General features: G+C 40.3%; 1 protein-coding gene across 2 annotated transcripts; it reads right to left on the bottom strand.

Annotated features, from left to right (window-relative positions):
- Positions 1–67,100: 67,100 nt before the first annotated feature.
- Positions 67,101–257,717, bottom strand: EPHA4 (EPH receptor A4). 2 transcript variants are annotated; one of them, XM_089509243.1, is made up of 18 exons: positions 257,561–257,717; positions 253,838–253,905; positions 246,821–247,484; positions 176,151–176,306; positions 146,067–146,405; positions 114,808–114,932; positions 113,505–113,664; positions 110,166–110,277; positions 103,172–103,230; positions 101,253–101,366; positions 100,193–100,378; positions 92,300–92,361; positions 91,370–91,579; positions 82,831–82,980; positions 79,573–79,766; positions 74,974–75,129; positions 73,659–74,535; positions 67,101–69,037 (listed from the first exon to the last, which is right to left on the bottom strand). In XM_089509243.1, exons 1-17 carry the CDS (start codon positions 257,673–257,675, stop codon positions 74,421–74,423), a joined length of 2,985 nt encoding a protein of 994 aa, XP_089365369.1. In that variant the 5' UTR covers positions 257,676–257,717; the 3' UTR covers positions 67,101–69,037; positions 73,659–74,420. The 2 variants fall into 2 exon arrangements, with proteins under 2 accessions (XP_089365369.1, XP_089365370.1); XM_089509244.1 differs by lacking the exon at positions 67,101–69,037 and having other exon boundaries at positions 74,462–74,535; positions 74,943–75,129.
- Positions 257,718–288,358: the final 30,641 nt, after the last annotated feature.

The raw sequence follows: 288,358 nt of genomic DNA, 5'->3' as shown, positions 1-288,358 counted from the left end.
GAAACTCAAGGTATGGGAAGGAACAATTAATCAATACACTCATGAGGTCTCAAAAAATGCCTGTCACTTTACAGGATGTGTCCTGATCCAGGATCTTGGTCCATGATTGATAATCACATTGTAAGTGTCATCTGTAGATAAGCCCTAAAACTAATATTTGTGAAGCCCTGTTCATTTGTTTTCCTGAATGCATGGAGGGATAAGTGGATGATGGAGGAGTGCACATGTAAGTCCCACTCTGAATATTTCCATGCATCCAGCAGTGTCTCAGGGAACTCTTTTAGGACAAATAAAATAACAGAGTTCTGGTGCCTAGCAGTCCTATTATATCAGCGTTCCTGATAGTGCTCAAAATCTGGTTATAGAGCTCTCTTCAAACCTTTGTACTCAATGCAATAATAATAATAATAATAATAATAATAATAATAATAATAATAATTTCTACCCCACCTGTCCAACAAGATTGAGGTGGCTTACAAACAATTAAATCCATACAATACAATACAGTGGATCCTTGTTATACGCTGGGGTTTGGTTCCAAGATCCCCCGTGTATAACAAAATCCGTGTATGCTCAAGTCCCATTAAGTATAATGACATAGCAAAATGGTGTCCCTAATAAAAAATGGAACATCAAGGTAAATTTATACTTTTTTGGAACATTTTCAAACCCTGTATGCTTAAATCCGTGTATAAAAAATCCGTGTATAAGAAGGGCCGACTGTAGAATAAAACCACAAAATCCCCCTCCCTCCTTAACTCCAAACAACAACAATAAGTACAAACATAACAATAACTATAATAAAATACAATTAAGATAATTAAAATGATTACTAAGACAAAAAATCGGACAGTCAATGGGATAGTCAATAGGATGGTCCATGTCACTGGGGGCAACTGAGTCAATTACAGTCGCCCCTCCTAACTTGTGGATCTGAAATCTGTGACCTCAATTATATGTGCAGAGGGGAAACCTCCATCATTTCTAATGGTGTGCGTGCAGAGGCCGCGCACACAGGGCATGCCCTATTCAAGTCTATGAGGTTTGAATACGCTCGAATCTCTGTTTTCGTGGGGGGGTGTGTCTAGAACGGATCCCCTGCACAAACAGAGGGCCAACTGTATTCTGGGAATGTATAACTGGATGACCACTATACTTCCAACAAATGATTCTATGAAATATAGAAACAGCAACTGAAACTTTACGAAGGAATGAGATTGTAATTTTATATTTGTATTTTATTTTTTAAAAAATACTTGGAGTGCAAACAATTGTGCATTCAACTACTCTTTCTCCTGTCAGTCCAATAATACCACAAGGATCAGATGAGATGAGCAAGAGCATTTTCTATTGGCCATTTATGTCCCTATACAAATATATTTCTTTCACTCTGGTATTATAGTTTGTGTATATGTGTCTAATACAAGCACAGCTGAGATGCAATAGTGCCTTACTATTTGCAATTTGCAAAGCACATAGATCAATACAATGCAATATGCCATCCATCTAAAGACGATTGATAGGATCCTGCACACAAACATGAATGCTGCTTTAACATACATTATCAGTCAAATGCTAACAGTAGTGAAACCATTTGGGCACGTGTGCAACTAAACTGATGAGGCATGTCTAGGTGCATAGAAAAAAAGTTGTGATTTATTTTTTAGAAAAGGCTAAAGGTTGCAATCAGTGGTTTATAGTGTGCAACTGAGCATGTGACCTAGACATTGTGAGATTTATAGTTTCTATAAATGTTAGCTTCTGTATGCAGTTTCTAATTATGAACATCTGTACCTTTTTAATGGAAATAGCAAAGCAGGGGGATAAAGAATATGAAAAAGGCAATTGTGACCATAGGAATCTAAGGCAAAGTGCACATGATGGCTAACAGCTGCTTACCAACCACCATAATTTTTGTTGTGTCTGACATGTTATTATAAGGAAACATATATTGAAATCATTGTAAATTTCAATTGTAAACTCAATCTAGAGAACTTTAGTTTGATTTCTTTCTATTCACAATTAGCTATGTGGCTTCCGATGACATCCTTGTGGTCACTTCCAGTTCTAAGATTCTATAATTTTTGATCCATTGCTGCTGTTAAGACTATACCTGTAGTGTACCCAAAAAAACTGATAGGGAGAATGGTGAAGGGGCATTCATTTTCATCATCTGGATAATTAGAAGTAACAAATGAGGGTGGCAAATAAAGATCCTACATAAATTTTAAAGAATACTTCCTAGACCCTCCCTGCAATGCAACTGACCTGTTATATCCTAGAATGTGCCTGTATGACCAACTTGGGCCAGGGGGAAAGGTCAAGTCACCTTGACAGCATGTGGCTGCAGTTCTGTCATCCAGAAACAGAAAGAAAACATCCTTCTCCCAGATCTCCAGTGAATTCATGTGCTCACTGAAGATCTGGGAGGACAATGTCTTCTTTCTTCTTCTGCACACAGAACCACAAACAGATGCTGCCCAGACATCCTCTCCTCTCCTCTCACTATTAATTGGCTGAAGGAGTGCAATTCAACACAGAAAAATCATTTGGAAGAGAGGATCACTGCTTGAGGCAGTAGTGGATGCCTCTTTGCACAAGGACCCTAGAAGTCCATGCACAGTGTTAAACCAGGAGGATTCTAGACAATTAATTAAGGATGTAGTTCTTCACTAAGGATGCATCTTCATCAGCCAAATAAAACAGTCCCACCTAGTTCTCACAGTGACCTGTCCTAATGATGTACAAGATTATTGGGGCAGTATCCAGTTCTTTTGATTGCCTCAAGGCTTTAATCCAGAGGGAGGAAAGTGGGGATTTATCCCAGTTTTGAGCAGAAAATCCAGATATTCACATGTGTGTTGATCACAGTCCATGGAAATTTGGGGTTTGGGAGAGTAGATCAGAAATACATACATCTGCATGCATGGGGGAGGGGAAAACCAGAGTGGGGACAGCCATGTGGCCATGAATACTGTGATTTATTGTAAAAGGGTGAGTTCAAAAATGACACTATGTAGCCAGCTCTCCTCAGCTCACCTCAGTGTGTATGGTGATTGTGTAGACAAACCTATGGTCACTGCAGATCAGGATAACCCGAAGGTAAGATGGATTTTTCGGTTAGTGTAGATGCACACCAAGTTTCTTCTTGAAGGAAAATGTTTCCCCTTTGATGTGACTGTCAAGTCATGTCTGACTGTAGGGGGTGGTGTTCATCTCCATTACTAAGCCAAGAGAGCCAGCATTGTCAAAGGCAACTCCATGGTCATGTGGCCAGCATGACTGTATGGAATGCTATTACCTTCCCAGTGAAGTGTTACCTATTTATCTACTTGCATGTTTACATACTTTTGAACTGCTAGGTTGGCAGAAGATGAGACTAGTGATGAGAGCTCACTCCATCACACGGTGCTTAGGTCTTGAACTTTCAACCTGGTGACCATGCAGCATCTTGCTAAGCCACCATATCCCTTTGTTCTCGAAGGTAGCAATGATTAATTCCAGCAATTTTCTGTGAGAATGTAATCAAAAAGCACAGTTTTTTCAAGACTATTTGCATTTCAAAACATATTCTACGCAAAATTCACATGTGATTTGCACAGAAAACAGTATTTGGAAAATAATAGTGTAGAAAACAGCATTTTCAACAAAGGATAATAATATTTCAGTGTAGAATTACTGGCCAGAATGCTGTTGGAGTGTTGTGTGTAGACTTATGCCTTCATGAATTAGAATTGCACAGCTGTGTAACACCCATATCCAGTAGAGTGATGTTATGTTATTACATAGTGGAGCCAGCAAAATGCCAAATGTGCATTACTGCATAATGCACAATGGGACTGATGCCCATCATTTATGTCCTGGTGTGTGTATCACATCAATTTTGATGAGCATTGAGCATCAATACACATCAGGCACTCTTGCTAGGGTCCCATTATGCATCTTCACAGTTCAGTAATTGGGTTTCTTGGCACTTCTGCTAAATAGCTAGGCATACACAAAGTTATGTTATATAAAAGGTCATATCAGATTCTGGTAATTAATTCCTGTGCAAAAAATGCTGTTTTCCTTGCAAATCAACCAAATGCAAATTTTATGAAGAATAGAACCCCAATAAATCCTGCACATTTTCTGTGCAGGAATGAATACCTCTGCATTGAAATATTATTTCTAGACAGAAAATGCTGTTCTCTATGCAAAACAACCATGTGTACATTTTGCACAGAATAAATTCTGAACAGCAAAGATTCTGATTAGTCCAGGATTCTTCTCAACAGTTTCTCAGCACTGAAGATTTTCACACTTGCCTGCATCGTTGCTCAATGTGTTCAAAACGGAGCTAAATGGGAAAAGAAGGAAACTTGCTTCCCTTGCAACGATTCAGGAACTCTAGAGGAAGACACGTTTCCATGGCGATTCAGGAAGTGCTCCTGGCGATCAGACACAGGGACTTCTTTTCCCCTTTAGCTCCGTTTGGAGGATGTTTTGGCAGCAATGCAGGCAAGCATGAAAATCTTCGTTAATTGCCTTCCCGTTGATCTCAACCCATAGCGACCCTGCTGATGAGACTTCTCCAAGACCCCCTGTCCTCCACTGTTCTGCCCAACTCCTGTAAATCTATACTCGTGATCTCTTTAATAGAGTCCATCCATCTAGCATGCAGCCTTCCTCTCTTCCTACTTCCCTTCCGCCTTTCCTAGCATTATTGTCTTTTCCAATGATTCATGTCTTCTCGTGATGCGGCCAAAGTACACCAACCTAAATGTTGTCATCTTGGCTTCCAGGCAGATTTGTCACTTGATCTAAGGGCCCATTTGTTTGTCTTTTTGGCTGTCCATCCTCATCACTCTTCTCCAGCACCACATCTCAAATGAATTGATTTTCTCCTATCATCTTTCTTAACAGTCCAGCTCTCACATCCATACATGGTAATAGGAAATGTAATGGCTTGTATGATTCTAGCTTTTGTGCTCGGTTGTATATCTTTGCATTTTAGGATCTTTTCTAGTTCTTTCATAGCTGCCCTCCCCATTCCTAATCTTCTTCTGATTTCCTGGCTGCAGTCTCTGTTTCTATCAATGTGTGATCCCAGGTAGGAGAACTTTTTTACTATTTCTACTTCCTCGTATAGTCTGAATTTATGTAAGTTCTCTGTGATCATTATTTTTGTTTTCTTTATATTCAATAGTAAGCCAGCCTTTGCACTTTCTTCTTTGATATTCCTTAGCAGTTCTTAGAGGTCTGTGAGGCTTCTGCTAGTATTATGGTGTTGTCAGCATTTGATATTCCCTCCTTTTATTTTCACTCCTCCTTCTTCTCTGGAATTCTTTTTCAGCACCACATTTCAAATGAGTTGATATTCTTCCTTTCAGCTTTCTTCACTGTCCAGCTTTCACAACTACATAAAAATCAAGTAAAGTATGGCCTAGCCAAATATGATTCTTAGTATTTTATAATATTTCTTTACATTTGCAGATCCTACCTAGTTTTTTCATGGCTATCTTTCCAAGTCTTACTCTTCTGATTTCTTGACAACAGTCTCAATTTTGGTGAATAACTGAGCCAAGGTATAGGAACTATTTAACTATTTCAATAGCTTTGTTACCCATATCAATACATAAATGATATGTGGTCATTACTTTTTCTCTTCTTAATATTCAAATGTAACCCTTCTTTTGCACTTTTTCCTTAACTTTCTTCAGTAATGATTCCAAGTCTTTGCTATTATCTGCAAGTAATATGGTGTGATCTGAGTATCTTCAATTGTTGTTGTTCAAGCTGATTTCTATGCCTGCTTCCTCTGAATCTAAACCTGTTTTATATATATGTTCTGCATAGAAATTAAGCTTTTCTGCCCCCATAGGAAAACTTTTCTCCCAATGGGAGAACATTCTTTTTCTCATCTCCACATTGTGTCTTGATAGTGTCTCCTATCCAAAGTATAGGTTATGCATCAGGATAATCAGATATGGTCACACTCCCATTTGTTTTCGAGCAAGTCATAATTTCTCATGATCTGATAAAGAGTTTGCTGTCATCTGAAAAGCAAAGGTTGATTTTCTTCTGAAATGATTTGTTGTTTTCTTTTATTCAATGTATATTTGAGATATGATATTTCTTTAAAAGATATCTTCCTTTCCACTCTTACTTCATGTATCTTTGGCGCTTTACAGACTGCCCAAAAAGGGTGGTCTGCCGGCGCTGCTGGTTGCTGCGTTCGGGAACCACAGCGGACAAACCGTGCGATTCCTGGATGGAACAAAAAAGAAGCTGCAAAATGCAGCTTCTTCTTGCGGCACGAAAATGGCACCGCAAGTCACCAAGGGCACACTCGCAGCGTCATTTCCACTGCGTGATGTGCGGACGCTAGGCATCTGCGACGTCAGAATGGCGGTGCCCGTCTAAAACGGGCGCCGTCATTTTGTACGCACCGAGCGCGTACTAGACTTAGGAGCGTCCGGAAAGGACACCCCTTTCTAACCCTAGTACGTGCGCAGCACGTACTTTCTGCCCGTGCAGAATGGGCCTTTGATTCAGATTTGTATACAAGTGGGTAACAGATTCACATCTCCTGTGGAGAAGGAGAAGACTCTACAAAGTCAGAGGTAGAAAAAGGCCAAGGTTAAACTCCTCAGTGATTTCCCAGTAAATCAATGAGGTTTAGGGGTGCCCATTACTAGGTCGTTGCAATGGATAGAATTTGGGAGTCCCCCACTGCTACTCGAGACTACGAAACAGGCAGAAAAATTGTGCACGTCCTAAATAGCATCACTGGGTGTGTGTGTGTGTGAAGAGAGTGCAGGCCACACAAGGTAACACCCCAGAAGAGGGTTGATATGTACCCTGTGACATCCGCGTGTGCCACTCCATCTGTGCATGTGTGCCCCCACCCCCTGTGTGCACTGCTCCAATCTGTGCATGCATGTGCTATTCCACACCCCCACATGCACTACTCTGGTCCACGCACATGGGGAGCTCTGGTCTGTGCATGTGCACCACTCCACCCCCCACATGCTGCTCCATCCTTGCTCTGGCCTCCACATGTGAATGCTGATCCAGCTCCTGTGTGTGTATTGCTTGGGCATGCACATGCTGTCCTGTGCACCTCCATCCCCAGAAACCCCACCGAAAGTTCCGCCCCAGAAGTCCCACCCCCCAGAAGCCCCACTCTCACTCCACACTAGGTAAGCCCAGTGCAGGGAGGGCCAATGAATCAGCTATTGAATGGTTAGTCCACATGTGTGTAAGCTCTACTGATTCAATAGGTCTGTTCTAATTGGGACTGTCATGCCTTGACTATGTGTGTATGCTCCCTCAAGTTGCCTATCAATGTATAGCAGTCCCATGAATTTCATGGGGGTTTCTTAGGTAAGGACTACTCAGAGATCTTTTTGCCAATCCCTTCCTCTGAAATATAGCCTACAGCACCTGATATTCATTGGTGGTCTCCAAGTACTAACCAGGGTTGACCCTGCTTCCAAGATCAGACAGGATATGGTGACTTTTAGGGTATTTAGCCCCTGTATGTAATTTGAGGTTTCATTGGCTGTTTCCATTTTCTTTTGCTTCTTTTCTTTTTCTTCTACACTAGCTTGGACTAAAACTTGGATTTAACTCCAGTCTAATCCCCTACCATACAGGAACACACAATCAAAGCACTCCAATTAGCCTCTGTCTAAAAACCTCCAAAGAAAGATGTTTCACCACACTCTGAGGCAGCATATTCCATTGTCAAACAGCTCTTACCATCAATACATTCTTTCTAATGTTTAGGTGGAATCTCTTTTCCTATAGTTTGCCACCTGACATGATGATTTCTTGTGACATCTGTCAAAGAGGAGCACTGCAATTTAGATGGGTATTCCAAAAGACATTTAAGAGACAACCAAGATAAAACCTTATGCATGTCCAGAGTGATTTGGAAATATCTGTCTGTCTGTCTGTCTGTCTGTCTGTCTGTCTGTCTATCTGGTGGCGCAGTGGTTAAATGCCTTTACTGCAGCCACTCATTCAAAACCACAAGGTTGTGAGTTCAAGACCAGCAAAGGGGCTCAAGCTTGACTCAGGCTTACATCCGTCTGAGGTCACTAAAATGAGTACCCAGATTGGTGGGGGCAAATTAGCTTACAGTTGTAAACTGCTTAGACACTGCTTAGGCGGTATGAAGCAGTATATAAATGAAGCTTGTTTGTTTTTTGTTTATCTATCCATCCATGTAGATTTTCCAAGCACAAAACATGATTTTTCTTCCATCAAATAAACTGAATTTAAAAAAAACAAAACACTTCCTGTCATGAACTTCCATGTGGAATGGATGTGATGACTATTCCAGAAACTAAAAGTGTAAAGCCCATTAGGAATCAGTAACATATTTCATTGAATGCAGTCGGTCCTTGGTATACGCATATACCAAAATCCGCGAGGCCTCCAGCCCACCACCCGGCCCTTGCACAGAGGTGCTGGCGGCAGCGGCGGCGGAGAAGAGGCCGAAGAGGCCTCTGGCGCTGGTCCTCCGCTGCCGCCGCCGCCGCAGAAGGGCCGGGTGGCAAGCTGGAGGCTTCTTTGCCTCCAAAACCCCCACCTGGCCTTCCCCCCGCTACGGCTGAGGTGGCGGCGGCGGCAGCAGCGACACAGCACCGAGGAGGAAAAGGTAAGTAAGGAGGGAGGGAGGGAGGGAGGGAGGGAGGGAGGGAAGGAAAGAGTTGGGGAGAGGAAAGGGGAGGGAGGGAAGTTGTCCCCAATGGCAGCGTGCATACACGTGCGCCCCCATTGGGGACAAAATCCCCAGATTTGCCATGCGCGTATGCTCAAATCCGCGCATGGCTAATCCGCATATAAGGAGGTCCGACTGTACTACATTTATATTGATATTTTTAGTACAGTACTTTGTCACTAATGCCTCATGGGCCTGAAATAGATGGGCTCAGAAAAGCAGTGCACAGCTGATCCAGCACTGATCACATTGGGACAATAGCAACCCATGTCACCTGGCTGGGCTGCCAGAAGAAGTGAATCCACTCCTCTTGGCTTGGTTCTTTCTCAATGGCGTACCATCTGAGCGGTTTCCCACTGCATTTGGGCATGCCTCGTCTGAATGCTGTGGCCCAAACGTGGCCGGAATCTGCATCATTTGGTCCGCATGTTTCGGGCCTTAATGAACCCAGAGAAACAGGTAATTTGTATTTTAAAAGAAATGTTATAGATAGTTACCACATCTTTTTGAACCTCATTGCTGTAAGTGTATAATATTGTCTGTTATTTTATTCAAAATTAAGTCTACAGTTTTCTCAATAAAAGCCAAGAAAACTAACAACAATCAAACCAAAGCAATGATAATATAAGAATAAAACTCCAAAGCTTTCTTTCTGTAGCCAGATATCTGGGTCCAATCCTCACTCAAATCTATCAGGCTTATTCCTAAACAGCTAAGTATAGATTGCATTCTATGAACAGCAGAATCTGTTTTGTAAGGACAGAACAGCATTGCACTGGAAGAACAGAACAAACGTTAAAAAAAATTGGATCAAACAGCCTCCAGCAGTCAACACTTCAGTAGAAGATTAAAAACCACTCATAGTGGTTATATAGCAATATATTACAAATCTTGGCTTTACTGTGCATGCCATTAGCATTTGTTAATTATCATGCAAGTGGCCAGCTGTTTATATCTAATGCTGCTCCTTAGATCAGTTTGTGCATGCTAACCTGGCTCTCTCTCTTACAACACTTTCTCACTTTCCTTTCTCTTCTGTTTCCTTCCAGGTTCATCTACATTATTTTCCATAGCTGGTGCCTGAAACAGAAGCAGTTACCATAGCTGCTAATGTGCTAGAGAGAATCCTTTCACACAGGGAATCACTTTCAAGAATTCCAAGCAGAATGACTTCATTGCACTCTCAAGATTTCACACCAGTGTCTGCTTATATTAAACTAAGTCTGTACAGGTGTAATGGATATTAAACAGAATCCAAAATCCTGCAGCTTCTGTAAATCTACCTAAGCAGCAGTCAGTATAATTCTATGCATGCTTATGCAGAGGTAATGCTTACTTGGCTCTGTGTAGTTAAAAAGTAAAAATGTTTTTCAGCTGATTTGAAAAAAAAATGTTAAGAGAACCAGCATAGCATAGTGGTTTAAGTGTTGGACTATGACTCTGGAGACCAGGGTTTCACTTTCAGATCGGTCATGAAAATCACTGAGTGACCTTGGGCAACTCACATGCTCTCAGCCTCAGGGGAAGGCAATGGCAAACCTTTTCTGACAAATCTTGCCAAGAAAACCCCATGATAGGGTCACTTTAGCATAGTCTTAAGTCAGAAACAACTTGAAGACACACAAAACTGCTTTCAGACCCAGTCTGAGGAAAAGGCAGGATGTCAATAATAGCTTTGAACAAAAACATGCAGGAATTTTTAGATTCTTCCTTCCTTCTAAACCTGCTATTCACCACTTGTTGTTTAACTTCTAGACTGAACTATACCTGACATCCTGTTAGTGGCATAATGTATGCAAAGTTTCATTTATGCATGTGTATATCCTTTCGTGGGAACTGTGAAGGTGTGCATTTCCTTTCTCCTTCCACAGCTGTAGTAAAAGACCCTGGCAATCACAGTGCTGATGTACTCATTCTGTGTTTGCTACAGGGATGTCAACAGAACAAAAAACTGGAAAGCATGTATTCCCAATAAAGAAATGAAAGAAAACTAGGGCCTGAAACAGATGGGTAAAAAGTGTCGCCTTCAGGCTGTGTCAGAGCCATGGCATGCAGACGACAGCCTGAAGCCCAGTGTCAAAAAGCTGCTCCTTGCTGGCAGTCCTATAATTATGGTATTGAGACAATATAGCAGTCAGCCACCTCTAAAAACATAATTTCTTTAAAATCAAATAATATTCATTATACATATAAATGTATACGTACCTGATATTTTCTATTATCAGAAAATTCTGGAGTTGCAGTCAACTCTGTCATTCTAAGGACTTTATCATACCACCTCTGATGCCCGACTTACCTCTTCTGAATTTGAGCCAAATTCAGCAATTACGCTGATTTTGTTGCATAGACTTTGCCCTCAAAAGGGCTTCCCATTACCTCCAGTGTTGAATTCAGGCCCCTGTAAGGCACTTCAGTGGCCATTTTTTCTAAATCTGAAGCTTTGGAATTGGAAAAAATGGCCACCGAAGTGACTTACAGGGCCCAAATTCGACACTGGAGGCAATGGGAAGCTGTTTTGAGGGGAAAGTCCATGCAATAAAATCAGTCTAACTTCTGAATTTGGCTCAAAATTGGGCACTGGAGGCGGTGCAATAAGTCCTAAGTGGACCTTCTGAGTATTAGAAGGAAGGAAATATATCTACCGTTGGGTTTATATTTATGGATTTTTTTTGGGGGGGGGTAATGATTTCATCCAAGAAAACCAATTAGAAGGATTATAATGTAATCTGTCCCCAAGGTTACTCAGTCCTGTTTTACCTAGCTGAGACAACAAGCTATTTTTAAAAAAATCTCTACAACTCTTTATTCTAGAGTTTTTATATTAAACTTTGTTATCTCCAAATCTTCATCAAACCCCCCTGGTGTTATAGTTTTAAATTTCAATATCTATTCTACCTCTTTCTTCTTTAAAGAATTCTCATTTTTATTATTTATCACCTCCAATTGTGATGTTTGTCAATGCTTTCTTTTTAAGTAAAATCGTCAAAATAGCTCACTTGGACAATTAGGGTTACCAAGTGAAACAAGGGGCAGGGCCTCTGTACCTTTAATAGTTGTGTAAAAAGAGGACATTCAGCAGATGCTGCAACAACTATCAAAGATAGAGGAAACCTGCTTCTCAGTTCACCTGGCAACCTTAGGGTCAGTGAATATGTAAGGACTTCAGCAAAGCTTAGTAAAGGTTTTTTTGTTGTTGTTGGTTTTTGAACTACCAAACATTTTTAACTATCTAAAAACATATTGTTTCCGAGCTCCATATGCCTAATTAACTGTGGACTGTACACATGAATTTTGAAAGTTACAAAGAAAAATATGCAAGTGTATCTATGATCATGGTTTTCAAATTCCATCTTCTCTTTCAGTGAAGAAAAGTAGTAATGAAAGCAAAGAAGTAATCTTAATCCTTTAAATTAAAATATTCTTTTTCATCAGTCTGAACCTAACTGAACCAGGAAAGCTTGTTCATTCTGCAGCCACCTAAAATCCACAGGTTTCAATATTTGGAGTAGTATGTATTTAGCAACCAGACATTTTGCTGATCATCTACAGAAAGGGAATGGAGTAAATGGAACTATAAAACAAGCATTGCATTGTGAAGTTTGAGGTAGCCTTTAATTTGAAGGAGGAGGAAAGGGGTCACATACCACATTAGCTGCACCCTGCACAGTGTTGTATATGGTGCTCCTATTACCATTATTTTGTTTTAAAAGGTTACTGGATATGGCTGGAAAACACATCTGTCCATTATAGGCAGTATGTACTGTAACAGAATACTAACAGAGGATAATCTCAGAGGGGATTTAGGATATCATTTTTAATGCAGCTCTTAGATGATCATTGTTAAATGATTTATAGACATATGAGGAGATGTGGGAGGGGGGCAGGAAGAAAAGAGGGGAAATGATTATTGTTTAAAATGGATCCCAATACAATTCTCCAGTGGATTCAAAATCCTAAAGGCTACTTCATTAATTTGAAATATGTCTTCTTCTTCTTCTTCTTCTTCTTCTTCTTCTTCTTCTTCTTCTTCTCTCTCTCTCTCTCTCTCTCTCTCTTTTATGAGCAGTAATAATTTAAAGCTGTCATTTGAATCAAAATTTTGAGTCAGAAACATATTATGAAAAGAACTCTTGCAACAGATTATTGTTTAAAAAACAGAAAATGTTGATTGTATGTGGTATTAATCAGTATTTCATGTAAGCCCTATTTGAAATCCATGGCATTTAATGCTTGCTGCCTTTGCTATGGTGACTGGAGATGATTGAATTTTTTTCTCAGTGGCACTAGGCTGGGAAATAGAATACACAAGGGAAAAATGGGAGACACATTTCCACGTGCTGAATGGATGGTTATTTTTATTTCTGAAAAAAGGAAACATGCTTCAGCCTATATATAGTTCAATGGCCTTCTTTAAGGGTAATATAAAATCTAACTGCAGAGATTTCTGAAGCCAATAATCTTATTTCACAAATGGTTTCTTTTCTGTCCAGCAAACAAATGAGATTCTTGGCTCCAACTGTAAAGGTCCTCAAGATGTTTCTGTCAGTACATCAGAGACCATAGCTAACATAAGCTATGTACTTTCAGAAGATCATTCAGAAGATCCTTCATGTTATAAAAGCAAGAACAATTTTGAAAAATGACATTGGGCTCCAGTACACAATAAAGCACAGTTTTGGACCAGGATAGCATCCATAGAATGAGGTGGAAAGGAATAGTAGAGCTGAGTGTAATCTGCACATTGGTGGCACTGCACCCCAAAATTCCACATGACCTCTGCCAATGGTTTCATGTTTATATTAAATAGCATAGGGGACAACACTGAGCTCCGAGAGACCCTACAGGTCAATGGCCAGGGGACTGGGGAGTCCCCCAGCACCACTTTCTTGGTTCGCTACTCCAAAAATGAACAGAGCCACTATAAAACCATCCTCCAAGTTCCTTCCCAGAGAGGCAGCCAAGAAGGACATCATGGTCAAGAGTATCAAAAGCCACTGAGAGCTCAAGCAGAACTAACAGGGACACACTCCCCCTGTCCAGTTCCCTGCATAGATCATCCACCAAGGCAACTAAGGTTGTGTCTGTTCCATAGACAGGCCTGAAACAGATTGCAATGGATCTAGATAATGTGTTTCATCCAAAAACAAAAAACAAAACCCTGTAGCTGGGAAGCCACCACATGCTCCAATACCTTTGGAGACTGGTCAATAATTATTCAGTATAGTGGGATTCAGGGATGGCATTTTTAACAAAAGTCTCACAACTGCCTCCTTTAGGAAAGTTGGAACACTGCCTTGTTGTAGGGAGGCAATCACTACCCTCTTCACCCACTGCCACAATAGTCTAGAACTATCCTTGTGCTAGCGCTATGCTACTTGCAGCAGCAGAATAACATTGTTGGATATAGGATATTGATTGCTGCAGATTATTAAATATAAGCCATTCAAAGAAACTGGTTTGATAATTCATGAGGCTGTTTATTATGAACATCTCATTTCTGTCATTTGAACATGGACAAACTGTACATTATTTTAATTTTTACTATGGAATGAAACCAAGTTTGCCTATTACAAACACAAAATTCAAGATGCTACATAGCTTAAGCTTCAATATCACTCAAGCATCTGTAATTTGCCTCTGTAATTTGAGAAAGCTAAGGTATCTTTAAAACATTTATTTCTTAGAAGAGAAAAGGTTATATACTATTAAATTTTGAATGATATAATACACTTGGGAACAATTTGACTAGTTCTGCACTTATTATGTAATATTTTTAAGTGTCTTAACACACACCAAAAAAGGTTATTTTCAGCATTAGTTAAAATGACCCACAAAAACTTAATCATATCATTAAATGCATATGCCTAGTGAGGACTATAGAAACATAATTTAGTGCATGCATGAACTGGTTGTCATAAGAATAAATTAACACAGAATAACAGGATATGCAGACCCCTGAAGCAAAACTCAAATTGAGACAACAGTGTACTTAGTTTCATTCTTTGGTCTGCTATAGGTTTTCTGCAAGACCTTGGGCAATTCACAAAATATGCTTCATTTTATACTTTAGGAATAATGTTTTCTGTTACATGATACAAAGATTTTTGGAGACCTGAAGACATTAAGCTAGAATAGAACCAATGTGGTGTAGAGTACTAGACAAGGTCAAAAAAAGATGTTGACAAGCTGGAGTGTGTCCAGAGGAGGGTGATTAAAATGGTGAAATGTCTGGAAACCATGCCCTATGAGGAGAGACTTAGGGAACTGGGTATGTTTAGCCCTGAGAAGAGAAGGTTAAGAGGTAATATGATAGCCCTGTTTAAGTATCTGAAGAGGTGTCATGTTGAGGATGGAGCAAGCTTGTTTTCTGCTTCTCCAGAAAATAGGACCTGGAACAATGGATGCAAAGAGATTCTACCTAAAAATTAAAACCTTGGAAAGATTTATTCAGATGCCTTCCTCTGAGGTTAAATGTGACTTGGCCAGGTCTTCTGGAATAATAGAATCATAGAGTTGAAAGAGACCCCAAGGGCCATCCAGTCCAACCCCCATGCCATGCAGGAACTCACAATCAAAGCACCCTTGACAGGTGGCCATCCAGCCTCTGCTTAAAAACCTCCAAAAAAGGAAACTCCACCACACAGGAAGTGTGTTCAAACAGCTCTTATTGTCAGAAAGTTCATCCTAATGTTTAGGTCAGTAATGTTCAAACTCTGGCCCTCCAGGTGTTTTGGACTTCAGTTCCCAGAATCCCAAACCACTGGCCAAGGTGGCTGAGGCTTCTGGGAGCTGAAGTCCAAAACACCTGGAGGGCCAGAATTGGACACTGCTTGTTTAGGTGGAATCTCTTTTCCTGTAGCTTGCATCCATTGTTCCAGGTTCTATTCTATTCTATGGAGATGCAGAAAACAAGCTTGCTCCACCTAAACATTAGGAGGAACTTCCTAACAATGGCGCTATACAGACCGCCCAAACAGGGTGGTCTGCCGGCGCCTTGTTTTGCTGCATGAGGGAGCCACAGTGGACAAACCACGTGGCTCCCTCGCGCAGCAAAAAGAACCCACAGAAAGCTAATTCTTTCTGTGGCGCCATAAGGACATCGCAGTATGCCAATGGCGCACTCGTGACGTCCTTAGGGGGCATGACGTGCGGACGCTAAGCATTTGTTGCGTCAAAATGGCGGCGCCTGCGTGTATAGGGCACCGCCATTTTGATGCCCCCATCACATGCTGGGGTGAGGCCAATATGGGCAGTGCACCTTCGGCCAACCCCTAGCACGTGACGGGGGCACTGCAAAGGCCCATCTGTATCGGGCCAGTAAGAGCTGTTTGAACACACTCTCTTGGAGTGTGGTGGAGTATGGGTTGCTGCTGCTTCACCTTTTCAATTTCTTGTTAAAATCTGAGTGTGGGGTGTAAAAATATGGTCCTCATAAATAGTGATTCATCTTGCTGCTGCACACTCACAGTTTATTAAAGACATTGTTTTGTTTTGGTTTGACACCTTTAACTTTCAGTATCTTTAAAAAGAAAATTAGATTTTTCTCACTAAAAGAAGCAAAGTGACAAAATCTACTAAATTTCAGACTACATGCTAGGAAAATTCAAAAGTATGTGGAGGCTGCATGAAAAGCCAGTCCATGTAGCAAAGCAGTGCCGTGATAAAAGTGTCATCTGAATTTCTCTATCTTTCCTTCACTATTTAGTAGCCTCTAGCTAGTGATGGAAAGAATATTAATTCCTATGAAGAAAAAAGTTTCTTCCTGCAAAAATTATGTAATTAGAGAGTTACTCTGTGCAAAATTTGTTCATGACTATTTTGCATAGAAAACAACCTTTTCTTCATACAGAATAGAGACAGATTTTTTAAAATATATATTTGAAAAATTGTTAGAAAAATATGTTTGTTTTTAAAGTGTGGAGAAAGCTTGATGAGAAGAATCCTGGACTGATAAGAATGATCACAGTTTGGGACTTATTTTGGTCATTTTATGCAGGAAACATCATTTTTGCATAGGGAGAAGCATCTCGGTGTTTTCAGAGAATACTGGTGGGTTGTGGTTTTGTTTGTTTATTTTGTTTTTTGTTTTTTGCAAAACTACCTTGTAGAAAGTTTACAAGTCCCAAATTGAGAATAACATAAAACTAGACTTTATTTCAGCTGAAAGAAAATTGCTGAAACTGTTAAAATTTCTCACTGCATCCTTCAATAAGAAATTTTAGTGAATTACATCCCTAGTCTCAATAGCTCAACACATCAGGGGTTAATAGGAAGTTTCCTTGCAGAACAAGAGGCCTTTATAGTTGCCTTACACTGAGTCAAATCATTGATCCATCTACTTCACAACTGCCTGCTCTGACTGGTAGCAGCTCTTCAGTGTTTCAGGCAGCAGTTTTTCCCAGGCCCAGATAAACCAGAAGCATATTTCTGGCCTTTGCAAGCCAAGGAGGGACCCTAACACCGAGTTACTGTTTTCATCCTGGGAAATTTCAGTAAACAGACTTGAGATCTATCAGTTTGAATTTTAAAAGGTGGAATCAGTAACTGCACACAATGATACAGGAACAATTAAGATTTCCAGAAATCATACCTACATTCACTTTCCCCACCATCACTACAAAGATAGTGTGTGTGTGATGTCTGTTACTTTAAGACTGGCGGGTAACATTTTGTAAAAAGTTTCAAAGAACAGCAGGTGAGCAGGCAAGCAAAGCTCCACCTGCCAATAAATAAATAAATCTATAATTGGAGTTTGGAAAAAGGGGTTATTATTCTGTGCTAAAGATTTTTCACACTACACCATGTAACTCAGATCCTAGGTACATAGGGGAAAAATGAAACAAAACTAAACATCCCATTAAAGTTTGCAGTGTTGAAGTATTCATCGCTCTGAAGAATGTAGAAGCCTCACACTCACAAATACATACACACTTGCCAAAACCATTTTTAAAGGAGAAGGTATAGGACTCTAGAAAGAAATGTGGTTTAAGTCAACAGTTATGCACCCAGATTCCATGGATTCCAAAGAGTGGGATGAACCCAATATATGTAAATAATAGGAAAAACATGAATAACTTTGTTTCCTGTCCTTCTTTTAATCGAAGAATGACATTGTTTACTTTGCTTTTAATTGGTTCATGTTTGATGATTCTTTAATATCCCAGTTCTGTCAGCCTTTGTCCATTTGCTAGCTTCAACAACTTTTAGCCACAGTAATCATTTCCAACTGTCATTCGTGCTGTTTGTCAGAAACCTCCACTGCTGTTGTCAGCATCCCATTTTCTCCCATGTCAAGGCTCACCGAAGTTGATAAATTAAATTCTGCAGTGTTCTTGGAGGTGTCTATTAAAAGTATCTTCTTTCCACAGTGACACAGATAACCCCTTAACAATAAGTGTGTGTGTGATGGGTGGGTGGATAGTAATCTGAAATACCTTCTTTAAATACTTTCTGAATGATAATGCAATATCAAAGCCACATTTGGGAAGGATTGTTTCTAGGTGTTCGTTCCTAGCCAAATGGAAAACCATATGAATGTTTAAGAAGAAAAATTACTATTCTCCAATATGAAACAGAAACTGTGTGTACTATCCTACAATATTATTATTATTATTATTATTATTATTATTATTATTATTATTAAGCTTTATTTATATAGCGCTGTAAATTTACACAGCACTGTACATACAATCTTTTGATTAGACAGTTCCCTGCCCTCAGGCTTACAATCTAAGAAGACAAAACATAAAAGGAGAAGGGAATGGTTGTGGGGAAGGGGATCGGGTTCTGGAGTTCATCTTTGCCTGCCTGGACCAAGGCAGATGGACTGGAGGGAAGGCTCTATATCTTAAGGATAGGCCTGATGGTGTTGGGCCTGCCATTTCACTCCCTCCAGGAGGGATGGCTTCACCTTCCCCATCTCTGGATGATGGTGGATGGAGGGGTGGGAACCTCTTTCAGGGAAGGCTGATGGAGCTGGCTTCCCCTTCCCTCTCTCTGGATGATGGTGGATGGAGGAGTGGGATCCTCTTTCAGGGAAGGCTGATGGAGCTGGATTCCCCTTCTCCCGCTGGATGATGGTGGATGGAAGGGTGGGATCCTCTTTCAGGGAAGGCTGATGGAGCTGGCTTCTCCTTCCCCCTCTCTGGATGATGGTGGATGGAGGGGTGGGATCCTCTTTCAGGGAAGGCTGATGGAGCTGGATTCCCCTTCTCCCTCTGGATGATGGTGGATGGAGGGGTAGGATCCTCTTTCAGGGAAGGCTGATGGAGCTGGCTTCCCCTTCCCCCTCTCTGGATGATGGTGGATGAAGGGGTGGGATCCTCTTTCAGGGAAGGCCTGATGGAGTTGCCTTACCCTTCTCCCTCTGGATGATGGTGGATGGAGGGGTGGGATCCTCTTTCAGGGAAGGCTGATGGAGCTGGCTTCTCCTTCCCCCTCTCTGGATGATGATGGATGGAGGGGTGGGATGGAGCTGGCTTCTCCTTCCCCCTCTCTGGATGATGGTGGATGGAGGGGTGGGATAAAAACAAAAGATCTCAGCCCACTCCAATGGGGGTAGGGGCAACAGTTTTGTAATGCTCCAATACTTGCAAAATGATTTCTGTTAATAGCAATAATGCTCCAGTTTCTTCTCACATCTTGTTATTTACTGTCATTCAGTATTATCCTCTCATGTTTCTAACCATCAACACCCCACAATTTCGAACAACAATACTATTTCCTTGGGTCCTTCTAATAATTTGATTTTCAAAAATGAACTTTGCTAATTATCACTATTTCTGTGCTTCTCAGAACAATGAGGAATTCCTGAAACAGCTTTTTAACTTCTATTTGGAAGAGAGAACACTGATTATTTAAGTTTATTTAAGTTCTTTCTCATGTTTGCTAACAGCAGGCAGAAGATTATGGCCAGAACTCTGTTGGTCATTTACACAGCACTAATACTTCTTATGCACTGTGTGAAGCAGTATCTAGAACCTTCTTGAAAAACACATTTTATCCAGGATTTCAGGTGAAGATCCCTGGTACATCTTCTGGTCAAGGATTAACAGATGGGATGGATTTGGTTTCCATCCATAACAAGCTGATTTCGCCCTCAGGCCACCAGCATCTCATTTAAATTCTGCCAGTGGGCCTATAGCCTGGTGCCCAAATTTTAAAAAAGAAACCCAGTGCTTCCAGTGTGTCCTCAATTTTCAGACAATTCAGAAATTAGGATCCCTATGCTCAAAGAATACACAGATGAGAAGAGCAGGATTTTATCAGTGAGTCTGGTCCCGGATGTTATCAGACCTAAATCATCACTGATTTAGCCATGATGCCACCACCTGGATTCATTCTGGGTCGAAGCCTTGTTCAGCCTGCACTTTTTCAAAGTCGGGGAACTTCCGACTTCAAAAATTGACCAGCTGAATGAGGCTTCGACCCGGGATACATCCGGAAAACAGCATCATGGTTAAATTGATGACAATTTAGCTCTGATAACATCCGGGGGCTTCCCAGACCCAGAATTGAAGCCAGAAGAGGTAAACAGGCTCATCTGACCATGCAATAAGCTCCTTATTGTCCCCACTTTGAGAACTTCACATGTTTAGCAGCCCGTCTGAAGCAGAAATATACAGTGGGCCCTTGGTGTCTGCTGGGGATTGATTCTAGGACCCCACTGCCCATGCATACGAAAATCCATTGGATATTCAAGTCCCATTAAATACAATGGCATGAAATGGTGTCCCTTATATAAAATAGCAAAATCAAACTTTGCTTTTTGGAATTTATATCTTTTTGAAATATTTTCAAGCTATGGATGGTTGAATCTATGGATAAAGGATTCATGGATATGGAGGGCCAACTTATTGCCCCTCCATATCCATGGATATGGATTAAACTAAACATTCAACTGAACATGTGTAGATTTTGCCATATTATTTGGAACCCTGTACATAAGTTTCAGATATATGGAGGAGACACTGGGTCAAAGCACACGGCCTAGAAGGAGTAGGCTCCAGTTGCAATCAGGCCAGGACTGCTACAACCATACAGCCCGCTCCCAAAGCAAAGGCTGCCGCCCGATTCACCGGGCCGGCAGTGTTGCCGCCAGGGGCCTGATGCCACGGAGGTCTGGCATGCCCCAGCATGTTTTGCTGGGGGGCACTGGCTTCCAATTGGCTGGCCGAGGGGGGAAAGGAGGGACTTCTGCCCCCTGAGCAATGCTCTAGGAGGCGGATAGTCCCTCTCTATAGTCGCCCCGGTCCTCCAGGGCAGCCGATTGGCTGGCTGCTCCTGGGGGTAGGGTGACTCCCCTTTCGGCCCCCACCTTTGGAATAGGTCTATATATAGGCCATGCGATGTCCTGCTCTACGCCATTTCTGCTTGGCTCTGCTGCTTAGCAGAGCCGAGTTTCGGGGAGGTGAGCACAAGGGGCTTGCCTCCTCCCCACTTTGGAATTAGGGTCCCTGCGGCCCTGCACAAGACAAGTTGGGGCTTCCTTCCCCTCCCCCACCCTTACTGCGGTCTTGGGGGATAGAGAGCTGCGGCGGCCGCCATTTTGGGCTGGGCTCCCTGCCATGGGGCCCAGCTAGTGAGTAGTTTCGACTGTTTTCCCTCCCCTCCTGTATTGGGATAGTGCTTTTGGTCTTGGGGGATAGAGAGCTGTGGTGGCCGCCATTTTGGGCTGGGCTCCATGCCATGGGGCCCAGCTAGTGAGTAGTTTCGGCTGTTTTCCCTCCCCTCCTGTATTGGGATAGTGCTTTTGGTTTTGGAGAGTGTGTGGCTTGCCCAAGGACACCCTGTGTTGGGCTTGCTTGCTGGTCTCTGTTCAAAAAATTTTCAGCCTGGTCACACTCTCTCAGCGATCTATTTTGTTATTTGCTCTTTCTAACTGGCAATTGCTGACTGTTTATTCATCATGCCCAACAAAGCGAGGCGCAAAAATACATCCTCGGCAGTAGCTACGCAAATTATGTCTGGTCAATCTGGGGGACTTCAGTGTATGCCGGCCTTGAATTTTAATGCCACTTCCTCCTCTGATACTACGTTGGGCTCAAGTTCCAGAATTGTTTCTACATCAGGATCTTCACGTGTTGGGCCATCGCCAGCTGTTCATTGTTTGTCTCAATCGGCAATGTCAGAGCTGTCACGTTCCATTGCTGAGCTGATTGCAAAAGCCACTTCACCTTGCCAGCTAAGTGATCCAGAATCTCCTTCACTCCCGACAGTTGCCAGATCTCCTGGAGCCTCATCTTCCAGCCAAGTACTTTCGGCAGACTGTGACAAGACCCCTGTGGCAGCGAAGCATTCTGTTGTCTTGTCATCATCCAGCTCCAGTTCGACGTCATCATCATCTTCCAGTTCGGACAGCGAGGCATTCGGCAACGTTGATGGTGACAACAGACGTAGACGGTGCAAGAAAGGTCACAGAGCCAAGAAAAGACACTGACGGGCTCGATCCTTACAAGCTGCTCAAGTTGCCTTCAATGCTGTTAGCTCACCTTTACCTTCTGGCAGAGATCGCTTTTGGGTTGAGCATGCCTTGGCCCCAGGCCTGCCGCGCTGGGCCATCAAGCGTCGTAACTGGTGACCCGGTCTTCAGGGGGTTTGGGTCGACCAGGAAGCACAAGGGTTTCCAGTTTGTGCACCTGGAGAGCGCCCTCCTGGCTCTCATCTACCTCGCAAAACCAGGAAGCTGATTCTCAGAGGCTGTTTCGTTGATGTCTTTGGTTTGGTTCCTCTGACAGGTCAAGCAGCTTTGGCGGTTACCTCATCCAAGGGAAAAAAGAAGGCCCCCTTTACCTCTCCAATTGGCTAGAAGGTTTCACCGTTTTTAGGGCTGTGGTTTCCATGGCCTTTCCTGAACGGGCTTGGCAGCTCGACAGCCATTTGCTGCATGTCCTTAAAGCCAGAGAGTTCGCCGGTGAGGCAGCAACCATCGCTTACAATGCGGCGTTCCGCCAGCATGCTTCCCAGAATTCTAGAGAGCGATGGGATCATCTTCATTCCGAAATTTGGCTATTGGAAGTTGGAACTCAGGCCGTGCCGCCTGCATCTTCCACTTGCTCTGCTCCTTCCGATAGTCCGGGCCTTGTTGGCCGAGATTTCAATGTTGGCAAGTGTTCTTGCATGCAGTGCAGATTTGATCACCTTTGTGCCTCTTGCAGAGGTCCTCATGCTAGGCTGTCCTGCCCTTTTACCCTTCCCAAATCTCTGGCCTCGCAGATTCCTTGCTCTGCCTCTCTGCACAGCGGGGGAGCTGGCCCTGCTCCTAAATAGCCATGCTTGAGCTGTGGTTGGCTCACCTGGTTCATGTGGGTGCTCCTATCCCTTACCTTTCTCATGGCATGTTTGATCACTGGATCTTTGTACTGCTTTGTGTGCTGTTTTGCACATTGTTCAGTTCTTTCACTTTCAGGTTTGGACCGAGCACTATCATTGCGGTTTTAGGCTGAGCCGCTGCCCAGGTGGATGACTGTGATTACTGGTTTCCACTCTGACGGCGTTGAGGTTGAACCTGGCTTTTCTTTGGTTGGCATTATGCATTTCTGCAATGTACATCCACTAGGCTGAACGTGTTGATATGTTTGCAGCTTCAGCCGATTTGGATTTATTATTTATTTATTTTTGCATGGGTCAGGCCGGCTTGACAGCTTCTCTGAACCCAGTTGGTGTTGCTTGCGGGGTAGGGTTGGCAGTGGCGTTCCTTCGGAATGGCCTTTGTGGCGGCAGCAGAGGTTCTGGATCGGGTAAGCATGGTCTAGAAGGTTGCATAGCACTGTATAGGGAGTCCCTATGGGACATGGGAGAGATGAGGGCATACGTTGTGCTCATTGCGGGGGGGCATAACGTGACACCGCTTCCCGGTGACTAGGGGCTTTAGTTAAATGCAATCTGAGGGTTGCATGAATATGAGAGGGCATTAATGTAGCCCCTAGCTCATCCCGATGCCTTGCTTTATGTGACATGCCATTTATCCTACAACGGCGGGTTGTAAGATGATCCAGAACTCATGCTTTTGGCCAACCCTACCTTTTGCTGATGCTTGCGTTAATCAAGTTGTGGCCTTTCCTCCACATGTGGCTTTGTGTTTTATTGTGCTGACGCCCTCACAGGCAAGCCACTGCTACAGTCCCAAGATTATATCTGCATCTTTTAGGGCCAGCTTTTAGACCCCTAACATAGCCTCAGAGTGGCTTCCGGCCAGTTTGGGGGCATGCATCATGTGTGTTATTTGGCCCGTGCATTTTGAGCCATAGAGTATTCTGCTGAACAAGTTGTATTCTCCCTTCACATCTCCTACCAGACAAATGAAGTTGCAGAGGTTGAAAAGGTGAAATAGCAAATGGAACGTGCATGCAGCTCCACTAACGTGTGGAGGTAACATAGAAAGATTCTTCTAAAGCACCTAAATGCTTTTGAAGAAAGCAGTGGATTCTTAGTGTGGAAGTGGGTTTTGCTGAAACCAGTTTTTATTGTGTGCTATGAACAGGATGTCTAACTCCTACCACCTTTTTTTTCAAACCATTAACTCCAGAGCAACATCTCTGATTTCAGTGAGATATCTGCAATAAATGGTTTTGGTTTTTGGTTTTTGGTTTACATTTTTGAGTATTTCCTTTTCCATCTCGGCCCCACAAATTTGGAACACCCTTCCTGATGAGCTCCGCTCCATCACCTCCCTGGATCTCTTTAAAAAGTGACTCAAGACCTTCTTTTTCTGTCAAGTTTTCCCCCATGTGCCTTGATATATGTGGTTTCCCCCCTGATATGTATCTTGTACCATTGATTATCAACTCAACTGGCTTTGATATGGTTTTTATGGTTTTAAATTGCGATTGAATTTTTATTGTCAAGTTTTAATGTTATGTATATATCGTGTTGTTATTTTTGATTATTGTATTTTGTATTCTTTGTTGTGCACCACTTTGATCAGTTTTGGAAAAGCGGTATATAAATAAATTTTATTTTTATTATTTATTATATCACTCTGCTTTCTGAGGCTCATTCAAACACAAATTCCCATCCATCTCCAAACCATTAGATCATACTAACCAACCATGTTAGAGAGCTTACAGCCTGCTTGGCAAAGGTATGGTGGCCTGACACCTTAACAATTTTGTGCTGGTAGTGGCAGTGGTGGGCAATACAGTAGGATGCTCTGTAAACAGCCACTTGGTGTCACTTCAGAGTGCTCTAGTTTTTCTGGGAGGATCTGGAGCAAATAGTGAGTTTTTAAAAATCGCATTAATGCAAGGAGGTCCAGATTCATTGCAGAACTGCCCTTTCAACTTGTAGAGAGTCCACAGTGAAACTGTGAGAAAAAAACTAGTCACACTAAGTGAGAATGGTAATATTGTGATAACAACATTAAAAAAAAAATGAACATTGACCATTCTGGTCCCCACAATATATATATATATATATATATATATATATATATATATATATAAGATATATGCTGTGGCAGAAATTCATTGCATCCCAGTTCTACCGATTCCAGGCCAATAACAATAGTCACTTCAAAAACAGGACTTTTCCATGGAGTATATCACACTGAGCTTTTTGGTGGTGTTGTGGCTCAGTTCCAGCTCACTTCCGAAGTGATTGCACTTCCAATGATGCGGTTTCATGTCATAAAGGGACTGTTTTATCAGATGCCATTGATTTCTATGGGAGCTGCTTGCGAATTGCTTCAGCAGTATTTCTGAAGTCACCCCTCATTTTGGTAAAAACGGGGGGAAAAGTGACTTCAGAGAATTCACTTCCAGTCTGCCTTCGATTGCACTGCGAATTGGTCTGGTGTGGAAAAGCACTCCGATGCCACCCCCCTTGGCCCCTGCGTCCTGCTCCGTCATCCCCCTCCTCCTTCTTCATGCCATCTCCTCCTCTCTGCCAACCAGCCGATCCAATCATCCCCTGCGTCCCCTGCATCCTCCTAGACCCCGATCTGCTCCCCTCCTTCAGCCTCCCACCAATCCCATCACCCCCTGCCTTCTCCTAGACCTTGATCTGCTCCCCTCCTTCAGCCTCCCACCAATCCCATCACCCCCTGCCTTCTCCTAGACCCTGATCTGCTCCCCTCCTTCAGCCTCCCACCAATCCCATCATCCCCTGCCTTCTCCTAGACCCTGATCTGCTCCCCTCCTTCAGCCTCCCACCAATCCCATCATCCCCTACCTTCTCCTAGACCCTGATGTGCTCCCCTCCTTCAGCCTCCCACCAATCCCATCATCCCTTTACCTCTCCTGCATCCCAATCCTGGCCCCAGGGGCCCCCAGAGAGCTATCCCATCATCCCCTGACTGCTCCTGCATCCCGATTCTGGCCCCAGGGACTCCCAGCGACCTTTCCCATCATCCCCTGACTGCTCCTTCATCCTGATCCTGGCCCCAGGGACCCCAGCGACCTATCCCATCATCCCCTGACTGCTCCTAGACCCCGATCTGCTCCTCTCCTTCAACCTACCATGGATCCCATCATCGCCTGCCTCCTCAAAGTATGCTCTGGTGTGGTAATACAATGTGCACTCACTCCCCTTTGCTTGAGTCCGCATCACGTGACTTGCTTGGAATAGAACTGACTTCTCCTCCCCTTCACTTTGGAAGGACAACAGAAAGGCAACCAGGTGTGGAAAAACATGATGTTTTAACCTCAATCCGCATTGCTAGAGAGGAGTGATTCTGGATCTGGTGTGAAAAAACACTTTGCATTGCTAGAACAGAAGTGACTGTGGATCTGAGCTGCAACCCCCCCCCCCCCCAATGTGTGATAAGGTCCCATATTTCTACTGGATGTGACTGCAATCATGACCACAATCAAGATATTTGGGAACCAATAGGAGTTGGGAAGATACACTTTCAAATGAAAAATCTTCTGTAAATTTCTGCTGTACTAGAATATGATATTCAGTTCATTAGAACTAGGGTAACCCTTTTACCTGTCACAAATATATTCTAGAAGTTCAACAGAAAGAAAATGACCAAAATTCTCCATTACTTCTTTTTCCTTTCCTCATTCAGTTGTCTCCAAGAGCCTTTGCATAAGGCCAGTTTGGAACTGAGTCTGTGGCATGTTAAGTACCTAATTACCTTTTGCTCCTATGTGCGTGAGTCCCACTTACAGAAAAAATAAGGATATAATCCTCAACACACAGGGGATACTTACTATAGGTTGTGCTGAAATCATTTTTTGTTGTGTGCTAAGGACAGGATGTCAAACTCCTACCACTTTGCTTTTTCAAACCATTAACTCCAGAGTAGCATCTCTGATTTCAGTGAGATAGCTGCAATAAATGGTCACAGGCATGTAACCTAAATTACAACAGGAAATCCTACTCTGCCTAATTAGGCTCCATGTTATTTAAACCCTATTTTACATCTTACTCAGCCACTTAAACAAGAAGCAAAGATTGCAAAACCTGCACACATATACGCATAGCAGTGGTATCCAAATGTTGTTCTTCTGCAGTGTGGGGCATGAAAGCTCATCAACAAGACCTAATGGACTAAGGAATGTAAACTTTTCAGTGATGGTTTTTGCAGAGTGCTGCTTGTGCATTTCGAACAAGCAGCTAGTTGTGAAATCCTCCAAGACATTAAGAATCCTGAAGGCTGTTTGAAATGCAGCTGAAAAGATAATTAGCTCTAGATCACTAATAAGGGCTCCAATTTAATTTCTTATTACTCATTAATGTTTTGCCCATGTAACTAACATAATGTAATGTAACATAATGCAACAGAGAGAGATAAATGACCTCATTTGTTTGAATAGCAAGGGAAACATCTTGGATTCTCAGCAGAATAGCAAAACTGGCTATTTAGTTAGGAGTAAATACACGTAGCTTGACCCAGCTCTACTTACATATATATACAACACCATCTTATCTATGTTTACTCAGAAATCTTCAACAGAGCTTTTACTGGGATAGATGTACACAGAACTAGAGCTTTAGAATGTAATCCTATATATATCTTCTCAAACATATGTCCATCTCTATTCAGTGGAGCACACTCCTAGCTAAGTGGGAACAGGGATATTCATGATTTGAAATCCTAATATCACAGGATTCTAAATGCACAAAAGGGTCTAGATGATTCATGTGTTTGAAAATACCAGGGAGGGGGGTTATGTGCATGGCTCATGTCCAAGTGGAACTTTTTCCAAGGGTTATAAGACTGAAGGGATGGCTCCTTATGCATATGATTATATTGTTTTGGATGATGTGTAATTTCTGTATTGAGTAGAAAATTATGAAAGTAGAGTTAAGATTATGAAAACATAGTTTTAAGACTAACTGGTATTATGCATGAATGAGGAAGAAAAGGCTAATATATTTATATCTGTATCTTCAGCTTGACAAGTCCTAAGTGTTATATGTTTAGGGTAATGAGAGTTTGGGTGATAGTTTTATAATTTGGCTAATTTATATGAATGTATAATGTGTGTTGCTGTGTATTGGTGTTTTAACGTGTATATTTGATATGCATTAATGTTAAACACAATTAAATTTATTTTTTAAAAAATGAAAGCAGAGTTATGCAAGTGCACATTGTATATATTATGTATTGTGCATTGCACTACATTATGCATTGATTTTATGACAGGACATGGTTGTGCATTACACATCAATGCACAATGCACATTTGGCTGTGCTACAATGCAGTTCTGTATAATAACTGAAATGTAACTGCATGAGTATAAAGTTACACTGAGTTTCTTCAATAAAGGTTTTTGCCAATGTGTGAAAGGAAAATACAGCATGCTCCCTCTAATTTCTCCTTCATAGTCAGTTATTCAGTCATTAAAATAGGTGCACTTTCCTTTACTGGAATACATTATGCTGTGACTATTGCTTTCAAGGAAGGAAGGAAGGAAGGAAGGGAGAGAGAAATCTGAATTGCATTCCACTACACGGGTGTACGTCAATGGTATCAAGTCACAGCGTTGCCCACCTGTACCAGAAAGAAAGAAAAAACAAATTTTGACAACAGGTTCCTCCACCCCCCCCCCCCAAGAACCCATGGAAATGAAGGGGAGGAGGTTGGAGAGGGGGTGGAGAACTAATTAGAATCTGAAGTGTAACCATAGCCTGATTTAAATAGGTAGCAGTTATGGGCTATTGATCGCAGTTCACAGGAAAAGCTTGTCATGTTGTGTCAAGAGGTTAATGTAATTACAAGAGCGGGCAGTAAGATCAGCTGTAGCCTCGAATAGGCGAATAACTAAAAGCTGCTTTGGAGACACATAATGTTGTCAAAGCATAAATAATTCATCCCAGCATTCAAGAAGAAATTACTGCTCCGTTCCAGCGTATTATTCAGCCATTAAAATCCTGCCCTTGTAAAGACTTTTGAAGTAGTCATATTTCCAGTTCTAAGAGAGGTTTCTGGAGTATTCAGCTTTTTATTAAGGCTTTATATTGTGCAGGGTTTTTTATTTTTTTATTTTTTTAAAGAAAAGATAGTATTAAAGGGGATATGAAATAGACTTACAATTTGTTTAATAACTGCATTACAATTCAGATACGAGTGCAGAAAATCACCGGGATTTATGAAGTGTCTCTGTGTGTTGTGCAGAGAAAGACGCAGCGTGAGACGATGGAATTAACTTCCCTAGGCTGGCCAGAATTAAGTTGACTTCAGCTGTTTATTGGCATCGTGAGCTGGAACAATCCCATCAGCATTTGGCGAGCTACTTTTTTCAGAGCCAGGTAAGTGGGAAAGCCGTGAGAAATATCAACATGCCCAGCTGCCCTCTTCACGACAGCCTCTTGACTCTAACTGTTTCATAGTCCATATTAGAGCTGACAATAATTGGGCATTGAAGAGAATCTGCTTGGCACACAAGGATTTGGGCTGCTTAAGCCGCATGTTCCTTCTGTCAATTGCCTTGCTTTGGAATAGCTCTAGATGGTTATGTCTTACAAACCCTGGAAAGGATTTTGTATAAGATCCTATCCTATCAAATAGCAATGGTTCATTCCTCAAACAAGGAGGAAAGGGAGATTTCTGAAATACTTTCCCATTTCAGAAAGGGAAGGGAAAAGCTCCTTCCATTTGAAGGAGCTTGGGAACCATTTGACAAGTGTTTCACAAATAGATAAGCCAGTTGCCTGACCAATTTATCTGTCTTTTCCCAAGCCATTTTAGAAAACTGCTCAGAAACTTTTAAAAAGCCAAAGATAGCTTTTTGTTGTTGTTGTTGTTGAAAACACAGAATCAAGAGAATTGCTTTCTTATTCATTGTATGAAGACATATGTAGATTTGGCTCTGAGGTAGCCTCCATAGGGGGTGATTCCTACTGAACAAAACTATTTTTATAGAAAGGATTTTGTCGACTATATGAATTCAGCCTGCTCTTCACATTTATAAATTAATATGTTTTCACAGCCAAATGCCTTTGGCAATCATCTGACAACAAAGAGAATTTTTTATTATCATGACATAGTAGACTGGAGCATGGACTAAACAGAAATGAACAAATGTTCGGGCTGCTACCGAAAGAATTATAGTTAAGCTTTAGAAAGAAACACATCATAATCCTATACATATTTATTCACAAGAAAGCGTCATTGAGTACAGACATTGAAATCCCATATGCACAGGGTAAGCATCTCATGGCCCTTCAAATATTGTGGTATAGCAATTCCCATCATCCATCACCATTGCCTTTGTTAGCTGGAGCTTTCATCTGAGGAGGAATTACAGTCCAAAAATATCCAGAGGGCCATAAGAGATCAACTTCATCCTATACATATTTATCTGGGAGCAAGCCTCACTGAACCAATGGCGGGATACAAACCGCCATATAGTACGTATTGTATACGTACTAGGGTTAGGAAGGGGCGGTGCTTCCGCACCCCCCTAACCCTAGTACGTATACAATACGTACAAGATGGCGGCGCCCCTTCCACATGGGCGCCGCCATCTTTACGTACTGGACGCATAGCGTCCATACGTGTCGCGGCGCTAATGATGTCACAAATGCACCCTTGGTGCTTCGCGACGTCATCAGTGCGCCACGGAAAGAAGCTCCGAAATGGAGCTTCTTTTTTGCTCTGCGCAGCAGCCGCGCGGTTTGGCTGCTGCAGCTCCCGCGCGGAGCAAATGGCGCCGGCGGGGGAACGCCGCAAAGCGGCGGTTTATATCCCGCCATAGATATCCATGGGGACACACACATATGTACCATGGAACATAATCTTCCCGTTCTCAGATTCTGTCCAAAAAGAAAACTCTATATCCCAGTGATTCTCAAACCTTGGCCCTCCATTTCCAAATTTTACATTTTTAAAACTCCAACCAGCATAGTCAAAATAACTGAAAGACCAAAGATCAAAAATTGTTGCTGTAGCCAGATATGTGCATCCACTAGCCTGCCTGTTTATTTTGTGAGAAACTAGCTTGCTTCCAACCTCAATGGAACTTTTGTTGCTATTGTTCCACCTGCTAGTGGAAGGAATAAATTGGTGTAAATTTACAGCACTATATAAATAAAGCATAATAATAATAATAATAATAATAATAATAATAATAATAGCTGAGAGGGATCTAGCATTTGATGACTACAGCTGTTTCTGCATTGCAGAAATAATACATGCTGTGTAATTCTGGGATTTGAAGTTTTGTGAGATATTTAGCCTTCTCTATCAGAGAGCTCTAGTGCCACATTAAACTACAAATCGTAGGATTCCACAGCATTGAGCCATGGCAGTTAAAGCAGTGTCAAACTGCATTATTTCTACAGTGCAGATTAGACCATAGTAGTGACTGACACTCCCACTGTCTGGCTGAATGGACTTTGTGGTTTCTCTTTAAATGGGAGGAGACATATTCCTCATGGATGTGATAAAATGCATTTTATGTATGGGAAACAACACTACACAGAGATGGCATGAACTAACATTATCTGTCACAATCTAATGGAACAAAACCCAGCTTGTTACCTTTAGAGATCTAAAACATAACTGAAAGAAGACTAATAAGAGATGATAACATTCTCCACCTGCTCCTTGTAGCTTCTATCCGGAACTGAAAATTATTCCCTTTCCTGCACAATGCCTACTAGTACTGAGTTCTCCTAAGCTTACATTTTAAAATAGTATACAATGGCCCTTATCCTAAAATAACCCTAACCCTCACCCTACAAAAATGCATATGGTTATTCTCTTCATTGAATTTTCAGGAAGTTACTTATGAGTAGATATGCAGTGGTTTCAGTGTTGGATTAGAACAGTGGTTCCCAACCTGTGGGTCGGGACTCCTTTGGGGGACATATTTGCATGTAGCAATGAAAATAATTGTATGGTTGGGGGTCGCCACAACATGAGGAACTGTATTAAAGGGTCACGGCATTAGAAAGGTTGGGAACCTCTGGATTAGAACTTTCAGCAGCCAGGGTTTGAATTACCACTGAACCATGCAAATGTACTGGCTGCCCTTGAACAAGTTATACACAATCAGCCTTAGAGGAAAGCAATGGCAAATCTACGAATAAATCATGCGAAGGATATCATGCCATAGGTCAGAGTCAACTTGAATATAAGCAGACTTGCATAGTACTCTATAAGACAGGGGTGGTGGGCATACTTTAGGAGGCTTTTTGTTTTTAACTCTTTCAGTCAGCATACAGGCCCTAGAATCATGGACAGCTGTGTTCAGAAGTGATTTTTTGTGTGCATGGAAGTAATTTCCAGTTGCTGAATGAAGGGGAATTTCCTTCCCTAGTAACTCCAGGAGAAAGTCTTCCTGAAACAGCAGGGTTTTTGTTGTTTCAGAGTAATGCTTCCCCTCTCACGCACACAAAAATAGCATTTTGGTTGTCAAAAGGAGCCTTCTCCAGCCAGTTGGAGTAAATTTCTACCCATTTAAAAAAAATCTTAAAGACTTCCCTTTAAAAAAGTGAGTGGAAGGTTTATGTAAGATCTGGCTCAGTCTAGGAGGACCAAGAGCTGCACAGTCACTCCCCTGCCCCATGATATAACTGGAAGTACCTACTGGTGCTTGGAACACTGTTCTGTTGTTTGGTTTTCCTTGTGTAAAATCAATTTTATTCAATAACCCCTTCATATACTCTTGGCTTACCTTTCCTGGTGTCACAGTGGTGTTTATCACACGGAGGTTTTTGCAGCTCAGATCCGGGGTGACTCCTGGTTCAGCTATGCAAATTCACGTTATAACACACATATTTTATCACACCTGGTTGCCCTTCCGCTGCCCTTCCGAATCGAGGGGGAATCGAATCCAAGGCAAGTGACGTGATGCAGATTCATGTAAAGCAGACTGAGTGCAAATTTTATTACCACACCGCTGCATACCATGCAGATTCAACTATTTGAATTGGGACCCTTGCACATGCTTAGTGGGGGTCTGAATGCATCCTGAACCTTTGCACTTCTGGGGTGAAGAAGGGAGCCTGGTTCCACTTTCACGTGAATGCTAGCCTCACGTGAATGACTGCTTCACGTTTCTTCCTCCCTTCTATTTTCCCATCCCTGGCAGCCAAATTCAAACGGGGTCCTCTGTGTCAGAGCCCCCATTCATTTCAGCCACATCTACATCTATTCTCCTGTCATTCTCCTCATCCATTTCAGCCACATCTACATCTATTCTCCTGTCATTCTCATCTATTTCAGCCACATCTGCATCTATTCTCCTGTCATTCTCATCTATTTCAGCCACATCTACATCTATTCTCCTGTCATTCTCCTCATCCATTTCAGCCACATCTACATCTATTCTCCTGTCATTCTCATCTATTTCAGCCACATCTATATCTATCCTCCGTGTCAGAGCCCCCATCCATTTATTATTATTATTAAGGAATTATTATTATTCACGGCAAAATAATCAGTGTAGAAACTGCAGGTTTATTTGGAACTAAATCCTTTGGATCTGAAGGAGACCCATTTTGGAGGATTGCAGGAATGATCCAGTTTCCCTTATTCTCCATGCTCCCTAAAATACCACCTCCATGAATCCAATCCACTCTCCTTCCCTTTGTAACAGTTGCCTTCTCTTAGGTTGCATCCGCACTTGGGAAATAATCCAGTTTGACTCCACTTTCACTGTCCTGGCTTAGTGCTATGGAATTCTGGGAGTTGGAGTTTGTTGTGGGGTCCTTGGTTTGAGGCTATGGAATTCTGGGAACTAGAGTTTGTTGCTCCCCCAGCCTCTCATGGCCCCCTCCATTATTCCCATCTCTCCCCCTAGCCTCCTGTTTCATTCCCTCCATCCCTGTCATCTACCCTTCCGAGCAATGGAAGCAACTGGGGCAAAACTGCAGCATAGCATCATGGGAAATTTGCCTCTTTGGAGGTTTGGGGGCTGTACCGGGACGGAAGCAAAGTTGCATTCCACACCAGACCAATTCGGAGTGAAAGTGAAGTGATCTTGAATGTGAATTCACTTTTTACCAAATTCACCAAAATGAGGAGTCACTTTGGATTCACTGCGGAAGCGCCACGGAAGGAGCTCCCATAGAAAGGAATCACATGTGATAATACATCACATTATCAAGTGAATTCGCATTGTTGGACCCGCAGTCATGTCAGATCTGAGCTGCAAAAAGCTGCAAAAACCTCAGTGTGATAAACACCAGTGACTGTGCCAAGGTTAAGCTGCAAAGTGTAGAGGGAAAAGTTTGAGATCTCAAAATATCAGTTCCATGTATTGAGGCTGAGATCCTACATCAGTGCATAGCTCTGCACACACAGTTCTACATCTTCCTATCACTTGACAGTTGTCATGTCATGAACGGGACCTTTATTGCTGTCACTCACTAGTGGAGAAGGGAGGGAGGGAGGGAGGGAGGGAGAGGTGATTCAAACCATGGAGAAGGAGCAGGTCTCAGCTGTGGAAGAAATGAGGCTGTACTCTCAAACAGAGTGTATCTGCTTCTTCCTTTCCCAGAAAGTTCAAAGAAGCCACATCTTTGGTATCCTCTCCCACTCGCTCCTTTTTCCACAGGCAAGAAACAGTAGCAGGGAGCTTTTCCAGAGGTTCACAGCCACCCAGCAGTGAGACATTGTGGGATACTTGTCTGTGCATAAGCTGCACTTATTGTTCTTGTTGCTGTAGTTGTTAGGCCTTTTCTGTGGCTGCCCCCAAGCTCTGGAATTCCCTCTCTAGGGAGGCCAGGATGGTTCCATCCTTGCTGTCCTTCCAGCAACAGGTAAAGACATTTTTATGCCACCAGGCTTTTGCATGACATGGATGCTATTTTTTTGTTTGTTTTGAAGAATTTTAAACTTTAAATTTTAATAATGTAATGTTTTTAATTGTTTGAACTATTTAATTGTTTTTAAACTTGTATTTTGCATGTATTATAGTGTTTTAGCTTAGACTGTTTTAGATTTGTAAGCCGTCTTGAGTCCCTGCATTGGGAGGAAGGTGGGATATAAATAAACATAATAATAAACATAAACAACAACAACAATAATAGCTTCCCTTGAGTGGACCTCAACTCAAAGAGACTCTGTTGATGAGACCCTCTGTCCGCCACTGCTCAGCTCAGGTCCTGCAAACCCATGTCTGTGACCTCTGTCTTGAATCTCTCAGACTAGTGTGTGGCCTTCCTCTGTTTTTACTGCCCTCCCCTTTTGCTAGTATTATTGTCTTTTCTAGTAAGTCATGTTTTCTCATGATGTATCCACAGTGTGACAGCCTCTATTTGATCATCATGGCTTCCAGGGAGAGACCAGGTTTGATCTATTCAAGGATCCATTTGTTTGTCTTTTTGGCTGTCTGCTGTATCCTGAGCACTCTTCTCCAGTACCACAGCTGCATTTACATGTGTGCAAGTCACTAAGAGGTTGCCAGCCTATGTTAACATTTTATTTAATTAAATAAAATAATTATTATTGGTTCAGTTTGGTTGAATATTCTGGGGGACTTTTAGTGACAATAGAAAGATCACATTTTCTCCTCCTGTACTAGGAACCCTATAATAGGGTTCATATCCCAGCTTGGTCATGAAAACCCACTTGGTCATGTCAGATTCTCTCATTCTCAGTTGAAGACAAAGACAAAAACTCCTCTGAACAAATCTTGCACACAAAAAACCCCACCCTGCATCATAGATTCACTTTAGGGTCTCCACACATTGGAAAAATTGAAGGTATACAGGAGCAATAACTAGCAGAAAATGTCACTTCTTTCCTCTGCCTCTCTTCTTTTTTTGCTGTGACCAATAAGTTCCATCAAAAAATCTCCAAAACTAATTGAGCAATTTCAGCAAATAAGGCAAAATTTGAAAGCCAACAGAGCAATGACAGACAAGGGTGTATACACCTCAGTTTTTCCTATTTATCCTGAATTTCATTTGTCTGGATGTAAATGTTATGGGTTACCGTCAAATATGCAGAGCATTTAGTGTTGTTGTTTTTTGAAAGTGGACTGTAACAGAAGACTGAGTGGAGGAATGATTGACAACAAGTGATTGTGGTACTGGGTGGTGCACTTGAGGGAGTGAAAGGCAAGGAAAGTCACTCTAGAAAGAAAAGTGGGACAGAAACAACAATGAGAGGAAAGATAGGGAGAAGGGAATTAGGAGAATGAGAATAATAAAACCATGCTGGTTAGGATGGTTGTTAAAGATGGAAATGTAGGACCCTATCGCATGGGGTTAAAACCTCAGTTTACCTTTCCCAAATTCAGTCCTAATTTGGGAGGAAGCCAGGTGTTATCGCACAGAAATTGTTACTGAATCACCACATGAGTCCATCCCAGGTGCAGCCCAGGTCCTGTAAGCCACTTCAGTGGCCATTTTTAGAAGTTGGAAGCTGCACCCGGGATAGACCCAGATAGCAATTTGGCGGCAATTTCTGTACAATAACACCCACCTTCCTCCTTAATTAGGACTGAATTTGGGAAAGATAAGCCAGGGTTTTAACCCCATGTGATATTATTATTATTATTAACCTTTATTTATGAAGCGCTGTAAAATTACACAGCACTGTACATACAATCTTTTTAGTTAGACGGTTCCCTGCCCTCGGGCTTACAGTCTAAAAAGACATGACACAGAAGGAGAAGGGAGTGGTGGAGGGAAAGGGTAAGAGGTCCAGCAGTTCCTCTCTACCTCCAAGGCCTGGACCAAGGCAGATGGTCCCTAGTTAGGTTGGGATATCAGAACTAGGATGTGTCATTCTGTGCCAAATGATTATTTGTTCTAGCTGTTATTTTCTACTAAAACAGGATTTTAATTCATGAAAATCTTCTGGTCTTGGTCAGCAGTGTCTCACACCAGGCTGTCACCCAGTGCGAGGGCAGGGTTTTGTGGTGGAGCCAAAAGGATTAGAGAACTTCACCACACAAGACAGACTTGAGGCACCCCACCAGGTATATAAAAGGGAAATGTATGGGTCCTGCCTGGTGGCAATTTTCTCCTGCTCCCCAGAGGATATTAGGAAAAGTTTGGATTTACTCAGCAAGCAGAATGCTGTATGAAATGGTTTGGGGCAGAGGCCTTGTAGTATTTTCTTGGAAAATCAAAGACAAAAAGATGTGTTTGTATAAGGGAAGACATATGGGCAGAGCCTAGAAAAAGTTGTTGTTATGGTTATTTTACTACAGAGCCAGTGTGGCCATGGTGCCTGGAAATTCAGGGAGCTGTAGTCCCCCAAATAACTTTTCTATGCCTCATTAGTAGTCTGGGAGAATCTTTAGGGGATAGCTCACTATAGTAATTTATAAAAAAAATTTTCCTCCTCAGGTCTGTAGAATTGGCCAGTATTTTATTCACTACCACCCACGGACTCATTCTGATGATCTAAGGGAAAGGTAGACCTAAAGTCCCTTGAGGAACTTGCCTCCTTGGCCACTTTGCTCCCTGCCAGCATCTGATGCAAACCTGATCTGTCATTCTGTTTGGTGCTTTCATGATTGCTGTGTTTGGATCTCAGCTAATCAAAGACCCCCTTCTTGCTGCTTTATTTACAAAAGCAACAAACATCAAACAGTCATTACTTAAATGAAAAACACTTGGAAAATCATGCGTACTCCCCCCCCCCCCCCAAGTCCCTAAGTATGTTTTAATTGAAAGCTGGGAAAAGGTTTTGAGGTCACTGTTGTACTGTTTATGAAAATCTATACTGTCTCCATTACCTCCCTCTTCTCTGAAGGTAATTGCTACAGAGCCAACTGGAACAATTCCTAGTTATTTGCATGAGAGGAAGATGAAACTAATGGAAAACATTTCCTGTTCTCATAAGCACATGCCACCATTCCATGATTCCTGTGTGCTTCCTGAGTGAGATTCACTATTGTGTACAAATAAAATAGTGCCCTGTATATTTATTTGTCTGTTTTAGAGGTTTGAGGGGATGTGGTGGCTTAGTGGTTAAAACACCAGTTTTGACAATTGGAAGGGTAGAGGGCTGGCAGTTTGAGGCCTGAGTGCTACATGATGGAGTGAGCTCTTGTCATTAGTCCCAGCTTCTGCCAAACTAGCAGTTCAAAAGCATGCAAATGCAAGTAGATAAATAGGTACCACTTTGTTGAAAAGGTAAGTGTTCAGTGCAGTCATGCTGGCCACATGACCACCAGAGTAGTCATTGGACAACACTGGCTCTTGGAGATAAGCACCACCCTTTGCACTCGGTTATGACTAGACATTCATGTCAAGGGACTACTTTTACCTTTTAAAGACTTTGATTGGGATGCCAACTGACAACGTAAAATGTATGTAAAGATTTTACTTGAAATTCACAAATTTACTGTGTACAAATGTGTGTGCATAGCTATGCATCCATGTGATTCTCCACATCAGATTACAAAGTTGAAGTGTGTCCATGAGCATTAAGGGAAAGGTCTGTAGCTAAATGAAGGGTGTATTCTTTATTTGCAGCAGACTTCATACCCAGTCTCTGGTAGTTTTAGCTACAACTGGGATAGATTCATGCCTGGAACCTGGTGTATATATGCATTTTACAGCTATAGCAGTGTGGAACTACAGTCATTCCTCTGGATTCACAGCTTTGGAACTCACGGTTTTGATTATTGTGGTCACCGCCATGTGCATTCCCCCCTCCCGTGTACCTCTGTCCATTCCTTCCCTCCTTCTCCTCCCCCCAGCTTAGCTTGGCCTCAGGGCCAGGAGGGGGCCTTGCCTCAGTCTGGAGGGAGTAAAGCAGGGCACGAGGGCCACCAGGGCTTCTAATCCGCACTGGCCACCATTAGGTTTAGCTTCCCTCTGGTGCTCTGGGTGCTCTGGGCCCGGTGTGCACAGGCCACGTCCTCTCCACCACAGCCAATGGGTGCGTTTGCTAAACATCTCCTCCCTGCTGCCCTATGATTGGCTCAGCTGAGTCAGCCACAGGAGGGCAGGGAGGTGATGAAAAGCAAGTGCCTGCCCCATCACTCCCTTGGCTGTCCAGAGAACAATGGGACAGGCAAAGGAAGGATCAAGCCAAGTTCCTTCACCTGTCCCATCATCCCCAGGACAGCCGAGGGAGCATGGGGCTGGAAAAGGGAGGAGGATCCTCCACCCCACCCCCCCATTTTACCCCCATTGCTCTGGAGCCAGCTCAACTGAGCCAATCCCAGGGCCACAGAGGTGAGATGGGAAGCATGGGGGGTACACAGTGGCTGCAGTGGAGGGTGTGTGGTGTGCACACACTGGAACCAGAGTGCTAATCTTGTAGTGTACTTCTAACTGTAATGGCTCTGTCATAAACAATCCTAAAATTACAGGGTTGTGAACAGTTCTCTGATCAGGAGTACTTCTGAGATCCTCTGAACTACAGCATTCAGCTACAGTAGGGAATTCTAAATCCCACACCAAACTATTTAGGTACTCCTGTAGAGCTGCTACCAAAGGGTAGACAATGCTAGGTAGAGAAAACAGTACCATATAGACCAGATTATATGTAAGACAGCTTCTTGAGATACTTCCAGGATGCAAATAGCTCCTGATCAGTATCAGTAGTAATGCTGACTTGAACAATAGCATGCAAAGGTACAGTACAGAACAGAGAAAATTTTCAGTTCATCTCCACTTCCGTACAGGCCTTAAGCAAAGAGTATTCTTTGCAGATAAAAAGCCAAAAATATTTAAAATCTTATCCTGCATATTGTTCTTTCAAGTAGTCTTCTGTATCTCCTTCACACTACACAGTGATAGCACTTTGATGCCATGGCTCCATTGTATAAAATCCTGAGATGTTTAGTATTGTGAGGTATTCAGAATTATCAGCCAAAGTAATTCTCTAGTACCTGGCCAAATTACAAATCCCAGGATTCCACAAGAAACAGCCATAAGAGTTACAGTGTTATCATTATGCTATAGTTGTGCAGTATGAAAGAGACCTTGTCAGTCATGCCCTGTGCAGTGTGAGTGTGCAACAGCCATTGACTGGTACCGTAAAGATGGTAAACCTCTGAAAGTGACATCTTCTGGCTTCCATGTTAGCAAGAGAATGAATCTGCTCTGAGCTTTATTCCAGACTTTAAAGGAATCATCTAAGCCTAAGGCACTGGCTGCTATCCCCTAAACAGCACTTTGAATAGCTCCTGTAAGCTTTTGGGTAAAACTCCAGATCGATTCACATCACTGACATGAGAGGCTATGGAGGTGTAAAGGACCTGCTTGGTGTGTTGGAAGCTGTAAGTCACTGAAACTTTGTCTGCAATTATTACACACTGTTACATGCTAAGGTAACTGGTGCTCCGCAGAAGCCACCCAAAGACTCCTCTCCTTTGGGCACATGTACAAGATCTCCTGCAATTTTGGCAGCTGGTAGATCAGATTTGGTGGCATTGCTGTTGAGCTGCCCTTATTTGAAAGCCATCTCTTATAGGGATGGTAGTTGTCTCTTAATATAAAGGATGTCCTCTATTTGAGGGTTAGAAAACTTTCCCATACAGACTGAACAAGATGACAATAATAATAATAATAATAATAATAATATCCAGTATTTGAGGGTGTGTGCCTCAATATGTATATCATATAATTTTTCAGTGTGAATAATATGTTAATTTTACAGAATATTCATGGCTAGGTTAACTGAAAAAATACTTTCATTTGATATTTAGGCAGGGGAAAAAACTTGCTAAAAGCTGCTTCCTGATTGCCTATGATTTCGTAACTCCCTATAGTATGAATGTTTTCTGACTCTTATTGCGATTTTGAAAATTTGGCAATGCTATACTTCTGGGAAGTGGGAAAACCACACTAGAGTCACAGCCAATACAGTAGTTCAGAGAATTCCCCCTTCTACACACACACACACACACACACTCGTATCCTACCTTTGTTCCAGCTGATGTGATCAAAGCTAGAGTCTCAGATCTCTTTCACACTAGACATTCAATGAGGTTTGATACCATTTTAACTACTATGGAGATTATCAGATGCACTTTATCTCATCTTTTTCTGTGTTGCAGACATGCTGCCCGAGTGGATATGGGCTGCCTACAGCCCATACACGGGTAAATGTGATAACATCTATTTTTGTCTTTTAGATCCCATGTCTCTCCCACCATGATTTCTAAATGCACTAATCTCCTGACTGACTAAGCAACTAACTTCTTTATTTCCTAACCTACTCTTTCCATAGCCCTTGGCCTTAAGGAAACTTTAGGAAAAGTTAAAACAGGTACAGCTCAAAGTATGCATCATAGAAAAGTTAAAATAGTTAATGGAATTAAAATCCATTAAAAACATGTTCATTAAAATAGAGACAAAACAACAAATATAGGCGGAACAGCACATTAATCCTTTCTCTTTGAGCAGTCTTCAAAACTTTGGACATTATCAGACAAGGGAAATTGGAAGTATAATCCAATGGCAATCCGAACACAATCATGGGGTTTCACGTTATTGCGTGATAGACTACCACACTCAATTTTGGGCAATGGGAAGCTATTTTTGGGCAATGGGAATTCAGTTTGAATGCAATTTGAATTCATGTAAATTAGCTGAACTAGCGAATTCACGTGAGTGCATTCTGACCCCACTTTCTTTTCATTAGAAATTAAGAGAAATTCCTCCCGTATGATAAACTCCTCTGTCAAAATAAAAACTCTTTACCTGTCTATGGAAGGATATTAATGATGGCACCAAGGGCGTTCCAGAGTCTTGAAGGGCTTATCTACACTATTTGAAAAAAACCTCATTCACTTCGAATTGGAGATGATCCAGCTACATGATGTTCTGACCAATTTGGGCAGGGCTTTGAAGTGACTTGCAGTCTCTCAGATAGTCAGGACCTAAGCCATATACACATCAGAAGATTCTATAGAATATAGCAACTGAAGCTAAAGTTTCATGAAACAGTACCACAGAGACTGTGACCCCAAACTATGTTTTGACTTTCCACTCAATCTGCAACTGGCAATGGATCTGAAGTACGTAGTAAATACTACCAACTCATGAGAGAGCAGAGTTAGAGAGGTGTACAGTTCCCTTTCCCCCATTCCCCTATTTAACAGCATCACAGTACAAGAAGTGTGTACACAAATATGTATGTCCTTGTGTTGTAATGGGCTCCTTAGCCACTAAGGATCCTGGAGCATTTACCACATTGCACTGTTGATAATCTAGCTCAGGCAAAGCTTTCATTCTTTTTTGTCTTCAAAAAAGGAATAAGTGTCATTTTCCATATGTCATAGCATGTGAAAAAGAAGATGGAACACGTCACACTGTTATTTCTCCCACAATGTCTTAAAATTTTATAACCCTTTGTCTCTCCCCACTTTACTGTAATTTTGCTGTTCATTTACTTGGGGTAATACAGCAGTTAGTCATGTTACAAACTCATTCCTAACATGCCTTCTGAGAAGATCTCTGCTGCAAAATGATGGCAAAAATGCTATCTTGCTGTGAGAAGCAGAGCTGCAAGAATCCAGCTCAAAAGAAATTGGTCGATCTCATTATCCAGCTACACAGAAAATCTGCCCCTGACAGACATTATGGTGAAGTACTTGTATATGAGACAGCTTTTATTTGCAGTCTCCAAAATATAAATGGTCCATGTGAATGATTACAAATGTTCCACAATTTGCCACTGGTTTCTGGACCTGGAGTGAATGAATCAATAATTGAAGATAGTACTTACAAGGAAAGGGTAATGTGACAAATAAGGTCCTTTCTGATTTCACTTGCTTTGCATCATATATTCAACTCCTTTAGAATTATGTTACACAGATGTCTTCTATTCCCCCTTTAAAAAAATAATCAATGAACTGCCACCCAGCTTTTTCTATCTTTACACATCCTGAAGTAACGAACTTATATACTTGCAGCTCCAGTACTGTTTATAGGACTTGATTGATTCATGTTTGCTAAAATGAGAGACACACAAACATAACTATAGCATGCAAAGAAGAGGAAAACATAATAAAAAAAATGAAAAACAGAGTATTGTTTAAAATGTAAGGCAGAATAACAAAGAGAAAACATTATGGCAGGTCATGGAATTTGTCCATAGGCGGTGTTAAAAAGAATGTAGCTGTTGAATCCACATATAACAAAATAGAATGAGGGTGAGGGAGAAAGATTCTTTATCATAGAGATGGCAATGCAGCATGAACTAGAATGTCCCATAAAAATATATGTATTGTGAAATGAATTTAATATTTCATTTTACAATTGAAGATAACTTACGGGCAAAACAGACTGGCTAGAAATGCTGGCATCGAGGTGGAGTGGGGGCATGGTGACTGCATACTGCACACCCCAACTCCGCCCCAATGACAGCATCTGCATGGTACCCGACTGCATGGTGGGGGGGGGGGGGCATCACAGTGCTCCTTTGGCACAATGTTTAGACAAGCTGTGCCAAAGAAGGGCTGAAAAGCTGCTGGCACTAAAAGGAGCGGCATTTTGTCATTCTTTTTAGCGCCAGCAAAGCGCCAGATCAGGACTGCAGCATATAGTTGCCACAACCCCAATCCAGCAAGAAAAGGGGTGGTGGGATGCCACTCCAAAGGGGCAGTCTGTTTTGACCCTTAGTCCTCATGTTTCCTCAGCATAATTTTTGTTAATATAGTGATCTCCCTTCCTTAATGGTTTGTGGGTTTGCTTTTCTAAAATACAAATCAAATGTATGCACATATGGATTGCTTAATTCAGTTTGAGGTAGACATCATTTTGGTATGTACAATAAGATGTGTATCCATGTAAGATCATTATATGTACACAACTAGCATAGTTTTGCTAGAATCTCTTTCCTTGACACCATGTTTTCTACAAGGAGAGAGGATTTCCTATGAGTTTGTATGGAACTGAACTGTATTCATCAACAGAATGCATGCTTTCATCTGTTCAGTCAGATTTACATAGAGGCAAAAGTTTCATAGTGAAAGAGAGCTGAAGAAGAGGTTTGTGCAAGAGATTTCAGCAATAATTCCAAATGACAATTAAACAAAGTCCAATGGGATTGACTGTGATATGTTTATTAGTCCATACTTTCAAAATAAGGATGCAATCCCAGTCTTTTATCCTCTCTGATCAATTAGATGCAAACAACATTTTATCTGTATTGCCTAATTACCCTTTTCAGAAAATCATAAGAATGGAAAAATATGTTTCTTGTTATAGGGCCCACAGTATAAACCATTTCTGTGATGAAGCCTCTAGATATGACCAAAAATGAAGAACGGATGTTTGAACTACACTGCACATTTCCTCCCATGTGTCTATAGGTTTGCGCCAGCAATCTGTAGTGTTGTTTCATTTCATTTGACTGGTGGGGGGGAGGGGGAAAACTGTAATCCTTCTGTATTAAAGATGAGGAGATTAATTTTTAAAAAGAAGGCCTGTAAAAAGCAGGCATTGATAAAACATATGTTCCTTGTGCAACTACAAATATGGGAATTTTTGCTTTATTGTTTTTCAATATGGAACTGTTTAAAGCTTCAGACAGATGTGGATTTTAATGCAAAGGCCATAATCAGCAGGGTTAAAATGAGGAATCAGTAGGGGGCAGAATCACTTGTGAAACGGGCAGAAAACATGGATAACTCATTACTACTGGAGGATAAAGCTAGATCTTATTAGAAGTTCATATAAACAGCTGCACCAAAGTGTCTGAATCAAGTCTGATTTATAGCAGTCACAGTCCTAGCCCATCATTAAGAGGACTCCATAAATCAGCAAACCTTGGGATTAGTCCCAACCTCACTATGATTACCTTTTGAGCGGTCTAGCTTTCAGTTTTCATAGCTAAAATTGTCTGTTGGAAAAACTCAGAGTTGTCTGATTCAGCAAGTCTTGGAATCAAATTATTTACAAAGCAAATTTCATAGAATCATAGAATCACAGAGTTGGAAGAGACCTCAAGTGCCATCAAGTCCAGCTCCCTGCCATGCAGGAAGACAGAAGCAAAGCACCCCATCAGATGATCATCCAGCCTCTGCTTAAAAACCTCCAAAGAAGGAAACTCTGCCACTCTCCGAGGGACTGTGTCCCACTGTCAAAATTTAAATTCCCCCACCTCTGTCCACCATTTCCTGATTCTCACCTGGCATATCCCAAACATTTGGAAGAGATGCCTGCAGGAAATGACAGCAATGGTAGAATGTTGGGATGATCAGTGCAAAAATTAGCAGAGAAAATATGATGAAGAAGAAATTGCATTGACAGACATATATTTATTCATATATGATATGAGAACAATTTTCACTTGCAGGTTATTTTAACTTGAGCATGGTTTGCTCACTACGTATATTGTAACAATATTCTACAGAATATCATACCTATATTTGCCTAACCATGCCTTCCTTGCATGAGCTAGTTCAGGATTGTCTGATAGACCTTGAAATAGTTGGAATAAGTGCTCATAGTGTTCAAACATCTTCAGCCATTTGCCTGAACACAAGAGAGTACAAAGTGGGGAGGGGTTTCTGGGATTGTATATGCTGCCTCTGTACATGCTGTCTTTCAGCCTCCAGCATCTCCATGTTGAACAGGAAAATCTCAAGTGACATTCTGATCTTGTTCATTGAATGTGAATAGAACATTCCATATAATTTGGGCACTTACTTTAAAACCAACAACCAAGAATCCTTGATTGTGTTGAGCATTCTGCTCATATTCAAATGAACATGAGAACACTGTATGTCACTGGAAACTCTTTTTTATCAAGTGAAAGCAAGTTAAAAAAAACCCTCTCTGCTCAATGTAGGAAGCTCAGAGACTTATGGTATGCACATAAAGGGATATACTGTACTAACTCATCCTTCTGTCTACTTCTTATCATCAGTCAGTCAGTCAAATGCCTAAGCAGGATGTATAATGGAGGCTGTTCTAATGCTCATAAATCTCTAAAGGAAATGTGACATTGGAATATGATTTCTTAAGAACTATGATGTTATTGCCAAAAAGTATTTTATTAAGTAAAGAGTTGTTAATAATTAGTATCACCTCTCTTGACATTCTCTGTAGAGCACAATTTCCCCCCCAAATATCTTCAACCAAAATCAGTTGAATAAAATATTTCGATTTCTTCCAACTTTTCATTTGCAGATAGCCAGCTCTCCATACCACTTGTAGAAAGCAAAGACTCAGAGAACCACCATGGATCATGCTTGATGGTTTAGTGCCATACCTCCAATGCATCTGAAGAAAATAACAGGAGTGATGCATTGTATTGCATCCCACACTGTGTTTGAGTAAGAGACCCCTTTGTATTCTGCTTGTACCATTCACTGTGACATCTGATGCATAACCAGACTGTGTGCTGCATGTGTTGATAAAGCTGTGTATACTTGGTCTCTCCATCTAAAATCAATTGCTTCCCATTATACTGCCCACTTTTTGTCTAACTGCTTCTAGTTCTTATAATGGTGACCAAAAGTTGATGAATAGAAATATTGGTTTCCAGTCTCTGCTTGTAACCACAAAATAACACTCTAACAGAAAATGACAAATATGTGTTGTATGTTGAAACTCCAGACCAATTGTCCAAAGGGAATCCATCAACAGTTTTAAAAATAATTTCAAAGCAATTCTGATAAAGACAAAGAAAGACTTCTCTTTTTCGTAACATCTCTCTCTCACTCACTCACTCACTCACTCTCTCTCTCATATTCTTTCTCTCTCTTTATATTCATATAGCCATAAACTCACAATTATATGACATTTGTGTGCCATGTAAAAGCATTTACAAAATGAATAGAACAAGATTTTCTGTATGCTTGTGCTTCTTAAGTAGGGAGGTATTTTGTTTGGAAAAAAACATAAGTGTGTACATAGTAAAAATGACATTTAAAAAATGATATACAGTACAGGAATTCTCTGAAATAATAAATAAAACTGATTTATCTCTCCCCTCTCATCAAAACACATATAGACCAAAATCTTGATGGGTAGTATGAATGGAAAACTTAAAATTACACACTTACAACTGTATTCATGGTATCTTCATAGTCTATGAAAGTCCCTCAATCTCCACTTGCCATAAAGCATCTCTTCTGATAGATGGAGATCAGTTTCCTTTCAATCAGGAAGTGACTGGCTGATGATCCCACCTCCCACTTGTGCAAATGATCTCTGGCATGAGGGGGAATTGAAACAGAGATCCTACTTCTGGCTGTCACACCTGAAATCACTCACAGGAGGAGATGCAAACATCAGTCAGCTGCTCCCCAATCGACTGGGGAACAGATTTCCATTGATCACAGTGCCTCCTTCCTAGTAAAGGGGATGGGGAGAACTGGGATGGGATCACTGTGTAGTACCGTAATTATGTGCATGCAGCATGCATAAATATCCAGCAGGATTCTGATCATAAATGATTTGATATATATGTGTGTATATATGTTTTTGTGTATATAACTTATTATACATTTGACAAAAATAACTTGAGATTACTTTTGTAAAAATCAATGTGAGGGCAAGAAAAATTAGTAGAAAAATGAGCTACATTACAGACACCCTAAATGTCTGGAGGTGACTGTCCTTATTGAATCATCTGACATATTTTCCTCATGCAGAGGCTGGGATTCTATGTACCTTTGCAAAGTTTCTAAGTGAAGGCTGAGCTCCACTGCCATTTGAATTGGCCCTCCATCTACCACAGAGTGATTGCTCACTTCAAACTCTTGAGGACTAGAGGACTAGAAATACTCAAGCCTGCAATCTTATGGTACTTTCAGGCACCTTAAACACCATTGATTTTATCTGAAATTGCACCAGGTTAAGTGAAGTAGGAAACCTTTTTACCAACATCTTCATCTCGCTGATAGACTCCTCACACAGAAAGAAATCTTGGAAATATTTTTTTAAAAAAGCTGAAATGCTGCTGGAGATATTTTATATGATGAGGTATGGGAAACAGACCTAAGCAACAAGAAAATCTTTATAAAAAGCACATCATTTTGGCTATAAACTAATAATCCATAAACTGATTAAGGAGGATAGAATTGTATAATGAATACTGGTGAAATTACATAGCATTAGGGCAATGCATATCACACACACACAGCTATCTTCAAACAAGTCTGTGTGCTTGTTTGTCTGTGTGCAGCCACTTTTTCATCCATACTGTACTAAGGGTGATTAGAGTTGAAATGCTTTACGTTTCAATTTTATTTTTTTTACAGGGAAACATTTACATATTCATAGAAGTCTCTTGGCGGCAGCTGTAAACAGAGAATTATGTTCAGGACTGCAGCCAGAAATAAGATATGTCAGAGGTCTATTACCCATTCAATCACGAATCAGTAAATGGCCCAAGGGCACTTCCTTAAATGGGAAAGGGTAAAATAACTGAGGCTGAGGCCCCAAATATCTGGAACTCAATCACATTGTTGATTTAGAGTATACCAGGCAGGGTTTTTTTTTTTTGTTTTTTTTTTTTTTGTAATTGTCAAAATTCATTTAGCTTCTCTGACATGAACAGAATGGTTCAAGATCTCAAGATAAGGTATGTTCTTTCCCCCATCTTTCACTACATTACACAGACTGCATGTAGCAAGCTGTAGGATTTTTAGTATAATGCATTTGGATTTCTCTTATAATCCTACTACTGTACAGTGTTTATGCTGCTAAAATACATAAATGGAAGTGGCATGTTCTTGGGGGTATAAGGGCAAATCCAGATGTGAAAAGGGGGAGAGATCAATCTTGGATTTCTAGCAAAGCCCAACAAAAGGGTTGGGGTACCCTCCAGATGTTATTGGCCTCCAACTTCCATCAGCCCATCCATGAGAAGTGCCATGTGAGTTGCAGTTTGGCAACACCTGAAGGGCCACATTGTCTCCAACTACGTATGTCCTGCCTCTTGGCCTGTTATGTGATCTCACAAACAAAAATTATAGGCTAGAAGGATGAAGGGCTTTTGGTTCATCAGTGGTTAGACACAATTTGGAATCTAGTTCACACAGGAAAGTTGGCATGGAATCTACCAAAAATTAAAAAAAAGAGGAAGAGGAGGAAATCTGGACATGGACAAGTCTCTACTTGCTTAACTTTTAGAGACAATCAAGATTTTGGCCTCCTAACAGCATGGGAAAAACAACAACACTCTGCAATATTATCTTCAGAATGCTTTATGTCACTATATGCTGAAAATATATCTCTGTTTTTGTGTGATTTTTCTCCTGAATTAACAACAAACTAAATAAAACTTGTTGGGGGAAAATGTTCCTTTATTTCTCCAGATCCAGAGATATAGTAGTGCGAAGCTCCAAAATGAATCCATTGTAACCCTAATAAGAATTTTGCTTCTCAAATGATTTTTTATTCAGTCCCCATATTATTAGCATTGGAGAGTGAGATACTTAATGACATGTAGAACTTTTACATGCGCATTGTTCACAGACCTTTGGTAGCTTTGCCTTTTTTCTTCAGAAAATATTCAACTGAAAATTTCAGTTTTGGAAATGCTCAAAATATCCATCTTTCAGGTCTCACCCTATCATTCCTTGCCTTAGTGAATACCTCTTAAGAATCAGACTTTCAAGATGGGTATTTTTCTTTCACGCCTTTCACATGGAAACTCCAGAAATCCATACCTCTTTCCCCCCTTCATTTTTTTTTTTGGGGGGGGGGTCCAACCCACCTAAGTATCAAAATAAGATGAGAATGAAATGAAAAAGCCCTACTATGGTGGAATGGACTAAAGCACTAGTTCTGAAATGATGAGGCAAGAGTTGCTCAAAGGATGTGCAAAACTTGGAGGCTCTGATTCCTTTTTCTCCTCCTCCCAAACTTTTTTATGTGTAAAATTTAGTCATGTGGAGTTAAATATTGAATTTACTTAAATAAAACTGTTCTAATTTGAATAAGATTTCATTATAAAATGTTAAAATATGAATATTCATGGATGTGTGAATGAAAATGTGCAGACTAAATAAACAAAATATTTTTATTAATATACTATGTCAAGTGTGTTTGTGTGTGTAATGTCCTCATGCAGCTGTATGGAGGGGCCCCAAGGATGAAAAAAACATGAGTACTACTGACTAAACCATTTCACACTGTAAGTAGGGGACTGTACCATTTTAGAAGATGGTGTAAAAGAACCCCTGAAAAAAAGTGAAGATCAGCAAAAGTGGAAATTGAGTGGACTAGAAACTCTCTGATACAGTAGTTTCTACTTACAAGAAGTATTATTTCTACCTAGAAGACATCAAATACTTTGTAAATGGGATTGCTGGATCTTTGATTGCGATTTGAATTTTCACTGTTGTGGAAGCAGTCACTACAGCCAGAATTAAATGTGTAACTTGAAAGCTGTTTTGTATTCATAATCCGTACATATCCCCCCATTCAGGGGATACATAGGGACTCTGAAGGTTTCCTACTCCTCATTTACTACTCAGCAGCAGCTGTGATTGATGGGGATCTGTTCTCCTGTCACTCAGGAAGAAGTTGACTGACATTCTCAACCCCTCCCCATCATGTGAGCCATCTCTTTGAAAAGGAGGGTTTTCACAGGGATCCTGTTCCTGCCTGTTGCAAAGGAGATCATGCACACAAGGAGGTGGGAATGTTAGCTGCTTCCAAAGCAACAGGGGAAGAGGCCCTCATCAATCACAGCAGCTGCTGGCTGGTAAATGAGGATGGGGGATTCACTATATAGTTACAGTGAGGGGAGGGGAGAGTTCCACATGTATCAAGTGTGTGGTAGATAAAACCAATGTGTTGTGAGGCTTAGGAATGGCAGTACCTGATGTAGCTACTAGGCCTATTGTGCTGCTTTTGGAAAAATGCATTGGAGTCTTCCACACCTCCTCCACCCCACATGTGAAAACTATATTATCTGGCAAACTAGATATTACCAAAATTGTACGCTTACTTCTCCAAACTGCCTTTATGCCTATTTCTACCACCAGTAGACCCAGAAGCAGTTCAGCTTGGCATTCATCTCTTGTCTACCCTGCCTCTGTGACATCCAAAGGATTCACCTATATGACATCACAAAAGCTCAGTCAATAACATCACAAGGACCCACACACTGATATCTCAGGTTTTGGCCCTGAATTCTCAGGGAATGCAGTGCTATTGACTCAGCTATTCTGCTTGGAGGATATAGAGGGTACTCTAAGGACTTTATTGCGTGGGAGGGAGGGGGGAAGGAAAGGGCAGATGGGCTTTGGGTATGGGGAGCACTAATAGGAGCCATTAGAAATAAATTGGGATATGTCAAATAAGTTGAAAATTGCAACTTTAAACACCAAAGCTCTTGGTTTGCCAGTCAAACGAAGAAGGACTGAAGCATTATTAAGAAAATCTGCAGCTGATTTGATCTTTTTACAAGAAACGCACCAACATAAGGATGGACAAAATGAATTTAAATTGAATTGGGCAAGAAACTATGAGAAAGCATTTGGAAGTTCTAAATCAAGGGGGGGGGGTAGCAATAATAAATGCAAAAAAATGTAATTTTGTAATAAAAAAGGTATTAAAAGAGGATGATGGAAGATACATAATAATACAAGGGGAATTAGGGGAAGATAAATATGTATTGGCAAATGTATATGCCCCAAATGAAAAACAGGAAGAATTTTCTGAGAAAGTATTTAAAAAAGTGGAAAAGCTACAAGAACAATATGTGGTATTGGCAGGTGATTTTAATATGCAAATGGATAGGATAAAAGATAAATCTAATCCCTCAGTAAAGGATAGATATAAAAATATAACAAATTTAAATAAAATAATGAGCAAAAGGGAATTTAAAGATGTAGGGAGATTAGTAAAAGCAGATGAAGCAAAATATACCTATTATTCTGCTGTACATAAAACATATACATGAATAGACTATACCTTCGTATCAAAAAATTTGATAAATAAAGTATTAAATTCGGAAATATCAAATATAAAAATAATGGACCATGCCTTGGTGAAAGTAGAAATAGTGGTTAAGAAGGACTATGAACAAGTTAAAAGGTGGTTAAACACTAAGATATTGAATTATAAGGAAATTGTAGAAAAAATTGGAAAGGAATGGCAAGAAATATGGGATATAAATGATAAAGATGTGACAAAAGGGTTGTTATGGGACACCATGAAAGCAGTTACAAGAGGAATTTGTATAAAAGAAACATATAATCTTAAGAAAAGACAAGAAGAAAGAAAGAGGAAATTAGAAAAGGATATAGAAGTATTGGAAAATAAATATATAGTTAATAGAGCTAAACAGATATATGTAGAATTAAGGACAAAAAGAAAAGAATTGGATAAGATGGAAATAAATGAAGTACAAGAAAATTTGATCTATTTAAGAAGAGAATTTTTTGAATATAGTAATAGAAATTCAAAAATTTTGGCCAGGTCCACACAGAAGAAGAAAATGGAAAGTATGATAAATATGGTTAGAGATAAATCTGGTAAAATATGTAGACCGATAAAAGAAAAATTTAAAAATTTTGAAGAATTTTATAAGGAAATATATCAGGCAGGAGAAAATCATTTGGATAAAATAGAGAAATATGTGGAAGAAAATTGGGGGGGGGGCAAAAATTAGAGGAAGAAGATAAAGAGTTACTGGAGCAACCCACTGAGAAGGTAGAAATAGTGGAGGTAATAAAGAAATTGAAAAATGGGAAAGCTCCGGGGATGGATGAATTGGGACCAGAATATTATAAAGTGTTTGAAAAGATGTTAATCCCAAAATTGTTAGAATTATATAATGGAATAATGAATGGGGAGGAGATACCAGCATCATGGCACCAATCATTAGCAATCTTAATACCAAAGGCAGATAAAGATTTAACCGACCCAGGGACATATAGACCCATATCATTAATAAATTAAGATGCAAAGATTTTATCAGCAATAATAGCAAATAGATTGAATAAATGTATATATAAATATATAGGAAAGGATCAATGTGGATTTGTGAAAGGAAGACAAATGTCCAATTTAGTAGGTAGAGTGTTGAATAAAATACATTTAATAGGGGAGAAAAAAATAAGGGCAGGGATTTTGGCATTAGACATATTTAAAGCGTTTGATTTTGTGGAGTGGCCAACATTAAAAATAATTATGAAAAGATTTGGAATGGGGGATAGAATAAGAGGATTAATAGACCAATTATATCTTGATAATTCAGTAAAAGTAATGGTAAATTACAGGATAACAAATGAAATAAGAGTGACAAGAGGTACAAGACAAGGGTGTCCACTATCACCAATATTAATTGCAATGGTCATAGAGTTATTAGCGAATGTTATAAGGAATGATAATAGTTTAGAAGGAATAGGACTTTAAAAAAAAGCATAAAATTAGTTTATTTGCCGATGACACACTATTAACTATTAAAAATTTATTGGATAGATTGGGAAAAATAAAAGAACATTTAAAGATATTTGGAGAAATGATAGGGTTACAGATTGGAATAAATCAGAAATGATGATATTTAATTATACAAAACAAGAGGAATCTGAGTTTATAAAACAAAAAAGTTTAGAGATAAGATTAAGAAGCAATATAAAATATTTAGGAATAAATATAATGAAAGATTTAAAGGAAATGGAAGTTAAGAATTTGGTAGTACTAAGGAAAGAAGTGGAGAAAAAATTGGCAGAATATAAAAAAAATCCGTTATCCTGGTTTGGAAGAATTGCATTAATCAGGATGAAAATATTACCAAAATTAATTTTTTTATTCAGAATGATACCATTAAAAGTGTCAGAAACTGAACTGAATAAATGGCAACAGCTAATAAATATATTCTGTAATGGAGGGAAAAGAACAAAGTTAAATAAACAATTTTGGTATAAAAGACAAAGAGAGGGAGGGTTAGGCCTTCCCAATATAAGAGGATATTATGAGGCTAATCAATTGAGATATGTGGTCGAAGGTATGTTGGGTGGGATAGATTTAGAATGGTTAGAAGTAGATATAGAAGAAGTAGATATGATAATATGGAATATCTTTTTAAAGAACTTTATAAGGAAAGAAATAAAATTATTGGAAACCCACTTATGAAAAATATAATAGAAATATGGTATAAACATAAAAAAGAATTAATGAATGAAGATTCAATAATAACACCAATAATAATGGAAAAGAAATTTCCAAAGAATTTGAGAGGATTGCTAGATAAGGAGCTAAAGCAAAGGAAAATAGACAGAATAGAAGATTGGAAAGATGTTAGAATAGAAAAAGGAAATATAAAAGAAAAACTTATGGGAATAAAAATTTCATGGTTTCACTGTATGCAAATAGAACAATGGATTAAAAACTGGAGGAAAAGAAATGTAGAAAAGAAAAAAGTATACGCAATTTGAACAAATAGTTCAGAAAGGAAGAGAAATGGAAGAAAATGGGAACATAAAAGGAATTACTAGTAAAATTTACAAAATGCTAATGGAGAATAAAGGAGGAAAAATAAAAGGAAATACTCTAAAGGGACTATGGGAAGAAGAATTAGGATGTAAAATAAATGATAAGGAATGGACTAGAATTTGGGAACAAAGACATTTGAAAAATTTATTGGTTCGGAAAAAAGAAAATTATTGTAAGTTGATTTGGAAATGGTACCTGACTCCAGTGAGATTACATTATATTAACAAGAATAATTCAAAAAAATTGTTGGAGAGGCTGCCAAGAAGTAGGGTCATATATCCATATGTGGTGGCAATGTAAATATGTACAAAATTTTTGGGAAAAGGTGCTATTAGAAATAGAAGATGTTATGAATATAAAAATAGAAGACTGAGTATAGTTTTGTTATCGTTATATAACTCAGAGAAATGGAAAAAAGAAGAAAAAGATTTGTTAACAAATTTGCTTACAGCAGCGAGATTAATAATAGCAAGGTGTTGGAAAATGAAAATAGATGCAGAAGTGGAGGATTGGTACAAAGAGGTTTGGAAATTAGCTATTAATGATAAGTTGACATGTAAACTAAAAGTAAAAAAAAATACTATGGAAAAGAAATGACTGAGGGTATTTGGAAAGAATTTATTGAGAAAGTACTGAGAAAAGAAGATGGAAAATTACCTCCAGAAGACGAACTGAAATTTTGGATGGAATATAAGGATGGAAACGGCTCCGGGGAAGGGGGGCACTGAGGGGTATATAAAATAATGTGTTAAAATGTAATAGAATGTAATAGAATGTAGGGATGTTTTTGTTTATGGAAATAAAATAATTAAAAATGAAAAAAAAGGACCTTATCGCACCACTTACATAACCTGACTTACCTCTTCCGAATTGAAGTGTAATTTGGATTGCATCTGGGTCCTACCACAATGATTTTGCTGCTGAAGCTGCTGGATGATTCCAGCCCAGCTGCAACCTGGGTCCCAGGTATGCTTCATCCTTATTTTGAAACCGGAGGTTTCTGACTTTAAAAAAATGGCCGCCGAAGTTCTCTGGGGACCCAGGCTGCAGCTGGGCTGGACTTGCCCGGTGGCTTCGGTGGCAAAATCCTCGTGATAGGACCCAGCTGCAGTCCAAATTACACTTCAATTCATAACAGATAAGCAAGGTTACTTAAGCCATGTGATAAGGTTCTTCATGAAGGCCAAGGAGAGATTTCACTGGTTTCTGTTGCTTTTAAATCACCCTGAAAAAGTTTGGCCAGAATGCACCAACTCCCCTCACCCCACCAGAATCATCCTCAAGATAAGCAAATTATACTAGAAGGACTAGGCTATGGTTTTCTAGATCTCAAAAAGACATTATTAAAAGTGGTGCAGTTTTTATATTGTAGATGTTCTAAGTGAATGCACTTTAGCCAAACAGTGTGGATCTCTTTGCTTGGAAGATTCTTTTGTGTGATTTGCTCTTTCAATTTTGGGTCAACTGTTTTCTATGAACACCTAAATGATTTGTGACTTTCGTACCTCTTGTTTATCTGGAATACAAATTAATTTACTGCTGGGCTGCTGATTCACTGAGCTTTGAAACATTCCCTTCTTGGATTAAGTTAGGAAAATAATTTGTCATGCTGATGGGGGGATTTGGGGGAGTTTGGGTCCAAAAAGTAACCTTTTCAAGCCCCACAGTTGTCTCCCATGTTGTTCAATATCTATATGAGACTGCTGGGTGAGGTCATGAGGTATTTTGGATTTGGGCACCATCAGTATACTGATGACACCCAGCTCTACTACTACTTGCTGTTGGAGCCAGCCAGGACTATACAGGTGTCTGGATACTAAATGGGCAGGATGAGGGCAAATAAATTGAAACTGAATGTCAATAAGATGGAAGAGAAAGTTAAGAGGTAATATGGTAGCCCTGTTTAAATATTTGAATAGGTGTCATATTCAGGATGGAGCAAGCTTGTTTTCTGCTGATCCAAAGAACAGGACCTGGAGCAATGGATTCAACTTATAGCAAAAGAGATTCCACCTCAACATTAAGAAGAACATCTTGACACTTGGAGTGTGGTGGAATCGCCTTTAGAGGTAGTTAAACAGAGGCTGGATAGCCTTCTATTGGGAATACTCTGATTGTGTATTCCTGCATGGCAGGGGGGTTGGACTGATAGAATCATAGAGTTGGAAGAGACCACAAGGGCCATCCAGTCCAACCCCCTGTCATGCAGGAAATCTTAATCAAAGCATACCCGACAGATGGCCATCCAGCCTTTGTTTAAAAACCTCCAAGGAGGGAGATTCCACCACACTCCAAGGAAGTGTGTTCCACTGTTGAACAGCCTTCGTTGTAAGGAAGTACCTCCTAATGTTGAGGTGGCATCTCTTTTCCTGTAGCTTGCATCCATTGTTCCAGTTCCTAGTCTCCATGAGGCTTTGTGGATTGGTGGTTGTTTGGTCTGGGGATTCGGTAACCCCTTCTATGGATGGGGTTGCTTTCCACCTGAAAATGCAAATTCATAGTTTGGGAGCACTCTTAGATCTACCTTTGTTACTGGAGGCTCAAGTGGCCTCCACTGATTGGAGCACTTTATGTCAGCTTTGACTGCTGCACCTTTCCTGGACCTGGATAACTTAGCCACAGTACTGTTAAGGAAAATGCAACATGGGACATACAGTGAAAGAAATAAAACATGTATGTGAAAGTCACAGTGACTAAGCAAAAGCAATTAAGAAGCCACACAGGTGAAAAAGCTAATGTAATTTAGAAGACTTGAATGTCAAGGACAGAATTATAGAATGTACAATTGAAAACACCTGAGATTCATTAAGTGTACAAGGTGAAATGATGAAATTCTTAAGTATGGGTGGAACTATGTGAACCAATCAAAATGAGTGTACACGCCCACTGGGTGGAAACTGACTAGTGGGTGGTGATTAACAATGGCTATAATAATTGCTATGTTTGCCAACGTATTTCGTGGGTAGTTTGGGTAGTTGTTGGGTAGTTGAATAGTTTGGAGATATTGGAGATTGTGATAGCATTTGTATATAGTAGAATAAAGTAGATCTTTTATATAAGACTACTGAGTTGCCTGGTGTCTTGGGTGAAGAGACAAGTGTCAGCAGAATCCTGGAGAAGTTTGGAGACATCTGAGGAAGAAGAGTGAGAAGGCTTGGAGAGTTTGTCAGGGTCTTCAGCCTATTCTCTGAAACTCTGCTGCTTGGAGAAAAGCATTAACTACTGACCAAAGCTGGTCAGCTCTGCTGCATAACAAGGTGGTGAGTTAGAGCCAGAGGTGAAGAGCTACAACTCCCATCATCCCTGACCCCCACACTGGCAACTTCCCAGTAAGGCTGTTGTAATACCCTCTATGTATGGCTGTCCCTGGTTTGATAGCTGTGGCTGGTGCAAATTGTAGCAACAAGATTGCTGATGTGCCTACTGTAAAGACAACACATAACACTGTCTACCACTTCACTTCTGCTCTAAATGGAGGTGATAGTGATGGTGATGTTATTTAAAGCTCTCAAATGGTTAAGGCTCTTTATACTTGAAGGCGCAGCTCTCCTTACACATACCTGCCTCCTTTGTCTCCATCCAGGGGGTAATATGGTTTGAGTGTGTGTGGGAAAGATTCTTCTCAGTTGTTGCACTCCAAATGTGCCATTCTCTCCCCTTGGAGGTCCAATGTGTGCCAAAGTAATTTCTTTCCAGTACCAAGTCAGGACATGGCTTTTTTGTTAAAGTGTTTGGGGCTCAGTTAACTTCCATTGTATATGTACATGGTTTTCAGTTGTTTTAGCTTTCTTAGCTATTTCAACTTGTTGTCATATTCAATAATAATAATAATAATAATAATAATAATAATAATAATAATAATAATAATAATATTTTTACCCCACCTTTCCCATTCAGACTGAGGCGGGTTCCAAAAAATAACAAAATTACAATTACATAATACAGAAATGGCATCCTATTCTGTACTTACAGTGACATAAACTGGATTTACAATAGAATTCACATTTAGAGTTCTAAATCAGTACAATGACTGAAAACAACTTACCTTTCATGCTAGGCAGAGGAATTATGAGGTACTGTGGCTGTGTGTTGCAAAGCACCTCTTTTGGAAGAGGGCTGGACACTACTTCACTGATAGCCTCAGTCACCAGTAACTTGGTAATCCTTCTGTTGATGGGACTGCCTGATATCAAAGGAAGACATAGCTATGACAACGGAGTGCTGTCAACATAGCTTCATGTCCCGATGCAGGATCTTAGCCTATGTTTTTATCCAGTATAAGCTATTTTATTGTTTTCACCTGTTAGCTGACCTGAAATGCCATACTAAAGGATGTGACTTTTTTTAAAACAAACAAACAAACATGAGAAACCAGAATTTAAGACCTTTGTCTCTCTCTAAACATCTCAAAGGGTGTAATGAGAGTTGGACTCATTACAGTCACAAGCACTTGCTACGGTAACCAGCAAATCACTGGCTCCATCCTCCCTTCCTCTTTATAATTCAGCGTACAGGGCAACATGTTCCCCCTCTGGTCACGATCACTTCAAAGCTTTCATTGATCGACAGAGTATGTAGAAGGAGAAGCAATTCCCAACCTTTTGGTAAAACTTTTGATCTTGCTCGAATCACTACTCATGACATTAAATCAAGAACACAAGGAGACCCTTTTCCACTGATGTGTCTGCAATGGTGTTGGGGGCAAGAATACATACTATGCCAGTACTACCTGGTTTTTAACCTTAGCCACACTAACAAAAGAACAGCTTATTTGATTTACGATTTACCTTTTTTTTTTTACTGTGGGACATACTGAAAGCTTCTTTTTAAAAACAAAAACAAAATCTGATATGTTCGTTCATATGGCTTAATCCTCAGAGACATAATTAAAACCCAAATGGCCTAAGTATAGTACCATGAATTTTACTAACTTTTCCATGCAGCTTATGTGAAAGCAGATGACATTCTACTCTCTACTGGTGCTCCTGAGAAGTAGGGTTTGGTTGCTGAGTAGTTGTCTTGTGTAGGTCCTGGAAATGTTTCTAGGAACTTCTACAATCCATTAGACAAGGTGACTTTGCAGAGGCCTTCCAGACAGCTCAGAGGTATTATTTCATTTACTATGCATTTCACAAACATAAATTCAGATTTACATTGGTGATTTATTAAAGTAACAACTCCCCCCCCCCCCACACACACACACACATTCACATTGCACAGCTCAAGCCAAAAGGTGTGCAGAATCTAGTCATGGGGCCATATGAGGCCCCTCAAAATATATTTATGGCCTTTAACCCTTCCTGTTTCCCTGGAGTAACATTTCCCATGCCAAAAAAATTGGTAGATTGGAGCATCAGTTGAGCTTCTAAATAATTTACAGGAGCCACTGCACTGTTTATTAATTAGATAACAGATGATAGACAGACAGACAGACAGACAGACATTTCAGAAGTAAGCTTCTCTCCACATTCCCCTCACTTTTGGCAAGCTATGTCACTCCTATACAGTCCCTGAGGGAGAATATTGGCCCTAGACCTTCTGCAGTTGTCCATGCCTATAAAAGCTGAACATGAGTGCTCCACTTTGTAGGCCACATATTCTGGCTCTGCCAAGTTTGTGGATGTCTGTCTGTCCCTGTCACTTAGTCCCTGACCATGTGTCAAATAACATGGATTGAAGGAGCATTTTAGTGCTTGCTTGAACCTCAGTAGCACATTCTGCAAGATTTGGGGGGAAGAAAAAGTATACTTTGAATCCTCATATTGTGCATTCATGTGACGGTTACTAGATTGGATATAGGGCAAATACACTGGAATTTTAATCTTAAACAGATTGTGGAGTAGGATGAGAGACTGTACAGACTAGCATCAAAGGCTGGCATGGGGGCGAAGTGGGGTAATGGCATCCGCATGACGCACGCCCCAACTCCACCCCCCTGTTGGTGTGACATTGTGCACCCCACCACATGGTGGGCAGCATCATGGCGCTCCTTTGGCACTGCTTCCAGATGATGAAGAGCACCAAAGGAGGATTGAAAAGCTGCGGCACCGGTGGCTAAAGGCCAGATCGGGGCTGTGTCATGTAGTTGCTACAGCCCCGATCAAACAAAGAAAGGTGGCTACAGACCACCTCTGAGGGGCAGTCTGTTCAGCTCCTGAGATATAAAGCTCTGTTAAGTTACCTGTCTTTTCTTACCCCAGTTTTCAGCCTTGACTTTCACTGGAGAGCAGATGGAGGAACTGTGGTGGTGCCAGTGATCAGAACAGATTTGTGTGCTCCTCCATGATCTCGCTTCTCCTGCTTTCCGCTAAGAAAGCAATAACTGTATTGGAAGGAGATCACTGTGGCTGAATGTTATGGTTTTGAAAGTGAGAGAGGAGAGGTATCATCATCCTGCTGGATGAAGCTTTAGGATGCCTCATTATGGCGCAGGACAGACCATCCAAAAAGGATGGTCTCCTGGTACCTAGTTTTGGTCCGCGGGGAAGCCGCAGCCTCCAGACCACAGGACTTCCCTGTGGACCAAAAAGAATCCGAGAAAAGTGGGTTCTTCTCACGACGCCATCATGATGTCGCAGTGCGCCAATGGAGAACTCCCAAGGTCATATTGGCACCGTGATGTGCGGACGCTATGCGTCCGGCATGTAACAATGACAGTGCCCATCTGTACAGGATGCCACCATCTTGATGCCCTCGTCACATGTGAGGGGTGACTAGAAGCGTTGCCCCTCGCACGTGACGAGGGCGTCCTATCCCATCCGTGTGGACCGGGCCCATGTTTCATGGTCTTGTTCAAATTTAAAGTTACAAAGGCCCCATTCTGTATCCAACATGGCAATCATCAATCAGGTAGACAGCTTATCCAGGTTTCTAGCACATCTTAAATTAGATCAGTACTGGGAGCTTATCTGCTTTTGAGCTCAAAATGCTGGCGATAAAACCTCTAACCGTTTTGGAACCAAGCCAGTTGAAGAAAGTGTGCCACTTGGATTGGCATCACCTGATGTGGTCACTCATGATGTAATTTCCCCATTGACCTCCTCCCATACCACACCATAACATAATTAATTAAACTATATTTTGATGTTAATTGTATTTTGATTAATTTAACTGTATTTGGTTAAGATAAGGGGATGGCTTTTTAGTTTCGTATGTGTTATGTAATTGTTTATGCATTTTTGTAAACCACCTTGAAAGGCAGTATTACTTTCCCACTGAGAAATGGTACCTATTTATCTACTTGCATTTGCATGTTTTCTAACTGCTAGGTTGGCGGAAACTGGGACTAGTGACAGGAGCTCACCCCATTATGCAGCACTTGGGCCTCAAACTGCGAACCTTCCAGTCTTCCGATCATCAGAACTGGCATCTTAAACACTAAGCTACTGCATTCCAGTACCATAAACTAGTCTTACCATATAGTCTTACCATAATCTTACTATATACAGAATGGTTATAGATCTATAATTCTAGGTTACTAAACCATAACAGAGAATAAGTATGGCATAGTGATGGACTATGACTCTGGAGATCAGAGTTCAGTTCCCAGCTTGGCCATAGTAACCCAATGAGTGACCTTGGGCAAATCACACTTTGCCTTCCCATGAGGCTGAGAAAGTGTGATTTGCCCAAGGTAACTCATTGGGTTACTATCTTTCTGGGATTTGTTTCACCTTAGCATTGGAAACAACTTGAAGGTACACAAGAAAAACAAAGCAAGCCATAAACTCCAATACTGAATGACAGCAATAGAAAGCAAACAAAAATTGACCTTTTTTCCATTGTTCACAGGGAAATAGAAATGTGACTAATGAAAGAAATTTCATATTGTTTTCCCCCTGAATGTGGGATTTCCATTCATCATAGGATAACACTACATGTTATGTTTCTTTCATAAATGCTGTTTGATACGTTATCTGGCGAGAAATCCTAGATCATAAGATATGTTGCAACGTTCTGTACAGATGCACAACTACAATTAATCTCCCTCTTACCCAACCCATCTTTTAAGTTTTTGCAGCCCCCCCTCCCCCAAAAAATCACACAGTGTTGAGCAAGTTCCATGACTTTCTGATGGTCCTCTGGAGGTCTTGTAGGATTATGTTACAGTATTACTTAAATAGGAACATAGCTGGTTGCTTTTCTGTTGACCTCTCACCCTCTGCTCTCTACCAGCCAAGAAACAGCCATATTCAAGGATTTGCAGAAACTACAGGTTTTGGGGTGATGGGGAGTTCTGCTGTATAGTTGGTAGAGAAGTCCAACCTTTGCAACAACCAAAAAGCAAATTATGCAGGCATAGGTAGAATTCCAACCACAGTTTTACATAGCTTCTCTGAAAGCTCCAAAAAAGGTGCAAGGACTGTGGCCTTGTGTAGAGGTATAACTTCTCTGCTGTGCAATGCCCCTCTTTTGTGAGGATTCACTTTGGAACCAGGTTATAACATAGTTCACCAAAGTTTTTTGGACTAGGTATCATACATAACCTAACCAATTGTTGAGTTCAGAGGCTCTTTCATACTACATCATTATAATGCTTAGGCTCACCTGACTGAAAGCTAGAGAGGACTCTTGTACCTTTAATGCCAGCAGAAGATAGAGAATTTCAGGAAGTGTTGCTTATTACACAATCAAGTAACATGAAATACCAGCTGAAATTTCCTCTTCTGTACAACCATTAAGGCTACATGAGTTCTCTCCAGCTTTCACCATAGCAACCTTAATAGTGCTACATTCTACTTTAATTGCCATAGATCCATCCTATGGAACCCTTTGATTTGCAATTGATGGAAGTTTAGAATTTAAAATTTTGAGCTACTAGTTCCTCCTCACATCACAAACCCCAGGATTCTATAGGATATAGCCATTATTAGGGTTGCCATATCCCGCTGGTGGGCGGGATTTTCCCGGTTGTGGGCGGGGCCGCACAGTCCCGCCCCGGTTTGGCCCGATTTTGCCCGCCCCCGGACTGAGGGGATTATTCCCTCCCCACCTTAGCCCCGCCCCCGTCGCCATAGCAGCGAGGGCGGGGCCCAGGCCGGGAGGGCAAGCCTCCCTGGGAGGAGTATTCCCTCCCCGCCTTAGCCCAGTCCCCATTGCCACAGCAGCGAGGGCAGGGCGAAGGCCGGGAGGGCAAGCCTCCCTGGGAGGAGTATTCCCTCCCCGCCTTAGCCCCGTCCCCATTGCCACAGCAGCGAGGGCAGGGCGAAGGCCGGGAGGGCAAGCCTCCCTGGGAGGAGTATTCCCTCCCCGCCTTAGCCCCGTCCCCATTGCCACAGCAGCGAGGGCAGGGCGAAGGCCGGGAGGGCAAGCCTCCCTGGGAGGAGTATTCCCTCCCCGCCTTAGCCCCGCCCCCGTCGCCACAGCAGCGAGGGCGGGGCCCAGGTCCGGGACTCCTATTCAAATGCAGGGCACAAAAAAATTGTGTCCTACATTTGAAAATTTTGTCCTACATTTGTCCCGTTTTGGAGGTCCGGACCTATGGCAACCCTAGCCATTATTGAAATCATAATGCTAGAACTGAATAGTGTGCAGGGGACTGTGATATAGTGCATGCTACCTGGATAAAATCACATGTGTCTATACCCTACCCTGAGCTCTTTTGAACTGGGGCAGGTTATATTTTAATGAACAAGCAAATATTCCTCCTGCACACTACAGTTCTAGTGAAAATTACTTTCCTAAGCTATTAGCACCTGAAAGCAAGCATGAATGAAACCACTGGCATCAATGGAAGCATCCCTGTCATATCAAAAGCTTGGAAAACTTAATTATTTGGATTACAACTGCCAACTCCACAGCCATGTAGTCCAGGGGTAGGCAACCTACGGGCCGCGGGCCGGATCCGGCCCGGCGAGACCTTGGGACCAGCCCCAGCCCGGTCCTGCCGCCGATTGCCACCGGGGCCTTTGGCCTCTCGTGCCGGGGGGGGGGGGGGGGCAATTGTCTATAGAAGCCTCAGAAACATGCATTTATATTAACATTTTTTAAAAAAACCAGCCAATTTTTTCGCGTGTCCTCCATTTTTTTAAAAAAGTGTCCTCCATTTGAAAATTTTTTTTATTTATTTATTTATTTATATTTATTAATTTATTTATAAATTATTTATTTATTTATTTATTTATTTAAAAAATATTTAATTATTTATTTTTTGGGTTCGGCCCCCCAGTTGTCTGAGGAACAGCAACCCGGACCCCGACTCAAAAAGGTTGCCTACCCCTGATGTAGTCCAATGAGTTACTTATCAAAACTCTATCTTAGGCCAACCATATAGGGGAGGAAATGTTTATCTGAGTTGAATTGTTGGAGGTAACTTGAACATCATGCTCTGCATCTTGCTTGCTTCTCTACATGGAGAGATACATCAACTTTTATTTTTTAAAAGAACATTGATCACTTTCAAGCATTTAAAAGAACAGTATATGGCTTGGGCCTCACAATTATTCACAATACCTGTCTGTCTGTCTGGAGATAAATCATTATCAGTACTAGAAGTACTAATTTTATTTCTCATGTTTTTGTCAGGGATCTTTCTAGATTTCTTCCTTTCTTCTGAGTTTCAGGTTATCACCTCTTCAGTTTTCTTAATATCCTATCTACCAGATTAATTTTATTATTTAAAAATTCCACCTCCATATTTTGTACCGTCACTAACTACAGGAAAAGATATTCCACCTCAACATTAGGAAGAAGTTCCTGACAGTAAGAGCTGTTCATCAGCAGAACACGCTCCCTCAGTGTGGTGGAGTTTCCTTCTTTGGAGGTTTTTAAGCAGAAGCTGGATGTCCATCTGTTGGGGGTGCTTTGATTGTGTATTCCTCCATGGCAGGGGGTTGGACATGATGCCCCTTGAGGTTTCTTCCAGTTTTATGATTCTACGTTACATGCTCCACATACTGCTTTCAGTTATACTGATGTAGCATAGGGCCTGCTTCAGTGAGTCAGCTGAGAAACCAAGAACTTCATCGCATGGACCACTTCCAGAATGGAACAGAAGGGACCAAGAATGAGTGAGGGACTAGTGGGGGACACATTTTATCGTGCACACAAGTCCCTCACTCATTCTGTTCCATTCCCTATCCGTTCCCCATCTGTTCCAGAGGAGGAGATTTTTGAGAACTGTTTTGGAATGGACTGGGGATGGAAGAGCAGGGAACGGAATGAGTGAGGGACTTATGTACAGTAAAATGAGTCCCTGACTTGTTCCGTTCCCTTCCTGGCTCCTTTGGGACCATCCTTGTCACATCCCAGGAGACCTGTGTGATAAAGTTCCAACTGTCACCTTGTGATTGACATTCTGTTTGAATGTAGGAGAGAGGGGGAAAAACAAACAAACAAACAAACAAAAAACAAGAGAGTAAATTGTGATGTCACTTACTTTGCTTTCATATGAAACAGATAGGATGATCAGCCTGCTGGTTGTTTTGCAACTTGAAGAACAGAACAGTCGAATGCATGGGTGGTTCTGAATACTTGTCGCATGCAGCCTTCTTATCATCTTTGTGACATCCCCCAATTCCTTCCAAGCCTTTTTTAAAATTTAGTTTCCTGCTTGGTTCAATGAATTTCTTAGCTTGCTGCCAAAATTTGGTGGTTGCTTTACTGCTGAAATTCATCAGATTGCCATTGATGTGGAGTACTTGTAGCCTACAACCATGTCCCACAAGGGATAGGAAGGAATAGGCCTTTGGTCCTGCTTAAAGGTGCCTATCACAGTTGTTCAACAACAACAAAATACAGTGAAGTTGAGAAAGAACATTCAAACCTGGCTTCATTTATTATGTGCAAATTAGTTCTTTCACATGGAAGAATTCAGCTTTGCTATCTTCCACTTGCAATCTAAAGTGGTATGGTCCGTTAACAGGTTTATTATTTCACCTGCTGTTTTGTTTGTTTGTTTGTTGTTTTAATTTTCCAGTCATCCAAATATATTCTAGAAGAAAAAAAGGGTGATTTTGAACTGAGAGTAATGAAATGCAAACTAACTACAGGTAATATCATAAATCATATTTGAGATTTGTACAGCAACTACTTTATTATTTTCAAATGCAAACTTCTGCATTTAGTTTGCTATTTTACAATTTTACAAACTAGGTATAAAAGACCATAAATAAATGACATAAGTTACGTGTACCTACGATTGATGGAGAGGGGAAAATTACAAATTAAAACAAAATAGAAAATCTATTATTTCTAATCGAGAGATCATTCAGTTCTGCAAACCAAGCAATGCGCTGTTAAGATTCCCCCCCCCCCCCCCAGTATGGACTAAATTACCATATGCCTCATACATTCTAACTTCAACCATAGTCCTTGCATATTCCAACATACTTGTAGTGATACACAAAAATAAATGCACTCTTCTTCTTCTTTTTTTAAATCTGTCTAATTATTAGTCAGGATGCTTTCTTTCTGGTTATGAAAATGTCATGTAAAAGAAAAATACTGCTTTGAAGACCTGTTTACTGGCAAGAGCCAGCTATTTTCATTTTATACATATACATATATATATATATATTTATTTAATACATAGATCCATCACAAAGTTAATACAGCAAGAAACCTGGACAAACATCAACCAGTGAGGTTGTGAGTAGAACAATTTCCTAATGTACAGAGGTTTGCTGTGTTAAAAATGTTCTGCTGATGTCTCTTCTGTGACCGGGGGGGGGGGGGGCAGTTCTCAAATAGTCTCTGGGTGTTTTTCGGCAGGGGGAGGGGGTAGTATATGTTCATGTTTTTTTTCTTTTGCCTAAGTCATGTTTAGTACATTGGCTGCAACTGGAATAAGCCTCGTTTGCAGTACATAGTATACACCCTCTGGCTCCTTGACAGCAATGCCATCACAACCACTTGAGCCAAGTAATATTGAACTTGAATTTTGTGTTCAGCAGACCAACAAAAATAATCTAAAAACAGAAAAAGAAAAGGATGGGGGGAAGAAGAAGCAAGAATGGAAACTAACTCCTGAGCAATTTTAGATTTATAGTCAAAGCCAAACATTTTTAATGCAATATTTACACATTCCTTGAGGTTTTTGCCCCCAAGGCATGTTGGTTTGACTGTCCTGTTTGAGCTTGCTGTGCTGCATTGTATCTCAGTAGGGAAGAGTCTTCTGCAACCAGAAAGCAGGTCGAGTACATCAACCGCTAACCTCAAAATAAAGAATGGCATCTCCATTCCCTAGACTCCCGCATTCAGCTTGGTTCTACGCAGAGTACACAGAAAATTAACGGTGAACTCTCCAGACTCAGCAAACTCTGCTACATAGCACAAGTTAAGTCATTACTTTAACAAATCTTATTGTAGCCTTGGATAGTAATTTATCCATGCTAAGAACACCAGGTGTTTTTACAAACTTCTTGCTAATCTTCATCTATTTATTAACTTCAATGAAGAAGTAAAGCATTTGCTCACCAGTCAATTTATGGGCCCAAAGTCCTTGCAGATAGGCCACTGAATAATTTACTTCTGGGAATGTATAAGGATTGTATATTTCTGTTTGTGTTCAACAAATCTTTCAAAACTTTCTTTTCAAGAGGGAGGGGGGAAAGGCTGTTTATATCAGTTCAGTCCAAAACAACCTGATGATGCATAAGACTTCATCTCACCTACTTTCCCTTAATGTACCACTGCTTCAATAATGAACAGGCTGTGGCAAGACTAATGGTTATCTATGTTGTTCTTTATCACCATTATGGAACTCACTATGGATCACTCCACTATGGATCACTCCAACTAAAGTGAAAGTGTCCCCACTCTAGGCTGGAGAACTATTTATTAAGGTTAGTGTGGCAGCTGTGTAATACAAGAATAGATACAGAACCATAACATTCAGGAGTGTGTGTGCGTGTGTGTTTTCTTGCTACTGTTGCATAGCTCACCCACTGGCCTAGTAACTCAACAGCTCAGTGAGAAACTGTCAAGTTATCTTGAAATGCAAACTGCATGTTTACAGGTGGCTCTGCACAACAGGCAACATAAAAACACACACACATACATGCATGCACACATACATACACCCCCTCCCCCAGGCAATACACATACTCACACATTCCTGGAAGAGATAATAAGTTATTTTCCATTCTATTAAAAATATTGACATTATCATAATGGCACATTTCACTGTCAAATGTAGTCTTAGCTTCTGTGAACTGGGTTCTGTGCTATGGCACCTAACCCTGTCATTCTTCTGAATTGTAGGGTTCTGCTACTTAACTCTCATACAGATGCATCAGTGACATGCAAAAGCAAAACAAACATCCCCCCAAAATATTTTTTTAATAAATGGAGTGAGAAAAAAGAAGGCTGTAGGGCTTTCATACAGTACATTCCTTAGGTGGCAATGAAAGAACCATATCTGAGCCTTAGTGTCTTTTGTTTTTGTTACCAACAACAATAAAAAAAACTTTCCAATAGAAGAAGAAAGCAATAGAGACACTCTTCAAGTTATGCTGTTTATAAACAGTCCATCTTCTCTACAGTCAGTGCTCAACAGAACTGGGAGACGAGACAGTTTTTGCCACTGGTCTGTTATCCTCCAAGATCACAGTGGGCACCAGGAAGGGCTGAGTCTAAGAGAGCAGGATCCATTTTTCCCTATCAAAAACAAAGAAACAGTACATCAGACCAACAGGAATACCTTTGACTTTAATCACCAAAAAAGTCTAGTCTTTCTGATGTAGGTATCAAGATGTATATACTTGCTTGAAACTCAATCCAGATTCGAATATATCCACAAGTGTAAGCATGTGAATGTTGGAACACTTGGAACTTTAGATAACATTTTCATTATTTAACTGAAGGAAAACGTATAGCATAATGGCTCAATGTTGCTTTTGGAGCATGATACTTTAGGAGAGATTCTGTGTTAATTTCCAAGACAGTCACTGAAGGCTTATCCATGCAGGAAAAATGTCCCTGGAAATACTGAGACGTTCTAGTTCTTTTTGTTTTGCTTTTACCTGCATACTGATGGCTTTGCATCTAAACTCTTTCTTGAAATATCCCGCACTCCTCCTCCTTGTGGTTTTTCTCCTTCTTCTCCTACTGATCTAGTTTCAGAAATTGCCTTTCACCAGTTTCCACTAAGACTCTTTTAATTATTATTCAGAAGTTATAGTCAAAGTGTTAAAGTGCTTTAGCAATATCACACTAGTAAAGCATTAGGATAATTTATTATTATTATTATTATTATTATTGCTATCATTCCTCTTTCCCTCAGTTGAGCTATGTTGACTCTATTGTCCTGGGAACAGTTGCTATGTTTCTTGGTGGTGGCCATTTTAGCTAGCTTTGGGATAACAGAAACACAGTGCCATGGAGAGGTAGATTTCATTTCAGGAATACTGGTTTAATTTAAACTGACTTGGAGATTGGAAATCAAAAATAAGTTCTTGTAAGTGCCGGGAATTCCCTGGGAATACTTTAGAATGGGGAAAATGTCATGTAGATCTCCAAAATAATAATATTAAAATATTTGGAAAGGACAGGATCAAAACCATGGACCTTCTGTTTTTTTCCCAGTCCATCCGGAAGGACTTTGAGATAATTTCTTTCATTGGTACTTCCGATATTTTAGACTTCTGCTCCTCAAATCTCTGACATTGACCATGCTAGTTGGCGTTTCTGGGAAATTTAGTTCTTATTAGCACTAAAGATCACAAGAATCTTTCCTGACATACTTGGATGCTACTAGCAGTCAAAGTGGACAATATCAGGACAGACTGACAAATGGTCTATTTAACTCCATTTAAGGCACTTTCCTATGGATACGAAGTTCTATTCAGGAGACCTTTGCTAAATAGATGCAATCTGCAGATGGCAGGGTGATGTACTTTCGCAACTGAGTAATTTTATTTACAACTCAGCTGCCCTGACGAATTATACATCAAAAGAAATGTCTATCCATATGAATGGAGGCTAATGGTCTCTGTGTGGTGTGGAATTCAATAGGCAAGGTAGTATGCATAACACTGGCCTGGTCCAGAGATCTGGGAACTCAGAAATGTGAACCTGTTGCTGTGTTTCAGAGTTCACAAATTCTTCTGCATTAAGATGGCTGGTAGGATAGCATACTGGTGTCCTCCATTTTGACAATCTGTTTTGTAGAACAAAAAGCAAGTATGGACATCTACAAGTACTACTACACCTCTGGTCAGAAATAGGCACATCTGATTAATGACAGCAGCAGACTGGTACACTGGAAAACACTGGGGGAAATTTTGATAACTTCAGCACACATGGCAAGCATTCTCTAATTATTTATGGATTCAGCTAACACAATCATGATTCAAAATAGAGATGTGCATATTTTGCATATACTGTAAATGAAGCAGATGAAAATTAAATTCTAAAATTCTCTGCATTTGTTGGCCCAACTGGGATAAAAAAGGAGGAATACCCAAGGGTCAGATCTTCAGTCCCTACATTAAAATCAGCCTGAAAGTGAGCATCCACTTTCAATTAGACCATATAAGGAACAGATAAAGTTCCTTAACCTTTACCTTCCATGCTGTTTTCCTGGGTGAACATTTCTTCTTAACTCCTCATTGTAACCTTCTTTTTCAAAGGGCAAATAGCTGTTTAGGGGACTAATGTTCATCAGGCAAATAGCAGGAAGGACATAAAGGGTTAAACCTCTACCTCTCCCAGTCTAGTCCTATTCGGAATTTGCATGTGAAAGTTGCTTTGTAAAAAAAGTTTTGAATCTGATTATGGATCATCTTGTTTGTCATTCAGAAACTAATGGGATTTCAGTCATAAATAAGCATCTTAATTTTGTTAAAGTGAATTTAGAACACTAATGTCTTCAGCAAAGTGGCATTAAAATATGATCGTTAAGGCACCTTTAAAAAGGCACCCACCAACCAAACAGAAAAGCTTTTATGTGTAATTCTGCAAAAAGGTTTTGCTAAGCTGTCAGAATCTGACAGGATCCAAAGTTAGCATCTCCTGTTCCCAGCAGCTTGCTTTCAGAATCAAGTTCACAGGGGAAGCTTGTGGTTAAAATCAGTAAGTTGTTGTTACAAGTGACAAAAAATGATGAGAGTGACATTGGGAATATGGCAGGTTTGACTTGCTCAGTTCACTCAGTGTTCCTGGCTTCCAAATAAATGCGGTGATTTCTAACAAATCAGACTCAAGTGTCATTTTCTTTTTGTGCTGAAGCTGCTGTCACAAACAGAACTAGAGAAACTTGGGTCAGAGGGTGGTGGTGGGGGAATCAAAGCTGAAGACCTAATAGATGATGTTGCTGTCCTCCAAATAATAAGCACAGTTGAAATGGTTCTAACAGGTGGCATCACCTCATGACAGTTCTATTCTTTGCACAGCTTTTCTGGCATGCTGCTCTGGTTACAAAAGTAGCTCAGATTTTGGATCTAAGGATGAAAGTTTTATGGCCATTTACTTGGGAGTAAGCCCCAATTAATTCAGTGGAACCTTTAGGTAAACATGGGTAGAATTGTGTAGCCTACAATTTTTAATTGGCAGAACAGAACAAAAAAGGGGTTATAATAGCACCTGAAACATTTCTCTGTTTATCAGCATTCTTCATTTTATTTGTTCAACATAGATGAGGAACATACGGTCCAAAGTAGTAGGTGATTAAAAAACAAAAGGAGAAGAAAAAAAGCATCCAATCAATATAAACAGCTGGATGTAGAAAATCTTGGCAACTGAGACTGGAACATGCAGCACTTCTCCAACTCTGAGTGGTATTTAGAAGAGAAATCATAATAAAGGGATCACATTCATTTACCAGAGCCATATGTATATAAAAATGGGTGGTTCATGTCTCGCATTAGATTATTGGTTGTCTCAGTATTGAGAATCCTAGGACAGATAACATATCACACTGGTCCTGTAACTATGTAGCAAGAGGATTCAAGCAGAGGATTGTTTGAAACTGATCTACCAAACAATCCTCATCTTGCCAAGGATATTTTGTGGTACTCATGAGTTAAGAGCAGTTTGCGGGCACAGGGTTGGAAGTACATATAGCTGATGTTAAATGTGAGAAAGTCCCCAAATCATAGGAGAGTACAGGTACTGACAGTATAGGCATGACACAGCTGAGCATTAGACTATGATTCTGGAGACAAGGGTTTGAATCTCTGCTCGGACATAGAAACCCACTGGGTGATTTTAAGCAAGTCACATATTCTCAGCCTCAGAAAACTCTGTGATAGGTTCACCTCAGAGTCACCATAAATCAGAAAAAAACTTGAAGGCACCACTACCACCACCACAAGAACAGGTACTGACAAGTTTTTAGTTTAGGAAACTAGTACAGTGGGCCCCTTGGTATCCGTTGGGGTTTGGTTCCAGGACATCCCATGGATGCCAAAATCTGTGGATGTTCAAGTCCCATTAAATACAGTGGGAGAGTAAAATTGTATTCTTTATATACAATGGCAAAATCAATGTTTACTTTTTGAAAGGTATATATTTTAAAAAATACTATCATACCATGAATGCTTGAATCAGTAGATAAAAAAATCTGTGGATATGGAGGGCTGACTGTACAGATTTTTTCCACAGAATATTGGTAATCATCTGTCTATGTCAACACCTGACATCCCTGTTGCTAGCTGCTGTCTGTACACAGTTCAAGGCATGTAAGTCTGAACAATGCACTGTGCATATCACAAAAGGGAACCTAAATTTCATGAGCTCATACCACTACAAAGTGGGTTTATTAGGAATCCTCGCACCAGAGATTGGGCGAACCAGTGCAAACTGAGGCCAACTGGTGGAGTGTAAATCTCTAGCAGTGAACCTATACCAATGTTCAAGGGGAAACAGCTCCCTCTTCTTTCCTAGTTATACAAGGGCAGCCTGCTTGTATTTAGGTGCACCCTCATAGCCAATGCTATGTATTTAGGCGCATCTTTATAGCCAATAAAGGGCTAAGCTGCATGCCTGGAAGCCTTTAGGGGCCCCTTGAGCATCCAGGACAGAGATGTTGCACAAGGAGGTACTGGATACCTCCATGCACAGCATCATTAGAAGTGGCTACACAATTATAAGCCAAGAAGAGGATTCTGGCTTTGATCTCACATCATGCATTAAAGAAAATATTTAGGATAATTGTCTCATAATAAAATGAAAACAAAACTGTACTTTCCTAGCTATACTCCATACATGCATTCTGTTTTACTACCAATATGGAAACAAAACCTGAAGAACACAATGAAGAAGCCATACTTCCACTGACCTTTTCAGTGTTGAACCATCTGTTGTCTATTGGAAGGGCAAAAGGATGGACATCTGGAAGATCCTTAGTCAATAATAGCTGACTAGTTGTTTTCAAAAAGGGTGGCATTGTGAGTCAGGATTCCACAAAAGCAACCACAATTCCCTCTTTCAAAAAAACAATAATCCTGTAATCCACAAAGGCTGCAATCTGCCTCCATTTGCAAATAAACAGATCTTCGATTCAGTGACACTGATCAGCCAAAGGAAACACTCCCTCAAGTTTTCAGCAAGGTACCATTGATCCTTAGAGTATGCCAATATTTCCTGGTACAGAAGATTCTTCATTCCAATACAAAATGCACAACTGTGGTTTATTCCACAGATCAAACACAATGACTGTAATCCCAATGGCTGCTGGCAGAACAACAGTGCTCTCCTTCCTTTAAGCACAGTATGTGGCAGCAAACACAGCATAAGAACTTGTATGTGATGTTATATAGATACAGGTATATTACATAATGTTGATCCAGACAGAAGTATATTCCAAGAAACAATTTGTTCCAGGCCTGTTCTCAAATGACGGGTTGTCATTTCTGTAGGTCATCTCCACGCAACACTCTCAGCAATCTTTATATATCAATTAATGCTGCAAATCACTTTTTATTATTAATATTATTATTTCAAACGGCGAGGAGAAGAAGTAAAAAAGTGCAGTTCTTCAATTAAAGTGCATGGATGAGGTAAACTAATTTCAAGAGTTCAGAGTTTATTGAGTACTGGCTCAAACCGGAACCATTCTGCCATGCATTTGCTGCATTTGGGTCCTCATTGCCTGGACGCTGCTCAGAATCTTATTCTGGTGTGCAATGGCAGTAATTCCAATTCTCAACAGGTCACTGGATTAAACAGAAAGGAGGAAGCTGAATAGTGAGAACTTTATGCCAGAGGTGGATATAGTAAAATACATTACAGACAAGAACACACACACAAATAAAATAATGCAAAGCAAGGTGAATGAACAGAAATGTGTAATTAAAAATCTGAAGACACCGTGAAAAGTATTTTGACATTATGTTATCTAGCCTCATATGGGTTTGCGACCCTGCAGATGTTGTTGAACTGCAGCTTCTATCATCCCTCTCAACTAGTTATACTGGCTAGGGCTGAGTGAAGTTACAATCTATAAATGCCTAGAGGACCACATTTTGTCCATGCCTGTTTTAGACTAAAAGCATTCAAGTACTCTGATGAGTGTAATGATTTGCAGCACAAAGCAAAAGAGGCCGATTAAATCCAGATTTACCAGTTTTTTTGTTATACCGTTGAGTACTTACTCCTGGTTCATATGCACTACAGCCTCTAGGGTAGTATAGCTAGCAGCTGTGAAGTTATCCTTGTATCGCTCCATCTTAATAGCTTGGAGCCAATCTCCAACAGAAACTACAGCAGAGAATTCAGGAGAACTTGGATCCAACAAAGCAGTATTAGGCCTAAGAACATAAAATAACAGATTAAAAATATTGGCTGACTAAGTAGTAGTAATAGTAGTCTTTAGATTACACAATCATGTGTACTCAGTATAGATGAGAAAGACACAGGATCCTTGAAATGTTGGGAAACTAAGTCTCATAAGGTACTAAATGCAAGAATTTTTCTTATACAGGGCCAAAAATTCCAGAATGTCTGAGGACTAAATTTGCAAAGTCTGAAAGAGCACAGAAGTATTCACTATCTGCTGAAAAAATAATGTAGCTACTACAGTTATAATTCCAAGATTGTATATTTAAACAACTGTCACACAGTCTTTAATATTTGTGGCACCCCTGCATTGTCATACTACTGTCTTAAGAATTTATGTACAGACACACACTGAGATCTTGCGTCACAGTAATATTCAGGAAGGTGTAACAAATGTATTACCATTGCTCACCCTTGATCTGACCTCTTCATACTTGCATTAACAGCCAGCAGCTGCATCAAGCAATGGAGGTCTAATTTGTTGGGGATCAGGGTGCAGCAGGATGATGCTTCCTGCCCCTCCTGCCATAAATATGTGTTGAAACAAGGAATTGTGCTAGGGTCCTGCTTTTGATGGTTTCACTGCAGATCACTGGTAAGAGGGGTCTGGAGATATCACCCTTTTGCACCCTGATCATCATCAGAAAAGACCTCCATTGCTCTATGTGGCTGCTAACTGTTAAGGTAAGTTGGAGGTATTTATGATCATAGCAATAATGTCATGATCATGAATATGGAGCAGTTACTGAGCCATAACTCTGGTTACCAATCTGTGTCTGCAATGTAAGATGTCAGCCCATACCTTGGCTTCAGGCTGTTAAACAATTCTAGGGTAAATTCACATTCTCACAATTTTTCTCCACATAGGTCAATCCAACTGTCCCCAGTGACACATTTGTAAGGAGACATTAATATGTGACCAGGGTCCTCATGGATATTCAAACACAATACTCCTTGCCAGAGATTTTTTTTTAAAAAGTGCTGTCATATTTGCATATACTGCTGTGACTTTTTTTTGCTTTTGGAAGGCCTAACTTACAGGAGAAAAATTAAGTGCTTCATGGAGAAAGACAGAACTCAGGTTGTGTTGAGGAAGATTGTGACTATGTATAAATCTTAGGAGAAACTGTCTAAACTGGAATTAGGTTAGAAGTACCTAATACCACAATTTGTCTATGATGATTAATGGCCAGAAAAGAAAGATAGCTTAAGGGTTTATCACACTGGGGCTGATTTCGGCATTAAAGAGAAATTACAGTGCATTTAAAGCATCCCACAAATGATGCAGAAATAGTGAGTAATTGTGTGAATGATTATCACAGGCAAATGTGCAAATAAAGTGAAAACGGAAATGCACTGGCATTGAAATACTGAAATTAAAAAGATATGCATTAATGCTTCTTTGTGACCACTTTAATGGCGGATTTTGTGTGACGTTGTGTGAAATCATTATGGTGTAATTACGTGATTTTTCTGGGATATTCATGGGGAAAACTTAGAAGTGATCTGATGCAAATAGTGCAGGATAATACACAATTAACCATCTCCAGAAAGTGTCTTTTCAATCTTGGTTGTATAACTGTACTATTTGATTCCCCTTGAATTTTACAGAGGGAACTCTGTTTCATCCAAAGCACCTAAAGGTCCTAATAGGAAGAAGACAGAAACATCTTACCCCTGTGCTCATGCTATCTATTGGGGAAGGGGGAATCCAATTCAATTCAACACAATAAGAAAAGCAACAAAAACAACATAATAAAAATTGTGAAACTGTGTTCTCATACATATAGGATGATGAAAATACAAACATCAGCCAGACATTTTACTGGGCTAGACTGCGAGCAAGCTAAATGCTGGCATACAAAAACAGGGACATCTGTGAATGAATCAACTTTAACCAATCATTTCTTGACCAACATGTGTACCAGGAGAGAAAGGTAGGCCTTGCCATTGGGCCTCCCTAAAGGAACTGAACCCTTCCCACAAGGCATTTGACTCCATCCTGGCCTCCGAGGGGGAGAGAGGGTGGGCCAATGCCATCAGGGCTATCCTTAAGATACAGAGCCCTCCATCTGTCCATCTGCCTTGGTCCAGGCCTCAGAGGGAGAGAAGAATGCTGGACCTGATCCTCTCCCCCCCCCCCCCCCCACCATTCCATTCTCCTTTTGTGTCGTGTCTTCTTAGAGTGTAAGCCTGAAGGCAGGGAACCGTCTAATTAAAAGATTTTATGTACAGTGCTGTGTAAATTTACAGCGCTATATAAATAAAGCTTAATAATAATAATAATAATGGACTAGCATGGAATAATTGTGACTTTGATCTCTGTTTTTGGAATATATGTTTCAGTTTCACAATACTGATACTGTGGCTTATTTTTATTTTCTTTTTTAAAAAGAATGTGCAGAGCATATATTAATACAATTGCTTATTGTTTAACATGCTTGCCATACTGCTCTGGTTTTCAGTAGGCCACCACTAAGTTCCTATCATCTATCATCATTTTCCTCTTTTTTTAAAAAAAATACTACTGTTTTCAATTATTTAAAATACACAGGATCAAAGACTGGGTGTATTAAAAACTACTTCTAAGTTATTGTCCAAGGTTATTCTCATCTAGAATGAATGCTGCTTCTCATTCTTTGTGGTCACCACACCCCTTTCTATAGCTGATATATTTAGCATGCATCAAAGGGAAAGCTATGTCTAATCATAAAAGGCCATTCTGTTTTGTGGTATTCATTGAACAGAGGCACACGTAAGCACAAACACATCTTTTGATTTGCAAGTTATGCCTGTATAAATGGTACTTGTGTCACCTGGAGAAAATCCACAGCAATATCAGATACTACATTGCCCTAGTAACCAAAGACGGGCAAAAATCTACACTAAACTTAACTAAAACCGAATACTATTGGGGAGACTACACAGTTGGCATGATGCAGTCCCCCCCCCCCCCCAGAAAAAAACAACTGAGCATGGGCAGGTGGGTACACTTGCTGTGATACACATGCAATGAAAATGAATTGAAAGAATAGGATGACTGCAGTCTCAGAGGGTTAATAACCTGCCTATGGTGATGTGAACGTTAAATTGGATTTTTGGCACTGGCAGTTGGTGGTTCCCACATGAGTGGAGCAGTACATCTGCTTTGGATTTTTAGTCTGAACTTGAAAGGAACTATCCCATAGTCTGCAACTTGGAGGGTGGTGGATAAGATCCAGCATCTTGGATAGCTATTTTACATTCTGGACTAAAACCTGAAGCAGATTAACTACTCCACTGACCTGGAAGCCATTGGCCACTATGAATTTTCAGCAGCTGAATTTGGTACTCTCTAGTTTTGTTCATGTTATGTCACTGAGCAAATGTGTAATAGTAGTTTCCCTCATAAATGTGCCTTTTATAGCATATTTTCTTCTTCCTTTATATCTTGTCTTTGGTTAACAAAATCAATTTGTTCCTGAAAACCCATGACTGATTATGAATCTCAGGAAAACTTCCTCTGATTTAGTAGGAACAACATACATACAGTGCCTGCTTGCTTCCATTCCTGTTCATCTATCCATTTGTTTCATTTATTGAACTGCTCTATTAACTTGTAAGCTGAAATTCCAGCATAATAGTCTAGAAACAACTTCATGAATAGCCTCATTAGTAACTAAAGGTAGTACATGAAACCTAAAAAACTTTATTCCCAAACCTCTTATATTTGCTATGGGCTGCATTCTGGGAAGCCACCACTTTGGTTGCCCCTACCCCCCCCCCCCCCACTTTCCCAAAAGCTATCTATCTATCTATCTATTGATGTGATTGTGGCAACACTAAGCTGAACCTCTCATGGGATCTTTTTGGCAAGATTTGTTCAGAGGGCGGATTTACTTTTGCATTCCTCTGAGGCTAAGATGTTGGCTTGCCCATGGTCACTCAGTGAGTTTCTATGGCTGAGTGGGGATTTGAACCCTCGTCTCCAGATTCATATTTCAATGCTCAAATCATTACACCACACTGGTTCCCTTGAAAAAGTCATCATTATTCACAGAAAGAATTCTCATCACCAAAGCTTTCCCAAATCCAGTGCCCTCCAGAAGTCTTAGACTCCATCTCTCATCATCCCCAGACAGGAGCAGGCTGGGAGAGAGCTGGATACTTTCCTAGCATTTTGCAGAGCTGCCTATGTTATCAAAATGTTCAGGCCTAGTTAGACAAGGGAATTACTATATTTACTGAAGTATTACTTTTAGAATCCTACAAGAATCTTGCCTGCACGAAGTGGCCTTCTGCTGCATTTTTAAAAAAGTTCTTGCTGGAGCTGTGAAGGAAATTTCAGTTTTAGCACAGAGGCTGAGGTGAGTAACAGCTGCCTGTCACCACCAATATATTCCCTCATCCATCATCATTAGGAAAGCACAGCTGACCTGGAGTTTTCAGAACCTGTCCTCTTCAAGCTGTTGGGGTTGCGGATGAGTTTGTCCAGCATGTTGACAATCTGTCCAAATTTAGGCCTGTCACTCCGCTCCTTCTGCCAGCAGTCCAGCATCAACTGATGGAGTGCGATTGGACAGTCCATTGGGGGTGGCAGCCGATAGCCCTCTTCAATGGCTTTGATAACCTAACAAACAACATTTTCAGAGACCTGAATAATGTAATCAGTGGCATGCATCAAGGTACCCTTGAGTACATCTGGGCAACATAACAATTGCATATTTAACCAGAATTAAAAAAAAACATTTTTATGCAAACGTAAATCACAATTAAGAATTTGCATTATTAAAGGAAAGGCAAACTGGGACATTTTGTATGTACAGATAGTAAATATATGATGAATGCACATTTTAAACTTGGGACTAGAGAAAAAATAATTTTCCTTAGATTTCAGTTCTAAATCTCATGCCCTAAAAAGCATTATGCTGTATTGTATTTTATTATTATCTTGTAAATTGCCATGATCGAAGGAATGGCGGTATATAAATAAATCTCATTCATTCATTCATTCATTCATAATAGACATCTTTAAAATAGTAAATGGAGAAGGACATTCTAAGGATTGAATACGACTAACTTTGCATTATCTCTTGGAAATCTGCAATGCTGCATCATTCATTAAGGTCTTTGTTACTCCATTGTCAGTTGATTATTTTGGATGGAAGTGACATCAGAATTAGATTTCCTGTAGCTGTCAATATATACCATATAAACCCCAGAGGTCAAACTGTATTCATGTTCCCTGTGTAATAGCTCAGCTCTGCTCCTCTAGCCAAAAACACCTGGTCCCGTCATCTCTTTGCCAAATCTGTCTCTCGTGCAAAATGAGAAGGGTAGTTGCCTAGGGCTGTTTTCTACTCATAAAGGCCAGCTGTAAACTGGCCTACCATGTCACTTAAAAGTGTGTGATTATACAACAGTATCTGACATGATCCGAAACCTGCCTGTATAAAAGGCACCATAAATCCTTCCATATGTATGGCTCATTATCACATGCTGCCTTTTTGGCAAACTTACGTCAAATGAGCTCATGCATAATCAAGGCCTGGTTCCTGACAGCTGGGTATACCTAGTTCACAACCCTTCACCCCTTCACAGTTGGCACTAATGGGCACTCCATTGGTAGCCTTTACAGAGAGGAGAAAGATTAATTGGCCACACACATTGATTCACAAAACGATGGAACTGGTTTTACAAGAACAGTGACTGAAACACAGTGGCAAGCGATATGGATTCAGACTTCCATTGCCATTAGGCTTGAAGAATATTGTCTCCAGGGCTACCAGCACTACTCTATTCATGACCAACAAAATTAATAACTTTTCAAATCTTATTTGTATTCTGATTACAAGGAGAAAAGTATATACTCCTCCTCACAGCCACAGTCTTTCTTTATTTATCTGACAATCTGCATGACATGAATTACACAGCATCTCATTTACTTTCACTAGTAAAAGGTGTCATAGCTACATCACTCATCCATTTAATCTGGATATTCTTCTTGCTCTTTTGTGAGAAAGATGGCATAAAGAGCACCAGCAAAGTTACTTCTTCATCATTGAATTCCATTTTGTCCTTAATAAAATCTCATTGTGTTTTTGGAAGTGCCTCCACAGCTTTGTTCTCATATTACCTATCAATTACTTTTGGTTTATTCTGAGCTATAGTACTGGTCATCTGGTCCCACAGTGTCCTATTTTTGTTTTGTTTTATGGCAGAAGTCTACTTCAAGCTTGGGAAAGTCACTTTTTTGGGTTGTTATTCCCAGATTCCCTCAGCTGCTGTGCCACTTTAGTCCAAATAGTTTTTCTCCAAACTCTGTGCCTACTCAGACTATTCCAGCCTGAGATCCTTTAACAGTTAAAGTTTAACTGAAGATGCCAGCAATTGAGCTTGGGACCTTGTGCATGCAAAGCATGTGCTCTGCTGCTGAGCTCCAGGCCCTCCCTGAATATATTCTACATCTGAAGGAAATTAAAATGAAATCCCTTTTCAGCTTCAGTGCTATCCATATGTAAACAATGTTGGAAACTCTTTAGTTCTACAGAAGAAGGTGGGTGAGTCCTTGAAAATTATTCAGCTTGCTACCTCTAACTAAAGTGCTCTGCATATCTCAAGACTGAGGAAGGAAGAAATGTTGTTCTGCTTATAAATCACGGTAAGAATGGTTATATCTCATTTTCACTGGACTGCCTCCCTTTGATTAAATGTTTTGCTGTGCTGTATTTCTCTTTGCTTTCAATACTCTTCAAAAAAAGCAGGAATTTTATTAATTCTGTCTTGGAATGAACTGAAGTAGTCCAGATGGTACAGTTAAAAGGACTTGCATAATTTACAAGGGGTCACTCTCTAAAACTGTTCTTTAATGTCCCCTCAAGGACATATCCTCTATTGTTATTATTGCTCAAACTATTACACCATCACAACAACAATATATATTCCAAATGAAATCCTCTGCAAACTCTTAAATATGAATTTAAATTCATGTTAGAGTTTAAAATACGAATGGGAAAATCAGTTTTGCTGATATAGTCTTAATAGATCTTCAAGTGAGAAACTGACATGGGTTGTACTGACAGACATCTGAATGTCTGAAAAGTTTTAAAAACAAATGTCCCCCCCCCCCCCACCATTTCGTGCTGTTTCTTTTAGCAGAGTTGCAACTTGTTTCTACCCCTGATTGTATACCAAATATGCATGTGCATACACACAAGCATACAGGGAAAAAAACCTGCAACATCAATATTCCAGCCATAAGACCTTTCAGGTTACTTCATTACATTCCTATTTTTTGTTGTTTTTGGGGCCCTGTATCTCCAACCAACACTCAACAATCTATGGCTAACCACCATGCTAAGTCCTTGTTGAGCTTTTTGGGGGGTATTTTTGCCCTGTTAACAAACAAACAAACAAGCTTCATTTATATACCGCTTCATACCACCTAAGCAGTGTCTAAACAGTTTACAACTGTAAGCTAATTTGCCCCCAACAATCTGGGTACTCATTTTAGCGACCTCAGAAGGATGCAAGCCTGAGTCAAGCTTGAGCCCTTTTGCTGGTCTTGAACTCGCAACCTTGTGGTTTTGAGTGAGTGGTTGCAGTACAGGCATTTAACCACTGTGCCACCAGGGCTCCTTAACCACCCCAAAGTTACCAAATATAGTTTTCAAATGAAAGTAAAAGACACTCACGTCTTGATTGGACATATCCCAGTATGGCCTCTCTCCATATGACATCACTTCCCACATTACAATTCCGTAACTCCAGACATCACTAGCAGAGGTAAATTTACGATAGGCAATTGCTTCTGGTGCAGTCCACCTGATGGGAATCTTACCACCCTGCAAGTAAATCAACAATGATATTACACACACATACATACAGCAAACTCTTTAAATATATAAGTCACTGTTGTACATCACGTATCCAAAACAATAAGCACATTGCATGAAAAGATGCCAAAATAGGCAGAATATACCATCGTTCTCCTTTTATGTTGAAAAGGAATTTGGCAGTGGGTACATAGCAGGCAAAGTATCAGCTTTTTCCTTCATTTGTAAACCTTATGTTTGCAGCAAATAATACTGGAAACATGATGCTAAGTATGGATGGTAGCTGGAAGAGTTAGAACCTTGTCATTGGGCCAGATTTTTAACGTTTTTCTGAGGGGGTGGAGAGCCTGTGATACTTCAGATATTGTTGATTTCAACTCCCACCAGATCCAATCAGCATGGCCAATATCAGGGGTGATGGGAATTGTAGCCCAACAACATCTGTAGGCCACAGGCACCCCATCAAAATCTTACATAATTGTTTTGTTTATTCACGTTACATACTTACATAAAATAAACAAGACTATAGAAAGTTACTTCACTTGCATAATTTTTATAGGCTGCTGAATTCTGTTTTCAAATGTATAATTTTGGATATCTTGTCATGGGATGCTTCCCCCCTCCAAAAAAAATGTGCAGACAACAAGCAAGTCTTGTGAGATGCTAGTGATGATGAAGGGAATGCCATTCATCTGTTTTCTTTAGTCACAGTGACACAATCAAGAAATTGTTCAGTGTTTTTCCTCCTGGTTCATAGCCATCCTATTTAAGACTACACAAGTGCAGCTAGAGGTTCATAAAGTGTAGAATATGGATTATTACTGTATACTTAATATTTAGATACTTGCTAGTAATGTAAGGAATTTGCTCATGTAAATTCACTTGTCTGTTGCTGCTGCAGCAACTGAATGTTCAGCTCCTCAAAATGTCATGCTGTCAGCTGTGACCAGGGGCAAATCTGGTAGCATTTTAATTTATTGTGTTTCCCTGCCTTAATCCATGAGGAGAGACAAATAAGAAATATCATCATCATCATCATCTAGTGGGGCAATGAATCTGCTCCATGATTTTGTCCAAAGTTTAAAGTAGTTATCCAAGGTGTTCAATCCAATTCCCTAATGCATTTCTTTAAAGTTCAGATGGAAACAGACAGCAAATTCTCCACCATAAGACACATCAGCTGTCATTGGTTGAGAATGCTTTCATCAAAACAACAGAATTTTGAGGTCTCAACATGTTGTTGTTGTTGTTATGTGCCTTCAAATCAACTTACAGAGGGTTTTTACAAGAATTATTCAGAAGAAATATGCCATTGTCCTTATCTGAGGCTGAATGAGCTTGCCCAAGGTCACCCAGTGGATTTTCATTACTGAGCACAGGTTCAACCCCTGGTCTCTCAGCATGTTAGTCCAGCACTCAAACTACAATATCATACTGGTTCTCTTGCTCTGGCTCTAACTGGTCAACCACTTGGCTCTCAGCACCTACCTTCAAGTGTACTTCAGGAATGAAATACTTTCTTGACTGTAAGGAAAACTTTTGGAAGCTACAGTTTTGCAGTATGCCTGCCCAAAACCTAATCAGACTATTAGTAATTTATTATTGGCACCAAAGCAATATCCTCCTCATCGTTTTTGCTTCCCTGGTATTAAAAATAAAGCTGCCATAGCTTTCTCCATTTCTTTTGTTGTAATGAATTGGTTAGGTATTCCTCTCTTTCTTCACGCTCTCATATGTTCACTATGATTCCAATCTGATATTGCCACAATGATTTGTAGACTTAGTATCAGTCTCTCCAAATGCCATTATCTCCACAACTGACCACTCATGTTGCCTAATTTGGGATTATTTCACACTAACACTTGCCCTTTAAACCAGATGGAACAATATGTATCTATGGAATGTTAATATTTAGTATTGAAAAATATAAAATAAAATCTAGGTCAACTGAGCAAAACTGTATGCATTTATCAAATAACATGTTAACACTGACATAGAAAAATTCGTTTTGGTCCTTGCCTAATTTTATCACAAGCAGAAGGATTAAGTTGTAAATTACAATGCTGTGGGAAGCAGGATATAATGGCATTTCCTGTACTTTCCCAACCAGCAGATTTGGGAGGAAGCCAATGAATCATGAATTGTTAAAAAGTGGAGGGCAGAGGTTTAGAGGGGTCCCAAGAAATTAAGGCCCATTAGCTTAGCTCATGTCTCAGGTAACATTTATTGAAAAAAGAATAAATAAATATACAGAAGAATCACCAAGGCTTCCTCAAAGAAGTCCCATCTCACCAAGTATTTATTTGAAAATGCCAACAAAGATGTAGGTAGTGATAAGTCAATAAGTATTATATATATCAGACTTCCCAAAAGTCTTTGCAAAAAAGCTAAACTTAAGCATCATAAGGTAAGTTGTCTTATGAATCAATAGTTAGTGAAAGAGGAAAAAGAAGGCAGGGGTAAAAGGACAGCTCTCTCTCAATGAAGGAAAGTAAGCTGTGGGCCCCTAAGGATTTATTATGAATCTGGTGGTATTTAGTTTATGTATATATCAGCTAGGCTAAAGGGATTAGCACAAAAACAGAGCAAAGTTTGCAGATGACACCAAATTATTTAGAATGATGAAAATTCAATCTGACAGTAAAGAGTCAAAAAGAGTTCTAGAAAGTCATCCAGAAGATCAGTGTAAGTATAAAACAGTGCACGGTGGTGCAAAAAGCTCCCATGTTTACACATTCTCAAAGGACAGGTCTATCAACACTGATAAGCCATGATGGAGAAGTTCAGGTGCCGGATTCAAAGCCTAGTTACCACCCAACACTTCTGCGGCAGATCATCCAGCTTTCCCACACCTGGTACTTCTCATATGTGTTAGCCTGCAACCCAGTCATCTCATTGATGGACAGGGATGATGGGGGTTGTCACCCAGCATCTAGAAGGTATAATGTGGCACAATGATGCTTTAATTCTCTGCCGGTAGGCAGGCCACTCAGTGTGGGGGGGAAAAAGAAAATTCAAAGCCCTTAAGTAGTTCCTTGATTAATCAGTCTCCTTCAGGTATGGGAATTCTGCAGGCAGGGTGATGTCAGCATTCAGTCTTCTCTTCAAAGAAAACAACTCTTTATAGTGATCATGTGTGTGTGGTGAAACAAGGCAGTTGGGAGGATGGACACTTTATGTTAAAGAAAACTGACCATCTAGGATTGGATTTTGTTTTTTGTATTGCCAAATTTTCCAGAGGCAGGAGGGAGTAGTCCAGGTATGCTCAAACTCGTATGGGACCACATGTCAAATGACGTAGTTCCTGGCCAGTTGGGAAGTGCTGGCCTCAATGGCCTATTTCACAAGTGACATGTTTTTCTCCAGCTGCTTTTTGTGCAACTTACATTTTCTCTAGACTCCCCAAATGTAAAAGAGAGATATTTTACAACTGAACATTGGTAACTAGAACACTGGAGTGCCTTTAACTAGAACACATGGAATGCATCTTCTCCCAATTCCTCTCCAAACCAACCAATCAACTGAACTGTCTGAAATGAAGATGGTGTCCAGTTGCAGCAGCTTCCTTGAGATATGGCCTTTTCACCTAGTACTTGCTTCACAGAAAAGGGTTGTTTGCTTTTATAGTTAGTCCTTCATATACACAGATTCTTTATCCATGGATCCAAGAATCCACAGCTTGAACATATTTCAAAAAGCAAAGTTTGAATTTGCCATTTTATATAAAGGACACCATTTCACCATTGTCATTAATGGGACTTGAGCACTCACAGATTTTGGTATCCACAGGAGTGGGGATGGGGTCCAAACCTCATCAGATACCAAGGGCCCACTATATATGACTTTCCACCGCCCACCCCCCCATATCCTACTTGAAAACTTCCTGGAAGCATTTATGTGGCCACTGTCGAAAACAAGAAATTGTTACCCTCCAGATGGTTTGGACTATATCTCCTCTCCTCTCAGCCACAGCCAATACGTCCAATGGTCAATAGTTGATGCAGTCCAAAAATCTGGAGGGCACTGGGTTGCTGAAGGCAGGACTAGACAGCCATTTTGTCTAATCCCAGGAGGTATTATATGTTTACCTATGTGTATGTGTATATATATTTCACATACATGATGATAAATCTGTATTGACACTTTTTAAAAGAAAAAATTCCTAGCCAACCATCAAACTGTTCATAATGTTGAGAATACAGCTTTGTACTTTGTGTCACTAGCAACTGCAGAAAAACTTGAGAAAGACATGAGCCCACATGCAGATTTCTCACACCCTTGGGATTTTGTGCCTCTGGATGACAGCCAAGGTACAGGATCTTTCATTTACTATAGCAATTAATAAAAGTACATTTTGCCCACAAAAGCCATATGGTTAATTTGGCTTGGGTTTTTTCTTAAAAGAACAATTATGATCCGAATTTCCTTCTGGCTACTAGGTTGTGGAATTCATCCAAATTGTCCTGAATAGTGATACTAAAAAGCGACAATGCACTATGATGCAAATTATAGATATTTGTTGCAGTTCTCTTGGAAGGGAAAACACTTTACTATACTTGTACTCTCCAAATTGAAAGGAAGGCTTTTCAGTGGTTTACCTCCTGCCCTTCTGTTTGAACACAGCTTTCTAGAAATCTGTCTTGGCTCAAAACTACACTGCCCTTGTTAGTGAGAAATTGCAGGGCTGGACAGCATTAAATCCTCACAAGGCAAATTGCCTTCCCCCTCCCACATTTAATGAACTGCATGTTCATTACAGGGAAATGTGTGAATTAAACAGCACAAACTGAGTTTCCCTGACAATCTCTGTACTTGAGAGAACAGATGGAGAATTGCAGGCATTTAAAAGGAAAGCATCTAACAAAAATTACAAATCCACATTAGAAACCTTGTTTCTCCTTTTATCCTGATGTGTGTAAACTTCAAGGGTGTTTGTGATCACCAGGATATTGCTTTACAAGATGCCGTGTTTGCCTCATTAGATTTTACATGCAAATGACTAAAACCTATCTAGCAAAGTCAGACTAATAATGCCTATAAAATTCTATTGTTCTATACTTTTATTCAACAGGCCTAAATACATTCACATATATGAATGTGCACCTGGGATGGATATTGAGGTTAAAGGTTAGTAATTATGCTATAACTTTCTCTCTTCCTACTTTTTGCAATAAATAAAAGTATTTGTTCCTTTAATAATGGGAAATGACAGAAGGTACATCTTATTTGCAACCTGTTGTATCAGGGGTGGATAATTGCCAAGGTGAGGAACATTTGTACTTTTGTACCCACATCACAAGCCACTTTGGTGCTCCCAATACAACTGGACCGATATCATGTCACTGACAGGATCATGGTCCTGCAATGCTTAATTGCCATGCTTGACCATATGTATGACAATGCAGGAAGATAAGGTTTGCTATGATATTGGTGATGTTCAGAAAAGAAAAGATTGTGTATCATGTGCAGCCTGGGATGTGCAGCCTGGGATAATGAGCAGATGTGTGAAAAGGAAGAATGAGCTGCAAATTATCACAGATAGTTCTTGTGAGAAGTTGTATTTTGATATGATGATAGGAGGAGATGAGAGGAAGAGTAAGAACTGGGAAGGCAGTGTGTTTTGAATTGCTGACAAATGGTATAAAGATTTTTGCAATGGGTGAACTGTTTGGATTCTAAGTATAATGTGTAGATAGAAAAACCTTTCCATTCTGACAACAATTATATACTGTGAACTGCTCTGCTTACTAAATAAACCTTTTCTGAATCTATTGCTTGCATCCCTGGAGTGGAGTTAGTGACATTACAGTCATTATAGGTTTTAGGCTGGTTTTCCACCACTTTTCTTGCTTTATTTTAATTTTTAAGGCACTTTTTTAAAGGAACTGCCACGTTTGCTGGTACTTTAGGACAATTTTGCCATTTATAAAAAAAACTTCTGGGGATGGAGGGGCTTTAAGGGGCTTATGGAGCTGTAAAATGGGTCTCTGAGGGGCACACATTCCCACCCCATGTTAGATCTACACATTGCTCTGTGATTAACACGTATGTAAATCTCATTAGTTCAATTGCTTGCTTTAGTTGGGACTGGAATTGAATTTAGGATAATATTAATACATTTCTTGAAGTATTGCTTGGGCACCGCAGGCCCAGGGGTGCCACAGGAAGTAAGCAATTGTGATAAAATGACAGAGACAAACAGGAAGAGACAATAGATAGATAATGAAGGATGAAGGAGAAAGGAGAACAATGGGAAAAGCCAATGGAAGAACATTATGAAAATAAACAGAATTTCTAAATAGGTACTAATCCAAAGGGAAAGGGAGAAGGCAATGCTAGAGAGTTTCCTTACTGATGCTGCAGCTGAAATAGAAGAAACCCTCTGGCTGAACCCAAAGGGTGCTCAATGATGGCACCTTTTCATCCTGGAGAGAAGTGACCATTGGGGTCCCACAGGGCTCTGTCCTGGGCCCAGTGCTATTCAACATCTTTATCAACGATTTGGATGACAGAATTGGGAGTTATCAAATTTGCAGATGACACCAAATTAGGAGGAGTAGCTATTTCCCCAGAGGACTGGATCAAAATTCAAAATGACCTGAACAGACTAGAAAGCTGGGCCAAAGCTAACAAAATGAATTTCAACACAGAGAAATGCAAGGTACTGCACTTAGGGTGGAAAAATGAAATACACAGATATAGGATGGGGGACACCTGGCTGAATGAGACTCCATATGAAAGGGATCTAAGAGTCCAAGTAGACCACAAATTGAACATGAGTCAACTGTGCGATGTGGCAGCTAACAAAGCCAATGTGATATTAGGCTGCATCAATAGAAATATAGTGTCTAGATCAAGGGAAGTAATAGTGCCACTCTATTCTGCTCTGGTCAGGCCTCACTTGGAATATTGTGTCCAGTTCTGGGCACCACAATTCAAAAAGGATGTTGAGAAACTGGAGTGTGTCCAAAGGAGGGCAACCAAACTGATGAAGGGTCTGGAAACCATGCCCTATGAGGAATGACTTAGGGAGCTGGAGATGTTTAGCATGGAGAAGAGAAGGTTAAGAGGTGATATGATAGCCCTGTTTAAAAATTTGAAGGGATGTCATATTGAGGAGGGAGCTAATTTGTTTTCTGCTGCTCCAGAGACTAGGACCCAGAGCAATGGATGCAAGCTACAGTGAAAGAGATTCCACCTCAACATTAGGAGGAACTTCCTGACAGTAAGGGTTGTTCGACAGTGGAACAAACTCCCTCGGAGTTTAGTGGTCTCTCTTTCCTTAGAGGTCTTTAAACAGAGGATGTGTGGCCATCTGTTGGGGATCCTTTGATTTAGATTTCTTGCATGGCAGGGGGTTGGTCCTTGCGGTCTCTTCCAACTCTATGATTCTATGAAAAGAAACATAGGCTTTTGGTGGGAGCCACCAGGAAGTGGGGAGGGGCTCTAATGTAGATGCTTTTCCAGATGAAGAAGGTTCTGACCATTCCTACACATTTACAGAACAGACCCATACATGTGATTCACAGAGACTATGAAGAACTATTTTTTAAATTACTGAAACGGTCACTGAGGATGTTTCTGTTTGTCAAACCTAATTTTGCACGTGAGACTAGTAGCTTACTATGAGCCAAAAGGTATAATAGGTTATGAACCAACAAATCAACAACAGTTAATCTCATTCCCAGAGTGGCTTAAAATGTGTTTTTCATTCTTGAGAGAGAACTGCATTGATAGTTGATGCTGAAGGAGAAAATGTAGAAACCCTGTGGAGCATATGCAGATTCTGCAGATAGATTTAAGAATATAGTCATCCTATGACAAAGGCCAGATTTGCACTACAATAGTCTCACATGTATTTCACAAATCAGAAATACAAGAAAAGGAAAATGAAAAGATATTCTGAATACCTGACCCTTATTTATCTGACTGGTCCAAGGGTTGTTCAAAAGTTATGACTAATAATAATATTAGAGGATCAGAATTTGAGGCTAAACAGACCAGCCAAAAGGGCTGGCATCAGTTTGGAATGGGGGCATGGCGGCCGCATGCTGCACACCCTGACTCCGCCCCTAGCATTGCGGTGCTCTGGCAGTGTGGCAATTACATGCCATACATCAAAAAGAGCACCAAAAAGGGTGCTCCTTTTCTGGGTCAAAAAGAAATGGCATTTTGCTGCCGGATCAGGGCCGCAACGTGCAGTTGCCATGGCCCCAATCCAGCACTCAAAGAGGCGGAATAAGACCATTCCTGATGTACTTGTACTGTATGTACATTGAAAAATGGGGGGGGAGGTGAGAGAGAGAGAGAGAGAGAGAGAAACCACAGGAGAAGAAATCCTCCTCTTGCTGGAAACTAATGACTAATGTTCTAATCTCTAGATTATTTCTTGCCTTACCCTTGTAGTATAGGCTGCTTCAGGGTCATCTTCCAGAACACGGGACATGCCAAAATCTGAAACTTTACAGACCAAATTGCTGTTGACAAGTATGTTTCGAGCTGCTAGATCTCGATGCACATAGCTCATGTCAGACAAATACTTCATTCCAGAGCCAATGCCACGAAGCATTCCAACCAACTGGATTACAGTAAATCTGCCATCATTCTTCTGTAATAAATAAATATATAAATATAACATTTGCAATGGCAAAGAACATGCAACTCTCCCTCCCTACCCTAGGTCCCATTCCTTCAATGGCCACTGCTTCATAGTTTAGGAACAACAACTCTGGACCGAAACAGACAGCCCAGGGTATGGCGTTTAGATATGCCATGTCCCCAAATCACCCAGAACCTGTGCTGGCAATTACATGCCAGCACAGAGGCAAAGGGACACTTTTTTCCATCCCAAATAGGAGCAGACTTTTCCCATGTCTATTTGGGGTGGAAGCTGGCCAGATTGGGGCCACAGCGTGTGGTTGCCGCAGCCCTGACCTGGCTCTCTCAGGGGCAGTGTCATGCCACCCCTTTGGGGCCATTTGTTTTGCCCCTATATCTTTAAAACAATGTGTTATTATATTACTGAACTTTATTCTTTATCATCTAGTCCAGTGGCTTTTGTACTAGTTTCTTGGGATGTGTGGAATATCCTAGTTTTAATTAACATACAGCAATGTAGGACTTTTAATGAATATTTTAATTAAACCTTTCTGATTAAACATGGATTACTTAGGGCTTAGTATTTTTTGCTTCACCTCCATGTTACCATTCCACCCCTCCCAGCAGTTGCAGTAGAAAAGCACCCCAGTAACCATCTCTGAAGCATAATTTAGTCTCACTTGCCAGTAAAGATATCCTGCCCTGGTTTCATCATATTGAAGGTACATACCCTGAGAAAAGCATCCAAAGAACCATTCTCCATATACTCAGTTATGATCATGACAGGTTTGCCTAGAATTTGGAGAAAAAAGACAGAATTCATAGATGCAGAAGATTAAGAATTAAATAAATAAATAAAACAACAATACCCAATCCAAAAGGCTTCCTACTTTGCTAGAATGTGCCAGAAAAGAAATAATGCAAGGCTGGAGTGTTTGAGAGCTCCAGCCAGAAGATTAACACTTTAGCTGACTCATTGACAAGGTCTTTAACTATGGTATACACTACCGTCTCCAGAGAATATAAGAATCCATAATTGCTCACTAAAGAGAAATGGCAATCTTGTAATAGACCCAAATAGGTCTATTTGCACTGGGAGTAATGTAAAGATAATTGCATCATTTGCTAGGGAATTTGTATGTCCGTAGGCATTTAGCTGAGAGAAATCAAAAGTTATGGTTTGAGGGATGCAGGCTGTCAGCTGTAAGTGGATATTCAGGTGTGGCATAAACAGTCATTTCCCTTCTATTTACTTAATTCATAGCCTTTATTTGGTCATGTAAAAACATGCTTCATCCATTTCCTCAAACTGAAGGAGGTATGGACAAATTAGTCAATGAACTCTCTTTACTGCAGAGACAGTCAATTTAATAAAAAAATATGCTCAGCTGAAAATGAACACTTGCTTACTCTCAGCCTATGTTAGACTAAGTATTATATAGTGAATCCTTTATAATTAAATGTTATCTCCTAATATATTTATTAATACATATTATCCACACACTAATATTATAAAAATAATTTTGTAAATATATTGCCCAAATCCAGTTGCTAGATCCCAAAAGGGTGGACCCATGAAAAGGATTTAAAACTGTTAGCTTACTATTCGGCCATTTTCAAAATGTCTACCATAGTTGGGACTCACAACTTATTTCAAAGCATTCTAGGTAACCTTCCTTCCTTGAGGTGGCAATGTGTCAGTGTGATTTAGAGACACATTCCCTAATCACTCATGATTTCAGAATGTGAAGAAAAAGGTAACCAAAATGGCTGAGAGGATGAAACAACTCCCATGTTTAGGTCATTTTGGCTGGAACATTTTACATTACAAAATGATAAATAGTATTGCAATAACTATGGATCTTCTTTAAGTAAACAAGATTTATTCCTGACCTGAGAGATCTAGTTTAGGCAAAAATATAAAAATTCCATTGAAGAAAGAGTATATATCCACCAGTGAGAACTGTTCAAATGTTTGGCTAGCAAAAACTGGGTTCCTGTGAAATACTTTCACATTGAAAAGCTCTTATAATTGTTTCTACATTAGCACATTTTTCACTCAGCAGGTTGCCTCCACTTGCAATTCTATTAGGAGCTCCTATTTCAGAAATAACTTGTTTTGATTAGAAAACAATATGCTAAGGAACATTATTATCCTGTAAATTCTGCACCTTTGGTTTTTTAAATTTTTGGTTAGGGACAGCTGGTTGAAGGTCAGTTTTTCTCTGGAATATATATGTTCATGACTCCCTTGCCACTTGAATCCAGTGCCAAACCATTCAGTTTTCTGGTCTCATTCCACATTTGTGCATGCAAACTAGTCTGTCTGTGAATTGAAAATCAGGCATCTGTAGCCCTAACTATCTTATTTGCATTAACAAAGGTTTTTCTCTTCCTCACTTTCTATGTGTGCAAAAATCTAGTGCAGCTGCATCAATATGAGCTTAGCAATTCTGGCCAGCAATTCAAATACTTAAAGGCAAAAGGCTGTAGAAATCACTCTCTTGATATATGAATGTTCACCCCTCCTGATATTCATCAGTGAGAGTGGAGCCCACTCAGACCCAATCTGCATATTTCCCCCATGTCATTTACTCTTTGCAACTGTGACTAGAGTCACTTGACAGAACAAATAGATCTAAATGGGCTTTAATTAACCTTCTGCAATCAAAAGGTACTTTGTCAACTTAAAGAAATAAGAGACACTCCTCATTTGAATATATTAATGCATAGCTCCCTTCGTCTTTACACCTAAGCAAAAGAATGTTGATGTGATAGAAAGAAATCTATAGAGTCAAAGTACTTTCTTATCCTATTGGACTCTGATTTCTGCAGTCAGCTTGTGGTGGTCCCTTTCTTTTACTGGGCGATTGAAGGCATCCACTATCTCATGGACCTTGATTCCACTACTGTTCTAAAAAAACAGAACATGATTTTCACATTGAAAGTATGATGCACGGAGGCAATGATTAATCTGTCCTGATGGAACCACCATAGTATGACTGTAAAATTAACTGTATGGGAAAAATGGATCCAAAGTATCTACCTACAAAGTCTGACCACAAGCTCAGAACTTGTGCTGTCATCCTGAGGTCAATTATCAAAAATGTTTGATTCACCATTAATAATGAATTAGTACTATCCTGTTCTCCACATTAACTCACTCACTTTCTTACAAACACACACACAACACATCAAAATGACCCCAACAATCTATCTTGTGTTGTAAGCTGAGAAGTCTTCAATGTACCCATTTATCACTAAGACTCAGTAAAGCTACAGGAAAAAAATTGAGATGAGTATCTGCTTATGCAACCCTGTTTACCAAATGGTGACGGGCTACAGCCTGGAGGTGCCTCTGTTGGTCTGCAGCAAAAACATAAACTTGAGGGAATAAGACAACAGAATGACTTGGTTCAGCCTTCCACCTTCTGTTGGGAATTTTAAATCATTTTACTGCAGTGACAAGTGCATTATGCAAATGCTATCTAGTCATTTATAACTGTTACAGCTGTAACAGCTTGGGGGTCAAAAGCCTCAGTGGGATTTCAATACAAAGATCCCCCTGTTAAGTCTCTGTTTCACTAAGGTGGTATGAAAATACAGCCTCTAGAGCAAAGAAAGATATAGCTTAATAAAAGAGAAATAACATTTTAAAATAAACTGTTTATTTGTCAATTTATATTTGTGTGAAACTTCAGGAGACCCTAAATGCTACAACCAAAAGCAGTTTGATTCAAAAAATTCACAAGTTTTTGTTTGTTTGATTGATTTTGTTTTTTTTAACAATGCCAATACTTGTGACTTGAAACATAAACAGTATGTCACTGTATGCTATTGGATTTTATTAAAAAGTGTTTTTAATAAATTTATAAAGATAAATGCAAAATTACAGAGAAAGCAAGAACGTATTATCTTTTTTCTCAGCCCACATATTATTTATTTAATATTTCCATTCTTGATATATGGCTAAATCCAATGTTCCACTGGAATACATTTCCAAACTTTCTTTCCTCCATCTTGTAGACCTCCATGCTGCCTGAAAATAAGATGTGGATAATTTCTCATGGATTTCAGGGGTGAATATGTGGCTAAAATAAAGAAGGGTTGCCTGGGAGGGCGTCGCCACAATAAAACGCAAAGCCACATGTGGAGGAAAGGCCACAACTTTATTAACGCAAACAGCAGCAAAAAGGTAGGGTTGGCTAAAAGCATGAGTTCTGGATCACCTTACAACCCGCCGTTGTAGGATAAATGGCATGTCATATAAAGCAAGGCCTCGGGAAGAGCTAGGGGCTAGATTAACGCCCTCTCGTATCCATGCAACCCGCAGATTGCATTTGATTAAAGCCCCTAGTCACCGGGAAGTGGTGTCATGTTATGGCTCCTGCAATGATCACAACGTATGTCCTCACCGCTCCCGTGTCCCATAGGGACTCCCGATATGGTGCTATGCAACCTTATAGACCATGCCTACCAGATCCAGAACCTCTGCTGCCGCCACAAAGGCCGTTCCAAAGAAACGCCACCGCCAACCCTACCCCGCAAGCAACACCAACAGGGTTCAGAGAAGCTGCCAAGCCGGCCTGACCCATGCCAAAAACTATAAAGTCCAAATTGGCTGAAGCTGCCAACATATCAACGCGTTCAGCCTGGCAGATGCACATCTGAAGAAACGCATAATGTCCATCAATGAAAAGCCAGTTTCCACCACAATGCTGCTAGAGTAGAAACCAGTACCGCAGTCATTCAGCTTGGCAGCGGATCAGCAAATAACTGCAATGTTGGTGCTTGGCCCGAACCTGCAAGTGAATGAACTGAACAATTTGAAAATAAAGCGAAAAACAGTATATAAAGATCCAATGATCAAACATGCACATGTGAAAGGAAGGGTAACAGGGGTACCAACACGATCCAGGTGAACAACCACAGCTCAAACACAGCTAATTAGGAGCAGGGCCAGCTCCCCCACTGTTAAGAGAGACAGAGCGAGGGATTCGAAAGGCCTGAGATGTGGGAGGGGCTAGAGGGCAGGACAACCTACCATGAGGGCCTCTGCAAGAAGCACAAAGATGATTAAATTTGCACTGCGGGCGAGAACACTTGCCAACATTGAAATCTCGGCAAACAAGGCCCAGACTAACAGAGGGAGCAGAGCAAGTGGAAGAGGCAGGCAGCACCGCCTGAGTTCCAACTTCCAACAGCCAAATTTCGGAGTGAAGGTGATGCCATTGCTCTCTGGAATTCTGGGAAGCATGCTGGCGAAACGCCGTATCATACGCAATAGCTGCCGAATCACCAGCGAACTCTCTCGCCTTAAGGACATGCAGCAGATGGCTGTCTAGCTGCCAAGCCCGCTCAGAGAAGGCCATGACAATAACGGCCCTAAAAATGGTGAAACCTTCTAGCCAGTTGTCAAAATTGTGGTCAACCGGAGGGGAAAGGGGGGCCTTCTTTTTCCCTCTGGTAGAGGTGACCGCCAAAGCTGCTTGACCTGTCAGAGGAACCAAGCCAAAGACATCCACAAAACAGCCCCTGAGAATCAGCTTTCTGGTTTTGCGAGGTAGATGCGAGCCAGGAGGGCGCTCTCCAGGTGCGCAAACTGAAAACCCTTGTGCTTCCTGGTTCACCCAAACCCCATGAAGACCGGGTCGCCAGGTATGATGCTTGATGGCCCAACGTGGCAGGCCTGGTGCCAAGGCATGCTCAACACAAAAGCGATCTCTGCCAGAAGGTAAAGGTGAATTGACAGCATTGAAAGCACCTTGGGCAGCCTGAGATGAATGAGCCCGTCGAGTTCTTTTCTTGGATCTGTGACCTTTTTTGTGCCATCTACATCTGTTGGCACCATCCACATTGTCGAACACCTCACCGTCCGAACTATAAGATGATGATGACGTTGAGCTGGAGCTGGATGATGACACAACTCTTGAGTGCATCGCTGCCACAGGGGTCTCATCGCGAGCTTCCGAAGGAACTTGGCTGGAAGATGAGGCTCCAGAAGAACTGTCAAGTGCCTGAAGTGAAGGAGATTCTGTATCGATTGTCTGACAGGGCGAAGTGGCTTTTGCAATAAGTTCAGCAATGGAATGAGACAGCTCTGACATTGCTGGTTGGGAAGAAGATGCAGCCTGTTGGATAATCTTTACTATGGAACGAGACAGATTGGCTGCCACCTCTGGAGATAGTAAGCTGGGATTCGACTGACTCGGAGGCTGGGCTCATGAGCCTGGGCAGAGTTGGCCCCACTGGTGCCAGCCTGCCAAACCGAAGCAGAAGGTCTCTGTGAAGAAGACAAATTAGCCCACGAGTGCCTGGAGAAGCCTGACTATCCTCTAGTAGAAGGTCGAGATGAAGAAGCCGCAGGTGGCGGTTTAGGAGGCATGATGACGTCAACAAATATAAAACAGCTCAGTGACAAGAAAAGGCAAAAAACTGCACCCACAGAGGGTAAAACAAAAAGATCTGCACACCCAGAATATAGCAACCGTAAAAAACAGTCTAGCCTGTTGAAGGGGAGGTGCTGGTAAGGGTGAAAGAATAAGGAGCAGAATCCTTCTAGGCCCCAGGCCTAAACAAAATGGTGGGCGCCACCACAGAAAGGGTGCAAAAACGGCGTGGGGGAGGGGCAGAGCCCACCAACTACCGCGCGTGTCCGTGTGCCGCCGCTCCCAACAACGCGCCACTGGGCGCCGCCGAAGAGGGGTCTCAGCCCCGAGGGGAGGAGGGAGCAAGCCCTTAGCCTAGCTTCCCTGAAGAGCTCGGTTCTGCACTGAAGCAGAGCCGAGCAGAAATGGTGCCAGAGAGGACACCTCATGACCTTTATATAGGCCTACTAGCAAAGGTGGGGGCCAAGAGGGGAATCGCCCCACCTCCAGGAGCAGCCAACCAATCGGCAGCCCTAGAGGACCAGGGCGACCATCAAGAGGAAGTCCCTCCCTTTCCCCTCTCGACCAGCCAATTGGAGGCCAGCGTGCCCCAGCAAGGCATGCTGGGGCGCACCAGGTCTCCGTGGCGCCAGGCCCCGGTGGCAACGCAGCCTGCCCAGGGAGTCAGGCAGCAGCCTTTCTTTCTCTACAATCTGTTAGTGGAAGTGCACCATTGGGACATCCCTGATAATTTTGTGCATCACAGCTCCTTAGGGCGGGTTACAGACCACCTGTTTGGGGCGGGCTGCACCCGCCCCTTTCCCCGGTGTATCGGGGCCTCAGTGTCCAGAGCGGCAGCCGCTGAGGCCCCGATACGCCGCTTTTCAGGCTGCGGGGAAGCGGCAAAAGGCCCCTTCCCCACAGCCTGGAAAGGGGTGTCCTTGGGGCTTCAAGCCCCAAGGACACCCCGCAGTGGCGGGGAGGAGGAGAAAGGGGCCGCTTGGCCCCTTTCTCCTTTGGTCTGCTGGGCGCAGCCGTGTGAAGGCTGCGCCCAGCGGACCAAACCAGCGGTCATGACGTCCTCATGGGGGCGGCCGTGTGGAACGGCCGCTGCCATTTTGTGTGCGCAGAGCGCGCACTAAGGTTAGGGGGGTGCGGAAGCTCTGCGCGTACTTTCTGGCCCGTATGTAACAGGCCTATGTGACTAAAATAGGACTTAAATAAGATAGATAACTGGAACTGGCAACTTTCAAGATTAACTGGAAACACTGATAAACTGTAGCTATAAATTTAATGGCTTGTTGGACAAACCAAGCCATCCAGTAAGACCTTCATTTCTAATAAAATAAAACACAACCTGAAAACTAAATAACTATTCTCTTTCCAACAATACTGGCCTGATTGCGTTTTACAGCTATACCCAGTGATCTATCTGGAGCAGGGCCATGTCAAACAGGATCTCTACAGCATACATTTCCTCAGGCTGATACAAACCTGGCAGGCCGATACAAACTTCACAGGTGCATATCAGTTCAAGCCTGAAAATCTTGACTGTGAGGTTTCACTCTGTTCTTAGTGAGACCACAGTTGACTTGCACAGTGAATGCTAATAGCATCTGTGGGGTGGTGGAGGAGAGTGGAACATACTTGACCAGGTGTTGCTCAAAATGGAAATAAACACATAAAGAAATCAGAAAGTACATACAAAGTAAGTCTCCAAGGAAGAATGAGAATTGTTTTCTTTTGAAAGGTTTGCCTTCTCTGCATTTGTGTCTAAAGGTTTAAAGCATACGATATTGCAAGTTTACTGTCCTGTAACTCTTATAAAACTCTATATCAATTTTGATTACTACCTGCTTCCCTCAACCCTATAAAATCTCACTTTGATCTTAAAAGATGATTTCAAAAATGCCCTCTTGGTATAGCAATAAAAAGACATAGGAAGGGGGCAAAAACCCTTCAAACCCAAGCATCCTTCCTCAAAAACCTTGTAGTGTTATGTTTCCTTGTAAAATTATGCATGGATTGCTTGGAGATAGGGTATCATTGTGACAATAAAACCATTTATAGCTGACAAGATTAATGACTCCTCCTGCACTGATTTCCTCCTATTAGCTAACAGTGGATCTATCCCATCTGTCATTTCACAGAAAGACAGGAGAAAGCCCTGTACAGATTTAATTTCATAGTGAGTTTGAAATTGTTCTGGTTAAAGACATGGTAACACATGGTGTAATAGATCATGGCCTACTTACATTTTGTAACAACCCCTTCCAAGTGGATGATGTTGGGGTGGTCAAACTGTCCCATGATGCTGGCTTCACTCAAGAAGTCCCTTCTCTGTTTGTCTGTGTATCCAGCTTTCAGAGTTTTGATAGCAACACAGATCTCCCTCTTTCCTGGAACCTTGAGACGGCCACTGCAAACTTCACCAAATTCACCTGTAGAGAAGGGCAAAATACATGACGGGACACCCATGAGCGGATCTGTTAATGCACAATAAACACTGTACAATTTTTGTATGATTTTCATTCCAAAAAAATCTGCCTTTGTTGATTTTGGCCCGGTACAGACTGGCACAAGCTGCCAGCCTGTGGGTGGAGTCATGGCAGAGTGTCCGCACGCTGGACGCTGTGAGACCGCCCCCTCGCACCATGACATGGCGTACCATTCTAGATGGTGCACAACATTGTGACATGACCCTGGTGCTGCATCTAGATGATGCAGTGCCAAAAGGGCATCAAAAAGCTGCACCACCATGGCTGTGACGCCCTTTAGCGGGCGCAAAAAGGAGCTGCATTTTGCGGCTCCTTTTTCTGCCCTCCAGACGCCGGATCAGGGCCGCAGCATGCAGTGGTCACGGCCCCGATCTTGCCAGTAAAGTGGTGGCTGCATGCCGCCCCTTAGGGGCTGTTTGTACAGCCCATTTATTAACATTGGAGAAGATTTGTGTTCACTTATGACAAGGTTCAGCCTGGGCTATGATATATGTGTTCTAGTTTCTGGTTTTTGGATTCATATTTTTGTCTTGTTTTGTTTACTATTTTACTTCTTTGGTAAAATACAATAAATTACCAATAAAAGCAAAATAACCCCAAAGTGATCTCATACAACTAAATTCATGTCCCACAGTTTTATTCAAACACATTTGTAAAGCCAGCCTGAAAATATTTGACCAAAAAAAAGTAGAAAATAAATCAGCTCAATAAAAGTTTCATAAAAATAATTAAGTAATTGCAGGACATTAAAATCCTAATAAGCCTTCCATCATTATAAAACCATATTTTGGCTAATATTATGCTGTCTTTAGCTTACCAACACCAATGACTTTTTCAATCTTTATGCAAGAAGCATCAATTTCTTTGGCAAATTCCCGCACAGCTTGGTTGGGGTCTTCATATGTGAAGGGATCTACATATGTCCTAACACCTGCAATTCAATTATATCTTGTCAAAAATAATGCTTTACATGCATCAGCCAAAAAAATAAAGGGGCATTGACACATGTCTGCAGAGGGTGCGTGAAAGACGAATGAAGAAAAATATGCATTTGAAAAGGTTCAATGATGTAGTTTTATTAAGGGAAAGAGTATCTTTCTTTCTTTGCACATATTCAAATAAGTAATCAGTTTTTGCCCTGGGAATAAATATCACTGATAGATGAAATACATTAAAGGCAAGTTCTTGAGTTTTATTACACGGCTTGTGTTCTTAGCAGGTTACATTAGAAACAACAATGCATAGGCACGTCTCATATTACATTTCTTTTCTAATCTCTTTGCCCATATGGAAGCAACCTCAATAGGGAAATGTCCAGAAAGTATGACTGCAGAAATTCTGTATGCAAAGAAATAAATAATAGGAGGAATAGGAATACTCTTTGGAGGATGGAAAGAAAGAAAGAAAGAAAGAAAGAAAGAAAGAAAGAAAGAAAGACATACTTCACCCCAAAACAATGATCCCCAAACAAAATCATATATATCCCTCCTAGAGTCTGTTCAAAAAATGTTTTCGGAGGATGAAATGTCAGTGTTTTTTTCCCCATAAGGAACAAGTTTTTTTACACATTAACCTGTGTAAATAGTAAAATGACAATGACAACTGAACAAGTTAATGACATGATAGTTTTTCCACATGTATATCCAGCAGCAACACACCATTCAGCACAACACTCTTGAGAGGGAATACTATACATGCACATAAGCTGAGAGAGACACATAGTCAGGCATCAGATTTCTATGTGGACAGGCACTTTTCAATCAGCTTTCTATTCTATGTTTGTCTATTCAGGAATAAGTTCCAAGCTGAGTCCAATGAGGCTTACATACAAGCAGATGGGTATAGTGTTGAAGTGATTTTGTAACCTAAAATCTTGAAAGTTTGGCTTACAGAGCTATCATGGAATAGATGTCGGGGAAATGGAGCATAGGCCCTACACTTTGAAACCTCCTCCCTAGGGATGCTAAAATGGTGTCCTCCTTACATTACAATTCTTCCAGCAGCAGGCAAAGACTTTTAGCAAAAGGCTGCAGGACTTGCAAATTACAGTGTATTGTGTAATTTTAAAAATACTTTTAAAGCATATGTTTTTAATACGGTTATATAGACTGAGTATTCCTTATCCAAAATGATTGGGACCAGAAGTGTTTCAGATTTCAGATTTTTTCAGAATTTGGAATAAATACATAATGAGATATCTTAGAGATGGAACCCAAATCCATCTCCTTATTGACATAAGACAAGCTTCTGTATTGGAGATTTCTACCATCAACTGAAGGCTTATGTACCTATCTAGGCATTGTTCTGTTTGCTTTTGTAATTGTCATCTTTATCAATTATCCCTGCTTTTACTATTTTTATTTTTATTTTTTAACAACTAGAGTGTGTTTTAAGCAATAGAGCATTCCACAAGTGAAGACGTTTTCTCCTGTTTCCTAGATCTATGCAAGAATTATGCTACCAATACACAGTTAGGTGCTTCTTTTTCAAGAAGGTACATATGTGTGATAAATGTAACTACAAAAAAATAATAAAATAAAAATAAAAATGAATCATCCACAGTGTCACATGCAAAGGGAACGAATGTTCAGATTTGGAGAGAAAAAAGTTTACAAACTAAAAAAATATATATATGAATGATCACTATTTTGGAAACATCTTCTTTCCCTCCAAAAACACACTGAAAGGACATGCTTTGTGAACCAGATCAACAAAGCAAGCATCACTGCCTTTTACCTTGATTCAAATGTTTCTCCTCATCTGCTTCTTGCTTCGCCTTACTGTACTTGCTCCGTCTATTGGAATGAAAAAGAGCATTACAAATCAAAACAAATGCCTTACATAATGGTGAACAGCAAGTCTTCTAGACCTGCCAACATTTGAATTAGTAGACCTGCCAAAACATGTTTTCTTTGCTGCTACAGTCAATGACCTAACCTAAACCTACCTGAAGCACAAGGAGTTGCCACGTTACTTGGACTGCATTATATTTTGTGATCAAGGAAAACAACTTTGTACATTTGGAAAAAAGCTGCTTTTTTGTTTATGCATCAAAATGGAAGCATGTGTGCATCAAATTTGGAAAGATTAATTGAGATTTGTGTAAAAGCTGCACATGTGTGTGGCAATGATGGTATTTATATGTGTAGTCATCAGTTATGCAAGTGAAATCTAGTTGATATTTAAATATAAATTACACACATATACCTGATCAAGCTATTTCCACTCCACACATGTGCATATAAATAACATATTATTCTACAAATGCATATTAAGACTATTCATATTCTTACAACACATTATAGACATATTATTTATAACTTTAATTTCCAAAGAAGGGTTTTTAATGAACTGTAGCAGTGTAGATCTAAAAAGAATCTAATAAAAGAAAAGTCTTTGTTAAGGAAAATACTTTCACATGGTTAAAAGCAACTCCAAACTTGAGTTGTTCCCAGCATCTATGTAAGTTCTCAGGTTCTTCAGGTTTAGTTTGGCCCACAAGGGGGACATACACAAAGGACAAATATTGTTAACAAGTATAACTCAAAATTTCCCTCTTTAGTTTTTTTTTAACCCCCCCCCCCCATGAATTCATAAGGTCTTTGTTTTTTCTTCCTTCTTTCACTGCCAGAACTAGAATGTTCATGGCCATCATAGACAAATTTTGGGATCTGTATGGATGACAAACCACCACTGAGTATTTCTTGCCTAAGAAAACTCTGTATATGAAACTGATGAAGTCACTGTGATAGGAGACTTAAAGGCACAGAAATACAGGCATGCTCTCTTACATATTCCTTCTTTATCCTTCATTCCAGTTTAAGCACATTTAATGACCCCCCCCCAAGAATATGTAAGATTTTTAACCTTATACATAAGAGGATTTTCCCCCTTATATATACTTGACATAAAATATTGTGATGTTGAAATATGAACATCAACACAGAATTTGATCCTGCATGGATTAAAAGTAATAGAAATTACTTGTGCTCCCATGAATATTGCCTATACCATATCATTCCAGCTGTTAGATAAGCACATCATAAACTATATAACAGCCTTTTCCAACATGGCAGCCCTTAAGTGTTTTGGACTATAGCTGTCTACCACTGACCATGTTGGATTGGGTTGATGGAAGCTGTAGTCCAAGCATCTGAAGGGCAAACTGAATTCATATTAAAGTACAGCATAGAAATCTCTCTCTCTCTCTCTCTCTCTCTTTTGTTAAGTATTTAAGAACAATAACACAGTTCATGAGCTGTCCTTTCTAGAGCAAAGATTGGACACTTCTACCCCTCCAAATATCGTTGGATCCCAAATTCACATCATCCCTGACTATTGCCCATTTTGGCTAGGCTGATAAGAGTTGGAGTCCAAAGAGTGGGGCTGCCCTCTATAAATTTCACCAAAATGACCATGAGCTAAATGGGTAACATATTCCATCAAATTCAACTCACACACTTCCAGTCAATAGATTTTATGTACCATCTTTCTACATATAAACAGAGAAAATTACATTGAAAAATCCTGTTTTATTTTGTTTAAACATAAAAGCACTGCATGGGAAAAGGTTCCACATGAAGAAGCTAAAAAGGAAGACAAGGACACTTTTTGGTTCTTCTAATTACAGCTTATTAGCTTTTAATAAAGGCTTCCCAACCTACTATTTGCTTCAGTTCTACCTTGGTCACCCTGTTGAGTTTTTGCTTTGGATGGGAGACTGCTGGGGCCTATTGTCTAGAAAAGATACTCCCCTCTTTTGCTTCCCACCCAACTACTCATTACTGCACCATCGGGAGGGCAGGGGAAGTTCTCAGGATGCCTGAGGAATGCTAGGCATAAGCTGATATTCACAAACAGCTCACCTGAATGACAAAAAGAAACCTTTGTCACAGTGCTCAACCCCATAATTACAAGGATTTGGGTGACAATGATTAAATGGGAGGCGGGATTCAGGAAGGGAATGCAAGCACTGTGAAAAACTACAGAGGTCAGAGATCAAGGCAAGTCTACAGGTGGGACTTCAAGATAAAGGAGAGGTGGGTCTTAAAATTTGACAGGCAGGCAGCTCATAGAACAAAATGGGAGCCAAGTGGTATTAGCGGGTATTGTAGTGAAACAGCATGGGACTACATGCTTTTAACCTTCCCAATGCAGCAAAGTTGGCAACTTCAGCCTTCATAAACCACAGTGGGGAAAACAAAGGCAGTTAAAAGCTTAAAAGAGCTTCTTGAATAACGTGTTGGAGCAGACACAGAAGAGGCTGTAAGGCTGCCAAAACCCATCACTACAGGGATCTCAGTGGAACTCTAGTCACTTAATTCTACATAGTTTGATTTATACACTCTATGATGATAATAAAAATAGCTTTTAGAAAAACATCATCTAATTAGACACAAAAACAAATGAAGCAACCCACTGTATCATCCAGTGCCCTTCTTCAAAACACTCTGCAGTAACTTTTCAATCTTTCACTTTTATTTATTTATGGAAAGTATTTATGTTGCACCCTACCACTGTAAAAACACTGGGGCAGCTTACAGCAAGTTGAAAGCAATAAATGTACACCATAAAATATCAAATGCACAGCATAGCATGTAGCTGCAGAGTCAGGTTCCCTAAAGATCTGTCTAGTTAACCAACTGGTAGGGGCCACCTGTACAAACCCCAATGCTACCAGATATTTGCTTTTACACCTCAGTAAGATGAAACTCAGCAGACAATCAGTTGAGCTCAGTGTGAAATGTCTTGGATCCATGTGAAAGCTCTGCTCAAAGGCGCCAAACCTGAGGGAGCTGCTATGGAACATGCTATCAATTATCTTTACTAATTTAATTAGTTTCTGCTAACACTGACATGAATTACATCCAGGTAATTTTCACAGTAGATCCTGTAATGGAGCAAGAGTGGACAACTGCAGTGGAGACAGGTCATAATTCTGCCTTTGAAATCAACCCCCAACTGCCATCAATAAGAACAAAAACACAAATGTGATCAGAAATCAAACATCAAAGAGAAGCCTTGAAACCTCTTTAAAAGGTGAATTGCCATTCCAGGGCCTCTTTTACACTGCACAGTAACAGCACTATGATTCCACATTCACTGGAAAAAAAATCCTATGGAATCCTGGAGTTAGAATTTGGTGAGGCATTAGAATTCTGACTGAGAATTATAAGTACATGTACGAGTGTGTTCAAGTTGCCTTTTGGTCAACTTATGATGACCCCGTGAATTTCATAGGGTTTTCTTAGGCAAGGAACACTCAGAAGTGGTTTGGACCTTAGGCAAGTCACACATTCTCAGCCTCAGAGGATGACAATGGCAAATCCCTCTAAAGAAATTGCCAAGAAAATCTATGATAGGTTTGCTTTAGGGTCACCATGATTTGAAAATGACTTGAAGGCAAACAACAATAGCAGATTGCATATAACAGTATTTCATAGGATGCTGCCTGGACAACTGAAGTGAAATCATGGTGCTATGATTGTTTAGCGTGAAAAATCATCTGAAAAGGAAATTCAGCATTTGTGGGGCTGAAAGGGGGATGGTCTAGAAAATGTGGAAGAGCTGTGGCCTGCAAAACCAGCAAGGGACTCTTTTTTTATTTCTATCCTGCTTTTTGCCAAGCATTCAAAGCGGCATACAACAAGCTAAAATACATCCATATATACATAACTCCCTACTACTGGCTGATCTCAGAGATCTGTCAACAGAAGGATCTGCTGGAATGACTGCTCTGCTGGATAAAGTAACTGACAGTAGAACCAAAAGGGACAGATAATGGGTGAGTGAATGGGAGCTTGCTAGATATAAACCTCCTCCAAACCAAAAACATGAGCAAAATGTTGGCACAGTGCTAGGCCAGGGAATGAGTATCCTACATAATTCTAAACACTTCTGGTCCATGAGAGATTTGGATTCAAAACAGCTTCAACTGACCTAGTGTCATCTTAGCTGGCCCTCTGATATCTTGGTGAGGTAGAACTGCACTCTGAATTATGACACAATATGTGTGTCAATATGTGTGTAAATTCTATGACTCAGTGGGTCTACTGTGGTTGGGGCTATCAATAAAGTTTAGCCAAAACTTAGGCTATGGAAAGAGTAGGTTGATAGGGTTTGGGAGCCAGATAGCTTCAGCTGGCCAATTTTGGCTCATCAGGACCTTGGCCATCTTCACCAGTCAGGACTGGATTCTTATTCAGTTGTAAATCCCTTTAAATGCAAATTTAACTGAAAGTAAAAAATTCATAGTACTGAGTTGTCAAAACATCAATATGATTTCCCCCTTTCTCAAGAAAATAAGACTTTATTATTGTGTGAAGCATGTAAGCAAAACTGAAAACATGAAGTATGTTCTGTGTACAGAAAAAATCCAAAAATGGAACCCCACTACATTTATTTGCATGCAGAGTGCTCAGCAAATCTTTGATTCAGCTCTGAAATAGAATTTGGATCTCTTCATGGTGACACCTGGCACAGATTTAAACAGACTGTGGAATACAACTGAAATCACAAGAGCATTCAGCATGGCATTGTTGTGAGATATTTGCTTGACTTCAGAAGATTTGTCTACTATTTCTAAATTCCCTGATGTCAGATCTACATCTTTCAGCATTAGACATATATCCTTCAAACAACTTTCTACTGGTTTTATTTTAACCAGTTCCACAAGCTACTGGACAAAGCACCTATTCTTACTAGGAACCATGCCTCTTTAGCTGTTTTGCTGTCCAGTCTGAACCCCTTTTAAGCAAGCATTTTAAGCCAAAAGAAGTGTTAGCAGCAGGCACATCAGCTCCAGTAAGCCTGTCAGGTAGCTGGTTCCCAGTAGCCTTCTCTTTGACAGCTTTATGGCCGATACTAAAGAGAATCAATAGGAGGGCAAGGGGTTGACATTTCAGTTTCTAAAAAAATGATCCACTGAGGACCAATCACCAGGCACTGTTTGTCTGCCTGGGGAGATGACATTTTTTTAAAAAAACAAATAAACAGTAATAAAAATAAATAAAGTAGAAATAAGGAGGCAAGGCAGGAGTAATCTCAGAGCAACTCGACAGGCAGAGTTTTCCTGGGTGGACATTCATAATTAGAAATCCAATGTATTCTAGTATCAATTCTGGCCTAAATAATAAAGTGATCAATAAAAGCAGAAGGGAATTTAAGTCATCAGGCTCAGTGATGTGTTCTGTTGCAGTGGCTTTTAATAAACCTATTCCTCTGCATTATGTTTTTATATGTTCTTTTCTTTTTGTCAGCATGGAGGCTAGTGAACCAGTTGAACACCCACTGAAATCCATTACAGTGAATGACTACTTATCAGATATTATAACCGCATGGATTTAACTGTTTTTCCTCTTTTTTTTTTCCTAGGAGAAAACAATTTGAAATAAGGAGAAGAAACATGATCTCATTTATATATAAGAATTAAAAACTGCTGGATCAGACCATCTACTCTACTATCTTGTTTGCAAGTGATAAGCAAGAAATTCTGGGAAACCCAAAAGTGGGTCACAATAGCAATAAGCCTTCCCCACTGTTTTTGTCCCAGTAATGGATATTCAGAGATACATGGAGGTTGCATAGGTCTACAAAAGGAGCTTCTGAACATGGAGGCTTTACATTCTGTGGATAATAGTTTCAGATTAGAGTTTGGAGAAAGGTGTTTTGGATGACAGTTTCCATAATCCAGCAGCTGTCATGGACACTTTGTCTTTTCCCCTGTACCTTCTTCTCTCCCTATTTGCATGCAAGTAGCCCACAGGCTCCATGTAGCCTATGGGTTGTGGCCTCCCCACCCTTGCCCAATCAGGACACAGAAGGTTCTTTATGCCTGCTTTTGACCTGTTTCTTGATTGGCAAAAGTGAAAAAAAAACCTCATTTGCTTCTTCTCCCTTACACTGGATTTTGAATCTCTAATAAAGTGCTAGCTGTCAGTTTGGGAGTGTTCAAAACCCCAACTATGTTCTGTTTATCTAACCTTTTCTTTGTTCCACTCTAAGAACTGTGTGGTCTTATAACTCTCCTTTTTCTTTGATCTGCCTCCCTGTACCCACCACAAGCACAGATAGGCAAACACTGTCGGGCAAATTACTAAAACAAAGCAAAACTCATTTACAGTTTTGTAAGCTTGAATAATAGCTTTCTTGTCCTGGTGAGGTCCATGATAAAATAATTAGCGAGTCCCTAGTATAACCTGGCTGGCACATACACAACCATGTTTGTATATGCTTTCTTTTATGTTCCCTCAACTACTGAGAACGCCAAATGTAGGAGTGATCGGAAAATCAAGACAGCACCTCTTCCTCTTGTATCAGTTCAGATACAATTCATTTACAGTCCACTTCATTAAAAAAAAAAACTGGTCTGGCACTCTTAAGTATACAATTCATCAGCCCAGAATGATACATTCATTAAAACTCAACATCAAATCACAGTCTCCCTTCAGATCTCATGTTTTTGGCGTGCATCTTAAAACCTCTCGCCACCCCATCACTAGAATTGGTTTTGCATTTGAAGGGCAAATAACTCTAAAACTATTACCATTACATTACATGCTGCTGTGGTAGTGCTGTTGAGAAGATCAAAGCAACACAAGAGAGAGCTTGTGATGCAAATGTACTGTTTATGATGCTAATCAAAGAATTTAGCTTTGTTTGGAGGAGACAAAAATAGCTTCCTTTTAAAAGAAGAGTGGGGTGGGGGGAAAGGGGGAGCTTAAATTCTTACCTCCTGCTGATGACAAAGGCAGCAATGAGAATGACCACAAGGACAACACTGCCAGCCACGGAGACCAGAAGGACTGTGGGGTTGGTCCCTTCGCCAATGATGGGAGATGGGACTAGGAAGAGAAAATATATCTGTTAGGCTACAAGCAAGAGCAACACCAAATCACAAAAGGGAGCACTCACTTCTGCAGTTAAAGTAGAAAGTGCAGTTCATGTCATTGCTCAAAGCCACTCTTGGGCCTTTTCATTAGAAATCCATTTGTCATAATTTTCCAGGAGGGTCTTAATTAGTAAAGGCATTAAGCTCAATAATGGTTTTGGGGAAGAACTCATTGAGAATAAGGACTCCCTTCTTCCTCTCCTTCACGTTTACTCTGAAGAGTATAATGGCTGATTTAGTACCCACAGAGCTGCTTCCCATTTTATTGGATTTAAAATGGACCATATGCTCATTCCTTGACTATGAGCAAGGAGGAGACTCAAACAGAACAAGATGTTTTCTGCTGTCTTCATCAGGGTAGTGCACTTCACATTTTCACATGCCCTGCCTGAGGGATGTTAGTACTGAAAAGCACAACCTGAACTGATTAACATTTCTTTGTGCAATGGAAATTAAATACTCCCTTCTTTCTTGCTATCTCAAGAAGCAATCATACTTTTTGCATTTGTCCAGTATTAGCACAGGCACACATGTAACAACAGTGTATACAAATAAATGTTTTATTTCTCAATCAGGAACAGAAGATCATCTGGGTGTAAAACAAGCCATGACTGTATGGAATGACAGTTCTAGAGAACCCGATTCCTGTTGAGTTCATCTGCAACAGGAAAGAAGTGAACATGCTGGATCTGCCACAAATCTACTGGACCATACAGCACACTATTGTCTATTCTGATAGACAATAGTTCTCCAGGGACTCTGGCTTTCTAGGAATGATGGGGGTGGGTCTTTCATTATGCTATGAAGTGACCAATGCAATTGTTTGGTAGTTTTGTGAGGAAGGAGACTTTAGTTCTCGAAACTGCCCATAAACACACTGACTGTGATGCAGGCTTCCCCAGAAGTCTCTTACTTGCTACAGACCTTTGCCAATGCTTTAAGTCAGGGTGGCCCTAAACATTTTTCTGCCTAAAGTGCAACAATAAGTGTAATCGAGTATAATCAAGAATAAATAGAAAATTGTAGAAGAGAGTACTCTCATCCCATTCAATGTACCAAAGCAAAGTGGACTGATAGTAATGATTATTTTTCATTCTAGGTGATAAGAGCATTACATAAGGGTAGCAGGACAGCTTGGGGCATAAGGTAAGTTTTCAGTAAACACAGCTCTGTTTCCATCACCTTGCTACTAATTCTCACCTTCAGATCTTCCACCTTACTGCATCTACATGGGCCAAATAAAACACACACACACACACACTATCCTCTCAGCAGAGTGTCAAGAGAATGCATGAACCAAACCCTGGTTCTGGAGTGAACAGGCTAGATGACAACACCAGGCAGCTGTTTACAATGTTTTGTTTCACAGCCTCTTTCATGGTGAGTCACTCACTCTGGATTCAGAACAAGGAGCCCAGCCATATGATCAATACTGGGCACCTTGTTCTGATCTCAGAAGGAGTGAGTGAGAGGTATCACCACTGTGTTGCATGGCACAGCTGGACACATGTGCAAACAACTGCTTGGCATTGCAAGGGGAGTGTCAGGTAATGGGAAGATGTCAGGGCAGCTCCAAGGCCAGAATACTTCTGGCTTCCCCCATGCAGACATTGTTATATTCTTGTGACTGGATCAGCCTTAAATTCCTGTTTTGTAGCATTAACAAAAGAATCAGCCACCAGGATTAAGCAGCTAGGAGAAAGATAAAAAGTGCCACACTACTTGGTCAACATTTTTACCCAGTTCTTTCAATCAACAGCCAATAAAACCATCAGTTCACAGAATAACAAGATTAAATCACAAAAGGTGAAACTATACCCTGTTATGCTCATCAATGGCACAATTAGGGAAGGTATGGGATAACTGAGCCTCTTCCTAAGTTCCTCTACTTTTATAGTATTTGGGATGCTGCTGCACGGATGCATCCCAGGTCGAAGCCTCACCCAGCAGGCCAGTCAGGAAACTCCCCAACTTCAAAAAAAGTCCTGGCTGAGTGAGGCTTTGACCTGGGATGCATCTGGGCGGCGGCATACCACCTAGATCAGCAGTGATTTAGGTATGGTAACATCCAGGGGCATCCCAGATCCAGAACTAAAGCCAGAAGAATTAGGATGGCTTATTTGCCCAAGTGATAAGCTCCCAACTTTAGCACTTTTTCCTTTGACTTTCTCTAGCAAGTGTTCCATGTCTTCATTGTTTTCTGCCAGTAGTACAATATCGTCTGCATATCTGAGTCTAAGCCTACTCTGTGTATGATATTTTTTGCATACATGTTGGGAATGAGAACCATTCTGTTTCTCCGTATTCAGTTCTGACAGCAGCCTCTTGCCCTGAGTACAGGTTATGCAACAAGACAATCAGGTGAAGTGGCATGCCCATTCCTTTAAGAGCAAGCCATAGCTTTTCATGATCTATGCAGTTGAATGTTTTGCTATAGTCAATAAAGCACATGTTGGTATTCTTCTGGAATTCCCTTATGCACTCCATTATCCATCATCTGTTTGCAATGTGATCACTAGGGCCTCTTCCTTTCCTGAAACCTGCTTCCACATTAGTCCACCTTTATCAAAATTCATGACTTCAATATTAAGGCAGTGTGTTGTTATTTTTTATCTTCCCCAAATGTAGTCTTTGTTGTTGCTGTTGTTGCTTCTTAACTGATGAAGAGATCTCGGTATCTCAAAGATTTTATAAATATTTTAAAAACCTTTTTAGTTGACTTAATAAATTCTTTGTTACATCAAGATTTCTTCATCAGGCTAGAAGCAACAACAGCTGTAACAACAACAGGATAGGTTGGGGGAAGAGGGGCTAAATGCCCTGCTTTAATATTGAAGTCATGGTATCTGCATGATATCCTGAGATGGAATGTGGAAGGAGTGAGCTACAGGCATTCAAACAGGGTTCAGACAGTTGATGCGGTGGCTTTAGCAGGAGTAACCACTAGGAAAGCTGTAAGCAAGAAAAGTAGAAGTTTGAAATCACATTTTTCAAAACAAAAAATCTAATTGTAAATTGAGAACTGTCTCCATATTGGGCAAAAGGGAGATTGACATAATTCCATTAATTTCAATGGTCGTCTTTTAAATGACCAAGCTGAATCCAAACCAAACTTCTCTCAAAATTATGATGTGGGGAGGGGAAACACCTTTTGCATGATCTAAGGTATTTTGTTGTTACCTGTGTTTGTTGTGAACTCAAATGGCCCACTGAAGTCTCCATACCCAGCTGCTGTCCTCGCTCTCACATGGAAGACATATGAAGTTAAAGGATTCAAGCCCTTGATATCTGTGTTTCTGGCTGCAGTTTTCACAATGCGATAGCTGCGCTCATTTTGATCCTAACAGATGGAAAACAAACACCAATAACAAAACAACAACAAACAACAACAACAAAACCAGGGAGAATAGATGAACAGGTTGTATGAATTTGGAGCTTTGCCCATTGGTGTCTCAATTATGGGGATATTACTAATGAAGATGGAATTTCCAAAAGATGCCTGAAATATTTTCTGTTTCCATATTTAGAAATATGAGAGATCACTACACTTCTATATTTTAATCTTTCTCCATTTCTGGCTAGAAAGGCAGAAAAAAAATTACTGGGGAGTAAGTTATATGGTCAAGTATTGATAATTGCTTCAAAAATTTAAGAGTGAAATTATTTGGAAAATGTCAGAGACTGAAGTTACAGCCCTCCTCATGAGCAAACTGTTGTTTTCAATAACCCTTCAATATGTTCCTACCCTTGCATTTTAGAAAATGCCTGTCAATCTTCTTCACCCCACAACTTAATTCTCTATTTTGCTTTTCTCCCTGGAAAATGTGTCAGGGAAAATGTTATAATCTTGTTCCAGTGAAAATCTACATTTGATGTCTGATATTATTAGGAAAGCAAACTATATATAGAGAAGGGGAGGGGGGGAAGAGAAGGAAAAAGTAATTGCTCATTTTGCAGACAACCTTGAGAGGAAATAGCTCTTTCCATAGCTCAGAAGTGGAAGAGGAACAAATTATTTGTAGAAATAATGTCTCCATATAACTTGGAGGAGATGAAGAATGTAATTTTCTTTTTCTTCTTTTCTATTAAAATCTATCAAACCCCCACTATCATTCTGGGTGAAAGCTATCAGCTCATACAGAGCTCATTATTATTACTGTGTTATATACTTCATTATTACACATCTGTCTCTGTAGTAAGGCTAATGTTGCAGTACTTCTCTGCTGTATTGATTCTCATTACAAATAGCCCTACTGGAATCAGATAGTTCCTAGGGAGAGAGAAAGAAATGCCACCAGTACTACACAGCAAGAAAAGGATGCAATATGTTATTCTGCTGAACAGCTGAAATGTATGAAATGATTATAAAAGCAAAAGAATTTGTCACTAATAATGAGCATTTATGTGATGATAACGGTAAACCAATTTGGCTCTGGCATCAACCATAATGGAAAAAATGTCATTTGTCCAAGATGAATAATACCTTTTCATAATATTTGACTTCGTATTCCAAGATTACTCCATTTGGTCTGTCAGGTTCCAGCCAAGCCAATGCCACACTGTGTCTTGTTATTTCTTTAGCCTGGATCAAAGCAATTTGAGATGGAGCTGCCAAGAAAGAAGAATGGAAAATGTTATAAAGTGGCTGCCAGATGAAGCCCAAGAAATTGAGATTATTGGACTGTTTGTCTTTTGCACAAATGAAATGCAAGGTATTTTGGAAATATTCATTAAATTAGCTCAGCATAGGACCAGCCTTAAGTATGTTGGCATACAACGACTATTAAAATGTTGTCTGCTTGCTAAATTGTAGGCTCTGTGCAGACCAGCCTTAAAGGCCAGCTTGGGGGTGGAGTCAGGGTGTAGCGTCCACATGATGCATGCCCCGACTCCACCCCCAGGGTGGTGTGAGGTTGTGTGCTGCTCCACAAGATGTGTGGCATCATGGTGCTCCTCTGGCACTGCATCCACAAGATGCAATGCCAAAGGAGCACCGTAAAGCTGCAGTGCCATGGCTATCACACCCTGTGCAGGGCTGAAAAAGGAACTGCTTTTTGTGGCTCCTTTTTGCGGCCTGGGAAGGCCAGATCGGGGCCACAGCGTGCGGTTGCTGTGGCCCCGATCTGGCTGTAAAAGAGGCAGCTGGAGGTCACTCCTTTGGGGCTGTCTCCACAGCCCCATAGTTTACAACTATTGGGCCTAAGAACCTTCTCCTCTTTCATCACATTGGTTTGATTGCTTTGTACCCACTCCTCTTATTTTAGCACTTGGTTTTCTGATGAGGCCAATTCTGGCAGGCTACCATAATGAAATAGTTTTTGATGACACCAGAAGTATACATTCATTGATCAAGTTTGTTGGTTAATTTGTACAATAATGAAACTACACAAACATCTATGTCAACGAGGAAGTTATCACTTATATAAAAATTTAGTACAGTGGACCCTTGTTATACGCTGGAGTTTGGTTCCAAGATCCCCCGTGGATAACAAAATCCATGCATGCTCAAGTTCCATTAAATATAATGACACAGCAAAGTGGTGTCCCTTATAAAAAAAATGGAAAATCAAAGTTTGATATTTGAAATTTATACTTTTTTGAACATTTTCAAATGGTGTATGCTTGAATCCATGTTTAAAAATCCGTGTATAAGAAAGGCCGACTGTACTGATTATTAGTGCAGCCAATCTCAGAAAGGATGATTTGGATTCCTTGGATTAACCCTCCCAGATAAAGTAAGGTATAAATGAACTTCCCTCATGTTGTCAAGTCACCATAGCAAAAATGAAAGACCTTAAAACAAGAATTACAGTGCTGGACTTTACATCCCAATACAAAGTATACAACAAAAGAGAATCCATTTAGATGCCAGAAACGTTTGAAATCTCTGTGCATCCTAGAAGTTAAGACTCACAATATAGACCTCTCAACTCCTAAGAAGTATAGCAATTACAATATCTTGCTTGAATCATAGAATCATATGAGATTATCACATGCAGATGGGATAGGGAGCGGATAGGGATGGGATCGCTCCCCCATCCTTATCCTGTCCATGACAGTGATCATGCGAAGGCCTTTCATAATGCAGCACTGATCACACGAAGGGTTTTCATAATGAAGCACTAATGCAGATGCATTGTCCTGTCATTGAAGCAGCATTGCATTAATGTGAACTCCCATTAATGCAAAATGCCGGGCAATGCCACTTCAGGGACAGGGCAATGACAGGATCCATGTGACGTCATATGAAAGGCTTTCATGTGATTACTGTCACTCGTGCTTTCCAGATGGGATAATGTTCTGATAAGCATGACATTGTCTGAAAGTCCTTCCTGCAATGATGCAACAAGGACAGGACAGGGGCAGGATAATGACATCCCGTCCCCCATGTGATAATTTCCATAGAGTTGTAAGAGACTTCAAGGGCCATCAAGTCCAATCCCCTGCCATGCAGGAATACACAATCTAAGCACACCTGACAGATGACCAGAAGGAGACTTCACCTCTCTCCAAGGCAGTGTATTTCACTGTTGAACTGATCTTATCATCAGGAAGATCTTCCTAATATTTAGGTGGAATCTCTTTTCCTGTAGTTTGAATCCATTGCTGCAAATCATAGTCTCTGGAGCAGCAGAAACCAAGCTTGCTCCATCCTGAGAATGACACCCCTTCAAATATGCAAATATAGTATCATGTCACCCCTCAACCTTATCTTTTCCAGGGGAAGCATACCCAGCTTCCTAAGCCAGTCCTCATAGGGCTGTCTTCCAGACACCTCTTCTATTGAATATCAACTTGTAATTCTAGATCATAGTCATAGAATAGCGTAATATTAAGCTAAACAAAAGCATTAAACATTTTTAGGATTTACTCCTAAAGGATATCATGCTATATAATGAACTATGGTTCAACACTGTCTGTATAGCCAAAGACTCATCATTACTGGTATATAAAGAGCACAGAGACTCAAGTGAGGTTAGAAAAGAGAGAGTTTTATTGGAAACTTTCAAATACCGCCAAAAATTATAGAAAACTTGATACATGTAACCTATTCCTCCCCCATTCCATTTTCACTGGGGAGGACAATTCCAAAAGACAATAGAGTTTTTGATAATTCACCTAGCAGAACAGGATAATCTACACTCCTTTGGCATAGACATTTTTGAATGCAATATGGACAGCTAAGATAAAACAAACAATGGAATAAATGAGAAATGTCTCAATAGATGCTTCTGATGGTTTCCTGTAGGGCATCATTGGTGCCTGAACTTGAGATGTTTAACAGTTGAGAGGACAATATCGTCTCCCTTTGGATATGACAGTAACAGATTCATAGTCCTGACAGAGGAATGGGCTTTTGGAAGATTTATGATTCAGGCTGGCCAGTCTTTGCTGTTCTCTTACTGTGTGGTCATGTCTCTAGCCAGCTGTTATCAAGTCCTGCCACGACTGACAAGGAGCTGATACAAATGACAGGGGTCTCTGGGGAAGAAAAGGGTTTTTTCAAAATTTTTAAAAATCTTATCTGCAAAAGCTGTTCTGTATAGCTAGTGATTAAACAGCTCCCCAAACTGAATATATTCATTCCTTTGTTCCTAATTCCTTACAATAGGCAGGTGTTTCTTTTAAAAAAACAGACACATACACCTACAAACAGCCAACAGCTGCCAACAACTGTGAATGATAATCTGTTAAACCCTTTCAAATAAGACTATAATGCAAACAAATATTCCCAAATAAAAAGGAAGAAAACACACTTCAAATTCAAACAAATAAGACAATAATGTTAAAAAAAACTATCATTGAGGAACATTTTACTACTAACTAAAATGTTTCAGCCTGCAACCCCCCCCCCCAAAAAAAAATGTATGGGAAAAATTGGACCTGAAGGCTTAAGAACCATTTGACCATATCAGACAGGCCTCATGGGAAGAAAACTAAGCTACAAGCACCACAAAAGGAACTCTCTGGGACGAACTGAGTCTGTCAGGAAGTCTGTTTCCTGATCTACTGCTTGACAGTTTGGCATCTCTGTTAGAAATGACTGTAGAGTTGTGCTCTTCTCTCCTTCAACACATCTGCCCATCTGTCTGTTTTTTTCCTTACCCCCGAGACTCATGTGCCTGAAGACAGACTGACTGACGGAAATTGGGCTGATCCATTCCAATAGGTTCTATCCAGTTATTTCTAAGAAGTAACAATTACTGGCAACGACAAAAATCTTGGCTTGATAACCCAATGAGATCCTTATATTAAGGACAGACTTCCTTAAGGAAACCTTCTCTTTGCTTTCATGTCAAATAGCATCAAGCTCTGCAAAATAATTTGGGATAAACTACCAAGATTGTTTACAAAAAAGATTAGTGACAGCTTGAGAAGAAAGCCATATTGCTCAGTTACTTAGTACCTCTTGGAGACCAGCTGGATTATTCCTTCACAGAGTCAGTTTTGATCCCAGCAGTCTCTGAGAGAAAGTTCATTTTTGGTTTTCCCACTATTATCTTCCTTTCACTTGTTCAGTCACATATTAGAAAGGGGGAAAAGTCATTTCCGTACAGCAGCGACTGACATGACAGTGTATGGCCAGAGTGTTCCCTTCTAGTAAAATAGCTGTGCTGGACAGAAAGCACAGTGACCTCAAGAGATTCCATCCATTCTCTCCTCTATACTGTTTCATATGTTACTTTGAACCTCTGGACTGACAAGGAGCTGCATGATGCCACCTCTCTCCTATTCCTCTCTTGCTTCATTCAAATCTTCCTCAAAACCCACCTTTTCCTGGAACTATTGCCATAGTTCCCAAGACTTCGTACATGCTCTCTGGATGTTGTGGATCCCATGCAGCATGGTCAATGAGAAGGAAGTCTGAGAATTGTTCAAAATATTTGGAGAGTGCAAGGTTCTTTATTCCTTCCCTAGTGTAATCTTATTCCTGTCCCTGATTTCTCCCCTTCTATTAAATTCACAGAGCACAATATTCAACTAGTCATGCTAGTTCAGGGACTTATAATCCAAATAAGTAACTTTTTGAAGTCCTCCAAATTTTACATTGCTTGCTCCTCCAGAAGAGGGTCCAGTCTTCTTGTACCTGAACAAAGTTTCATGTACATTGATAGTATTAATATTAGAGATCATAAAAAGAAATAATAATAAGAAAAGAATCTCTTTGTGTGTGTGATAGGTAAATGCATCATTTGAAATTAAGTAAGCCCAAGGTTACCTAGATATTTATGAAAGACTGGATTAAACTGCAAGAAAGGCAAGCAATAACACAGAACCCAAAACAAGTCTTTTTTTTTTCTTCTTCTTCTCCTACTATTTTCTCCTGTCAGGGCCATGTGAAATGGATGAATGCACCAGCAGTTTAGTGTCTTAAAGAGATGTAAGAAACTTTCTTGCAGTTGCTATTTTGCAGCGATTGCTTTGTGGCTGAGGACAGACATTCTTTCTGAGAGGTAAACATGAAATCTTGACTTCTTTTGTGGCACATGAATGTCATAATAAGTTGCTTGCTTGGGAAGGGGGCTGTACCTTGATAACCCACAAAACTGGGAGAAGTGAAGAAAAGTTAAGAGGTGCTGGCTGACTACCCTTTACTTTTCTACTTAGTGTCCTACCAGGAAAACTAGTCACTGGCCAGGGAAGAGCTTTCTATATATATACCTTTTATCATCTCTTATGTAGACAAGAATTGGTTCACTGTATATTTACACAGATAACATGTTTCCTAGTGAATTTACTACACTTGGGCATGAAATAAAGGAGAAAGCTGTAACTGTAAAAATGGCTAAATGAAACTTTCAGCAGGTCCAAGCTCAGCAGCTCATCTTTTGTTGTCCCTTTTCAAAAGCCTTGCCCCCTACTGATGTGAACAGAGCAATTTTCTTTTATCTACTGCTTCATACCATACCATTAAACACCTACTACTAGTTTTATTACTACAGTTCTTTTCTTGTGGCCTACAAACAAAGAGTAGAAGAGCCAAAGCAGTACAAAACTTTCACCAGGAAATATAAGGCAATTTCCTTAAACCAGTAAACACTAACTTATTATAATTGATTTTTGGCACTCAAAAATGCAGCAGGCTTTAGGTGAAAAATGCCATTACTGGTTCAAATCAGAAAATGGTAACAAGACAAAACAAATGATATGGAAAGTCTCAGCAACATGAATGCTTTTATCAAAATAAGAACCCAAAACTACATAAAATAACCATTTTCTCAAACAAAAATCAAATACAATAAAATAATACTGTATGTTGTATTCCTTTACATATCTCTTAAAATGTAAAATAAGACAGATAATATATTGAGGAATTTTTCTGCATGAAAAAATTAAGGGATTTTTCTGATTCCTTAAATGTTAAATGTTATTTACTTTTAGAATCTTTTGAACATTAAAAATAAACCTTGAAAAGGTATGGACCCATAAAAACAGTTTTCCCAAGATTCTTCCCTCTTTCATCACCCAAATGCATGTCTGGGAGGGAGTGTTTCCATAGCCCTTTAGGGACAATTTTGAGGGACCATGAGGGGCTCTGCTGAAAACCCAGTTGTGCTAGTGTAAGTCCAGCCCTAGAAACTAACTTAAACAAGGATCACATAATACACATACACACACCATAGACACAGCATTTAAATAAAATAAATGAATATTATTATATCACTTTCCTTAAATACTACTTCACCTCCAAGAAAACTATACTTGAAGGATCCAACATGATTTTGTCATCAAATGTACAGTGGGACCTAGGTATCTGCGGACTTGCCATCCACAGATCTGAGCACCTGTGGACAGCAAGCCTATGTTGTCCCCAATGGTGGCACATGCATGTGGCCACACTGTGTGGCGTGTACATGCAGCCACACCACCATTAACTTCCGTTGTCCCCAATGGTGGCACATGCACCACCACAGGACTACACGGGCTGTCCCTAATAGAGGCATGACCACTTGCTCGCATTGGGGACAATGCGGGCTTGAGCATCAGCAGATTTTGGTATCTGCAGAGGGGGGTGGTTCTGGAATTGATTCCCTAAGGGCTGACTGTAAAAGATCTAAAAAGCACTAACTACTGTCATTTAAGAGTGTTACCTTGAGTAAGTGATGCTGAATACCTTTATTATTACTAGTTACTTTCAAAAACAATTTTCAAATAAAATTAGTTTCAAATAAAAAAATATTCAAATAAAAAAAAAATCACACATCTCCCTCCTCTCCCTCATCATTCAACTATGTCAGTCATGCAGTCCTTCTGTTTTCTTCTCCTGATCCTTTGTACCCCATCTTTCCCCCAGTTCAAGGGTCAAGGGAACAAGGATAAACAATCCTTTTTGAGTGGGGAGAAAATGAATTTGAGATTTTTTTTATTTTTGTTTTATTCAGTTGGAAGCCACCCTGAGCCTTGAACTGGGGAAAAGATGGGATACAAAGGATCAGGAGGAGGAGGAAACAAAAGGACTGCATGAATGGTGTGGCTGAATGATGAGGAAGAAGTGTAAACATTTTTTATTTGAAGAATTTTTTTATTTCAAACTGGTTTTATTTGGAACATCCAGTGATTATTAGACTTCTATGTTTATTGAGACTATGTCCTTCCACATCTGGAGTCACACAAAAATCTCAGCAGCATCTACATCTACATTGGCAACCAGACTATCTCTGCAGTGGCAAAAAAATTTTAACCCCTTTCTCCCCAACACACCATGTTACAAAGTTACTAGTTTCTTATTATCTTGAATGTATACTGTTCAGGAAATGGAAGAGCCAAACACAGCTGTATTTTAGCCAAATGGAAGGATTAGGCCATCCTTCCAATCTAGCTCTCAGCTGTAGCTATGTGGAATGGAAGCTAAAATGAGCATATGAGGGTGCTGTAGAACAATCAAACAGACTTTGTCTCTGCACAGACTTAGTAGAGAACATCCTCCTTCCAATCACTCCCTCACCTTCACTTAGTTGGAATGGAAGCTCTCTGGGTCAGAAGTTAATCGGTCTCAGAGGCATGTGAGGATAAAATAGAAGAATTCACATGCACAATGCTTTAAGCTACTTAAACTAAGAATAGAATACATACATGATATTGGTAATTCATCCTTTCACCTATGCTCTGGATGGGTGTTGCCCTGCAATAATGGGTGTAAATAATAACCACAAATTTTCTCATCCTCAGTGAAGAACACATTGAAAAACTGTTTACTGACACAATATTTTTTCCCCATTTTCAGACATCTTTGGTGAAAAATCCATTTGTGCCTAAATATGTGTGGTTTGCACAGAAAATGTTTCTCTGTAGAGAACAGAATGTTGTTGTTCAGTTCAGCACTGACTTATGATGGCACTGTTCTTGGCAAAATTGATTCAGAGGAGATTTGCCACTGCCTTCCTCTGAGGCTGAGTGTGACTTATCTGAGATCACTCTCTGGTTTCTGAGACTTTGCAGGAATTTAATCCCTGGTCTCAGTCCTGAACATAACTACACCACACTGAATCAGATAACAGTGTATTTCACAGAAAACAGTGAGAAATATTTTTAAATTATTGATTCTTGAATGTGAGAAAGAGAGATGGAAAACTTACATCCCCATCAGCATTTCATGCTAGCTTTGGTCTTCAGGTTAATGGTCAGCAGGCTGTCTGCTTTCACCATTACATTCTAGATCAGGTCTTTAGCATGGACAGCTCTGTGAAAATTAACACATACATTCTGAGGAATGCAGAAAGCCAAATTCCAGGTAGGCATTTTTAATTGGTCGTCGATATTTTAAACATTGCTCTTATTGCCAGGATAATGATAATGGCCATGTAATCAAGCAATGAGATATTAAAAGAGATCTGGAAATGGCAAGTGGGAAAACGACTCATATCATTTATGCTATATAGTGAGCTCTCCATATCCATAGATTCTACATCCACAGATTCAACAAACCACAGCTTGAAAGTATTAAAAACATTCTGAAAAGCAAATTTTTCTATTCACTGTTTTATATAAGTGATGCCATTTATTATATCATTGTATATTATGAGACTTGAGCATCCAGAATTTGGTATCCACTGGGGGTCCTGGAACCAAAACCCAGCAGAGGGCCCACTATATTGTTATTAACATAGACAGATTTTGATCATTAATACAAAAATTCATACTGTAATAATTTGCTACATGCTTCAGTACTATAAGTACTATAGATACATATAGGAAAGTGCTTATTGGAAAAAAAATAAGCAAGGACAAACAGAAGTGTTTGGAGACCCAATTATAATCTTCCCAATTAATGGGAGAGTACCCAAAGGTTATATCATAATGTTGGGTGGACTGAGTTATAAATGCAGTCAAACTTTGGAGACTACAATAATTTTTATTATAAAAAGTCATAATATCAAAATTCCTACACTTAAGGGCATTATTACTATAGTTCACTATCTCCAAAATCTTACCATGAACATTACAATTCTGGTATCAGTGTCATTATGGAACAACTCCAAAATCTATACCTCATTTGTAACATCCAGCCAAAGTGTTCCTCTCCTCATCTGAGGAACACAGAACTTGCTAATTTTTTCCCCACCAAAATCAGTGAGAGAAGCAACCTGTTTCAATGTTCATTTGCAAGCAAGTCCTACTGAGTTCAACAGAACATCTCTTAAATCGTTTTGGAACCTGAGCTTAGAAAAGAAATATGTTTCCAAGATTGGTTTACAAACTATAAAAGTGGAGATGTTGTCAGGCTTGTGCTTGTAAATGTTATACTCCCTCTACTGCAGTATCACAAAGCACTGTAACACTGAACAGCAAATCTCCCCCTTTTGAAAAAGTGAAGCTCTCAAGGCGGCAGGGGGCTTGTGACACAACTCAAGCGAGGCATCTGTTTAGTCTGAAGACTACTTGTTTTATTTCTGCTTGCTTGCTAAGAAAGCCTGTTGGCACATTCTGAAAAAGATAACTTAATACTTGCCAACAGAAACATGGCAGGAAGCAGTGTGTATGTTTCCTGTATGTATGAATGCCAGTTTTAAACAAACAGGAAAACAAGTCTTTCAGTGAGAAGGTAATTTATAAAAATGTGTCTGAAAGTAACAAGGGGGGGAGGGGGGGAGAGAGAAATAAAAGAAACATTCCCAAATGCTTGAATGACAGTGATTAACATGACACGGGTGGATGGTGATAGCACTGGAAAACATTTGAAGAAATGCTACAAGCAATTTGTTCATTTTAGAACTAGCCAGTGGCTGTCTGATTTGAGAAGCCATGGGATTGTTATGCCCTATGTAGTTGTAACAAAGAGCAGAACTTGGCCCACCCTAAAGAGGAAGTCAGCCTTGATAAATTCTGCAGCCTGTATTACTTTGAAAATGCACCATTAAGAAATTATAAAGGCTCCGGAGAATTACAGGAAGTAGAATGGGAAACCATGGATTTTTTCGCTTCTTTATACACATAGGCATAGAAGTAGAGCTAGTAGGATCCGCAAAGAAGTTGGATCTCATAATGACAATACTTAGATGAGACTTCTGAGGAATAGAGGGAGTTGTCAGGTTTTTTTTATATTTTGTGTATATTATGCTTTCTCCTTTACATCAAAGCCAAACCTACTGACTGCTAATGGAAAATGAAGGTTTAAAAAAAATGGACTTCATTCTATTTTGAAAATAGGAGCCAAAAAAAAAATTATATCAACAAAACCACTAAAGGAATAAAATAAGTACTTCTCATTGTTCATATATTATAGATGTGTTTGTAGGACAACTTTGAATGTTTAAATATACTGTTTTCCCTCCTTCAAAAAACAAACAAACCCACCAGCACTATGCCTCTCCAAAATATTTTTTTAAAATCACTGTGAGACAGAGCAGACAGGCACGAAAGAGCAGCCTGAATCTGTTCTGGCCAGAAGTGGGTCCAAATCCTGCTGACCACATGGCCTACTCCGAAAGTGGGGCCGACTGGCGCTTTCATAAACCAGAGTACTCTCCTTAAATTTTTATCAATGAAGGAAGAGAAAATATGGAGGGAGACACTAGTCTAAACATTTTATTGGCTGATTCTAAGAACTGATAGCAAGAAACAAGGGTGAGAGAAATAGAATGTACTAACATATCCTTTAAATGTGCATAATAATTGCATGCGTAAAAAGATGAAGAAAGCAGAAAGATTTGAATAATAGAATCACAGAGGCCTGATTTAAATGGGCCTTTTTCGCCGCCCCCATCACGTGCTAGGGGTTGGCCGTCCATACCGGCCTCAACCCTAGCACGTGACGGGGGTGTTAAAATGGTGGCACCCTGTACATACGGGAGCCGCCATTTTGAAACAACGGACATGTAGCATCTGCACTTGGGTGACACAAGCACGACGCAAAAAGAACCTGCTTTTTGCGGGTTCTTTTTCTGTCACCAGGAAGCCTCACCGTTTGGAGGCTGAGGCTTCCCGCTGGCGGAAATGGAGGCGGTGGCAGACCGCCCTTTTGGGGCTGTCTGTATCCCGCCAGAGTTAGAAGAGACCTCAAGGCTCATCAAGTCCAATCCCCTGCCATTCAGGGATATATAATCAAAGCACTCCTGACAGATGGTAATCCAGTTTGTTTTAAAAACCTCCAAATAAGGAGAATTCACCACTCTCCAAGGCAGCATGTTCCACTGAACAGGGTCCATCAGCAAGTTCTTCCTAATGTTTAGGTGGAATCTCCTTTCCTAAAATTTGACTCCATTGCTCCATGTCATAGACCCAAAACGCGTAAACCAAATAAAGTTGCTTCCGGATACTTCTGGGGTGTGTCATTTAGATGACACAGGCTCCCAAAGCAGCCAGAAGTCGCACTGAGGCTGCACTGGGCGCTGAAAGCGGCCCAAAATGGAGTCAATTTGGATCTCTTCCCAGTTAGCATGGCTTGGGACTGTGGTGGTGGCCCACTTTGTGAGTGGGCCGTGCAATCATTGCAGTTCCAGCATGATCATAGCTGGAGGCCGCTCTTTAATGGCCATCTACTTTACCACAAAGTTTCTGGAGCAGCAGAAATCAAGCTTGCTCCAGCCAGAATATGATATCCCTTCAAATATTTAAGTATATCATCCCTTAACCTTCTCTTCCTAAGGCTAAACATACCCAGCTCCCTAAGTCACTCCACATAAGTCATCGTTTCCAGACCTCTGGATGGTTGAAATATATTTGCTGGTTGCTGTGTCTGAAGCAACTGCTACAAAGATAGGTCTGAATTACTAAAAGCCATACAAGAGATACAAGCCATACAAGAGATTTTTTCAGACCCCTGCAACAATGGTGGTGAATATGTAACCCTCAAAATGTTGTTGGACTGCCAACCTCAACCAACTTTACCAAAAGATAATGAAAGTTATAGTGCAACAACATATGTTTCTCTTTTAGGCTTCATAGTATGTGGCCATAGTATGTGGTGTAATGTTTAATGCACTGACCAAATGGCCCAAGATTACTGTTCCTTTGTGGCTTTTAGTTTGGTGAAAAAGGATGATAAATTAGTAATGTGCTTAACCATGGCTTAGGATACTAAGGAGTCTTCTTATTTCACACTGTAACAAGTGCCATATAGGAAGCTCTTAAGTTTTTACCTTATGGCTCTTACTAATCAAAATCCACTTTTAAATCATAACTAAAGTAAGCATTTTCCAAGAAGTTACTGAATCTTACCTCCAATGGGGACAAATTAATGCAATAAGGGAGAAAATGACACAAAACTAAATGCCAACTTAATGGTTTGTGTATGACCGTAACAAGGATGGTTGGTGGCTTGATTATATTCCAATTTCAGCCCCTAGAACTGGCAAAATTAGCCTTCTCACTTGTAGCACAAGTCATTGAGTGTTTTGATCATGTTAATTTAAGTATTCTGTTATGAAGACTAAAAACTATGTATATTTTTATTCAACATGAAAGCTGATAGACAAGACCTAGTTGCAAAGTCATTTCATAAGCTGCCAGTGAACTGCAAACCTGTATTTCACTTCAGAGATGACCATAAAGGGTAAAAAAAAAGTCACCTGAGTGCTAAGGTAGGAGGGAAAGCAACACTGCTGAAATCTCTTCAGTTTACCACCCACATCTTCCTACCTGAAAGTGGCTCCGTAATTGAATACAGTCCATTCTCCTTCATCTGAAACCTGTACTTTTTTGCAGCAGCAAATTATAAGCCACATGAAACACAGACAGTGGAGAGAACTTTATTCACACACTGCGTAGTTGTAAAAATAAAAGCAGGTCAGTTGAAAGCAGTGTCAGAAAGTTGAGAAGGGTCTTTGAGCCTTGAAATGTGAAAGCATAGAATTAAAGTCCTACTTTAGGGAGCCAGCACCAGTTCAAATTACAGGCGCTACATTATTTCAGTTTGCTTGGCAGTACTCACCTTTGATGTCAGCTTTTGTGCTTTAAACATACATACATACATACATACATACAGAATTTCTTGCTATTATAAATGTAAATGCAGGAATAAGGAAAGCTGCCAATCAGATATTTTGGTATGAAGGCTGGACAATTAAGAAAATGGAGAAAAAGAAAATAAATTAATTTGAGATGTGATGCTGGAGAAGAGTGCTGAGGATACCATAGACAGCAAAAAAGACAAAGGAACTGTACAGACGGATGGTGGGACGCCTCCCCCCTTTTGCCCTGGATTGGGGCTGCAGCAACTGCACGCTGCAGCCTCCGGAGGGAGCAAAAAGAAGCCATCCCAAGCGGCTCTTTATTTGCCTCCTGGAAGAGACATCATAAGTGCTGTGGTGCAGCATTATGATGCCCCTTCAGCACTGCACCATTTGGGTGCTGTGCTGGAGGCATGTCATTATCGTGCATGCTGTCTAGAAGGGTGCACCAAAATGCTACCTGGGCAGTGGCGTAAAGGTTTGGAGCATGCAGATGCTCAGCCCTCATCCCCACCCTCACACTGAGACAAAGTGCTGGTCAGTATAGCCCCAAGCTAATAGGTCTTACAATAAAGCAGGCCTCAGATCTCCCTGGAAGCAAAGATGATTAAACTGAGACTCTCATGCTTTGGTTATGTCATGAGAAAACACAACTCATTAGAAAGGATCATAAAGCTAGTGAAGGTGGGGGGAAGGAAAAAGAGAGGAAGATCACATGCTAGATGGATAGACTCCATTAAGGATGTCATGGGTATGAATTTGTAACAATTAAGAAAAGTAGTAGAAACACTTAAATAATTTCCACCACTTCTAGGCTGACAGAGGTTTGGATTCAGCACAGTTTTAACTAACCTACTATTATCAGCTATAGTTTTGTTTCTTGACTATGCCTATTGCACTAACGCACCTGTAGCATATGGACTACAGTCATTGTTTCAGCATGTTGAAACAAACCCAGCCCAAATAAACAACAAACAGCTTTCAAGAAATTACTTTTGGCTATTGTCCACAAATATCTCATCCTCGTTCACACGTGATCTGAGTGCAGCATGTATACATGGATAAGAAAGAGTAGGGCTAACTATTTATCTGACTCAGAGGTCATGCATGCTGTAGGACCCTGCCTTTGATCTATTTGCATCTGTATCCACATTCCACTGCACCACCAGGGTTGAAGGGGTCTTGGGCAAATGCTTCCCTAGTGTATTATTTTATTTTTCTATGTAATATTTTATATTTATGCTGGTCTTTGACCGTAATAAAGAATTTCAATCTCACTAGTGGACACATTCTCCCTTTTGCCACTGTAGCATCTCCTTCTCATGCTCTGCTATTTTATATAGGTAGTATGGCAACAATGGTACTACTGACAACATTGCTCATTCCTCTTCTGTCTTGGTCACACATAAGAGCACTTCACCATATAACCTGCTTTTTAAAAACCCTAGGTACTGTGAAAATAAAGGACTAAATACCCTGAAGTAACCAGATTCTTTCTGATCTTGGATACTAAGCAGGATAGTACTTGGTACTGTACTAAGTCCTGGTTAGTACCTGGAGGTGCTTTAGATTATATGTCTGAGGACAGAACTGGCTAAACCACCTCTGATAGTCCTTCCTTATGAAAACCCTATGAAATTCATGGGGTCACCATAAGTCAATAGGTGACTTGAAGACACATATACACGGTGTTAAAATGCTTTCTTAGCACCTCAGCATGTATACATGCTTCAACTGAACAGGGTGTTTGGTTCTTTTGTTTTGCTCTAAATCAGCCTCTGTTATTATTATGATTAGGATGAGACCTTGGCCTATTAAAATCAGTAAATAAATAGTTAATTTTGCAGATTGTTTCTCTATTTTTGCAAGTTTCTTTCCCCTTTTTTCCAGTTTTATCTTATTAAACACAATTATTTAAAGGCACTATTTATTTTAAAAAACTCACATTCTTTGTTACTTCTTGAAACAACATATAATTAAGACAGTAAGAACAGGCTATTATTTTATTGACCTAATGCAAATTGCTCTGGGAGCGTTGTTGGATGAAAATGGGAGTGAAATGCTTTTAAAAATTAAATATTAAACTGCTGGTTTATGTTCTCTCATTTAAGTCTCGTGTTAAGATACTTTGGAGAGCCTAATTCCAAGTGTTTTATTTAATAGTAATTTTGTCATTCTCCTTCTCTTTACAGTATCAAGACTCAAACATTTTAAAATAGTTTGGGGCAAGGGTAAAACAGTAATTACTCTTACAATTAAAATGATGTAACTCTATTAAAGAAATTAAAGATTGCTTCTACCATGGAAAAAAAGTCTGTAAATATAATCAGGAATATACATGTAGATACATTAGCAAAAAGAGTCAGTAGAGACAAAATAAGGAAAATACATCTGGATATTTTAGAAGAATCCAATTCTTCTTCTTTGCTCCCTTGGTTAAACATCTGCTTCTGGCTTTAGGATAAATCTAATTTTTAGTCCCAACTGAAGTACATTCACTGAACCAATGGGAAATGGCCTTACATCCAGTTGTTAGTCTCAATTAGAAGAGGACATTCACTAAGGGTGTAGCCACACTGCAGACATAACGTAGTTTGATGCCACCTTAACTGCCATGACTATCTTACAGAATCCTGGAATTTGTAGGTTGGTGAGGTATCAGAACTCTCTAACAGATCCGGCTGAGTATCCCACCAATCTACAAATCTCAGGATTCCACAGGATAGAGTAATGACAGTTAAAGTGGCTCAACCTGTTTTATTTCTGCAATGAAATGTACATATATATTGACCTAGCAGTTCAGCCGATGATTTTGAGTGCAGTTCTAACCCACCAATATGGCTGATAACAGTAGTTCAGTTAAAAGTTAAAGCTGTGCTGAATCCAAACCTCTGTAAGCCTAGAAGCATTGAAAATTATTTAAGGATTTAGTAAAGGATTTGTCCTCTGAGGAGGTTTGGATCTGGCATAGCTCAACTCCTCCATCACCCACTATTTCTGCCCCTTATCTTTGGTTCTTTGGATACTTGATTTCTCTTGCAGTAAGGTCATGAGACCGCAAAAGTCAATTTCAGTAATTGCAAGATGTCTGTGTATTCATAACAGAATAGAGCAGGCATATCTTTGGTTACACTGTTTGTCAGTGTACTCTAGTTGAGATTAGCAATTGGATTTAAGCCTGCCTAAGTAAACTTTTAGTTAAGTTCCATTCATTCAGTTATATTATTATTATTATTATTATTATTAAGCTTTATTTATAAAGCGCTGTAAATTTACACAGCACTGTACATACAATCTTTTTAATTGGACGGTTCCCTGCCCTCGGGCTTACAATCTAAAAAGACATGACACAAAAGGAGAAGGGAAAGATGGTGGGGAGGGGGCCTCTCTAGTAGGATAATACATATAAAATACATAGCAATACAGGAAGTGATTCAATAAAACAGACAACAAAATAACATCAAATAGCAAGTGACAATTATGCAATGCCTGGGAACGCTTCTCTGAACAGGATGGTCTTCAGCTCCGTTTTGAAGCTGGTTAAAGATTCTCTAGTTGGGACTAACAACTAGATTTAGGTCTCTGTGCTCTCTCCCTTTTTCTTTCTTTCTCTCCCCACTTTTCTTTTCCTAGAGTAAAGGAAATGTCCATCAAGACTAATCTTAAGTCTTTTTACCTTGGCCTTAAATTCCACTGCCAAAATGATTCTCCTGTCTCATTGCTTGGAATATGACCTTATTTCAGTTCTCTACACTGCCTTTTCATCTGCTCCCTCATGCAGATGGCAGATTTTCTTCCTTTATAATCAGTCTTTCTTACTTTGTTTCCTATTGCACTTCTGATCATCACTTCCCATTACAGTTCTACTACCCATACGCTCTTCAGGAAGCTGCACGAAGGAGAAGGCGGGAACAAGCAGGCCGGAAACAGGACTGGAAGGCTCCCTGCCCAGCGGCGCAGAAAGCATGCCGGACCTTCTTACCTTCCTGCCCGAGGATGGAGAGGCAGAAGCCAATGACGTAAGAAGGCCGGGGACATTCTTACCCACCTGCCCGGTGCCTGTCGTTCCTCTTGCAATGCTGGCCACTGATCCAAATTGATGAATTGGCACAGAGTAGTGTGAATGAGGTCACAAACTGAACTGATTCACCACTTTGGATCAGAACACAATTTATAAGGTAAATGGGAATGGGCCCCAGGATTTGACTCTTGTCTTCACCATGGAAATCCACAGAAACCTTGAAAAATACCTCTGAAGAAGTCAATAGCAAATCTTCTCTGAACAAATATTGCTAAGAAAATCCCATGATAGGTTTGCCTTCCAGTACTTTGGGAGGGCATTAGGCTGAAAAAGGCTACATCTATTTCTTGGAACAATCTAGGTGGTTTTGAGTCAATGGACCTTGTGATGGTTATATAGATTAGGGGTTATATATACTAGCTGGAGGCTTCATCTCCACAGATGATCCTTCATCTGTGCTGGCCCCCATATTCTGGAAACTAGGGAGTTCAGAAAGAATGTCTTCTCACAAAAGAGTATCGTACCTGTGTAGGATAAAGTGGGATAGAAAAATATGCAATAGGATACAAAACAAATGCTTTTCTGAATAGATGCAATGCTTCAAGTGCTCTAAAATGTTTTTTTCTTCTTTCCAATAAAATGCACTAACTACATGTTTGTGCTCTTCTAACAGCTCTCCTGATTTATAAGTCCTGTATCATTTTGTTTTGCAACAGATATGTCCACAAATTTTATCCTTTTTTTATGCCTAGAGGAAGCTGGTGACATGGGAAAGCAAGTAGATTAAGTGAGCAATTTACAGCAGTGGGTAAAGATCAGACTGTATTTGACTCAAAACATGCGAGACAATGCCTACCCTGCGGAGCCTCGCAGTTTAAGGCATTTGCTACTCATCACTCTTAACAAATGCTCTTTGGCTGAAGCGAAAAATCACATGTCTTCCATTGCCACTGAAGCTATATTTCTTTTTGTCCAATTCAACCTTCAGAGGGCTTCTCTGGGTTCTTCTTTACCACATTGTTTGAATAACTGTATCCTTTCAAACTTTCAACCTAATACAGCAGCAAAAAGAGAAATGACAACATGGTGCTAAAATATATATCTTGAAGAGTACTGTAAAATACAGTACGTTGCACTGAGAATTCCACTCCCTCAAACCAGTAGAAGCAATATTGATAATGTGACTTCAACTGATTATTTTAAGTGTGTGTGTGTGTGTATGTGTGTGTGTGTGTGTGTATGTAACACTTCAAATTAATCTTTCTGTTTACGTTATCTATGCCAATTTAGAAATCCATGTAATTTGGTTCCAAATTACAAACCTCACAGCCACAATGTCTGGCTAAAATTTTAGACCTTTCTTTTTACGGGCCCATCTCTCTCTCTCTCTCTCTCCTCATTCTACTTAGCCTGATGAAAATTTCAGAAGACATCAAAAACTTGTATGCTTTGAAGCACTTTAGTTGGTCCTAATAAAGGCATTACCTGATGGTTAACTCTGGGATGATGCAGACGGGGCAAAAGGAGTGGCCAGAGCCACTTTGGCCCTGATCACTCTGGGACTACAGCAACCAGATACTGCGGTCCCAATACCAGATGCTGCTGTGGTCCCAAATGGACCAGCAGGTGCAGCTTTTTGTTGCTCCTTTTTGGGCCAGCTTCAGGCCATCTTAGGTGGCCTCAGAGCTACTTTTGGGCAGTTTGGTGTGCGTTATTTGAACGACAAAGTCCCAAAGCACCTGGAAAGCACTTTATTTGGCCCACATGTTTTGGGCCTCTGGTGTTTTATTTGTCCACGGACCAGCATAGTTATCTCCAATGACTGTTTTGATCTTTTAAAACATAGCGCTTCTCTGCAAATTAGACATACCCATGGTGATCCATGCATTATTTACATTTCAACAAGAGTACTACAGTATGCTCCACACTGGGCTTTCCTCTAAGACTCTTCAATTACGTACTACTTATCCAGTATGCAGAAATGAGAATTCTGGTGGGTGTTTGCTTACAAAATAACACCAGCTCTGTTCTTGCAAGATCTGCACACATTGTCAATTTGTTTCCAGGCATAGCTCAGTGTTGATGATGGGTCTTTAAAAGTCTAAATTATATAGGTCTATGACACACTGGAAACTACCTTCTCCCATAGCAGCCCTTCCTTGTTTTTCAAATATTGGGAGTCATATCTATGGGAGACAAAAGAAACAAACTTCTTTGTAGCTCCACCAAAACTCTAAAAGTCCTTACTTCTAGGGCCTAGACTGGCACCCTCTTTGATTACATTTATCAAACAACAGATGTGAAATGTCCATTTTCAGTGGGAGCCAGGAAATCCATTGTTTAACCCAGTTGCAGCTGGTAGCTCCAAGGTCAGTGGGGCAATGCATCTGCTCCAGGTTTTAGTCTGAACATTAAGGGGTTGTGCCAGATACTGAGCTTTACTTCAAAAATAGTTTAAGCATCTTGGATAGCTTCTTTCAAGTGTTAAATAAATCTAACAGCAACTTCACCACCCCACTGACACCTGCCAAAAAAATCCGCCCAGACCATAGAATTTTAAGTAGGCTCAGGATTTCGGCAGAAAGACCAAAGTGATGGGGAGATGAATGGGAATTAAGTTGTAAACCAACACAGTTTCTGGCTCTCCCTTCTCCCCCAACTAATGCACACCATCATTACTAATCATGGGGCAATTCTGTGAAGTCTTCAGCTTCTAATTTCCTGTCCTTGTGAAGTGTGAGCCAACATGAAACGGCCTTAATTATGAGAGGGAGTCATCAGGCAGACCCAGCAACATCTTGGACTGCCTGAAGGAAGAGGCCCCTCCCTCCTCAACTGTCATCTCGGCCTCAGAGGGAGCCATCAGGCAGACCCAGCAACATCGGGGACTGCCTGAAGGAAGAGGCCCCTCCCTCCTCAACTGTCATCTCGGCCTCAGAGGGAGCCATCAGGCAGACCCAGCAACATCCTGGACTGCCTGAAGGAAGAGGCCCCTCCCTCCTCAACTGTCATCTCGGCCTCAGAGGGAGCCATCAGGCAGACCAGCAACATCAGGGACTGCCTGAAGGAAGAGGCCCCTCCCTCCTCAACTGTCATCTCGGCCTCAGAGGGAGCCATCAGGCAGACCAGCAACATCAGGGACTGCCTGAAGGAAGAGGCCCCTCCCTCCTCAACTGTCATCTCGGCCTCAGAGGGAGCCATCAGGCAGACCCAGCAACATCTTGGACTGCCTGAAGGAAGAGGCCCCTCCCTCCTCAACTGTCATCTCGGCCTCAGAGGGAGCCATCAGGCAGACCCAGCAACATCTTGGACTGCCTGAAGGAAGAGGCCCCTCCCTCCTCAACTGTCATCTCGGCCTCAGAGGGAGCCATCAGGCAGACCAGCAACATCAGGGACTGCCTGAAGGAAGAGGCCCCTCCCTCCTCAACTGTCATCTTGGCCTCAGAGGGAGCCATCAGGCAGACCCAGCAACATCAGGGACTGTCTGAAGGAAGAGGCCCCTCCCTCCTCAACTGTCATCTTGGCCTCAGAGGGAGCCATCAGGCAGACCCAGCAACATCAGGGACTGTCTGAAGGACGAGACTTCTCCCTGCTTTAATTGTAACATTGTATTTGTATTGTATTCAATCTTCACTGTACACCGCTATGATCATTGCGGAATAGCGGTCTATAAATAAAACGTATTATTATTATTATTATTATTAATTCTGGTCCAGGTTTCTGACAACTGAAAGCACATCATTTCATAAGCTTCTTAAAATGAGCATGCAATATACAAACCATACATCATAAATAAAGGCACAATTTTATCATAAGTTGTGGACATAAGATTCTGTTGCTTTGCACATTCTACAGATTGATTGATTGATTGATTGCACTTATATCGTGCCTTTCTCCAAAAATGGGATCAAAGGTGACGTAATTATCTTGTAAATGTGGTCATATATATTTACCCACAGTAGGTTAAAATGACACCTATGAAAACATTCTACTTAAATTTCAGGCTTCTTGAGAATTACTTCTTTCTCTGCTGTTTCTTTTTACAAAGTTAATCAATGAGACATTCTGAAACAGACATGAAGTTTCCTGTTGAATGGACAAGATCAAGAAAATTCAGTATAAAATTCTCAAGGGTATTTAAATAATAAATAAATAATAAATAAATGATTTATTTATATTCCACTTTTTCCTTGCGAAATCAAAGCAAATTACAAAAGAAAGGTATCAATTACAAAAAATATAGCCTCCCCACCAATTGTAGCACAACATGCTTTGTCCCTCTAAGCCTGCTAAAATTGCCCCTGAAAACAACAGTCAGTGGTGAAACATCTTATATCCAAGTAAACAACAAAAGCAAAGTAGACAAAGGCGGGATACAAACCGCCGCCGCCGGTTAGTCTGCGGGGGAGCCGGAGCCTCCATACGGTGCGACTCCCGCGCGGAGCGAAAAAGAAGCTCCAAAATGGAGCTTCTTCTTGTGTCGCGTTGTGTCACAACGCCCGCGACACGTACGGACGCTCAGCGTCCAATACGTCAAGATGGCGGCGCCCATGTGGAAGGGGCGCCGCCTTCTTGTACGTATAGAATACGTACTAGGGTTAGGGGGGTGCGGAAGCACCGCCCCTTCTTAACCCTAGTACGTATTCTATACGTACTAAATGGCGGTATGTATCCCGCCAAAGTGTGTGTGTACATGCACACAAACATGGCAGACTTTTCCATATGGAATATTGTGAACAAATGAACCCTTAAATTTTGTAAGCCGCCCTGATCATATCTATGGAAGGGCGGGGTAGAAATAAAATTTATTATTATATTATTATTAAAAGGTATGAAATATGTACATATGGCCCAGTTTGCTATTTTTTCCTCTCCAGACATATTTCAAGTGAGAGATATAAAAACATCATAAATCTCTGATAGTGATTAAGAGATCCCTCGTCTTTTACAAGAGCTCTGAAACCAAGTGTTCTGATGACCAAGGAGGCTACTAAATCAGAGACCTAGAAGAATGCTAGTGCTTGAATTTAGTAATGAAGGCAGCTTACATTAATCTAAATAGACGGCATGAAATCTTTCAAGTGCATGCAGAGAGCAGCCATACATTTGCATGATTTGCTTGGACAGAGGATGCCCTGCTGGAGTGCTCCTTATACCAAACAAGAAAAAAAGAAGACAATTAAGGAAAAAATAATAACATCAAAGTATCACCAGCAGCACAATATTTTTAATAAACACACACACACACATACACACAGTCTCCACACACAAGTTCACACATAATGCTAAATCTGATGTGACAAATCTCAATGGAGGGAGTGGTGTTCACTGGAAAGCTCAGAATTACAATGTCACTTGAAACATTGCCACTTTGATTACAGACTGCAATAGGCATGCTACAGCTCTATTTGTGAGCCAACGCAGACCTGTGTGAACAGACAACAAGGATTGATTCTCCAAATGTTCAGCCAGGGCAAACTGTGCTCTGTTCAAGAAGATTTCTCCTGGAAAGAGTACCGCAACGACTGGTCTCTTCTTGAGAGACAGATTTTAAACAAAGAGCTTGTTGGTCTCATCACCCTCTCACATATGAATGTATCTGACAGTACCTCCCCTCCCCTTTCCTTTTGGAACTAAAGTTTAACAATTCTATACAGGAAAGGGAGTCTGTGCTAGCATTCTCATCCATGGAAATAATCAGGTCAGCTTCCTACCCTATTTCTTGAATCATGAGTCAGTGGACCAATCCAGGGACTTAGAAGAAGGCTATGTTTATTTGTGCTACGCTGCATGGCATTTTAATTAGTAACTCTGCAGATTTAAACCCTCTGAATGGACACACAGGGGCAGTTGTGTAGCATAGCTTTTGTGCTCTCACTATTGGAGAAAAAAATCCTATTTTGAGGACACCAGCAGGGGGTTAATAGAAGCTTTGATAAAGTTCTCTGAATCCTTTTATTGTTGCTTAACTGCAGACTGGACTCCGGTGTCTTTCTGGCTGCTCTCAGGAGATAACAATTAATTTTACTCAGTCGGGGAGACAGATAGAAAATATAACTGCCTGCCCCTATGTCAGGGAACTGAGAAGAATAAGGTGGAAGTGCTGCTGAGAAACTCCTGGTCTAGACTGGAAAAGGAACTAGGAATCTGTCTGGCCCCCACATACCCTTCAGAAGGTGATTATCAATTAGGTCTGGGGAGATCACAGACAGCTGCCCAAAGGTGAAGATATAAAATACACCAAAGTCAAACAATCAGAACTATTTCCTGATCTTGGATGCAATGCTAGTATCAGGGTCATGTAGTCCCTCATAGCACTACTTTCCCAAAAGAAGAAATATATACAGGCAAGAGGAAGAATTGGTGCTTTGAAAATTTGTAAAATAATATTATCCACTTTGCTTTGGATTCAATTTCCGACAGAAAATTGTTGGATCAATATCAAAATATGGCCAAATTTGTATTTAAATTACCTCATGTCACTACCAAGCCAGCTACCTTTCCCTGTGTTGTTCACTGAACCCTGATGTTGGGTGATTTACTAAGGGTTTTTAAAAACCTCTTCTTTGCCTTGCCAAGAGAGAATCTTACCCTCTTATTGAATACAAATTCATGGAAATGGGTGGTACAAGTGCCATGCCAAGAAATGGGCAGTTGTTTATATTAGTTCTCTCTGTAAAAAATGCAATCACTTTAAAATAATAAATTTAGCCCCTCCCAATAACAGATTTCTCATATTTTGTTTTGTTTTCTGTTGGCTGCATGTAGATACATTCTTAATCGCACGTCTAATGCACATGGACCAGATTGGTTGCCAAAAGGAAAAAAGCACTCACAGCAGATATTTTCTACCACACCACCCTCTTTCTAGAGATGTAATTACATGCCCATGGGAAGGAATTCACAATTGATCAGAGCTGTTTATCTTTGAGGTCCTTGAGCATTCTCTTCCCAAACCCATGTGATGGACAAATGAAAGGCATCTTTTAGCTAACCCTTCATTTCTGTAATGTTTCAGGACAATCCAATGCGATGATTGTTATTTTTTTTCCTTACTTTCTGGATCTCCTACCACATTTATACTTCAAAGTTCTGTTGTTTCCCAGAAATTCTTAGCTTTTAAAATGCTTTGTGGAGGCACAACATACTATGAATCATCCTGACAGCAAAAGAACAAAAGCTAAAATTCTCAGGTAGAAAGTGATAGAATGATTGTTATTCTTATTATGCCTGCTTTCCAGAAAAGCAATTGTAATTTTTTAAAACATGTTTATTCTAAAATAAGTAGAGTGGGACTGGACTTTGTTCAAAATGTGGGTTTAGACACAGACATAATTTCATTACTGACTACATTATTTCTTCCAAATATTTAAATATTATGAATCCCACTCTCATGTATACAATGGACTCACATGCTTAAAATCCTCCCTCCCTTCCATTTCTTTGGCATACAGCCTGCTGTGTCAAGTGCCTGTGTTACACATCTCAGGCTTGTCTCTTGCCAACAATTCTTCTTATCTTTGTTGATCAAGGTGCAGAACAATCAATCTTCCTTTCCTTTCTCCGTGGCTCCTGTGCAAAGTTCTCATTCAGCCAAATGACTAACTGCTTTCTATACCTTGATGAGGTTAAGATTCCAATCAAAGGATAGAAACATACTCTGTCCTTTGTTCTGTTTTGGCCAAATGATCCCTGTGCTAACGTTGAACATCAAAAGCTCATGGACATATATCCTTTGGCGACTACCTCACAATTGTGAAACACCTTTTCCCAAGAGGTTGATTAATGTAAGAGGTGAAATACTTCATTGAAGGACTTTTGATACTTTCTACTTGACATTGGCCTGTCATTGAGTGAACAGAGTGCAGGGGGCATAAAATAATTTCAGTTTCAATAAAAACAATGTTAACTGTTTTTCAAGTCAACTATTTCCTGCTCAAAATATTCTTACTTGTTGAATCCAGATATTACAAAAACATATTCTCCATCTTATCTCTCTTTTTGTTTCCCCTTTAGCATCTTCTGTTTTGTATTATATGCCTTATATGTATTCATATTTATGGAATAATAATAATAATAATAATAATAACAACAACACAACCCTGGATATTTAATCATTCCACAAAAACATAAGACTGAAAAGAGTAAGATGCAATTTAATTATTATAAGGCATTTTTATTCCAAAAATCAAATTAACAAACAAACAAAAAACAACAAAGATCCCTGCTGCACCCTAAAGAAAGATCATTGTAGCACCTTTCCTTCACTGCTCTCGTTATAAAGAACTTCAGTGGCTGAAAAGTGTTCTTCCCATTACACATTTGAGAAGGGCTGGGATAGAAACCAAAATAGATGAATAGGACTGATGAAGCCCACTTTTCAGTCACAGAATAATGAGTCTGCTGTAAAATTCAATTTTTAAAAAAGCCTTAAATTTTGCATGTTCAAACAACAGAAAAAAATCACTTCTTAAATGATCTGGAGAGCCACCACATTTGTTCTTGCTCACTACATCAAGTACCAGTACACACAGGGTTTGACATTATTCTGACTTCTTTGGCCACCCAGACACTGTCAAGAATGTGAGGGATAACCCCTGACCACCAGAATTCTAAAATCATATGGTAAGAATCCACAGTATAGCCCATTTCCAAATCTTCAAGACAGTAATTCCCAAACTTGGTCTCTATTTCTTATTTTGGATCAGTGGTTACCAACCTTTGGTCCTCCATTTGTTTTGGACTTCAGATCCCAGAAGCCCCTGGAAACTTGGCCAACAATCAGCAATTATGGGAACTGAAGTCCAAAACATCTGAAGGACCAAAAGTTGGGGAACATTGGTCTAGATGTTCCCAAGCTTGGGTCACAAGATATCCCTCAATACATCCAAGCTGGGGTTTCTAGGAACTGAAGTCCAACATCTGTGGAATCAAACTGGGGAACTACTGTTGTAAGGACTCACTTTCCAGGAGTGGTAGCAATATCATGAAAAGAAACATTTCATGGAATACTCCCACATGATCCTACAACAGTGATGCATGAAAGACACAATATATGGTAGTTTCTATGTCATTCCTCAGGTGCCAAGTCAGAAGATTAAGAAGTTTATCTTCCTGTACTTACTTCGGGCACTTTATTTTGGAAAAGTATGTTTGCAAAGATCTTTTTCAATATACTAAGATCTTTGTCAAGCAATTGTGCCTCTGCTGTTTTTGGATCTGAACACTGTACAATATCTACAGTTTAGTCAAGCAAAATAATTTCCAACTGGTAGGTGAATGTTTGAGAGTATACAATAATGAACTCCAGGGTCCAGTCTTTAGATTTCAGCCTAAACTTAAATAGAAATGACCTTGGCTTCTACTACTTTACTACCTTGAGAACTAAACAGTATACTTAGCTTCCTGTCACTGATTTCATCACACACACACTAAACCATACAATCACTCAGCAACACAAAGTTAACAAGCATACAGTACAGAGTAATAGTTCTTCCAGCCCATAAAGAAATAAACAAACTATTTTCTACTTTGGGTGAGGAGACAGAAAATGCTGTTGTCACTTCTCTATCTTAAAAATGCAATTCAGCTTCATCAATAAATTTCATGGCTTGAGCATCCAAGATATTGAAGAAAACAGAAGGTTACACTGACAGGTGTGAAAAGGAAGTCACACAGTGAATTTGGATAACAAGGTATTTGGACCATCAGTGTCTAAATAATGAAACCTATGCTGCAGCAGACATATGCTCAGTTGCCTGCCTGACAAACCAGAAAAGGTGAAGAACCAGATAATCAATTCATTTTATTTTTCTGCAAAACTATATAAAAATATAAAATAACTGTCCATTCTCACTTCGTGTATATGTGTGGGCATGGGGTGAGGTTTAATGAGTTAATTAGAAATACACAGAGCAAAACAGTAGTGAAAGAAAAAGGCGAACAGACCCTTAGCTTTGCTGGCCTTTGCAGCAACAGCTATGATACCTGGAGTCAAGCTAAGGGCATTCTGACGCTTTGATTTGCCTGCACAACTTCCATCATTGTCAGTGGGAGCAGCACAAAGTGACTCAGGGCACGACATAGCAATGGATCCTCATTTGATACACATACGGTACAGCACTGTCTAAATCAGACTGGCAGAACATAAGAAGCTTTATATGCATTTTTTCTGGTTTGTGGCACAATGCACATGGAATTTTAATCAGCATCCAAAAGCAAGCCCTGAAAGGGGGAGGGGGTTGAATACAGTGTACTAAAACAGCGAGTAACATTTTTTTCCCTTATAGAATCTTTCAATGTTTGAGATATCTGGGATTTGGGGAAATCATCCTAATTACTAGTAATACATTAAAACATATAGAACAAAACATCCCTTTCCCTTTGACTGTTATACTCCAGTTCGGCACATCAAAGTGTGACTCCATGTCTCTCTTCATGACATTTTTGAGTAAATACAGTTGTGACATCAGTTTAATTTGGTACCACCAAAGTGAAAAATCATCATCACCACACCACTATTATTTCAAGTTCAAGTTAACATTTATTGTACTAGCCAAAGGCCATGACAAAATAAGCTTATCAAAAAGCATAAAACATTTAACATTTTTTTTAAAAAGGCACAGAATACAAAGGACAAAAATGTCCCAACATTTTATGTGCAGTCTATTGCAAACTTGTTTGGTATTATAAAATATATCTGACATGATTTAAAATTGAAGGAAATTTTTAAAAGGAGAAAGATTTTTTTATTTATATATTGGAGGGGTAGCAAGCATATGGGAGAAGTCCACTGTGGATTTTAGTCCCTCTGAAATGAAGGAGATATGTGACAGTTAGGCAGCTAATACACACTGCAAAAGAAGAAAGACAGAATGTACGTATCATCCAGAGCTGGATATTTTCATAAAGATCTCCCTCTGACTACAGCAGCAACACTGAAAATATCTACAGTTGAAATGGTGAGAGAATAGCCTGTTTATTTATTTATAGGATTTTCCCATCCTAATTAGTTTTTTTCCCCACTCAAGTCACTATGATGGCTGATTTAAGAGAAGGTGAAGGTGAAGGCAACTTAAGGGGCTAAGAAATTGCCAAGCAGTCTTACACAGCTGCAAAACCAAGAACAAAATAATAAAAATTGAAAGAAAAAAACAGCTCCACACACAAATCACACAAAAATCAGAAGGGCACAGTGCAATTGAAAACAAAGCCAAACAGAAAGAAAGATAGAGCCATTTCAGTTTTAATCAAAAGAGTGATGTATATTTTTCCCCGCACAGCACCATTCCCATGTGAACTCCTTTTGTTTCAGTAGAGAAACGCAGGGTCTTACTTTATTGTGTAGCCATACATATTAGATACAGGGAGATTAAAATGAACAGTGCTGTCAGGTTTGAGACTAACACCACTCATGCTGTTATGCTTACACAGAAAATGAGTGTGAGCAAACACAGTGAAATGTGTGCGTGCACACACACACACACACTTTATTCTCCTCCTCAAAACAGATTTTTTTAAAAAAAAATCACTGGAAGCATTCTTTTTAAAAAAAATTCCCAACAGTTCCACCATACATTGTATGTCCATTTTGGGATGGAGAGGTCAGGCTGGAGCATCCTGAGGCTTCGTGATATTTTGCAAAATGTTTGATATGCTTTCCCACTGGAATCAGTCTTTTGATCTAACATGAGAACAGCCTGCCATTCTTTCTACTTTCTATTATTAATATAACTTGGTCTTTACAAGATTTTTTAAAAATAAAAAATAAAATACAATTAAAAGGCTGGTCTCAACCCAGTCAGACATAAGAATTTAAAAGTTTCATCCACAGGCAGTGGAGGGGAAGATAGATACACACAGAATTCTCCCACAACAATGAAGAGATCAAAAATTGTTTAACGTTTTTCACTATTGTGCAGCTGTTTTATTGACATTGTTTAGACATTTCAGATGACACAGAATAAAATCATAGATTCATAAAGTTGGAAAGACCTCAAAGGCTACACAGTCCAACTGCTTGCCATGCAGGAATACACAATCAAAGCACTCCCGACAGATGGCTATCCAGCCTCTGTTTAAAAACCTCTGAAGAAAAAGGCTCCACTACCCTCTAAAAAATGTGTTCCACTGTCAAACAGCTCTTACTGTTAGGAAGTTCTAATATTAATTGTAATAATTGTAGCAGTTAATTTATTTTCTTGTTATAAATGTAGCACCAGTATGCTCTTGTTTTCTGAATGAAACTAAGGCGTGGTACACACCACCAATAAGCGGTGTACCAGCGCCAATACTAGGGTTAGGGACCGCACGACAACCACATGGTCCCTAACCCTAGTATGTAGTGGCGGTGTTACAATGGCGACACCCTTGTGCACAGCCATTGTACCGTAAGTGCCATGTGGCATCCGCATGGTGCTGTGCATCGCTTATGTCATGACTGAGCCAATGCCTCACTTGCAATGTCACTGCAGCACTGCAGAAAGAACCCAGAAATACCGGGTTCTTTTTGCTCTGCAGTAATGGTGTGCCATTTGGGGGCTGTGCCATCCCTGCAGACAAAAAAATGGGCGCTGGCAGGCCACCATTTCTCAGCAGTCTCTCCCGGGCCTAATTCAACTTTGCTTCCTATACCTCTTTGTGTAAAATTAGTGTCTTAAGATCCATTTTTATCATAATTTCATTTTTAATAGGATCACATCAAAGTGAACCTATTCCACCATTGTGGAATAATAATACTGTATCTGGATGAAGCCTTATTTAAAATATTATTTATAAATTGAAAGATACAACTCTCACTAAAAATAGCAACATACTTAAATATTCATTTTAGGAACAAACGTATGTGCATATTTTTGATTAAATATTCCCTAACACTGCCTGAAACTGAAGAAACACATCACATGGACACACAATACTGCATGCACTAAAGAGCAACTCACAAGTGGAATCATGTTGCTCCAAGTGAATTGATAAAAATTGTCTAGAAAATAAAGTGAGTCTCATCACTCACAAATATACTGTCAGTACTGTATATATTTTCAGTAAAAGGTGATGCCAAATACTCTAGTCAGTAAATGAAGGTTGCTGATTTAATGGAGCTGACTGAATGAGACTCTTTTTCACTTTTATAATTTCTGTAAATATACTCTTGACAACATTATTTTCCTCTATCCTTCCCTCTTTCCCACCCCTGATACTTCAGTAGAGAGATAGAAAGAGAGAGAGAGACAGATGCAATAAAAAATAAAATAAAGACAGTTGCCTTATATCAAGTATGATTCCACATCCATCTAGCCTCTGACAAGGAGTAGTTATTCATAGGCAGAAGTCTTTCACTTCTAATTCATTTTTCTTTTCATTTGGAATTAACAGGGAGAAAAGTTAGGACCAAATGAGCAATCAATATTTTTACAAAAGAAAAAAATCCACCTCAAGTATTAGCAAGGGTATTTTATGGACACAGGAAGAGGTGTGCTCACAGGCATCACAATGCCTACTTCAGGCTTACACGCTAGTGCAGAAACCATTTTTCATAATCAATATCAACCTAATTGATGACTAAAATTTACAAAGCAAAGTGCAGAGAAGAAATCTTTCCATCCCTCTCACTCCCACACCACATACGCATGTTAAGCACAGTTCTCTGACAAAATAAGAATATAAATGAATAGCATATGGCTACAAGCTAGTATGAATTTCAAGATAATGTAAGTGATTATTGTTCAAAGTGCATTTTTTCCTCAGACATAAATATCATAACCAAATCCTGATGACTAACTACTGAACAAATTCAGCCAACTATCCCCATCTATTGTTTCAGCAGTCCAGGTTCAATGTCAAACAAAATTGCAATTCTAGATCTTGAGGAAGTATCAAGTGGATCTATCAATATTCTTTGATTCTCAATAGTTATTTTATTTCTCATCTATATGGTTCTGAGAAGAAACTGTCTTATGGTTGAACACATGGCTGAACCAATTCAAGGACTGGTTCAGGGATTAAGACTCCTATGCAAAGAAAAATATGATACCCTTAGGGAAAAAGTGGTGATTCCATTGTGGAATAATTTCTGATATTCTTTAGACTAGTACTTGGCATCAGTTCTAAGCAAAAAGAAAAAGAAAAAAGTGTGGAACAGTTGTGAGTGGTTTGCACCATCTTAAAGTACAATTTCGTCCTAATCAGGTAATTGTAGAAAGTCATAAACAACAATAACAGAATATATGTTTCATTCTCTCAGATGTTATTCATTAACACAAAACAGCAAACATAATGCTGTCTCAAATGAAGTAGAAGGTATAGAAGGAAAAAAATTATGTACGTTTTTACCTGCTTGGTTAGTTGTCACTGTGACAGAAACAGCCTGATCTGGGCTTGGATTCTGCTTGGATACTCCATTCACTGCCCAAATTTCAAAGGTGTAGTTAGTGTGTGCCAAAAGGTCAGTAATGGAAACCCTGGTAGTTTTCAAGCCATTCTGCTGTGGGCTGAAGTGTACACCACTTCCACAGGACCGACAACGGTTCAGATCACTGGCTCCACATCTCTTGCACACCACATTGTAGGAAATATCCTCACGGCCACCTTTGTTCTGAGGAGGGCTCCATTCCAGGTTTACAGATGTTTCATTTACATTGGATATCAGGTTTTCAGGAGCAGAAGGAGGTCCTGCAAAACAAAAACATGCCTTCTTAATCATGGCAATAAAAGACAGGGAGCCCTTTTAGGGGAATATGTACACTGATTTGTATCATAAGATTTACTGTAGTTAACAAACGTTCAGCTGAGGTAGGCAACTTAAGGGAATCCAGATGTTTTTAACTACATGTCCCACAATAACGATGGAAGTATATACACCATTATTCATTCCCTTGCTAAAAAATGGGTTTCCCAATACACAGGAAACCTAGTCAGGAACAAAAGTGTAGTGGTGAAGATTTTGCAGTTTTTGCCCAGTGTTCACACATTCAGAAGTATTTTAGGACATTATTCTGTTAAAAAACACACACAACAGTTATTATTATTATTATTATTACTATTGTTATTTACATCCCACTGTTCTGCTAATGAGCTCAAGGTAGTTTATATCAGTTTCTTGCTGCTCACTTTGTCCTGACAATGACCTCAGGAAAGACTGGTCAGGGAGAGACAGACTAACTGGTCCTAAGAGACCCTGAAGTTTATCACACACCTTTTCCCCCCGTTATGGGAACTGGGACTCTTGGGGCCGTGCGTGACCTGGAAAAAACAGATTTTATCGCACAGCAAATTATCCTCAAAAGGGCCCCATTCCATCCCCCGGCGCCAAGTCGTCCCCATTCAGTGCTGAGGAGCATGAAATGTTCTGGTCGGAAGTCTTCTGACTGAAGAAAATGGTGCCCCTCAGCTCTGAATGGGGACGGCTTGGCGCCAGGGGACGGAACGGGGCCCTTTTGAGGATGATTCACTGTGAAATAAAATCTGTTTTTTCCAGATCGTGCGTGGCCCCGAGAGTCCCCTTCCAGTTCCCATAACAAGGGGAAAAAAAGTGTGATAAATTTCCCTGTGAGTTTCAAAGTTCACTGGGGACCTGAACCTGCATTTTGACTCCTATTCATACATTCCAACAACTACAAAAGACAAATAAATAGGTCCTAGCACAGGATTAAGCTTGAACTGTGTCTGGAAGCCAAGATGACTAAAATCAAGGCTGTCATACTTTGGCCACATCATAAAAAGACATGACTCACTAGAAAAGACAATAATGCTAGAAAATGTGAAGGGCAGTAGAAGGAGAGGTGGCCTGTATACCAGATGGATAGATTCAATCCGAAAGGCCATGGACCTGAGCCTGCTGGATCTGAGAAGACCAGTCCAAGACAGGGGTCTTGGAGGTGTCTCATTTACGGGGTTGCCGTGAGTCAAACAACAACAACAACAACAACAACAGAACCACACTGGTTTGGAGGGGCTCATTCAGCTATTAATTTGGCTATGGAATAGTATGCTCTAAAAGACTTGGTCCATGCCCTCCCACTCTCGCTTTTCTCAGTGGAGAAATGAACCATTAGGCATCTAGTGAGTTCTCTTACAAGTCTGGGGAAATGCTTCATCAAATAAACATGGGGTCATCTAATTAATTCAGTACCCCTTTTCCTACAGAAAGCAAAAGAAGCACATTCCTGCCATCAGCAGACACAACATCAGAGCAGGCCCAAGAATGTCAACAAAATGTTCCTGAGGCTGTTACATTCCAGCTAACATCTCTATGGCTTCCAGGAAACCCAACATCAGTATCCTAATATTTGTGACATAAGGATGTGCTACACTATAGCAATAGCCAGATTAGAAGCATCAATATTGATGGCGTACATTTACCTATCTTTTCATCCAATCACATTGAAGTGCTGTGATAAAGGGCTGTATAACAAATAATAAGCTGAAGCTCAGTGGCAAAGTATACTATGTGTTTATTAATTGTGTTTTTTAGAGATGCTCCGTCTCATCTTGAATGAGATGTACATGCATGCTTGTGTAAACAAAAATGTGTGTGTGTGTGTTTGTAGTTTTGAGCTACAAAGCCTAAAAGTCTTGAGACTAGAATATCTGAAGGGCTGCCTATTATCATGTGAACCCAACCAGAATTTGAAAGCCTTTCTTTATTGTTTATTTATTTACCTATTTGTTTAATTTATAGCCCATCTTTCTACCAACATGGGATTCAAAGCCTCATAAAGCAGCTTAACAACAACAACAATGTAGTGTGGGGGGGGGGGGGGCACAAACCTCTGAATAGAAAAGTTAAACTATGGCGGTATACAGACCGCCCAAATAGGGTGGTCTCCCGCTGCCCTTGTTTGCTCCACAAGGGAGCTGCAGCGGACAAACCGCGCAGCTCCATCACGGAATAAAAAGAACCTGCAAAAAGCGGGTTCTTTCTGTGGCACGGTTGTGATGCTGCTAGAAACCAATGGCGCACTTGTGGTGTCACAAAAGCTCTGGACGTGCAGATGCTAGGCGTACGTCACATCAAAATGGCGGTGCCTGTATGTACAGGGCGCCATCATTTTGATGCCCTAGTCACGTGCGAGGGGTGAGTTGTGTCTGGAAGTGCCGCCCCTTGCATGTAACGACAGCACCCCATAGGACACGTCTGTACAGTGCCTAAGTTTGATTTTTAAAGTACAAGTTAAAGACACGAGTTAAAAGTAGCATTAAAAGGACATTTAAAACATTAAAAAAGAACTTTTGGCAGGAAGCTAAGACTGCACTCTTTTGTATGGCCTTTTGTCCCAAAAAATAGGTTTAGGTTTTTATTTGTTTGTTTGTTTGTTTTCACCTTTTTCATTGTTGTATGCATTTTTTAAAATATGTTTTTACAATAATAATTGATTAGTTTTAAAAGAATGCCTTATATCTCTTTATCTATTATACACTGATTCAAGGATCCTGGCAAGCCAGGAGGGGATAAACAAATTTCCAAATAAATACTGTATATAGTGCATTCACAGGTGTACCAGTGCTCACACACAGAGGGGGGTGGGTGGGAGAGAAAACAGAAGGACATTGAAAAATGAAGCATTTGCCACAGACATGAAATCCTTGTGCATTTCCCCTTACTATGCATATATGCTGTCAAAAGTTATGCATTTTTTTGGTACTCTGGGGGGAAATCTGTCCAGAAATCCTAGAAATCTAAGGAACGGAATTCTCATAACTGATATTCATCAACACTGAATGCACCTTGCCTTACATTCAGAGAGCTGAACCTCTTGCTAGATCATAGCAATGCTTGATTTAACCACAGATTCTCTCTTAGGTCCATTAAGATGTTTTTGATGGGGTTATGCTAGGTTTTACATGGGAATATGTGCCACACAGAATCAAGCTCTTTGGGAGTGAAGGTCGGTAATTAGTATGTAGGACAGAGCACAGTGGTGTCTAAAAAGGGAAGCAATCATGCAGAAAACAGGCGAACCAGATGCTTGCAGGTTGTACCACCTTCAGCATGAAAAGGAAGGTGTGGGGGAGTTACCAAATGCTGGGCTGACATTAAGGCAAAGGGAAAGGCAGAGTGTGCTTTGCAGAGTGCAGTGACTAATAGAGTGGATGGGATTCTGGCAAGCTGAGAAAGGCAAGAATGGCAAATATTTTGTGTTCCATACATGCACACTCCCCCCCCCCCCATTTTCCTCTCACTTGATATTTGCCAGTGCTAAAAATCTCCCAAAGAAAGAATCACACTAGATAGATGAGGCTCTATAGAAAGACTGTTAAAGCTTTTGCACAGCTAACATGAAACATCTTGCTGGGAATCACCCCTATATGTTCAAACAGTGAATTGTGGGTAAACTGAATCTTGGCATCCATTTCAGGATGAAAGAGGAAAGATCTGGGAAAATAGCCATGTCTGGAGAAGGAAAAGGCTGCAGAAGGCCATATCACTGATAAATAAGTCTTGTAATTGTTTTACTATGCAGGACAGGTTCTCAATTTTGCAGTTGCATCCCTTGGCTTTTAGAAATCTTCTGAGATTCTATAATCTATCTCTTGGTAAATGTCTCCTTACCACCATTTACAAATGATGGCTCTAAGGAAGGAGAAAAATTATTTCTGACAACTACCCTTTGCCATTGGTAGCAATTATCTTTATTTTTGTCTTATAAATACGATTGTTGATAAAAGATGGCTGTTAAATGTCATACATTTCCAAGTATTCACACACTACAGAAACTAAGATGAAATCATAGAATCCCGGATTTACAATAGCCCTCAAACTTACATATTGCTTAACAAGAAATAAACAAACACCATTGTTTAATTTTGTTCATAACATGGAAGTTGGATATTTAAGTCTATAATTTGAAATCTGAATAGAATCTGAGCATTTTAGACTTATTACACTGACTTGTTTAAGTTTTACCAGGTTCTATTTATACAGTTAATATTTTTTCAAGATTCAAAATGCCAATGTCATAAATTGTCAGCCATCATATACTATCATCATTCTGACATGAGATGTTAACTGGCACATACTTTGTATACTGCACTTGCTTCTACAAAAGCATGCACTTTAAAAGGGGAGGACATAGGTGCCTGTTTGCTGTGGCATGAAAATGGTTTGGACCACACAATCTTTGTGTGGTCCAAACCTGCCAACTCTTCTTAGTGTAGCAGTTCAGGGAAGGTGAAAGTTCAAGCGGTGCTCCCAGGGCATCTCAAAAAATTCTTTCTTTAAAAAGTTCCCTGAACATTTCCTAATGCTTCTTGGGGAAATGAGGGTCAATTTCATCATATATTTCTCCAAACTGTTTTAGATCCAGGATAGGCTTTCATTTTTTTGACAGGAACTGAACCAGAAATGACCATGGGTCATTCCCTGTTGAAAGAATGGGTCTCCTCTGGCATACAATGGTTTAAAGATGCAAGAATGCAGCAAAAGTGTCCCTTTTGCCCTCTGTGGGTCATTGAGGAGTATTTGGAGAAAATTCAAATTTCAGGGGTGGATGGGGGGGCAGGGGTAGCCCTCTATGCTTCCCTGTGGGCAATGTGACCTCCCAGTCCTCTCCATTATGGAGATTACCTTTCTCCAAAGGGAATACTGACTAAATGGCACTGGAAAAGCAAGGTCATTTTTGAACACCTTTGTAAATCCTATCACACTGTTGTCACAAAAATCTCTCAACATTTGGGGAAACTGAGAGTAGAGCTTCTTCTTTTCTTTCTCCATTTTTCTCTTTTTCTCTAGGGTGGCAAAAAAAGTGCAAAACATGGTACTTGGTCAAAGGGGAAGTGGCTCTGTCTGAGAAATGGTATGTCTAAATTTCTGCACAGCCACCTAGGCGTAGAAAATATGTAACAAGGTTATCTAGTTACACCTTCAGTGCTGGTAAACCACACTTATCTGTCTCTATGGTGGCCTCATTTTGTCCCCAACATATATCCTCCTTAAAAACATGCTCACACTTTTAAAACCAATTAGTGAGCATACAATGTTTAGAAATTGCCTGAGAGCACATACTATGACTAAAGCTTTAATCTTTGGTGTCTGTCCAGGCTCTGCGTTCATTAGTAAACTACCCAGTGAGTTATTCTTCTGAAAACCTCTCTGGGTGTGATTAGACACTGTTCACAATTAAAGCTTTCCATAGCTTTTTGACCAGACAGACTGGTTTGGTGCTGGAGATATTATTTTCAACAAACCACTTAATATATTTACACTGAGATCTTTGGAGGCCCTTCAAAGGCCTTGACATGAAACTGTTCATAACTGAGGACACAGCCTTCTCAGTTATAGTATCAGGATGACATGCTCTCCCTAACTCAAATGACTAACCCACTCAAATGACCTTACTCAAAGGTTGAGTTCCCAAGGTCTCTTTCATACTGCACTGTCATCGTGCAATGATTCCATTATATTTGCCATGGTAACAATCCTTTACCATAGCAATTAAAAGTGGTGTCCCACACTGGGGTTTCACAAGTAAAGCCACATGGGGCAGAGACCAGGCCCTCTTTGTCCCTGTCCCACATGGCTTTACTCAGAAGTAAAGCTGAGCAGGGTTGGGACGGCATGGAGCAGGGATGGGAGTGTCACCTGCCCTTGTGGTCCATGCCCATGGAAGTACAATGGAATCCTAGGATTTACAGTTTGGTAAGAAGTATTTAGAATTTTCAGCCAGGGAACTCTAGTGCTTCACCAGAAATAGAGCTAAGGGATCAGCATATAGCTTGTTGGGAGTAGTAGTGCTAAATTATTATTTTCAAACCAAGGAAACATTTGGGCATTTCTATTAATTTGAGAGTTCACATTTGTTTATATTTATATTGATTATATTTAGAATTATATTTGCTTATATTTTTTAAGTTTTTTTGGGGGGGAGAAGAAATCATTCTTTGATCAAAGCTATGACTATGCATCTCAAAGCTGTAAACATTTTCCTTAACAAAGAATGTAACATGTCCTTGATTTTTTTTTTAATGAAAGCTTGTGGTCTGATCTATTTGCTTTATCAAAAGTGCAAATCCTGATGCCATAAGGTGTTAAATGGACCCTGTGAAGTGTCTTTTATGAGTCACATCCTGTGAGGTAATAGCTTACACTTCAGCTGCATTAAAAGATGCTAATTGCGCTCAGACCCTTGCTGGCATCTCTAAGCAATTTTCCAGAATAAGGCCTTGTAAGGGGGAAATCTTGAAATGGTGCATGATAACTTGGGGGTGGTTCCCACTGGTTGATACGCCGGGATTCAAATCAAATCCAAGGTGAGGCGTTCCTATTGGAAACCGAATTAACTCTAGAACAGTTCTAGAGTAACCCGCAATCGTTCCCACCTAAAATCGAATCGTAAAGTGGTTTATTATTTAATTCGTGTTATTGTCATTTAACGCGGGTTAAAAAAATAGAAGGGTCGAACCTACATTTTTTCCTTGAATCGGGATAGGAATCAGAGCATTTAAATAGGAACAACAGCCTTTGAAATCGGGTTAGCTGGATGGGAGGAGCGGAGCGCGATGGGCTGGCTTGGGGGGGAGTCGCCCTTTCTGTCCCCATCCATCGTGGCTGTCGCCATTTTTGCTTCCCTCACCCCTTTGTCCGCTGTGGTCTTTCAATAAGAGATAAGGATATTTTTTATTTTATTTTAATGGTTTACAGGCGCTTAATCTCTTCAGCGCTTTAAGCGCCTGAAGTCCTGGCTGCTCAAGCGCCTGCATCTGCCAAAGGACTACAAGGCTTCCCCCGGTGGATTGCAACCTCCCCTCTGTGTGGGGAGAGCCCATTTCTAACGGAGGAGAGGCAGGAAAGGAAGCCTCCTCTCGAAGAGGCATTCCCTGCCCGCTTGGGCTCTGATCTTGCCCAGGCAGGGAAGGGAAGCCTCCTCGCGAGGAGGCATCTGATCTCGCCCAGGCAGGGAAGGGCTCTGATCAATGGGGGGGGGGGGGGATAGAACCTTTCCATCTCTCTTTCTCAAATGGAATCTGCCTTCTCCTCCAACCCTGGAAAGAGAATCTTTGGGAAGAGTGCTCCCTCCCTGCTTTTCCAGCAGCCTCCTTCATTGATCTCTGGGCTCTCTGAAGGAATGCTCCCTGGCTGTCTTGGGAGCCATGAAGCGGGGATGATGTCCTGCGAAACCCATCCCCATAGTTTCTCTGGAAACAGCTTGGGCTCCCCAAATTCGCTTTGCCAGAAGCCTCTCCCATTGATCTCTCGGCTCTCTGAAGGGATTCTCCCTGGCTGTCTTGGGAGACATGAAGAGGGGATGCTGTCCTGCAAAACCCATCCCCATAGTTTCTCTGGAAACAGCTTGGGCTCCCAAATTCGCTTTGCCAGAAGCCTCTCCCATTGATCTCTGGGCTCTCTGAAGGGATTCTCCCTGGCTGTCTTGGGAGACATGAAGAGGGGATGCTGTCCTGCAAAACCCATCCCCATAGTTTCTCTGGAAACAGCTTGGGCTCCCCAAATTCGCTTTGCCAGAAGCCTCCCCCAGCCTGGGGTCTTTCTTCCAAGGCAGCAAAAGTGCTTTGGGCAGTTTTCTCTCCCTCAACCATCCTTCCCCATGAATAATTGCAGGACTCATAGGCACTTTAAGCGCCTCCTCATTGGCTCTTTTATAACAAACCGTGAAATTTAAAAGTGACGTTATGATAACGTTGCTTTGATTGACAGCCCCAAAATGGTGAGTGGGAAGGAAATGAAGACAAACAAAATCAAGGTTAAAAGACCTTTGAAGGTCTCTGGAGACCTCTGGAAATAAGATATTTTAATAAACCATAAAACAAATTAAATTCTGACTCCAAGCATCACCATCAATTTAGAGAGAAGGATGCAATCAGGAAAATGTGCTGTTTCTTCCCCCCACCCACCCACCCTGTGCCAGTCCAATACTGTGACAGAGCAGGATTTCTCAAAATTATTTGTGATGAATATTCACAGAATGATCTGCAGTTTTCTGAGCTATTCAGTATCAAGGAGCAAGCTGGGATAACACAGCCAAAGGCTGCCTAAGAAGTCAAAAAGAAATAAATTGGACCCTAATGCATTTTAAGAAGAAGACATATCTTTTCCCAGATACTCTCTCTTCTCCAGTTTGGTTTCCTACAACCACAAAGAAGTCTCTGGAGCTATCCAGAACTTCATGGCCAGGGCCAGAGATGTAATTCTTCCCTAAATTTCTTGTCAAAAGAAGCAACAAGTATCTTTAGAAATATTTTTCCTGTTTTCTCCACTTTAATTTTTCTCTTTGGTTGGGCTTCCCCTAGCAATTAGTCAGAAGGAAGGTCTGTCACCATCTGCAATGCAGGAGAAAACTTGGGACTCCTCCTTTTGAGGCTTCATCAATCACACCTAACTTCAACAGTGTTGTCAATAATGTTTTGGGGTTGACCATTGTGCAGCTCCTTCAGGTAAGCATTTTTATTGTCAGTTTCCTTTCCACTGGGAGACAGGTTATAACACAGAGCAAACAATGTAGACCTCAGGGTTTGATTCTGAAAGAAAGTCAGGTCACTTCTCCTCTCTTGACAGTTGTATGTATGACAGCCTCTTGTTGCTTTTTTTCTAGTAGTTAAGAGGTGATCTTACTCATAGCTTCAGGCTAGTTTACATGAACTTTGCCATGGAGAGTGACCCTTAATATTTGGCAACAGGGCCATCCTTGAACATTCATCATGAGGGCCTATGTGTTTTTACAACAGGGAAAGGGTGAGTCCACTAAAGGCATCAGTCACTTAAAAATATCATCCATCTGGTACTTTCCTTCCTTTTTGGAGTAACTTTCTGTTTAGTAAACAACAGACTGGAAGAAAGAGAAAGTGCTTACACTCAGATATTTCCAAGAACATTAAGATCCTGACACTTTGGGACATGGAACAGCTACATATTTTCTATCACATTCATCTGCCTTCTCACTTAGTGGCTGTAACATATCATGACATAAACCATTTTACTTTAATTTTGAGTTTTTGAAATATGGTCTCTTTAATAAACCCACCCACCCCAGCATCCATACCAAAAGACCAAACACTTATAGAAAAAATGGCCTGGAATCTTGGATGTATAATAATGTTGAAAACTAATACTAAGTCTAGGGCAAGGTTGTGTAGGCCTCCATTTGCTTTCTCAGATACATTTCATATCATAATATGTGTTGCCCCTAAGATGCCACAAGGTTCTTTGGCACCTTTCTCATTACTGTTTCCTCCCTTTGCAGTCACCTCACAAAAGGCATTTTCCTTTCTGAATTCACAGTCAGATTTAGAGATTACAAATTCATGCAACCAAGCATCCTAGTTTAGTGATTTAAGCTACAATATATGTTCATATTTCTAAACAGTCACAGGGAATGCCTGAATCAACACAGAAGTTTTCTCCCATTTCTAACTTGAAGCTTGCTCCGATTTGGGTCTGCATCAGCTCACAAAAGTTTTTTTTTCTCCTTGCCTTAAATGTGTATATGTTTTCACATGCATTTTTCTAAAACCACATATTTTAGTATCTATCTCTGTAATGCACACTTTGTTTTCCCATTGACAAAAAATGTGTCCATCTCCATTATTCAAAAGTAAGCATTTCTTCCATGCAATTTTCCAAATACATTTTGGTGCAGGAATCAGCCTGCAAACTCATAACTTTGTGGATTTCCATTTGCAAATTGTATTTGGGAACCACAGTCACTTCCAGGGACTGTGAATTGGTTAAAACCATAGAAATTTATGAAACCAATGAATTTATCTCCAAAATCACAGTATAGACAAATTTAGACACTAAATTGTAAAGTCATCCTTTCTAATTTCCAGTGGAAAATTCTTGGTGTTTAAGATGTTACATACTGAACAAATTGCAGATTTTGTAATTTAAAATCACTCTACTTGGTATTCCTTTAAGGATTTGAACAGTAAGCAAATAAGTATATTCAGTATATATTTCAAATCAATCAGCCTATATATTCAAATATAAAAGAGAAGGCAAGGAAGATTGAAAATGTAAGATGGCCAAAAGAAATGAACCTTTGCTGAAAACGTCAAAAATCTTGATTACTGGTCACCTGTGCCTTCACCTATGAGATTTTACTTACAATCAAGCACATTAAGCAGGTAAAGCTTCTCCTTGATATATAGACACTGCTAGAAAAGTGAAACCAGCTTCTATGTGAGGCTGGTTTAAAGACAAAAGAGATGACCAAGGCTTTAAAATCAATAGTGACAAGCTAGTCAAATATACCAACAGTTGATTTGTTCTGGGTGCCAATCCTCGTGTAGCCAAAATGATAAGCAACCACACACAAAAGAGAGATATCAAAAGCTTGGTGAAACTGGAAGCCTTACAGAAGTGCAGTCAATGTGAAGGAGGAGGAGGAGATAGAGAAGAAAGGAAAGAGGAGGAGGAGGAGCAGGAGGAGGAGGAGGGGGAGGAGGAGGACTTCAAGGAGCCCAAGGTTTGATTCCCCACTCAGCCATGAAACCACTGTGTGACCTTGGGTAAGTCACACACCCTCAGCCTCAGGGGAAGACAATAGCAAACCTCCTCTGAACAAATCTTTCCAAGAAAACCCTATGATAGCTTCACCTTTGTAGTTTTGTGAAGCCTTCTCTAGCAGAAAGCTCTGGTCCCAAAACAGAGTACAAACCCCAGGATCCCATAGCATTGAGTCATGGCAGTTAAAATAGTGTCAACCTGGATTATTTCTGTAGTGCAGATGCAGCCACTGTCTCATCCTCAGAGGAGGACAAAAGCAAATCTCCTCTGAACAAATCTTGCCAGAAAAAATCGTGTGATAGGTTCATCTTAAGGTCTCTATTTATTGTAAATGACTTGAAATCACAGAACAACAACAGCAACAACAGCAACAACAAGCAAAATAGCTCAATAACAATCAGTGTGGCAATGCTGGACAAGCAAAATCAAAAGTTAAGGGTGGGGTTACTGAACAGAGCAGCTGAAAACTTTGACTTCACACTGTGATATTTTGTTATGTTGTACCACTTGCAATACAATAATGGCTGTCTCAAACACTGACAGCATTTACACTGCAGAATCAATGCAGTTTGACACCATTTTAACTGCCATGGCTTAATGCTTAATGCTATGCAATTCTGGAATTTGCAACAAACTACAAATCCCAGGATTCCACAGGAGGGAGTCATAACAAATATGGCAGTGCAAACTGCATTAATTTTGCAGTGTGGCAACAGCCACTGAGTAAATGAAATTTCACGGAATTAACAGAAAATGCACAGATTTTAAACCAATGTTACTGAACCCAATTTTTCTGTGTATCCGCTTAGAGCAAGGATGCTGAACCTTTTAGAGACTGTGAGTACCCAAACGCAGTGGTGCTCCCACACCAGGTGTCACTCAGCTCTGGGGAGGAGCTTCTGGGGGGAGGGATTTCCAGGGGAAAACCCCAAGGCATACTATCTCAGCCTCAGGCTAGCAATAACACCCCCCCCCCCCGATGAAACATGCCAAGGAAGCTCCATGATAGTATCACCTTAGGGTTGCCACAGGTTGGAAATGACTTGAAGGCACTACACACGCAAGTCACACTCTCTCAGCCTCAGAGGATGGCAATGGAAGTCCCTCTCTAACAAAGCTTGTCCAATGATAGTTTCACCTTAGGGTCACCAGAAACTGGCACTCAAAAGGGAGGCAGGGTGCTCTGGGCCCATAAGTTGGAAATGACTTGGAGGCACACAACAACAACAGGCATAATAAAGCCCAGAAGGCACAGCACAATAACAAGAACAAAAAAAATCAGCTGTTTGAGTATGCTATTCTGGAGACTCAATCCCAGCTTGCCCATGAAACCCACTGGGAGACCTTGGGCAAGTCACACTCTCTCAGCCTCAGATGAAGGCAATGGCAAACATCCTCTGAAGAAATTTTGCCATGAAAACCCCATGCATGGCCTCACTACACCTCACAAAACTACAGTTCCCAGAATCCCATAGAATAGCAAGGGGCTTCCGGCCAGAAGGGGTGGGGCTTCCAGACAGAAGGTGTTGGGTGATGTACCACTCCTCCTTGTTGCAGCTTGGTTGTCCATGGGAGAACCAAGTCACAACAAGGAGCCGGAACAAGCATGTGCACCCCACCTCCGCCCCTACTTGCTGTGGCCACTGTGTGCCCTCAGAGATAGCTCTGCATGCCAGAGAGGGCAGGTGTGCCACAGGTTCACCACCATGGTCTTAATTTCAAGTAAAAAATATAATTTGTTGTTTAAAAAAATGTCAGCTTCAGAATTAGTGTATGCTTGGAGGGGAAACCTCCCATTTCCTATCATGGTTCCTATGTTCTACTGATTTCTGTGCATCAAGTGATCTCAAAATCATACAATACTATAGCAGATGACAAAAAACTATATGGATGTAGAACAAAGAAGCAGCAAAATTCTCTATTTCTGAATAAAAACTATGGGAAAAGCAGCTTGAAAATAACCCATTCTTTATATATTAACAATTACTTCCATATAGAATTTCACGGAGTACTTACATAAATCAATTATAGTTTTGTCCACATTTTTGGAGAACATAGACTCTAAACACAATTTCATGTGGCTTTAAGCAGGCTACACTGATCATTGATATGTTTTCCAACATGAAACATATGAAAGATTAATACATCCAGATATATCTTGGCCTCTGACCTTGGAAACAAGGTAAGGACAGTGTTATTTTCAGCTACATTCCAATTTTTAGAACAGTCACATAGAACTGGTGGAATCCATGTTCAGTTTCCACTGCAGATTGCTCATCATTTCATTATGCTTCATTATGGTGATAACTGTCAGAAAGCATTAGAAGCTGGCGTTTTGAGTAATATGTCTGAAATGGTGATCTAAAAACAATATAGTTTCTAAAGGAAATACAGCAGTGGACTGAATTCAATTAGAAAGAGGCAAATGCAGAGACAATCTATGTGATGCTTGCTTCTTAGAGCTCTTTCGATTTTATAATAATCTCAAGTAAAAATAAAATAAAATATAGGGTTTTTTTTACTAAAGAAACTGATATTGTGAATCTTCTAAAAATCTGATGTTGCAATCTTAAATTCCTCTTCTGAAATGTATCTTGGAAGAAGGTGTTTTCATGATAAAAAGGTTGTCGAAAGTTATCTTTACAGCTTTAATTTTATATATAATTGAAATTGTAAAGATAATATCCAGACACCTTTAGGGTTGCCATATCCCGCCCCCCGGCGGGACAATCCCGGTTTGGGCGGTGCCATCCCGGTCCCGGTCCGGTTTGGCGCCCAAACCGGGACGGCCCCGCCCACCGCGGCCACCTCCGCCGCCGCCGCGGCTCCAAGGCCTTTCTGAGGCCTGGGAGGGCTCTCCGCGGTTGGAGCTCCAGCCGCGGAGACGCTCCCTCCCGGGCCCCAGCGAGGCCAGGGAGGAGGAGGCCGCTTCCCACCGCGGCGATCACCGCGATGAGGGGCGGCCTCCGCCTCCTTCCCGGCCTGGGAGCAGGCCGAGGCTTCCTCCCAGGCCAGGAAGGAGGGGGAGGCCGTTTGCCACCGCGGCGATCGCCGCGATGACAGGCGGCCCTGGCCCTCCTTCCCGGCCTCTATGGAGGCTTGGGCCTCCACAGAGGCCGGGAAAGGGAGTGGGGGCCGCCCGCGATCGCGGCGATCGCGGGCGCTCTCCTCCCTCCTTCCCGGCCTCTATGGAGGCCCAAGCCTCCACAGAGGCCGGGAAAGGGAGTGGGGGCCGCCCGCGATCGCGCCGATCGCGCCGATCGCGGGCGCTCTCCTCCCTCCTTCCCGGCCTCTATGGAGGCTTGGGCCTCCACAGAGGCCGGGAAAGGGAGTGGGGGGGCGCCCGCGATCGCGCCGATCGCGCCGATCGCGGGCGCTCTCCTCCCTCCTTCCCGGCCTCTATGGAGGCTTGGGCCTCCACAGAGGCCGGGAAAGGGAGTGGGGGCCGCCCGCAATCGCGGCGATCGCGGCGATCGCGGGCGCTCTCCTCCCTCCTTCCCGGCCTCTATGGAGGCCCAAGCCTCCACAGAGGCTGGGAAAGGGAGTGGGGGCCGCCCGCGATCGCGCCGATCGCGCCGATCGCGGGCGCTCTCCTCCCTCCTTCCCGGCCTCTATGGAGGCTTGGGCCTCCACAGAGGCCGGGAAAGGGAGTGGGGGCCGCCCGCGATCGCGGCGATCGCGGGCGCTCTCCTCCCTCCTTCCCGGCCTCTATGGAGGCCCAAGCCTCCACAGAGGCCGGGAAAGGGAGTGGGGGCCGCCCGCGATCGCGCCGATCGCGGGCGCTCTCCTCCCTCCTTCCCGGCCTCTATGGAGACTTGGGCCTCCACAGAGGCCGGGAAAGGGAGTGGGGGGCGCCCGCGATCGCGCCGATCGCGCCGATCGCGGGCGCTCTCCTCCCTCCTTCCCGGCCTCTATGGAGGCTTGGGCCTCCACAGAGGCCGGGAAAGGGAGTGGGGGCCCCCGCGATCGCGGCGATCGCGGGCGCTCTCCTCCCTCCTTCCCGGCCTCTATGGAGGCCCAAGCCTCCACAGAGGCCGGGAAAGGGAGTGGGGGCCGCCCGCGATCGCGGCGATCGCGGCGATCGCGGGCGCTCTCCTCCCTCCTTCCCGGCCTCTATGGAGGCTTGGGCCTCCACAGAGGCCGGGAAAGGGAGTGTGGGCCGCCCGCGATCACGGCGATCGCGGGTGCTCTCCTCCCTCCTTCCCGGCCTCTATGGAGGCCCAAGCCTTCACAGAGGCCGGGAAAGCGAGTGGGGGCCGGGAGGAGGCTGCTTCCCACCGCGGTGATCGCCGCGATGAGGAGCAGCCCTTGCATCCTTCCCGGCCTGAGAGGAGGCCGAGGCTTCCTCCCAAGCCAGGAAGGAGGAGGAGGACAAGGTTTTAAAATGTAGGACCTTTAAAAAAAAGGTCCTACATTTTTAAGCCTTGTCCTACATTTGTCCCGGTTCGGAGCTCCTCAGTTATGGCAACCCTAGACACCTTGTATATTAAAACCATGCCAGAATGTCAATCGATCAGTTTTTCTTTGTATAGCCCAAGAGACTAAATAATTCAACATCATTTAAAGAGACAGATTTGCATCAGGCTTTCAGGCTGGACAGATAACACTAATTACCTTAACTCCATTGAAAATATTAATAATCTTGATCAAATAAGTGTTTCATAAACAGTGCTAACAATCCAAACTATGGGGAGGTGGAGGAACAGAGAAAGAGAGACACACAGAGAGAAAAATGGAAGGCTGTATTCTTCTAAGTGGCATATTATAACATTTTTAAAACTCAGATATTTTAGTTGAATTTTAAACATGGTTTTTAATTGACATCTCAGTTTTGGAATGCTGTTTTACAATTGTTTTATTATAGATGATGAAGAGCAAGATCAAGTTCATCTATTGATCAATAACAGATCACATTTAAAAGATCACTTTTGAGGGTGAACAGCATTACATATGAAATAATGGAGATAATCTAGATATGAATGAAAATGCCCTTTTCAAAACTGAATCAAACAGATGCTATTCACATTGACAGAATCTGCAAATATATACATGCCACTTCATGAAAATGCTGTTTTGAAAGTTGAATCAAACAGATGCTATTCTCACTGACAGAATGTGCCCAGTATTGCTTTAGAAATAAATAGAAATGTTATAAACTATTATGTACTGTTCTTCAATACCTTACTTTATTCCTTTATTACATTCTTACCTCATCCTTCTTTTAAGGATCTTACGACAGTATGCATGACCCCATCTCACATTACATCCCAAGAATTCAAGGATTGGGCTAGAAGCCAGACTCTCCAGATTACCTACCCATAATTTCAGCCCTTAATTTGATGAAATGAAATGATTCTGAAGTAAAATGCCTTCATAATGCATACTCATGTGTGTTTGGGGATGGAAAAAATATTCAAAGATATTGGGAGAATGATTTAAAAAGCCATTTTTTTTTGTATCGAGAAACCTTGAGAAGAATTGGTATAACAATAATCTTCACAGGTCAGACTTTATTATGCACAACATTCACACATGGTGGTTTTGTATGGGGAAAAAAGCATTTTCTGTGCAGGAAGCAGCATTTTCTGCATGGAAATTAAAATTTAAGCATAGCAGTATTAATTCCTGCACAGAAAAAAGCTGAATTTTGAGATTTTTTTTCTATAAAATTCAGATATTTGCATAGAAAATAGCATTTTCTGTTCAGAAAACAGCATTATCTGAATAGGAATTAATATTTCTATAATGAAAGATGATTTTCCATCCAGAAAATTCTATTTTATGCACAAAACAAGGACATCTAAATTTTGTGAAGAACAAACTTCAACTGTAGCTTTTTCCTTGCAGAAAACATTTTCTGCACAGAAATTAATATCTCTGTGTGGAAATATAATTTTCCATGCATAAAATGCTGTTTCCTGTGTAGAAAATCTTGTTTTCTGTGAAAACCACCACATGCAAATTTTGCATGAAACTTCCTAATTGTGAATAGCTTTTGAAATCTACATGGTTTTTGAAGTCTTTTTTGCACTGGGGAAAAACTTGCTGAAATTAGTCATTGCTACCTTTGAGAAGACACTTAATGAAGAATTACATCCTTATGTTTATGATAAATAAAGATGCCATCTCCATATCTTAGCATACACCTGACATGGTCACTATGCTAGAAAATGGCCAAGGATGCAGTTCACAATGTGTGGATTCATCAAAGCTGCAGCCTGGCATATCCAGAATGCCAAGGAAAGAGTTGTACCTGAGAGAAAGACCTCTCTTGATAGTGATAGCAGAGTAAATATTTTATCTGATGCAAAAGAAAAAAAGTTGTTACTTGCCCTCAAATCAGCCCTAACCTATGGTCAGCCCCATGAGTAAGACATCACCAAGAACCTCTATCCTCCACTGCTCTGCTTAGGTCCTGGAGACTTAGGGACATGATCTCTGTGATTGAGTCCAGTCATCTGGCAAGTGGTCTTCCTCTCCTTTTACTACCTTCAACCTTTCCCAGCATAATTGTCTTTTCTAATAAGTCATACTGTCTAATGATGTGGACAAAGTATGGCAGCCTCAATTTTGTCATCTTGGCTCCCAAGGAGAGTTCAGACTTACATATTTTATATATAATTTTAAAATATAATCAGGAAATAATCATCATATCCCTTCCCATCACCAATCATCATTCATTAATCACCATCATCTACAACCATTATCTTTACTTTCATTCTTCCTATTATTCTTTATCTTAACACCAATAAGCCTTCCTTCCTTCCTTATTTTTCTCTTTGCTATGTCTTTCCCACATCTATATTTCCTCCATTGTCATACTCTTCCCTACCTATTCCTCACTTTCTTCTCCCACTTCTTTAAGGGAGAGTTGAGTCTTGATCTATTCTATCATCCCTCAATCTATCAAAAGTCAGGGCAGGTGATTGCTGAGGGGAAAAATGGTGCCAAAAGCTCCCAGGAAAATGACTGGCCAATGAGATGGAATATGTGCTGAGGAGGCCCCCCTCATTTATTAGTGATAGGGTTAGGGTTGAAGGGAATAATTTTTTCAGGACATGCATCAGTCTATAGCAGTCTTTCCTGACATTTTTAGCAGGAGGAGCTTTTGACAATTTCCAGTTGTCACAAAGCCCCTGCATAAAAAAATATTATAGCTAAAGTTTTTTTAAAAACAAACAAACAAACAAACAAACAATCTCTCGTGGAACAACTAGCAACCTATCTTGGAACTCTAGAATTCCAAGGAACCTTGGTCTATAGGCTGCCTACTTAGTTTTCATTATTACCATGCAGCTTTTATTGTAAACAGCCAACCCACATCCCCTCCTATTTCACGATCACTTGTCTCCAGTAAGGATTGTCAGTGCCTCTTTCAACACTCTTCACTGGGAGCTGCCTATGCATCTTAATAGATTTTAAACCCTGGTCATATGCTATCAAATCACCAGGCACAACATTCAGGTTTGTGCACTCTACACGCAAAAAACTAAAATGCCACTGTCTGGTCTTTCACTTAGGTTAAGCAGTAAACATAAAATCTGAGCAACTGGTTGAAAAAGAAAAAACAATGATGATCTAACTGGTCCTGTAAGATTTCACATGTTTTTAAGACTGATACTCTTGAGCCAAGGTTGTGATTCTGCGGATGTTAGCAATTTATAGTTGTGTGCAGTGCATTTTCTAAGCAATGCATAAAAATTAAGCATGCAGTTTTCATAATTTGTCCTGAGGATTACATAAGAAGCGGGGGCGGTGGGGCGGTTGCTTTCTAGTTTCCTTCCCTCCAGTGTGAAATTCAGGCAAATAGAAAGCTATTAAAGTCTACCTTTTCTGGCCTGGAGAGTTAAGATGTAGAACCAAAGAAAGTAGCTATTAAAGTAGTTAAAGGAACTGCTACCCAAGGAACAATGATGTACAATAGTGGAAACTTTTGAATGTCTAACAATTAAAATAAATAATTAGCAACAATAATACCTTCCTCCCCTTTCAGACAAAACTGAAGGGGGAGTAATTTTCAGTTCATTCCAGGTGTTTTCCTCTAAATTACCCAATATTACTTTTTTTCACCTGGCCTAATAGTGAACGGAAACCTGATTTTACAAGCCAATGGAGCAGAGTGTATGTTTTTGCTAGAAGAATAGGTCTCAGATTCTGTTTTATTTCTTCATTAGAAGGCCGTCACACTGAGCGATTACTAAATGCTAGGCTGAATGAGACTACTGGGGTTAAAGACAGCATAATGAACAAAGAGGGTGCTTGATTATTATACTTGTCAGCACAAGGAAATTGGGCTTATCCCCTGATTTAACCAACTGCTAAGAACTGAGATAAGTGTGAAAGACTCTCTGTTGTGTTCTTCTTCATCTCCCATTTGTCAAAAAATTTAAGCAGACCAAGAAGTCCCTCTGAAATTATTCTTTAAATACATTGTCTTCACCTCCATCTCTGCCTCCTTCCTATAATATTTTTTGAAATGCTAGTCTTGACTTTTCCATTGTATTTTTACTTTCTTATTTTGCTGTTGTTGTTTCAAGAAATAAATAAATAATATATTAGTTCTGACCTCAAGCTTCATTCTGCTGAAGTGTGATGCTTGTCTGATACTGTGGCAAACTTGTCCCAGTTCAATATTTAGAAAGTCTCTGTATTTAAAAAAAAATATTCAGAGAAACACAGTTCTATAGGTGGAAGACCTTCAGTCTTGGTGGTCCCATATATTTTTTAAATATATATATATACAACAACAAAATCCCATTAAGTGGATATTGTGTATCCCAGAATGTCTCTGTGGGTTACTTCTAACTTGACTGTAGACCAAAACTGTGGCCTGTTATCAGCTCTGTATGGTATAATGGGTGGAGGCTAGACTAGTAGAATTTCCCAGTATTGCAACAAACAAAAAGACCTGAATATAATATTCACTGTCTCCCTATTATCACAGGGTCTTTTCAAGTATCCACATGAATGTTAGACAAGAAGATTACAGTATGTCTGTACGTAGATTTGTAATATATAGAAAACTGCCAAATGTTTGGGTATCCTAAATGATTCAGATAAGTCCAATACTGTGTACTACTAACCAAGTACAGTGGGCCCTCCTTATACGCGGATCTGCCATACGCAGATTTGAGCATCCACGAATGGCAAACCCATATTGTCCCCAATGACGGCATGCCTGCACACACCCACGTTGTCATTGGGGACAAAAGTCCCTCGCCTTCCCTCCCTCCCTCCCTCCCTCTTTCCCTTCCCTGCTTACCTTATGCTGCCTCTGCCGCGGGAAAAGCTGGGTGGCAGTGTTGGAGGCCTTGAAGCCAGGCCTCTGGCACTGCTGCTTTGCCTCCTCATCACTGCCATCGCCACTGCAGAAGGGCCAGGTGGCAACTTGGAGGCCAAGCCTCAGCCTCCTTGCTACCGCCGCCACTGCCACAGAAGTGGCAAGGATGCCGAGGCTCGGCCTCCAGCACTTCCACCCAGCCCTTCTGTGGCGGCGGCAGCGAGGAGGCCGAGGCTTGGCCTCGAACACCACCTAGCCTTTCCCACAGCAGCGGCAGAGACAGGAGGCTGGGTGGCGGTGCTTGAGGCCTTGAAGGCCTTTCCCACAGCGGCGTTGAGGAGGCCGAGGCTTGGCCTCCAACACCACCCAGCTGCCACCGCGGAAAAACCAGGTGGTGTTGGAGGCCTTCAAGGCCTCCAGCACCATCACCCGGCCTTCTCGCTGCCTCGGCCTCCTCACCCCTGCTGCCACAGAAGGGCCAGGTGGCAGTGCTGGAGGCCAAGGTGGGAAAGTGCTGGAGGCCGAGGCGGCACTTGTGTGGTGGCAGCGGTGAGGTAGCAGAGCAGCAGCACCAGAGGCTTGGCTTCAAGGCCTCCAACCCCACCACCTGGCCTTTCCTACGGCAGCGGCAGCATAAGGTCACCAGGGAGGGAAGGGAGGGAGGAAGAAAGGGAGGGAGGAGAGGAAGGAAGAAGGGAAGGAAAGAAGGAAAGAGGGGAGGCGAGGGACTTTTGTCCCCAATGCCAGCGTGGATGTGTGCATGCATACCGTCATTGGGAACAATGGGACGCAAGCATACGCAGATTTTGGTATGAGCGGGGGGGGGGGGTCCAGAATGGATCCCTCGCATATACTGAGGACCTACTGTACTAAGAAGACCTGAATTCACTTAGCTTCTAAAATCACATGAGAGAGGGTGTGTTCAGTGAATGATGTTCAGGGTGATATGTGATGGTGATGATGATGTATCATCTTCAGCAGCAGCAGCATGATATTTATGTATATTCCACTTTTTTCCTAGTCCAGGACCTAGTGTTTAATAAAGCTGTAACATTTCTAACATATCAAAATTAGAAATGTAATTCATGGTCTACAGGGACTTGTTGCGAAAACAAAACCACAACCAGACCTATATTCCCATACTTTCAAAAATCAAAATATTTTGCTGTTATTACATTCCTAAACAATCACCACAGGACATGTTATGATTTGAGATGTTCTTGAGAAAATATTTCTATCTTTGGTACAATTGATTCTTTCAAAATATGTCATATATGACCACTAAAACTCTACTTCATAGATTTGTCCTTTTTTCTGACTTAGTTTTCTCCAGTTTTTCACCATATTTCATTGGTTTTTGGCTCTTGTGACAAGTCAGCGTACACTACACTGAAGAATACATAGCTTTCAGAATATGGGGCTCTTGATCACTGTGAATGGAAATTAGATGTTCAGTGTCCCTTTTTTAATTAAAAAAAAAAAAAGAATAGCCCTAGCCTCTGAAATGCAATGCCCATCAGATGTGAGGAAGTTTACCCGTATATGTTTCCAAAGAGAAGCAGAGAAACAATTTGAAACAACACTTCCAATTTCAATTAAGAGAAAAAGAGTGGAGGAATGAATAAAAATACTTTGGCTTAACGGAGGAGTTAGCTGAAGCTAAAGCAAGCTAAACCAAAAACCTGCAAGAAGGGATGAGCACAAAAAGATTCCTTTTCCAATTTGCAGACACTAAAAAGTTGGTGGGAAAACACATAGCCTAAAATTGTGACCAACACCTTTTTTTAATCTTGGGAATGTATTAAATTGGTTAGCATAATGGGATTCAGAATACATATTGTTCTCTTCTTTTCTTGCTCTCCCCACCCAACACATTAACTAAGCACCAGAGACAGACAGCAAGATTCTCATCAGTGACTATCAGCAGACAGTCTTTACAAAGAGAGGCAACAAAAGCCAGAGCCTGACACAAAAAATGTTTGCCACCCATGCACTAATGGCCCATACAGACTGACACTGTCACATCCAATCAGGACATGAAAATAGCTGTACTCTTTTTGGTCATCTGACTAGTCAAAACAGATTTGGTCAACAGAATGCTCAAATATTTGTTTTTTTAAAATGGGCCTGTAAATTTAAAGATATTATAAAGATGCTTTAAATAAGTGAAAAATTTAATGATTGTTCTAATGTGCTTTAATGGTAAAAGTATCGGATTAACATTTTAAAAATGTTTTGAATAATTATGATCCTTAATGATGGTGGGCGAATTCTGGGCACCACAATTCAAAAAAGACATGGAGAAACTGGAGCATGTCCAGAGGAGGACGACTAAAATGGTGAAAGGTCTGGAAACCTTGCCCTATGAGGAACGATTCAGGGAGCTGGGGATGTTTAGCCTGGAGAAGAGAAAGTTAAGAAGAGGTGATATGATAGCCCTGTTTAAATATTTGAAAAGATGTCATATTGAGGAGGGAGCAAGCTTGTTTTCTGCTGCTCCAGAGAACAGGACCCGGAACAATGGATGCAAGCTACAGGAAAAGAGATTCCACCTCAACATTAGGAAGAACTTCCTGATAGTAAGGGCTGTTCGACAGTGGAACACACTCCCTCGGATTGTAGTGGCGTCTCCCTCCTTGGAGGTCTTTAAGCAGAGGCTACATTGCCATCTGCTGGGGATGCTTTGATTTGGATTTCCTGCATGGCAGGGGGGTGGACTGGATGGCCTGTGCGGTCTCTTCCAACTCTATGAATCTATGATTCTATGAGGTTTCTACCAATATGAATGGAAAACAGAAGTAATAGTGTGGTTCATGACTTAAACCAGCTCCCCCCCCCACCAAAAATAATCAGAATTGGCCAATACCATTGTTAGGATCACTATAGTTTCACAACAGCATGAATTATGAACTGAAGAGCTCTTCTGTTTGGCTTTGGAAATAGAACAATGAAGCCCAATTATGTGGCTTTAAAAAAATGAAACTAAAATTGAATTAAGCAAAGTAAAATGGTTGGAAAGAAGAAGGTATAAATAATCAGCTTTTCAAAATCTCTGTTTTAAGTAGGCTGCAGGGCAATTTTCCAAAACAGTCAGCATAACTTGCTTGGTTCCTGCAGCAAACAAGATGGTGTCATGGGCAGGAACACTTGTTTGGAGAGAACACCCGCAATTACAGCAAGTGGCCAGCAAGAGAAGCCTTGTTACGCAGATAGATTTGCTCCAAGTGCTGTTGAGCTAAAGCTTTTGGTAACACAGTAATTTAAGCAGGCAGCATACTGCCAGCTGCCCACTGACATTCTTGGCTTCATGAAATATTTGAAATCTTCAGTTATAGGTGGTCAACAGACAATATTTGTCATCTCCTGTCTCCAGCACTTTATCATTATTTACAGCTTTGTAGGAATCAGAGCATGTGATTGCTAGGATAAAGAGGTGAAATAAATTGTGTTTTTAACCACACTGATAACTAGGAATCTTGGTGCAAATAAAAATACTGAGTCATTTCAGATACCTTTGTAATTGTTTCAGTGATGACAATGGCAGTAAGTGAAGAGGGTTTCTTCCCATCCCCTCCCCACATCTCCCTCTTTTAATGCCTGTCATGCTTCTATGGCTGCATGCCAAGGTTTGTTGGGAAGTATTGCTTCACAGATGCTACTGATATGGGCCCATAATGCTGGTAAGGCATTTCCTAGCCTTCCTTGCATCAGACACACATCCCTCAAGACATATTGGGGGGCAAGGAAGGGGAGACGCCCCATCACCTTCCTCTGTGACATCAAAAAATTAAATGAGTTTGGAGTTGTATCTGGGTTATGAGTGCAAGGCAGAAGGGTGGAAACAAAGATGAAGAAAAAGCCTAAACTTCATTCCAGCTGTAATATATGTGCCTTAGAATCATAGAATCATAGAATAATAGAGTTGGAAGAGACCGCAAGGGCCATCCAGTCCAACCCCCTGCCATGCAGGAATCCAAATCAAATCATCTTCGACAGATGGCCATCTAGCCTCTGTTTAAAGACCTCCAAGGAAGGAGACTCCACTACACTCCGAAGGAGTTTGTTCCACTGTCGGACAGCCCTTACTGTCAGGAAGTTCTTCCTAATGTTGAGGTGAAATCTCTTTTCTTGTAGCTTGCATCCATTGCTCCGGGTCCTAGTCTCTGGAGCAAGTGAAAACAAGTCAGCTCCCTCCTCAGTATGGCATCCCGTCAAGTATTTAAACAGGGCTATCATATCACCTCTTAACCTTCTCTTCTCCAGGCTAAACATCCCCAGCTCCCTAAGTCGTTCCTCATAGGACATGGTTTCTAGACCTTTCACCATTTTACTTGCCCTCCTTTCGACACGTTCCAGTTTTTCAACATCCTTTTTGAATTGTGGCGCCCAGAACTGGACACAATATTCCAGGTGGGGCCTGACCAAAGCAGAATAGAGTGGCACTATTACTTCCCTTGATCTAGATACGATACTCTTACTGATGCAGCCTAAAATTGTATTTGCCTTTTTAGCTGCCGCATCACACTGTTCACTCATGTTCAGCTTGTAGTCTACTTGGACTCCCAGATCCCTTTCACACGTAGTCTCATTCAGCCATGTGTCTCCCATCCTATATCTGTGCATTTTATTTTTCCGACCTAAGTGCAGTACCTTGCATTTCTCCCTGTTGAAGTTCATTTTGTTAGCTGTGGCCCAACTTTCTAGTTTATTCAGGTCATCTTGAATGTTGATCCTGTCCTCTGGAGTGTTAGCTACTCCTCCTAATTTGGTGTCATCTGCAAATTTGATAAGTATGCTTCCAATTCTGTCATCCAAGTTGTTGATAAAGATGTTGAATAGCACTGGGCCCAGGACAGAACCCTGTGGGACCCCACTGGTCACTTCTCTCCAGGATGAAAAGGAGCCATTGTTGAGCACCCTTTGCGTTCAGTCAGTCAACCAATTACAAATCCATGTAACAGTTGCCTTGTCTATTCCACATTTTATAAGACTGTTAACAAGAATGTCATGGGAAACTTTGTCAAAAGCTTTCCTGAAATCATGATATACGATATCCACAGCATTCCCTCCATCTACCAAGCCAGTAATTTTATCAAAGAAAGAGATTAGATTTGCCTGGCATGACTTCTTTACTTAGTTTGTAACTGTGTTCAAATAATATCAAAGTCCCCACTGAAAATGACAACAGCCCTTTAACTCTAGTAATACCCTCAATCCTACTTTTGACTGTTTTACTTGCTTAACATCACAATGTTTTTATCCATTCCTCACTGCATCCCTGCAGTAATGACAAAGAGGAAGTATCCCATTAATTAATGTGGCTGCCTTGCTAAGGTATGCTCTGTTTTTCCTAACTGCTAATTGTGAAAATATGTCGGAGGGCAACTTTATCAGCTTAATTCTGCTCTACAGAATTGCAGCATCAACACACTTGCTCTAGGTGGAGTGGCCCAAAGCCAATGAAACCATGGCCCTTGTCACATAAGTATGTTCAGAGGACCATCCTTCTGGAGAGCCAGCATGCTGTAGTGGTTTGAGCACTGGAGTGCAACTCTGGAGGCCAGGGTTTGAATCAGCCATAGAAATCCATTGGGTAGCCTTGAGCAAGTTACACTTTCTCATCCTTAGAGGAAGGAAAAGGCAAACCCCCTCTGAAAAAATCTTGGCAATCTCAGTAATAGGATCTTACAAACCTTATTGCTTGGGGGGGGGGGGGAATCCATAACAGAGCAGAAATGTCTGTTCTCTTCCTCATGCCTTCTGTAGCACTTCTGTTCTCTTCCAAGGGAGACAATAATGAAAGAGTGACTTTTGCCAAATGGATTTTCCATTGTGGCAAAAGTCACACTTTTATGATCTTCTCCCTTGGCACAGTTTTCCTTGCTACTCCCCTTCTCCATTTTGGCTTTTTTCCCCTGATGTCATAAACCTCTTAGGGTTGACATAAGTCACAAATGACTTGAAAGCACACAACAACTATTCCTCCAACCTTATATTGATACAAGCTTTCTTGTGGAATTAAGATGTAAACCTCTCACTCACAAGAGACTATCACAGTGCAGCTACAGAATTTGCTCTATACCCTGAGATTGTATAGATTGCTGTAACTATAGGTTTTGGTCAAATTCAGAAGGAGCTAAACATGTTGCTGTCAGGTAAAATACACACATACCTCAGTTAACAAAGCCTCTGACAAGGAAACTTCTTTTACAAAGTTCTTTTTTTACCTCATCTGCCCTCCCTTTTCTTCTTGTCATCTATCTAACTGGAAGAGCAGCATTGGCATTCACCAAAAAGAATCCTTACAAAACACAAACATTCAGTATCAGACTTCAGCAGCATATCTGCAGCTCCGCTTGAGCTGGGAAAGCCAAGGATTCTCTCTCTAGCCAGTCCTACAGTAGCTGTTTATGACTGCCTAGAAGAGGCAAAGTAATCAGCAACAGTCTCCAGAAACCTTCAATGAACAGACATTTGGTACTGCGGAAGCTTTCCGTCTTACCAAAATCAGTGTCCACAGCACTGCTTGGAATTCAAGGAGTTCAAACCAAGGGTGGGGATACTCTATGATCAAAAAAAAAATTGGCATAAAAATTATGGAACACTCTCAAAGACATGGGAGTGCTATTACATTTGATAAGTCTGATGTACTTAGAACAAGTTGTTACCATAAGAACACAATATGAGGAAACAGAAGGGTTCCCAATTGACAAAGGATTCATTTTATCTCCCTACTTTTTCAACTTGTACACAGAAAAGATCATATGAAGAGCAGGTATAGACTCCAAAGAAGGAAGATTGGAGGAAGGAATATCAACAATCCAAGATATGCAGATGGCACCATACTACTAGTGGAAAACATAATGGAGGTGAAACAGTTACTTAGGAAGATATACACATTCAACCTACATAATTAGGGGATCTAAATAGTTAAAGATGTCCCATACCTTTGATCAAACATTGATCAAAATGGAGACTGCAGTCAAGAAATAAAAAGAAGACAAGAAACAGGAAGGGCAACCATGAAAGGATAAAATCCTAAAGTGTAAAGATATACAACTGAGCACCAAAGTTAGAATGCCAAACGGACGTAACTGGGAATGTCGTATTTTGGCCACTGTCATGGCCAGCCAAGAGCAGGTCTCGGAGGAGGATGGGGCTCCTACAGAGCAAGAGGTAACTGAGGCTACACCAGGTGTTAATCCTGCTCTGCCAGAATCCAGCCCTGATCTCCCAGCCCCAGAGGAGGAGGCTCAGCCAGGTCCTAGTGCTGGTGGGATTCCTCTGGTGGTACAGCAGCCTAGTGGTGACTCTGGGGAGGAACCAAGCTTGAAGGTTCCCTCCTATAGACAACGCAGGGCTGAAAGTGCTGGCAGACGCAGATCCCAGAGAATTACTGAGAAGCAATTAGCAAACCAGCCTCAGGTGGCACGGGGAAGAGTTTCTCTTACTTAATGAGCAGAGAGACACCAACTCAGTGCCAGAGTTTATTGCATGATCCTTTGGTCTGACTGCTGCCTGCACTGACTCCCTGTATCTTGACTCCTTGTTGCCTTGACTCTTGACTTTGGAACGGACTGGACTATTGCTACCTTCTGGCTGACCAGACCCTGGACTGGACTGATGATTGTGACCTCTGTTATCCTGACTTTGGCTTGGCTTTTGGTTTGCTTGTTCTCTCTCTCCCTGCAAGGTTTGTGGACTACTTCCAGCTTCATAGTTAATTGGCTTCCTTATTGGCGTGTGTCTGTGTGTGCTGGCCGCAGTCCAAGACAGCCACCTCACGAGAAGGCATCACTCACTAGAAAAGGCAATAATGCTAGGAAAGGTAGAAGATAGTAGAAAAGTGGAAGACCACATACCAGATGACTAGACTCAATCAGGGAGGCCAGGAGCCTGAATCTCCAGAACCTAAGAAGAGCAGTGGAGTATAGGGGGATTGGAACTGTCTCATCCACAGGGTCGCTATGAGTCGAGGTCCACTTGAGGGCAATTAACAACAACAACAATATAATTATTCCCTCTTTTCATCATAGGAGAACTCAGGCTTTTTCTCTTTACAACTTTTATATACCATTTCATATAATAAAATCTCATGGCAGTGAACACACTGTGCATTGCAGAGTTACAATTAAAATGTATATATAATATGATACAATTTTTTTTTAAAAAAAAATCTGTATCAAAACAATAATACAGAACACTTTCTCAGTCATTATAGGCCAAGGAAAACCAATGCAAACAAATACATGATCAGAAGGCATTTTAAACTTCACATAGTTTAGTCCTTTTTAGTAAAACAAAACTCCTACAGTTAGTAACACTAATCATCCTCACTAATGGTTGGATGCTGTATTAATAGGCACTTAGCAGCACAAATATGGTGACGGTTTATTTATTCATTTTTCTTGCATTCTCAAACCACCCAGAAACTGAACTTGAGGGCCATGTAGCAATAATTGCATTCACTTCCGCTAACCTCTGTTCTAATCAATGGAACTCTGAGGCTGTTCAGACGACCCCAAGGGGTGGCCTGCAACTGCCTCCAGCTGTGCCAGATCAAGGCTGCGGCAGCTCTGGGGGCAGTGTCAGGGTGTGGGTCATGTGGACGCCATGCCCCAACTCCATCCCCAGGCCTGCTTTTATGGCCGGTGTGCGCAGCCCCTCAGATACCTAGTTCAATTTCTACAAACTTAAGTTGGTATTCTGACAACTAACTTACACATCAAAAACAACAACAAGGATTATATGATGAAACAACCACAACGTCCTGCGGCAGCTGATCTTGTGCTTGCCTCAGAAAGCGTTGTGATGGTGCTCTGTCACTTACCACAGCTTGATTTCTGATGCTGCACTTACAACGCCACAGACATTGCATTGAACAAGGCCCAGATGTCAAATTCTGGCAGCTTTTACCATGTAAGCAAGCATGTAAAAATATTTGTGTGAATCAGCTCATTGATGAAGCCAGAACGAAACTTTGCCCATTAGAAATATTACACAAAAGGGGCGGGGAAACCTATTAAATGGTACCACAAATCAGTGTTACATGACTCAGGGCCAGAACAGAGAGGCCAAAATAAAGCTGCTTCGGGTCTCTGGAGGTATGCTGTTTAAATGATGTATGCATCTTAAGAAGCCAGAAGCCACGCCAAAGCCACACTTTTGACATAGCTTCTGGCCTCTTAAGGTGTGTGTGCCATTTAAACAACATACCTTCAAAGTGACCCAAAGCACTTTTAATTTGGCCTGTCTGTTCAGGCTGTCAGTTTCCTTCAGAGCTTCTTTGCTTCCATTTTCTATTATGTTAAGATATGGAAGGCTAGGATTGTTCCTCATTATATGTACACAGTGCAGCCTTGAGGCACTTCTACAATATAGATACCAAAGAAAGGGGGAAGTGTGGGGAGAGGATCCAGAGCCTCTTATTCTTGCCGTTGACCTACATTCTGTCACTTAATTGCAAACTTCATTTTCTGCTGCGTACCCGGAGAGGGGACCCGGTATTGACATGTTGTGTTGACTTGTTTAAAAGGGAATTGTTACTGAATGTTCCTGTCACCAACAAGACACTTTTCATAGCAGGATGCACATCTCTGGGGAGTGTTTCATGTATAAATTATTGAAGCAGCAAGAGAAGAAGGAAAGGAAAATAATAAATAAAAAGTGCCTGACTTACGAGTGCAGGGCATGGCAGCAGCATCATTTTCTGATCGAAAAAAGCCTGGATCACAGGTGCAAGAGGTAGAGCCTTCCCAGATGGAGAAACTGTGAGGTGGGCATTTAGCACAGGCAACATCTGTTGAGAGGGCCTTGTAGTATCCAATCTTGCAAGCTTAGAGGGAAAAAATCAGGAAAGAGTAGTGTTATTGATACAGGAATTGATCATAAATTGTTCCTTCATTTATTCAGTATCCAGACATGGGCACATTTTCAAAAGAGAAGAAATGATGTCCACTTAATCCCAAGAGAGAAATTAACCACCCAATAAGCACTTGATTGCTAACTCTCTGACAGAGGAAGGTAATTTTAATGCCATTGAGAACCCCTTAACAAGCAGGCCTGGAGAGCTTACAACAGCACCTATAAGCAGGCCCATGTAACAACTTGGTTGGAAAAATCTGTTTCATTTTGATCTCTGCATGGGTCTGCTATGTAAACCCAACCTCCTCCATCCCCACCTGCAGACACTCACACATTGCTGTAAACAGGGTACAGTTGTTCTAACTCCATGACCACTTCAAGAAGGCAGCTGATGCTAAATGACACTGCCAATTTTTGAGATGGAGCGGAATAAGATCCCACTGTGATTGGCAGCCAACCTCTTACTTTAACACATCCGGAAATGGCAATTCTCCCTTCTTGCAAAGCCAATTAATTTGCCTCCACCTCCATCCCAGACCTGGAACATAACGGTGGCTGCACTCCTGGACACAAAAGACCCCATATGCATTTGGCAAGCATTCCATGACATCACCTTCATAAAGACGATGCTTACACGGATGGCTACTTTTACCTCATTTTAGTTTGTTTGTATTTGTGCTTTTTTGTTTTTAAAAGCCACTTTCTGAAGTACTATTCAGAAAACCTTTTGAACAGCGGCCCAGAGTCTGTCTTCTCAAGAATGTTGGCCATGGCTGAAGATTAAAGTTACTTTATACTATGAGACACTGAAAGCAGAGAAGGCCTTCCAGGAAATTTTATAAAGGACAATGGGCAAAAGAAAGAAACATTGTTGCCAATATTTACAAGACTCTTTTTCACAATCTCTCATTCTCTCACCTAATCTGTCTTTAGAGTTCTTTGTTTATACACATACATGCAGAGGTGGCTCCTGCATCCCTTGGCACTGGGTCAATGAATCTACTCCATGGTTTAATAACAATAATAATAATTTTATTTTTTTCCTGGCTCTCCTCAAAGCTGTTGATGATGCTGAGACTATTTGAGGGCTAGATACTTAGGGGGACAGAACCTTTCAAGCTTCTACTAAAACCTGAAATGGTTTCACTGCTTCATCGACAGAGGAGTCACCAGCCACTGCTGTCAACATGCTGTCATTTTCCACTTTGCTTTTGCTCACTTCTCATCCTTTTGTATGGTTTTGATTTCCTTAACCTCCCTCCCTCCCTCTTGTGGTGCACTTGTACGAGCCATGGATTTTTAAATATGTTTGCAAAGAAACAAGTCACTGCACCCTTATTAGCTGAGGCCATTTATGGAATATTCTTAAGGAGTCAAAACTTTATGAAGTGTGATGCAGCGTCCATAAAAATCATGGTGAGATCAATCTTGCCTTTGCTCGATTCACCTGTCACTGGACCAGGCATCTTATAAAAATGTGTAGCTCTGGAAACAAAGATTTATGCTTTCAGAGTTTACACACATCACATAATTAGATAGGTACTTTCTTCCTATGCTTCAAATGGCCTTGGGCCTTCAATTAAAGTTTTTTTTTTTTAAAAAAAAAAACACCAGCAAAGAGATACAGTGGAGTCAAGCACAGCCTCCCAATATGAAACAGGTGTTTATCAGACAAGGGAAATTGGAAGTATAATTCAATGGTAATCCGAACGCAATCATGGGGTTTCACGTTATTGCGTGATAGACTACCACACACAATTTCGGGCAATGGCAAGCTATTTTCGGGCAATGGGAAGTCAGTTTGAATGCAATTCGAATTCACATAAATTAGCTGATCTAGCACATTCACGTGAATGCGTTCTGGCTCCACTTTCTTTTCATTCAAAATTAAGAGAAATTCCTCCTGTGTGATAAACTCCAAAGTCTCTGAACACAAATGAAAACCCTATTGGGCATGGTCCATTGTTCTACCAAATAGTATCAAGCCATGGCAGCCTGTGTAAAAATGATGAATATTCTTAGAAGATAAGAGGAATGGGGAAAATATCTGAAAATATTTTTTTTAAAAATAGTTGAAAAACATAATTGAGAAATCCTGATAAGAATCTTGGACTCATGAGACTATTTGAAGTTTGGGACTTCCTCTGTACAAAATTTGCATATTGTTGAGAAGACAGTATCTTTTGCACAAAAACAGAAAATGTTGTAAACAGGCACTTCATTCTGCACCAGATTTGCTTGTGGTTAATTTGCAGAGAAAACATATTTAGATGTAAGCACAACCTCTTAGCTAATGCTTTCTTCAGGAAATAGGATTAATGTAGGAAGTCCCTTTTGAATAGTTTGGAAAACTGATGACTCTGCCAACAGAACTGGGAAGGGTGAATAAGAGGGGGGAAAGGAAAATCATTCTAATAGGCTAATTCTCAAATTACATGCGGCATACAACAGGAACAATCTCATAGCTCCTCATTTGAGGTTATAACAACTGGTTAAACCTGTTCATGGTTACGTTCTAAAGCTGGATTTAGAAACATGAGCATAACCAACAATTCTAATCTTCTGAATGTGAATATATCAACATCAACAAAACAGACTGTAAAACAACATCTTTGAATTTTTCTTAAGTGTTTGTGAAGGTAAAATTAGAAGCTGTGCTGGAAAGCAATGTCCAGAATGCCACAAAATGTGAAAATAATGCCACCACTGGTGGAATCTGTCTGTAGGAAAGGTATATTGGATGAAAATCAATTAATCTTTCACCATAAAGACACAGTTATGGAAAGGTTCTTAACAATAATTTCACTGGATTCAATGAGTCTTACCTAGGCTGCATAGAACTTTGTTACAGCCTTTGTAAACTTCCATATCCATACAACTTTTAACTGCAATGTACTAAAAGTACACTTTTTGTTTGACCTTAACTGTGGCCAGAATGTTTACATGGAACACAACAAATGCAACTACCCAAGATTTTGATGGCAATTATAAACCACTGTGACAAGTAGCCACCAACGGAGTACAATTTGCAAAGGTGAAGGAAAGGATATTGTAACTCATGGAATTTCTTCTTAAAAGAAATTACTCTGGCCATGTCCAGTGGAAAAAAAGAAAAGAAAAGACAGTAAAGCTTCTTTTTTAGAGTAACTATTTCCATGTAGGACAAGAATGGTTCTACTGTTATAAAAGAAAAAAGTGGGGGGAAAAGCAAAAAGGATATTGCTGTTACATTTTTAAAGTATAATTTAATCTCTATATGTAGCTCTTACTGTGAGTATATGCATTAAACTACACTTATGACCAGGGTATAGAGAGAGAGACCCAATTATTAGTTTGATTTGAATTAAAATAAGCACTCCATCTCACACATGCATTATCTTTTTTAAAAAATCAAGAAACATTATATACAATAACAACAAAAAGACCCCAATAATGTTTAGTAATGATATTGTCTCGATTGACCCAGCAACTGAAATTTTCCCTTTACAAAAAATTGTTTTGCAATCATATTTTCCAGGTTAGGCAAAATATGGACCTCCAGATATTGGATTGCAACTCTGATCACCACAGGAGAATTTAAGGGCAAGGGATGAAGGATATTGAAATCTAATAATATCTGAAAAACCATACTTCACCCATCCCTGATACACATTTAGATTAAAATCTGAACTGGTTTTTTTAACATTGGTTTTTGAGGTCTGCAGCATGGAGTTTCCTTATAGGCAGCATTATTCTCAAATTAAGAAGATATGACAGAAAGCAGTGAAGAGAGTTGGAAGCAGTGAAGAAAGTTGCAGGGAGGGAAAGCCAAGGAAATCATATGTCTATTACCAATGCCCAAAAGCATATTTCTTGCATTTGCGTAAGACCTTCTAGGAGACAGAGTAGCTGCTGGAGAATTACAATGCAAGAAATGGGGGTCACTTTCACATATGACACTGAAAAGTGCTTCTAAGCTTCTCTCACACTATTTATGTCATGTACAGACTAAGACTAAGAAAATGGATTTGGAATATTTAAAAACAAAGCCAGGACATATATTATAGCCAGTGTAAGTTTTCCATTCACTCTGCAGATGAATTTAAGTACAATCACATTTGAGCCTCATTGGGGACACTGCCTTTGAATCACTTTGGATTAGTTCCTTCAGTATTTCAGAATAAGTGTTTTGGTAGAAAGGTTTACTGAGCCCAAAGTTGTTAATTTCCAGTTCAAAAGAACTCTTTCCCTCTCTCTTACACACTCACACCTACACACCTCTTTCTTTGGAAGCACTACATTCTTTTCCTTTCTCCTACATTAAACCCAGTTCATTAATTTTTCAGGACCCCAAGGAAAGCTCTTCCTAAAGCTTTCTTTGAGACACTGCCATTTTGCTTCAGCTGTAGAAAATCACATAACTGAATTTAGTCTTCTTTACTTCAGTGTATACAGGTTCAGTATATTCTAGTTCTTGGCATCTTATTCTATTGGCTAATCCACTGCATTTGTTCAACATTTCTTTACATCTTGATAGACTTCTATGTCACAGCCTAATCTACTCTCTAAAGGGGTTCTTTTTCCTTTTCTTTTGGCACAGAAAAACAGCTGACACACCTATTATGACTGGCCAAGGCCCTTTCAAAAGAAAACAAACTTAAGATATTATACAGTATTTTTGAATTTTAATGATTTTGGTAGAAAAACAAGCAGGTCTCCATTGACTCCCATTTCCTGCAAGTATTTATTGCATACTCAAGACAATTACTCCTTCTTCTTCCCCCCCCCCCTTTTGGGAGGATTTTCTGGAGAGAATAGAGCATGAATAGTATCCTTACACGCCTTGGAAAAGATGTATTCTTAACATGGCTTGCAAAAGATGCCATTGTAAAAAGATTAGGTCACATGAGCAATACAAAGTTTGAATTCAATTCCCTTAGCTTTGCCTTAATTAGTTCTTTCTGTTAGAAAGAGGCAGAGATTGAAAGGGGGCCAAGGGGGAACATTTTCTTTTATTCAGATCACACACTGACAAGGCAAGGTTATTGTTTAAAATATACTTGTCTTCAAGATGTGACAATGGAAGGTCTGAATTGTGTGTTTGGGGGGGGGGGAACAAAATTGTAATATCTGTATGGACCCCACCTAACACATCAGTTTTATTGCATATGCAGTTTACCTCAAATATGATGAAGATCTAAATGTACTTAACTCTGAAGGACGTTATGGACAACTACTAGAACATAGTATTTTCCCCTCCCCCCCCCCACACATACATACACACATACACACACATTTATATATACAGAGAGAGAGAGAGAGAGAGTTATCCACTGGGGTTGGTCCCAAGATCCCCTGTGGATAACAAAATCCATGAATGCTCAAGTCCCAATAAATATAATGGCATAGCAAAATGGTGTCCTTTATATAAAATGGAAAATCAAGGTTTGCTATCAGGAATTTATACTTTTAAAAAATATTTTCAAACCGTGGATGCCTAAATCTGTGGATAAGGAGGGCTGACTGTATTTTGTTAAATTCAGGGGTCCCCTGGATCTTAAAAATTATTTCAAGATTTCCTCCATTTTGAAAAGTTTAAGAAAGGCTGGTGCAGAGATAGTGCAGTCTGATAGGTCAATGTTGTGTGCAGGAAGCACTGAAGAACAAGCTTCCTTATCAGTCTTAACAGCAGCAAACAGCTTCTACCAATACATTTGCTGGTGTGTATCCTTTGAACACATGCATCCAGTTTATGCGCACCTATCAATCCTACCATAAGCTTAACCATAGTGCATGTTCTGCATGTACAAAACCACTGGTGTTCCTGTAAAAAGATGGAGAGTAAATGGCTGCATGTCACCCCGTACATAAAGAGATTTCTCATGTTTGCCTTATATGTAAAGACACAGAACTATATAATTTGTTTATTTTTATAGCCCGTCTTTTTCCCAATGTAGGACCCAAGAAGTCTAACAATATATAATAGGTCCCTGTCTGCATGGGCCAAATTAACCAGCCTCCCTCCACCTCACTGGGGAGTCCAGATGATGTAGGGCCAAATCCCCAATGTTGGACCCAGGATGTCCAACAACATGTAATAGGACCCTGTCTCCATGGGCCAAATTAAACAGTGTCCCTTCACCTGAACCAAATCCCAGAGTCTAGCCTGAATGGTCTGGATGACATCTGGGGTGTTTATTGCCAAACCCTTGTTTAAATTGATGTAAATAACGCCCTGTTTGCTCTGTATCTTCCAGGAAGATCTGAGATCACCTGTTCTGATACTGAGCAGCTATTTAAAACACATCCTCACTGTATTGGCCAGTGTGGCTTCTGCTGTGGTGCATTTCTTGCACTGAGGCCAAACACAAGAAGACTTGTTCTAACCTCAGAGTGGGTGATGTGCCCCTGGTGTGGCCACATCGGATAACACAGTGGAACATGCTTGTGAACATTCTCCTGACCTTGGAACACAGGACTCAAGTAATGGGAGGAAATCAGGGCAGATCTGGGGCATAGGACAGCTGGTTGAGATTAAAATGGAATTATTATCACAATAGTAATAATAGTAAATCATAATTAACTATTATATTAAAACAGCACTGAATTAAAATATTTTAAAGCTTTTAAAAGAGTCCATATGAAAACAAGCATAGTACATTAGCAGGCCAAAGCCTGTCTAAATAAAAAAAGTTCTTTGTCTGTTGGTGGCTAGAGAGGTGGCCAGCCTAGACTCCTGAGGAAGAGAACTCCAAACTCTGGGGAGTAAACACCAAGCAGGTCCTCTCTCATGTGATTATGACAACAACAGGGACCAAAAGAAAAACTTTCTTGGAGGAATCAGACAGGCTCATAGGGGAGAGTGGGTCTGTCAGGCAGTCTGCACCCAACTGTCAAACAATCTGTACATCCAACTAAACTGTTTATTCAACTTTGGATGCTTTGGAGCATAAGGTTGCCCATGTGGGTAAAAAAGCACTGTATATAGTTCATGAGTGTTAGGCAAGTCATATGCTGTCAGCCTCGGGGGAAGGCAATAGCAAACCTCCTCTGAACAAATCTTAGAGATAGCTGGCGACCGGTAATTTTGGGTGAATTTTATATTTGATGTGTTTGTTAGGAGCTGTGTTTTGGCCAGTGCAAATGATGTGAACAGGACTTTAGTTCTCCAAGGACAGAAAATGTACATATCTTGGTTATTAAACAATCTCAGAATAAGTAGAGCCTTCAGTAACATGGCAGCATGAGCAATGGAGGGAAAAAAATAAATTCTTCAAGGAAACAGGCACAAGTAACCTACTTCCTATCAACTGTATGCAAACAAAAATAGCAACAGCATTATTATTTTTAATGACAAAAAAAGCATTGCCAGTATCTTTTTGAATGCATTTTAGACCGTTGATCATTGTTGTACACTATCAAGAGTGCCTCATATGTCAAAAAATAGATGTAATTTCCATTTTAGTGACACTTGGTGAAATAAAAAGACAGAAGTTTATTTTCTGTACCTCTCCTCTGCTTCCCCTCACTCTTTTAAATAGATAATTTTTCTCAAATTATAACAAAACCACATCTGCCACAAAAGCAGATAGCTTCTTCTTATTTCTCCCTTTATTATTACCACCTCTGAATAGGTTTTTGGATGTTAATGATAGGACTCAATTGTTTGAATACCCCCCCTTGATGAATCCTCCACCTCCATACCATGCACCCTCTGTAACTTGTGTGTGTGTGTGCGCGCGTATGTGTGCACAGGTGCACACACCTTCACGTTGCCTGTTAACTTATAACAACCTCATAAATTTCATAGCGTTTTCTTAGGCAAGGAATCCTCAGAGATGGTTTTGCCAGTTCCTTCCTTTGAAATATAGCCCATAGTACCTAGTGTTTGTTACCAGTCTTCCATCTAAGTTCTAACCTGGGCTGACCCTGGTTAGGTTCCAAGATCTGACAGGTTCTAGTGCCTTTACAGTATGTATCCCCCCCTCCCTACTTATAAACTGTTTTAACTTAAAGGTTTATGAACACTTTATTTTTGTTTTTTGACAAGCCATCCTGTGATCAGTGTTTTTGATCCTAAAATCCAAGCAGATATTCCCTCATCTCCCTAACACAAATATTACAATCTATTGCCCTGCCTAAAACATGGAGCATGATTGTATTTTCTGGATCATTGACAGCACATGTATAATTGTTTTGAGGAGAGTTAAATGGGAATATTTTAAATAGAATGAATTAATGAGTCCCTTGTAAAAATTACAACATTTTCCTGGTCCAATCTAATTACTCAGTGCAGTGCCTCAAGGGTGATATGGATCCTTACAAGTCAGAAGAACAAAATAAGGAAAAAGAACCTTCTCTTGTGCCCTTCTTACATTGAAGCTGTAGAATTCAATGTGATGTACCAAATTGCCAAATAAAAACAGCTGCCTTTGATCTTAGCAATGTAAGATCTCATGTCTACTATTGACAGTGACTGCTTATGTCCTGCAAATTAAATATGATATCTATATCCATTAGACTGCAACACTGAGAAGTTAAAATATTTTGTAATGCCAAGAATCATTTTAAATATGGCATTGCCACTTATGTAGAAAAGGGGAAAGCAACAAGCAAAGGATGTTCCATACTGCTTTCTAATATGCAAAGAGTCTTAAGGACATTTGACCCAGACTTGCTAGTTGTGTAGCCTTAGCAGCCTTATTTTTCTATGAATATTGTCACACACCCTTTGGCATTAGAACAGGGTAGTTACACCTGCTATAATTTTCCCTTGTTTTATTTTCCTCTTTTATTAAGGAGTGGGGGGGGGGGGGAGGAATAAAAGAAGATAAATATATCAAACATACTTTTAATAATAAGAAATAGATTCCTACTGGTACAGTGACAATAAGCAAAATCAGTAAAATAAATCAGTTTTTGGTCTGTCCATCAAATACCAATCAGGTTGGTATCAAAATGTATCACTCCACATTTGCTTAAATATTAAGTGTCAAGGTCTAATGATCAATATACTTAATAGGACTGGATTATCTCTGTGCATACAGTCTAAGAAGAAAAGTCTGTGGAAAGCGGAAAGAAATTTAATGAGCTTCAACCTAAAATTAATCAGACTGTCAAAGCTGGATTTTAGGAGTGAAATGATAGACAACATATGGGTAAAAATGAAAGACTCAAGAAAAAAAAGAACAATAATACCACTGATGTTTCCTGGTATCAATACTTTATATAGAAACTCTATAAGATCTTATGTTTGATGAAATTGTAACTGAATATCCCAATCAGTTGCTCCATTATTACATGGTAAGTTTGAAGAGCAACTTGTTATTCTCAACATATTTTAAAGTCGGGCTTCAGTATCTACTTGGGCTTGGTTCCAGGGCCCCCATGGATGTTCAAGTCCCATTATATACAATGCTATAGTAAAATGATGTCCTTTACATAAAATGAAAAAATTAAGGTTTTTGGATTTGTGTGTGTGTGTATGATTACTTTCAAACAGTGGTTGGTTGAATCTGTGGATGCAGAATCCTTAGATTTGGAGGGCCAACTATTCAAATACTTGGAAAGAACTGGTTTTACCTTGCATGTTTAGGCAGAACCTAGAACCTAGAACAGATTTAAAACACACATGCAAACAGACATTAACACCAAAATGCCCCACAGCAAAGAAAAACAGCAGATAGTATGTGGGAGAATTGCTTTGCAACTTCAAAATGCTTGTTATGCTAGGTGCTCTTGGCACCCACTTCAGGACCATTGACTCTGCAAGGATTGCTCCAACTTACACTTGATCTTTTTTCCCCCCAATTGAATAACATTTAATACTGGTGTCAGCAGCAAGTGGTGCTGAGTGAACAATAATATCTGAAGTAGCTTTCCCATTTCAAACTGCTCAAGCTGCTGCAATGCTTATTATAGGCTTCATCTGACTTGGGAAATTTAATTGCTTTTTGCAGAAAGCTGTTAAGATTCAGGAAATGAGTCAGCTAGTAAATTTCAGGGAGCTAGCCTTTTTAAAAAAAAAAAAAAGCTCAGCGAGTCATTTCTTCCTTTATAAGGGCAATCCATGATGACATTGTTAAATTGGCACTTTTAAAATGTAGATAAGTGAAGCTTTTCCCATAACATGGAAAACCCAAAGACTGATTCACAGGGACACATTACTCTTTATGACTGCAATATGTGAATGAACCATGATGTATACAATTATAGCTCACATATATACAATAATAATTTGCAAATGGGGATGGACCATGGTAGATATAGAGGAACAGGTAGAACTTCCATATCTTTTACACTGCAGCCAATACTAATGCATGTAATAGAGATGCAAAGGCATTTTAAGTTGTATGAAAGCAGCTTTGGAAAGGAGATGACTAAAAATTGAGAAACATGCAATGGAAGTCACATTCAATCACATCCTAACCCAAAGGAGAATTTACAGTACAAAGGATCGGCTATGACCATATAAACCTGCCTAGATATTCACAAAAATCCCTCAAACCCTTAAACTTCAAATTCTAGACAAGATCTTCTCTGCAGGAAAGATCCTACTAAATATATCTGGTCCCTCAAGTGTATCTTCCAGTTCCTTCCTTGGCTCAATTGGTTTTTAGTTGCACTACAGTTAATACTTGGGGGCAATTAGAAGATTACATTTTGCAGCAAGTAAAGGATTAAGCAACCCATCACCTTTACCGTGTATCAATTTTCAATTTCCTACTTCCAAAATTGCTTCTTTGAAACAGTAACTGCTTTGGAGTTCAGATGTCTGGCTTTGTGTGTAACATGTAGTTAGCCCTTAAAACACTGTGAAAACCAGTTTGCAAATTTAAACAGTCACCAAGAGTGCAGCTTCACTAATAGCTGTAACAGTTTCATCCCATTTAAAATGTCATGTCTCCATCCTGTGGAATCTTGGGATTTGCAGTTAGGTGAGATTCATCATACTCCTGTAGAGGAGGTGTGAACAGAGCTCACTACAAGCACTATATTACAAATTCTAAACTTTAGAAGGATGGAGCTATCAGAGTTAAAGCAGTATCAAACTGATTTAAACTGAGTAGTGCAGGTACATTTCTGAGTGTACAAAAGTATGCATGTTTGCAGAAATCATAGATGTACTGGAGGCCTTCTGCAGTTGGTTTATGTACAGCAAAAATATTGGTCCTTCATAAAATCCAGCTAGGATTACAAACCAGCCCACTGGGCAAATCTTTACAATCTTTTCCTCTTAAGGTTTACTAATTGCCTGATTCCGAACACAAACAAATCCTAATCCCATTGTCAGAAGGCCTGTTTACAAGCTTCCTCCCTTAATCATGGGAGATGGGGACAAAGCATTGACAGGAACAGAGATCTGCATCTGTAAACAGTCCAGTCTGCTGGGATTATCTCTCATCTCCTAAATGTTAACAGGCAGTGAAAGGGCAATTAAACTCCCAATGTTAGATGAAAGCTGTGATAGTACAGAGTAGTAGCTAGGCTAGTATTTCCAGAAAGAGGAAAAGGTAGAAGCATCTCTTTTGAGACATCCCTGTCCCTCATTTTGGGTACTGGCATCTGTGTGGCAGTACTGCCTTTTGATAGGCTTTTTTTTTTTTTTTTGTAGTACCCCTGACACATTCTAGCTACAACCATACTGCATAGTTATATGAGTTTGATACCACTTTAACCCTCATAATACCATCCTATGGAATCTTGGCATCTGTATTCCCTTCTAGAGCAGTCTAGTGCAGGGGGGAGTTCTAAATTCAAAACGGAGCTGAAGACCATCCAGAGAAGTGTTCCCAGGCATTGCATAATTGTCACTTGCTATTTGATGTTCTTGTGTTGTCTGTCTTATTGAATCATTTCCTGTATTGCTATGTATTTTATATGTACTATCTTACTAGACAGGCCCCTTCCCCACCACCACTCCCTTCTCCTTCTGTGTCGTGTCTTTTTAGATTATAAGCCTGAGGGCAGGGAACCATCCAATTAAAAAGATTGTATGTACAGCGCTGTGTAAATTTACAGCGCTTTATAAATAAAGGTTAATATTAATAATAATAAATTAAGAGGGGGAAGTTCTAAGTACTTCAACAAACTAGAAATCCCAGGATTCCATGGGATAGAACTATGGCAGTCAGTGGTATCAAACTGCTATGATTGTATAGTTTGCAATTATAGGGTGCTTGCCTTCCCCAGTTTACACAGCTGTCTAAAATCCTACCTTTATCTCTACCACTAATGTTGTTGCATCTCTTTCTGCCACTTCATTATCTTTCTTTCTGCAAATGGAGGGAGTAACTCTGCTGATCATAAAACAACTTCCTAACCCATACTGTTGAAATAGATTTATTAGACCAGCCCCCCGAAAAGGTACAACAATTTCTCCGCCAGATTAAATTTCTTAATAAGGCAAAGAAAAAAAGCAGGTGGGAAAAGATCTACAAGGCTGGATATGTGTTCAGGAGCAGCCCAAAGTATCCTGGCCCCAGAGCTGCCCCAACCTAACCTGTTTCCTCAGCCTCTGTTCTGACACCAGGTGGTTATTCACATGTACATCCCCACTGAGTTGTCCAATGCGTCCACCACCACCAGTGGTTGCTTTGCTCTGAGGCCAGAATGAGGTGCCCTATGATGATTACCTGGCTGGGTGCTTTGTTCTGATCTCAGAACAAGTGACTAGCAGTAGAAGGTAGTACGTAGTAGTAGGTCTGACAGATCTTAACAAAGCCTATTCCAGCCTTTTCTACTTTTTACTCAGAGAAAGACCAGGTCAAAATTAGGGGAATGGCCAAAGAAAATTTCTCAGGGTTGTCATAAACATGTTGCCATATGTTAGTTACAGTGAAGGTGCTTCTACATAATGTGATCAGTCTGAGTGACTTCCAAATAAGGAGTATTATAGCTCCCACAAATATTAATTTGAGACAATTCATAGATACAGTTCTGAAAGCTTTATATAATGATCACCATAAAAACTATCAATCCTTGTCTAAGCTGTACATCAGTCACAATACCAGCATGCAAATCATATCCATTAGCAACTCCATACTTGATTACCCATGACATTTCAGAGAGGGCCATTCATTTGATGAGTTGCCTCCGTCATCTTTACCCTTTGATATTTTGGATGCACCAACATTAATACCACATTAAAATTTCAGGCATTTTGGAGAACAGTACACTTTAATATCAATAGATAAGAAAGAAACTGGCAAGTTTTATTCCTTTTCTTCCCTTTATATTATGAGAGGGAGCAAAAAACTCAAGCCTAAATTTTATACACTTCCTTTTTACTACTTCCCTGTCTAAAAACTAAAGAAACCCTCCAAATAGTTTTCCTAAGCAGTAGTGTTGCTTAAGTCAGTAATGTATGGAGAAAAGAAAAGCCATTTGTTACTGAAAATAATTCTTTCTCATATTAATAATGTATATGGATTCAGACACCTTGCAGACATTTGGTGATACCTGAACCATATGGGAAGATGAAAATAACAACAGTGACACCCTTTGTTTGTAGTTTCTGTTAGAATGTTTGAATTAGTAGATAGGAAGCATATAAAATTTAGTCTTGAGTCTTTTGCTCCGTTTCATAATATATAGACCTGGAGTCAGCCAATAAAGCTGAACTGTGGAAGAATTAGAAACCTTAAAGTAAGCATTTCTTCACTCAGTGAATACTTAAACTGAAATTTGCCACAACTCCAGCCATTATGGCCAAATCATTCAGGAGCAGGATGAACTTATCCCAGTTGCATGATCCTTTAAGACATGACAGATGCCGTCAAATGTAAGACATACAGAGTAAAAATGAAAATGCTTTAGTGCTTTGAAGGAGTGCAATACTTTCTCTCTCCTGAGAACATAATTTTTCTTTAAAAAAATAACTGATAAAAGACCAGCATTCATGTGTCCTTGTCACATGAATGTTTGAATTGTTTAAAAGGTAGAAATTTTATTCAATCTCATATATCTTCAGTGTGGAAAAGATGATGGAAGATAGCTAAAGGAGAAATATACAATATGATTTGAGCCTATCACTTTATAATGGGTGGTGGTTGTCATTATTAAAAAGAAAATATTGTTGTAGGGTGCCCACAATACACACACACACATACACACACACCTATACACACACACAGAGAGAGAGAGAGAAACGGGAAATATTGTTTAAAGCAGGGGTAGGCAAACTTTTTGAGCCAGGGGCCGGGTTACTGTCCCTCAGACAACTGGGGGGCTGAAGCCGGGGGGAGCTTCCACCCTCTGGAGGCAGGGCCGCATGCCGGGGGTGGAGCTTCCACCCTCCAGGGCAGAGCCGCATGCCGGGGGAGGAGCTTCCACCCTCTGGAGGTGGGGCTTTCTCTGCTCCCTTTCACGACCTCCAGCTGTCTGAGAGACAGCTAGAAGTGGGGGGGGGGATTGGGAGAGGGGGTGACAGGCGCATGCCTGCTCCTCCTGCCCTTCCTTGGCCCCCAGCTGCCTCTCAGAGACAGCTGGGGACCAGTAAGAGCCCGTGAGGGGCAGGAGCAACAGGCACGCGACCCCTGCTCCTTTCCTTGGGGCTTCGCCAGGCCTGAGGTGTCCTCCGAAGGACACTTCAGGTCTGCCAAAGCCCCGCGGGGAGGAGGAGGCGTATGCCCACCTTCTCCTCCTTGGTCCCTTCCTTCGGCCGAATGGGCTCCAAGGGGCCCTTTCGGCCGAAGGGGAGGGAGGCCGAAGTAAAGGGCTTGGGCACCCATCCCAGGCCCTTCCCTTCAGCTCTTCCCTTCGGCCGAAAGGGCTCCAAGGGCCCTTTTGGCCGAAGGGAAAGGCTTGGGCACGCCGCCGTCCTGGGCTCCTCCATAGCCTTTCCAGCCCCAGATCTCTCTCTCTGGAGGGAGGCCTGGGGCTGCATGGGCCCCGACGGAGCCCCAGAGTGGCAGGCCGCCTCCTCGGCTCCTCCATGGCCCTTGCAGCCCTAGGCCTCTCTCTCCGGAGGGAGGCCTGGAGCTGCGTGGCCTCCTATAGGCCCGCTGCGGCCTCTGGAGCCCTGCTGGAGGGTTCCGGCGACCGTAGCGGGGCTCCTACAGGCCAGGAAAGAGCCGGCGGGGGCTGCCAGCGCTGGAGGCCTCCTCCTCTTCCCTGGCCCCTGACAGGGCCCAGACCGTGTCAGGGGCCGGCAATGAGCCGGCGGGGGAGGCCGCCAGCGCTGGAAGCCTCCTCTTTCCCAGACCCTGATGGGGCCCAGGCCCCATGAGAGGCTGGGAAAGAGCCGGCGGGGGGGTCTGCCAGCGCTGGAGGCCTCCCCCTCTTTCCCGGCCCCACGGGCTCTTTCCCGGCCTCCGCCAAAGGCCCCGCGTGAGGGACCCGGTCCTGCCGCTGATTGTCACCGGCGCAGGGCCTTTGGCAATGAGCAGCAGGACCAGGCTCAGGCCGGTCCCCCGGCGTTGCCGGGCCGCATGCGGCCCGCAGGTTGCCGCCCCCTGGTTTAAAGGAATGAAACTTGCAAGTTTCTTTCTTATCCACTGATATTAAAGTGAACTGTTCTCCATACATAGCCTATAATAAATTGCAAGATGCCGATATAATGGAACTTTCTTTCCACTACAGTGCCCAGAGCTGTCATTGGTTGGCTCCAAATATTTACATCCTCATGTGGAAGGTGTGATTCTGTTGTTCAATCAAAAAGATTATTGTAAAGATGCAAAAAACAGCATCATAAATCAGCATTGGAACAACTGTGAGGAAAGATTAGAATAATTGGAGGGAAACTAATATGAGGAAGCAGCTGCATGAAGTGACACATTTAGCAAATCTTTGTGATCTAGGCAACTCAGAAATGGGCTTCCCTCATCACAGAAATGACTCATGTAAGTGTCTGGCTCACACTTAAGTGTGTCCATGCAAATATTTAAAAACAGAATATCACAGACTATGTGATAGCACTGAGAAGGTAAATACTCCTTTCTTGCAAAAATTGGCTTTAATGAAAGGTCTCAATTACTCTGAATAGTGATTAAAAAAATCTAGTGCTCTGAGTCTTAACATCACTCTGAAGTGAGGTAAACAGCCTGTCCACTACAAGTGTGGATTTTCTGTTTTAGTTTGCTTGTTTTATTCGCTATTGGTCAAGCAACCAGAACCTACACCACCACTGGCCCAAAATTAGTGCTATGATTTTGATAGACCTCCTGTTTGCCTGATGAAAAAGCCAGTGTGACTTTGAAAGCTTGCAACATGTAATTGTGCATTTTAGTTGTTCCAATAAAGGCATCATTGTTTGGATATTATTGGATTTGCTATATGGCCAACACGGCTATCCCTAGATGTTAGATGGAGGCAGTTATCTTGTATGTGTGTGGGGAAAAACTGTAGCAAGTGACATTAAATATGTATACACCAAATATGGTCCCCAGTCTCTTCTGTATGACTATAAGAGTGTGAAGCTTATGCAGCTTCAGTTCACAAGCATTTTACAAATGAAGATTTTCAAGGGAAAGGCCTAAAAGAGCTGAACATCTGCATATCTGAAATTGCACACCCATGATGCCTATGTATTTGGCATGGGAAAGAAAAGGTTAAAAGCAAAAGACAAACTGTTACTCCTTTGCTTTCTGTCAAAATTTATAAGTACAATATATTCTGGCAGCTTTTGTAGTTCTCTCTCTATACTTCCTACACTATCATTCCTTTTAAACATTAGGGACGGGAAACACAAATGACTACAATTCCAATCTGTAAACTGAATAATCAATACATCCTCAGGAACAGATGGCATATCAACAGAATTTCTTCAAGATATAGAGCCAAAATCTACTCTAGTTCTAACTAAAATGTTTCCAAAAAAATTATGGAAAACAAAACAATGTCTCATAGATCAGAAACACTCAACATATATTCCATTACCCAAGAAAGAGGACACCAGTGATTGCAATAACAATAGGACAACTGCATTAACCCCCATGCTAGTAAAGTGATGCTGAAATTTCTACAACAAAGACTTTTACGATATATAGAGTGAGAAATGGCAACTCCACACTAGCTTCAGGAAAGGAGAAGGCACCGGAGATTATACTGCAAACACAGATTGGACAATGGAGCACACTAAAGAATTTCAGAAGACAAGCAAGCCTGCGTTTTATAGATTATAGCAAAGCCTTTGATGCTTTAGATCATGAAAAACTATGGATTGTTCTTAAACAAGTGGGTTTTCCACAATATGAAATTGTTCTGATGTATAACTTGTACAAGAAGCTCCTTTCAGGATAGAATATAGAGAAACAGAATGGTTTTCTATTGACAAAGGGTCAGGCAACTCTGAATTTTATCACAGTATCTGTTTACCTTGTATTCTAAATGTATCAAATGTAAAAACCAAGATTAGACTCTGATAGCAGTGATGAAAATTTGAGGAAAAAACATCAACAATTTAAGATATACATGTGACATCATATTATAAGCAGAAGAAAGCAAAGAATTAGAACAATTACTGAAGAAAGTCCCCAAAACAGATGGACCAAAAGCACTGGCTTCAGCCCAATCCAGGGGCATGGAGTTCAGGTGACGCACACCCCTGGATTAGGCAGAAGCTATCCTGCAGCCACCTAGGGTTGGCTCAAACCCAGCACAAAAAGGAGTGCAAAAGAAGTGCTCCTTGTTGTGGACTATGACAGGTCAAAAGCCTCAGGACCAAGTGTTTGGTCTCCAAGGTCCCACACTGAATGGGGAGTGATCAGGGCAGGAGCTCCACTTGCCCCATCTGCTCAAGGCCAAGGAAGAAAGTGTAAAGGCACATTTACAGCTGAACACTAAGAGGACAAAAATAATGACAACAGATTATTTATATAACTTTAAAAGTAGATGATGTAAACACTGAACAAGATTTTCTATACCTTGACTCAATCATTAATCAGATTGGAGACTGCAGTCAAGAAATTGGAAGAAGACTTGGTCTTAAGGATAGCTATGAAGGAACTAGACAAGATCTAAAATGTGAATATATAATACTAAAGTTATGATTGGTACTTCCAACTTTTATGTATGGTTGTGAAAGCCAGGCAGTGAAGAAAGCTGATAGAAAGAAATTTGAGATGTGGTGCTAGAGAAGAGTTCTACAGTATGGAGCCCTGGTGGTGCAGTGGTTAAATGCCAGTACTGCAGCCATTTACAGCCACAAGATTCTGAGTTCAGTCCCAGGCAGGGCTCCAGGGTCCACTCAGCCTTGCACCCTTCCTTAGGTTGCTAAAATGAGTACCCAACTTGTTGGGGGCAATTAGTTTACTCATTGCAAACTGCTTAGGGGGTGCTTAAGTGCACTGATAAGTGGTATGGAAATATACTTGCTATTGATATTGCTATACAGGTACTGGGGAATGCTAAAAAGACAAATAAATGGGTTCTAGAGCAAATGAAGTTTGATCTCTCCCTAGAAGCCAAAATGACTAAGGTCTGGTACAGACTGCCCAAAAAGGGTGGTCTGTCGGCGCCTTGTTTTACTGCACGAGGAAGCTGCAGCAGACAAACCGTGAGGCTTCCTCTCGCAGCAAGAAGAACCCGCAAAATGTGTGTTCATTTTGTGGTGCCATAATGATGCCGCAGTGCGCCAATGGTGCACTCGCGATGTCATTATGGCACCGTGACGTGCGGACGCTAAGCGTCTGCCACGTCAAAATGGCGGCATCCATCTGTACAGGGCACCGCCATTTTGACACCCTCATCACGTGCTATGGTTGAGGCACATGTGGGCAGAGTGCCCTCAGCCAACCCCTAGCACGTGATGAGGGCACCCTATAGGCCCATGTGTACTGGGTCTTAATTACAATTGTTGTACTTTGGATATATAATCAGGCATGACTCACTACAAAAAACAAAAATGCTTGGTAATGTAGAAGTCAGTAGGAAAAGAGGGAAACAGCATTACAGGTGGATAGACTCAGGCCCTGTACAGACTGGCCTGAAAGGCTAGCTGGGGGGCGGAGTTTAGGCATAGCATCTACATGACGCATGCCCCAGCTCCTCCCCCAGGGCAGTGTGATACTTTGTGCCATGTCACATGGCGCGCAGCATCACAATGCTCCTCCAGCGCTATGTTTGCACAATGCAGCACTGAAGGAGCCTCATAATGCTATGGTACTGCAACTATGGCACCCTTTCCAGGGTGCAAAAAAGGAGCCACTTTTTGTGTCCTAGAAAGGTCAGATCAGGGCCATAACATCCAGTTGCTGTGGGCCCAATCTGGCTGTAAAAGGGGTGGCTGGAGGCCATTCCTTCGGGGCTGTCTGCACAGCCCCTCAATCAAGGAAGTCACAGCCCTGAGTCTGCAAGACCTGAGTACAGATGTGTCACCAGGGGGTTCAGAGAGTGCAGGCCACACTCTAGAAGAAGGGTGACACAAGTTTGGGCCCTGCTACGGGGTAAGAAGTTGAAAGCAGCTCTTCCTGGCTCTGCTGCAGTGGCTGCTTTCTTTGAAAAGGACACTGCTGCTGAGGCAACAGAGAAGGGCAAGTATGCCCTTTTGGCCACCACAGCTCCCCAGCCACTGATCCAGACAGTCCCCACACACACCAGACAACACCAGGGTGTGGACACCACTGCCTGAGCAGAGCCATTGGTATCTGGGCAACTCGCAGGTATCTCATTCATAGGTTCATCATAAGTTGAAATCAACTTGACAGCAGTTAATAAAAAAAACTTCTTGATCTCTTCAAGTTTATCTAACACATGGCATAATACTATACATGCATATTCAGAGATAAATTCCATGTATTCTATGTGCCTTATTTTGAGATACATGTGCACAGGATTGTAGTCTCAGAAATTATTCTGAGATTTTCAGGATTCAGTATTATGAATTTAATTCATCATCACTTTCAGGACAATGAATCAGCCTAGCAAATCTTGTCAATGTCAGTAGTGTCAAGTACTGTACTTTATGAAGTGGAGAGTGTGAGTTAGGAGCCACTGTCTGATGTGTAAGTTAGAGGCCTGTGTGACAAATCAAAAGAAGCTGAGAATTTATTGGAGTGTGTATAGAAATATATTACCAATGCCATACATTCATTTCTGAAAGGAAACAGCACTGCAGTTCTTTCAGAAAATTTCTGTATGATGATAAGGGTAAAATATGACTTATTCTCAAGAGGAGACTCTTCATAAGTAAATATTATTTTCTAATCATATTTATATGCCATCCAAGAACAATACAATAATAGAATCACAGATTCATACAGTTGAAATATACCACAAGGTCTTTCAGTCCAATCCCCTCACATTCAGAAAGACACAATCAAAGCACTTCTGACTGATGGCCATCCAGGCTCTGTTAAAAAGCCTGCAAAGAAGGAGGCTCTACCAATTCTGAGGCAGCGTATTCCACTGTCAAACAGCTCTTACTTACTGTCAGGAAGGTATTCCTAATATTTTGGTGGAATCTCTTTTCCTGCAGTTTGAATCCATTGCTCCATGACATAGGCCCTGTGCAGACCAGCAGTTTGGGCTGAGTTGAGGACAGAGTCGAAGCGTACAATCTACACAACGCACGCCCCAGCTCCACCCCAAGGTGTGATGCCATGTCATGGCACTCTTCTAGTGCTGGCTCAGCCCATCTTTATCACAGGTACACAGGAGGAAGCTTTCTCTGTGGCTCCTCCCAGGTTATGGAATTCATTCACATGAGAAGTTAAGTTGCTCCCCCCCCCCTTTTCTTTCACTGGCAGACAGACGTTTGTACTGAAGCAGGCATTGGCTTATAATTTATGTTGGAGGGGGGGAAAGCTGTTAAGGGGGTGGTGTTTTTATCTGTTTTTACTTTTTATCTTGTTGTGTGCTTTCATGTCATTTCTGACTTATGACAACCCTAAGGCTTATCTATCACAGGATTTTCTTGGCAAGATCTCTTCAGAACGGGTTTGCCTTTGTTGAGAGAGGGTGAGAGTGTGACTTGCCTGAAGTCACCCATTGGGCTTCCATAGCAAAATGATGATCAAACCCTGGTCTCCAGAGTTGTAGTCCAATGCTCAAACTTCTACACCATGCTAGTTCTCTTTATTTATTTTTTTAAAAAACTATGTTTAATTGTCTATTATATCATTTTAACCTTGTTTTTAAAGGGGAAAACTCAACTGTTATTTAATTGCTTTTTAAAACATTTTTATGAATAATTTTTAACCTGTACCCTGTTTTTATATGTATGTAAGCTGCCTTGGGTTCAGTATAAGGAGAAAGGCAGGATATATATTAAATATATGAATAAATATAGTGAATTTCTCTGGGGAGAACATTCTGCAACTAGTTTGATGCCATTTTGCAGTCCCTTCCCCTCCTACCTGACTCAGACTCTATACAGATCAACAGAAAGCTCCTGCCTGTGGGCGGAGTCAGGGTGCAGCTTCCTGATGATGCTTGTCTTAACCCCGCCCCCATGGCACTATTTTGGTGCACGCTGGTCCAGACAGGACATGGCATGATGCAGCGCTGCATCCAAATGACCCAGTACCGAAGGGGCACCAAAGCCATGGCGACATGGTGCCCTTTGGAGGGCACAAAAAGAAGAGTTGATTTTTGTGGTTCCTTTTTGCACTCTCCAGAGGCCGGATTGAGGCTGTGGCATGAAGTTGCCATGGCCCTGATCCAGCCAGCAAAGGGGCGGCTGCATGCTGCCCCTTAGGGACAATCTGTATAGCCCCTTAGTGGGGAAGAACATGGTTTGAGGAGGGAGAGATGTTAGAGGAAACTACAAATATCTGAACTCCCCAGCTAGCATGGTCACTAGGCCTGGTAACCAGTGGATTCCAGGGCCTCTGGTCCAAAAGAGAAACTTTTCAAAGCTCTAAAGATGGGAGTGCAGGGGGTAGCCAGAGAAGAGGCCTTCAGTGTAATCTTAAAGTGTGGTTAGAGACATGGAGGAAGAAGAGATTACTCTAGAAATGTAGTTCCAGACTATATAGGGAGTTTTAAAGATCAAACCCAACATTCAGAACTGGGCACGGAAGCAGAAGTTCAGAAACTACAGGAGTAATAAATCAAACTGTCCCTCCCAGCCTCATTTTGGACTAACTGAAGTTCCCAACTATTTTTGGAGGCTGGTCAAGTGTGACAGCCCAAACAAGGCATTACCAGATTATGGATAATTGAAACACAGCTATCATTGTCGTTGGGTCACAGCTAGCATAATAGCCAAAACTGATAGAAGGCAATTTGAGTAACACCAGCCATTTGTGCTTCTAGGGAAACTATCCATCCCAGGTTTGGTGTTGCCTACACTGTCTGTGAGAACAAAGCTGCAAAGCAATTTCAAATTTCCTTCTGTCATTGCATCTGAAGCAGCGAATTGATATCCATGAAAGCTTGTGCTAAAATATAAACCAACCAGTCTTAAAAGTGGTGCTTGAGTTCTTTTTGTAGTTTCCAATTCATGGTGAAGGAAACCCTATTCAATTGTACAATTTTAATTGTTGTTTTAATGTGTTTTACGTATGTTGTTAGCTGCCTTGGAAGGGTACCACTTTGGGAGAAAGGTGGAATAAAAATGAAATTAATAATAATAATAATAATAATCCTACCATGGAATTTTTTTCCAATCCTTGTTCAGAGAAGTTTCTGCCTTTGCCTTCCTCTCAGACTGAGAGAGTGTGTCTTGTCCAATGCTTACAATGGCAAAGCAGGGATTCAAACCCTGGCCTCCCAGAATCCTACTCTAACACTTCAACCCCTACATAACACTGGGTCTATTTCCTTTTTATAAAGAAATTTCACATAGCATTTGTGAAAATTGCATTGTGCCAAATGGCAAGGGCAGCCTACTCTTTGATTTGGACCTGCTGCCTTTGATTTTGACTTCCTTTTTGTTAACTCTAGAGGCAGTCTATAGTAAGGATGAAAAGAACATTCATACTTATTTGTCATCAGGTTGAAAATGGGTTTTCAGGCAGATGGGTAATCCCATTAAGAAGAGTAGTAGAACAGCAAGAATGTTGTCATATTTTCTTCTGGTATCTGGACATTCAAAAATGTTGTGAAAGAATAATTCTGAGGGGGGAATACATATTTAATTCTGCAACTCCCCTTTTCTATGCTGAAAAACCTTGTCCTGTGCAGGAAACCTGTTTTCCATGCAGAAAACTGGATGGTGGGAAGTGTGTTTCACAAGAAATCCACATTTCCCTCTGTGGGACATTCGAAAACAGGGAAAATATTGCAGAAGAATATTTATGTTCTCCTACAGTCGAGATGAAATAGTCAACCCATATGACTAGTAGCCACTTTCTTCATAAAGTTATTTGATTCTCATTTAAAGCTGTCACCTCATTTTTAGCAAAGGATTCCATACATTCAACTATGGCCTGTTACAGACTGCCAAAATAAAGCGGCTTCGGGTCTCTTTGGAGGTCTGCTTTTTAAATGATGCATGCATCCTAAGAATCCAGAAGCTGCACCAAAGCTGCACTCCAGTGCTTAGGAATGGCTTTGGCGCGACCTCTGGACTCTTAGGACCCATGCATCATTTAAATAGCATACCTCCAAAGAGACCCGAAGCAGCTTTATTTTGGCAGTCTGTAACAGGCCTATGTATGTCATACAGTAATACTGAGGGAAACCTTCCTAGTGTGACGGGGGGGGGGGCAGATTACATGCTGGAGGACATACAACAAAAGAGATAGCTGATAGATACATAGGATTGGCTTTTGTGTGTGTGTGTGTGTTTTTTTTTTTTTTAATGTCCCCCTTATGCAATGTAAGAGTTGCTGCAGCACAGATACTTTTATCACTATGAAGTTCAGGTTCCTTGGACCAGAGGTAGGTAACATGCTTGTATTTGTTTGTTTGTGGCTACTGCCACTATGCATACTGATAACGGGAACTAAAGTGGCATGTTGCCAAACTCACTCTCGAATACAACTTGAATCTGGGCTGGAACCATGGATTCTGTTTGGGGCAGAATCCAGGGCTTAGCACAGTTTGCAGCATTCTCAGGTCACAGTATATTCAGAGGTAAGAAAAGTTTTTTGGTTTTTTTTTTTTGTTTGTTTGTTTGTTTTTGGATGACAGCTCCCAGAATGCTCCAGCCACCATGGCTACTGACTGTGATGGCTAGGTCATTTCAGGACATGTTGTCTAAAAGCATTAACATTTCCAACCTGTGGTATATCTGCTTTCTCTACCAGGATACCCTAGTCCCAAAATACTTCTGTTTAAATAACTCTGTAATGTTGGTGCTGGTGAACAGTATATGGGTGAAAGAAATTGCAGCAAATATTACTGCCTGGAGGCCACTGGGGCAAGGTAAGCAAAATGGATTTTGCAAGTCCACACTGGGTTGCTGGATCTGTTTTGGATGCTGTGATCTAGCATGGAGTTTTCAGTCTGCAATACTGGATCCACATGGTTTGATGGTGCCCAAGGGAGGGAGGATGGATGGGGAATCCAAACTGTACTCCAGTATCTTTGTACTTATGCCAGAGAATTAGTCAACAGGCAGAGGACTTATTTGTTTAAAGAGCATATCTAATATGGAAATTAGTAGCAAAGACACCTGGGTTACTGATTTTACAAGGCAGTTTTATAAATGCAGCAACTGCATTAAAATGCTCTAAGGCATTACTACTTGCTGCCCTTATCACCTCTGATTCTGGCCTAGTATCTTAATGATAAGATTAAAACTATCAGTTTACAATTCCTATGTCATTACTTTTATCTAGTTTCAATAAAAGGTATTAAGGTTTAATTTTACTGCAATGATTAACAGAATGCTCTCGGTGACATCCCAAAGGCGCTTAAAATGGCTTAGTACAGTGGAGCTTTGGTGTATCAGTGACAGGGTAACCTCACACCAGCAAAATAAATAAATTAGTCTTTTGTGCACAGGAGAGCAGCTTGCCAGAGTCAGTGCTGCTTTCCCACCAATGTCAGATTTACAAAGGAATATCTGCAGCCAGGTAGAGCCACTCTAAAGGAGACACAATGGGTAAAACCTAGCAATTTGTACCTTTCCCAAAACTCCTTAAGCCCATGAAAACATTCATGCAAAGCTCTTCTTCATTCCAAGAAGTGTTTGTGACTAGGAGATGCTGTCATGTGACAACTCCACCAAAGTACTTCAAGTCAGTACATGTGCCAGAATTAATTGCAGCTGAATTATCATTGGCAGCCAGAGGCCAAAACACTGCAACCAATTTATAGAACGTTTTTGTAGTCAATGTACAGTTCACCATTGTCAAATCTAAGAACCAGTTTAGTGTGTTCATGTGTGGGGGCGGGTGGATGCTTCAAAAGAAGAGGAAGGAGTACTGCAGGTGACAGAATTACCCATGCCCACTTTAATACTGCAGTGAGTGTACATTGCTAGCTAATGTGCACAAAGTTTTAGAAAACCATAAATATCACCATTGTGAACATCTAATATTAAGAAGCAGCCACTGGCTGAATTTGTTTGCTTAATTTATTTATTGGGGTTTTTTTAAAAAAAAAAAAAAGTCAAAAAGCAAACCTTGATTATGCCACTTTATATAAAGGACATCATTTTACCATGTCATTCTATATAATAGAACTCGAGCATGCATGGATTTTGGGATTCAAAGTGGAATCTGTAACCAAACTCCAGCAAATAGTAAGGTCCTGCTGTGAAACCAGAATTTTGTTTGCAAGATCTGTGGGTGTGCTCAGGTATCAGAGACAGAATCTAACGCAAACTAATCTTAACTGTACTTGAAGTTGCAGCTTTTTGAAGCAGAAATCTTTTTGGAGAGCTTTTCCATATTTGAAGTCTAGATTTGATGCCACTTCTTTATTGCATATAGGATAACCATAGTTTATCAATCTGTTAATTTTTTTTAAAAAAACAACAGGTTATTTGGCAAAGAAGCTTTCCCTACAGAAAACTTTGTGGATTATCTGCTTGCTCTAACAACTGGAAGAATACTGCTATACATATATTTTTCTCAAGTCATAGCAGCTCCTTTAATACCACCACAACTTACTCAGGACCATTTCTGAGGATGATGTTCATCTCTAGATATCCAATGACCTGTTACTGAGGAGCAGGCTCCTTCTACTACACCAACTGCATTTGGCTGCGAGAAATGCTTTCATCTTGACGAGTACCTTAGAAACACAACCTATATAGAACATCTAGCTAGCAACTGAGAACCAGATGGCCCAGTGGTTTAAGACAACTGGAGACAGTTCCAGTTGGTTCAGACAGATCCACATTCAAGTCCTCACTGGGACCTTGGGCCAAACACTGTCCTTCAGCTAGGCCTACCTTTTAGGGGATTCTATCATATAGGGTAAATTGTGGGGGGAAGGGGAATTGGGAGTTTAAACAGTGATTATCCCGTGCAAAGTGCAATATCGCACTTAAGATTTTCACACACATCGCTATTAAACAGGAAATTTATGATTCTATAATTCTGTGAATAAACAGCAACAAATCATTTTAGGGATTTCCCCCTGAATGATTTGCTGCTGTTTATTGCTTCTTCATTGCCTCTTTGGTGCCTGTTTAATAGCGATGTCGTGTGAAAATCTTAAGTACGATATCATGTTTTGCACAGGATAATTTGCTGTTTAAGCCCCCAATTTTGCCTGATTTCCCGCGTGTGATAAAGTCCATGGTTATTGTGGAGATAAAGTGGAGAAGAGGAGGGCCAAACATGCTCCTTTGAGTTTCTTGGAGGAAAGACTGAATTGTAGCTAACAAAAAACAAAACAAAAACAACAACAAAAAAAAGTTCACTTTTGTTGGAAGATACTGAAGACAGATGAATACATTTAAACTGAAATGCTGGGACAAATTATCGCTTGTCTGTGCTTGTGTTTGGCAAATTAGGCAGTTTTTCATACTATTGTTCCTTTCTTTGTATTAGAATAAATATATTTGCTTTTTATTATAGCTCTAATGTGCATGTAAGGAAATATTTATCCAAATACAGCATCTGGAGTCATATATTTCTTAGATGGGACCTTGACCCACTGAAATCAGCAGTCAAAACAAAACAGAAGATATTATGTACAACTGGTTCTTCCCTTTGCAGTTGTTACTGTGCACTTCAAGGTCCATTTGTGGGCTTGGCTCAGATGACAAGAGAGATAAATGTGTCCATAATTTGCCCATTCCATTTAAATTGGTACACAGATATTATCTGTTTTTGTTTGTTTGGTTGGTTGGTTTATTTTTCTATTAGGCTCTCTGCTACTTCTGTCTTCAGTAAAGAATAGGCTGGTTTTTGTCATCCACTGAATAGATTCAAAGCTATTTGGAAAACCAAGAATTTAACTTGTCAAAAATAGAAACAGAAACATCCACGTGATTTAAGTGTGGTCAGAACAAAAAGAATATGCTGAACATTTCACAAGAGTCTCTCAAAGTAGAAACTTTCTTCTTTTGTGATACAAGAATTCCCCCCCCCCCAAATAACAACAACAACAATATATTCACTGTTTCATGAACTATATCCTGATACCACAAGGAAAACTGAGTTTTCATCAATAGGAGTTTTACATTTACAAAGTGTATAAGGCTGAGCTGCCTCAGTTATCTAATCTATGAATACTTACTACAATGTCAGAGAACAATGAGTAATGTACAGCTTGCTACAGTGAGAAATCCAACATTCGTATCTCAGCATTTTTCTTTCTTTTATCTTTTCTGTAGACATAGAAAATTTTATTTTCCTGTTTATTGTTTCTCAGTAAGTCACTAACGAACTTAAGTGTAGATTTAAAAATGTAGGCACAAGCATGGGTATATTCTCATTTAAGGTATGTAACATAAGCACCACAATTGCTTTTGATGTATTGTAGATATACATACAGTCACTAATTTTATGTAATTATATGTACTGTTTCACTTCACATTCCATTTATTGTGATTCCCAAACCACCTATTCAAAGTTAAATCATGGCCCGCAACAAAACTGTTCTAGAATTAAACATTTAAAGTTATTTAATTAATTAAACAATTGTGTTTCATTTATGAGGTGCTTTCTGCTTATGAACATTTGCAGCTTTACTTGAAAGTGTTAAGATTATGGAAACAGCGATAAAATATCTGAAATATTTTTTTTACCAGTAAATATGCTTAAAATATTTATGCATGAAGCGTAACATGACTATTGATGTTTTATGTTCTTACAGTGGCAACTCATTAATGAAAAGGCATTGTTTGTCATGCCTTTATCCATGTTACAATAGTGCTTGATGTGAACAAACATAAACCATCATCTTCTGTTAAACAGTAACATAAAAACAGCAACACAGCGGAAGAGCTGAAGTAGTGGTGAGGTGAAGTAATGGCTGCAATGAATTAGTTATGGCATGTCTGATGTGTCATGTTTATTCTCTACACATATTTCTCCCCTGTGAATTTTCAGCCAAACAGCAACCACTAGTGGTTCATTACATTTGCACAGTGCCAGCAAAAACTGTAAGTCTGCAGGATTGGCCACTCAGTAGGGAAAATAATCACAGGTAGGCTGTGCGTATTTTATATTTTGATGCTTCTGTCTGATTTTGTTGCTAGGCACAGCACCTCTTGCCTTGTGCCAGTCGTAGCAGTAGCATAAACACCTTTGTCAGTGTAAAGGGGGAAGGTTGACTGTGCAAATATTTAACGTTATCACTGAATTGGATGTGCTCTGCTATCCCTAACACATGACTACCTGGATGTTTGTTTTAGAGCTTCAGTAGCATATAATACTTGAGAGTTCTCACACTGATAACCCAATTTTAGCTCTAAATGAAATATCCATCCTTTCTCTAACACTGTAGTGCTTTAGAGACCCATACAGGGAGAAGAACAAAGAAGGTCATTCATGCATAAGAGCAGCTTGCTCGCACTTCTTTACAGCACACAAAACAACTCCCTAAAAACCTACTTGGGATGTGGACATGATTTAGTGCACTTCAATTCAGTGTAGGAAAAAGACACCCTATCCCAACAGCCATCACACACAGGAGAATCATCACTGGAATTCTGATAAGAATTCTCCCCGCCATGCAGAAAACATTACAAAAAAACCAAATGGGGCTTTTTCTACAATAAAGCAGCCATCTATTGAGCACTTTGAGATGTGTCTCCAGTTTTACTTGTAGATGCTAAAGATCACCCATGTACACACCAGTACTAAGTTGTACATTAAGATTTCGAAGCCTCACTCCTTCATGTATGCAAATACGGAAGAAGGCAACAAAGGGGTTAAAGTCTGCTTCAGAATTGAGCTCCCACCCTTGAACTGCATGTTCTGTAAGCCAATGATACAAGATATTTGCAATGCAAAACAGCCTAGAATCCAAGGTCAATGTTTTCTAGTGCTGCATACCTGTGAAGCAGGAGTAATTTTCTGAGGACTCATTACGTGACCTTGATCTCATGGTGGGGGAGGTGGGGTACCTAGATTATTTTCTGCAAACTGGTGGAGAGGCAAAGCAGGCTATATCCACTTTCAAATTTTGTTTGCAGTGTGTGAGGAAGTGCAATAGCAAATTTGTGAAAATGGTGAGCTCCACCAGAGGCACAGAGAGACAAATATAAATGACAATTAGAAAGGTGTGTCTGGATGCTTAAGCTATGAGAGATGATGAGGTGCTTATAAAATCCACCTGTGTGGGTTGGGACAGGAGGTGATGCTTTTTTTAAAAAAAGAAAGAAGTCTGATGTTAATGCTAACTAAAAGAAATAGATACACTTCACAGCTAAACATTCCAGCCTGAGCAGGTAATAAATAATAAAGCTTGTGGGAATTGGTATGAATCAAATCTTATTAAAGAAATATGCCGAGTTTGGACAGGAAAATGCCTTGGCACAAATAACTGACCACCAAAACTGACTCCAGTGTCCCATTTATAATGGACTTTGGCTTGTAGCACTATTCTAGGATTTTTTCTTTAAGGTTTCAAACCTTTGGTTTGGCTTCTCTCTGCTTGGAAAATCTACAGGAAAATAGCTAATTTTTTTTTACAGGTCTCACAAACTGGTGGGGGGGGGGGAATCTCAGTATCAACCAATTTGTTCTGCTCAAATAGTTAATATTAACACCCGTGATAGTCAACAGTGAGTGGAAACAAACAAAAGATAGATACTGAAATCCTATTATGGCAGCCTCGGCAAGACTTTAAAATGTGCCACATTTCACAGAAGGGAAAACCCAGCATATCTGAATAGCTTTCACTCTATCAGTCCATTGTGTCAGTAGTAAAAAGCTAGAATTTTTTTCCCTAGGCCAGGGCATTTTCCATTAATGCAATCTGATTTGCTACCGCATCTTTTAGAAAGTGAAGGTGAACATGAGATTGAGGAGAAGGGCTGTCAGTATGCCTGATAAGGAAGGCTGAATGAAACTCCTCAAGCAGAGCAAGCCCAATGAATGGCTGCCTCTGGAAAAACCTTAACAACAAACTGCTCACATGCTGAATTGATTCAGTGTGCAGAGAAGAGGCATTTTTAAAGGGAAAACACACATACACACACACACACACGCACACACGGCACCAAAATCATAAAATATGATCAAACAAAGAAAGTCACATTGGTCCATATGAACGATTTCAAAACCCACTGTCAGGCACAATCATTTGCAAAAATGCCCTGATTTTGATATTTTTTCAAAGAAAAGAAGAGCAGAAATCAGTCTTTGTCATTACAGTCCAGGTGTAACTTGAAACCTGTATAACACCTAGAAGCATCTAATCCATTTAAGTCGAAGCCTCCAACACACCAAATCAATCTCTTTTATTCTGCCTCCACATTTTATATAATATATATATACTCTCCCAATGAGATGTCAATAGTTTATTTGCAATTTTATTTCTTTTTACTGCTCGTTTCACAGGCATTGACTGATCATGGATTCTGGAACAAAACTGTAGTCACTCTTATGTTAGTAGTTCTCATATCAATGAATCTGCTCCAGTGCCAGGGTTGATATTCTTTTAATTTTTTTTTTTTTAAAGAATCAATTTCTTAACATTTGAATCAAATGTTGTTTATTTAAATTAGATTTCAGCTTTTGAAATACAATTACTAAAAAAAGAGCTTAGGTCAAAGTTACCATAATGAAAACTAATTATTATTGTTGTGTGCCCTGATGTCAATTCCAAGTTATGGTGATCCTAAGGTGAATTTTTCCAGGGGGTGTACTGGCAAGATTTGTTCAAAGGGCATTTCACTTTCCCTACCTATGAGGCTGAGAGAATGTGACTTTACTTCTAATTATATTCTATGAATATATTAACAGCACTTTACAGAGATGGCAGGTATCAGGCAGTATACATGAAGCATAGACTCTCATTCTCTCTCTCGCTCTCCTGGATGTTTATATCTCTTAAGTGCAAATAGAGATGGTCAATGAATATAGAATTTGAGGGAATAATCTGAACAAGAACGAAGAGTCTGGATATAAATGCAAGGGATCCTATTTTGGCTGAATTGAAAATTAAACTGAAAATTATTCAGAATAATTGCTTAGTTTGTATCTATGTTCTAATAATACCTACATCTCTGAATATGCATTAAGGTTATATTAAACAATAAAGCATTTCTATTAAAATGATGAATAAGTAGAATCTTCCTCATTAGTGATTTAAATCACAGTTATTTAAATTATTAAAACCAAACCCTTCAGATATTCAAGCCTGTTTAGTCTTCTTCTGGTATTTTTGGGATCTATCCAAGGTACTAAAATAATTCTGGAATTAGGGTTCAGCACCTTGCATTAAAATTTGGATAGGATTCACTGGTTTACAAGCCACCAACAACCACTGGAACAAAACATGCTATTATACGTATATCGAAACTTTTGGTCATGACTGCTTAGAATTTCCACATTAGCTAATATTGCTGCTTCTGTCAATCTAAAAACAATATACTGTAATATAATGTAATTTATACCATATACTGCTTATTTGAGGTCTTCCTAGCAACTGTTTGTCAGCTGACGAATTACACTTTTCTAAAATTCATTAAAATCCATATAGGGATTATAGGGTGGTGTTTTGGAATGGGGTTTTTTTAAAACAAAACAAAAAAAAATGGTATAATCTTTAGCAACAGTTTCCAGAAGCAAAATGATCATTTACAACCCATCTAAAGTAAAGAAATATTTCTCAACTCTACTCAGATCTTACATAAATGATTCAGCTGTGGTAATCGTGAGTCTACTCTTGGTGGATGATTTTCATATCTAGATCTAGCTCCTCACCTGCACACACAGATCAGTGTCCAAAATCATTTTTATCTTATTTTGAACAGTGTATGTTACTTCTACAAAACATCCTGAAATAATCTAGAAAATGAAAGCAAAAACACAAATATAATTTAATCAAATGAGTCCTACCTCTAAGCAGACATATATAAGATTGCACTTAATGCATCAAGCCCTATTCATATATAAAATGGGAGTCCCAATGAGATGTGTGGGTCTTCTGAATAGACAAGCATTGTATCTGGGTGTTCAAACCAATAAATTTGCTGTCATCTAAAGGTAAGCCAGAACAGACCATTTGAATTAGTCCATTTTCCCTGCCTTGTGGTAAGAAAAATCTGGGCCCTACATACAAAGAAAAGTGAAACCTTTTGGCACCCATAGATACAGAATACATGTACTGGCTAGCAAGAATAGCCCCTCTTCCTGATGCTGCTACAGGCATTGGTTACATACCTAGTCATCATGAGATTGACAGGAGGAGACATACAGCCATGTAGAGCAGCCATGTATGACAACATAACTTAGTGGCTTGAGTGCTGGACTAGGGCACTGTCCAGCACCCTGGGATACCAGGTTTCAAATCCCAGCTCAGCCATAGAAACCAACTGGTTGACCTTGGGAAAGTCACACTCTCTCAGTCTCAGGGGGTGGCAATGACAAAACCCCACAGAAGAAACTTGCCAAGAAAACCCTGTGATAGGTTCACTTTACGGTTGCCATAAGTTGGAAATGACTTGAAGCACACAACACAGAGAGAGAGCATCCTGTATGGAATTATAATTAATCAGCATTTAACTTCCTATGGAGGGAGCCTTAAATATATATTTCTGTATTCATTTAGGCTCTTTCCAAATTGTCACAAATCACACAACATCCAGAGATGTGTCTACTGCACACAAATGCAACTAAAGGTGTAATTAACTCACATGTTCTTAAAAGCTTCAAGTTTTCACAATCCAACAAGTACTGAATTCCTCAATGGGGCTAGAAATATAGCATGCAAATATAGAATGTCCAAGTGTTTTACAACTCTTCAAAACTATTTTTGAGCAGAGAGAGATCCTACACTTTCATTAAAATGTGGCATGCCTTTCATTAAAGTGTGGTCACAAAAATGGATTCACATATTAGATCCAGCACAAAGGCCATCAGTCAGTCATCTCTACCTTAATACCACTGAGTGATGTATGCAGCCTGGGGACAGCTTCCCATGCCTGCCCTAAGTATATTTTCTTGATATTTACATACTACTATTTTTCAGCTACTATCTATAATGATGAATCTCCAAAAGACAACATATTTAGAATCCAAAAATGTTGCCCAGATTTTGAATAGAGTTCTGTTATAAAAGCTGCATTATAGGAAAACAAATTAAAATCCTTTGCCTTAAAGTTATTAATAGTTTTCACTTTTTAAAAAGTTATATTTTATTAAAAGTGTCTTTTCATCCCTGACTTCAGAACAAAGTCTTTGGTCTACAAATAGAAGGTATTAGTGAACTTGGGAAATTGCAGAGTGTATTAACTGGGAAATACCTCATAGGTCTTTTGAAATGCAAATCACTGATTGATCCTTCACAAACTCTAGCAATGTGTGTTCTTTCAAGGAAGGAGGGTTTCACAGAGTGAAGAAAACAATTCAGAGTGCGTTTGAGAGGTGAATTTCAAATACCTTTCAGTAGTCACAGTGTGATTTGAATGGCCCTCTTGAAAGATGAAACAAACTGATGGATTGAGATTTAACAATGTATTCCATGCCCCAAGTGCCAGAAGCAGTTTGCGATCAGCTTTTAACCTTCTAGGTAGGCACACCTTAGAGAAATTAACTAGATACTTTGTCAATATCAATCACCAGCACTGCCTGTCTTCCCTTCTGGGAAGCAAAGCAGCTATTCTTTCCTTGTCATGAAGCTTTCACCCAGCACTGGGCCTTGCTCAGCACTGATGCAGAATATTAATTTGGGAAGGAGATAACTTTAATGTCTAAAGTTGCATGCTCTTTTCTGAAATCCCAAATAGCATATCTAGGAACCTGAACATGTTTCGGCTTGGATGCAAAGTACTTTGTAGCAGGAAACAATTTGCATTTTTATTAATCCAATTAGAGCTTCCTGCTACCAGCTAATTAAGTCAGTGTGCAGGTGAACAGCATCGCCTCCGTCCAGTTCTCAGATGAGTCAAAGGTGCAATGTCAGAGCAGAAGGAGCTTTCAAAGATAAGCCAGACCAGTCTTTTGAATTCAAGTTAGCTCTTTCATGTTTCACCTGTATATTTAATTATTCACCTTTTCAGATGTGTGGCATAGATCAGGATGGGTATGTTGCATTCCTCCAGATGTTGACTCCCAGCATTCTCTACCATTGGCTCTCCTGGCTAGGGCAGCTGGTTTCTGAAATTCAACAAAATCTGGAGGGTTGCACAATTGCCAGCCCTGATACAGATAATCATTTAGTCTTCTCTACACTATTATTTTATGTTTCTTTTATGCTGACATTGCTTGGTGGTTAGTCAATCAATCTCATTCTTCTCATAGTCCTGTTAACAGAGAAGACAGTGGCTACAATGCTATGCATGCCTGGCAGACAGTAAGCCACAGTGAAACTGATCCTTTAAATAGAAACATATAGGACTGTGTTGTGTGTATTGTTTCTAGGCGTTTTGTACATTGTCCAAATACTGAATAACTTTAGCTTTGAAATGGACATTGTGGCATTGGCAAATAAAACTTATACAAATCCTTGGAAATTTTAGATTTTAGAAAGTCACTTTAATTTCCAGAACAGAAATTACAGTGGGGAAATGCACTTTCATTCATCTGTCAGCATGGCCAAAGCTGTCTGGGAAAGATGAAGATGCAATTCCACAGAGCAGAGGACAGCAGTTTAAAGAAGGCAGATTAATGATTTAAGGTAGTATTCCCACGTTTTAATTCAAAGTGGTGTAGCATTTCATGCATTCAAGATGCATTCTGTCCACATCTACTTCATATGACTGACACATGCTGATGCAGATTATGCTGGTATGCATGGCTGAATTTCATCATGAGTCACTGGAATCTCAGGGGTGTAGGGAGATTCTTGCTTTGTTTTTTCAGCAATACCTTCTTTGCTCTAAACTGCTGATTTAGTGAATTTTTAAAATAAACAAATGCTCAAAACAAAAAAATCAGGAAAAGGAGAACAATTTTGCAAACAAATCCACAGCAAGTGAAGTTACAAAATACTTGCTTTGATTAAAAACAGGAGCTGAAGCAGAAAAGGGTTTATTCAGAACAAGGGATCTCTGAGAATGGATTGTGAAGATGTTTAGATCATGGTAGATGACACATTTTTCTGACAAAGAAACAGATTACTTTAGAATTAATTTCTCAAGACCTGTATGCTGGTAGTGGACAGAGCCAAAACTAGCAGTGCACATGGCCATTATCAAAACTATCTAAGATGGTTACCTCTTCTTTCTCTGCCAGCCCATTCCCCCATCCCTCTGTCTTTCCCTCCCACAAGGGACTGCCAAGGAAGAGAAAGTTAACTTTGGCAGAGACCTGAGTATTGGTGGTATGGGGAGGAGATAACCTATTTCAGAAGCCATGTCCTGGTAATATAATACCATCCAAAGTGTAAGTGTAGGTTGACTCCATTGGAGGCTACCTTCAGAGTTCCTGGATGAAAGAGAGGGATCAGAAGGAGGAATATCAAGTTGATGAGAGGTGAGCACCATGATAGATGTGGTTGGTACACAGGGGGAGAGGAAGGTTGGAATGCCTTATGGAATGACATCCCTAGCAGCCCTTTAATTTCTTGACAGTTAGTTCTAGGCAGTATTTTTAAAAGCTACCCTAGCACTACCAGGGATGCTGCTCTGAACCGCTGTACTACAACCCTAACCCTGTTTGTTTGCATATAACTCTATTTACATATTTACAGCTTACATATTACACTTGTGCATGTGTTTGGCTGAAACAGTTTATGTGGACCAATTTCACAATGGTTTTAAACCATGGGGTGGTACCAAAACAGCTTTGGTTGCCTTTAGTAACTGCTTATTCCAGGGTAAAGACAGGGCAACTGCTAATCTACTCATGCTCCTGGATCTCTTAGCACCTTTCAATACCGATTATTTCAGGATAGGAGTGCTATGTCTCTTTCTATCTAGAGGCCCAGTTACAGACAAGGGCACTGGAGGACTCTTGTTCAGCCCAATTACTATTATGTGGTGAGATACTATGGGTTGTATCCTAACTTGCAGGCTATTTAGTATCTGTATGAAGCTGTGAGATGAGATCATTTGGAATTTAAAGGCCAGCTGCCATTACTATGCAGGTGAAACTCAGCTTTGCTACTCTTTGTCAAAAGTCAGCTGGGGTTGCACAGGGCTTTGTGGTCTACAGGAAGCTGAATTCCATTAAGATGGAGGCTCAGTGAACTGGTAGGGACTGGTTAGGCAACTTGCCCATTCCCCCTGAAAGAGCAGGAACATAACATGGGAGTACTCTGATTCATCTCTTTCACTGGCACTGAAGATGGACCCAATGGCTGAGTGTCTAGGACCAAGTTCAACCACCCCAGCAGACCTGGCCTTTCAAAGACAGTGATAACCTGCAATAGTTCATGCCCTTAATTTCTACTTTAGGTGATCACAGTGTGCTCTGTGTGTACACCTTCTCTTGAAAAAGACTCAGATGCTGTAGATGGTGTAACACACAGTAGCTAGCTTGCTGAATAGAACATATAGAAAACATATGGCACAAGTTTAAAAGGAATTTCACTGGTAGTCAATGGGAAATTGTAACTAGTGCAAAATGCAGCAGCTACATGACTTACTGGAATTCTATTCAGCTATCATATAACACCAGTTCTGAAGGCACTGCACTGGCTAACAAAACATTGCCATTCTGCCATACACACACACACACACACACGCACAAACATATGGGCAGGTGTGTATATATAGATACACACACCTGCCCAATAATTTACATTTGTTGGAGAATCCCTCCTCCATGTGGCATCAGTACGGGAAGTACATTGCAATAGGACATGGGGGAGAGCCTTTTTCTGCAGTGGCACCCCAACTGTGGAATTCTCTCCACCTCGAGGCCCAATAGGCACCAATGTTGGAATAATTTTGGCACCTAGTTAAAACCTGGCTTTTTATTAAAGCCTTCAGGCCAAAATGATTTTATCCAGGCTGCACATGTTTTATGGCAGGGGTAGGCAACCTGCGGCCCGCGGGCCGGATGCGGCCCGGCGAGGCCTTGGGACCGGCCCCAGCCTGGTCCTGCCACCGATTGCCGCCGGGGCTTTTGGGGGGCAATTGTCTACAGAAGCCTCAGAAACATGCATTTATATTAACATTTTTTTAAAAATCAGCAATTTTTTTGCGTGTCCTCCATTATTTAAAAAAAAGTGTCTTCCATTTGAAAATTTTGTCCTACATTTGTCCTGGTTTATTTATATATTTAATTTTTTTTTAAAAAAAATATTTAATTATTTATTTTTTGGCTTCGGCCCCCCCAGTTGTCTGAGGTACAGCAACCCGGCCCCCGGCTCAAAAAGGTTGCCTACCCCTGTTTTATGGTTATATTATTCAAGATTGTTTTAAGCAGTTTTAAATTGTCTGTTTTCTAACTGAGAAACCATTTAATATATTTTAACCTTTTAAATTTTTGTAATTATTGATTTAAATTGATTTTATTGTAAGCTGCCCAAAGATCTTCAAATAAAGGGTGTGACATAAATATTTAAATAAATGAATAAACCAGAGTACATGGAGGGATTGTGAATATGAACCAATCATAAATGTTTAACTCTGGGTTCAAGCCACCTTGGATCCCCTTTTGGGAGAAAGGTGGGGTATAAATCCAATAAACAAACAAACACACACACACACACACACATTTATATTTGCAATTGCCTTAGTGAATTCCAGCCCATGTTAATTGTGATGTGGTATATTTCTCTTGTTAAAACAACAGCAACAACAACAAACATTAAATAGGAGAAGTATTTCACACACAATACATGTATAAATCAGTGACATGTGGTGGGACGCTTTTGGTGACATATGCTGGGATTCCCAAATGTTACACAAGTATATCTAACTATGGAGATGTTGCATAAGAAGGCATTCAGTATTTCCTTGCATAACATACACACAAATCATAAGGAAGGTAGTTCCTCAGTGCTTGCATCTTCCCCTCCCTGCCGAACATTTTCATGGTTAGGAAAAGATGTGGTGGTTCCTAGACAGTGTGTGGCTGCAATTCTGCAGCCAGAAAAAAAAATGAGTTCAAGATCTGTCAAAGGCAACATCCCTTTTTCCCCAGCTGCACAGTCAGATACTGCCAAAAACACCCACTCCCTAAGCCACTAAATGGTCCTGGGGGCATGCACAAGCACTGAGAAACTGTTTTTTTTAGGAAGCAAAGGAGAAGCCCCATGCAAGTTTACTCATGAAGCATCACACTCTGTAAGTAACCAACAGGATTCAAACCCAAGTCTATCCAGTGTAATATGTATAGTTGCATACCAGATCCGCACTTGAAACTGTAGCAAATCCTTCATTAATTATAATAATGCTGCACATTTAACCACCACAATATAATTAGTAGGATCTATTCTAAAATAAAGGACTTTCCAGCTTATACTACACATAAGAGGCCAACAGGATAGAGGTCCCATAACTCAAATGATTAATATTTCCTTGGCATTTCACTCAACTCAAGCATTTATGCTGGTAAAGGGAATGAATGTTGTAGGTTGAACTCCTGCTTTGATCTGGTAAATAAACCCATAGCTAATTCAGGTCCAATTAAAGGGTTTAAATTTATGGCACTTCCAATGCTTTAACAAGTTGGTGACATATGCCAGATTCCTACAAAAAATGTGCATTAACACTGACAGCAAAAAGAATGAAATAAAAATCATTTGGCCTTCTACAAATTCATCAAAACATATTTTGGCATGTTTTATATAGTCATTTGTATATAGTCAATTCTTTTTAAAGCAGCTTTTAAAAACATAATCAGCTCACTATTAACAGGAAATATTTTATTTTGACAGCCAAAATGGCTGACAAATTTTTATTGTTAAATATTTTCTTCAATATATATGCCTGCATTTTGTGATTATGTGTCCAAGCATATTTTTATGTCACTATTTCTGAAACTGAATTTTTTATGCAAAAGTGTAGATGTACTTCAATTACAAGTAACACAACGGATTCCCCATACTATCAAAACATGAAACCATGTTGGTGAAACAACAAGTTTGTTGCATTCACAACTTTCATTTGCCTCTCAAGATCCAGCTTCTGGGCGATAACTAAATTTAACCTTTCATCTCTCTTTCAAAACAAAATCACATAAGTACACATCAATCTTGAAACCTCCACATTTTTACACAAAAGTAGGAATGGTAACCACAAGCAAGGCGGGAAAAGAACAAAAAGAAAATTACACAGCACATTTGGGCAGCATATATCAACACAGCCAAATACAAAACCCACCAACACCCTTGGTTTTTTACTGATTATACATACATACATTCAAAGAGTCATTGTTGTTCCAGTAAGAGGTTTCAAAAATAGTAATAATAGCCATATATATACAGTATACACACACACACACACATATACATATACTGTGTGTATATATATATATATATATATATATATATATATATATATATAGCTATTACTATTTTTGAACCTTCTTACTGGAACAACAATGACTCTTTGAATTTAAACATTTTTACAGTGTATTGAATGCTGTTCATTGTCAGACTGGTACCCAGTGTCAGTTGCTTCTCTTTAATCATTTTAATTTATACTGCAAGAAATGCCATTCAGAAACAAATCCTTAATTAACATAAGTTCCAAAAAAAAACAAAAAAAAACCCTTGCTTTAAATGAGCACTTTTTAAAGAACAATTATTATTTAAGTTAGTGGCCATAACATCTGGATGGCATTTTGCTACTTAAGTTTCTGATTTAATGCTACATTGGTATAGCTGTATACTCCTACAAATCAGCTACTTGTCAATATAATTCCCAAAAGTTTATTGAAAGGTGCAAATCATATGAAAGTCTAATAACTTTGGGTTGGCAATGTTAAAAATCATTAAGGCACAGTGTCTCAAGCTTTCTAATACATAAAATAATGTTTCGCGGTATTAATTTAGTAAGAATGATTCAATTTTTTTCATTAAAATATAAATGTAAAAATTATTTATTTTTAAAAAATAATTCCCCCCCAATCCTGATAAGAAGTCATTGAATTTGGCTTTAATCTGGACCAAATATTAACCTAGTCCATCATCATATATCCAACATTGGCCAGTTAATACTTCTAGAAAGCTTCTTACTTATATAGCTTCTTAGAAATGCTTCTAAATGGATTGACAATTAACACTGCTCCCATTATCATCTGTCCCAAACATCTGGTATTTAGAGAAAAATATGGACCCATTGCTTTTTTGGCCTACAGTTCACAGTATCTCCTAGCCAGCATGCCATGTCCAAAGCTGGCTCTTCAGCAGCAAATAGAAATTCTGAATGCAGCAAAAAAATTTTTTTAGTTGTTTGACAGTAGAGTAAATATAAATATTAAGCATTAAAATTCTGATGATACTACAGTACTTCTAAACATGCAGGTTTCTTCCGGTTTTGAAGATCTATCCCCAAAGGACCTATTAATCCCCTAATAAAGATAGGACCATAAAGATAAGTGGCTTCCTGACAAATTCATTTACTTGAATTTCATTTACTTACCACAAGCTATTCACTCACACCACATCTATTCATTCACACCATATACGAACTCAACAACCAGCTGCTATAGCATTATTCTTCATTTCCCATGAGAGGGTAGGCGAGTTGAGGTCTCTGAAAATGACTTTAGTTTTATTTTGTTTCTACTAGATAACTAGAGATCAAGCAATGGGTGCCAGGTGCAAAACAATGGCTCAAAGTAGGCATGTACCAAATAGAATTATGGCAAAAAGCTCATAGCAAAATGTTGGTTTTGTTACCAGAACTCAACCCACAGTGCTTTCCCCATACATACCAAATCCACTCCTGATTCATACTTCTAAATCACTAAACTCTTCTTCATTTCACCAGCCTAATTTAGAGGGTTCTGGAATTTCATTGTTGCTTCTGTGCTGTTAAGCAACTCATAGTGTGATACTGTTGCAAATCTACTGCAAATCTTGCAGAGATCAGCAGACCCCAATTCCAGTCTATCTTCCACCCACACACCACAGAGAAGCCCCATACATACTTTTGCCCTCTCTCCAAACAAAGAGAGGGGAAAAATAATTCCTATATAATAGCATTGGTGCCAGGAGACGGTAAAAGGTAAATAGTGCCTACAAATTCAGAACGAAAACAAAACCAGGGAGCACACAATAAATATGCCTCGTGTTATCATACAGAAACTGAAAGAGACAAGTGATTGTTCATAAAACACCACAATCATAACTGTCTACAGGAAGGGCTGCCAGGAATCCTGTTTTGTACTGACTTCCCATATTTAGGGACTGGAAAGCCTGTCCTGTATCCATTATACAGGATGAACCAAATCCTGTGCTTAAGTCACTTTACAGAGTGAGTAAGAAGAGCAGGCACCAGCCACATTCACAAGAAACAGTCCTCCCACCATTTGGTATGCACAAATGGCCTCACATTACAAACCAAATGCTGCTGAGATCCATCTGTTGCAAGTGTGGCTGATGCCTGCTCCTCTTGCTCTCCAAGCCAAGGCAAGCAGCATGCTCACAGCAGTGAATTTCTTTGTCTTATGATGACTGCTGTCTTATCATCATGAAATTTTCTGGAATTTAGAATTCTTGTGAGATTTGAGGTGGATCTTAGATAGATCTCCATGACATGCACCTGTTAGTCTTGAGCTGGCAACCAAGCTGTGTGAACCTCTTTAAACTAAGACTGAAGACTAGGCCTTTTCCCACATCTTGCTATTCTGCATTACTTCATGGATTTCTACTGTATCATATTACTGTTCTGAAAATCTGGTAACCCTGTTAATAGGATATCAGCTACAAGGCCAGGTTTCTTTGTTCTCCCATTTCTACAGATTTCTGGCCTTGTAGCTGATATCCTATTAACAAGGTTACCACTGACATTATCACATAGTTGAAGGGGAAATACTGTAGCCTTTTTATACAGTTACACTTGCAAACTGGTTACATTTCCTAGAAATTACTACATGATTTCCAATAATCAATTTCTATATTTACTCGCAAGGCTGTGTTATCTAGACAGCAACTCTTCTAAATATTGATGTGTTGTCCCAGCACTGATGCTAATGGAAAATCTCTGATCCACCTGTAAATGTCATGCAGATTTTCCACACGTGTAAAAATGACCAGGAACAAGAAGACAATTTCGCAATGAATGCAAACCACGTGAAGTACAATCCTAATTTCATTTTTCATGTATAGATGTTTTGGGAAGTTTTGCATGATGTAGTTGGGTATTGGCCTATGAATCTGGAGACTTAGAGTTCGAATCCCTGCTCAGCCATGGAAACCTACTGGGTGACTTTCAGCAAGTCACACACTTCCAGCTGTAGAGGAAGTCAAAGGTCTGAACCCTCTCTGAGACAATCTTCCTATTAAAGCTCCATGATAGATTTATCTTAGGATCACCATAAATCAGAAATTACTTGAAGGCACACAACAGATGTTTGGACTTCAAATGTCAGAAGTCTTGGTCATTATGACCAGTGGTTAGGGATTATGGAACTGAGGTCCAGAGGCCAAAAGTTCCTCAGTACAACTGCAAATAATTTTCTTTTATTTTTACCCTTAGCACATCAAGAGGAGTGCTCCAACATCTTATTTGTAATATTAAAAGCGACTAAACATTTTTTCTTTTTAATTGAAGACTTTAGGGACTTTACAATCACATGATCAGCGATAATGTCACAACTGCTGGTAAAAATACCTTTCCATTTGCCATTCTGCCATTTGAAAATTCTTTCAGACTCTCTCCACCACAGGAACTCTGCACTGCCATTGTTGCTTTATACATGCAAACTTATTTTTGTTCCTTCAATAAACCTCTTAGTTTCTCTCTTACCACTGCTGGAATTCAACCTGATTACAATAATATTTAATCCCGTGGGCCTTTAGGGATCCAACTTGCAGAAATGAGACTAGCTGGAGAACATTACAGATATCAACTGTTTTACAGCCCTTCTAAAGCCATTAATGCCTTTCATATCACAGAAAAAAGTGCAACTAATGGTTTGTGCAGGCTTATAATTAGCTGCTTGCCTGGTCACCTGTGGTGTACAAGAATCATACCCAAGTGACCAGGCAAGTCCCTGCTCTCTTTCTGAACCTTAAGGAGCTACTAACTCTTTATGGCTGGGTGGGAAATAACACCATATGTAGCATTCAAATCAAAGTGCTTTTTTACAGGAGATTCCATTTTACAGGGTAGCCTTTCTTCCTTTGATCTTTTGATATATGAGTGATAACTACAAAAGAGACAGCACTACATGTGACCAAAACGGTATGGGGAAAGGTGGTCAGCCACTTTTAACTCATCATTTTGCAGATGGGAGGGGCATGATTTCCTTTTATTTCCTTTCCTCCTTTATAGGTGTCATTGATTTGCAGTTGCAGTTTTCTTCCCATGAAGACTTAAAAAGTGCAGCTAAACAGATACGGTGGAGTGAAACAAAAAAAGAACTATGGTAGTTGCTTCAGAGTTGTTGTTTTAATGAAACACAGACTAAAGCAAAAAAACAAACCAACAAACCTGAACCCTTTTCTGTAACTAATTCCTTTGGTATATGGTAGAAAAGGAAATACTTTTAGGCTTCTTAGAATTGCAAGAAAATTCCCTCCAAAATAAAATATGGTAGATATTATGTCCAAAGGAAGATAAACCCCACAGCAACATTGAGAATTGGATGGCACAACAGATAGTGACTGCTTTAAATTAATAATCCATTGTATCATCAAAGTCCTGGTGTAACACAGAGATTTATGTTCCTTTAGATGTGATGGCAATATTTTGCCAGATCTGTTAAACTAGGTATGAATACAGGCACATCTCAATTAATGAAACCTCTGCTAACAAAGCTCTCTTTTACAAAGTCTTTTCACGGAGGCTTGAACCCTTTGGTAGAAAAGAAAAGCCTCCCAGAAGTCCCAGCCTGCTTGACACTGTACAGGTCTACATGCATAGAAATGAATCATGTAGGAAATTTTTAGGTTGCTGACAAAGGATTACTGGAACTAAAACATATTTACAGTGGAGAGCAGTTTAGTCTGCCTTTGGAGAGAGAGACAGAAAGGAACTTTTTTACATAACATAATTATAACACTTTGACTTCATAATAACTACCTATAGGATGGAGCCATGACAATTAGCATGATGTCAAACTGGATTATTTTTGCCATGCAGATGCAGCCTGAATCATCCAACAGAAACCTTGGAGAACTGTGCTCAGAATTTTAGATCACTAAAGGAAGATGTTATGTGATAAAATTAAAAAGGCAAGGCAGGCATTCCTGAGTACATTCCAGAAGAAATTTTTAAGTGAACCATACAAGTTTATTTTATTTATAGCCTGCCTTCTTCCCAAAATTGATCTTCCTAGCACTGACCCAAAATACAACAAATAAAAACAAAGTACCTCTAATACTGTATTACACAAACGTTTTAAAAAATATAAATGTTTTTGCTTTCACAGAATCATAGAGCTGGAAGAGACCACAGGGACTATGCAGTTGAACCCCTTGCCATGCAAAAAGACACAGTCAAAGCATTCCCGGCAGATGGCCATCCCAGCCTGTTTAAAATCTCCAAAAGAGACTCTACTTTTTTGTTGTTTCCTTATGCAAAGACAGCTTGATTGCCTCTCACACACATCCTTACTGTTAATTTTGAATTAACATTGCCATAAACAAGTTGAATTGCACTTCTGTTTGTAATGTAGGATCCCATCCTTATTCTTTCCATGTTATTTCTGCCGCACGTACTGAATTTTCTGTTAAAGCAATGTCCAGAAGCTCAGTTTTTAAATGAGGTTTGCCTGGAATGAACTGTCTTATATTTAGCAACTTAACCTTGGATGTGATTATTTGGCATAAAAAATAGTTGTTATGCTCCCGAATGAGTTGATCTTTCTCTTATTATAAGAAGCCTCCAAAGGCAAAATATAGACTGTGTACAGGATATCTCTGTTTTTGTTTCCTGTCTCAGTTCCAAAGACATTAAAAACTCCCCATCTATCACAGCAAGGTACTTTATTTCTTTGGTTTCCACTGCTCAGGTAATGATACAATAATTCAAAAATGATGCATTCTCCATGTACGCCTCTAAACTTGTAAACAAGTTTAATATTTCATAGCCACCCACCAGCTCATGTCAGAGAGAAAAATCAATAAATACCTTATTTCCTGAGATATCACTATTTGTTCTTGACTTTTAATTATTATCCATGATCATTGAGCAGGTGGAATTCAGTTAATTAGAACAAGCCACAAGCAACTGGAAAGTGTTTGGGTTTTGGAGGGGGTTTGTTTTGGTATATTGTCTTAATCTGTAGTAATTTCTGACACAATAGTATCTCCCTGTTTCCCTGACCCACATTACACACAATATAAAATGGAATATACTTTTTGAACCATTCAAAGTATCAGGATATACAGATAGTTCAAGCAGAATATCTAATCCAGAAGCAGCTACTGCTGCCTTCAAAATGTGATCAAATTTCAACTTTCACCATCCTTCACCAATACCTATGGTGGTTAGGGTTCAATATTTGGATGTTCAGAATTTTCTCTTACTGATCTAAACAAAAAGTGGAGGAAAATAAATAGTAGTAGTAGTAATGCAGGAACTGTAAGATTATCCTGGAATCAATGGAAATAACAGCTATAGGGTCCTTATTAGGGGAATTAGAATATGACTGCTTTTGCATGTGTGGTTTGTTCAAGTCTGGCTTATTATAATCTCTACATCCAATTCTAATAACAAGACATAGAAACCAGACACTCTGACTTGTTTATACCATGACTTATTACGATGCCTGAATTCACAACCATGGTTTGACCCTAGCTGGTTTCCTTACCTGCTCACTCTGAAACAAGAGCTTAGGAGCAAAATTGAAATGAATAAAAAACAAACCAGAAATGAGGAAGACAAGCTAGTTTGTTTGGTTGCCTGTTGTGCAAACATGTGGGGGCTTTGCAACAAATAATTAATAGTTAACACAAACCATGGCTTATTGTGACATCTGAATGTACCCTTTTTAACCAATGATTCATATCAGTATGACTTAGTTCCATTGGAACTAAGAATTTCTCTTAGCTTTGAGAAGATAAACTCATAGAGCTATGCAAATACATCACTATGAGTAGCAGCATTCCGTCAGAAAAAGTAATTTATAAGGTAGAATCACAGATTTATCATGTGGTCATTTTAAGTGTACAGAGGATAGTTATAACTGTATAGTAAACTGGCCACTGCATATATCCAATTTTCTTTATATTTCCAATTATGTATCAGGAAATGGTAACTCTTGTCTCAATGTAGTTACAAAGACAATGATATTAATATTTCAATAGACATCACCCAATTTTTTTTTAAAAAAATCTCACAGTAAATTCTGTAAAGAAACATATGTTCTGAACTGTTTGCTGACTTCTGAATAATGGAACATCTATAAATCCTGTACTTTGTTTATCACAAATCCTGCTAAACTCGTGACAGTGTCTGAGCCATGCCCATCCCAAGCCCCATATCCATTGATTTTTTTAAAATTAAATTAAAAATGTCTTGCAAAAACTCCAGGGATTTCTTCTTTCTTTAAATCAGTTTTGCATAATCAATAACACAGCAATCTTCCTTCCTCCCCAGAAGTTTCACCTCTGAGGAAGACACCATTGTTCAGCTTTTCATGGGAGTTTACTGCATGCATTTTCCAACCTGATCAGTGCACTGGATGGGATCAGGATGGAATGGGAAGAAAATTGCTGCTGTGCTGCTGCCTGACCAAGATCCACCCCCAAGCAGTGCTCTGGTGGCCGATTTTGGTACTGTGGAAGCTTTCCGTCTTCGCAATATCAGCCTCCACAGCACTGCTTGTGGATAGATCTTGGTCAGACAGCAGCATAGCCGCAATTTTGTGTGCGGTAAAACCAGTTTCTCCCCATTCCAGACCGATGCCATCCAGTGCACGTATCGGGCTGGAAAATACATGTAATAAGCTCCATAGTCCCTATGAAAGAAATACGCCAAGAGATCTTGTAGCACCTTTGAGACTAACTGAAAGAAAGAAGCATGGTAGCATGAGCTTTCGTAGACGGCAGCCTACTTCCTAAGATACATTTGGTAGAGTGGAAGCCAGGTACAGACATATATATGACACTGGTATGTGACAATGTCAATTCATACCAATGACAATTCATACCAATGGTGGGCTTCCACTCCACCAAATGTATCTGAGGAAGTAGACTGAAGTCTACGAAAGCTCCAGCTGCCAATTTCTTTCTTTCAATTATTCTCAAAGGTGCTACAAGATCTCTCTACATACTGATTCTACAGACTAACATGGCTATATCTTTGAATTCTACATCTATGAAAGAAAGATTAGTGAGGCGACAGGAAATCTGTCATATCCTTTAGCCCTAGGACATCTTTCCAGTGACCTTGAGTTGGTCATCTTGGAGCTGTGAGAAATCCTGTGTCTTGTGATGAGATTGTTATGACTTTTGAAGCAGCATTAGTATGAGTTTAGCTCAGTGATATAAGCATCTGGCACAGTCAGGGTGCATCTACACTGTAGAAATAATATAATTTGATGTCACTTTTACTGCCATGGCTCCATTCTACAGAATCCTGGGATTTGTAGTTTTGTGAGGTACCATAAATCTTTGGCAGAGATGGCTAAAGATCTTGTAAAGCTACAAACCCCAAGATTCCATAGGCTGGAGCTACAGCACTTAATGTTGGGTTGCATTATTTCTACAATGTAAATGCATCTCCAGGCCTTGTCTGCATGGGCCAAAAGGTTTATTTCCTCCCTCCCCACCCCTCAGTATAAGGAAGTGCCTTACATTCCAAATATCTGGAAAAGGATATGACAAAGAATGACATGGTTCTCATACAGACAACCATTAAACTAGTAGAACCTTACCATGGTTTTTTTTTATAAAATTACCTAGTGAGGCAGTCGTTTATTCTTTTTAAGGCTGAAGGAAAATATTTATACCTCTACAACTGGGCAAATGTCCATGGAGATAAGAGAATATAGCAAAATTATCCTTGCTACTTGGCAAGATAATACAGCCAGCAATTTTACCATGTGTTTACATGTATACTGTGGTAAATTACTATTTAATAAATGAACATCAGTACTCACCTTATAGAACTTGCTGCCAAGATAATGCACTTAGTATCATATTCGGTAACTCTCTAAAGTAGCAGCAAACTTAATATGAACGTGCTATTAATTATTTGCAGCACAAATGCTTCACCATGTGGGGCACCAAAACAGAAATCTAAAAGTTCCCAAGTGTAGCGCTCACAGGTCCAGACACAGTTGAAAAGCCAAACATTTTATTTCCTTGTGAAAGTTTGCCAAATTGCAAAAATGGAAAGAAAGAAAAAACACCTGACAAGTGGCACATAACTTCCAGAAAGGAAGGTGGTCTCTCATTTAATGGTGGTTTGCTCAATGATTACAATATACAGGAATATACAAAACACACTCCTCAGAATGTTTAAAATTATTTTCTAAACATAAAATCTATTTACCAATAGGTGTGTGTGTGTGTGTGTGTTTCAAGAACAAAAAAATCAACTCTATTTCAAGATTCTACCTATTTCTAGGGGTCAGGGGAACAGGAAAAAAAATCTTTCCACTGAATATGAGCCATAAAACTTAATTTCCTAAGTGTTCCTTTTGCAAGAGTCATTTATCACCAGGTAACTTCTACCTTTCCCAGTAGGAAATTGATTAGTAGTAGATTACCTATATTCCCCCTAAATGTATGGACATCGAGAATGTCATGGGAAATGTGAAGGGAATTTTCCAATAATATACTAGCATTTACTGGTAAACACAGTTTTCCTTTCTGGCTGACTTTTTACAGATACAGCTTTCATTACAAAACTAGAAACCCCAGCTAGTCACCTTTTGAGTCATTTTTTCCACCTCCTAATTTAATTCAAAGAGCCAACTGCTATTGCTAGTGCAATCTGGCATCAACAAAGTGGTGTGGATGAATGTGAACGCTGAAGTTGACTCCAATCTTTGTGAGGTTAAACTAATAAATGCTGAGAGGAAAATTGTATGCCATTTTCTTCTATGCCCCTAAAAAATATGTGGGGTAATGGGTGCCACACATTCTATCAATTTTTTTCAAGTTGCACATAACTTCCCTCTCTCTTGCACAGCAGAATGGTAATTACTCAGCACTGCAGTAAAAACAAGGACTTGGGCTTTATTAATTGCATAATTATTTTATCTTTGTGGGGTCAACAGGAACTCAGAAAGGAAGGTCACAAATTGACACAAACGTGTTTGAATTTGGGAGGGCAAATTTCAAGCCAAACAGAAATAATGTTTGCACATGAATAAACATAGTTAGCTATTTGCAGCTTTCAAAATGAGAACACCACACAGCAGTGAAGAAAAATAAAATGAAATAAATTGCTATGGCTTCTCATCACCTGCAAGAAAAATCACAACGATGGACTTATCAAACAGGAGGCACAGAGACATGAAACTGATTAATAATGAACATTACTAAAGAATCTGAGAGTGACAGTGAAGCCTTACTCAAAAGTAAGGGCCAAATCCTGAATTCACTGGGACTTACTTCTAGTAGATAGTAATAGAATTTTACTACAGAGTTTATCAAATGGCTTAATAATCTGTTTTACATCTATCCATCTTAAGTCTTAATTCAGGCAGCCTCCTGATCTTATCGAAAGGTTTTTACCACCGAATCTGCCACCCAAATACATTCTGGGTGCATCCCCGCTTCCAGGAGTGCTCCTCGTGGCTCTTTTTGAATCTGGGAGTTTTCTGGCTTTAAAAAATGACCACCAGAGTGCTCCTAGAAGTGAGGATGCACCCGGGATGTATTCAGGTGGCAGATTCAGTGGCAGATTCGGGTGGCAAAAACCTTCTGATAAGATCAGGATACAGCCTGAATTAAGACTTAAGCTGGATAGAGGTAAAATAGATGATTAAACCATGCAATAAGCCCCAACATTAGTGGCCTGAGCTTGAATCTGGGGCGAATGCAGTTACCTTGTTGGGCAGCTTAACAAATTTTAAATCCATTTATTTTAGAGTTCTGCTTATATTTCTAGCATTTAATTCTGTCTCTTAACTCACAAAGAGAGTATGGCTTGTCTGAATAGAAGAGTTTTCCTTAGGCATAGATGTTCTCCATGCAATTGGGAACACCCACAAAAATAGGATTCTCAGTTGGTGGAGAGCATTCATCCATAAGGGATCATTTCCCTTTCAGACTCATTGCTCTTCAGGATTCAAAACAGACTGCAGAAATAAACCAGTTTGAGACCTATTTAATTGCCCTGGCTCAATGCTAGGGAATTCTGGGAGCTTTTTGAGACATTTAGCCTTCACAATCAGAAAGCTCTGGTGCCACAGTAAACTACAGTTCCCAGGATTCCCTAGCACAGAGCCAGGGCAGATAAAATGGTTTCAAACTGGACTATTTCTGCAGTGTGTTTGGACCTGAGTGTAGCAATGCAAGAAAACCAGCCTTGTGGTTACAAGCACGTGCACTACCATTTAGCTTTCAACATCACAGCACACATATCATGGTTGGAACATCTTTCAAGGGCCCACCAAATGTGAAGCTTACCCCATGTTGGGATGCAGGGACTCACACGGTGGGCCTTTCAAAATTGACATTTTCCAAATTACTGTCTGAGAAGCCACAGTATAAAAGGGAAGTTATTACATAAATGTATACTCTAGTTAAAGAGCACAGCCAGGATCTTTGTCTTTTTGAGGACACTCTCATGCCCATAATTTGTAAGGGACTAAAGCCTTGCTTGAAAAAGAATGACACAGTGATACCTCCGTGGTCGGCTCACCTAAGGGGCACTGTAAGTGAGAAACGACTTGAAGGCACAAAACAACAACAAATAGTGGAAACAAAGAAAGCAGAGCCCCTATAAATTTTGTGAAATTTTCACTATGATTTTAATAATTGAAAACACTGAAATTTGCACAAATTATATTAAGAAATATCCATCCAGAAGCAACCAACTTAAAATGTAGATGGTATAACATGAAAAAAAACCTACACCATGTTTCAGACAGATTTTTTTATCTCAGATTGTCATCAACTCAACTGTCACTCCCATTACATCTCCTGTTCCCCTGCCTACCTGAGGAGTGCCACTCTTATGCAGTTTGGGAGACAAATATCTAACAGAACACCTGCCACCCAGCCTACCTAGAGATTAGGATCATTTGCTTGACACTCAGCTTCCAGTTCCCCCACTGTCAGCAACCAAGGAGATAGCTTTTGCCACCATGGAACAAAGCCCAGGTTCCTCAGCAGATCAAGTTTGTCTGCTTATTTATTTATTTATTTATTTATTTATTTATTTATTTTACCAAGATTGAGTTTCTCCCAAGATGGAGTTATTCTGGAATCTGACATGAAAAATCTCACAAACATTTGTCTTCATTCTTTGCTGTACAAATAAAATCATAATAAATAATAGCAACATTTAACGACACCTTAAATTTTCTGCTTGAAGTAGCCACCCAATCAATAGGACAGAACTATCAACTTAAAGATATTTGTCTGGTGGCTCTCCTACTAGTTTTTAGATATCAGCTTCTCCCCACTCTGCAAAATAAAAAAATGCTCCCATATATTCTACATATTTCAAATGTTTAAAGCTGACATTTCTTCTTATGTTATTCATATAATTTTAATTGTATTATGTGGCCTAATCTACTGTAAACAACAGTAAATTCTGCTACGACATGATAACTGGATTGCTAAAAATAAAGTCCATGTCATAGTAATTAGTGCTGCAAAAGAAACAGGACATATGGCGGGGGGGGGGGGGGCTAGGTGCCACTCTAAAAAAAAATTAGAAACTTTTAGAAAAATTTGAGGAAAAAAAGCTATGGTACCCCAACAAACTACTATTCCAAAAAATCCAGAGCATGGAGCCACAGGAATTAAAAACACTGTCAAAATGTATTATTTCTACAGTGTGGATCCAAGCAATGAGAGTAGAATAGAAAGAGAGGGAACAAAGAAGCAACAAGCATTTGCCAGGCTCAAGAAACTTCTGAAAGGTCTGGCTTTGGTTGCTGCAGCTTTCAGAGCTTAAAGCCCCATTCCCACTTACAAATAAATTGATGTGCGATCTGAATCGATGGGTCAATTAGACAGTGGAGCATGGTTCCCACTACATTTGCCCCGATTGCATTTTCTCCCACTACATTTGCCCCGACCACATTTTTCCCTCTAAAATAATCCACTTGCGCTTCCCATTCATGTATGAATCGATACAAAATGATTTGGTTTCAGCCAGCCGAAGGGGAAATTTAAATCAATTCTGATCTGCATGTGATTCTCACTTGCGCAGATTCGATTTATCAAAAAAGAAGTGGAAAAAATCAGCATCAAAAAGACATGCCCCCCCTCTCTTGGAATCGCTTCACAATTCAGATTAAGTGGGAACCAGGGTCGTTTGAACCAATTCAAACCGATTTACAATCTGATTTAAAAAATAGTGGGAATGAGGCCCAAGATGAAGAGAGACAGGCCAGCTGAGATGTAGAGAGGACCAAATGAGCCCCCACCTCCCTGCCGCAGTGCCTCTCTGAATGCTTGAATTCAGTGGCATCACAAAGGCAATGTGGTGGATACAGTCTGCAACAGATGACACCCCTGAGTAGGATTTCACCATGACCCATCTCCCAGCAAAGCTCCTGCATCCAGGCAGGGAAGAAAGAGCCACCCACAGTGGTGGGTGCAAGTTTTTGTGCTGCTATGGTTACCTGCCCCTCAATGTGGAGGCTGCCAGTGGGAACTGCTGCACTCTCAGTGGGCCAGCTATAGTCAAGTTGTGTGGTCTTGGCACCTGCGGCTACCTCTCCCCACCTACCTGCCCTCCAGCTAGCAGTCTTGCTATTGTCTGGCAGGGCAGGATGTAGAATCATAGAGTTGGAAGAGACCACAAGGGCCATCCAGTCCAACCCCCTGCCATGCAGGAAATCCAAATCAAAGTATCCCCGACAGATGGCCATCCAGCCTCCATTTGAAGACCTCCAAGGAGGGAGACTCCACTACACTCCGAGGAAGTGTGTTCCACTGTCGAACAGCCCTTACTGTCAAGAAGTCTTCCTGGTGCCTATGGCAGGGGCAATCAGCTCCAGCCATGCTATGCCCCCTCCCTCACTGGCCATGAGGCCACTCAGCTGTACACCAGCCTCCCTCCTTGTCAGCAGTCAAGAAGTGCATCTGCTGCTTTTTTTCTCCAGTCTGCACCCTATTCAGGCAGTGGAATCACTGGGGGGAGGGGTGTCAGTGGTGTACCAGGTAACACTCCAGAGGGGGTGTCATTCATGGGGTAATACAGTAGTGGGTGGGCAGTTACTGCCTTCCAGAACCTGTGGGCCATGGCTATAATCATGTAGGACTCAGAAGGCTTGGAGGGGGGCTACAGAGAGGACCAAATGAGCCCCCACCTCCCTGTCGCAGTGCCATTCCACGTGCCATAAAATGAGCAAGGTGGGGGGAGTGCCCTTTTGGTCCCACCCCCAGAAGCCCTACCTTCCTGCACTGGGTGACACCCCGGGTGGGGACACCATTGCTTGAGATGGGAATTGCACTAGAGTCGATTAAAAGTTTGTGTTCCTCAATTAATCATGGTATTGTTAATTCACATCGCAATAACACATGTTATAGCAGAATTTGCTGTACTCTGAAATCACTGAAATCATTATTGTACTTTGAAATCATTATTTTCCATGAAGGGTAGTATATAAGTTTCTTTCAGAACATATGAGAGAGTAAAAACTTCTGCTTGGAAGTTTAGAAATCCAATGGCAACACTTCTATTAAAATGTCCACAAATTGCTATGATTCATGGGAAACTTGGTATACAGACTTTGAAGGTCCAGCGAGGTATCAGCACGACACCTGAAAAATGAAACAGGTCAAGAGCAGCTTTTCCCAACCTGATAGCCTTTGTATGTGTAATCTACAACTCCCATGGTCCCCAGGTAGCTTCTTACTCAAGTCCCATGCAATGAAGCTTTGTTCAGGAGTGAACTGTGGATTCAACTGTGATCCACAGACTAGGGACTGCTCTTCCTAAATCTAGGTTATGTATGTCAAAACAGCTGAATTAATACATCCAGTCAAAACTGAGAAACAAAAAGTCCATGAATATTGCCATTATTTCCATCCTTGCACAGCACTTCCACCTAAGAATGATGACGGTTTCTACTTTTTTCTTCTTCTTGCACTCAAGAGTTTTGAAATATTTCTTTCACGTCCTGCATATGATCCCATATATTAGAGTCAGCTAGACATACCTTTACTTCCACAAAATTGCACTTAATAGCAGCACTGCCAGAAATAAGACAACCAGGAATATATTTCCAAGGAAAACATTTCCAGTTATAACATCAGGTAAAGTGCATCCAGATACAATCATCCGTCAAAATAATTTCCTAATTAAAACACCAGCAGAGTTGGGGGGAAAGGTCTCTGCCAGCTGGGGAATATAAATCCCAATTTATCCTCAAGGCATCTTTGCAAACACTCCCTAATTCTTAAAACACTTCTGTGAGGTTAATGTCAGCCATGCCTGACAGATGGGAATGTAAAAGCAGAAAGTTTAAGTGTACTGCCTACAGTCAAAGAATCAGTCAAGGTCAGAACTCTTAAAAGCTCTAGGTAGATCAAACCTCTCTCTTTCTTTCAGTGGCATAATTTTGTGCCATATTAATTACAGAGACTGAAGGACATAAAGTATACAACCATAAATAATATGGATGAAAACAGGTCAGTATAAGTCTTTTGAGAATCACTCAGCGTTTCTTAGAGACATGCACTAAACCAGATAGAGCAAGAGACACATTTACCCCATTTATGCTATGTTAAGTGAATCCAAGAAAGCATAAACACTTTCATGGATGCACTAACATGGTATAGTAGGTGTAAAAATGTCACTTGACCTAGCTAGTCTTTTTGAAATCCAGCCAATTCAACAGGATCTAGGACATTTGGCTGCAGTTATTCATTCTTTGTTATTAATCTCTTTGTGACAGAGCACCACATTATTTAAAATAATTAGCAAACTCCTGCTGTTCTTGACTAAGACAAGCCTGTTTCTAACAGTTCATGGAATGGCTGTTAATTTATCTATTAAGTGCAGTCTCCAAGCATTTTTTTTATTAAAAAATACACAATGGGGGTGTATTTACTTGCCTACTGGATAAGCTTAAAGAAATCTTCTACACATTCATGCTAAGTGATACAAAATTGAGTACTCCAACAACTAAGGATGAGTTCAGTCAACTTCTGCCCTTGTATTGATCTCCTATTTCTCTCTACACTTACCTTCTAATCCTTTCCATAATTACATGAACTGACTAGGTTTCCCCAAGCTGTCAATTCTCCTTGAATCCATTTTCAAATGACTGTACTTGAGTCTGGGAAGTGGATAATGTTGCCCTACATCCCTGACACCCATATTACACTCAAAACTGACTGCTCAGGTTCATAGTCTCAGTGCTACTCATAATTCTCTTGTCTTGAAGAGTTGGAAAGTGGGACTTGCAAAGGGGAAAAAAGTATTGACCCATCTCTTTTAATATGCTAATTTGCCTTATGGTCAATCACTGACAGGTCAGGGTACTTTGAAAGAAATTGTTTGCCAAGTACAAATGTTTTTTTCTTCTTTTTTCCAGCTACAGAAAACTCCCCAAACAGAAAAAACAAACTATACTACAAATACAATCAAATTCATAGATGTACACACTGATGCTGAATTTCCAGGATCTTGCTGAGGCCTTTCCATTTGGACTGCCATTCAGCAGTCAAGTTTAAGCAGACACAGAATTGCTGCAATTTTAATTTCTATCTAAGATATATTTTAATTGGGTTTCTCCCCTCTCCTTAAATTACTATCATTTCTCCTACCATTGGGGGCAGGGCGGGGGTGGGGGCAGGGGGTCAATGGAAAAAGAGAGGGGGGAAAACATCCAAACATTTCTAAGACTTTGTAGCCTGATATGCAAAGCTAGATAATTAGAGGTTATTTAAAAATGTGTAAAATACTCTTTGGGTACCTTAAAGACTATCATTTTTTTAATTTGGCAAAAGCTTTTGTGGGCTGAAGCCTGCTTCATCAGATGCAATAGCATCTGATGAACTAACATGATTCTTTGTAAGTTTTTTTGTTGCAACAGACTTGCACAGCTAACCTCCTTGTAGTTTTTAAATATAGTTTTTCCTAGCAAAAATCTGCAAAAATGGCCTTTATAATCACAAGCACACAATCATATTGTTCCTTATTTTGAAACCAATAAGAATTGTTTCCCTTTTTTTCAAAAACAGGGGGTTAAAAGACCTCCAGGAATTTTAACCCTTGGAAAGTTTCACTAATTATATTTTTCCACCAGACACCTGTTCTTACTGGTATAACAATGAAAGTAGGTGTAATTAAAACAGCTGTAATTCATTACTAGCCTCACTGCCAACAAATACTACCATCCTTCTCAAAAGTCTTGATAGTGAGCATAGAAAACCAATTGTTCAAGTCACTCAAATGCTGGTGAGAACATAAAGCATACACTAAACAAAACCCTGCACCCAGCAACATTATTGTGTGACAACCCCATAATTAAAATATCTGGAAAAAAGCTGCGTCCTTTTCTCATGCCTTTGTTACCAGTGTGAGCTGCCCTTGAGTTGCGGGTGAATACAATGGACGTAATGGAGACAAAGACAAGATTTAATTAACTGTCTTGGGAAGTATTTATGAAGAAAAAACCCACTAAGTTGACAAGAGAGAGAAAATAACTGAAAATCATAATTGCTTTGCACTTGTTTGTTCAAATTGTTTGTAGAATAGTTCTCAGAAATGACACATTCAGAGAGTAGTTGAGACCTAGACTGCAGCTCCTCCGCCACATTTAAGCAAAAGTGGAGCCCAAACTTTTAATCCAGATCTCCATTCATCTAAAATAAATCCTGGCTTCTTCAAACACATCCCTTATTCCTGTGGCTTAGAGGAATGCATCAAAGGGGAAATGGAGCTGCTTTCAAAGCCAATATAATTCAGAAGAAAAGAACAATCAAGTAGGAAAATGATAATCTTAAAGTAAGCACATCTTTCCCTAAAAGCGACTAGAGGACAAATCTCTCCAACATGGGCTGCATATTAATCAAGCACCAGTCCTGTCCATATTTACCTGCCATCAATATTGTGGGAGGAAATCAGTATTCTGTTTAACCTCTGACCCGCTGGAACTGAAGCAGACAAAGAACCAATCTGGAGCCATGGGAGAGCGTAGCCAAATGGCAAACGGCAGGGAGCCGATTGTTAAAGTGACATTTGGCTCCGGAGCAGGCAGCTTCATTGGGGCAAACTGTTATTCTCTCAAATAAGCCATGAAGAGATAACACCATAAAATATGAACAAAATGGAACTTGTTTCCTTGCCACTAAATTGTTAGCTTTATGGGACTTCATGCTGAACAGTATAAAAAAAAATCCAATTTGCTTTGAAGCGCATTAGTCTGTCTAACATCCTAATTATTGTTTACATTGCCATTTGACTTCTATTAAGAATTGAATAATTACCTAGCACTTCATAGTTTAAAAATACAAGCAAACAGGATTATCAAGATAATTAAGACACTGCATCGCAGCTCTATATTAATGCTGTGTAAAGTATTGCCATGCCAATAAGAGAAGTTAGCATTATCAACAGACATTTGAAAAGATACCTTAAGAACTGTGCTGCTGCAAAAGGATTGATTTTGATGCTCCAGGCTTTGTTAGAAGCAGTTTAAACAGTGATCATAAATCTGGATCTAATCCTGAATGCAGGAATGCATCACTATGTCCATTCTCCCCAAACCTCTTTGATCCAGCCCAGATCTTCTTGCTCACTTTTATATTAATAATTCATTCTTTTCACAGGAAAACTGCCTTGCAATATGAACACCCATTTAGAAATGGAAATTCAACTATATAAATGAGCAACTGAGGCCAACATTATGTGCCACTTGGTAGCCTCAGTCTATATCCTCATATCCAAGTCAAAAGCTGTACTACAACTGCTGGCATTAAATAAACTACCCCAAAAAACCTTCCTTGCCTTTCTTGAACAATAACATGCACTCCAATGGAAGCATTAAAAATGCCCATCTGAGAAAGTTGATGAAAGAATTCAATAGGCTGCAATCCTACATCAACTTACCTGGAAAGTAAGTACTACTTACCTGGAAAGTAAGCACTACTTAGCTGACAGTAGTTGGTAGTTTCTATGTGTGAGTTTTGGTGAAGCCACTCTAGACTTCATCTAAGTTTTATTCTAAATTTGATCCTGCTCTTCCAAAGCAAGATCAACACTTTGGCAAGACTAAAACCTGGAACAAGTTTACAATCCCACTGAAATGGTAGCCACCCACACCACTGGAATTTATTCTTGAAATGACATGAATAAGATTGTGTTGGCGATGTTGAAAAAGTTTTATTAGTTTTATACAGCTCGAAAAGTTGACAAAAATCAATGTAGGTTAAGATTTCATATTTTTGCTTTATTACCTTCTGATCTACTTAGTATTGCATTAATATGATGGAGAAAGGTACACCACTTAAATTTCTGATATATAGCTATGAAATGTCACCCCAAAACTCCCATGTGACTACATTACACTTAGAACTGAATGACACATTTTTGCCCCTTTCATAGAGAAAGTGGGAATGTGGAAGGTCTATTCGTTACATTGAAAGGAATATGCTGGAAAGGAGGATAAATCCCATCCCCTATCCCACTTTGTACTGAAATCAGACTTGGGGGGGAGGGGGTAAGAAAACTAGGAAGACAGAAAAGTAAATTGGATTTCCTTTCCCTTCCTTTTGTGTGAACTTATTCCCTACTTCATATATGAAAATGGCAAAAATGTTGAGCATGTAGTCATGTTAAACATGATGTCCATGTTTAAATATTTGAAAGGGTGTCATATTAAAGAAGGAACAAGTTTATTTTCTGCTGCTTCAAAAACTAGGTCACAGAGCAATGAACTGAAATTTACAGAAAAATCAGTTCCACCTAAACATTAGGAAGAACTTCCTGAGAGTAAGAGCTGCTCAGCAATGGAACACGCTCCCTTAGAGAGTGGTGCCACCTCCCTTTTTGGAGGTTTTTAAACAATGAATAGATGGCCATCTGTCAGGAGTGCTTTGAGTATATGTTCTGGCATAGCAGAGGATTGGACTGGATAGCCCTACAGATTCTGCAATTCTGTGTGTACAATCTGGACAGAGAGAGATGACTGGATGTCAAGCAGTCACTTTAGTCTCTGAAGTTACTTCATGCATTATGGTTCTTGCTACCGATGCAAATAGTAGTGTTGAAGAAATAGAGGCATGACCACAGGTCATGTCTTCTTCCACCCCTTACACTATAGTGTAAAATGATTAGCAGGCTTTTAGCAACTGATTAGCTCTTGTGGAGTAGATTTTTAATGAATGGTTGCTCAATTTTCTTTACCTTTATATTGATTTAATTTTAGTTTCATTTTAATATTATAAAGTGACTATTTTGCTTTGATAATTTTGTCGTTTTGTTCTTGGTTGTTGACTTGTACCCCACCTTTTTCCTAACATGGCCCAAACTGATTTGCAGCATAGAAACAGCTAAAAAGCAATAGCTATAATAAAACTGTACTACTAAAAATATCTCTAATTTAATAATAACTTTAAAGCCTTTAAAACATAAAAAATGAGCATAAATTTACAGCAGCCCTCCTGCGACAATCAGCTAATCACGAAAATTCTCTTGATTTATATACATTTTTAATAGTCTTCTTCTGATGTGGGAGAGTATTCCACAATCTGGGAACAGCCACCAAAAAGGCTGCATGTGGGCCCTTGGTATCTGCTGGGGTTTGGTTCCAGGACACCCCATAGATATGAAAATCTCTTGATCCTCAAGTACAATAGTGTAGTAATATAGCGTTCCTTATAAAAATGGCAAAATCAATATTTGCTTTATTTTTCTAGAATATTTTCAAGCCCTGGATGATTAAATCTGTGGATGCAGATTCCATGGATACAGTGGGCTGTCTGTGGTGATTTGCATTTTTTAAGATAATCTTTTCATAATGCATCTCAAATCCCAGTTTGGGGAGAAAGGGAAGACAGAAATTTTTAAAAATCCATCATCATCATCATCATCATCATCATCTGTTTTCCTTGGAAGTATGCAACCATCTTTTATTCCCTATTTATTTCTGTTATTCCTGACTAATGCATCTCCAGTATTTATATAGAGCCCTCCAGTCACGTGTAGAAGATACCCCCAAATGGCTACCAAACTTACTTTAGAAGCCTCCCTGGATGCCACAGAATGCACTGCTCTAAAATGAAAGGGTGCATAAAAACACATTTTGCATGTTAGTCTCTCATAAACCCAGTGATAAAATCAGATTCCACTGAGATCACTGAACCCAGTGGCTATTTTCCACAGCACCTGTAAGACCCTGAGCATCTGTGGGGTTGTTTCTATGCTGAACCTAATAGCCATTAACTGGGAGTGGCAGTTACTGCAGTGAGCCCACTGGAATGCTGTGGCCTAAACCAAAAAAATTCTCAGACTGGGAAACAGGTGAGGGATACAGTGTGCCAGGCAGGAGCATCAGGTTCTGGATAAATGATAACACTAAGGTTATAGCATATTAGGTAATTAGGATGAATCACAGACTTCCATAACAGGTTTGAGGCTTTGGGATCAGGCAGGAAGTGTCTATCTGAACTAGAGGCAAGAATCATCAAAACACATTCATAGGTGGAGAGGAAAGAAAGAGTTCCCCTCCCACACTTGTTTACGATCTCCACTCTGCACTAGAACATGATTATTAATCCACAATTATTTACAGAACACATTATACTTTTGTATGGCCCTTGATATAATATAAAGAAGATAAATGCATGCCTGGAGGAGTTTACAGTCAGAGTCAGCTCTAACATTAGCCAAGCAGGCAGCAGATGCTCAGGGGCAGAGGAAATACTGGAGGAAAGAACTGTCTAAGTGCTACGCCACCTGTCTTGCACCTCCTAATCTAGCCTGTTTCCCTCAGGTCCAGTGGAAAACATTGTCCCATCCCCACTGTTGAAATAATATTCAGCTTCCTGTCTGGTCAGCATCAGTAAATGGAATGGGAGGGGACCATCTTCTCCTTTGCTTCAGATACAAATTGCCTTAGGTTATTCCTGCTTATTGTTTCAAATTATCAAGGAAGGCCAAAGGTGGAGGAGAAGACTATGGAAGCCTGAGTAAACAGGGAAAGGTATGGCTTCAGTGTAATTATAAAGCACGCGATTCATGAACCAGTACAACAGAAAAATAACATCTCTATCCATGCTCAGGTAAGCTCTGGTGTTTGGTGTGTGAATTGGGGCAAACCAGTTTTTATTCTTCCTGTCATCTGTTATTGCTGATGCTGTTGTGTGCCTTTAAGTAATTTTCAACTTATGGAGAACCTATCATGAGGTTTTCTTGGCAATATCTGTTCAGAGGGAATTTGTCTTTGTCTTCATCAGAGGCTGAAAAAATGTGATTTGCCCAAGATTGCCTAGTGGGTTCCCATGGTCAAGTGGGGATTTGAACCCTGGCCTCCAGAGTCATATTCTATCACTCAAACCGCTACACCATATTGATTCTCAGTCATCTATATGGTATAATAAGTTAGATTTCTGTCTTTGTACATTTCTTACTTCATAACATGAGAACGAAGGGAACGATTGCCATCCAAACTGGAAAGCATGTTTGAGATGGTCTGAATTAAAGAAGGAGGAGGAGGAGCAGCAGCAGCAGCTATGAGGCATATATGAAATTGACTTTGGTGGGGCCTAGCTGGGGGGACCTCAGTTATGTTTTCCTTGGATTTTCAATGAATTTGGAAGGCACGTTTGGAATGGTTTGTCTTAAATACAGGCAAATAGTGCATACAAAATTTACTTGTGGAGCCTAATGTGCACCCTAACTCTATCTATGTCTACAGTACAATGTGAGAAATCATGTGAAAGATTGTGATGAGTTTCTGAAATTATCTTTTTGTAAACTTAACTATCTGAGTAAAATCTAATACTCTGTCAGTCTGGACAGATTTTGAGGGGACGTTTGGGTTATTCTAATGTAACACACAGGCTACATGTCATACACAAAATTCAACTTACAGAATTGTTTCTTTGATTCATATAAAACAGTAGATTTGGTGGCCGATTAGGAGAAGCCAGATCTTTCAAGGGCAACTGAGACTAATGTACAATACAAGGAACATTTGTGCACTGAAAGATAATCATACACCACAGTGGTCCAAACCACTAACAGTGGTTAAGGATTATGCAGAGCAATAATACGAGATGGTGCAACTAGTAATAAATATTTGACACACTCCTTAGCTGTTTTACATCTTTTTGCATGTCTGAATTGATTGGTTAAATATATAGGATAGTTTTTAAAAGTCATTTTAGGGGGGTGGGGGGATGATATTTTGTCCAGCCAGAAAGTTCCCTTTACAGAAGCATGGACCCTCAACCAGGGATCTAACTGGTAATACTTGCAAGGACTTAATCATAATAAGTCTGTATGAATAAGGCTCTTACTTTGCAACTGCTGTTTCTTACTCACAGAATTTTACAAAGTATCCATAAAACAGTCTCTTCTGCTTCTCTCATTTTTTTAAAAAAGGAAAAAAGTGGTGGGGTTGCTGCACAATGTCTTCTAAGCAGTGCTCCTAACTGCCCTCCACCTAGAACCCCCACAGTAACACAGTAACACTCCAGGCTCAGAACATTTTCTCTTGATTTATTTCTTTCCTTTAGGTTTCTTTTCTTTTAAATTTTATTTTCAAATTGTATTTTGCATTTCCGGGTCAGGATCAGGGGAACTTTAAATACTGAGATATATATATATATATATATATATATATATATGTGAATGTAATGAAATAAAGAATGAATTTCCTAACGTGTGTTCATGACCTCACTGGGATAGCTAAAAAGGCCTTTTTGGGGAAAGGGAGATTAAGGTTTCACGCAAGTGACTGTCATGTGTCCATTTTTCTCAGGAGACAATGACTTCTCCTGAGAGGCTCAGCCAAAAACACAGGCCAAAGAAGAGATGCCTTTTGGTATTATTTAATCCTAATAGCCTTTCCAATTATACTTGGAAGCAAAGGGTCTCACTTCCTCCAATGCTGCTCAGGAATCTGCACGTTTCTTTGTTGTTTTAAACCTCTGCTTAATTATGCCACACGGCCTGACACTCTGCAGTTTACTGCTCTGTGAAATTAACTTTGAGTTAAACGCTAATTGCACATCAAAAAGCTTTGTGTGCATATTCACAGGGGGCAAAAAAATCTGCCCTTTACTGTTCGTTAGGGAAAACAGATCTAGTATGGAATTAGGTCCCAATTTCAGACTGTTGATTTATAACACACAAAATGAAAACAGTACATATCCTTTGGGGGGGTTTTGGGGGGGAAGAATGAAAGACAGACATGCTGCATACGTGCTGCCTTGTGTTTACATTTAATCAATAAACCTTTCGGCCAATCTGTCCCAAGCAAATCCTGGATCCTGTAATAAAATGTAGTTGGATATTACTGCAGGCAACAGATCTTCAGTGGCAGTAAAAAAATCTTAACCTGTCAAAGGGTTGTTCACTTATTTTACAACAGATAAAGAGCTCTCATCTCTTTTTGGAGATGTTTCACATGTTTTGGTAAAGTAATTTCATTTAATTTGATCATATATATACATATATACACCATTACCAACATCACTGGGTACTCTATAATTTCAACTCCCTATGCATCCTGCTTGATTTATGGCTGCTAATCCCATTTGATTTATGCCTGCTCAATAAAAACAACAGAATAGAAACTCCTCTTTTGGAAGATACACTGCTAAACAACATGATGTTAATTTGTGATGAGAAATCAAGGTGTTCCTGCTGTGGCATTTACCTAAGTTGAATTGCAGCCAGTGTGACTTTTATTTACATGACTTTGAGACTTTTCACACACAAAGTCAAGGTGTGAAGGTTTTTACCTGACTGCTATGTACTGACAGGCTGTGCTTTCCCCATAAGTAAAGAAATCTCAAGCCACACTCCTGTGGAGGAAGGACTGGACAACAAAGAGAAATACTGTTCAAATATCACACTTCCCTATCTCTGAAACAAAGACCTTAAGTCAAAATGGAATTGATTTGCATGAAATCCAAGACTGGGATCTACATAATAAATAGATGGAGCTTCTCCTCAGGACTTCCAAAGGAAGCGCTTATCTCCTTTGTCAAAGTGGGAAATGGGGGGACTACTTTGCATGAGGATGTATACAAAATATGCAAATGAAGAATCTGCTGCATGCAAAATGGCAAAATGGCCAGACAGCTGACAATCCTCCATTCACAGGGGAAATTTCTTCAGCCTCCGGTGGGAGCAAATGGGAACGAAACCAACATGTTTGCTTCCCAGGGAGAGTGAAGCAGATCCTGCATATTCATAAAGTGACCATTTAGTCATGGAAGTGTTAATTATTTCCAGCTCATGAAACTATGTGACCTCACCTGCTCCCACAAACAATATCAAAAGAAGGAAGCCTAATCAGATGAATTTAGAGTAGATTTTGATCTCAAAAGTTGAAAATCGAGCAAGAGAAGGATGAGAGAAATAGATTCAAAAGATGTAATGGATGAAGTCTTCTTTTATCATCTGTCTTTCCAGTTACAATAAAGATCTAAGATCAGTGGACCATACTATTAGACACAGATAAATAACTTAGGAAAAGCCAGGCTGTGTTTCTATAATCGATCCTACAAGTTAGAATGTTTGTTTTTGATTTTGTACACTAAATGGGAACGTCCAATATATTCTTCATGAACATTAGATAAGGTCAACCAAAAGTTTGCTATAGGTCACATAGTAAAGAAAGCGGGGTACACAATACAATATATTTTAGTGGCAAATCCCCCAGCTGTACTGGGGGAAAGGGTGTCCAATAAGAAATCTCTATCAACACATACCTCAGTTTAGCTCTACATAATTTTATTTTCTAAAGGTTTAAAAAAAAACAACTCAAAATTTAATATATACACATGTTGCAATTCTATCTTAACTATTCAAATGTAACCCCTACTGATTTTAATGAGACAACCTCAGTGGGGCTCACTTTTTAGTAAAAGGAACAGGACAGTGCCATAAAACAATGCATTGTTATAGCACACACAGGGAGAGAAACCACAAGAAACAAACACCTGGTTTATGAATCAAATTGTACTGATCGGACTTTTCTGGATATATCTAAAGGTTCATCTGCACAGTTACCTAGCACCGGATTATCTGAGAGACCTCCTACAGAGCAAACTGAGCCTTAAGGTCATCTCATGAAACCCTCTTGTTAGTGCAACAGACACACAAGGTCCATTCTATCATAATTCAGACCTGAATATTTAGGGTGGTGGTACCTACCATGCACAATTTCCCACCTGGTATTAAACATGCACTGGCAATCGTTATTTCTAGGTGCACATTGAGCACAAGCCCTCCCAAGTAGTTTAGCCTATTATGCATTTTATTCATATACCATTCATCCAGTAAATACTGAATATTGATTTCATGTATTGGTTTTATGTTATGTTTTATGATTTGTGTAGACTGTTTTGAAATTGGTAGCTGTAAGTGGTTAATAAATGCTTGTACATAATAAATAAATATAATACTCATGGCCAGCATTCATTGATTTGAAAAAAATATACGGCTGTAAAATTATGGAATTGCCATCATGCATACTGAATAGGCATCCATATTTTTAAAGACTGTATTTAGTAGGAGAAAGGATTGTCCTCTGTAAGAACAATAAGCAATCCCTTTTCTCCTGGTGCAAAAAATAAAAATAAAAAAATAACTGAAACTCGGAAAAATTTGAATGTTTGTATGACATACATTACTGAAGCTTAAAAATCCAAAGACCGAAGGAAAATGCCAAAACTGGCAACAAGAAGCTGTTTTCAAAGCAATATTAAACTTGGTGGTTTTTCTGCTGAATAGCCTGAACCAAATTCATATAATCTAAAAAATGGGTCCAGTTGTGAAATTCTGAACAGTTGGGATTGTTATGTAAACTGTAACCAAAAAAATCTAACTTTATAATGCACTAACACTAAACAGTGTACATAAAATGTAACTTTCCAGTTTCACAGATAGCATCACAGCAGTTATAAAAGGCTAACATTCTATTACTTGCTTGATTTACAATTTACTTTGCTTTTTCCGTGTACTATAATCTTCTTAGCTTGATAAGGATATTAAGTAACAAAAATCAAAAACACATTGTATTCATGTGTAACAAAACAATTTCAATCACAAGGATACATTTTAGCAAAAGAGTATCCACATTTTAGGTAATTACCTTAGACATGAGATATGTTTAAAAGATAAGGTAATTTCATGTTTCATTAATAATATTTTCCATTTTTCTTTTCTTTTCAGAATACAAAGCTATTGGCAAATGGCTTTGAAAACCAAGTGTGAATCCCTTTATACAACTTCCAACCAACAGAAGGAAAGATCTCAAAACATTTACCTCTTATTTTATACCCATAAGCATCAAAAAGGATATATATTGCAAAGTTACTCAGGTTTGGGAATCCCTTTTTGTATACTCTAGTTTTTAAAAAATAAATAAATACTGCGGCTTTCTGCTTCCCTAGTCTTTTGTGACTACTGCAAAGTCTCAAGGGAATCATTTTCCTTCAGTCCAACCACTCAGCAGGTTCAAGTTTCTGTTAACCTCAATCACACATTCCTCTTACTTAACACTCATTTTTTTCACCAAAGAGGCAAAAGAGGAAAATGGGGAAAACACTTGGAAAAAAACCCTTGAGTTCCAGAAAATGTTATTCAAGATCAAGAAACTGAATGAACTGGCAGCTGCTCTGGGGACAAGCCAGACATCACCTGGCAGACTCAGTATATTTTTTAAAAAAACAATCAGCATACGCCACAGGAGGACAGCAAACCAAGAGGAAATGTCATTCCACCCCCCCCCCCCAAGGTTCTAAAGACTCCAGCAGATGAGCAGTGTTAGATCTCGGAACAACAGGGACACTCTCTGCCCCATTATCCACCCTGCCCATTTTTACCAACAAACCTTGTCGAGCTTTTAAGATCTTAATCAATCTTAACTCTGACCTCGGGATCACAAGAGGAAGATGGATGAGGAAGCAAATGATCTTTGACCTCATCTTGCATTTGTCCTGCCCCAGCCAGCATGCCAAAAAACAATTGGGGTGGACCCTGTTCACAAACCTCTAAGTCTCAGGTCAGTGGTGTCCTTTTCTAAACCTTTGTGTACTTGAGATGGCTTTCTTCTCTTATGGCAGTTTTCCGGGTCCATGACAACAGTTTCTCCCCAACTCTGCCCAGTAAACCTTGACATAAAATTATTTTTAAAGAAAAAATAAACTTTAAAGACATGTTGAATAACTGACCAGAGGGAGGAGGATGTTCTTGGATTCAGAGACAACAGAAGTGTTCTGCTTTTTTTTTTACAAAAGTTATAAGCAGCCGGTTTCATTGGCTTTACATAGTGATGTTCAGATACTAAGCTATGCCTCTGAAAGAGTGTCTGGATTCCAGGTCATTCACTTCACCAGCACACTAACAAAATACATAGTTTGGATTCAGAACAAACAAAAGCAAAGCCTAGATACAGGGAACAGTGTGGGTGCACACAAGCTTGTGGTTCCATCATGGGGTTGGAAGGAAGATACAATATTCTATAATGAGACCAGAAGCAAAATTGATGAAAGGACTAAAAATTATTTCCACTGGGGTACTCATGTTAGTATCTTGCTGCAAAACGAGCAAATAGTCTGTGGCATTTTAAAGATAAACAAATTTTAACTGGCATAAGCTTTTGCTGCATTTCATGAACTGCACTGCAATCCACAAAAGTTTATGGGGTGGGGTGAGGTTGTGTTAGCCTTTAAGGTGCCTCAAAAATAGTTATTTTAATTGGTTTTTTTGTTCTACAGCTGAAGAGTGCTTACTGCCTCAGGAACTTTTTAATGGGATGATTTAATATGATAGACACAAAAGACAAAAGGGTTCTTTCTTCCTTTATATATGATCTCATCAGGATTTGTCATTAACCTGAGTTGTGTATAATCAAGTTTCTTAAGTCCAGTAAAGCATGAGAGAGTTTCCAGGTACTTTCTCTAAAGATATTGATTTCAACAACCTGCTGCTTTTCCCCCTTTTTCACGGCCCACACGGTGTGTCCTTCTCCCAAAACATCATGTTGTGACTTCTGTACACCGCTCTACTTGTCATTTGATTAGAGTAGATAATGTGTGGGTCACTGACTTAAGGAGTGTTTTAATTCTGCATCAATCAGGGTTAGCCAATACTGCTTTAACACCCCCTTTGGTAGAATGCAAAGTAATCTCTGAGCAAAAGGGAACATTCCACTTCTCACTGCCCCCCATAGTCTGAGCCACATATTTTTTGTTTAAAAAAAGATCTCTTTCTAGAATTGTTCCTTTCCAAACCAGGAAAAAAACCAGTAAAATCTAAAAAATTATCCTAGACACTGATGGTCTCCTGAAAATATCCATTCAGCCTGACATCTGTCTGTTGGAAACAATTTATTTGTCCTTGACATGCAAAGATTTCTTGCTCTTGCCCACTCTGCGACAGAATAATTTACTCTAGACATGGTGCCCTGTCATTAAGCTATTCATTTGTCAATTCTCACTCCAACCCATCATAATTGTGTTGCCAATAAGATATGCTCAGCCGTTCTTCCCTTACTGGCACGCTGATGAAAATGTGATCACCAAGGAAGAACTGCCTTCCTGCCAGTGCATAACACTGAACTTCCCATTGCCCATAAATGATCATATAAAGCAATTCCAGTAGACTGTTCCTTTGGTGTCATTCTATACCTGTTTTTTGTAGGGTGGAGGATGGAGAACCAGACTGATGTTTCTTTCTGTCCATTATCTCTCTCATCAGCTTGTCTCTATCATTTTAAAGTGATTAAACAACTGGCCAAAGGAAAGTGCAATTAAGGTGACTCAGACCATGCATTGCTGGGCCCAATTCAGTCTTGTTTTTTAGCAATATATACAAAGTCACCCATTTTGATCTTGATCAGATTGATCTTGAGCATGTGCCTAAAAGTGTCACCAAGTCCATAATCAGTAGTAGACTACTTATAAAATCATGATAATGTAGAACTAAAAATCATAGGGGCTCACAAGGGAGATTTAAATCTCTCCCTCTTTTTTCTTTCCGATAAGCTGCCTTTTATACCAACCTTAATCCCTAATTCTGCAGAGGATAGGGAAAGGAGGGGGCATACAGATGACTTCTTGCATTTCTTAGAGTCTCCTAGCCTGATTCTTTGTAATGGAAACAATAGAGACTTTCTGAGAAATAAAAATATTTCACAAAAGCAGACATGTCATGTATTTATGGATTATTTAGTGCCAAAATTCTCAAATGAGATGCTAAAGAGTTAGTACTTAAGGGCCTAATAGAACCACAAAAAGAAGTGTGAATAAGAAGAGAACTGATGCATTTTATTCCAGACAAATTTCCTGATGCTGATGCATTTTATTCCAGATAAATTTCCCTTGTCATTACACACAAACACCCATGTGCACGTGTGAAATAATTTTGCTATCATTATTAAGAGGGAGAAAAGTCCTGCCACTTTAAACAATGATGGCTCTGATACATGACTTACACAGACATTTAAATATGGCATAAGCCAGCTCTGATCTACACTTGGATGGCAAATGTGTTCTCCCTTCTGCTGGTGATGGCAGTGCCATTTGTTCTGACAGTATTACACACTCTTTAGCCCTGCCACCTGGAACTGGGGACTTCCTCATTAGACCCCACCATCCTGCTGCATCCTACAGGGACTGTTAATTACTGGCTTTCTTCCATTTACTCTCATCTCTGATTCAATTATATACACCAACCTCTAATGAACTGTACAATGCAGAGGGGCTTACCTTGGCATTCTCCATTACGCTCTTCATACCCAGCATTGCATAGGCAGTTCCCAATGGGAACTAGCCATTCACCATCTGCCCCACAGTACATTTTTGGCACATCCTTCTCTTCAGAATTGTTGACACATGAACCACGAACTTCCACCAGAGAAGAGGTATCAGCCCCAGTGATAGTGTCTGGAAACTGAGCCAAGTTGCGGACTGTCAATGGACACTTTTTGTAGAAAACACGGACAGACACCAAGGCAATGCATGCCCCAACATCCTGGAAAGCCAGGTAAAATCCCTTCTTGCTCAGTGGTCCCACATCACGTATCTCTGTATTGAGTTTCATGATCCGGTCACCAATGTCCACCTGTGTGAAGCTTTCATCAGCAGCAATAGTGTCAATCTTTGCAAACTGGCTTTCCCGAATAAAGCGTTCCTTGTCATTGCTTGACTCATAGTAATAGAGATTAAAAGTCTCTTTGCAAGTTCCCATGACACCTGGCAGGCTGTTGCAGTCTCTTAGTGTGAACTTGATTTCAATATAAACCCTCTGAGCCCCTTCTCGTGGAATCCAATCAGTTCGTAACCAATTGTTCTGACTTGGCTCCATCACATTGCAGACTTGATACGTGCGGATGGGAGTATTTTTCTCATCCATAATGCTCACTTCCTCCCACTGGAAAGAATCAAAAGAATAAACATGAAATAATATCATATGAAAAGTAGAAACAAATGAGAAAACTTCATGTATGCTTCCCTTCAGTCATAAACAGAATGAACATATTAATTCAAGGCACATAGGAAGCTTAGAATACCTGAACTAAATAAATCTGCATACTAAGAGCAAATGCATGTTTTAAAACCAATCTACTTCAAGATCTCAGGGAAATGAGATGTTTCAAATTAGCAGAAGAAATGGCAGATCTGCTAACAACCTCCCCCCCTTTTTTTTCCTATATGTCCTAAACAGACTGGACTCTACTAGTAGTTTTGTAAAACTAAAAAGGAACCAGAACAGGTATGCAGCCTGAATATGCATTCTCTTCTGCATCAGGGATGTAGCTGGGGGGGGGGGGGAGGTTCTTGGGGTCCGGACTGCCCCCCTTCCATTAGAAAAATGAATGGTGTGTGCTGCTGTGCTGCTGCACCCAAGCCCCATTATAATGGTGGCACTTAGTCTGGACCCCCCTTTCTCAAAATCCTAGCTACGTCCCTGTCTGTATCCAGACATTTGAGCAAAATGAAAAGATATAAGGCTAACTAGGAGTAAATCTCATTGGGTTCAATGAGACTTAATCACACGTGACTGTATAGGATTGGTAATCCAAGAAACTTGTCCAGAATCCTGAATATCATCAGTGAAAAAACATAAAGAACAAAATCATGTTTTCACATTAAGAGTTTGATACATGACAGTACATCAGGTTACCATCTGTTTGTTCAAAGCAGTTTGCATACATTATCTGTGGCCATAAAGAGTCATACCTCTGTGATAGAACACCCCTTGGAAAAGTTGCCCTTTTGGACTACCAAAATCCCCCAGCCATCATGGTCATCTCCAAAATTATTTTTCCCCAGCACCATTGTAAGCATATGCTTTTCTTGCAACATATCTTAGATTTGATTTCCATCATCTTCAGGTAGATTTTCTCTTGTCTAAACCACAAGACAGCTGCTGCCAGTCCATGTGGAGAACAATGAATTCATTGGGCCAGTTATGTGATTAATACAGAATTATTTCTGCTGTTTTTCCTATTTCAATTTCCCCCACAATTGTCTTTAAATACCGAATAAAGCATTCCTTGCCAGTATTATGCCTATAATAATGGGGATGGTTAAGAGGAAGGGAGAAGATTAGAAGATTTATATTTATTTTATTTTGTTTATAATCCACTTTTTTCCCAATGTTAGGACTCAAGGTGGCTAACAGGATATTTAAAACAATACAGATAAAACAAATACAAATACATTTCAAAAGTATAAATATAACTTTGAAAAAACAATCAAGGAATTTATAAAGTTAAAACATATTAAACATTTAAATAGTAAGCTGCATTAAAAAAAGATATATTAATAAATAAAAAAACTATATACAAACATTAAAATCTGAATCACACAGCATTTAAAAGCCCAACCCTTGTCAATCTGGAAAAAAAAAACTGATGGCACAAAAATGTCTTATCTGCCACCAAAAGGAGAGGAGGGATGGGACCATCCTGTCCTCTCTAGGGAGGGAGTGTCAAAGTGGGAGCAAGCACAGAGAAGGCCATCTTCTTTGTTCTTACCAAACAAGACTGAAAGAGTAGAGGGATAAAGAGAAGGGCCTCTCCAGTTGATCTTAGAGTTCTAATGGGCTCATAAAGAGAGACTCATTTCTTCAAATAACCTGGACCCAAGCTATATAGGGCTTAATAGGATGACACCTTGCCACTGAAGGCTTTTTTTTTTTTTTTAGCAGAAGTGAACCATGATATTCTAAGATCACAATTTTAGAACATAGGAAAGTCACCTTTTTTCTCTCTCTCCCCTTTTCAACCAGTAATGCTTCTGGCTGAAAGACTTCTGAAAACTGTGATTTAAAAAATAGCTTTTCTAGGCTATGGGACAATTCCCATTCCTGCCAACAGAGCCCTTATATTCCATAAAACACCCAAAGGACCTGGTTATGCTTAGCTATTACATTACATCAATTTACTGTCCTTCTGTAGTTTCCAGAGCTGGTCTTTATGCCCAGCCCATGCCATTTCCACCTGTTTAACCATATTTGGCTTGGACAGACTATAGAGCGAATGGCTGCCCGTCTATGAATATTTAATGTGCATGACCTCAGCAGAGGGTTAGCTCCACCTATGAAAGCATATGAAGAGTGACACAGGATAATAATGACAATTTTTAATCCATAACGATGTGTAAGGCTTTGGTCTTCAATGCAAGACATAGGAACCCTCCTTGAACAATCTCAGTGGAACTAGTATGTCCCAATACTTCTATTTGCACCCAGTGTTCTTGTTCTAAGCCATTCTATTCCAACTTCAGATGCCTCAGGACAAAACATTCTATATTCTCAAAGAACTGTAATGAAGGAACAGCCCATGCCTCAGAAATCCATTCCACATAACTGACACACACCAAGGGTGGGCGGGTGGTTGTCTTCACTCAGCTGAGTCCAACACTGAAGCCTCGATTAAGAATGAATTTGATTCTGTATTACTCTGCACTGTTGCGGCAGGAGTGTGATGAACATATCATAAAAGAAACGAACAGTGGAAGTGGCCCCTAAGAGCTCAAGGGGAGGGAGTTAAATGAGATTATGCTAATCACATGATACAGGAGAGAAAGCAACTGCTGTGCCTTTTTCTGTCTCTCCATTTTGAAAAAGAAGCACGTTCTGCTAAATTAAGGTTCAAAGACTGGGGGTGGTGGGTTGACTTTTTCCCTTTTATGCACAGACTCTGGAGATTTCAGGCTTGACAACAAAGAACATGGGGCAAAAACTGGAATAAGGTTATCATGTAACTTTCAGGGACTTCTTAACAATGAGCTGTTAAGCCTACAATCCTGCAAGCACCTTACTGGAAGTAAGCGCCACTGAACTCAATTGGACTTCCTTCTGAGGAGGCATGAGAATGGCCTTAAATGTGCATATGAAAATGGACATTAGACTCCTCAGCTTGCCCTTTAATAAATTCTGTCATAACTGTAAAAGATTGTACATGAAAGTGCACTTTAGCTTAAAAAGAGCATCGAGGATAGCTGGATCCACTTATAGATCTGTAGCAGTTAACACTAAGAATCTCCAGAGCTGAGAAGATAATACTAGAGTTATTGCCAAGAGATACTTGTAAATTCAAAAGAGGAGGGAGGGAGGGAATAAATCAATACTCATTGTGTCAAACTGTGTCATCGATAGCCGGGAAAACTGGAAAGCCATCTATCAATGTAAAATGCTACGATGACATGAACAACAGAGTTCTCTAATTTACAGCTGCTACGAAATAGGTATTATGTTACAGTGCTTTGCCCTTTATAATCTATTGCTTTCCACTATATCATCCTATGGGGGCAGGGAGGGCAAAGGGAAGAGAAGAGGGAAATAAGAACCATCAATGGGATTTCCTTTTGCATGTTTACACAAAAGACAACTCAAGTTATAGAGTTGGTCTAAAGGCTATTGAAGTCTGTGAAAAGAACACAGCTACATTCAGTGTCTTCGCTACAAAATTCCTTCCCCCCCCCCCACCTTTTTTCCCCCAGCAGAGAGATTCTTTGCATTTTTAATTTGGTATTCACCTCAGCATTAGACCTAAACAGCTAAACAGAATAGAAGTTGCACATTTTCAACAAATATAAAACAGTATCATTATTATCATTACCATCACCAGCATCTACCAGAATACCAAATGTGTGGTCACAGACAAAGCATTTGTGTGTGTGTAGTTATTTGCAATGAAAGGGGGGGGGGACTTTTCAGCTTTCTAAAACAACTCTTCTCGTGGTTTAATAATCCACAGTAAAGCATTCCAAACCTAGCATTTTCTTTCAACTGTGAATTTTAAAAGGTAAATCATTAATTAAATTTATAATGTAACACATTCATTCCTCTCGGGCTTCTATAGATTTAGTAATAGCTCTATTCACTGCTAAAGTGGCCTATTTTTATCTCCAGTGTCTCATATTAACACATAAAATACTTCACACTTCAGGAATGACCTGCTCTGGATCTATAAAATGGGGGCTTTGCAACATACAGTGAGCCTACACACATAAAAGGAAAGAGAGCCAATTTTTGAAGGCTACATCTTTGGGCAATCTTGAAACAGAGGTAGAGAGGGATTGAAGGGGAGAAAGAGTCAGGAAGACAGGGAAATGTCCCCCAACCAGTGTTTTTAAAGAAATCTGTAGCATATGAAGCTGTTTTTAAAATATATATTTTCTGAAGACTGGAAAACAAATTGTGTCCTCGGATTTTTTTTACACCTAACTTTAAGAAATACGTGTATATAGCCTTAGTAAAAACACAAAAGCTCTCAATATTTCTCCCAGTATTTAAGATTTCAAGAATGTAAGTTAATCATCCAGACACACAGAGAGAAATAAAACAGAGACACCTTGCTAGTTCATTTTAAACAAACAATTTCCTCTTCCAATCTATTAGGTTACTGACTTTATTCAAAATGATTCTGTTTGAATCTGCAGAAGGAATGCCCCTGGGTGCACCAAAAGAAAGCCTAATTCATTGACCTTTCCAAGGTATAGGATTAACTGGGATGCCTGACTCTCACTGAGATAAAGCTGTACCTTCCCCTACTGTCAAAAGATGAGGGCAATTGCCTGCAATCAGCAGTGAATGTGTGCTGTCTCCATTGCCAGAGGCCTGCCAATCATTTGCTATTTAATGGTGGGGGGAAGGAATGGTTTTTGGGACAGCACTGTGTGCATAGGCAAAGCACAACTTGACTGCAGTCAAGTTCAGGAGAGCAACAATAGGAGCAAGACTATCCTCCATTTTCCCATGATAGGGCTAATTCTGAACTTATGCATAATGCATTCCTAAATAAACAGCCTCACATTCCTTCCATTTGCCACCACTTCTTCTCCTCTCTCCTTCTTCATCTTCTTTTTTAATTACAGGAACAAGGAACATTAACCTACAGTATATTTCATTAACACACTGAAGGAATCTGACTTTGTGTTTATTATATACGTATCTAGTAATGTTTTAAGACTTTCGTTTGTAATTATTTGGACTTAGTTAAGCATGAACTGTTTGGCTTTAAGCGCCGTGAAAAGAGGTTTCAATTTAATTTTAAAGGGATTTAAGTGTATTTGAATGGAGCTGAGAATGCCACTTTCACTGCTGGCATTCAACTGCCCCCCACCCCTTGAAATGCTTCTTAATATTCACCCTGTGCGTGTGGCAATGAAAACAAGGTTATGTTTTTCTTAATTAATAAAATTCCTCACCCCATGACATGTTGAGTATTCTTGGTTACCCAAAACATACGCTAAAAATTACAGGCCATTCACAGCTCCTCACCACCAGTGTGGACTGGCCACATGCTATTTATCTATAAATCCTCCACTAAATTAAGAGTGAAGGTCTGTGTAGAGCTGACTAAGCTGAGATCCTGTTCTCTCCTGGTATCCAAATCTGCAAATGTGTTAAACATTCCCCATTCACCAATGGATTAGCCCAAGCTCTTGTTCTGCTTCTCTTTGTACAATACATTGCTACCCCCCCTCAAAAAAGGAGACACTTTGACAGATGTAAAAAAAGAACAAGAATAAGGAAACTTGTGAAAGAGACTATAATCTCGGAAAGCATCTGTTTTTGCTCACTGAAAAGGTAAATCTGTTAATGACAGTTGCTTCACATCTCTGGGTTTGTCTTATTTTAACTCTTACTGTATTAAAACATTAAAGTATATTTTTGTAGATAGCAGGTGTGCTCACTACTACTGTGAAATGGCATACAATTGTAAAAATTGGGCAACAGCCAGATGTTTGGACTTTCAGTGAAACAATTGTACAAAGAATAAATATTAGCATTATTTAAAAAAATATTGGCAGGAAATAGGCATGGGTCTCTAGTCAATCACCAAATACTTTAAATATCTAGGGCTGCAATCTTATGCACACTTACCTTGGGAATAATTCCCATGCGGTTCTTACTTCTAAATAAACAAAAACAACCCGAAAGCAATTTTACTAGAAAGTAAATCACATTGAACTAAATATTGTATAATTTACTTCTGAAGGAACATGCTTAGGACTGGATAATAAAATACATGCTCCTTGATCAAACTTCTTTTGAGAAAGTGTCTTTTCACTCCTAACAGTTCTTCCATGACAGAGCAAGCCACAGGGGAGGATAAAATTTCTGTAACAAAGTGTAATTCACATCATAGTCCAGGAAAGAAATCTGACCTGGTTCCCTCAATCAACAACAATTGTGCCATTAAGATTCACCAGAAACTTAACTAATCATTCTCTTTAGCTTTTATGATTAGACAGAGAGTCAAAACTTACCCCTCCTTCCAATGGACTTGCTATCCAACCAAGCTCACCCTGAACTGATCTGGAATCCAACAGAGTAACTGCAAAAAAGAGGGGTATGGGGATACCAATATATAAATATTAAGTTCCACTTAATAATAAAGTTAAGGCTGAGTTTTAGAGAACATCATTTGACTGTTTCTACATGTGAGAACGACAAAGATACTAGTCAAGCACAATTTAAATCAAACCTCTGCCCTCCATCTTGAAAGCCAGGCCAATGCAAGCATGGATTTCTTTTAATTGTAAGTCAGAAGATTGCTCTTAAAACAACAAACAAGCACCCTTTGTAAATATGAACCAGATAAATGCACAATTCTATGCACATCTATCCAACAGTAAATCTTGCTGAATTCAGTAAGACTTGCAGCTGAAGAAATGCTTTTATCCTGCCAAAAATAATTGGACTTTAGCTATGTGCAACAATAAAGTTATTTTAATGCAACATTTTTTAAAAAATTATTTTGTGAAACCAACAGTACTTGCAGTGTTTCGCTGTAATGGCAGTACCCCCCACCACACTCTGCTACAAGGCAAATCACTTTTAATAGCCTCATGTTGTAAATAACATGACAGCATGATGGGCCATAGAGCCTAGGGGCCACCTAGTGATTCTCTGTGGTTTTGGACTCCAATTTGAATTCAGCCTTGTTCCATTTACAGCATTCTCTGAACCACAGGCGACTGCAGAAAAGATCTTCCAAAGGCACTGCTCTGGCAGTTTTACCACTTGCATCCAAAATAGGATCCAAGAGAAATATTACTATTAGAGAGCAGCCATTTTTATTAGGTTTCTCAATGTTATATACAGCACAGTCCTGGGGAAGTGTAATCAAAGGGAAGTCCCACTGTGGTAAATAAGATGTACTCCTAAGTTGGAGACCACACAGCACAGATCCCAAAAGAGCCCCACCGAGTTTAATAGGATTGGCTCACTGATCAATATGTTTAGGGTTGTAGCCTTTGAGATACAAAGCTGAAGGGACAGGTGAATATACACCTGAGGGCAAGGCGAGATTTAACATACCATCCTCTTATAGGATGACTGAATTTCATTTGCTTTGTGACAAGTGCCCTGGGCCTAAATCCAAGTGCCAGTCCCAGTAAGTTAGGGTCAGCTTTCTATTCTGCTATTGATTCAGTGGGTCTTCTCGACTTGGGTCTCACAACTGCATTTAGCCCCATTGCTCTTTTGATCTGTGGCTTCCATCAGTGAAACGCACACCTCAACGCACATCTCTTACAAAAGGATCTTCGAATGTCAGATCAGAGGTTATATAACTTGAAATTTAGCTGATTCCAAATGGATGCGATAGGTGCCAACCAAAGCTCAGCATTTTTTTTATGGGAGAGAAGTGGCCTTAGCCCAGCATGTTGTGTCCCCCTTCTTACAGTGTGGGTGTCTAAGGATAAGTGTAAGGCAGGGTATCAAGTTTATTTCCAGTCTAGCTTTCCCGCTTTCCCTTCCTAGCTAGGAGAGAGACTGAGTGTCTGGGGAAAGGAGCGGAGGGGTGCCAGCAGCTTGGGAGACAGAGGCTGGGAGGAAGGACCACAAAACAAACAGCTTGCCCTTCCACCCTCCACCACCGTCATATGCTGCGCTGCCTCCCAGAGCCTCCTGTTCACAATGTTGTGTGTTAAGAGTGAAAAATGGCTCCCCTGGTGCAGATCTGATTTCAAAGATGCCAGGACAGATTCATGGACACCTCAGCTGCTCCCTTTGCCTTCCCAAGGGTGGGCGACCCTGTAAAACCACAGGTTGCTTATTATTATTATTGTTGTTGTTGTTGTTGTTGTTGTTGAAATAAATCACCAATCAAGGCTCTGCCCAAGTGGGATGGCTTCTTAAAATGGGCATCGTTTAACCAGGGAAGGAGGTCCATTCCGTGATGACAATTCTGATTTTGGAGAAGATGCCAAATATTGTGCTATTGTCTGCCCCAGTGCTGGAGTCTGCTGCTTCTGCATCATAGAGGCCAATGCTTAAATAATATATCCCAAACCCTTGGATTAAGAGACAAATGACAGAGCCCCCCACCCCCCACCCCCCAAAAAAGGTAGGGATGTGTGGCAAAAGTAGTGGAACTGGAGAGAAAGAAGAAGAGGGCTGCAAAACTCTTCTGATCCTTGGTCAGCCAGTGGCAAAGCAGCCTCCCAAACTCCCATGGCTTCTCCAAGTTGCCAGCGCTTGCTGCTTTTGTGTATTTGAGTTCTGCGCCAGGTGATTCTTTTCAAGCATTGCCATTCAGAGAGGACTAGGGTTGCAGGAGGAGGGGCGCAGGACAAATTATTGGAGCAAAAATTGGTCGAGGGGATCCCTTCTTTCCTCTCCTATATAAGGGAGAGAGGTAGGTGTGCAGGAAAGCTGGCATGCTCTAGCTCTGTCTAACACACACGCTACTCCAGCAGCGTCCAGGCCACCTTGACGCCTGAAGTCGGGGCCCAGGCCGAGCGAAACCCGCGTGTCTCCGCATTCACACGTACGCGTGTTTCCCCTCCAAAACCATTCCTTTCTATCGTTGTCTTTCGTCCCCTTCCTCGAGGAGATCGTGATTTATTTTACAGGCAAGGTCCCAGTTGGCAGACTAGCAGCTACTGAAGGTAGGAAAGCGAGGGATGAAGGAAAGAGAGAAGGAAGGAAAGAGAGCGGATGGAAGGCAGAAAAGGAAAGGAGAGAGAGAGAGAGAAAGGAAGGCATCCTCTTCTATTGGGGGGAGACCATGGAGAAGTTCAAGGCGAAGGGCCAGAATTAGTCATTGATTTTATATATAGCCGCAGCGCAGGGAATCCAGGGCTGCATCCGCACTGTAGAAGTAATCCAGGTTAACACCACTTTAAGAGCCCTGGCTCAATCCTATGGAATCCGGTGCCGCGACAAACTCCACGTCCCCGAATTCCATAGCATTGAGCCGTGGCCCTTAAAGTGGTGTCAACCCGGATTACTTCTACAGTGCGGATGCAGCCCAAGTGAAGGTCCCCGGAGGGTTTAAAGGGGACCGAGGAGAGTCCAACTTCGAGTTCCCGACCGGGAAAAAGGAAAGCAGGATCGTCGCATGGAACAATGAATTCAAAGCAAAACCCAAAAGGGATCGGAGGCGGCGAGGGACGGAGAGGAGAGGAAGACCTCGCCGGGTCCCTGGACTCGGGATGCCTTCCCTTGGAACACCGATGGTCTGGCCCAGGATGGAGGGCAGCGAAGGACTCTCTCTCTCTCTCTCTCTCATACGTACACACACACAATATCGCCAGGCACTGAATCTCCCCAGGGAAAAAAGAGGGGAAAACGAACTCGGGATCGGAGCGGGACACCCGCGCAAAGGCAGAAAGGGACTCCCAGCGCCGGGCCTTCCTCCTCCTCCTCCTCCCTTTTTCCTCCTCCTCTTCTTCCTCCCCCTTCTTCACCTTCTTCCTTCTCCTTTTCCTACTCCCCCTTTTTCCTATTCTTCGTCCTCTTCCCTTTCTTCTTCCTATTCTTCCTCCTCCTCTTCCTCTTTCTCCTCCATTTCCACCTTGTCTTTCTCCTCCTCATTCCGCTTCTTCCTCCTCTTCTTCGTCATAATAATAATATTTTTTTCTTAATATCCCGCCTCTCTCCTTCTTCTTCTTCCTCCTCCTCCTCCTCCTTCCTCCTCTTTTTCCTCTTCCTCCTCCCTTTCCACCTTCTCTTCCTCTTCTTCCTTCCTCCTCTTCACTCACCTTCATTGGCGGGATAGACCCGGGAGCCGGTGACCCCTTCGCAGATCCCCACCAGGAGCGAGGCCAGAGCGACGGAGACAATCCCAGCAGCAGAGGCAGCAGAGGCAGCAGCCATGGTGGGCTTTGGGGACGCCGGCTCCGCTGGTGCTTTTGCTGCTGCTGCTGCTGCTGCTGGCGCTGCTTCCCCAGTAGCCGCCTCCTCCTTCTCCTCCTCCTCTTCTATCCCAGTGGAATAAATGCTTACATCGGGAGGGCAGCGGGCTGTAGACATTGCCAAGGGGGCGGGGCCGTGACGTCTCGCTGTCCCTCAAGGAAAACCCGCCAATCGGAGGCGCCCCTGGACGGCTAAGCCCCGCCCAGGTCCGCCCCCGTCTCAACTTGAAGAGGAGCAGGAGGAAGAGGGAGTCCTCCAAGGGGTCCTCTAAAGTTGGGACCAAGGAGGCTTTGGACATTCTTCCTCTCGTAAAGTATAACAAGACCCCAGATCCAGCAGCCCTGGATCCCTGGATGGGTCCAAGCCAAGTGCTTCGCCTGATGAAGAAGCCAGTGGAGCTTGGAAAGCTTGCCACATAGACTGGAAGCCTTTGGCTTGGACCCATCAAGGAATCCTGGGCTGCGGGATCTGGGTCTTTTTACTACTACTCCCCCCAAAAGAGTGAGACTTTAATGGATTTGGGGTGTTCTTCTCCATCCCTAATAGCAAGACTTTCATGTCGGACCCTGCTTTTCGACTCTGGAAAGGAATCTCGTGCTTCTAACTCCAGAGGCAAGAACGGTCTTCCCGGCTGCAGCTATCCCTTATTTTTTTCTTTCTCTTCTTCCTTTGCTTCAAGGGTCCCTTCTTTAAAACTCTCTCTCTCACACACAAGGATACTCATCATCATCATCATCATCATCATGAGAAGAGCAAGGCCGATCGCCGACGCTTTCGCTAGATTTCACCCTCTCCTTTTTCTTTTCCGTGCTCCATCCCTTTCTCTTGCAAAAAGTGAAGAAAGACGCCGTCGACGCGGGACATCTCTCGAGAAATATATATAGATACAACCAATATATATATATACACACACACACACACACACCCCTATATATATATATAGGAAATGTTCTGTATCGTCTCTAGACGGTTGTGGTTGGTGTCAGAAAAACGACTGAGTGTTTTTGGACATTGAAAATATTTGTCTTTTGGGGATTTTGTTGTCTCTACTCCACCATTCCTGGCTTCAGCATCTTCTTGATCCATCCTAAGAAAGGACCCCAATAGAGATGTTCTTCCCACTCCTTCATGGGAGCTGGCGAGGAAATCCGGGTCATTTGGATCGTGTCCTTATTTTTATATTTAAACCTCCATCTTTGCAGGAGTGAGGAGCAAGTCTAGGATCCGGGGGGAAATAAAACAGAATAAAAATAAAAATAAAATGAAGGGGGCGGAATCCCTCTTGAGAAATGAGTAGGGCTAAAGGGAAAGCAATGAAGAGGTCCTTAAAGCATCACTATTTCGCCTCAAAGAGAAATCCACACCGAGGAAGTCTGTGTGTGTGTGTGTGTGTGTAGGGTTTGTGGGGGGGGGGAGAAAAATTGAGAGATAGAGACTCTGCTTTGCTTGCCAGATCCAAAGCAGCCAGGCAGAGCTCTCTCTTTCCTTCCTCCTTGCAACGGCTTAATTTGGGGAGGGATCGCGCTCCCACTGCGGGACTTCCATGATCAGGTTCGGTAGAAGCCATTCCAGCTACTTTGGCCAGCGCGCCCACACACAAAAACACTTGGGGGTTGTTTTCCCTCTCCCGTTCTTCCGGTTCTGGGTTCGAAAGCACCCCCAGATGCTTTTAAAAAGAGAGAGACTGCATCTCAGCCTCTGGTTGCATGGAGCCACTCGCGGAGCAGAGCAGAGCCCAGTGTTTCCCAACCTGAAGCAACAGCGCCCCCTGGCGGCATGCGCCTCCGCGGAGAGCAAGTACTAGACAAAGACGTCAATGTGACAAGCTGCCTTTCGGAAAGAAAAGTAAAAGAAGGGGGGGGGGCAAGGGTTGCTTAGGAAATCTTTCCCCATCCCCCCCCCACACATACTCCCACCTCCTCCCTCTTTCCCATCCCCAACCATGGAAGGGCTGCATAAATAACACATTTTGTCAAGCACCATCCTCCTGTTCTTCTTAGATCTCCTTGAGAGAGGAAAATGAGGAATGCTGGCTACAGTACTGCACCTACTGCTAACCAGTTTCTGGGTTTCTTTAAAGAAGAATCAGAATCATTATCAGAAGGAGGAGAAACCTTGATTCATTTATAAGATTCTTTACGGCTGCAAAAAACTATTTTTGTAGTGTGCCTTTAAGTCATTTCTGACTTATGGGATTTATGGTGACCCTAAGGGCATCGTAGGTGTTCATCCCACAAAGGAGATTGGGAGTTTATCCCATGAATATCCCAGAAAAATCATGTAATTATGCATAAAGATTTCACACGATCTCCCACAAAGCCCACCATTAAAGTGGTCAAAAAGAAGCATTAACACGCATCTTTTTACTTTCGGTGTTTCGGCGGCAATTTATTTCCGAAATCACTTTATATGCACAATTGCGTGTGATAATCATTCACACAATTACTCGTCATTTCCACGTCATTTGCAGGATGCTTTAAAAATGCTGTAATTTCTCTTTAATGCCAAAATCAGCCCTAGTGTGATAAACTCCATAGGGTTTTCTTGGCAAGGTTCATTCAGAGGAGATTTTCCATTGCCTTCCCCTGAGGCGGAGAGCATCTGACTTGGCCAAAGTCACCCAGTGGGTCTTCATGGCCCAGCAGGACTCGAACCCTGATCTCCAGTCATACTCCAACACTTAAACCATTACGCCATGCCGGTGAGAAATTCCCACTGGAGAAACAGGGTTTGTTTCTGAGTAGACATGCATCCAATCACAGTGTAAATGAGATTAATTTTGTAATGTATGGGCACAAATATCGGGGGGGAAACAGGGTTCCCATCTGTCAGAAAGCCCCATCATAATAGAATTTTGCACAATTTTCTCCTAGTATTTGAATGCCCTAAAATGTGGCAGAGGAATTCTTCAGAGAAAAGCACATGAGCTTTTCACATGAAACAACAACAGCACTGTTTTCTACACAGAAAATGTGTTTGCGGCACAAAAAGAGAACCTGTTTCCTGGGCAGAAAACACTGTTTCTTGTTCAGAAAAGGAAACCTATTTTTTGTGCAGAAAAATGGATTTTGCTCTGCAGAATCATCCCTCCACGTTGCTTCAAGATATGCAAAAATGGGGCAAACACTGTGGATGATGATTCATATTCTCCCCCAGAGGGAAGAAACTACCTTAATTATTTGATCCTTCGTGTAAGAACAAAACAGTCAAGGGTTTAACTTTAATAGTCAAGGATTTACCCATTATACATATATATATATATATATATACACACACACACACACACACACACACACACACACACACACACACACAAATGAACTGAATACCAAGTTAGGACAACTACAATGAAAGAGGTAGGAGCAAACCCTAACTGAACTGCATGGAAAGCTTGCTTCCTTCAGGGTACTTTTTGTAGCGTGACAACAACTCACAGCTCTTGGCTGTTTCAAACTTGAGATACTCTTATCAAATTTGTGAAAGCTGATTGATGCCACTTCAAGTGTTCTACGTCTTCATTTCTTGGTCCTATTTTAGTAAAGAGACTTTATGATTAGTAGTGAAGCATCCAAAAGTGCTAGTTGTGGGATTCTGGGAACTTTAGTCATAAAAAGTAACATTTCCAAGTTCCTCCAGATATATAGCAGATTCTCTTTCCAATTTCTGTATCATTCTTTTTTTAAAAAAGTGTCTTGTTGACTGTGCTGATTCTCTTATCTAGGGACAAATCCATATGGCTGATGTCAACTGCCTGTGCAGGGCTTGAAATAGAAGAGCACACATGAGACTACGGGACAGATGGACCCATGAGCCCCTGACAGTGCAGCTGACGTGATTAGATTCTGTAACAGTGCTTTGCCAAAGTGGTTAAAGGGACACAGGTGGCACTGAAGGAAGGTTTGGGGCTTGCTTCATCCACTCTGTTGCACTCTTTGCTTCTGCCAGGAAGAGCAGGTACCAAGGAATTTTCTGGATGCGGGTTTGAGCAGCAGTTGAGAAGGTGAGATGTGAAGCCAGCTCATTTTACAAGCTCTGCTGAAAGACTTCTTGTTTTTATTTTATTTATTTATTTTGTGGAATTTAGATCAGAATTGGGGAAAATGGTTGCATGCAATCCCTGCCCACCTCCTGTTTTTTTAAAATAGATTTTATTTTCAAATTTTAGTAACAATACAAAGGCTATGCATCAAGGCCCATGTAAATAAGTTCTTAATACAAAGAACTGTGAACAGTTTTGCTCTTGAATACATTGCAGTGTCTTGTTTCCTTGTTTAGTTCCAAAGTCAATATTGTCAACAAATACAGGCCCAATAAAATGAGTTTCTCCAAAGTTTCAGCTGGTTTCATTGTGGTCATGGCTGGGATGAGTCTTGATATGCAAACACAATAACTGTATACCATACTGAGGCAAAATTGCCATTGGTTCCCACTAAGGGATTTAATTTAAATGTTAGCTTTTCAAGTAAGGTGATACATCATACCCTATTAAGCTGGGTCCCCAGGGACAGATTGTCTCTGGATCTCCGGTTCTTGGCAATCTTCAACACTGAGATCAGCCTTGTGTATTGAGCCCCTCAAAATCCCCAAACCTACGTAAAAGTTCTGACAAAAAGTGTGGCGGGGGGGGGGGAAGCCACCCAAACAAGGGGATTGTTGGAGTTATCCGTAGGGAGAGGTGGGAAAATACAAATAAAATTATTATTATTATTATTATTATTATTATTATTATCATCATCATCATTATTATTTTAAAAAGGAAACATTTCTATGCTCTGGGGATCTGTATCTAGACTATCTTCTTTATTCAGGGAGACTGACTGTTCTACATGTCTGTCTGTGTGATGGAAATCCTTCTTTCATACCTACAAATATCTAAACAAGAATCTGCCCAGGGCATTTGCCCTCTGTTGCTAATATTGCTGTAGTTAATCATGAGATAGATAAGTGAAGAATTATCCCTCCAAATCTTCCTCAGAGTCACTGGGTCCTAAGAACCATGAGTGGGTCTTTAGGTTGTAATGTCCCCATGCACATGCCACATACCTGTGCAACATACATGCAATCATTTCATTGACTGCACATACTGAAAAATTGTTCCTCCTTCCTTTTCTTGAAGGGGTTCATGTAATCCTTTCGTGCACTGAAAAATGAGTGGTAGATTACAAGCTATCCCACACTCCCCACTGTCTCCATAACTGTTGCTGCTCCTTCTTGCCACAGATGTGATTGTCTGCCATGCCTCCTTCCCTTTACACATTTGGAATGAGTCAGAGGGGGCTTCATGTCCATGCACTCTTATGAGCATAGAGGTCCCTTCCAGTGTGTCTCAAAAACATGGAAAATGGGTTGGTGCGGCCAGTGGGCAAGTCAACAATGTAATCAGGCTTAACTCATGTTCTTATCTTGTGTATCCTTTCAGTACATGAAGCAGGTCATGCAACTCCTGTGCTGGTTGGTGGGAGCAGTCACTGGGGCAGTGAATCTCCTCTGTATTCTTTGTCTATAGTTTAAAGGAGTTACCCAAGGCAGTAAATCTGTTTAGAGACTAATGTTCAACACCTGGGATAGTTCTATTTGAGTTCAGACTATATCCTAAAACAGACTCAGCACCCCTACTGACATTAGAGCCACCAGATGCCATTGTGCAGTTCACCTGCTTTTATCTTTTGCCTTTCTGCCATCACAGAGACTGTACTATCTGTAGTGAGCTTAGAAATAGAGTGGGGTTAGAAGAAAAGATGGGGAGAAGCCATGCATTACACTGTACATACTTATTAGGAAAACTGGGTTAGCGAGATGCATATCAGCAAGAACATTCTTCCTCTAAAGACTTTCTTGGGGATCTCATCATTGCCAAACAATGAATTTTAACTAATAGTTTCAGATATTTAAGTATGATAGCCACTCTGGGAGACTCTTTGGCTAAGAGTGGAATATAAATACTCAAATAAATAAATAAATAAATAAATAAATAAATAAATAAATAAATAAAATTGTTCTGTCTTGTTTAAAGGTACTGCTGGACTTGATCACATTTAATTCTTGCAATGTTTTTCATTGTAGTTTGCTTGCATAATAGTTATGTTTTCTATATTCTAAAATGTGGGCTAGATTGTTACTAGTGGGAATGTTTAGTAATGAAAGTAAGATACTACTAACTTTGCTTTTTTTGTGGATTTTGTTATATTAATTTTTATGGTTCTGGCAACAATTTACAAGCTAGGGAAGAGGGATTTTACACACCTTGCCTTGCTTTGCCACACCTGACCTAGCAATAGAGCAGAACTTAGTCTAAAAGAAATCTGTTGACTTCACATTTTCTTTCTGTTTCATTAATTTCTTTAAAGCATGTAAACTGTTTAATTTTAGAAGATCACAGGACCAGAACAAAAATACAATCCTCTGACTTAACTGTGGCACAAGGATGGGGCTGTGAAGAGTTTTGTTTTTTTTTCCTGTTGCTCCTGGCAAGTAAGTCATTCTCTCTAGATGTTCTTTGAAAGCATCCTTGAAACAGCTCAATTTTATTCCTTGGCTCCAAAAGGCCTTTTTCCTACCTCCTTTCGGAATGCACATGATTGCACAAAATGGTAGGTAGTATTTTCCAAGCAGCTCTAAAGCTCCTAGATGGCTTTCCCCTCCAACTCTCAAAATTACTCAGATGAAGCACAAAACAAAAAAGCAAGCTACATCTGAGCACTGAGCTTGATCAATGGACATCTCAGACCCTCCACTTTTTCAGCAGATATGCAAATGACATCATTATTTTTCCAGCTCTGTAGGGGCTTATCCACAGCATACGGAAGATTTGCTTTATAATACAACTTTTTAAAGAGACACAGTCCAAAATATGAAGCATATTCTTTCAGAATTATTTGCCTTTAAGTATGAATATCTCAGTTACATGTGCTGAAATGTGGAGGTTTGCCCCCCCCCCCAATCTTTTTATTAAGGTCCTGCAGCAGACAAATAATTTGCAAAGCTGAGTGTCTGTAAAATACTCACTGAGGGAAAAAACAGATGTAGCAGCTCCTTTGAATAAAGCTGGGCTTGAAGAGGTAAAAAAAAGAAGTAGGTTTCTATACCTTATTTGAACATCAATGTGCAATATCCCCCTCAAGGCCTGTTAATGTTTGGACACCTATGCTGTTTCTCTTTTCTTGAAGAATAGAAATTCATCATCACCCTGAGCCTGAGGATCACATGATTTGCCAGCATCAAATATGCTGAATGAAATCTTTAGTTCCCATATGAAAATACATGTGCAACTGTTCTTTGTCTGCAGGCAAGCAGAAAAATAGGTAAAGGTGTGATGTATGTACCAATGAGCCTATCCTCCACATATCTCCATTTACCTTTTTTTCCTAAATGTAATGCTATCAGTCCCATGTAAGTCCTATAGAATTCTTCATGGCTAGTTCTAGGGTACATATGCTTTGAGTTTGACGATTTATTTACATAGTTTGTTAACTAAATTTTTAAAAGTATTTATACCAGGGATTTTTTTAATTTGTAGCTGGACTATGAAATGGGAAGCTCCTTGTTTGAAATAGGCTTCTGCCAGTAATTTATCATATCCTCCAGCTGTCTGTGAGGACAAAGATTCTCTCGATTAACCCCCTGTCATCCCACTTTTTATCTTTTAAGATATCACAGTTTCCCCTCCTTCTCCCACGTTCCAATTTTATGCCCATTTTATGTCAAATATTGCAAACTAAGTTCAAAGAGCCAGCATGGTGTAGTAGTTTGAGCAGTGGACTATAGCTCTGGAGACCAGGGTTTGAATCCTCAATCGGCCATGGAAAACCACTGGGAGACCTTGAGCAAGTCACACTCTCTGAGCCTCAGAGGAAGGCAAAGGCAAGCCCCCTCTGATCAAATCTTGCCAAACCCCATAACAGTGTCATTTTAGGATTGCCATAAATTGTAAATGACTTGAAGGCACACAACAACAACAACAACATTCAGAGTTCAAAAGTAGTTAATTTAGTAGGGGAGAGAGGAGAGAAGAGGAAGTGATGTAATCTTGCCCTTGCCAGCAGGATCAGGCAAAAGCAAACTGTTGCAGCCTCCCCTAGTTTGTGTGTTCTTCCTCACTAATATTGTTTGCCATCTTGACCATATTCTGATGCTATTTGGCCACATTTGTCCCAGTTGCCAAGTATGAAATGTTGTAGGATATTATTTACTAGGGCTGCATTCCTCCTCTGCATATTAACCAGTCAATGCTATTGAACTGAATTCAGTATATTTCTATAGAGAAGTATATTATGCACAACCTTAAGCGAATCTGTCCCCTTCAACCTCTCCCAGTCATTCTTCAAAATGAGTGATAAAAATAGAGGTAGAATCTTGCTCCTCATTAGCCAGAACACAACAGTCATTTTAGACAGCAGGTTCTCAAGACAGAGTGCAGAGCAGGGCACTGGAAAATAAGAGCTATGTATTTTGCATAGCCCACCCTGTCTTCCATTAGCTAGCTCTGCTGTCAGCATCAGTGCAAGATGTTGTCTTGTCACTGTTGAGACAGGATTCATTTGCTGATCCAGTTGGCTTTTGTATGTGAAATGAGGACGAGAGCCATCTTGCCCTTTACCTCAGGCAATAAAATGTCCTGGAAAGTCTTTGGTAATAGTACTGTCTTACCCTATAAATTCAATGTAAGGAAGGTAACTACATACTATGAGTGAAGTAGTCCAGACAGTTGAAAGTTCTACATAGCATACAATTTATGCTGTAACTCATTTCTGCTCCTCCTTAGTGGGGTTAGTGCACTGTAGGATGAAGATGGCAGTGATGGTGCTGATTTTATTCATTAATTACTGAACATTAAAACACATTCTTAATAGTAACAATAACAATAACAATAATAAAATATTCATCAATATAAATAATATTCAATAAAATGCTTTTTACTCCCACCATTCAGACAGAAGATGATATTGAGTGAGTTGATGTGGGCTGCATCTTTTCTGTGATAAATACAAACCAACCCACCATGAGAAGTGTCAAATGTTGCACATGAAAAGTAAATTATTTTATTGCTTATAACCAGAAATAATAACATTCATTTTTGCAATGTCCTTTCTCCTAAAGAGTGGAAATGAAAAGTATACAATCAAAGAAAAGAGACAATAAAACATAATACTATAAAAATACATATAATCTCCAACATCCAACCAGCCACTACCCATATCAGCAACTTCTGACACAACTCAGTAGCTTAATCTGGTGTAAGAGGTCTTTAACCCCTTATGAAAATGGGTGAGATCCTCCTCTGTCCAGAGGTCTAAAGGAAGACTGTTCCATAGATGTTGAGCCACATCCTGAAAGGCTTACAGCATTGACAGAATAGTGAGAGTTGGCGGACCAGACAAAAATCCTTTGCTTGTAGATTTTAAATTCCTAAATGGTACATGTTAACCAAGCTGCCAGGTGCTGGGGAAGATTAGATCACACAACCCTAAATCCTAGAACCAAAAGTTTAAAATGGTTCCTGGCCTGAACTGATAGCTAGTTCAGCTAATTTATTTGAAGCATGGTAGTGTGTAGAAGGCATGTTGTTGTTTCACAAGCTCCTACATTACAGGCATGATTACAAATGTATAACTTCAGAGATTATCACATTCAATTTAAAGTGACTTATCCCTGACAGAATAAAGTCACATTTAATTTTAAAAGCAGGTGTTATTGCACTCAGCAGTGGCTGGGCAAGTGCAACCCATCTGCAACCTGGATCCCAGCTGCACTTAACCAGCAGCTTTTCAAAAACAGGAGCTTGCAATTTTTGAAAAGCTGCTGGATAAAAGCAGCTGGGATCTGGGTTGCAATGGGTTGTACTCACCTGGCCGTGCTGAGAGCCACAACACCCGTTTTTAAAATTAAATGTGATTTTATCCTGTTGGGGATGAGTCACTTTAAAGTGAATGCAATAATCTCCTTCATCTGATCTCTCAACCTGACTTTCCAAATCTTCTTTAACTGTTGTCAGCCACACTGAGCAACAAGGTGATCAGGGCACAGCAGAATAATGGTTGCATAAGGAGTTGTTACAGGAGTCCTTCTGACTGTCGCACTGGGGATCACTGGGGGAAAGGCTCTGCAAATATCAATCTGCAGCATCCTGATCACCTTTATTACTTTATGTGGCTGCTGGTTGTAAAAAAAGGTAGGAGAGGGACATTTGTGATTGTAGCAATAGTGCCAAAACTGAGTTTACTGAAAAATGGCTGCATCCGGAGCAGTAATGGACCCAAACCTGTTAGGTTACAAATCTGCAATGTAGGATACCAGTTGTTATATATTTATATACCACCTTTTCCCAAACCTGGGACCCAAGGCAGATTACAAATTAAAATACAACAAAGTTAAAACATATAAAGAGTCAACATTAATTTGAAATTAAACCACTAACAATATTTAAAAGTAATTGGAAACATTGGGGGGGGGGGGTTTAAAAAGGTAGGCTTTTAGAATGGCTTTGAGTTAGAAAGGATAAGAAATTTTTAAAAGTTTAAAATCTGATATGACATTCTATACTGAATAGCTCTGGAGTGGAGAGTCCGCCCTTGCAAGTGGCTACCCACTCCTCTACTAAAGCACACTTTAGCATAATTCTGAACGAGGTCATTGTGGGGGAAACAGCTTGTTATTAGGACCAAATTAAGAAAGACCATTCACACAAATGAATGATTGATTGATTGAGTAAACAGCAGCCATAAGATGTAGATTGAATTATATCAGTTTTTGTTATTAATAATGCATGGTGGTGGTGAATTCCCAAAGCTTTTTAAAAAGAAAATCATATTAATTGTAATGTTTAATGTCTTTGGGCTCACTTGTGTTTTTCTCCTTGTGTGTGTGTTTTTCCTTTCCTTATGGAACACCCAGTAGCAGTGATTTCAAGATAAGGCTGTAATGATAGTGAACCTGTGCATTTTTCTAGAAGAAGATAAGTGGCAGCTTAGATAAAAGAATCAGAAAGTGGCTCATGCAGATAAAAAGCAATCGTCAAATACTGTGTGTTCCTTGAGTTAAGTATCTACAAAATGTGTTGGATTAATGTGGGAGCAAGTTCATTTAGCCTATTTATATTGCAATATTCCCAACACTTATATAAAGTTACTCTGATATTTCTATTTTATCATTTTATGTATCAACAAATCTCTTCTATCTCACTGGAGACCTTGAAAGTGAGAGATCATGCATGTTTTTAATAGAAAATAACAACATTTAGGTTGCATTCACACTAGCATTTTTGTACCGAGAAATCCTAGGATAGGTTTGCCTTGGGGGGAGTCACACTCTCACAGCCTCAGAAGATGGCAATGGCAAGCCCCTCTGAAGAAACATTGCCAAAAACCCTGGGATAGATTAGCCTTGGTGGCAGCCACATTCTCTCAGCCTCAGAGGATAGCAATGGGAAGCGCCTCTGGAGAAACTATGCCAATTAACTGCCAGGGACAGGTTAGCCTTTGGCGAAGTCACACTCTCTCAGCCAAGAAACCCCCACAGGTTTAAATGCAGGTATAAATGCAATATAATATGTGTGCGAGAGCTTTGTTTGCATCAGCTTGGGAGTGGAGTCTGATGTGGTTTTATTTCTGAGAAAGGAAGAAAAAATGAATCCTAACCTCCACCGCCACTGAATTATTTTTTTTTAAAAAAAGAAGTCAATCAAATCATGTGCACCTTTGACATACTGATGACACCAGTATTTAAAGGTATTGTGGCAATGCAATTGCTAAGATGTGCATAAGCTGTCAAAAAAAATATGTTTTTTTAAGTACACCATCTAATAATGTTCTCAGAAGGATCCCCTCCCTGGCTATGGCTTTGGCTTGGCTGGCAGGGAGAGAGCAAAGGGATGGGCATGATCCACCCCCTGCACATTAACCCCTCCCTTCCTGTGCTCCAAACTGAATCAACAACAAATTCCCATTGGTGGCCGGTAAAAAAAGATCGGTTCTTTTAAAAAGACACATAAAATTCATCGGTATCAAAAGCACCAGGTTAAGGAGAATTTGTGCTGTTTCCCCTCACCCCGAATTTGGGTCAGGAAAACCTGGCACAAGTGTGAATGACCACCTTTTAAACTAGTTTGCAAAATGGTTTATAATGTAGTGAGAATGGGCCCCCAGATGGTCAAAAGGAAATACCACCAGACAAATTGCTGAAACCGTGTATATTATTATTTATGTGAAGAGTTGTGAATAAAATCAGTGGGCACCGGGTATATTAATCTTCATAAATTTCATTCCATACCCTCCAACTTTTCCAGTTTGGCAGGAACCATCCTGATTAATTTTCTGTCTCCCAACTTTTTCATCTGCTTTAAAAATGGCCCAGTTTTTCTCTCTTTTCCCCATGTTCCCACTTTGTCCTCTGCTTACTTCAGTTGCTGCAACCTGGGTTGGAAGTGCAAAATTTGTTTCCCTTCAATTAACTCAGCGGGAGGAGAAGAGAGGAGAGGAGGGGCAGAATCTTCCCCTTCCCTGTAGACTCCAGCAAAAGCAAACTGCCACTGCCTCTCTCAATTTGTCTGTTCTTCCTGATTAATAACTTTTGACATCTTGACCATACTATGATTTTGCTTGGCCACACATATCCTAGTTTTTAACTGTAAAATGTTGGAGGCTATGCCATTCTTATAAGCAAGAACATATAGTTTTACCATTTCTTTCTTTCTTTGTTGTTCCAATTTATGTTGTGTTTCTTCTGGTGTGGGGCCAATTTTTCTCCTCATTGCAATAAATAAATTAATAAAAACAGATCATTTTTCAGACACTACTCACATTTCAAGATCTAGTCTGTGCCATACCAAAGGGATGTGTTTTTGTTTTGGTTTTTTGCACAGAAAACAGTACTTTCTTCACAAAACAAACAAGCAAACACAATTCTACATAGAAAACATTTCCGGCACAGAAAATAGGCATTTTCTGCCCATTTGTCTTACCCTAGGAATGGAAAGAATAATCCAAATTTTCTCATAGGCCTGTTACAGACAGCCAAAATAAAGCTGCTTTGAGTCACAGTGGAGGTATGGTGTTTCAATGATGCATGCGTCCTAAGAGTCCAGAAGCCGCACCACAGCCACGCTCCAGTCCTTAGGGATGGAGCGTGGCTTTGGATGCGACTTCTGGACTCTTAGGACGCATGCATCATTGAAACACCATACCTCCACTATGACTCAAAGCAGCTTTATTTTGGCTGTCTGTAAAAGGCCATAGAATCATAGAATCATAGAATCATAGAATCGTAGAGTTGGAAGAGACCACTGGGGCCATCCAGTCCAACCCCCTGCCATGCAGGAAATCCAAATCAAAGCATCCCCGACAGATGGCCATCCAGCCTCTGTTTAAAGACCTCCAAGGAAGGAGACTCTATCACCTTCCGAGGAAGTGCATTCCACTGTCGAACAGCCCTTACTGTCAGGAAGTTCCTCCTAATGTTCAGGTGGAATCTCTTTTCCTGTAGGTTGCATCTATTGTTCCGGGTCCTGTTCTCTGGAGCAGCAGAAAACAAGCTTGCTCCCTCCTCAATATGACATCCTTTCAAATATTTAAACAGGGCTATCATATCACCTCTTAACCTTCTTTTCTCCAGGCTAAACATCCCCAGCTCCCTAAGTCGTTCCTCATAGGGCATGGTTTCCAGACCCTTCACCATTTTTGTCGCCCTCCTTTGGACACGCTCCAGTTTCTCAATGTCCTTTCTGAATTGTGGCACCCAGAACTGGACACAATATTCTAGGTGGGGCCTGACCAAAGCAGAATACAGTGGCACTATTACTTCTCTTGATCTAGACACTATACTTCTATTGATGCAGCCTAAAATAGCATTGGCTTTTTTAGCTGCCGCATCACACTGTTGACTCATGTTCAACTTGTGGTCTACTTGGACTCCTAGATCCCTTTCACACGTAGTTTCATTCAGCCAGGTGTCACCCATCCTATATCTGTGCATTTTATTTTTCCGCCCTAAGTGCAATACCTTATATTTCTCTGTGTTGAATTTCATTTTGTTAGCTTTGGCCCAGCTTTCTAGTCTATTCAGGTCATTTTGAATCTTGATCCTGTCCTCTGGGGTATTAGCTATTCCCCCTAATTTGGTGTCATCTGCAAATTTGATAAGTATGCTCCCAATTCTGTCATCCAGGTCATTGATAAAGATGTTGAATAGCACTGGGCCCAGGACAGAGCCCTGTGGGACCCCACTGGTCACTTCTCTCCAGGATGAAAAGGAGCCATTGTTGAGCACCCTTTGGGTTCGGCCGGTCAACCAATTACAGATCCATTTAACAGTTTCTTTGTCTAGCCCACATTTTACAAGCTTGTTTGCAAGAATGTCATGGGAAACCTTGTCAAAGGCCTTACTGAAATCCAGATATACTATATCCACAGTATTCCCTTCATCTACCAAGCTGGTAATTTTATCAAAGAAAGAGATTAGATTTGTCTGGCATGACTTGTTTCTCTGAAACCCATGTTGACTTTTTGTGATTATGGCATTGCCTTCTAGATGTTCACAGACTCTCTGTTTAATGATCTGCTCCAGAATCTTTCCTAGAACTGATGTCAGACTAACTGGACGATAATTGTTGGGATCCTCTTTTTTCCCCTTTTTGAAGATGGGGACAACGTTTGCCCTTCGCCAGTCTGCTGGGATCTCTCCTGTTCTCCAGGAGTTTTCAAATATGATTGCCAATGGCTCCGATATTACTTTTGCCAGTTCTTTTAATACCCTTGGATGGAGTTCATCTGGTCCCGGAGACTTAAATTCATTTAGATTAACAAGGTGTTCCTCTACTATCTCTTTACTTATTCTGTGCTGAAGTTCCCCTATTCTGTCCTCTGCTCCATTATCCTCAGGTTGAGCACCCTTTGCCTTTTCTGAGAAGACTGAGGCAAAGAAGGTGTTGAGTAATTCTGCCTTTTCTCTATCTCCTGTTAGCATTTTGCCATCTTCTCCACGCAGTGGCCCTACCGTTTCCTTCTTCTTCCTCTTGCTGCGGACATATCCAAAAAAGCCCTTTTTATTGTTCTTAACCTCTCTAGCAAGCCTGAGTTCATTCTGCGCTTTAGCTTTTCTGACTTTACCCCTACACATGCCTGCTATTTCTTTGAATTCCTTTTTCGTGATTTCCCCCTTTTTCCATTTCTTATACATGTTCCGTTTCAAACTTAGCTCGGTTGAAAGTTCCTTAGTCATCCATCCTGGTTTCTTGAGCCACCTCCCGTTTTTCTTTCTCACTGGAACTGTTTGAAATTGTGCCTTCAGTATCTCCCTTTTGAGAAAGTCCCATCCGTCCTGAACTCCTTTATCTTTTAGTATTTCTGACCATGGAATCGCCCTCAATACTTCTCTAAGTTTACTGAAATCCACTCTCCTAAAGTCTAGGATGCGTGTCTGACTCTGCCTGGCTTCTCCTTTCCACTGTATTACAAACTCCAGGAGAACATGGTCACTTCCACCTAATGATCCCACCATTTGCACCCCATTAACCAAGTCATCCTTGTTGGTTAGGATCAGATCTAAAATAGCTGAGCCCCTTGTTGCCTCTTCCACCTTTTGGACCATGAAATTGTCTTCCAGGCAAGTGAGGAATTTGCTAGACCTTGAGGATTTTGCTGAGTTTGACTTCCAGCAAATATCAGGATAGTTGAAGTCGCCCATCACTACTACATCTCTCTTTTCTGACTGTGTGGTCATCTGTTCTAGAAAGATATCATCCAATTCCTCAGTCTGACTTGGGGGTCTGTAGTAGACTCCCACTGTAACACCCTTGTTGTTTCCCTCCCCTTTGATTCTTATCCAGATGCTCTCCACCTGGCTTCCATGATTGATGTCCAGGATCTCTTCACTGGTGTAAATATCTCTGACATATAGTGCTATTCCTCCTCCTTTCCTGTTTGGCCTATTTCTCTTAATAAGGTTATACCCCTCTATTTCCACATTCCAATCATGAGACTCATCCCACCAGGTTTCAGTGATGCCTATTATATCATATTTGCTTTGTTGTACTAGGAGTTCGAGTTCATCTTGCTTATTTCCCATGCTCTGTGCATTAGTGTAGAGACATCGCAGACCATGGTTCCCTTTTACTTGCTGCCCGTGCAAGTTTTTTTGCCCCCCACTGTTGGGTCCTTGCACTGTTTGCCTTGTTTCCTCTATGTCAGTTTGACTATTTTCGCCATCCCTTTCGCCTTCCTTAATATTGTCTCCCTTCCCCTCGGAACTCAGTTTAAAGCTCTCCTGATCAAGTTCTTGAGACTGTTGGCAAAAACATTTCTTCCAACTGGCGTGAGATGCAACCCGTCTGTTGCAAGAAGTCCCTCCTCATGGAACCGCAGCCCATGATCGAAGAATCCAAATCCTGGCAAGAAAGAGCATTTCAAGACCAAATAGATTAATGAATCGTTATAAAGTATCACAACATTTTTTGTTCATGCACAAGAACAAAAAGAATAGCCCCAAAGAATTTTACGCAACTTTCCTGTACAAATGCTACATTTTCTTTTTCATTTTAAAAATCCAGAAACTTTAACACCCACTTAAAAATATGAGAATAAGGTAAGCAAAACAATGGCTATAGAATTCCATTTTTTTCATAATACACACATAAACATTATACATAAACATAACTTTATACATAGACATACCATTACATTCTACACCTTATCTCTTTTTCTTTCTGTATTAATCTAAAATTAATTTAAACCTATTCTGTTTATATCTAAAACTCCTTAGACCAAGCTAACCCTCAGATCTTACGCAGTTTCCTTCTTGATTTTACTTTACTCCTTTCTTTCACTTTAATATTTTCACTCTAGTTTTAACCTTTCTAAATATTTCTACATCTTCACCTATTTGCTTATATCTATCTCCATCCTTTCCCCTATAATCCCTTCAGTTTTCTCTAGCTAGTTCCTTCACTCTCTCCTTTACTTTCCTATTCTTTCTCTCTCTTACCTTCTTTCCACTTTCTCTTGGGGTTCACTTGCGCTTACCTCCCTTCACATACTAATTTCCAACTTCAGTCCCTCTTTCTCTGGGAGTAGATCTGAAGGTTATATTAACCCTTCCCTAAACAGATAAATTTCTACTTAACACACAATTACATCCATACTTTCTACATTTTGCAACATATCCTTCCTACCTTACAGATTTGATTATTTTCCCCATATTTCATTTGTAATCCTTTATATTTACCTTCTAAAGTTTTAGCTACACATCATTCTACCAAATTCCAAGTAACCTTCTCCTAACATATTTAACTTTGTTCAACATTGTTGTTACTTTACATTTATTCTATCTTCTAACTTTCATTCTATGCAAATTCCAGTTAACTCTTAGGGGATGAACAGATATGGAAAACAGCTGAAGGTAGAATATCATGGTTTAATGGAAAAGCGTGTGGGTGACAGGTTGAAACCTTGCAAAGGATCATTCAATAGTGCAACACTGTGCCCTTTCATATTACAGTCCTAGCACTAAGATACCACTTGAGCTGCAAAGGCAGTATAGAATCCCGGAGTTTGTAGTTCAATGGGGATGCAGAACTTTCTGGCACAGAATTGCAACTATTCTTTCTTAAACTCCAAATTTCAGGACTTATAGGGAAAAAAATATGGTGGTTAAAGTGGAATCAGCTATAATTGTTTAGTGTGGAAAGGGCCCGTTTTGTGACTAATTGCACTTTTAACTTGTAGGTCATCAACAATATATGATACTCATGCCTTCTGCTTTTAGGATTGCTTACATCTGATAAATGCATCTGATAAATAAGGCTAATCATTTGTGCATGCCAAGGCAACTCTACAACAGTTTGACAGAGCTGATTTTTATTTTTATTTTTGTTGTTCTACTGCATTCAGTCATTGAGATATTTACCCCCAAAAATACATGTGAAAAGAACAATATGCTCTGTTTCTATTCTTCTGTATCTGTTTATCAGAAAAGATTCAGTTCTTACTGGAACAAATCTCTCCTGAAACATTAACACTGCTGTACTGGCCACATAGATCTCTTATTTTAACATCCGCATTCAAAGTACTTGAAACCTTTCCCCCCACACTTTGAATATATCTCATAATAACTCACACCACAATGTTAAAAGTGTGGTATTACTTTTAAATTTTTTTACAGGTTAGCCACAACTGGAAGGCACAGTGAATTGGTTTCTATGCTGAGAACTCAAAATTTAGACAAATAATAACCCATTTTGAGGTTTTCTGGAAATAATCTTTTAGACAAAGAATCAAATAGAACAATTATCCTCAAAAAACTACTTATGGCTAGGAAATTTCATGGAGTGGGATAATTTGGTACATTCTCACATTAATTCTATTTTGCTTCTTAGCCATTGATGAATGGCATGATCCAGCCCTGAATTTCCAAGACATGAGCAAGGCTGTTGAGGACCAGATCTCAGGCGGCAATGCACAAATATGGCTACCCTTATCAGAATTTCATATGGCAGGATCATCCACCCAGTGGTAGTCTTCAACGATTAAGCCATTAGTTTTCAATGGAATTAACAGTGTAGACCTATACATATACATCTTTGTCCAGAAGAATGAGAGTCAGCCTGCTGTAGTGGTCTGAGTGGACTAGGACTCTGGGAGACAAGAGTTTGAATCTTCACTCACCCATGGAAATCCACTGGATGACCTTGGGCAAGTCACTCTCTTTCAGTCTCAGAGGAAGGCAATGGCAAACCCCACTGAATAAACTTTGCCAGGAAAATGATGTGACCTTAGAGTTGCTATAAGTGATAAGTGACTAGAAGGCACACAACAACAAAAATCTCATTGAGCTCAATAGAGTAGTGCACTTTCTAGTAAGTCAGTAAATGTTGCATGTGAATTGGCTGAACTTGTATTATTTATTATTACTATTATTTATTTATTTATACCCCACCTTCCTCTTGGTACAAGGATTCAATGCAGCTTTGATCTGGGGTGTGTCCATACTGCAGAATTAAAACAATTTGACACCACTTTAACTGTCATGGCTCCATCCTGTGAAATTTTGATGTTTGTAGATTGATGAGGACTAGTCTGGTGGCTCACCAAACTACAGATCCAAAGATTCATGGCAGTTAAAGTGGTGTCAAGCTGCTATAATTTTGCAATGTGGATACATTGCAAAATGCATCCACATTGCAATGTATCCACAGAATGTATCCCAGGAAGGCAGCTGAAAATAATATTTTAAGCTTACCTCACTGAAATGAATCGCCTTGGGCCTGGGTCTAAAGTTGACATTTATTTTTTATACTATGGTTAATTTGGCTTGATTTGTTATAGGAAAGGCTTGTAAATTAGGTTCAGTATTAGGCCAGGCAAGGGGGTCACTGCTCTCGTCCATTCTTATTTAATCTTTTAAACCTCAGTTTCGCTGACTTCCAGCCATGTCTACCTAACACTTTGTTCCCTTTCCCAAAAGCTTTTTTACTATCAGTCTAACAACAGCTTCAGAAATAAATAAATAAATAAATAAATAAATAAATCCTTGTATGAGCTTGGTTTTCCAGAAGACTTATGCTACATTTAGATAGGCAGCATCCCAGAAGGGAAGAGAGAAAAACATTTTTTTCTTTTATTATTCAGCTCCACAGATTAGAATGAGGGCATGGAAGGGGAGGAATGCTTTTGGCTTTATCAGACACTGCTTTGTCACAAAAATGCAAGTGCCACTAGGAAACTCCCACACACACCTCCAGCCCTAAACATCTGTTTGTGTATAACATCACCCTTGGATGTCCCACATGCCTAAGCCTCTCACCAACAAACAGTCCATAGCAATCTAATTTGATCAGACAAAACAGCACAGAATAGCTGTAGTTTACAACTTGATCCCCAGTCTGCTAGGTTTATTGTACCTTAGTTGGAGTTACACATCCTGAGAGCATTTTAGCCGATCAGTAAACTCTACTTGAAGTTAACACCTTCCAGCAATTGAAGTATAACCGTTTTTCTCTTCTTAGCCATCTGTCTGTATTGATATCCTGCCCCCTCCCCAAATGTAATAAAATATATTCTCAAGAGTATTTGTGTCAAGTTTTATTGGCATAATACAACAGTCGGGAGCATTTCTGTCCGAACGCAGCTAAAGAGCTAATGGCTTCAGAAGCAAATCCACTGCCCAAAGATGTCTTAGAACGATGCTATTGAAAGTGGTAGATCATAGACTGGTGCCTATCTGTAAGCCATCAGGTGCAGGTCTACAGGGATTTTCCAGGAAATTAAAACAACAACCCCCTCCCAAAAAAATACATCCCGCTAAACAATCTGAGTTCTAGTCAATGGATACAAGTATGTCACCAGTTCCTGACACATATTCAAACACATGGTCCTCTCTCTGAGAGAAGGCCCAGGTTTTAATTCTATTTTAAAGTTATATTTCTGTCCTTTTTGCATGAAAGATAATCAAAACAGGGCTCCCAAACAGAAATCTAGGAATCTTGCAGATTAAGGTCTGCTTGATACCAGCAAGATTACTGTATTAGGGGTTTTTAGATCAGCAATAAGCACATTTGGTAATACAGAGACCATTTTCATTCTCCAATCCCTGTTGGCCCCATTCCCCACCATTTTATCAGAAAATACAGCTGTAAAGATGGAAATATTTTTAATTTCAAAGGACATTCTACTTTGGCAATAATTTTCAATGTCATGTTTTTCAAAGAGACATTAAAATGTCATGACACACATGTTCCTTGCCACTACTCTGCACATTATTGTCAAAGTACAATATGGGCTCACAACTCATAACTATTCTATTTTATATTAATGTGGGATGATAAAGTTAGTGTACAATCTATAATAGTTGTTCTTAACTGCCATCAAGTCTATTTCAATTAATGGAAACCATATGAAAGAAAGATCTCCTTTTCACCTCCTCCTCCTCAAATGCACTATGCAGCCAAATTGGTTTTTTCAGGTTTTTTCCATTTTGATTCTTCCATGAAATTGTTTGTGACTGTGCATTTAGCAATTTTTTCTTCATGAAATCCTACCCATGCTGGATGTCTTTTTCTTTTAGCATCTCTAGCCATGGGTTTATATCCAGCATTTCCATGAGCTTGATAAAATCGGGTTCCTTAAAACCCAAGGTTCATGTTTCACTATACTTATTTGGCCTTTTCCACAATCATGAATTCTAGCATTAGAGGGTCACTCCCCACAACTGCTTTGATTCCAGAGATTAACTCGTCCTTGTTGGTTAAAATGAGGTCCAGGATTGCACATCCTCTTGTTCCTTTCCCCACCTTATGAAAGAGGAAATTATCTTCAAGGCACATCAGAAATTTGTTAGAGAGAGACTATCCATTCCAGAGCCTTTTCTTCTATCAGTCTATGGTTTTATGATTCTATGACTGTAGGAGGGGGAAATTGTCCCTAGACAAAGACACCCATTAAGGAAAGTATATTTCTTTGAGCCACCTGTCAATTTAGGGTAATTCCATGAATTGCACAGGACTTTCTTAGGGAAGGAATACTCAGAACCCAGCAGGAACCTTGAAATCAAGGCAAGATTTGTAAATATTCCATTTATTTTGGGGGACATACAGAGCAAAGCAGTCTATTCTTCATTCAGTGGGGTTTATTCTTTGGATCTGTATGTTTTGGATGGCAACCCTAGATTTGTGCATGGCTGTCTCAGAATAAGGTTACTGAAGCAAGTAATATTTCCTTCTTTGTAAACACGTATAGAATTGGGTCACAGGGTATGGCTTTCTTTGCCTGGATTGTTACTATGGTCTCTGTTCCGGTTACAAAATATAACGGGAAACATATGGTATGAGCAACACTTAAGGAGGAATACAGCTAAGAGGATCATCATTTTGTGAACGCAGTAATCAAAGGGATAACTCATCTTGATGAAATACAAGTGGTGAAAAGAATCAGTTTGAAAAGAACGAGGAGGTACAATTGTTTTAATAAGAATACAAACATATGAATACTACTAACCAACACCATAACTGGTGAGTGGTACTCATGATATTTGTAGAGTGATTTGGCATGTTTTAGAAATAAAAGTATGTCACTCAAAAATATCTCTGAAGATAGCCGTTTTCCTTCTGATATGCTTTTTTAAAAAAGAAGTTGTAAGTTGTACCCAGCTGGAAAACACAGCAATATATCAAAGGGAAAATAGGTTCTTTGTATATATACTTATTCTGTCCTTCAGTAGACAAGGATCTCTGAGCAGTTCAAATAAAACAAGCAAAATTCATAAAGAGTAATCAATAAAAATTATGGTACTTTTGCCCTATTCAAAAGCTGCTTACTTGTTTGGATAGGCAGAGAAGCACCCAGCCTTTTCTCACTTGCTTTTTGCTTTCCTATTGCAGAAAGAGACAAGTCTGAAGAATAGAGATTCCTGTTTATATGTAACCAAGAAGATAGGGTTCTTGCTCACATGGAGAACCTCCCCATGCCCAGGAAACACTTGCCTTCACATCAAATGTCTTTCTATTGTTGTTGTGTGCCTTCAAGTCATTACTGACATATGGCAACTCTAAGAGGAACTTATCACAGGGATTCCATAGAGGGTTTGCCATTGCCATCCTCTGAGGCTGAGAGAGTTTGGCTTGCCCAAGGTCACCCAGTGAATTTACATGGCTGAGCTGGTATTTGAACCCTGGTCTCCATAGTCCAGTGCTTAAACCACTACACCATGCTGGCTCTCCTTCTATGCATGTGATGAAATCAACAATGGAAAGAATGCATCAAGGCATTCCCCTTTCTGCATATTAATTCAGAAGGGAGTAGAAGGATCCAAAACACAGTTTCTGTTATCTTCCAAACTCTAATTCTATGTCCCATCCTCTGGACATGTCTTTCCAACAGCATCTCCAATGGTCTCTTAGCCAATCTATTCTGCACTTGTCATTCAACGTTCATACAATCTAAACTGTACTTATCATCTAATACTGAAGTGCAAATTTGGTTGTATCCCAGTGACTAAATGATATTGAAACAGAGCTCTAATGCTATAGTGTAGAGGATATCCTATTTCTAGATCAGCAATAATCAAAATGAGCCAGTGTGATATAGTAGTTTGAATGAAGGACTAGGATTAGGAGAGACCAGAGTTTGAATCCTCACTCAGACATGAAAACCCACTGAATGACCTTGGTCAAGGCACACTCTCTCAGCCTCAGGAGAGGGCAATGGCAAACCTGTTTTGTGCAAATCTTGCCAAGAATACCTCCTGATAGGGCCACCGTAGCATCACCAAAAGTCAGAAATGATTTGAAGACACACAACAGCAACTACTTCTATTACAACAACAACAACATGGTGAAATGCAACCCTGGGTCTGCATGTAGTCTGATTGTTTTTTCTGGCAAAAAAGGATAAATCTCCAGGAAGCCTCTTTTAAAACTGATTGCAGCACATTGTGGGATTCTGCTCACATATGGTTTTGTTTGGGATTCTTTTGTTTTAACTAAAGTGTTTGGGGTAGTCTAGGTGGCTCCCAGAAATGTCTAGTGGCAGAAAAAAATGCTGTCTGAACCCAGCAAACCTGTTCTAGATGCCCTCTTCCCTTCCTCTTCTGCTGATAGTCCATAATGAGCTGATCTGGCACAATGCCAGCTGGGTCAAGGAGTGTCAGCTAGCAGAGCAACTGAGAATATTAGTCTGTGGGAAAGAGAAAGAGAGAGAGATCACCCTCTCCACTCATCTTCCTTATTTGACCTCTCCTCCCATAGCACCTGATCCAGGATCAACCTTTCTTTGTACATCATTTCCCAAGTTTATGTACTCATTCCCCAAGAACATCTTTATTCAATCAAGAGAATAATACCGATCGTGTCTGCTAGCTATCATGCTTAGAGTAGACCCACTGTAATCCATGGAATGAAAACAAGTTGTAAAGGATTCTTGCAGCACCTCTGAGACTAACTGAGAAGAAGAAATGTCTGGCATATGGTTTGATGGGCTACGGTCCACTGCCGATGTATGCAAGTCATAATACCTCACTACAGTGTTATAGCACTATTATACAGCAGCCTCCTGTGGAATCCTGGGATTTGCAGTTTGGGCAAACTCTCGGTCGGAGAGCTCTTAGGCCTCACTAAACTACAAACTAAACTACAAACCCCAAAATGCCACAGGAAGCAGCCAAAGCAGTAAAAATGGAATAATATAACAGTGTAGTGCAGTATTGTGCTTGGGACAACTTAAGCATTAATTTCAGTGCGTAACATTTGCTCTAAGCATGACATAGGTCCAAAACACACAGTAGACCACTTTAACTGCCCTGGCTCAATGTTAGGGAACTCTGGGATCAGTAGTTTTGCCAGACATTTAGCCTTTTCGGTCAGAGAAGTGCCACAATAAACTACAATTCCCAGGATTCCCTATGACTGAGCCAGGGCAGTTAAAGCAGTCTCAGACTGGATTTTCTGCAGTGTGTTTTGGACCTAAGTCTAGTTCCAAGCCATACCATAAATAAATATAACATTCAATCAATTTTAAGAAGAGGTTCACATATTCATTCTGAATTTATTTCTAGTGCAAAATTTAAAGACCTACTGAAGAACTGAAATTAAAAACAAATGAGTAAATCAACTGTTTTTGCGCTTGTTAAAATATGAATCTCATTTTTGTTTGTGACACAGAATAATTGGGATTTATAGTGTGATCATCCAGGAGATGGTATAAATAGATTCATGTTCCCAATGCTGGTATTAGCCTCTTTGTGAAGCAATGGCCTTGTCCCTATGCCATATAAAAAACAGATTAGGTGGTTTGTTTGTTTTGAGACTGCTATTCCAAGGTAATGTATGATGCAGCATGAGTGTCTGCTGTTCAAATGAAAAAGGTAGAAAGTAAAACAAAACACCATAGTAAACTTTGGGACATGATTAATATGGCTCTGTGAACCTAAATGACCAATTGTAATAGATTTCTATTACCTGAAAGTAAACTCCATCCTGTGGGTGTCAATAGGACTTGCAATAGTTTTGAATGTTTATGTATGAGCGTGTACTGGATTTTCATTCTCACTATTATGTTTTTAAATGTATTTATACTGGTTATAGTTTATTAATTAATTAATTAATTTAAAAATCTTCATTTTTAATCATTTTTGTTTTAATTTATGCTGTGAGGGGTTTGGAGTCCCACACTGAAAGAAAGGCATCACACAAGTTAAATAAATAAATGTATGAAAATACATTGACTTTGCCAGAGCTCCAGATGTTTCAGTCTATACCAGATCAATCATAGAGGTCACATTCAAATCATTTTTATTTTTTATGATGACAATGATGTTCTTTGCACTGTGACACTTTACAAAGCAACTTAAAACAGAGGTTTGTTCCCCAAAGGAGCATCCAATTACCAGCTTTGAAAAACTGACAGCAAGACTCATTATATCTTTAGAAGGTCAACATATTTATTATGACCTATTGATATCTAATAAAGGTATCACCACAATACATACTCTGGATTAGATGGATGCATGATAGATAACCAGGCCAAAGGGAAAAGAGATTTTTTTTTTTGGCCAAGAAATCCCAGAATCCCCAGGTGGCATATGCTGGATGGGGGATTCTAGGAGCAGTAGTCCATTTTTTTTTCCAAGTTATAAGGATAATACTCTTTCTGTTTTATGTATGTATAGAGAGATGATGTGTTGAAGTGGGTTTAATGTATGAAGGTCAACAATATGTTGGGGAAATATATATATATATATAGAGAGAGAGAGAGAGAGAGAGATGGAAATTGAGATAGAGATACAGAGATTCAGATAGACATTGAGAAGTATTCCCCTCAAAATCTCCCTAAAACATAAATATGTTAAAGTTACTTCAAAACATGCCTGCATTTGTATGTAATGGCTGCATTTCAAGGAGCTGGGTGCAGGCTTATTCCATGCCTGACTGTGGATGCTGTACTTGAGCTGATAACAAAAAAGCCCTGATGTGCAGTTAACAGGACCCTGCAGCAGAGGACAGAATCTGGTTCAGGGAACAAAGTCTAATATGATCACAGTGACTTTAATATAAAGGCCTCAGTTCAGCAGCTCCATTTTGCATACAGAGGCAGGTTTCTACACAGAGCTCTGTCACAGCCTGAGGACAAAACTGATTTTGAAAAAGTGGAATCCCCCACTTTTATAATCATGTTTCTCTCAATTATCTATAGTCTTTGTGCATTTGAGCAACATGGAATTCTTCTTCCCTTTTCCTGTGTATATCTATTGCTCAGCTGTGCCTATTTGAGAGTTCCCTGCAGTTCTGTGTATATTCTACTGCTTGATGTGAAGAATAGCAAAGGTCACCCCAAACCCAAGTCGAGTTAAAGTAAGGTTTCTTTGGCACATGGAGAAGGAATACCACATGTACCTCTCCCCAGACTAGTATTACTACTAAGAGCAGCAACAGCAAGAAATCTGCTTAGTTGCTGCTTAGGTGGTTGCCCCACTGTGCTTCATGATGGAACTGGTGCTGGTTCCCACTCCCTTTGGGAAAGGTGGATTGAATTCTTCACTGGATCAGGGTAATTGCCTTTAGGTGTTCCTCTCTGAAGCATAATAACTCTTTTTCATATCTTTGTGTCACTTCCCGAGTGTCTTGTCTGGCTGAAATGGCAATAGACATTCTGATTTTTTTTCCAGAGTTTGCTCTTCAAAGAATTAAAACAGTGAAGAGTAAGTCTGCCAAAACCTCCCCAAATCATCTCCTGCTCATGATATTGTCCCTGTTGAAACAACTTTTCAGTGAATTCCCCTTTTGGCAAACTCATTAAAAAACTAGAATGACAGATGTGGGAGCCCTGATGCTTTAATTTGTGTTTATTCTGTGTGTTTGGAGACAGACATTCACTTGGAGCTGATTTATGCAATGATAGCACAAATCTAACCACACCCCAGCCAAGGCTCCCTATGGAGCACAGAAAATTTCTGTCACTCTGAAGGGAGCATAAATCCTAATTAATGCTCTTTTTATTATCCTAATTAAGCTGTTGTATCCGACACAGACTATCCCATGATTAAGAATGCAACCTTTCACAACCATGAGGATGGAAAGTGAGTATGTCATCATCCAAAATGTTTAAAAGAGTGAATGGGGATTTCAGTTTAATCACGAAGGTTCTCAAGAAAGTTCCCACAAAATCTTTTGCTAAAAGCAAGACATATTTGTATAAAGCAGAAGAAAGAGGACATGAATGTGGGTAAAACTTTAGTGCAAACCCACAGTATTTTCTCACAGGTGGGCAGAATAAGAACATTGACGAGATTTTGGCAAACGTGACAGAAGTAAAAGGGTATTCACACTATAGTTCTAAATCAGATATGATATCAGATATGATACCATTATAACTGCTATGGCTCTAGCCTCCAGAATTCTGTGATTTGTAGTTTGATAAGGTACTTAAGCATTCTCTGCTGCAAAGCTCTAGTGTACACTTCTGAACTGTGGCACTACATTGGCCAGACAGAGAATTCTGAGTATCCCTCACCAAACTACAAATTCCAGGATTCCATAGAATGAATCTATGGCAGTTAACAAGGTATCAAACTGCTATAATTGTATAATAAAGGGATACTCTCTAGATTGAAATATTTTCAAACCTGTCCTGTACTGTCACAAAATGAACATATGGGTCCCAGATGATATATGAGTGGATTTCGTTCCAGTAGCTAGTTGCTGTTTGATAGAGACTGTCAACCTAATATACTCTGTGTGTTCTATCCAGTTAATCAGTACAATGAAAAGTAGCCTTTATCAAGGCTCTTCCAATGTTTGTTGGAAATGTAAGAAGAAAGAAGGAATATTTAATCATATGTGCTGGACTTGTGATAGGGCAAACAACCAAACAAACAAACAGGACTCTGATACATGCCACAATAGAAGATATTTTAGAATTAAAATGTTAATTAAAACCTGAAGTCTTTACTCAGAATGCTGGACAGGAATGGTTTTCTGCTCCAACATTTAGCACCACTAAAACTAATAATAGTGATGTGTGTCATGTTTGGTACTAAATGAAATCTCCTAGAGGCCTGAAAACACAGTCAATGCAAGACCAGAACATTGGATTATGACTGATTTGTAATAATGTGTCAGTGAAACAACCCTTATAGATCATGTCTACTTGGGCCAAATGACACCCCTGTCTACATGTCTACATGATGCAGGGTCAAATCCCCGTTTCAAGTGTGGCTTGTCTTCATGATATAAGGCCAGTTCTGTACTGAATCTGCATCGTACCAGCATTAAATCAGTTTAAAATAACTTACCTTTTGCACTGGATTTTGCAGGCAGACCCAGAGCACTCTGCTGCTGTCGCTGGCACAAGTGACTCCCTAATGAAGTGGTGCTCAGCTATGTGCTCAATACTGGACACCTCATTTATGACCCCAGAGGCACCAGGTACACAGTGGCAGTGGCACCAGGTACAGGGCAGGGATGCATGTATAGACAATTACCCAGCACTGCTACAGAGTGTGGAGGTAACAATGGGAATTGAGAGTAGCTCCGGGGCCAGAATACTTCAGATGCAGCCTACAATATTCTGGCCAATGCAGACAAGTCCATAGTCATCATGACTATTAATGTTTCACTCACAGTATTCAGCAGCATCATTCCACAGTGCAAATGATGTTGTAGTCATGGAAATTTAGTTGTGTACTGTGTACAAGGAAAGAATGCAATGCACTTCTTAGGTGCACAACCAGCTGCACATAACTAAGGATCACCAGAACATATATGCTCCTGTCTGTAGAATTGGAGAAACCAAAATAATCTTGCTAATATAGCTTTTTTCCTTCTGTCAATATTATATTGGATTCAGGCTGATAAAGATTTTATATTTTTGTATGTATTTCTCCTGCAGTTTGTTTAAAACTTGTTTATATTCAGTTACCTGTAGCATGAAGACCTGCTAAATTTTCTTTTTTTCCTGCTCCTCTTAAGTGTGTGCATTCACACACATACACACACTGTGTTTAGTAAAGTATAATTTTGCAATATACCAAATACCTAGCTAGGTCTTTGAGAAGATGAATTTTAAATGTTTGGAAACAAAGAAAAAAATTGTTTCCTTTTTGAAGTCCATTAAAAAAAACCCACTTCCTTTCAGTTATCTGCATGCTCATTTCTGTCTGCATCCCCAGTTATTTTGTACTTATTTATGAATACATTTATTTCAGTGTCAGAAGACCTTTATAAATAAAACAACTTTTTCAGAACAATATGTTTTGATTAATAAGTCAGCCAGTAAGCTGACAGATGGATACATTTTAATTGGTTAATCGGTCCTTCCTTTTCTATTAGAATTGCCTTTGGTTTTCTTGGGCAAAATAATCCTGTTAATGCTCAAAACCATGACTGCTCGCCAATCTGGGCTGACGAAGAATTGATTTACTCACTGATTCTTCTGCACCACAACATCTGTGAATAAAAATTCTACTCCATCTCCCATCAATTTGAACCATGAGCTGGGAAGGGGACTGAGAGTATTGCCCCTCCAGATAAGAATACTGACCACTCCATGAAATTATCCTTCACATTTCTAGCATTACAGAGAGTGAAACATTGAAAATAATTCATACCTCGAATTCATATTTGTTGTATTCCCCTTCTCTCAGGAAATTTTCCTACTCCCTTTCTTTGGTTATCTAAACCATACTTCTAAATGCCCAAAACACATTTTAAATTACTGCAGTGTTTGAAATTTGGAGACAGAATGAAAATTTCTTAGGGAACAGAATTCTTTTTTGAGGGAAATGGTTTCATTTCCCCCCTCCCCATAACTACACCCTTAGTTTGAACTGTGTTCTTCAGTGCTTCCATATTCAGCCAACATTTATCAGATGATGAAAAAATTCAGTGGTTTAGTACATCCAGAGCTCACAGGGTGGACGTGACAGGATTAAATGATCAGCAGAGAGTGTGTCATCATCTATCATCCCCCCCCCCAGATTTCCATCTAACATCCCTTCAGATTTCCTCAGCTAAACTGCAACTTGTAGAAGTAGCTGGAGTGCTGTCGGGAAGCAACTAGAACTGGTTTGTTGACTGTGAAATAACAATGTTTTTCTCAGTGCATGGAAAACAAACATTTGGAAAATCATGTGCTGATGTGTACTGTATGTCTATGTATGAATTTATGTGTATATCACATATACACATTTAGCGATAAAACAACAAACAGTCTTGTAATATCTTAAAGACTAACAAAATTTATTTGGTTTAAATGTTCATGGGTTGCATTAGATGCACAAGTAGGCTGCAGTCGACAGATTGCCTTTGGAGGCTGCATATTCTCCTTCATCGGAGATATTAACCCAGAGGCTGGGTGACCATTTGTCAATGATGCTGTATTTGCTTCTCACATTGCAGGATCTACATTGAGCCCAATGTTTGATTAGATGACCTCCAAGATCCTCTTCAGCATAAAGATTTCTGATGCATTCCAGCCTTTTCCATCTTTGTTTGAAAGCTTTATACTGAAAAATTAATCTTACTATCTTTATGACATTTTCTGGTCTACAGTTATTTTAGTGGTGATTGGATGAAAAAGCTAATCAAGGCAATCACTGATGTTAAACATATGGATACGTTCAACAGGTTGGGAAATAATGGTCTGAAGGAATTACAGTGCAATCCTATGAGT

The sequence above is a fragment of the Sceloporus occidentalis genome, unplaced genomic scaffold (assembly GCF_023333645.1).
Source record: "Sceloporus occidentalis isolate IW3139 unplaced genomic scaffold, rSceOcc1.0.p SCAF_2, whole genome shotgun sequence".
Taxonomy (NCBI): Eukaryota; Metazoa; Chordata; class Lepidosauria; order Squamata; family Phrynosomatidae; genus Sceloporus; species Sceloporus occidentalis.
The sequence above is the reverse complement of the archived record's forward strand: the minus strand, read 5'-3'. Positions and strand labels throughout refer to the sequence as shown.

Excerpts from the sequence above, each read along its gene's own strand:
- EPHA4 (XM_089509243.1), bottom strand. The coding sequence starts at position 257,675 with ATGGCTGCTGCCTCTGCTGCCTCTGCTGCTGGGATTGTCTCCGTCGCT. Across the intron at positions 113,665-114,807 it reads AAGTCAAATATTATGAAAAG|GATCAAAATGAGCGCAGCTA; the intron begins GTATTATTCATC and ends TCCATCTGTTAG. Across the intron at positions 79,767-82,830 it reads GGGATATGTCCAATCAAGAC|GTTATCAAAGCCATTGAAGA; the intron begins GTGAGTGTCTTT and ends GTTGTTTGTTAG.